This window comes from Cyprinodon tularosa, unplaced genomic scaffold (assembly GCF_016077235.1).
Source record: "Cyprinodon tularosa strain WSP-4 unplaced genomic scaffold, ASM1607723v1 ctg637, whole genome shotgun sequence".
Classification (NCBI taxonomy): Eukaryota; Metazoa; Chordata; class Actinopteri; order Cyprinodontiformes; family Cyprinodontidae; genus Cyprinodon; species Cyprinodon tularosa.
Window position 1 is genome coordinate 1 of NW_024039382.1, and position 288,358 is coordinate 288,358.

General features: G+C 41.0%; 10 protein-coding genes and 1 long non-coding RNA gene across 17 annotated transcripts; 5 read left to right on the forward strand and 6 right to left on the reverse strand.

Annotated features, from left to right (window-relative positions):
* Positions 1-7,498: 7,498 nt before the first annotated feature.
* Positions 7,499-12,452, reverse strand: LOC119798818 (testisin-like). The gene is made up of 5 exons (XM_038308444.1): positions 12,346-12,452; positions 11,115-11,292; positions 9,713-9,987; positions 9,432-9,589; positions 7,499-7,852 (listed from the first exon to the last, which is right to left on the reverse strand). The coding sequence occupies exons 1-5, from the start codon at positions 12,395-12,397 to the stop codon at positions 7,673-7,675; spliced, it is 843 nt and encodes a 280-aa protein (XP_038164372.1). The 5' UTR covers positions 12,398-12,452; the 3' UTR covers positions 7,499-7,672.
* Positions 12,453-16,134: 3,682 nt separating this feature from the next.
* cln3 (CLN3 lysosomal/endosomal transmembrane protein, battenin) lies at positions 16,135-46,648 on the forward strand. 3 transcript variants are annotated; one of them, XM_038308422.1, is made up of 16 exons: positions 16,135-16,358; positions 16,432-16,468; positions 17,257-17,353; positions 17,444-17,527; positions 19,583-19,662; positions 19,873-19,958; positions 23,618-23,690; positions 28,312-28,455; positions 29,888-30,027; positions 37,294-37,376; positions 37,454-37,522; positions 37,698-37,753; positions 39,347-39,440; positions 43,712-43,852; positions 46,277-46,433; positions 46,603-46,648. In XM_038308422.1, exons 1-15 carry the CDS (start codon positions 16,304-16,306, stop codon positions 46,391-46,393), a joined length of 1,356 nt encoding a protein of 451 aa, XP_038164350.1. In that variant the 5' UTR covers positions 16,135-16,303; the 3' UTR covers positions 46,394-46,433; positions 46,603-46,648. The 3 variants fall into 3 exon arrangements, with proteins under 3 accessions (XP_038164350.1, XP_038164349.1, XP_038164352.1); XM_038308421.1 differs by having other exon boundaries at positions 46,277-46,642; XM_038308424.1 differs by having other exon boundaries at positions 16,136-16,358; positions 37,321-37,376; positions 46,277-46,642.
* Positions 46,649-52,993: 6,345 nt separating this feature from the next.
* On the forward strand, positions 52,994-69,706 carry LOC119798810 (serine/threonine-protein phosphatase 4 catalytic subunit B). The gene is made up of 9 exons (XM_038308431.1): positions 52,994-53,151; positions 53,741-53,983; positions 64,358-64,409; positions 64,479-64,529; positions 67,906-68,007; positions 68,120-68,293; positions 68,373-68,499; positions 68,585-68,774; positions 68,866-69,706. The coding sequence occupies exons 2-9, from the start codon at positions 53,874-53,876 to the stop codon at positions 68,993-68,995; spliced, it is 936 nt and encodes a 311-aa protein (XP_038164359.1). The 5' UTR covers positions 52,994-53,151; positions 53,741-53,873; the 3' UTR covers positions 68,996-69,706.
* On the reverse strand, positions 54,934-57,779 carry LOC119798811. The gene is made up of 3 exons (XR_005282766.1): positions 57,721-57,779; positions 55,134-55,252; positions 54,934-55,009 (listed from the first exon to the last, which is right to left on the reverse strand). It is a non-coding gene; the product is annotated as an uncharacterized LOC119798811 (long non-coding RNA).
* A 302-nt stretch (positions 69,707-70,008) lies between the features above and the next one.
* Positions 70,009-88,349, forward strand: aldh3b1 (aldehyde dehydrogenase 3 family, member B1). Of its 3 annotated transcripts, none has more exons than XM_038308428.1 (10): positions 70,009-70,165; positions 72,070-72,250; positions 72,560-72,670; positions 75,542-75,662; positions 77,099-77,184; positions 77,272-77,353; positions 80,499-80,891; positions 81,109-81,275; positions 81,356-81,455; positions 87,506-88,349. In XM_038308428.1, the coding sequence occupies exons 2-10, from the start codon at positions 72,089-72,091 to the stop codon at positions 87,691-87,693; spliced, it is 1,410 nt and encodes a 469-aa protein (XP_038164356.1). In that variant the 5' UTR covers positions 70,009-70,165; positions 72,070-72,088; the 3' UTR covers positions 87,694-88,349. The 3 variants fall into 3 exon arrangements, with proteins under 3 accessions (XP_038164356.1, XP_038164357.1, XP_038164358.1); XM_038308429.1 differs by having other exon boundaries at positions 70,010-70,165; positions 72,073-72,250; XM_038308430.1 differs by having other exon boundaries at positions 70,012-70,165; positions 72,082-72,250.
* Positions 88,350-91,707: 3,358 nt separating this feature from the next.
* Positions 91,708-105,996, forward strand: LOC119798815 (nitric oxide synthase interacting protein). Its single transcript, XM_038308437.1, has 9 exons — positions 91,708-92,082; positions 93,587-93,692; positions 93,784-93,865; positions 98,763-98,898; positions 98,988-99,127; positions 101,141-101,257; positions 105,275-105,345; positions 105,434-105,542; positions 105,703-105,996. Exons 1-9 carry the CDS (start codon positions 92,013-92,015, stop codon positions 105,772-105,774), a joined length of 903 nt encoding a protein of 300 aa, XP_038164365.1. The 5' UTR covers positions 91,708-92,012; the 3' UTR covers positions 105,775-105,996.
* A 135-nt stretch (positions 105,997-106,131) lies between these two features.
* Positions 106,132-123,249, reverse strand: rcn3 (reticulocalbin 3, EF-hand calcium binding domain). Of its 2 annotated transcripts, none has more exons than XM_038308436.1 (8): positions 123,111-123,249; positions 119,961-120,194; positions 116,950-117,143; positions 116,659-116,831; positions 116,306-116,366; positions 116,138-116,229; positions 114,036-114,143; positions 106,132-106,275 (listed from the first exon to the last, which is right to left on the reverse strand). In XM_038308436.1, the coding sequence occupies exons 2-8, from the start codon at positions 120,176-120,178 to the stop codon at positions 106,168-106,170; spliced, it is 954 nt and encodes a 317-aa protein (XP_038164364.1). In that variant the 5' UTR covers positions 120,179-120,194; positions 123,111-123,249; the 3' UTR covers positions 106,132-106,167. The 2 variants fall into 2 exon arrangements, with proteins under 2 accessions (XP_038164364.1, XP_038164363.1); XM_038308435.1 differs by lacking the exon at positions 106,132-106,275 and adding an exon at positions 109,404-110,495.
* Positions 123,250-128,860: 5,611 nt separating this feature from the next.
* abat (4-aminobutyrate aminotransferase) lies at positions 128,861-180,756 on the reverse strand. 2 transcript variants are annotated; one of them, XM_038308434.1, is made up of 16 exons: positions 180,609-180,756; positions 173,037-173,172; positions 163,255-163,352; positions 163,136-163,165; positions 156,540-156,657; positions 150,000-150,049; positions 148,184-148,264; positions 148,000-148,092; positions 138,560-138,622; positions 138,412-138,475; positions 138,008-138,156; positions 136,284-136,421; positions 135,181-135,348; positions 133,142-133,288; positions 131,060-131,171; positions 128,861-129,494 (listed from the first exon to the last, which is right to left on the reverse strand). In XM_038308434.1, exons 2-16 carry the CDS (start codon positions 173,104-173,106, stop codon positions 129,373-129,375), a joined length of 1,503 nt encoding a protein of 500 aa, XP_038164362.1. In that variant the 5' UTR covers positions 173,107-173,172; positions 180,609-180,756; the 3' UTR covers positions 128,861-129,372. The 2 variants fall into 2 exon arrangements, with proteins under 2 accessions (XP_038164362.1, XP_038164361.1); XM_038308433.1 differs by having other exon boundaries at positions 173,037-173,235; positions 180,609-180,754.
* A 40,382-nt stretch (positions 180,757-221,138) lies between these two features.
* Positions 221,139-250,573, reverse strand: carm1 (coactivator-associated arginine methyltransferase 1). Its single transcript, XM_038308438.1, has 16 exons — positions 250,390-250,573; positions 238,580-238,705; positions 238,359-238,465; positions 234,661-234,765; positions 234,462-234,572; positions 230,239-230,416; positions 230,072-230,162; positions 228,573-228,654; positions 228,407-228,492; positions 228,250-228,339; positions 228,033-228,170; positions 225,342-225,431; positions 225,122-225,234; positions 224,336-224,413; positions 222,796-222,864; positions 221,139-222,714 (listed from the first exon to the last, which is right to left on the reverse strand). Exons 1-16 carry the CDS (start codon positions 250,529-250,531, stop codon positions 222,575-222,577), a joined length of 1,746 nt encoding a protein of 581 aa, XP_038164366.1. The 5' UTR covers positions 250,532-250,573; the 3' UTR covers positions 221,139-222,574.
* Positions 250,574-254,118: 3,545 nt separating this feature from the next.
* On the reverse strand, positions 254,119-262,086 carry LOC119798807 (guanine nucleotide-binding protein G(I)/G(S)/G(O) subunit gamma-5-like). Its single transcript, XM_038308426.1, has 3 exons — positions 261,897-262,086; positions 254,801-254,927; positions 254,119-254,539 (listed from the first exon to the last, which is right to left on the reverse strand). The coding sequence occupies exons 1-2, from the start codon at positions 261,987-261,989 to the stop codon at positions 254,802-254,804; spliced, it is 219 nt and encodes a 72-aa protein (XP_038164354.1). The 5' UTR covers positions 261,990-262,086; the 3' UTR covers positions 254,119-254,539; position 254,801.
* A 7,277-nt stretch (positions 262,087-269,363) lies between these two features.
* Positions 269,364-281,425, forward strand: LOC119798797 (caseinolytic mitochondrial matrix peptidase proteolytic subunit). The gene is made up of 7 exons (XM_038308410.1): positions 269,364-269,466; positions 271,903-272,004; positions 274,754-274,825; positions 274,915-275,011; positions 275,116-275,303; positions 275,380-275,485; positions 280,894-281,425. Exons 1-7 carry the CDS (start codon positions 269,455-269,457, stop codon positions 281,121-281,123), a joined length of 807 nt encoding a protein of 268 aa, XP_038164338.1. The 5' UTR covers positions 269,364-269,454; the 3' UTR covers positions 281,124-281,425.
* Positions 281,426-288,358: the final 6,933 nt, after the last annotated feature.

Here is a 288,358-nt window from a genome sequence, read left to right on the forward strand (position 1 = left end):
GAAAACTTAATTCAAAAGCAGCCTCTGGGCGGGTCTCCTCCGGGTTCACCGCGGCGGCTGGCAGGTGTTTTTTCATCTAAATAGCAAATATAGCTGCAAGATTTAGATTGTGATCAGTGGGAATAAAGTAGGTTTAATATGTTTTTAAGTGAGAAAGTCCACCTGAAAACTTAATCATTGCAGTCAGTTCATTCAGATTATCATCCTGCCTATACTATTAATGTGGGAGGCGCTCAGACCCCCACATACCAGCGGTGCCCTGATAGTACAAATCCCTTCAACAGCAGCCTCTGGGCCGGGTCGCCTCCGGCGGCTGGCAGGTGTTTTTCATCTAAATAATTTAAACTGCAGGCACCAGGATACCGGTAATAAAAGCAAACATATTCCGTCAGCAGGTTTCAGGATTTTAAGTTAATTTAGGAGTGATCACAGCACACTGTCATCTGCGATGTGTCTGTCTCACGGCCAGCTCCCAGGTTTGATTAATACTTTGTAATAAATACATGAATAAAGCACAGTCATTCTCCGTTTTGCTCCCGCTGTATTTTTAAATACGCAGTAGAGGTATTTAAACGTAGTAGAGCACATGTACCTGTATATATAAAACGCGCCCTATAATCCAGAAATACAGAAATGGGACACATAACTGAGACTGCGCCTTTTAGTACGGTGCGCCTTATGGTCGTAAAAATACGGTAACCTTTGACATTCTTGGAGCATCAAAATATAGGAAATTTAACTAAATATAATAACTCCAAAATATCTCTTCAGCTAGTGATAACCAACTTTACTACAAAGCAAAACTCAGATCATTCAAAGATGATCATCTTATCACTTTGGTCCAACTAAAACTAAAAGATTTAACTCCCAAGTTAGTCTTATCGTTCGACCAAAATTTATGCACATCTATAACTAGATGCTGCCATTTGTGGTTTCTATAACCACATCCCAAAAATGAAAACTCCCAAGTTATGCTATTTTAAAGTCACTTCCAGTCCAAAATAGGTTAGATGCCTCGAAATTTAACCTAAATCCCTTTGTCTATTAGACTGATAAGACTCCTAAACACTTATTTTATATTGTGTAGAACAAGATTTGTTGCCAGATTTAACGTAAGTTAATCTGTGGTCCTACCTGACCAAAAGGGGGTGGATTCAAATTAAATTGCCTAAAATCCCTTAAAGAAAGGTGAATCATAAGCTAAATTGCTAGTAAAACCTTAAAGGTTAGGCTTTGCGCCAAACTGCTTATAAATCCTCCAAGACAGGTAAAGCATGCGATAAAATAGCTGGTAAATCCTAAACAAGGTGTAGCATTTCTAACACTGAAAGAAAAGTGTTTCTTTGATATGACAGGTTTAAAGATAACCCGTGACCCGTTTCTACACACATAAAAATAAGTCCTTACAAAGTATAGTGGGTACTGACTGAATTGTGTTCTCTTGAAATTTCTTCATAACTTGTGTTTTTGTGCCATCAGCTGAAAATGGATCCAAGCATCCTCAATTCTGGGCACATAATTGACTCCATAGGCATAGAGAAACAGAAACAAATTGTTGCAAAGCTTATCCACTTATCTTCAGAAAAGCAGGATAACCTAAACAATTTTAACCTCAGCCTATGTGAAGAAAAGATTCAAGAATTAATTAACTTAATTCAAAACCCAAATGAAAACTTTCTGATAACAGATGTACTCTGTGAGCTCACGCTACTTTATCAGCTTAAATACCAAATAAAAGCTAAACAGTACTCTGAGTTAGAAGCCAAGTATCAGATGATCCTCCACAGAGTAAGTGCTGCAAACATTTTATTGTCAGGAGCTGACAAGATCAAAGACCCATGTGGCCAGACTGACCATGCCTCAAAACAAAAGGTGACCCCCCCTCTTGGAGGAGCTATGCAATAAACAAAGCAAGCAGACTTTGAATCAGCAGGAGGTCACCCCAGTCGAAAGGAGAACAGTTCCTGAAGCAGATACAAAGTCTCTAAACTCTGAGTTAACACTTAGGCCCCGTCCACACGAAGTCAAAACGAACACGAAACGCTAATATTTTCTAGAACGTTTGTCGTAAAGACGGAGACGTAAAATAAATGTGATCGTCCACACGAATGCATGAAAACGCTGCAAAATGTATGCCAGGCCTATAAGTGGCGCTGTGGTGCCAAAGCAAAAATAGACAACGAAATGTTGGGCATGCGCACTAATATTTTTACATGGTTGCCCTGCGGGTCCATTTTCGTGGTTCAGTCAAATTCAGGTGCTGAACTATGTTGTTGATATTGCTCTGTTCTTCCTGGAGATATTCCAGAAGAAGATGATTCTGTTGTAAGCCCGACAGCAGGGTGAGTAGCATTAGCAGCAACCATTCAACACAGTACGGCGCCATTGTTGTTGTGATACTGTGTCGCGCATGCGTGTTTAGAGGCGACGCTACGACGCATGCGTGTAAAAAAAAAAATGCGGTTAAAGCTTAAAGATGGAAACGCAAAAACGGTGTTTCAAAATCTTCCCACTCTGAAGGCTGAATAAAAAAAAGATCGTTTACAGACCCCCGAAACACCGGCTTCGTATGGATGAGAGGCTGGTTTGGTGAAAAATGTGTGCGTTTAGGCCAGGGTTTGGCTTCGTGTGGACGGGGCCTAAATAGATCTGAAGATGTTCAAAGTCAAAGTAGTGTCGCAGACAGAGAGAAACAAGTAGATCACTTGGTAAATTTAAGCGGTTTAAAATTTTGCAAAGGACAGCCATGCAAACCAATCTCTGTCTCACACTCCGTTGACCGAGCATCAAGTGCCAAAGTTCACAGCTTGAAAAACTCTGAGGAGAACCAGTCTCCCTTGTGTCATCAAAGGTTAGCTCAAAACCCCCCACCACTTAATGAGCAGAACCAGCTTCCTGACGGGCCAGGTCCACCGAGTGACCATAGAATTCAACAAATTGAATCCTTGGCCAAAGACATTGATATTTTTGACCCAGAAAATCAACACTCAAACATAGCTGATTATCTGCAAGAAGTTGAGCACTGTCTAAAAGACTTGCCATTTCCTTCTTCTCGTGAGAAATTAAAGCTGATTTGGAAAACAACAGCTAGAAGCGTCCATGTTTTCATAAAATCTCTTCCTCCAAAAATCAGAGAAAGTTATTCAGCTCTTTGTCAAACCTTAAGAGAAGAATATTCTGGTTACAGAGATCCGGCGTTAGCAACGCTTGAGGCATCTTTAGCTCTCCAAGGAGAACATGAAACACCCAGAGAATATTACTTTCGCTTGAGACAGGTTTATTTTGAGGGCTGCAGGTCTCCAGATATTGACGAAGAAGATGCCACATTTAAAGCATTGTTCATCCAAAATCTACATAAAAGTGTACGATATGATGTAGCAATGCATTGCAGGATAGAGAACCTTTCTATGCAGGAAACTCGCAGATATGCTCAGCTTGTTTGGGAAATACGTCTCAAATCAGATAGATTTCAAAGCAAGCTTAGAGTCTTTAACCTTCAAACAAAGAACAGGACCAGAAACAGACACAGATTCAGTTCCCCGGTGGTTCACCAAGATGAAGGAATTAATGACTTGAAAGAACGAAAACCTGAACCCCCAGATAAACGTCATAAACCTTCACATCACAATTCAAAACCAAAGGTTTACACTGGTAAAGGGGGACATCAACAAGCTACAGAAACAACAACAAAAGAAAACTTAGAACAGATCTGCAAAACAGTTCTTACAGAGCTACTGGCTTCTCTGACCAATCACAAAGTACTACAATTCCAAGCTAATGGTAAAACTTATCATATCCAAGAGTATGATAGTTGCTGATAATTTCTAACATACTTTAACCTGTTTAATCCTTTCTTTCTTTTGTTTCACAACTTGAGAAATGATGAAGGTTGAACAACAGCATCATGAAGGTGTTAGGAAATTTTGTTTGGATTGTATATATTTGTGTATCAGGGTTAGACTTTCCTGCCGGACCTGCCTCAACCAGACGCAAACCTCTGGAGAAAATGAACTGTTTTATGATAAGATAGGGTCAGCTTCTGCCAGACCTGCAACAAATCATCCAGGGATAAACACTGGAGAAGATATGAACCCTAAATGAACTTTCTTCCTGCCAACAGGAACCTGACTCATCACCGCTCCAGATATCATGGCTTTATGGACCTATTTGTGATCTGAAAACAAAGAACTGCATCTTTTATTTCCGGATCAAAAGGGGGACTGTTGTGCCATATGCCATGATCATACTTTTTGGACATTGGGAAGCAGTGTCCATATTTCATCCTGATAGGATGACCAGAGAAGAAAACGCAGCTTTGGTGAATAACAGCTGGGGGACTTCTGCAGCCCCCCTTTTTCAGCCAAAGCAGTCACATGGGAGCCACCAGAGGTGTGAAAACCTACCCCCCTCCCTTTGAGGACAGAGAAAACCACAGAGCACACAGGATTCTGCCTCTTTTGCCTCACTCTTTTGCTCTTCTGCTGCAGCACCTCTCTCCTGGTCCCTTCTGCTCCTGCGCTCAAAGCTGGGGCCCACTGTGGCCCACAGTGGAGATGCGGGCCCCAGGGGAACCAGATCCCCAGAACCATCAAGGATGAGTCAGAATTCTTCAGAACCTAACTGCTGCAAACAGAACTTTTGCAACACATTTCTCTTGAGTTTCAGAACTTACAGAGCCAAACTGGATGAGAACCATATCCTTGGGGGTGAGACTGAGAGGACCCCTGCTGTGAGACTGAGACAAAGGAACCCCTGACTGCAGAGCTGCAAAACTGGATGAAACTCAAGCTTTCCAAATGGACATGGAAAAAGGTTTGCAGTCTGGCATGATTAGGGACAGAACAAGCAATATGTCTTTTGATTATGCTAATCATATCGTGTGTTTACTGTTGAGTAAAGACAACGCTAATTGATGCTAAAGAATAGACTGCATGCTACGCTATGCTACAGGAATATGTGTTGAGTTGTTGCTAAAGCTTAGACAAGCTTTATTCACTAAGGATTTAAACACTGATATAACATTAGTGTTCATATGTTCGTCAAATGCTCATTACATTTCCATTACCAAGTATGACCAAGAGTCAATTAGTGGAAGCCTGATGCCTATTCGCTGCTAGCTATTTCAAAGAGGGTAAAGAATCATTTAACTAAAGGTTTTGGTTCTTGATTAAGCAAATCATTCAATAAAACATTATTTGGCCGAATAATGTTTTATTCACCTCATGGATTTGCATTGTGAATTGGTCTGAAAACATTCCAATTTCTTTAAAATTAGTGAAAAGCTAATTTGATCATATCCCAAATTATTCCAGATAAACTTTGGTTTCAAACACAGAATCCATCTTAAACTGCAATATGGTTTTCAACCGTTTTCCCCTTCCTCTTTGTACATAGTAGTTAGTTTAGTTGAGTTTTACTAGTCTTAGTTGAGAGTGTTAAACTGAAATACGTTTGACTTGGAGCTGAATGATTTTTGTTAATAAAATCTTATATTTTGAACAGAAGTTGTGGTGAATTTATTCCATGTATGTGCAGAAATACCTGTTTGACCATGATTAGTGCTCGAATCACTCTTTCATCTATTGTTCTAACACACAGTTAGTAGGACTGTGTGTCATAAACACTATATAACAGCTGAAATAATATCTGATTAAATAAGATATTTTACCACCCCTACAGGGGAGGGCAATAAACATCTTAAAGTATCAGAAACATAAATTCCCAGCGGGCTGGGAATAGAAAAGACTATAGAATCAGAACAGATTGAAATATATAGGGACATCATGATGCTGAAGTGAGCCTTACTTTAGAGAAATACAGTTATATGTAAAAAAAAAAATAATAATAATAATAATTTAATCTATAAATTAAATCTGCCCTACACGTCATGATTTTGGTTCTTTTCAAGTTTTATCTTTGAGTTTTCATTGGTCTTATTTCCATTGCTGTCACAGTGGGGTGGAGGTTTGACAGGAGGACCCAAATGCAGACTGAAGCTAAAGGAGGTTACTTGAAGATTTATTATCCAAAAAGTTCAACAGAAACAATAATCCAAAAACATAAATCCACAAAATCTGAGAACCAGAACTACTCACAACAAGGGGAAAAGAAACGACAACAAATCAGCAAAGAGTGACTGCATGGGAGGAGAATATATGGGAGAGAGAAACAAAGACCAGGCTAATTAGCAGACTGGGAGCAGGTGTGAACAGAGGAGGCAAGAAGGGAGCTAGGGAAAAGGAGACTGACACAAGAGGGCAAACAAGAAATATCTAAGAACACAAATACAAACAAGAATAACTAGAACACAAAAATGGAAATAAGACCGATGAAAACTCAGAGATAAAACTTGAATAGAACCAAAACAATGACACTACCTTAAAGGAATAGTACACCCAAAACATGATTAGCCTTCATTTTCTACTCACCCCCATGCTGAACAACACTCTGGAGTACTTTTTTGATATCTCAAATGCATCTGGAGATCTGGGAGGCTTCTTGCTGTCTGCTGACATTCAAATAATGGAGGTCTATGGTGACCGAGACAGAAAGGTCCATAAAAGTCCACAAAAAACTTGTCAATATTCCTCCATACTGCTCGTCCAATGTATTCCAAGTGTCCTGAGTGGGTAGCATCCAGAATTTACTCGAAACAAAGTCATTTAGAATGTTTTTAGAGCATAAACAGTAGTGTATAGGATTTCCTGAAAGCGCGCGCCGGCGCGTTCATGACGCTACGGAAGCCGGCAGACTAAGCCAGATGAAAGTGCGCATTCAGCGTCTGCTCTGCCAATAATGCAAGCGTAGAAGAAGAAATGTGCTGTTTACCTGTGCAAAGAAAGAAACAACGAAAGAAAAATGTCTGAGGACTTCAGTGTTGAGGAGGAGCATGAGTTCTTTGCCGAGCTGAATGCGCTGGTTTGGTCTGCCGGCTTCCGTAGCGTCGGGACCGCGCATGTGCGCGCTTTCAGGAAATCCTATACACTACTCTTTATGCTCTAAAAACATTCTAAATGACTTCGTTTCGAGTAAATTCTGGATGCTACCCACTCAGGACACTTGGAATACATTGGACGAGCAGTATGGAGGAATATTGACACGTTTTTTGTGGACTTTTATGGACCTTTCTGTCTCGGTCACCATAGACCTCCATTATTTGAATGTCAGCAGACAGCAATAAGCCTCCCAGATCTCCAGATGCATTTGAGATATCAAAAAAGTACTCCAGAGTGTTGTTCAGCATGGGGGTGAGTAGAAAATGAAGGCTAATCATGTTTTGGGTGTACTATTCCTTTAACATTCAGCACAATGTAAGCAGCAATAAAATAAAAAGAGAAGTTATTCAAACTCAAATATATGAGGCATGGTTTTAATGCACTTTGTTTATGGAACGTTGTTAAAAAAGAGAATATTCTGACACTTTCTTGGTTTGATTTTAAGGATTGTTTCTTTAATTTTAGAAATGGTTCTTGAAATAAAGCCAGACAGACACAAAAAGTGATGCTTCAAAGCTTTAATGCATTGTGATTGAAATATAACAGAGTGAAGGAGCAGTAGGGGCTAACAAGAGGGCGGAGATGAGCTTAGGGTAGAGTTTTTAGAGTGAGGCAGGAACTCTGCTCATTGGAAAAGGCTGCAGGTTATTTTTCTTTGGCTTCTTGGAGAAAGAGGCCTAAGCTAATTCTTTAGTGACAGGATTAAGGCGAGCGTTGATGTAGCCCATATAACCGGAGACCTTAGTGTAGATGGTTAAAGAGGCGCTATTACAACCATCTGGATTCCCAGAGCTCATGATTCCAACCTGCACAAAGCCTCTGCTTGTTTTACACATGAGCGGGTCACCATAGTCCCCCTGTAAAGGACAAATATTTGACATTAGATCATTATATTCATCGTTATTCTGGGTCTACTTAGACATTATAATTATAAAATGTTCTTAGAAACAGTTTATTTTGTTTAAAGTTTCCTGACACAAATTTGCACAGTCACCTCAAGTCAATATAAAGCCGTCTGAATAAACTTGATACATGTCTGTTTGAGTGTTAGGAACAAATCAGTACCTGGAATACAGGGCAAAGTTTTCCAGGGAAAATAAAAGCTGACTTGGTCTGACGAAAACAAATATGAAGAGAACAAGCCTCTAACTACGGAAGCTTTGATTCATGAGCAATCAGACCTATAACTCCTGCGCCGTAGCGTCGGTGTTCTGTCACTGGGGTTTTCTGAACAGCCTTATTTCTGTATGTTAGCTTCTGTCTCCCTGAACCCCAGTCGGCCTCAGCAGATGGCCACTCCCACTGAGCCTGGTTCTGCTGGAGAATTCATCCTGTTAAAAGAGAGGTTTTCCTCTCCACTGTCGCTACAAGCATTCTTGGTGTGAGGCATTGCCTTCGAGTCAATGATTCGATGCAATCAGCTGGTTTTCCTTAGATGGAAAACTTTGAATCAATTTGACTGGATGATCTGGTTGAATTGTAAAGTGCCTTGAGATGACATGTGTTGTAAATTGGCGCTATAGAAATAAACTGAATTGAATTAACCTCCAAAATTAGTCCAGATTAAAGATTTTCATTAAAAAACAGTCAAAATTTTTTCTGGTGTATTCCATGCGACCTGACAATGAGTGAAAAGAAAAAGGAAACTAAAAAGCTGATTTGCGTACAGGTGGTACAGCGACTTCACAAGTATTGGCCCCCAGGCATGGATGGACTGGGAGTCCAGGGCTGTTGGCCAGCCTCATTCATTACTCATAAAGGTTAATCATCTCGTTATCTCAAGAAATCAATGACTGTTTTCTTTTGAAAATAAAAAAAAATATCTTGTTATCTCAAGAAAACTAATTAATGGTTCAACCGCGATAACAAGATAGTTATGTCATTATCTCTGGAAGACAAAGAATAAAAAAGGTGGAGTACGGCCGCTCTGGGCTTCCGTATATAACAGCATTTTGATCCATACAATTCTAAAAGCTAACTGCACCATTTTTGTCATAATTTTTAGACTGTAATGAGACAAAAATCTACTAGAAAAAGACAAATCAGTATAACAGTTGCCTTTTTTTCCAATCCCCACTAAAGCATTTATATGTTTAATCTAAGGGTCATAAAGTTAGGCTAGTTTGTTAGCTCACCTGTTAGCATTGCGTGTAGCTAGAGGCTAACTGGGTTTTGCATTTTGGCTCCACTGGGATTCCCTAGATTTTTCGACTACTTTCCTACTGACTGAAACATGCATGTTAGCGCCTGTCGGTGTGAAAATGGGTTTGTTTTCTGTTTTTGTTTTTTTTGTGCCCGAAAAACTAAGGAGGAGTTGGCATAAATTGTTCGATTAAACTATTAACTAAAACTCTTTGATACATACATTTTTTAAATATGTTTTAAACAGAAAATCAATTTTCACATTTCTTAGCTTATATAAATGCTGTGACTTACATCGCAGGCGTTCTTGTTTTGTGCATTAGGGACACCTGCACAGACCATCTTATCGCTGTACTTTTCTGTCGTTATATCTGGAAATATGCGGCTGCATTTTTCCTGAGGCAAGATGGAAACCTTCAGCTGCTGAAGAGAATTTGGATTCTTGTCTGAACCTGGTTGAACAAACAAAGAAAGTAATGACAACTTTATGCTAACAGTTTAAAAAACTTATATTTTTTATCTATACTTGTAAAAAGTTGATATTATATCAACGTCAAAAATAAAGCCACCTGTACCTTTTTCCCCCCAGCCAGCGATCCAACACTCAGAGGATGAATCGAAGGTTTCATCCTCCTCTGGCAGCTTCACTGGGGAAGTATGTTTCATCGTAGAGAAGTCTAACGGTTTCTTCAACTTTATCAGTGCGATGTCATTGACGAAGCTTTTGCCCACTGCCGCGAAGTCATTCAAACGATCAACGGTTATTACCTTGCTGTAGCGTTCAGCTGGTTTATCCAGTTCATGCACGCCGACCCACACTCCTGTTCGATCCCATCTAGACCACAATTCACTGGAACAAAGAACTCATTTATTATTTCATTGTTATTCTTTTTAAATCAAAACCTCAAACATTATCAAGCTGTACTGAGTATGATCAGCTGAAGGACATCAGTTAAGGCCTATTTTCCAAAATATATCTACTTTGATAAAACAAGGTAACCAGACCCATCTCTTTATCTGACTAAGCTGCCAGGACACGACATGGTACTTAATTATTTATCTCAGGAAAACTATAATTAAAGGACGTTTTTAACCCTTTATAGTACAAGTTACCGTTATTGATCGCTTGCATACCCCTTACAGGAGTTCCCCCCCTGTCCCTCAGTGAGGTCTAGAAGCACAAGGTCTATAACCAGCCATTCAGCAAAGATCCTGCTACTTTGCTGTACATCTTATTTTGGCATTTGACCAATTAGATGAGCCCTTGAATGATATATTACCTATTGTAAATTGAGTTGACAAAAAAAGTAAACAAGTCAATAAAAAAGGTAAAAAGCTAATTGAAAAGTTAATAAGCCTACTTAACAGTTATATTTAGGTTTATAAATTAACAAATGTATGTGCCAGTATCAGCATTAATGCCTCTAAGGTTACGTTGGACCAAAAAAAAAAAGGGTTTCTTTTACTCTCAGAGTGTTTTCCATAAACTTCTTCTAGAAGCACTTTTGTTATTTTTCTTAATATATTTGGGCCAATTGGCGTTTCTTGTTATTACGTTGACGTTAATTTTTGCCATCAAAATGTCCATATATATTTTTTTCATGTTACAAAAGTAAAAACGTCTTGTCCAGGATTCCAATAACACTATTGGCTTGAAATTTTATTTGTCAAAGTATTTCACTGTGCCCTATAAAGGGTTAATATATACAAAAGAAGTTACCAGTGAATCTATTGCTGTTTTGATGCAACAAATTAACCATTTATAATATTCTCTGCTTGAAGTTTAACATGTCATATATTTCTATAAAGTATACCAGATCATATACTTGTATGAAAAGTATTTTAGACATTGTCAGTTCCCTAGTAATCTGGTTATTTCCATATAAATCATAATAAGGCTTTAAAAGCATAATCTAGCTGTTAAATAATCTAAAATTATTAGAACCTGTACAGTAGCCTATTTAGATCCAAACTTACTCATCCCAGCAGCGCCCAGCAGTCATCACCCAGTTTTCATTGAGGATTGTGCCACTGCAGTGCCACTTCCTCTTCCCGCTGTCAGTCTTGATGTCAAGGTACACCAAAGATGGCCACGAGCCCTTAGGGGCATCATCCCCACCAACGATGGAGCTCCTCACTGCAGCTCCCATTGAATCTAAAACACAAGAAGGATAAAACCACAATAGTTTAAATTGTGCTTTAACTTAAAGCATCTAATAAGCATTAATTCAGTTCCATTTAGTTTTTTTATATAGCACCAATTCATTAGGCATGTCATCTTAAGGTACTTTCCAGAGACAAATCAACCAGATCGTACAGACAGATTGGTTCAAAGTTTTCTATCTAAGGAAAACAGCTGATTTTAACTGAAAGAAACCTCCAGCAGAACCAGGATCAGTGTGAGCGTCCATCTGCTGAGGCCGACTGGGGTTTATGAGACAGAAGCAGACATAGAAAAAGAAGCATAGATACAAAAGGCAACTGTCAACCAGCTCCACAGGCGGCCCCGTCCAGGAAACACACAGCCAGGCAGACGAGCTCCGAGCCAGCTCCCATGTCAGAGGATGAAGAGAGCACATCCAGTTAGTCACAGTCAGAGAAACAGGACTACACTGGAAAACAGGCCAAGCTCCAAAATCTAGAAACAAAGGTGCTGATGGCAGCAGCACAGCTGATATTTCTCTCCAGGATGGAGTCACAGCCAAACAGGAACAGACCAGATGAAGCTACTATGAGAAAAAGCAGAGAGAGCAGAACGTTAGAGATTGAACTAACAGATTCTGCAGAGTGGGAGAATAGTGATAGAATGAAGCAGAATGATTAAAATAGGGGTCCCTATGTCCTCCAGCAGTCTAAGCCTATAGCAGCACAAATGCAAAAATAGCTCAGAATAAACTGAGTATTTTGGAAGAGGTAGAGCCACAGTGGGGGCAAGGTAGAGGATCAGACTTGGTTCAAACATTGTGGATGACAGAATAATTCAGCAGACATTGATGTGTACCTGATAATAATAATAAAGCTATCTACAGAAGAAAGAGACGTGAGGAAAATCAGAGGGCCGACAATAAAGAGAAACAAACTCTTGCTAATGAAAGAATAACTGGAATAACTTATCTGTTTCTGAGGTTATAATTTCTCAAGAAACATTTCCAGAATTAAATGACAGTTCAGTCCAGATTATTCAGCATCAAAGGAGATGGTTTCTCACCTGCAGAGCTCTGGAGCAGAACCAGCACAGCAATAAGCTTAGCTACAGCCATGGCTGAGATAGACTCTGGAAGAAGAGACTGTGCAGGCAGCCAGAAACTGATGGAGTTTTATACACACAGCCGATGACCAGAGAGTCTTATCAGCTCCATCACCCAGCCCCTTAGAGGCCGTGGAGAGCAGAAAAGAAAGAGACCTAAAAGCTTCTTTTATGTTGTGAGGATATTGATGGAAAGGAAGTTTTAAAAAATTCATTTTAAACATATTTATTAAAACTCAATGTTACAGGAAATGCATTTCTAAATGTTTACTACGTTAATACAAAACATTTTAAATCTCATGACCTTTTTTACATTCAATCAGGACTTCGAACTGAATTTTAAAACATTAAACAAGGTGGATGAATAAAGAAACACCAGCTTTAACCAAAGTTCATATTTGTTAAATATTTCAGAGATTCTCTATTATTTTCACAATTATCCTCAAAATTCTGTGGGGACTTTTTTAATATTTATAAAATCTAAAAAAAAAAACTACTAGGTTTGTGTTTTTTTAAGATAAAAATATGAAAAGGTCTAAATAACGTGAATAAATCTGTGAGACACTTAGTGAAAACCGTTTCTTACGGCAGAAGAATCAGTTGTACCTAAATTCCTGGTCTTGATTTGTCTGCTGTGAAGTCTGGCAATTTATAAAAAAGGTTTATAAACAATGCTGCATTTATTTACTTTAAGTTGAAATGTAAAATTTGTTTTGAGTGAAACAGACGTCAATATGAAACCTTGGTATTTACAGATATGTGGAAAACTACTGAAAGCAGAACAAGAAATGCTTCAAGTTAGAAACTGAGGCTAAAATCCACAGTCTGACAAAATGTTGCAGATCAGATGAGTCTCAGTTTCAGACGGTGAGTTCAGATAAACATGAAAACAAATCCATTCTGATTCAGGCTATCATTCTTTTACTTTTTTAAATTGTTTTGGCCTAATTAACCACAGCTAAACCGACAGACACCTTTAGTAACAGCATTTGGAGATGAACATGCTCACCATCCTTGATAACCTTCTGCAGAAGATTAATCTACTGTGATCTTAAATGGGGAACTTGACTTTAAACATGGAACATGCAACATGTTTAAATCAGAGTTTTTTTTGAAAAAGTTTAGATCAAACCACAGACCTCCTGTGGAACAGTGAGAGAGGCTTCAGAAAAAGGTTTGTCCCATTTTTGAAAGACTCTTTGTGCTGACTATTATTTGCTATAGGCTTAGACTGCTGGAGGACATAGGGACCCCTTTTCATCATTCTGCTTCATTCTATCTCTATTCTCCCACTCTGCAGAATCTGTTAGTTCAATCTCTAACGTTCTGCTCTCTCTGCTTTTTCTCATAGTAGCTTCATCTGGTCTGTTCCTGTTTGGCTGTGACTCCATCCTGGAGAGAAATATCAGCTGTGCTGCTGCCATCAACACCTTTGTTTATAGATGTTGGAGCTTGGCCTGTTTTCCAGTGTAGTCCTGTTTCTCTGACTGTGACTAACTGGATGTGCTCTCTTCATCCTCTGGATAGGGCCGCCTGTGGAGCTGGTTGACAGTTGCCTTTTGTATCTATGCTTCTTTTTCTATGTCTGCTTCTGTCTCCTGGAACTCCAGTCGGCCTCAGCAGATGGCCGCTCACACTGAGCCTGGTTCTGCTGGAGGTTCCTTCATGTTCAAAGGGAGTTTTTCCTCTCCACTGTCGCTACAAGCATTAGTGTGAGGGATTGCTGAAGAGTCAATGAGTCGATGCAATCAGCTGGTTTTCCTTAGATAGAAAACTTTGAATCAGTCTGACTGGATGATCTGGTTGAACTGGAAAGTGCCTTGAGATTAGGGGTGGGTATTGCAAAAGACGTCACGATGCGATTCTATCACGATGCATCACGATACTTGAATTATTGTGATGCATTGCAATATCTTCTCCTCCATGTTTTGTTTTTGAATGACTCGGCGCAGTAGAAATGCTTGTGACACAAGGCAGCGTGCGTCAATACATCCGCAGCGACATCTACTGGACTGGAAGTTGTATAACACTTGTTTTTGGCTGATGTTCGCCAACCATTGATGCAATTTTATTTATTAATTTTTTTAAATTAATAATCGATACTTGGCGTCAAGAATCGATGCAGTAGATCACGAAAATTAGAATCACGATGCATCATCACGACGATTATTTTGCACACCCCTACTTGAGATGACATGTGTTGTGAATTTGGCGCTATATAAATAAACTAAATTGAAATTGAAATTGAAGAGAAAAGTTAGAGAAATTCGGCTGTAACCACAAGGATAGATTGCCTCTTGTGGAAGCTTTCTGCTCTCTGGGATACCAAGACAAGAGGAAACATTCACTAAGCTGCTGTTGGGATAATACAGTTGGAGCCAAACCCTCTTCTTTAAAATAATGTTTTATCCAAATGTATATTTTCCCAATCAAAACTAAGAGACCAGAGAAATAAAAAAAAAAGATAAGTCAATATACAACGTGCAGCTAGAGATATGACTTATCACACAAGACAAGTGACTGCGTTTAAGACAACAAAGCCCCCAGAATGAGCTGGAGGACGCTACTAAGAAGGAGGATGTCTGGTTCACTCCTAGACCTGTTAACCTCTCAGCCACACTTCAAAAAATAGAGAAATAGATGAAAATACATAGAATCACCATCGTTATTCACCATAATACAACACAGTACAAAATAATCTTGAATGGTGTTAAAACATTACAAATAGCTAAGTTTGAAGTTAAGTTATTTTCCACTTCAACCCAGCCCCTGAACACGTCAACTTATACTGGTGATACAAATTACCTTTATAATCTGCATTACTACTCGCAACAATCAATTATACACGTTTTTATGGTGTTAAATTGCTGCCAAAAATCAGACGTGCATGTTAAGCAATCACAAATCCCAAACATGCATGTAATAATTGAAAGAGTGCATAGCAGTGATCGCGGGCATGTGGTTATTCAAGCGCACTTGAACGCTCTTTCGGCTACTAAATGCACGGTTGTGATTAATAATTGCACTATTGTGATTGCTTTATACACTAGTCTGAGTTTTGGCAGCAATTTAACTTCATACATTTGAGCTTTTTTTCATTTTTATTTAAAGACACAAGAGTCACAAATCAATAAGTGGATTTTATTCTGCTGTATTGCAGAAAATGTCCAGTTTTGAAGGTTAAACCAGATGTAATGTTGAAAGGAGCCAATATAGCCCTTTATTGAACACAGAGGCGGATTTAGGAAATTTGGGGCCCTAGGCAAAGACAGACACGGGGCCCTCTGAACTGAGAAGACAACACATCAAACAGACCCAATATACAGATAGAGAAATGTTAATAGAATAGACATCCATTATTAGTTCTAGGTATTGTACCTCTCTTCTTGTCCCTTTTTGAGACACACTTAATATTACAAGCTTTTTGATGGCATTTTAGAAAAGGGATTTTTTTTAAACAAAAAACATTATTAATGTTCACAAATAAGGAATAGTTGTATTAACCATATATCCAAATAGAGTTTTATGGGGCCCCCAGGAACTTGGGGCCCTGGGCAACTGCCTAGTATTGCCTAATGGTAAATCCCCCCCTGATGAACGTAGATAAGAATTAAACAAATGGATGCTTCATAAATAACAAAACTGAGTTTGAAGTAAAGTTAATTTTAAGCTAAAGGAGCTAAAGGTAAAGAGAAATGAGGTGGGATTGGCCTTTAACTGAGTTCCAACTAGGAACCTTTGTCACCTATCGTGTTTCTAGGGAACATTTCCCAGTGGGGCACAGTATCTGCTGCTTGTTTATCAAAAAACTAGTGGTTCCAATCAGATAGCTGTTGTTGTAACCCGCGAATAAATACCCGAAGCAGAAGAAGTTTAGCTGCAGTTAGCCGTTAGCCTGTCTGTGTTCCTGGTCGGAACCATGGAGCGTTCAGCGAGCATTAATGCAGATCCTCCCCGGCAGCCTGGCAGTCACGGTGGGTCGCTTATCTGTGGTTTAAACTGAGATTTATCCCAATCATTAACGCTCCGTTCCTCTGCGGTGTCCAGGTTCCTGCGGTGGATGGAGAAACTGGGTCGGCTTCTGGTGAGTGAGAGCCGCTGCTTCAGCTAACCGAGCAGCTAGCTTCATGTTAGCATCTTTTACAGTTTGACTTTAAGATAAAAACATTAGTGAAACACCTGATGACAGAAACAATCTTCCCCACAGCGGTCTGATGATTTCCTACAGTCACTTCCCCCTTTACTTCTTAAAGAACAGAAACTAAAACTGTTGAACTTTTATTTTTTTTGCATTATAATGAACATTTCAGCTCTTCTTTCACGTTAAACCCCTCACACCACAGAGTTATGGCACTTTAACACAAACTGGGGCCATAGATGGTGAGGGGGAATAATTCCTGTGCTTCCGGGATCGGGCAGTGAGAGCAGAGCCCAGGGGTTTGCTAGCGTATCTCTAACTGGAGCAGACACTGGTTTAAGCGTGAGGAGAAGGAAAAAAATGAGAAGAAATTCTGTGCAAGAAGGATTAGATCTGAGAGCAGAAACAAATATTTGATGGAGAAGGAATTATATTTGAAAGAAACATTATGAGTTTTAGTCCAACTAGAGGAAATCCTCCTCCTCCATACGATCCGCTTACTTAGTGTCACTAATTGCAGACAGCTTATATAATAAGTGTTGTTGCTCTCATAAGCAGACCATGCTATTGGCCAAGGATTAATTAAGAAACCATGGTGATATGTGAATGCGCATGTTTCCTTGGTAGAAAGTTATTATTGTTTTATAGATACATACAGATCTGTGGATCTGTAAGGGGAAAAAAAGCAAAACTGCTCGTTTGTTTTCTCTGTTCCTCTTCTAACTCCTCCACAGGCTCCTCGGATTATGCAACAACTTTGCCTATGTGGTCATGCTGAGCGCGGCCCATGACATCCTGGAGAAACAAGAATCAAAAAACTCCACAACATCTGTAAGGAAGCAAAGATGTTTTTTGATTGAATCCACAGATTCAATAACAGACGTGTTTCCCATCCACTTTTTTTTATTTTTCACATTCTAGGCCCCACCAGAGCTGGTTGGGAACGTCCCATCTGGGAACAAGAGCAACAGTAGTGGATATGACTGCAGTCCTGTCAGCACAGGGGTAAGGGGAGATCAACCACACCTGTCTGGGATTAGACCTCATTAGATGTGATGCAGAGGTTCCCCAAAATAACCAGGCTGTCCCGATGCACCAAAGTAACCAGAGTTACAGAAACTTAACAGAAGCAAAAGGAGATTATAGAATCCGGCCGATATAATCAGATATTCGTTTTTTTGGGGGTGCAGCAGTCTATAACTGAAGGAGCTGTCCAGTTCAGCACCAGCTTCATGCATGGGATGGGAGAAATTATCTAACAGAGATGTTATTTAGTTACGATCCTTTTGTTTCCCACCTCCATTAACAGCAAACATATTCTGCCCGGCAGGTTTCTACATTTTAAGTTAATTTAGGCGTTAATAAACTGTTTCGGAGGAGGGATCATAGCGCTCTGCATCAGCAGTGCTGTGTCTGACTCCCTGCCAGCTCCCAGATCAGCTTCTCTGATTGGTTGATTTGGCGCTTCTAGCAGCAGAAGTTCAATTTTTCCAACTCCAGCAGCTGCTGCTTGTGAAATGCGTCACATGCCTCAGATGCTTATGGTGCTCTGCTGCTGCTGCTAGAGACCTTTTGATGTGCCTTTATGCACGTCAACTATTGAGTTTGGATGTAAACCAGCTGCTTCTGCTGTTCCAATCACCTGCGTAATGAACGTAGCTTTAGCAGCATAGCTTCTTATTGCCTGGTCCTTTCATTGCTTAGAAAGTTTAAACACGCATGCCGCTACCTGTGCAGCAACATAACCTGGTGCGAGGCTTTCCCCTCTGCAGATGCTCCATCCTTGGTCAGATGATGGATTGAGGAGAGCTCTGGGAGATGCTCAAATCTTGGGAGGCCGTTTAAAGGGGAACACCGTTTTTTTTACACTGGCCCCTTGATTTTACGTTATTCCATCATGTTTTACTCACCCATATGAGTTTTGTGTCATTTGGAGCCGTTCTGAAGATATTCTGTTAGGTGCGTGTATGACATCATCCGCGCGCCGGACTGGAGTTGTGACAGGCAGCCCAGGCCACAGGCGGCTACGCTCTACCCCTTCTATTCATTCGTCTAGCAGCTAGACGATTCAGATTAGCTAGACTCTAGCTAATCTGAATCGTTCAATTCCATTTGGAGAGCGAGATGATCTGTGGTAGCAGCACTAGACATCTTTCAGGCATGTGAGGAAAACTAGCAGCAGTTCAGCGGACAGGATGAAGGAATGGTAGCCGGCGTGCGCTGATGACGTCATACATGCGCCGCTTTGTTTTTAAAAGATATAAATATAAAAATTATAACCACGGATGTCTGAGGGACAGTGATTGGCCTCCATGTTCTGAATGCTGGCGTACCATAAAGAATAAATGATGAACAGTTTAGTTTGTGCCTTCAAGTCGTTGCCCATAGGAAGACGTTACTGGGATATAACCTAACGGAATATCTTCAGAACGGCTCCAAGTGGCACAAAACTCATATGGGTGAGTAGAACATGATGGAATAACGTAAAATCAAGGAACCAATGGAAAAAAAAAAAAAAAACTGTGTTCCCCTTTAAGAACCAAATCTTGCTTTAAAGAACTTCAAAGCAAGAACTTTGATCCTTCTGCAGGGTCTTCATGATGCCTGATCTCTAAAAGACCTTCAGATCTTTCCATAACAGCTGGATTTAACACTGAGATGAAATTAACCACCAGATGAATCTTTTTATTTATGTTTTTCCTCATCAGGTGATTGGTTGAACTGGGTTCTATTCGGGGGGTGAACTACCAACAGAAGCTAAATTCTAATTCAGATTTGAACAGTTTTCTTGCTCAAAAAAGAAAATAAAAATGGCGCTTCCTCTTCCTTTTCCATCACAGTCTCGCATTGCTTTGTGTCATTTAGGATCTAAAAACAAAGAGTTTTGGGGCTTTAAAGTGACAAAGCAGGAGCAGTTTGAAGAGTATGAATACTGTTGGAGCTTCCCATGTTTGACATGAATAATTTTTTCTCCAGCTTGTTTTTTTGTTTTTATATATGTGATGTTTTGTTTGCTGAAGTTTGGAGGCGGATGATGTGAAGGAATGTCTCTGTTTGCAGGCTGTGCTGTTGGCCGACATTCTTCCAACTCTCATCATCAAGCTTTTCGCTCCCTTTATGATCCACGTCGTACCGTACGGGTGAGACCAACATCCTCACTTCATCACATCAAGGTTTCTGAGAAAGCTTGAGATGTTTTAGAGTTCAGTCTGATGGGATGTAAAGGTTTTACTTTACTTTAGTCATCATAGATCTGCATCTTTTTAATATTTTTAATATTAGTGTTCAGAGTTGGAGGAAAAAAATCATTTTATAATAAGTGTGGATTTTTATTTTTAAAATATTTCCAGTTTCAGAGTTCTGTTCTGCGTTGCCATGGCAGCAACGAGTTTCCTGCTGGTGTCCTTTTCCTCTGCTGTGTGGATGAGTATTGTCGGTAAGTATTAGCGCTCCGACGCTTCTTGGTATGTGTGGCTAAACCGATCCTACGTGCAGATCTTAGATAAGGCACTTTTTTAAATATCTTTCCAGTATAAATGTTTTTCTTCTCATCTGTGTTTTCAAAGAAATGTGATAAAATCATCTGTTTTTATGTGGAAACGCGGCAGACATAATATCAAGATAAGTCTAGCGCCATCAGTCATCATAACTCTCGGATTTCTTTTTTGATATGCAGTTCTGAAAAGAAAGTTCTGTGAAAATGTTTGATCGAAGTTTATGAGAAGAGAGCGATTTGATCTGCATGCTGGCGTTGAACCATCAGAGTCCAGTAGCGGCACAACGATAATGACTCGTGTTCCCTCAGTGGGCTGCTGATATCACTGTTAAAACAGAGACGGGGGCCCGTCATGGTGCCTGGAGGCCTGGACAACATGCCAGTGCTGATGTCCCATTATTTGCATTTTGAACGGTTGCACCAAAAGGAAGACTGCAGGAGAATTTGGTACCAATTAAACTCACAGAAAAGGAAGAGAAGCTTTGCAGACCTCTGCAGCCTTCAGGGCTTCTCTCTAAATACACTCCTTCCTGTAACCCCACGCTTGTCTAAGGTATCCTGAACCACAGGGGCCCTTGCAGGGATTTATGTGGCTCTCAACTGCATTTTAATTTGAGCAGCCATCACTGGCAGTGGAACAGATGCAGAAGGTATTTTTCAGGAAAGTGTTGTGAGTATTTTATAACGACAAGCCTCAAAATCTTATAAACCTGAAGCATTTCTCTGTCACCAACCAATGCAGGCGCTGCTTCATTTTTTATGCTTTTACAAGTTTAGTTCTGATGCGCGGCTGAGGCCTCTTTGCTGCTCTGGCTGCGTGGTCGAAAAGTAGGTCTGATGCCTGTAACAATGGCAGCTATATTTGCTGCGATCAGTGGGTGAAAAGTAGTTTTATTTAAGTCCACCATAAAACTTCATCTGTGAAGTCAGTTCATCAACATCCTGCCTTCAAATGTAATTTCTCTGGCGGAGCCGCTCACACTGATCTGTCACTGAATCCTGTTCAACTGCAGCCTCTGGCCCGGTCGCCTCTTTGGGGTTTTCTGCTACTGTTGGCAGCGGCTGGAAGGCGTTTTTCAAGTACGTAATCCAAACTGCAGGCACCAGAATAATAGGGCTGCAACAACGAATCGATAAAATAGATAAAAATCGACTTGTAAAAGCGTTGGCAACGAATTTCATCATCGATTAGTTGTGTCGCGCGATTAATGCGTCATCCGCCGCCGTCGTCATTGCCGTGGGGCGCCTCCCCCATCCCAACCCCGTTCTCCCGCAGGAGTCCCTCTCAGCGCTGCAGTCAGAGCCGCAGTAAGTTTACCCTCAGCGTCCAGACTGCAAATGAAGCGCGCATGCGCCGGGATTGACGGCGCAAATTGATCACAATAATTAAAATAGCCTGCGCTTTGTAAAGCGAAAAAAGTCGTAACATGCAACTTTTGTAAAAACAAATTAACATGGCATGGAACCACCATGTTTGTTTCGTTTTAAAGGGGAAACGTAACGTTAGTTTCTCAGGTAGCTCATCTGATGCTTTCCTTACCGTGTTAGTAGGTTACAGACAGTGATAAGGTTGGCTACTTATTTTACTTTTAATTTCATTTGAATTAGCTTAAGCAGCGTTTATATTTTCTTTATAAATAAATTAACTTGCAAATTATGAGGGCAAGGCTTTTAAAGTTTAAATCTTCTGGCAAAGATAAAGTAAAGAAGATCCTGCAATTTATGGAAGTAAAGCAGAATAAAATCCAGCAAGATCAGTAATATGTCAATTAATTATCTGCCACATTCCCATGTAAATATCCGTCTTTGGAGGATGTGTTTTTTAGCACCCCTAGTTCTCTCATTTTTATTCCAAATACAATTTATAATTTGAATCACAGGGCTATTTTTATCTCTATGGTTCAGTATTTTCTCAAGTAGCAACTTTAACTGCTGTACTTTCCTGTCTTAAAAGGCAGAACTCTTCTAGTCTAAAAAAAACTCATTTGTTGAAATGGGGGGCCTATTGTTTGAACCCCTTAGGGGCTTTTAAAAACAAAAATGTCTTTTTTTTGCGCTTTATGAAACAAAGTAGCCTATATTTTGTGGATGTACAGCTACATTTCTCATGTAAGTTTGCGTAGTTTTAACACAAACATTTATTTTTCATATTGCACCAGTACAGTTAATGAGCAACCTGTACTTGTGTGCCTGTTTGTTCTGTCTAAAATGTTTATTTTGGAATAAAGAGGTTAATATAAAAAATATTTTTTGTCCGATTCATCGATTAATCGAAAAAATAATCGGCCGATTCATCGATTTTTAAAATAAATGTTAGTTGCAGCCCTACAGAATAATAACACCAACCATATTCTGCCGGCAGGTTTCTACATTTTAAGTTAATTTAGGCATTAATAAACTGTTTCAGAGGAGTGATCATAGCGCTCTGCATCACCAGTGCTGCGTCTGACTCCCTGCCAGCTCCCGGATCAGCTTCTCTGATTGGTTGATGAGGCGCGTCCAGCAGCTAAAGTTACATTCCTCCAACTCCAGCAGCTGCTGCTTGTAGGGTTGTCAAAAGTATCGAAACTCAAAAAAGTATCGATACCGAAATGTTGTATCCGGATACAATACTCGTTTTTAAAAGTATCGATACAGTGCCACCACCAGTGGCACCTAAGCAGTCATTTATTTAAAGTGCAGAATAGAGGACAATGCACTTTCAGAGCACTGTGTGATTAAATAATTCTGTGCACTTTTCAGTTTCAGACTTTTTTTTTGTAAGAACTGCAGCTGCTGAGAATTATTTTTGTTAACTGGTTTGGCTAGTTTCATTGTTATGTGTGCGAAGCATAGCCAAGTAAAGAACACTTAATTTTAATTTTATAAGTTTTTTATCAAGCTTGCTTAATATTGTGCACAGCATACAACCTTTATTGTATTTATTTATTGTATTTTATTTATTAAAGAAAATATTTCTGTAGAATTTTTGAGTCTTTGTTTTTATCCTGGTGGTATCGAAAATGGTATCGAATATTTTCCTTAGTATCGGTATCGAGTTGAAAAGTTTAGTATCGTGACAACCCTAGCTGCTTGTGAAGTGCGTCACACGCCTCAGATGCTCAGAAGCTAAAGATGCGCTGCTCCTGCTGCTCAAAATGCACCGCAGGACCTTTTGATGCGCCACAACCGTAGACTTTGCTTGTAAACCAGCAGCTTCTGCTGGCTGTAACATGTGGGGTGTGAACATAGCTGACGTTTGTATTGTAGGCACAAAATTATTGGACTTCCGATATAAACAAGGCAGCTTTTTTTTTTATTATTTCATCAAAGATTTTTGATTTTATGTAATACTTTATTATCCAGCTTAACCTTAATTGTTAGCTTAAATTTAACAAGGAAACTATCAAACTAAGCCTCTATTTCACCTTAAAGCACTACAGGGAACGCCTGCACTGTCAGGTGCTGGTAACAAGAATAAAAATAGGTTTTGTTTAACCTTAAAACTGATGAAACTGAGAGGCTCAGAAAACAGACTGAAGCAGAAAGGTGGCAAAGTTTCTATATAAAGATGTTTGATTCTTTTCTTATGTTAATAAAAGCTCTCTGTGTTCTTATAGGAGTGATATTTGCCAGTATCAGTGCTGGACTGGGAGAACTATCCTTCCTGTCTCTCAGTGTCTTCTTCGACAGGTAAAGCTACTTTTTTCCAAAAGTTACTCAGTCAATAATCTACTCAAGTTAGTGTTGAAGTACTCACTTTTGAAAATACGTACGTATTTAAACGTACATGCTTTTAAAAGTACTTTAATTAGATTAGATTAGATGAGCTTTATTGATCTCACAGCGGAGAAATTCACTCATTGATTGGCATAGCAATTAAAGAAGGTGCAAACAAGGAGGAAAATGGTGCATTAAGAATAAACAATATATATATACAGTATATCAAGATAAATAAATGATATTGGTATTCAAAAATACAAATTTAATCTTCTAATATCAGTACTTTTCTGTATAATTTTCAGAGTACTTTTAAAGAGCCTGAAACTTTCAGAAACTTCCTGATGTATTGATGCATAGAGCCTCTTACTATAGATACTACACCACCTGGAAAGAACTTCAGCATAAAAAGGACACAAAATATAAAGACAGCTGTTTGATTATTATTTCTTATTCAAAAATAAACCAAAAAGAAAACATGAAGATCTTGATTCTCCTAATTTTTTCACTGTGGAATAGAGGTTTAAGGTTGAATCTACGACCACAAAGAAACTATAACTCTGCTTTAAGACTCAGCCTACTGAGCAACTAACGCCTTAATAAAATGATAAACTACTAATAATATCTGCCTTGAGTTTCTCACTTTGTGGAACGTTATTAAAACTCTAAAAAGTGGCGTCCAGATTCAGTCCTAAGAGCTGCTATCTGCCTTGATGGAATTACATTTAAAGAAAGAAAAACAGCAACGGCAGATTACAAAGCTAAGCTGAGCCAAAAGGAAGAAAGAACTAGAAGCTTCCTCGACACGGAGTGGAGTAGAAAGTCATACATAACCCCCCCCCCCCCCAAAAAAAAAGCAGTCAAGTAAAGCTATTCAAAAAGTACTGAAATACAGTAATCAAGTAAATTTACTTTATTTTCTTGTAGCTACAGGCTGCAGGAATACATGTGATTATGTTGCTAACGAATAACTGTTAACTAATGAAGCTAATGCTTCACATACTTTCAACATCCTAAAAGAATACAGCAAATTCAGCAATAATTAAGACAAACTACAAAAATATAATCATTATCCGTTTAAGATGGAAAACTCTTCTTTATATGTGTTTATAAGTGTGTACATAATCATGTTTTTAACATGTTTTTGCTGTTAATAATAAAAAATATCTAAATAGTTATTGGATTATGAAATAAATGGTTGGTGCAGCTTTAGTGAAAAGTTATTTATGATTTTAATCTTAACAACAATGTTCTTATGTTGCATCTTGCTTCATCTGCAGTTTAGTTTGAGTGAATTAATTACTAAAGCAGGATGTTTTCATGTCTTCCTACATTCCTGAAGATAAATACACCATTTCCATAGAGAGCCATTTAATTAACCAGTATTTAATGCTGTATCACCTGTTCTCTGCTGTGTGTAGGTTTGGTTACAATGTTAATTTTTAAGGATATTTTATATAAACTTTCATATATAAAGATTCCAACATGAAGAGGTTAAAAAAGAAAGATTCTTTATCTAAAGCAACTTCCTGATGCAGATCAACAGAGTTTTAAGCAACAGCGCCAACAGCATCTGCATTAAAATGTCCTCAATTAGTGAGATAATATATATCTTTAGTGGATTTATCATATAATTTCATACCCTAATACAAGATTGATTTCTTAACCTGGATATTAAAGCTGCCAGGTCTATAAAATAAAGTGTTTGTTTACAATATTTGGCTAAATGTTTTATGACATTTTTAGTGCTTATTTGTTTTTAGAGAGCAAAGTACCGCAGCTGATTTTAAAAATTAGAGAAGCAATTACTGCAGCATTTTACTGAATTAAGACACTCAAATAATCAAAAAGCAAACATTGTTTAATTAAAAACACTCTCTAACACTAACTAGCTCAATTTAAAATGCTAAGATGATAAAAAGATTCTCTGGGCAAAATACACAATTATTAAATAATTAACATTTAGAGAAAGTCGTTTTCTCAGATGGCTAATATCACTAATTAGCATAATTTCCAAACTTACTCTAATTAAAGGTGCAATGTTGACCTTGAATCTTTTGTACTACTGGGCATAAATTAAGGCATTAAGATGTTAAACTGCAGATAAGACACTTTATTTTAGAACATTTCTGAATAAATGGAGGGAGACTATCTTGGTCTTTAAATGACAAACTGTTCAATTGAGAGAGAAATCCAGAAGATCCTCTCATTTTGGCTTTGAAGATGATATTTGGCCTACAGGCAGAGCGCTTTGAATGAAAGATTAAAACCCAAAATACACCAAGCGGCCGCGGCTGCATCATGCTGTGGGATCATTTCCCTCTGCTTGAACTATTTTTTAAGTTCAATTCAGTTTATTTCTATAGCGCCAATTCACAACCCATGTCATCTCAAGGCCCTTTCCAGTTCACCAGATCATACAGTCAAATTGATTCAAAGTTTTCTATCTAAGGAAAACGATTTCATCGACTCATTGACTCTTCAGCAATCCCTCACACTAAGCATGCTTGTAGCGACAGTGGAGAGGAAAAACTCCCTTTTAACAGGAAAAAACTTCCAGCAGAACCAGGCTCAAGGTGTTGATGGCAGCAGCACAGCTGATATTTCTTTCCAGGATGGAGTCACAGCCAAACAGGAACAGACCAGATGAAGCTACTATGAGAAAAGGCAGAGAGAGCAGAACGTTAGAGATTGAACTAACAGATTCTGCAGAGTGGGAGAATAGAGATAGAATGAAGCAGAAAGATGAAAAAGGGGTCCCTATGTCCTCCAGCAGTCTAAGCCTATAGCAGCAGAACTATAGAGATAGCTCAGGATAACCTGAGCCACTCTAACTATAAGCTTTATCAAAAAGGAAAGTTTTAAGCCTAGCCTTAAAAGTAGACAGGGTGTCTGCCTCACGGACTAAAACTGGTAGTTGGTTCCACAGGAGAGGAGCCTGATAACTAAAAGATCTGCCTCCCATTCTACTTTTAGAAATTCTAGGAACCACTAGTAAACCTGAAGATTGAGAGCGAAGTGCTCTGTTAGGAACATAAGGAACAATCAGATCTCTGATATCAGATGGAGCTTGGCCATTTAAGGCTTTATATGTGAGAAGGAGGATTTTAAATTCTATTCTGGATTTAACAGGAAGCCAATGAAGAGAAGCCAGGATAGGCGAGATATGATCTTTCTTTTTCATTTTCATCAGAACTCTGGCTGCAGCATTTTTGGATCAGCTGAAGGCTTTTAACTACAGTTTGTGGACTTCCTGATAGTAATGAATTACAATAGTCCAGCCTTGAAGTAACAAATGCATGGACTAGTTTCTCAGCATCACCCCTGGACAGGAGATTTCTCAGTTTTAGCAATATTCCTCAGATGAAAGAAGGAAATTCTAGAAACCTCTTTGATATGGGATTTAAATGACAGGTCCTGATCAAAAACAACACCAAGATTTTTTACTTTATTCAGAAATCAGTTTAATCCCATCCAAATGAAGTGACTGGCTAATCAGCTTCTTTTTCAAAGACTCTGGTCCAAAGACTATAACTTCTGTTTTATCTGCATTCAGAAGCAGAAAGTTAAGAGTCATCCAGGTTTTTATGTCTTCAAGACATGCCTGTAATCTATGTAATGGGTTAGCTTCATCTGGATTATAGACAGATATAGCTGGGTATCATCAGCATAACAGTGGAAATTAATCCCATGCTGTCTAATAATAGAACAAGGAAGCAGGTCAGAGCTGATGAGGATGGGGAATGGAGCTAAATGGTCAAACCTACAGCGAAACATAACAATAAGAAGAAGATGTTGGTTTCTGGGGGAGATGGGTAATCCCACCAATTCATGAAGAAGAATTTTTAAGTTGCCATAGAAAATCAGAGGATGTTGGTATGTTGAAGCAAAATTAAAAGCCATTGACTTACCCCCAGATTCCACATCTGGTATTCATCGGGTAAAACTGTCGTCAAGCTTCATTTCATGGGCATTTAGCATTAGCAGCATCAGTTAAAGCTGCCCCCCTCAGGCACATCGCTTCTCCTGAGGGGGGCAGCAATGCGCCCGGAGGCGCCCGGCCTGCATAAAAAGATGTCTTTGATCGCGGTATTAACCTAGCTGCTGTTTACCACCCTCCCCCCCAAAAAAAGGATAATCATGAAGAAAAAAGAGAGAAAGTCAGAATGTTTCTGGTGGCAGCAGATTGAGCGTCATGTCTGCTAGGAAGTGTGTTGGTGGTGGGCGTGAACGCAGGGAGGATCCATCACTCACCTTCTGGCTCACCCTATGATGGGGATGAAGTCTGGAGGAGAACTGACGCTTTCCTCCTGTGAACCCCCTTTATACCAAAACGCTGCCAATACGCCATTATACAGTAGCTGGAAGTTAGAAACACGTTCAGCGCTCGTCTGGAACACGTCAGATACGATGATATGCATTGGAGATTTCCATTTTTAAGGGATATGCAAGTGATCAAAAACAGTTCCTGGCCCTATAAAGGTTTAAAAGGTTCAAGGGGTGTGAATACTTCTGGAACTCTGTATCATATCACCTTTACAGAGTTCTGTGTTTGATTTGGGTTCAGTTTGACCGCTCTGCTTCCTCTCTTTAGGAATGTTTTGGAAGGCTGGGGCTCTGGGACTGGTGCTGCTGGTGTTGCTGGTTCCCTCCTTTACTCCGGCCTCATCCAGGCAGGTGTCTCACCCCAGATCACTCTCCTCATCATGCTGGTTGTCCCGCTTGTCATGTTTGCTAGGTAAGTGATGAGTAAAAAATGTTTTACCTCCATAGCAGCTCTTCCTTCACTCTGTGACCTTTGAATCATTTCTATTTAGTGGAATCTGCTGCCATGAGCAGGTGATTGATGCATGTGACTAAATATTACATTAGCATTTAAAAATACAAGCTTTTAACCGTCATTTCTCTAAAGTTCTTTCCTGTATAAGTAGTGCACACACTGACATAGAAAAGATTATTTATTTGCTAAATGTAGTGCAGCCCTACATCTGAGTAATAATCCATAATTAGAGAGAACACATCCTTATAGATTAAAGACGTCGACATCAGTGGATGTTTTACTGCTCTTTCCGTCTGCTATTCGTTATGATTTGTTAGTTAAAGGAAAAGTCCGGTCAGCAAGAAATAATCAATGGATCATTATTTATACCTAAAACAAATACGCTTGCGGTGAGTTAATTAATTTAGCACTAATCAGTAAAAAAATAAAAAAATAAATTTTCATGGCGATCACTGAGTCTGGGAGCGGCCATTTTTGCCCAAATATAGTAGCCCCTCCCTCCTGCCATCTTCCAGCAGTGACGTCACGGTGCGCTAAGCCTAGCGCCATTCTCCCCGCTTTACAAGCTAAATCAATGGGAACTACTAGACACATCTGCAATCAACAACAATTATTGAAGATTTCCAGAGGACTTCACCATTGAAATTCACCAGAGCTACAGTGAAACTGACAATGCCCACGTGCATGGCAGCTGGATGCTGGAATACATCGGGAAAAGTGAAAAAAAGAGTTATTCCACCTTTCTGATTCCTGATCCTCCACGGACGGGTTGGTCGTTGGATCGCCAACTTGAAGAGGGAGGATTTGCCATCGAACTTCTGGCCAGAGAAAAAACCCGTAATATGTAGCCAACATTTGGAAGAAGAATGTTTTCAAGATGACTTGGATAATAGCGCGTTGTGACAAACACCAGATACAGCACTGGGACTTGATCAACAGCCGATACCGCACCGTGACGTCACTAACCAGTAGGTGGCAGTAGTGTTCTTTGACAAACATGGATGCCTCCAGTAAAGCACATTCACATGAAAATTACCCTGAATTAAAAACACTTATTTATTGAACAGGATGGAATAATTTCATTCTTAAAGTACTTTAAAAAGTTTTAATTCTGAATGTGAGCGGACTTTTCCACATATAGAGATACATTAAAAGGATTTAGATCAAAGCAAACAAACTTCAGTCTAACTGATAAACTGAAAAAGCTTCAGATGTTTTATGAAAAACACATGAAATAGTTCTGTTCCTAGCAGAACAGGTAGACCCATCCTTAAAACCTGCAGCAGTGAAAGGAGCTTCTATCAGGGGTGGATATGAAAGGACTCAACACCTCTTCAAACATTTTGAAAAGGTCCCACTATCAATGTTTCTTCTCTGGCTCCATCACCAGCTACTTCTACCTCCTGACTCCGGTACCTTCTCTGCCTCAGTGGAGGAGGTCAGAGACGGAGCACCCAGCTGAGGATTCCCCGGAGCAAGAGCGACTGATAAAGGAATCCGAGGATGAGGAACGGGAGACATCAGCCTCTGGTGAATGTCCCAAACTCACAGCGGCCTGCGTTGCACCAAAAGTCCGGATTTCTAGAAATGTTGGGCGATGTTGTAACTCTGTCGCTTCATCTCTTATCAGTTTTAGCTCATTATTTAGTGTCATGTTCTAAAGCACTGGCACATTTTCTGTTGGTGTTATTTCCCAATATGTCAGTGTTTCTATTTATGGAGGGATCACTGTAGATTTTCAGTTTGATTAGATGATAGGATTACCGGCAGTTAACCGCTAAAACTCACGCTTCATGTCGTGTGGCGTTTCGTATCTGTCTCTAATTTCTTAGAGAAATGATGATGAAAATCTGCAGGGTTTTTTTGAATCACTATTAAATATTAAGTTTATTTCTAGATACTAATTTGAGTCGTTTGCAGAATATTACTAGTAAGTGGGACAGATTGATGGTTCATCTATCCAGGGTTACTAAAACGTTTACCTGGTAAGATCTAAGCAGAGTTTTTAAATATGCTGGTGAAGATTCTCAGTCATCAGGGTCAGAGTCATTCCAAAAAAGTTAAAATAATCCCCTGGACTTTGTTTCCAAGTTTGAAGAAGTTTATCTTCCCATCCAGAAAATTTTTCATTTCAAAATGTCAGAAATAGCGTTGAGTTCCAGGCTTTATAGAGTGGACCAAAAACAAAGCCTTGTTTTTGTTTAGAAAACATGCAAATTGAAACGGACGAAGGGGTCCACCCCTATGGAGTGGGGGTCAGTCATCAAGAGCTACTATCCTGCAACTATCTGATGCAACCATTTTTAACACACCTGAATCAAATGAGTAGCTAGAAATCCCACATCAAAGAGGTTTCTAGAATTTCCTTCTTTCATCTGAGGAACATTGCAAAAATTAGAAATATCCTGTCCAGGGGTGTTGCTGAGAAACTAGTCCATGCATTTGTTACTTCAAGGCTGGACTATTGTAATTCTTTACTATCAGGAAGTCCACAAACTGTAGTTAAAAGCCTTCAGCTGATCCAAAATGCTGCAGCCAGAGTTCTGATGAAAATGAAAAAGAAAGATCATATCTCGCCTATCCTGGCTTCTCTTCATTGGCTTCCTGTTAAATCAAGAATAGAATTTAAAATCCTCCTTCTCACATATAAAGCCTTAAATGGCCAAGCTCCATCTTATATCAGAGATCTGATTGTTCCTTATGTTCCTAACAGAGCACTTCACTCTCAATCTGCAGGTTTACTAATCGTTCCTAGAATTTCTAAAAGTAGAATGGGAGGCCGGTCTTTTAGTTATCAGGCTCCTCTCCTGTGGAACCAACTACCAGTTTTAGTCCGTGAGGCAGACACCCTGTCTACTTTTAAGGCTAGGCTTAAAACTTTCCTTTTTGATAAAGCTTATAGTTAGAGTGGCTCAGGTTATCCTGAGCTATCTCTATAGTTATGCTGCTATAGGCTTAGACTTTTGGAGGACATAGGGACCCCTTTTTCATCATTCTGCTTCATTCTCTCTCTGTTCTCCTATTCTGCAGAATCTGTTAGTTCAATTCAATTCAATTCAGTTTATTTATATAGCGCCAAATTCACAACACATGTCATCTCAAGGCACTTTACAGTTCAACCAGATCATACAGTCAAATTGATACAAAGTTTTCTATCTAAGGAAAACCAGTTGATTGCATTGACTCATTGACTCAAATACAATCCCCCACACTAAGCATGCTTGTAGCGACAGTGGAGAGGAAAAACTCCCTTTTAACAGGAAGAAACCTCCAGCAGAACCAGGCTCAGTGTGAGCGGCCATCTGCCGAGGCCGACTGGGGTTCAAGGAGACAGAAGCAGAGATACAAAAAGCAGCTGTAACCTTCAATCTCTAACCTTCTGCTCTCTCTGCTTTTCCTCATAGTAGCTTCATCTGGTCTGTTCCTGTTTGGCTGTGACTCCATCCTGGAAAGAAACATCAGCTGTGCTGCTTCCATCAACACCCTTGTTTATAGATGTTGGAGATCGGCCTGTTTTCCAGTGTAGTCCTGTTTCTCTGACCGTGACTGGCTGGATGTGCTCTCTTCGTCCTCTGGCATGGGAGCTGCCTTGGAGCTCGTCTGCCTGGCTGTGTGTTTCCTGGACGGGGCCGCCTTTTACAGCTGCTTTTTGTATCTCTGCTTCTGTCTCCTTGAACCCCAGTCGGCCTCGGCAGATGGCCGCTCACACTGAGCCTGGTTCTGCTGGAGGTTTCTTCCTGTTAAAAGGGAGTTTTTCCTCTCCACTGTCGCTACAAGCATGCTTAGTGTGAGGGATTGTATTTGAGTCGATGCAATCAACTGGTTTTCCTTAGATAGAAAACTTTGTATCGATTTGACTGTATGATCTGGTTGAACTGTAAAGTGCCTTGAGATGACATGTGTTGTGAATTTGGCGCTATATAAATAAACTGAATTGAATTGAATAGCTTGTTACCACGCCTCTGCTGAGCTAAATGAGGGGATTGAGGATTTGGATGCAGGTGTGCTAGAGAGGAGATGCATCTAAAAGTTACAGGATGGTAGCTCCTAAGGACTGGACTTGAGCAGCCCTGATCTAGAGGATGCATGTAAAAGTTAATCATATTTTCTTAGAATTAAGAAAATTAGTATAAATCAACACGGTGGATAGAAACAAAAAGGATGCCAAGAATAACATGATTCCCTTTCTGGATTGTGTGGAGGCATCACTGGAACACAAACTGTTATCAGATCTCTGAGTTACCGGGCTGACGATATTCCCTCAGTTAGAGACTCTTTACTATATATATATATATATATATATATATATATATATATATATATATACATACAGTGGGGCAAAAAAGTATTTAGTCAGCCACCAATAGTGCAAGTTCTCCCACTCAAAAAGATGAGAGAGGCCGGTAATTTTCATCATAGATATACCTCAACTATGAGAGACAAAATGAGAAAAAAAAATCCAGAAAATCACATTGTCTGATTTTTAAAGAATTTATTTGGAAAATATGGTGGAAAATAAGTATTTGGTCAATAACAAAAGTTCATCTCAATACTTTGTTATATACCCTTTGTTGGCAATGACAGAGATCAAATGTTTTCTATAAGTCTTCACAAGGTTTTCACACACTGTTGCTGGTATTTTGGCCCATTCCTTCATGCAGATCTCCTCTAGAGCAGTGATGTTCTGGGGCTGTCGCTGGGCAACACGGACTTTCAACTCCCTCCAAAGATTTTCTATGGGGTTGAGATCTGGAGACTGGCTAGGCCACTCCAGGACCTTGGAATGCTTCTTACGAAGCCACTCCTTCGTTACCCGGGCGGTGTGTTTGGGATCATTGTCATGCTGAAAGACCCAGCCACGTTTCATCTCCAATGCTCTTGCTGATGGAAGTAGGTTTTCACTCAAAATTTGACGATACATGGCCCCATTCATTCTTTCCTTCACACGGATCAGTCGTCCTGGTCCCTTAGCAGAAAAACAGCCCCAAAGCATGATGTTTTCACCCCATATATATATATATATATATATGTGTGTGTGTGTGTGTATATATGTATATATTGCAGATTTCTGGCCGATCATCAATCTTTAAATAGGTGGACATAGAATTGTTATAAGGTCACAAATCACCTTCAGTATTTCAATCTTTACCTGTTAATCAATAAAAATATACTTAGATAACTGCTCTCAAATATGAATCAAATTGTAAAGAATTAACAGTGGGTGATTTTCAATCCAGTTCACTTCATTTCTATAGCGCCAATTCACAACAGATGTCATCTCAAGACCCTTCACAGACAGTAATGTTAGATTGGTTAAAAGTTGCATCGAGGAAAAAGAGAGGGTAAAAAATATTAGATTTGCGTCGCTTCAGGATGCTGTGTGAACGTAGCCTAAGTATTGGCTCATATAGGCATGATGTACCGCTTTCCCACTGGCTGAAAACCAGTTTAAACTGAGAAACAATAGGATTTTAGTGGCAGTGGGAACAGCTCACTGACGCGTGTCTACCCAGGTCAAACGACTCAGCTTTTGTTGGAACAAAAGAGCCGGGTTGACTCGCTAATTTATGTGATACCATTGAACTCAACATACGGATGTCAACACACCGGCCCTTTCCCTTCTGATCTAACAAGCAGAAACAACTCTGTTTGCATTCAATAAACATGGAGCAGCTCCGATGAGAAGGATTTGGACAGATGATAGAACGAAACAATACTGACTACACACTGACTACACCCTGGCTTCCTTCCATATTGCTCTCCATTGTTTACTCTCCTGATTTCTGTCCCACTGGTGACATCACCAACAAAAACCCAGCGTGATGGTGTCACCAGATATGCAGCTTTTTGTTTTTTTAAACAACGCTAATGTCTCGATTTTATGACAGCAGGCTGACAGGAAAGGGGGAATGAGAGAGGGGGAGACATGCGGCAAAGGACCACAGACTGGATTCGCACCCGGGTCAGCCGCGTCGAGGACTAAGGCCTCTGTACATGGGTCATGCACGCTAACCACTGGGTCACCTGCACGCCCAAGACCAGCTTTTTTAGCCAGTGGGAAGGGAGCCAAATGCCGATAGTTAGCGGGTCGACTCATGTTTGAAAAACATGTGTTTACGCGCTATGTTCAGTAGGAAAGAAGCTTTAATAGTTCAGATTCCTTTCATGTCAAATTGTGGACCTGTCAACATTTACAAAAGTTACTTAGAAAACATGTTTTTCAGTAAAAAGTTGTAGCTGTGTGCTCTAAAGTCTGTGATGAAATCCTTTTGAACAGATATGAAGTAAATGAACGGGCCAAAATATCTCTCCTGGTCACTCAGGCTAACAAAGACCTCAACAACTCCCCACTTAGTGGTGGACGTGTTCTTCCAATGTTCCATCAATACCCGTTTATCCCTTTAGTTTATCCCATTTATCCCTTTAGTTTATCCTGTTTAGCCTTTGGTTTTTTGTACAAAAAAAAACTTAAAACTACCTCAACAGGTGTGTATCCCTTTAGTCATGCACAGAAAAACTATTCAATTACTTCGTTTTCAGTGTTTTTTGAAGCATAGGGCGACCTGACCGTAATTTTTTTTTTTTTTATACATGAATAGAGGGATACACGCCCGTTGAGATAGTTTAAATTGTTTTTTTTTTTTGTACAAAACTAAAGGGCTAAATGGGATAAACTAAAGGGATAAACGTGACTAGCATACGCTTATGCAAATCTGACGTCTTACGCAGGCATATTGACTATTGGTATGTTACTCTGATGGGGTATGCCCATCTGATAGAACAACGGTATAATTTGTTTTCTAAGCAATAACAAGGCGTTGTTGGTCCACTATATAAAGCCTGGAACTCAATGCTAATTCTGACATTTTGAATTGAAAAAGCTTCCTGGATGGGAAGCGAAACGCTACATATAGAAACAAATACAGTAAAAACAATCCCTACAAAAAAAGAGAAAAAAAATCCCATTCAACCCACCCAGGTCACTACCAAGAGGACAACGCACTACTTTCCTATCCCTGACTGACACAGAACACATTTTATTGAATCTTTTTTCTGAATTTTTTTTTTATCTGGAGCATTATTGTAAGTTTTAGAATGAGTCAAGAAAGGGCCCCCATATCTCTTCAAATTTACCAGTTGAATGTTGGATAGAACATTCCAGTTTCAGACATGACATGAGGTCACATAACCACTGTTTGTGAGTTGGAGGAGCCGCACCCTTCGACCTGGTTAGAACTGTGCGCCTCGCTAACAGTGAACAGAATGCCAGTACCTGCCGTTTAGAGGTTGGTAAAGGCGACCCCTCACCACTAAAACCAAACGGAGCCAGAAGAGCGCCAGGTGTTATCAGCACTCCCGCCAACTCGGACATTGTATGAAAAACATCTGTCCAGAAATGACCAAGAGGGGGCAGGACCAGTACATATGGACCAGTGTGGCTACAGCAGTTTTGCATTTATCGCAGTAACTCCTGGATAGAAACGGGATAGTTTATATTTGGAGAGGTGGGCTCTATGTACTATTTTAAACTGAACGAGGCAATGGCGTGCGCACACAGAGATGACGTATTCACCAGTTTCCCAGAGTCCCATGTCTGATCCGGTATGGTCGTAATCAAGTCCTCTTCCCATGAGGCTTTAAGTTTAAGTAAGGAGGTCTCTTTCATTGTGAACATTTTGTTATAAAGCCATGCAACCAGCCCTTTAGAAGTTGGGTTCAATGATAGGATGGTTTCCAACAGTGTATGCTCTGGCAGAGAGATTGAGCCTGACAAGTGAGACTGAATAAAGTTTCTGGTTTGTAAATATCTAAAAAAAAAATGGGATTTAGGTAAACCATATTTTTTTGCTAAGTTCCTCAAAGGATTCCAATTTTTTCCCAATGAAAGAGTCCTTAAAGTAAGTAAGTCCCTTCTGCTGCCACTCTAGAAACACCCCATCCTGAACAGATGGTTTAAAAAAATGGTTAATTAAGAAGGAGAAATCATGGAGTTTAAAGTATTTCCTAAACTGGCCCCATATTTTCAGCGAGTGTTTCACTACTTGGTTTAAAGTAGGGTTAGATGCTGAGAGTGAGAGTGGGGAACACAGCACGGCCGGGAAGGACAAATTGTTACCACTGCGTAGCTCCATAGCCACCCAGTCAGGACAGCCCCCCCTGATTATGATAGAAATACCAAAACACTAGGCATCTAAGATTGGCAGCCCAGTGATAGAACGGAAAATTGGGGAGTCCTTGCTGTGTTGGTTTTTGGAGTTGTAATTTATTAAGCCTTGGGCATTTACCCTGCCAGATAAAAGATGAAAAAGTTGAGTCTAGCTCATTAAAAAAAGTATTAGGAATACAAATAGGTAATGCCTGAAAAAGGTATAGAAATTTGGGCAGTATATTCATTTTAATTGAGTTGATACGTCCCACAAGGGAAATGGAAAGGGGTGTCCACTTTGTGAGGGATTCCTTTACTTGGTTCAACAGCTTAATCACATTCTCATTAAACAAATTTTTATGCTTTTTTTTCACTGTGATACCAAGGTATATATTTTTTTGTCTTTCAATACTAAATGGCAGGTTCAGTGAATTGTTTTTGAACTTTTTTGGAATAACTATGAAATGGATCACAGTGAATCTTCACCAGCATATGATGTAACTGCTTTAAAAGCTAAAATCAAGATTTAAAAAATAAATGAAATGTTAGTCATAGTTTTTGGCTCTGCTGATAGATTTTTGTACACTTGGTGCGCAGCAAATATCTTAGTAGTTTACGTTTGCTTTGTTTGTTACTGAATAACTACACAGGCCGTATTCTCTTCCCATTGAATGTAGCAGAGGACAGGAGCACGGGGCCCCTTACCCTGAAGGAGAAGGGCCGCGTCATCAAGGTTAGCAGCTTTCTCTCATGATTGATCCATCCTCACCCTCAGCTTTCACTGACTCTGCTCATCATTCCTGTGAGCAGGGCTTATGGCCGTTCGTCCTTCCACTGGGTCTGGTCTACTTTGCTGAGTACTTCATCAACCAAGGCTTGGTAAGCTCTTCGGCGCCCTCTAGCCTCACACCTGATTAACTGCACTCTGTCATTATGTGTAAAATGTTTTCAGATTTAGCCATCATGGAGAACTGGGGATTTATTTAAAGACAAAGTTACTATAAACATTAATGATTAGAGAATGAAATAAAATATATTTTATGCTATTTTGCAGATGGAGCTCCTGTTTTTTCACAACTTTTTCCTTTCACATGCAGAGCAGTATCGCTGGTTAGTGAGTTTCTTCAATTTTTAAAAATGTTTTACTTTAGGTCTGCTTTTACACTGCAAAAAAAATATCTAAAAATAAGTAAAAATCTCTTTATAAAGTGTATTTGCCCTTGATTCAAGCAGGTAACTAAGAGTTTTTTTTTTTCTTTTCTTAAATCTATGGAGCTCTAGAACTGACATGGGAGAAAAAAAAGAGATACAGCATGCGCACGAAATTCTAAATTGTTCCCATAAAATTACTAATTTGTTCTCAAGACTCATTTGTGGCAACAAAATATATAGAAGTAGTGCACAAAACACTATAACATAATCTTCGTACACCTTCACAAAGGAACTAATCGTGATATAATATAATTTTAGGAGCCAGGTTGCTTCACAGGCAGACGTACAACTTGGATGCTAGGATATATTTTATTGTTGACCAACTGCAAGGTTCTGGAAAGGACCACAGTTATCAGTGGATGTATGCTTAGTGAGTACAGCATGGTAGACGTGGCGTCTAGCTTATCCAAAACCTATGCGTAACTTATTAAGAACGTATGCATAACTTCTCTCCGACGCATATCAGCGTTTAAAGTATGCCAGCGTCTGCCATCCGTGGTCCATCAGTTCCAGGTCAGCTATCTGATGGTCGACATCCGTTCAGTGTCAGTTCCTCATCAGTCGTGGCGTCTAGCTGATCCTAAACCTCTGAGTAACTTGAGCATAACTTCTGCGTAACTTATAATACACAGAGTTCCAGAAGTATTCACACCCCTTTGAACCTTTTTAACCTTTATAGGGCCAGGAACTGTTTTTGATCACTTGCATATCCCTTACAAATAGAAATCTCCAACGCATATCAAGGTATCTGATGTGTTCCAGAGGAGCGCTGAACGTGTTTCTAACTTCCAGCTACTGTATAATGGCGTATTGGCAGCGTTTTGGTATAAAGGGGGTTCACAGGAGGAACGCCTGTCAAAGAGGACGTTAGGATCCTCCTCTCTCTGCTGGACCTTAATTGTTTTTAAAATTCTATACAAATAATTCTCACTAATGAGATTTCCTTGTAACATCAAACTTCTTAGGATGTCTTTGTAAGACTACAAAGTTGATTGTTCCAACAAATTAGACAGGGGATCAGGCTGTCTCTGTCCATCATGTTTAGTTCCTTTGAGAAGGTGTTCTGTGTGTAGAAAGATTAAGTTTTAGTATTGTGTGCCCTATTTATATATATTTTCTGGTCTTTTATTTCTGTTTGAGTTTTTATGGCACTAGTAGCCCAGAGACATTCAAGAAAGGACGACAGGCCAGATTCGAACCCAGGTCACCCGCGTTGAAGACTAAGGCCTGCATACATCGGTCGTCTACACTAACCACTGCGCCACCAAATAATACGGAACAAATATTTTATGCGCACACTGTATCTCTTTTTCCTCCCATGTCAGTTCTGGGGCTCCGTATAAATCATTTTATCGTTGGTAAACTGTATTACTCACCTGCTCAAAACAAGGGATAAGAATATTCTTATATATAAGAATAAAATAATATTTCATCCTTGCAGTATCTTCAGCTTGAAGGTTCTCCTTGTTCATTATATCTCCGTGCTCCCAGGTACCAGACCCTGTATCAGGTCGGTGTGCTGGTGTCCCGATCCTCTCTGCGCTGCTTTAAGTTCAGGAGAGTGTGGATTTTCTCTTTACTGCAGGTAAGAAATGTAAGAAATGGACCATTACTGAAAAGGTTCATGTAGTAACTTCTACATAAAAAGATTAAAAATTATAATTCCTAATAAACAACAAGGTGCAGGATCATTGTCAACAATGCGTGAAGGTGCTGCAAAATGACAGCAGGCAGAACAGAGTCCTCCTGCTCAGATCTGTGGCTTTTCTTTATTAGTTAAAGAAATGTTATTGACTACACTGCGAAAAAAATTAAGAAGTAAGTAAAAAAAAAATCTTAAACTAAGTGTGTTTACCCTTAATTTGAGGAGGTAAATAAGATGATCTGCCAATGGAATAAGTATTTTTACTTTCAAAATAAGATAATTAGATAAAATGTACTTGAAAAGAGACGATGCAATTGTTTTTCTTCAATTCAAGAAGAAAAGCACCTATTTAGATTTCTATTCTTTTGCAGTGTAGAGTTTTCTTCTAGTCAAAATTAAACTGCAATGGAAACAAAAGATGCACAACAGAGAGCATAGCTGCAGTCAGAGGATTTGTGTTTCTGGTTTCATAGCAGTAAATTAGACGCACAAGCATCATTTCATGGGCATTATGAAGCATCAGTTAAAGCTTCTCTCCTGAACCACAGCGATGCGCCCGGTCTGCAGAAAAAGATGTTACTGATCCTGGTATTAACCTCGCTGCTGTTTACCGCCCACCAAAATAAAATAATAAATAAGAAGGAAAAACAAAAAAAAGTGTGTTGGTGGTGGGCGTGAACGCAGGGAGGATCCATCGTCCTCACCTTCTGACTCACCCTATGATGGGGATGAAGTCTGGAGCAGAACTGAAGGTTTCCTCCTGTGAACCCCCTTTATACCAAAACGCTGCCAATACGCCATTATACAGTAGCTGGAAGTTAGAAACACGTTCAGCGCTCGTCTGGAACACGACAGATACGATGATATGCGTTGGAGATTTCTATTTGTAAGGGATATGCAAGTGATCAAAAACAGTTCCTGGCCCTATAAAGGTTAAAAAGGTTCAAAGGGGTGTGAATACTTCTGGAACTCTGTGTATTATAAGTTACGCAGAAGTTATGCTCAAGTTACTCAGAGGTTTAGGATCAGCTAGACGCCACGACTGATGAGGAACTGACACTGAACGGATGTCGACCATCAGATAGCTGACCTGGAACTGATGGACCACGGATGGCAGACGCTGGCATACTTCCAGTCCAGTCCAGCAGATGTCGCTGTGGATGTGTTGACACCCGCTGCTTTGTGTCACAAGCATTTCCGGCAGCGGGATACTGAGACGAGTCATACGAAATAAAACATGGAGGACACTGAGAAAATTCGCCCCGCGGCTCCATCACATTTCAAGTCAGATGCTTGGATGCATTTTGGCTTTAAAAACAAAGAAGGTAAAAACTAAATTGATATGATGCACGTCATTTGCAAAAGGGGAAATATACATTTGAATGTTTTCGTTTCATTGGTTTAAAGGACCACTGAGGCCATGTAAACGGCACTGATTATCCTTATTTTGTTATTTTAAGTTTGATGAATCCTAAGATCTTTTTGTCAGTGTGTCCACGCCAGTAATAGTAATATTTGTGTCCAGTATTTGTTTCCATGGCAACACCTCCAAAAGTCGTTTCAATACAGGTGCTGGTCATAAAATTAGAATATCATGAAAAAGTAGATTGATTTCAGTAATTCCATTTAAAAAGTGAAACTTGTATATTATATTCATACATTACATACAAACTCATATATTTCAGATGTTTATTTTGTTTAATTTTGATGATTACAAATGACAACAAATGAAAATCTCAAATTCATCATATCAGAAAATTAGAATATTGTGAAAAGGTTCAAAATTGATGGCCCCTGGTGCCACACTCTAATCAGCTAATTAACTCAAACCACCTGCAAAAGCCTTTAAATGGTCTTTCAGTCTAGTTCTATAGGCTACACAATCATGGGGAAGACTGCTGACTTGACAGTTGTCCAAAAGACGACCATCGACACCTTGCACAAGGAGGGCAAGACACAAAAGGTCATCGCTAAAGAGGCTGGCTGTTCACAGAGCTCAGTGTCCAAGCACATTAATAGAGAGGCGAAGGGAAGGAAAAGATGTGGTCGAAAAAAGTGTACAAGCAAGAGAGATAACCGCACCCTGGAGAGGATTGTGAAACAAAACCCATTCAAAAATGTGGGGGAGATTCACAAAGAGTGGACTGCAGCTGGAGTGAGTGCTTCAAGAACCACCACACACAGACGTATGAAAGACATGGGTTTCTGCTGTCGCATTCCTTGTGTCAAGCCACTCTTGAACCACAGACAGCGTCAGAAGCGTCTTGCCTGGGCTAAAGAGAAACAGGACTGGACTGCTGGTGAGTGGTCCAAAGTCATGTTCTCTGATGAAAGTAAATTTTGCATTTCCTTTGGAAATCAAGGTCCCAGAGTCTGGAGGAAAAGAAGAGAGGCACTTCATCCACGTTGCTTGAAGTCCAGTGTAAAGTTTCCACAGTCAGTGATGGTTTGGGGTGCCATGTCATCTGCTGGTGTTGGTCCATTGTGTTTTCTGAGGTCCAGGGTCAACGCAGCCACATACCAGGAAGTTTTAGAGCACTTCATGCTTCCTGCAGCTGACCAACTTTTTGGAGATGCAGATTTCATTTTCCAACAGGACTTGGCACCTGCACACAGTGCCAAAGCTACCAGTACCTGGTTGAAGGACCATGGTATCCCTGTTCTTAATTGGCCAGCAAACTCTCCTGACCTTAACCCCATAGAAAATCTATGGGGTATTGTGAAGAAGAAGATGCAATACACCAGACCCAACAATTCAGAAGAGCTAAAAGCCACTATTAGAGCAACCTGGGCTATCATAACACCTGAGCAGTGCCACAGACTGATCGACTCCATGCCACGCCGCATTGCTGCAGTAATACAGGCCAAAGGAGGCCCAACTAAATACTGAGTGCTGTACATGCTCATACTTTTCATGTTCATACTTTTCAGTTGGCCAACATTTCTATAAATCCTTTGTTTTTATTGGTCTTCAGTAATATTCTAATTTTCTGATATGATGAATTTGAGATTTTCATTTGTTGTCATTTGTAATCATCAAAATTAAACAAAATAAACATCTGAAATATATGAGTTTGTATGTAATGTATGAATATAATATACAAGTTTCACTTTTTAAATGGAATTACTGAAATCAATCTACTTTTTCATGATATTCTAATTTTATGACCAGCACCTGTAAATACAGCTATGTTTGAATTCAGTTGCTTTCAGTTATGTATCAATTGAAGACACGATCCAGATCATACCCAGCCAGTCAGCCGCTGGTAAGGGCTGGATCTTTTTCTTACAGTGTTCAGTGAAAATATCGCAATGCATCGCAATATTTCAAGTATCATGATGCATCGTGATAGAATCGCATCGTGACTTCTTTGCCAATACCCACCCCTACCGTTGAGTGACAGCTGTCATCGCAGCTGCCTGAATGCCATTACGTGCACAGCAGTGGCGCTGTCGGACTCTGCTACCGTTTTTTGTTTTGTTTTATTCTTGGTTGGCTAATGGTAGGGCTAGTGAAATTCTTGATGGGCTATAGACTATCCCATCGCCACCCTGGCGCCGCCTATGCACCAGATGGACTTGTGAAAATCTTCCAATTCTTTAAGAGAGCCAGAGGTGGCTGAAGCCAAGAAGAAACTTCATGGTAGGAATTGTCACTCTCTGCCTGTGGACAGCTTTATTCACAAAGGGAGTGGCGGCCTTGTGGGCAGAATCCACAGGTTCTGAGTTCGAGCCCCACTCCCACAGACTGCCACTCTCTGAGCAAAGACCCTTAACCCCACACAGCTCCCTGGGCGCCGTACAATGGCAGCCCACTGCTCCCCAAGGGGAGGGGTTTAATGCACAGGGTTAATTTCGTTTGCTCTGTACTTTTGACTGTGTAATGCCAATGAAATAAAAAAAATAAAAAAGCAACTTGTGGTTTATGGGAGGAAGGGTAGTGGAGAGCTGACCAGACCAGAAAGGATCAGTCCATAGACTGAAAATAAAGACTAAAAGCAGCAATCTGCAAAGACAGCTGAAAAAGTTAGACCTTTTTGAAACAGGCTTCATCTGAGTGAAGAAAAATGGAGGACTATGTCTTCAATTCAGTTCAGTTTATTTCTATTGCACCAATTCACAACACATGTCATCCCAACACACTTTTTGTGTCAGTTTTTTACAACGATAATATTTAAAAGATTCGTTCCTCTGCTCTTCTCCTGTCACAGATGATGAACTTGGTCCTTCTCCTGTTTGCGGTGCGCTTCCAGTTCCTGCCCAGCGCCTGGATCGTCTTCGCTCTGATCCTCTATGAGGGTCTGCTTGGCGGAGCGGCTTATGTGAACACCTTCCACTTCATCAGCAAGGAGGTAACGTCTTCACTCTGTCAGATCCCTCCTTTCAGAGAATAGAAGATGGAAGTGGAGGTAAAACATCTGGCTAAATCTGGGTCTGATGCACAGATGTGGACAAATTACTTCATACTTTTGATAAAGATGGGAAAGAAAATTACAATGAATAATTATTTCAGAGCTATAATCTAATTAAAAAAAACATTTATGAGCTGAGGAATATTTCATGCTAAGAAATCATTTTCCGGGCCTGCAGGGGGCGCAGTGGTTAACGCGCACGGCCCACGTATGGAAGCCTTAGTCCTCAACCCGGCCGACTCGGGTTTGAATCTGGCCTGTGGTCCTTTGCTGCATGTCTCTGCCCCCCCTCTCATTCCCCCTTTCCTGTCAGCCTAATTTAGAAAAAACAAGCCACTAGTGCTGTAAAAAACTTACAAAAAATAAAAAAACACTCAAAAAAAAAAAAAAAGGAAGAAAACCACCACTGGAGCAAAAAGTGTGATCTGTGGCTCTCCATAGCAACTATTAGCAAGAATCTACAGACCAACCAATTATTAAGGAAGGGTGCCTAGATGAAATATATTTTGACCTATAATCAGAAATAGAAACATACAGTTACCTAAAGTCCTCTCTGTCTCTAAATGGAGCGGTTCAGGTCCCAGCCTGGTAGGCTGAGCTGGACAGAAGAAAGAATCAGATAGACCCAGGACTGGTTCATCTGGATCTAATCAATCAAATAGTAAAAATCCTCATTAAAATAGTGCGACCCACAGCAATATCCACCTGTTATCAGCTGTGCTCTTCCTTTTAGATTTCTGTTTGAATGAGGAATTAAGAGCTCCTGCCTTCTATTCTTGTTTTATCCAAATGTGTGTATTTTGATAAAACAAATACACACATTTGGATTAAAGGATTGCATTTTGATATGTAATCCTATTAAAACGTTCCTTTTTTTAAGAATATTTATTTGTAAAATATTTTTCTCTTTTAAATCAGGATTTCCACGGCTCATTAAAAATCATTAAAAGTCATTAAATAATTATTTTTCTAATTAAGGCATTAATTGGCATTAAAATTCATTAAATGTGATTATTGTGGCATTTAAAATGCTTTATAAAAAAAAAAAAACATTTTTAAAAACAGCTTTGTCGGATATATTCAGGGTTCCCGCGGGTCCTTAAAAAGTCTTAAAAGGCATTGAATTCTTCAAAATAAAACTAAGGCCTTAATTAAAATGTCTTAAATCAGTCTTTCATAGGTCTTAATTTTTAAAACATCATAAATAGGATTATTTTTATTACGCTTTGTTTTTGTAATCAAAATAAAACGTTAAAATTGACAATTAAAAAAAAAACATTTTATTAAAAAATAACGGCTCGCCATTATTGGTTCCGTCCCGATAGCGGAACCAATAAAGCGTTGTTGCGGCCGGGACATTTGGGAGATGCACCATTAACTTTTTGTCTGGAAAATATGAGCAAGTGTAAATGTAACCAAAATTGTCTCCAGCCAAGAGTTTTCTCCATGGCTAAAACCAGGGAACATACATGAGGGTCAGTGGATTTATGCAAGAAGTCATTGAAGCTCAGAACGATGGGAATGAAGGCAGTGGAGTCGCACATGCGAAGCACGAAACACAAAGCGTCAAAATGGAGTTACAGAGAAACAGCCGGTATTTCTCAGTTTAGTTCCACCCTTGTCTCTGCAACGCCTCCACTTATCACCAAATCAAACAGACTAAGAAAACCATACAAAGAAAAATAGCTGCTAAAAAGACTTAGCACTGGTTATGTTGTGGCTTTAAAGCTGATTTGTTTTGTTCCCTGCTAAAACAAAGTTTGTGAATTCAGTTAAATAATTGTTAAAATATATCTGTCATTTGTGTGTTTTTAGCTTTCTTCCTGTATGGGAAGCTTTTCAAAATGTGAAACATTAGTGCAGTGGTTTATGTTAAAATAAACCTTTGGGTTAAGTTGTCGCAAGCAGGTTTTTCTTGTGTTTCTTGTGAAATTGGTCTTAAATTTTATATTTCAAGTGGCATTAAAAAGTCTTAAAAAGTCTTGAATTTAACTTGCCTTATGCTGTAGGAACCCTAATATTATATTAGATATAACTGGTTCCGGAGCTGCTTCCGGTTGTTCGTAAAGCTGTATATTCAGAAAAGGCAAGGAATTCAGGACATGGCTGCAGCCTGTCGACGGTAAAAATGACGAAGGATTTTGCAGTGTTTTTATATATAAATATATACTTGTTGATGGCATTAAAATTATTTCTATTATTTCTGCATTAAATAGCATTGAATTAGAGTTACCCATTCCTTGATAAATGTGTGGTTAGTGTGAAGAGTATAGATTAGAGCATCCTGACTGGCTGGAGAATCCTGGTCTGCATCTTTATAAACACCTGTTGAGTCTTTCCTGATGGACGTCTTTTCTCCCTCAGACTGAAAGCAGATACAGAGAGTTCGCCATGGCAACCGCCAGTGTTGGAGACAGTCTGGGGATAGCCCTGGCTGGAGGCGCTGCGTTTCCTGTGCACGATTACTTCTGTTCCCTGTGACGAAGCCTGCGCCTCTACCAGCAGGACGGATAAGCAACGCTTCGGGGATTCGTTCAAATCAGCAAGGCTTGTTAAAAGGAAGATTCCTACGACTCGCACACATTCAGAGAGAAATCCTCCTGCATTCATTCATTCACAACAGATGCATCAGCTGCATCTTAATTCTATGTCCAGAGTGTTGTTGTTTCTCTGGGCTGTCTTTCTTATGTTATTTTACCAATATTTTTTCTATATTGCACTATGTTTTTATCTTCTAACTTAAGCGCTTTATTTGAAGTTTCTTTATAAAAACTGGTTTTATTACTCAGATTCATCAGGAGGCCAACAGCAGATATTAAGGAGAGCTCTGGTTCCTGTAAACTGGACCTTCAGTTAATCCCTTAACTGTCAGGAGAACATCTGTGTCCTGAAGGAAAATATTTATCACTTCTAAACATCAGTAACTAAAAACTGGTTCCCAGTAAAGCTAACTGGACTGTGTAGTGGAAAAAGTTAAAGTGTGACCTTTAGAAAGCCATCAGGGTCTTCAAATGGTTCAATAACAGCATTTCATTAGATTTGCCCTTTTTAGGTGTTTTGGGCATTTTTAGGGTGACAGCTGACAGATGAAAAAAATCTTTTTCTGCTATTTTCCTCTGAAACAATAATCAAAAGAATAATGACTGATGTTTTATATTTAATATATATTTACATTTTGAGGGTCGGCTTAGTGATTGTGATGAAAAGAGAGGCGATATTTACAAGCAATAACTGCAAGTGAACTCTTCCTGGCCACTAAGGGGCACCCTTACTTTCCTTTACCACTGATCTCTTTTTATTCACTGTTGATAGCCTGAAAAAAGTGAGGTCACTGGCTGCAATATTGGTACTCTCCGCTCCCACAGTAAAAATGCCTTTGTGTTACATTTGGTGGCTAAAACAAGCAGTTTTCTGGCTGTGGGAAGTCATTTTACAGGTAATTTCACAGTCAGCGGATGAACTAACCAATAAATCCATCTATGCGCTGAAGGATCCTATAGTATAGAATGTAGCGTAACAGTCTGGCTATCTTGCACTGACTGTAAGACATTGATTGAGTTAGCCATTGATACTGTGTCTAATGTTGGAAAATAGAAAGTAGAGTACATAGAAAGTAAAAGTCCTTCTCATAATATTAGCATATTGTGATAAAGTTCATTATTTTCCATAATGTAATGATAAAACTTGAACATTCATATATTTTAGATTCATTGCACATTAACTAAAAGGTTTCAGGCCTTTTATTGTCTTAATACAGATGATTTTGACATACAGCTCATTAAAACCCCAAATTCCTATCTCACAAAATGAGCATATTTCATCCGACCAATGAAAGAAAAGTGTTCTTAATACAAAAAAGTCAACCTTCAAATAATAATGTACAGTTATGGCTTCAATACTTGGTGGGGAATCCTTTAGCAGAAATGACTGATCAATATGGCGTGGCATGGAGGCTATCAGCCTTTTTTTTTTATTCTGAGTTAAAGTAATCTAGTGATGCTATGAAACAGCCAGTCTGTGTCAAAGTGATGAATTTATCTTTATTTTAAAAGTCTTAAGTCCCCCTGAAAAAGAGAACATGTGGCGCACAGATTGTTTACACTGCGACCGGTCTAACTAGGGAGTACCAATATGGCGGCCTGTTCCTTCACTCCACCCCATACTACCAACAGGCTATCAGCAATCCAGTGGTTCCCACTCTCTCTGTACTGTTTGTGACCGGTTGATAAAGCCAACCAAACCAAGCATTTAACTTACCAGTTCAGTAGAAAAGTGGCAAAAATCCACAAGCACCTTAGAAACTCTAGAAGTTCTTGAAATCTTAATTTTTTTTTTACCTGAACACATCCCAGATTTTATCTCCTGTAACATGATTGATCATTTACAGGTCTATAGATGCGTTTATGGTAAAACTATTAATATTATTTTTGGAGTGAACTGTCCAGCTGGAAGCTTCCTCTTTATAACTTTCTATAAAAGGTAAAATGAATCAAAGCTTTTTGATATAAAAATAGATCTTTATAACCACTAAGGGCTCAACAAAGTCTATTTCAGTGCTCATCATATTTTTGATTTTTAATTATTGCTTGTTTTTGCAATTGCATTATTTTTTTTTTTTTTTTTGCCATCTATTGATAAAGGCATCAGTAGCGTCAGATGAAGATACCAAACTGGGACATAAACTGTGTTTTGTTTTAGAAGAGGAACCAACAGAACAGGTAATTACTGGGCAGGTGAAGATGCAGCTCATGGTTATTTGTTCCAAACGGGAAGTAATATTTTATGTGAATTAGTTTAAATGAGTCTAAATCTAGTTTTTAAATGTGTTTGTAAAGAATGTACAGTAACTTTATGACAGTTTAAGGAGAAGTTTAATTTATGGACTTATAAACTTTTTAAAGATGTGCCTTATTTAAAAAAAAAAGTGCTTCCAAAACAAACTGATTTGAACATTCCTACTGACACGGAGGCATGCGATTAGTTTGTACCTCTGTTATGAATTTTTGCAATAATAAAGAAAGATGTTTGTTTTTCTTGGATTGTGCAGAAACCCTGCATGCCACCTCAGTGAGGGACCTCAGGTATTGATCTTAGAAGTAACTGGTTATTTCTTCCCTTTGTGTTGCTGTTGTGTTTGGATGGAAATGAGATTTATTTTAATCTTTTTTTAATGAAATGGGTAGCTATATATAACGCATTCTTTATTCTATCCCTCTTCATTTGTATTTATGGATAAATGAAATAAATCAAACCATTTCTTTTTGTTATTTAGTGAATGTTAAACCTTATTCCAAAGTGAAAGTCTTAGGAGAATCAATACTCTCCTGTTTTCATTTTGGTTTGTTTTTGAATAATAAAGATTAAAATAGCTTTCCTTGTTTTGTTTTTTGTGTCATTTCTCTGCTGAAGTTCTTTTACGGCACTAGTGCCTCGTTTTTTCAACAGCAGGCTGACAGGAAGGGTATGAGAGTATGGCAAGCCGTTTTAACAAATTCGGTTGTAACGCCTTTACGTTCAAGATATCTCAAATTGTTTTATGACTAGACGTTTTAATGATTTAAGATATCTCTGATTATATTTTGACTAGTCAAAATACCTATTCGAGATATCTCTAATTACATTCTGACAAGTCGAAATGACGTCAGATTTACCATTAAAGGTACACTATGCAACCGGTATTGATTTCCCAGCGAGGCTCCCCCCAGAGGACGAAAGTAAAAGTGCACTGTCGTAAATATGCACAGCTGTTCTCCTGGTTTCTCCGTCAAGCCAGGCGCGGTTGTTTTGAGCTTAGCAGACAGGCGAACGCAACGAATGACTAATGCTGCGTTCACACCGCAGCTGGCGCGACAGAAGCAGCGAGTTTACATGCAAAGTCAATGGTTGACGCGCGTCAAGGCGCAGCAAAAGGTCCCGCAGCGCGTCTGAGCAGCTGAAGCAGCGCGTCAGGCGCGTTTAATCATCTGACGCAGGGAGAGAGACACAGCGCTGATGATCAGAGGCTATGATCACTCCTCTTAAACAGTTTATTGACGCCTAAATTAACTTAAAATGCAGAAATCTGCCGGCAGAATATGCAGTTTGGATTATTTAGATGAAAAACACCTACCAGCTGCCGCGGTGAACCGCTGCTGATGAAGGGATCCCTACTGTCGGCGCACCGCTGGTATGTGGGGGTCTGAGCGGCTCCGACAGAAAAAATATTGAAGGCAGGATGATAATCTGAATGAACTGATGGCACTGATTACGTTTTCAGGTGTATTTTCTCATTTAAACACATATTAAAACTACTTTATTCCCACCGATCACAGCAAATATAGCTGCAAGGCAGAGAAAGGATAGTGAAGCTCCGCCCAACGTGCCTCAGACACACTTTTGCACCGCGCAGCCAGAGCAGCAAAGCTGCTTCAGCCGCGCGTCAGAACTAACTGGTACAAGCACCAAAAATGAAGCAGCAGACGCGATTTTGCTGCTTTTGCTGCGTGAACGTAAGATAACCACACAAAGATCGCCACTGTGCTAGCAACGAGAATGCTTTTAATTGGGGGCGTGTAGCAGTCCTCGCCGTAAATTAAGACTGACTCTCGCGAGACTTCTGAGCCTGTGGGTGCGGGTCGGTGCTCCTGCAATTGCAAGTGCGGTATTTCCCCCACAGACCACCAGGGCGGCCGAGAATACCTTTGTTCAACCTGAAATGACTCATTTAATCATCCAAAACGATATGGAACACTTAATTAACTGAAAAATGTTGCATAGTGTGCCTTTAACTTGCATGGACACGTCCATTTTAGATATCGAATGAATTACTGACTATCTGAAATACATATTTCAGATATCTACGATTAAATTAAGACATGACATAAAGTGATTTTATGATATCTCGATTTTAGTTTTGACTAGTCATATTTCTAATTAAAAATATCTCAAATGCCACCATAATTCAAGATATCTTAAATGTATTTTAGGATAGGAGATATGCAGTTTTGACTAGTGAAAACTCTATTATAGATATCTTAAAAGCAAATAATGACTAGACAAAAAGAATTTAAAGATATTTTGAATTGTAATTTCGAACATTCAAAATTCATTTTAAGATATCTCTAAATGAATTAAAGATATGTTGAATTATTCAGCTTTTCCATTTAAGATACCTTAAATTGACATTCTGACTAGTCAAAATGTGTAATGATCTTTTTAATGGGCTTCCAGGAGGATCATTCCTAAAAAAAATCCTTACTGTCAGTTTAATCCAAAGGAGGAAAAGTTAAATCCGCGTGTGACGCTTTAAATGACAAATCCGGTGACGTAATTTGAGATATCTTGAAAGGAATTTTTACTAGGCAAAATGTAATTTAAGATATCTTGAATTGTTATTCTTCCTAATCAGAATGTAAATACAGATATCTTAAATTACCATTCCGGATAGTCAAAATGTATCCTAAGATATCTGGAACGTAATTATGGCTGGTCAGACGAAACCGAATTTATGTTAAAAAGGTTTGCCATACTGAGAGAGGGAAAGAGACATGTGGCAAAGGACCACAAGACGGATTGGAACCCCTGTTCAGAGCCGCATCGAGGACTAAGGTCTCTGTACATGGGTCATGCACACTAACCACGGCTCCACCTGTACGCCCCTGCTGAAGTTCTTTCCAGGTGTAGAATCTATAGCAGGTGGATCTACAGATCAATACATCAGGTGGGTTCTCAAATTTACAGATTATTTAAAATGACTGAAAATTATCCAGAAAGCTACAGATATTAGAAAATGTAATTTTGAATACTTAAGTACTTTGAAAAGCATGTACTTTTGAAGACTTAAGTATTTTTCAAAGTGAGTACTTAAATACTTTAACTTGAGTAGATTATTGACTAAATTATTTTTAATTGTAGTTGATTAATATTTGACTACGAGTATCGATACTTTTACTCAAGTACTAATGTTGAGTGCTTTGTGCACCACTGGTTACTTCTCATCCCTGCAAGTTAGAATCTGATGGGATTTACTGACCAACATGGAGGGTTACCATCGTTAGAAAATGGACTCCTGGTGAGTTTCTCTGTATTTTCATAAAGAAGGTTGTTCCGTTTAATTCAGTTTATTTATATAGCGGCAATTCACAACACGTCATCTCAAGGCACTTTACAGTTCAAAAGATCATCCAGTCAAATTGATTAAAGTTTAAACCAGTTGATTGCATCGACTCATTGACTCTTCAGCAATCCCTCACACTAAGCATGCTTGTAGTGACAGTGGAGAGGAAAAACTCCCTTTGAACAGGAAGAAACCTCCAGCAGAGCCAGGCTCAGTGTGAGCGGCCATCGGCTGAGGCCGACTAGGGTTCAAGGAGACAGAAGCAGACATAGAAAAAGAAGCATAGATACAAAAGGCAACAGTAAAAGGCGGCCCCGTCCAGGAAACACACAGCCAGGCAGACGAGCGCTGAGCCAGCTCCCATGTCAGAGGATGAAGAGAGCACATCCAGTTAGTCACAGTCAGAGAAACAGGACTACACTGGAAAACAGGCTAATATCCAACAACTAGAAACAAAGGTGTTGATGGCAGCAGCACAGCTGATATTTCTCTCTAGGATTGAGTCACAGCCAAACAGGAACAGACCAGATGAAGCTACTATGAGGAAAAGCAGAGAGAGCAGAACGTTAGAGATTGAACTAACAGATTCTGCAGAGTGGGAGAATAGAGATAGAATGAAGCAGAATGATGAAAAAGGGGTCCCTATGTCCTCCAGCAGTCTAAGCCTATAGCAGCAGAACTATAGAGATAGCTCAGGATAACCTGAGCCACTCTAACTAGAAGCTTTATCAAAAGGGAAAGTTTTAAGCCTAGCCTTAAAAGTAGGCAGGGTGAACCAGATGAACCAGAACATAATTGAAGGGGTTAAATAACCAAATACTGTATAGTTTTTTTTTTTTTTTTTTTTTTTTTTTTAGTAAAAAGCGTATACAGTATTAAAAAAAATACATATTTTATGGATGCTTCCATACCCTCAAAATAGGCTGAAAACGGCTATGACTCCAGCATAAACGGTCGCTGATTAGGCGCTGGAAATCAGGCCGACCAATCAGCGGCCAGCCCCCCGCACCGGAAGTTACGGTGGAGCGGTTGGTGGAGAAGAAGGTACCGGGGGAGGGAGAGGAGCCGGTGAACGAACAGTGAGAGAATTAACCATCCCCTCAGAACAACGTTGATTATCGTTTTTCACACTTCTACAATCACGGTAATTACGCTTTAAAGTCCTATAGATTGAGCAGAGATTGGTTCGCCGGGGATGTGTGTCGCGTTAACGGAAGTGTCTTGCTGCGTAAATAAGCCTAGCGGAGCTAACCAGCGCTTTGGCCGAATGTTGAGTTAACCGGCTGCTAACTGACAGCCTTTTAGCTCCTCAAATGTCCATAATTCAATTTATTCCTCAGACCAAGGGCGCGTAAAGGTGTTTGATATACAATATAGGAGATTTTCTAACCCTGGAGACACATTCCGACACAAAATGGTTGGCTTGGTTCTCAAAGAATCACTTGTTCTCTGACGTATCGGTGGTGATGTAAGCTAACATGCTAGCAGCTAGCATAGGTGCGTAGCTAGCTGCGCCTCTAGGCCTCACATTCCACAAGAAGCAACGCCACTTTTCTTTGCTCTTTTGGTCTTTTTCACTCTTAATAATTTCTTTTTTTAGGATACGATAGTTTATATTTTAGAAATCAGACCGGATTTCGCTTCAACTTTACAGAACAAGTGACGTAATGCTTCGTGTGGTGGTTTTACATTATCATTACCTTTAAACAGTTTATTTTTTCTTATCTCCTTAGCTTTTTACAGTCCAGTTCGTGGCTGGAGGAGATCTCCGCTCCCTCTCCGTGCTGGATTTTGGCCCGGTTGCGTTTGGGGGTGGAGAAGCCGAGAATTGAACGATCCGTGGGAGAGAAAAGTGAGGAGCTCTCTATGTGTGTGACTATGGGGGACATCAGTGATCTGGACCGACAAATAGAGCAGCTGCGACGCTGTCAGCTCATCAAGGAAAATGAAGTCAAAGCTCTGTGCGCCAAAGCCAGGTGAGTGCTGCTAGAAATGCTGTATCTAGATGGATCTAAAATCCTTCATAGTCCTGGTGAACCCAAAACAACACGAACAAAACCTTCTCAAGAAACGATGGAAAGTCCTCCTTGGTTTAAAGATCTTGATCCCTAATTGGAAACTAGTTAATTGGCCATTACAGGTCTGAACTATATCTACCCCAAAAGGACTTAATTTTGTTTTAATGCGGAGCAGCAAAAAATTAAGCAAAGTTGTGAAAACAATTTGATTTGTGATAATGAAGAAGTGATTCTTCCTGCCTTGGCTTCATTGTAAATATAGATTCCTTATCATGAGCAGTCTACCCTCTAAAGCCAAGCATACAGTCTACGATATTTTCAAACGTTGCACGTATTACACCCCTGTAAAAGGGGAAAATAGAAATACAACATGGACACGATGTAGTTCAGTCAAATCCAATGTTGTAATGGGCAAACAAGAGAGCAAAACATGTGTTCACATTGTTACAAATGTAATTTCTCTTTTACAACATATTGTCTGAACAATATTCCTAAACAGCCATTTTATGGCGTTCTTCCCATAAAAACAAATGCAATGGGAGAAAAATGGCAACCACGTATAATTTGATCCACCCCTTAGCATTACGCCCGACGCAGTTAGCACACAGTTAGCATCATGTTCAGCCTACAAAGTGCACAGACAGTATTAATGATTCAATGTGTACTCTTAGTATTACCGAAACAATATAAGTGCCTTCATAAACTTTTTAAACATAAAACAACCCTCAGTCTTACTTGTAAAAGGGGAAAATAGAAATACAACACGGACACGATGTAGCTCAGTCAAATCCAATGTTGTAATGGACGAACAAGAGCCACATGTTCCAAACACAGGCCAGGCGAGGCATTAGCAATCGAAAACAGATAAATCGATCCGAACTTAAAACTTACAGCACGAGAGAGTTACACTCAATAGCCGGGTTTCAGTCACGTGACGATTATGACGCGGCCAGGGGGCGCGATTTCAGATGGAGGGCAGGAAGTCTATGAAGTTAGTGTAAACATGGAGGATACCGTTACCGAGAGCCCGTATTGTATGAAGTTAGAGCCTGTTTCAAGACACAGATACAAGGAGTTGATATACAGATATGTTGGACGTGACCTGTACCTCATGAAGATGAGTGAGTTTTCGGTGGACCTTAAAGATTTGCCGACAGTGGAGGCCGTCGACATAACGAACTATCTGGTCCTTCAGACGTCGTATTACACCAAACAGCAAATGAAGGCCTATAAATGTATGAAGGCATATAACTTCTTTGTCAGCGGGTGGGTCCACAACCTCGGCACCAAACGTCTCCACAACGATTATTGTCTAGTCTTCGCCAGGGTGAGTGTTTGTTCTTACCGTATTTTCACAACCATAAGGCGCACCGGACTAAAAGGGGCAGTCTCAGTTATGTGTGCCATTTCTGTATTTAACACACACATAAGGCGCACCGGACTATAGGGTGCGTTTTTTATATACAGGTACATGTCCTCTCAGGTGGATTTTCCCACTTAAAAACATATTAAAACTACTTTATTCCCACTGATCACAGCAAATAAAGCTGCAAGGTGTATTTATTACAAAGTATTATTCAAACCTGGGAACCGGCCGTGAGAGAAACATCACTAATGACACAGGGCTGTGATTACTCCTCTGTTACAGTTTATTGACGCATAAATTAACTTAAAACATAGGCAGGATAATAATCTGGATGAACTGACTGCAATGATTAAATTTTCAGGTGGACTTTCTCACTTAAAAAGATTTAGATTATTTAGATGAAAAAACACCTGCGGAGGTGAGCCCGGATGCGCCGCGGCCCAGAGGCTGCTGTTGAATTAAGTTTTCAGGTAGAAAAATAGAGCGGGAGCAAAACTGAGTATGATTGTGCTTTATTCAAGTATTTATTACAGAGTATTAATCAAACCCCTCAAAGTCATCATCCTCTGTTTCTGAATTAAACAGCTGCGCTAAATCCGACATGCCAGTTTCCCCTTCTTCTTCGCTGTCAGAGTCACTTTCCGTGCCGGGCGGCTCCTCGGAAATGATGCCGGCTTTTGCGAAAGCTCGAACAACAGTCCCAGCAGAAACGTTAGTCCAAGCATCTACAATCCATCCGCAAACGGTGGGGTAACTTGCCCGGCGCTGCCTTCCACTTTTAGTGAAACTGGTCTCCGTCTGTCATCCATCGCTCCCACGCCGCTCGCAGCCTTACTTTGAACGGCCGGTTCACACCGATGTCGAGCGGTTGAAGTTCCTTTGTCAGACCTCCCGGAATAACAGCAAGCACAGCGTTCATTTCTTTGACCTTTTTTTTTCACATCGGCTGTGAGATGGGCACGCATGGAGTCACAAATTAACAGAGATGGTGATGCGTGGAAAAAACCACCTGGTCTCCTTACATACACCTCCCTCAGCCACTCTTTCATCATCTCCTCGTCCATCCAGCCTTTTTCATTCGCCTTAATAACAACTCCAGCTGGAAAAGTCTCTTTAGGCAAAGTCTTTATTTTAAAAATCACCATAGGCGGCAGTTTCTGTCCATTTGCGTGGCAGCCAAGCACAACAGTAAACGACGCCTTTTCATACCCCGTTGTGTGTATCGCTACAGTGCTGGTCCCCTTCTTCTCCACGGTGTGATTCACCGGGATGTCGAAAGTGAGCGGCACCTCGTCCATGTTGGTGATGTGGCTTGGCTGGATGACTTTGTCAGCGATGTGTTTGCTGAAGAAGGAGTGGAAGCTCGCCAGCTTTTCATCATAATCCGCCGGACGTCGCTGGGCAGCTGTAGTCCTGGTCCGGATGGAAAAATTGCACCGTTTCATAAAACGGAAGCACCACGATGGTCTCCTTGAAAATTTTCAATTTTCATTTCTTCCGCCAGCTTTACTGCTTTTAGTCGAACAGTGACCGTTGAAACGCTGGCCCCACTCGTTCTTTGCTCCACGATCCACCGCTCGAGTCTTTCCTCCAACTCGGGCCACCTCGCCTTATGTCCGCGGAAACTCAGCTGCGTCTTCTTCACCAGTCGGAGTTCGTTTTCCAGCTTCCTCCACTTGCGAACCATCGATTCATTTATATTGAATTCTCTCGCAGCTGCTCGATTTCCATGTTCCTCTGCCTAGCTGATAGCCTTCAGTTTAAACTGGGCTTCATAGGCGTGTCTCTTTGCCATTTCCAGGGTTGTTAAGACAACAATGTTCTGCATAAAGCACATACCTGTTCTTTTATACACAAGCCACGCCCACACTTCTCCCTTTAAGGTTCTCACATACTCATGGTGGTCTCAACAACGTCCGCAGATAGGGCGCACCGCACCATAGGGCGCACCCCACATTTTGAGGGAAAAAAAAGACGTTTAGGTGCGCCTTATAGTCGTGAAAATACGGTATATTGTTTTATGTGTTAAAAGATGCTAGCGTTAGCAGTAGCGGTTAGCCTCACAGTTGTTTATGTTTCTCTCGTTGAAGAGATGCTTCTGATTTGGGCTTAGTTTTTTGATAACCGAGGTTGACCGTCGGAGCCCAGTCTACCGATTCAACGTCACCCAAAGCGCTAGGACAGCATAAACAGTCACAATGAAGTCCATATCAGACTACCGGTAACTTATTAATCATTACTAAGTACATGAGCATTTAACGATAACCCTATGCTATATAAACACAACCACTAAAAAAAGTTAGCTAGCTAACATAACGTTATAGCTTACCTCCGACGAAGTGGTCACTGCAGACACGGGCATTGGCAGACTCTGCTCCTTCAGATCGCAGACATAGGTTTAGAATCCATTTTTTTTCGGCGTTTTTCTGTGAGCTTTTTACAATTTTCACCTTTATGGACGACAATCCTAATTTCTCCTAATTTCCGCGTGCGAGGGCCTGCCCTCCTTAAATCATACCAGCCCCAACACTTAAGGCCAATTTATGCTTCTGGCGGATAGCCTCTGCAACCGTCAAATCTGTCTCCGTGCTCAAAAAAATCCTGACTATGCGTCGGGCGGTCGCAAACCCACGCAGACCTCAAACGGAAGAGCGCAGACAAAAAGCAGCTGTGATTGGTCCTTGGTACGCCTTTCCGGCTGTCTGTGTGGCCGTCCTTCTCGATTTGGTGCCGGGGCGCGCCATAAAAAAAAAAAAAAAGAGGAACAACTACAGTAAACAACCTACCCATCCTCCTTTTTTCAACTCTATTAAAAGAACCAGTTCCTCTTTGTTGTCTAGCAACTCTAGATCCATCTCTGTGATTGTGATATGTTGCAGACACGCCATTGTTGTTTTGGAAGATAAAGACTCCCGTCGGCGCCGCTGAAGTTCTCTAGAGTTCTTGAATAGGCTCCCCATTGTGCTTTGTAGGGGTGGGCGATATGACAATTTAAGACCGTGTTACGATCTGCACCTCTGACGATCTGTCATTATTAAGAGACCGTTTTATCAGGATCCACAGAACTGCAGTGCTGCTGTATTTCTGCCACTGACCACATTTACACGCAACCCAAAAAGAATTAAATCCGAGAATATAATCCGAGGGTTTGACGTTCGTCCGTTAATTTAAAAATCAGTTAAGGCATCCCCCCCCCCCCCCCCCCCCCCCCCCCCCCCACACACACACACACAAAGCTGACTGCTGCTTCAGCAGCAGCGACCGGTCCTTCTCCCGAAGCAGCAAACGTTAACAGATTCATTTACAAAACTTACTCCCAACGGTAAAGGCAGTAAACAGCGTGACAGAAGCGGTGACGTTACACTCGGTGAAAGATTTATGTCCTCTACGAACCGCAGAAGGAGTGGGATTTAATAAAATGTTAAACATTTTGGATCCACGCTACGAGTTAACCAGCCGCAAGTATTTTTCAAACACCGCTATTCCACGTATGTACGCCAAATGCAGAGAGAAAGTTTCACAAAGTTTTAAAAATGTGCAGTTCTTTGCCACCGCAAGCGACCTCTGGTCCAGCCGCACGTCAGAGCCGTATTGAGCTTAACCATACATTTCATCAGCAGCTGGGAGCTATGTAATGCAACACTGCAGGCGGCCTATTTTCCTGATCATATCATCATAGGTTGCACAGATTACATCCTGGCTTGCACTATATTTGCAGTTCCATTATAATTTTGGTTTCTAAAGACTTTAGAAATTATACAAATCTATTGTTTAATGTAATATTTTTTTTAAAACTCAAGTTAGTTTCTGTGTGCTTTCTTTTTTCTTTTACTTTATTAGACCAGTTAAGATTTTAAAGTAATAAAACTGCACTAAGATACAGTTAGAATTTTTTTTTATTTTGACTGTGGTTACTTGAAAAATGTAACTAAGTTGTAATTGTTTTCCTCAGGAGTTATTGCATTTTTATACTCTTTAGTGTGTGTTTACAATATATAAATTAAAAAAATAAGTTTGTTAGCACTGCTTTGATTCTCTAATTTTTAATAAACTTGTTCATTTATTTAATTTTTCTCTTCTTTGCATGTAATTGAAGTTATGTTGGACGTATCTAAAAAGATCGTGTTATTTTATTTTTGCCATATCGCCCAGCCCTAGCGCTTTGGCGGGAAACTGCTGTGCGTCCCTAGAAATTCCAGACCGATGGTGCAGAAGCATACCAGCAAAACTGGTTCGCAACCAGACCCAAGCGACATTTGATGTGTGCGGTTACGCTCCGGCCAAAGCTCCTACCTGTGACAGAAAATAACTCAAGGAGTAATCCAGGCCAGTGTAGATGGAATGCGTGTTCTCACACTGTGCGGCCCGACACTCTGATGCGAACTGCTTGCTCAGACTGCACGTCCAAAAACCACACGTCAGACTCAGCTGCGCCTAGAGATGGCGCTGGTCAGACTTTTCAATCTGGAAGAACAACAACTTCCTTGATTGCACATGCACAGTGTTCAGGTTTCTGGTACATCGGCTCGTAGCTCTGCTTCAACAGCAGGACCACCTTACGACGGCCGACTGAATTTCAAACATGTTTGATTTTCTCCCAACCGAACGATTTTTGATTGGAAGGTGGTCGTTAGAGGCTGATCAACCCTCATTACCACCTGTATACTACACGGCGCAGGACGCACCATGGGGTTGAAACTCTGCTCGATCGAGAAAAAATTCTTGCTCAATTGGAAAATCGTCCAAAAAAGGGGGGAAAATATTGTACAGCGTTTGCCCGGCTTAACAGGAAGAAGTTTAATAGTTTTGTTTTGGCAACAATTTTTATTTTATTTTAAGATGTGTCCGTTTGGCATCAGCAGTTTTGACAAGCATACTTGTAAAATGTTTTAAATAAATGCTGATAATGTTAACAATTAAGATGCCAACAAACTGATAATGCTTCACCTGCTCCATGTTCATCACTGCCTCAAAGGCTTCAGTAGCTGAAACACTTTGATCATTAAACACCTTATAAATATATTAGTAAAGCTTCCTTTTTCTGTTTGAACTATTTTAGCATCTGAATAACAAATGCACAGATCTCTATAGTTCAGAGAGACAGTATGTGCATTTGGCACATATTGTCCGTATAGTACTATACTATAATAGTAAATATGACTTGCCATATTTAGGAAAAGATATGCCTTTGCTTTTCATTTTAGAGTTAAGTCATTTAAACATAGGTAGCTTGTTATATATCCATCTACTTGCTGTTTAGAAGAGAAACTGAGCTAAGTCAGCAAAAGTCAGGCTTTATCAAAAATGGTTGTTTAAAATTTCCTGTTTGAAGAAAATAAGTAGCAGCAAAACTATAAACAATTAAATTCGATTAATTGGTTCCTTATTGAAAGTCCATTTATTTCAGCAGTTAAATTCAATAACTAAAACATTATGTAGGTTAATTAGACACAGACGATGTTTACAAGCTTTTATTTCTGCCGATTAAGATGATTTTTGTTCTGTTAAATAATGTAAACTCAACATTTCAAATTAGGATATTATGCAGGAGCGATAAAGATGTATTTTCATACTAATGAAGACTGAGGATCTTTGGGTTGTCTGATGGTGGTTGCTCTAAACCCAACAAGACAAACCAGGGAAAAAAAACCAACTTCTATTTAATTAATTTATATAGCGCAGGTTTACTACATGTCATCTCAAGGCACTTTACAGAAACAATTAACCAGATCATCCAGTCAGATTGGTTTGAAGTTCTCTATCTAAGAAAAACCAGCTGATTGCAACGACACATTGACTAGAATCCAATCCCTCACACTAAGCATGCCTGTAGCGACAGTGGAGAGGAAAAACTCCCTTTGAACAGGAAGAAACCTCCAGTAGAACCAGGCTCAGTGTGAGCGGCCATCTGCTGAGGCCCACTGGGGTTCAAGGAGACAGAAGCAGACATAGAAAAAGAAGCATAGATACAAAAGGCAACTGTCAACCAGCTCCACAGGCGGCCCCGTCCAGGAAACACACAGCCAGGCAGACGAGCTCCGAGCCAGCTCCCATGTCAGAGGATGAAGAGAGCACATCCAGTTAGTCACAGTCAGAGAAACAGGACCACCCTGGAAAACAGGCCAAGCTCCAACATCTAGAAACAAAAGTGTTGATGGCAGCAGCACAGCTGATATTTCTCTCCAGGATGGAGTCACAGCCAAACAGGAACAGACCAGATGAAGCTACTATGAGAAAAAGCAGAGAGAGGAGAACGTTAGAGATTGAACTAATAGATTCTGCAGAGTGGGAGAATAGAGATAGAATGAAGCAGAATGATGAAAAAGGGGTCCCTATGTCCTCCAGCAGTCTAAGCCTATAGCAGCATAACTATAGAGATAGCTCAGGATAACCTGAGCCACTCTAACTAGAAGCTTTATCAAAAAGGAAAGTTTTAAGCCTAGCCTTAAAAGTAGACAGGGTGTCTGCCTCACGGACTAAAACTGGTAGTTGGTTCCACAGGAGGGGATCCTGATAACTAAAAGATCTGCCTCCCATTCTACTTTTAGAAATTCTAGGAACCACTAGTAAACCTGCAGATTGAGAGCGAAGTGCTCTGTTAGGAACATAAGGAACAATCAGATCTCTGATATAAGATGGAGCTTGGCCATTTAAGGCTTTATATGTTAGAAGGAGGATTTTAAATTCTATTCTGGATTTAACAGGAAGCCAATGAAGAGAAGCCAGGATAGGCGAGATATGATCTCTCTTTTTCATTTTCATCAGAACTCTGGCTGCAGCATTTTGGATCAGCTGAAGGCTTTTAACTACAGTTTGTGGACTTCCTGATAGTAAAGAATTACAATAGTCCAGCCTTGAAGTAACAAATGCATGGACTAGTTTCTCAGCATCAACCCTGGACAGGAGATTTCTCATTTTTGCAATATTCCTCAGATGAAAGAAGGAAATTCTAGAAACCTCTTTGATGTGGGATTTAAATGACAGGTCCTGATCAAAAACAACACCAAGATTTTTTACTTTATTATCTGAAATCAGTTTAATCCCATCCAAATGAAGTGACTGGCTAATCAGCTTCTTTTTCAAAGACTCTGGTCCAAAGACTATAACTTCTGTTTTGTCTGCATTCAGGAGCAGAAAGTTAAGAGTCATCCAGGTTTTTATGTCTTCAAGACATGCCTGTAATCTATGTAATGGGTTAGCTTCATCTGGATTTATAGCCAGATATAGCTGGGTATCATCAGCATAACAGTGGAAATTAATCCCATGCCGTCTAATAACTCTACCAATTGGGAGCATGTATAAAGTAAAGAGAATTGGTCCTAGCACTGATCCCTGTGGTACTCCACAGGTAACCTTTGAGCATGAGGAAGATTTGTAATTAATGTGAGCAAACTGAAATCAGACAGATAAGATTTACCGAAATTTTCGGACTATTAGCCGCACCTGACTATAAGCCGCAGAGTTTTTATGTTTAATATCAGTCTTTCTCGCTTTTGTTCTGTCTTGTACCACTCATGGTAGAAGTCTGCTTCCGGAAAAGTCGAAAAATGGGGGGAAAGTTGCGGCTTATAGTCCGAAAATTACGGTAAACCAGTCTTGACTTGTTCCTTTAAATCTTACAAAATAGGAATAGGTTTGTTGTGATAAACATCCCCAGATCGGCCTGCGTTGATCTATCTTTAGAACTCCGATCTTACGATTTGGGCGCCACCAGATGATTCTGATCAATCTGCGTCCTCTGGTAAAACTCTACAGAGTGATTTAAATTTGGTAATACTTTGAAATATAAACACTAGGGAAATAATTACAGCTTAACTAGAATTGAAATTCTGTATAATAAAATTCCTCTAATAAGAACCTTAAAATGTGATGAGTTCTTCCCCACCCCCCCATCACACAGCTGAACTCTAAATCATTCCACAGACTGCCTCAAACTGATAACACTGCGAATTTGCACCATATATATTTAATTTTCTCCCAATGTTTAAATTTGATCACGGCTGCACTTAAAGGAATAGTACACCCAAAACATGATTAGCCTTCATTTTCTACTCACCCCCATGCTGAACAACACTCTGGAGTACTTTTTTGATATCTCAAATGCATCTGGAGATCTGGGAGGCTTCTTGCTGTCTGCTGACATTCAAATAATGGAGGTCTATGGCGCCCGAGGCAGAAAGGTCCATAAAAGTCCACAAAAAACGTGTCAATATTCCTCCATACTGCTCGTCCAATGTATTCCACGTGTCCTGAGTGGGTAGCGTCCATAATTTACTTGAAAACAAGTCATTTAGAATGTTTTTAGAGGCTAAACAGTAGTGTATAGGATTTCCTGAAAGCGCGCACATGCGCGATCACGACGCTACGGAAGCCGGCCAAAGAAATGGAAATGTCATGAGAGCTGTAAAAAGTTAAATTTCATTTTGTATACACTCTGTGTAAAAAAATGACAATAAAAGTGTTCTAAGTTAAAAGGAACATTCTTCTAAATAATTCTTTAAAAGCTGCTGTGGTTTGTTGCTAATTTTATCTATCAGAATCAGAAATACTTAAATAATCCCAGAGGGAAATTACTTTTGTTCCTCTAATAAACCCTTAGAACGATGTAGAACCGTATCTGTGCCGTCAGGTTGACTAAACTGTAAATACCTGTACAATTAGTGACTGCAGGCATTAAAGTCATAAATCGCCTCCTGGTCTCTCCCTGCATGCAGCAGGATCTCCACCTGAGAAATGGAAAGTTTGGATGTTAAAGTTGAAGCTGTGGTGATGCTTTCCACACAAAGAACAGAAATCACTGACATCCAGAGCTGAGTCCTTTCGAATAAAATAATTTATTTAGATTTAGAATGACTGACTTTTTTATAAACTGTTAAAACTGCAAAACTCCTAAAAAAAAAAAAAAGATGAGGATGAAACTAAAAGCATGAGTTTGTAATTAAATGTTGATCTGAATGTGTTTTCAGAGAGATCCTGGTTGAAGAAAGCAACGTTCAGAGGGTGGACTCTCCAGTCACAGTGAGTAGCATTAAACTACTGAACACTTGCTGGTCTGAGTTTTTTCTAAAACGGTTTTTCCTGTTTCAGGTGTGTGGAGATATTCACGGCCAGTTCTATGACCTGAAAGAGTTGTTCAGAGTAAGTTTCCATCTATCTCACCACGGGGAGCTTTGACATAACAGCTGAAGCAGCTCATGTTTATTTCATTAGTTACTGATCTCTGTAAAAGTTTTATTAAGTTTTATTATTTAAACCTCAAATTCTGACTTGTCACCTTCTAGTTCTGTGTTTCTACACAGTTCTTGATGTACTGTTGTCCTTTCACTGATAGTAAAATGTTTAACTACCAGGACATTGGAGGATGGTAGTTCCTTCAGTGATCAAACCAGAGTGAAAATCTGAATACCTTCATTAAAAGTGTTATGATTACAAATTTAAAAGGGAACGGCATTTTTTTTTTTTTTTTTTTTTTTACATTGGGTCCTTGATTTTACGTTATTCCATCATGTTCTACTCCCCCATATGAGTTTTGTGTCATTTGGAGCCATTCTGAAGATATTCCATTAGTTTATATCCAAGTAACTGTTGCTATGGGCAACGACTTGAAAGCACAAACTAAACTGTTCATCATTTATTCTTTATGTTACGCCAGCATTCAGAACATGTAGGCCAATCACTGTCATGACATTCACGGTTATATTTTTTTTTAACAAAGCGGAGTGTGTATGACATCATCCGCATGTGCCGGACTGTAGTCAAGGGCCAATGTAAAAAAGAAAAATAGAAACAATAAAAAAAAAACGGCGTTCCCCTTTAACTTGCGTTATAATATCTAAATTTGAAAAGGAAATGAAAAAAAATGTAACTTTCTGAACTGTTAGCTGTTCATCATAAACTCGATAGTCGTCTTTTTGGATGGGAACTGCTTTTAGATCACAGGTTTCCCTTAGTTACTCAGTTAATTGATTAATGGAGTCAGTTAGGGGAGTTTTTATTGTTTTACGTTCCAAAGTGAATTTTTGAGGTTTTATAAACCATTTCATGCACAAAGAAGCACCAGAAGCTGCAGCTCTAGAGGCATTCATTGTTTTCACCCTAAAAACAAACAAATCAGGATTCGGTTTATTTCTATACTCTGCGGAAAAAAAAACGTTCTGATAACGAGTAAGACTTTCATAAATTAAGACCATTTACCCTTAATTTGAGTTGGAAAAGATTATTTGCAAATGGAATTACCATTTTTACCTTTAAAATAAGATCATTTAAATTATATGTGCTTGTAATAAGAGACTGCAGTTGTTTTCTCTTATTTGAAATGTAAATTGTCTTGTTTAATTGGCAAAGTGTCTCACTTATCTCCCCAATTCAAGAAAAAATGCACTTGGTTTAAGAAAATGGACTGACTTTGACATGCTTTGCTGTGTAGCACTAATTCACAACATGTCTGTTTATTTGGATCATCCAGTCTGATTTAGTCAAAGGTTTCTATCTCAGGAAAACCAGCTGATTGCTTCCAGTCTGGATGAGTTTTACCAGTAAAGCATGTCTGGTTATTCTAGTCTCCACTCTGGTAGCACAGGTTTCAGCTTTTGCAGCAAATAATAAAATTAATTAATTAAATTTGATGCTGTTGATGGCAAAGAGTGGTCTCTGTGTTCATTTTCCATAAAGCTGCCTTCTGGACAGCACTGGTTATTTTTCTGGGGTCAGAAAATGGCTCCTGGGGGCCAATGAGGAAGTCTGGGTGCTGGATGGAGGCTGCCGGACCCGGATGGCCGCATCAAGGAGGCCTTCTGACGACAGAAGGGGAAAGAGAAGCATAAACATTAGGAAGTATTCAATTATTGTTGCCAACTAACTTTACCGATGTGGGATTGTTCCGGCATCATGCAGCTCTGCTTCATGCTTTGTTCTCAGTCCAGCTCAAGCTTTTTCTACTTTACCGGATTTATTTTGTGAGTGTTTCCTTTAAATGAGGAGAAATAGTCGCTGGTCGGCTTTAGAACTACATACAGTTCAAGCTGCTTCCTTTCTAAAAGGACGTTCTTTAACGCCGCTGTTTGTCCGACTCTCTGAGCTCATAAGATGTTAGAAACTATTTCTGACGCTCCGTTAATCCGGGCGTGCTCTGTACAACTTTTTGCCCTTTTCAGACCGATTCTCCAATCGTGCTGGAATTGTTCAATCGGGCTACTTTCAGTCTGATCCTGTGGTGTGCAGCGGGTAACGAAGGGGCGACCAGCCTCTCACGACCACCACAGGTTTGAAATTCAGTCAGCCGTCGTAAGGTGGTCGTGGGCAATCACTCAGTGCGCAAAGAAGGATTCTTCTTCTTCTTCTCAGATGAAAACACAGAAGCATGGCGGTGGTGTGAGTGAAATTGACAAAGCGTAGTAGCCACATTTGTCCAAATACGTGTTCCTTCCTTCCAATAAGTGTTGGGTTTGTTTACAAGTTAATCCATTGACCTATGCTAATTAAAGCTGAGAGGCTATCAGTCGATGAGATTAGATATCTATGTGCGCTGATGACGGGTTTTGGGTTCAGACTCAGGCGATCCAGGTTAATGTGGTTTCTCTGGAAGCGGACAGCCTGGTTCCAGCGTATCCCAGCATCACTGCTACAAACCAATAAGCTGGAGGGTTTTTATTTTTCTTTTTTTTTTTTTTTTCATGGAAGTAATCGTCCACTACGGAAGAGGATTAGGGCCACTGGAAAAAAAAAAAAAGTTAACTGATTTTTTTTATTTTATTTCAGTATAGTTTGGAAAAAAAGTCAGAATTCTGACTTTAATCTCAGAATTCTGATTTTAATCTCAGAATTCTGACTTTAATCTCAGAATTCTGATTTTAATCTCAGAATTCTGACTTTAATCTCAGAATTCTGACTTTAATCTCAGAATTCTGACTTTAATCTCAGAATTCTGATTTTAATCTCAGAATTCTGACTTTAATCTCAGAATTCTGACTTTAATCTCAGAATTCTGACTTTTTTTATTGTCAGAATTCAGTCAGAATTCTGAGATTAAAGTCAGAATTCTGAGAAAAAAGTCAGAATTCTGACTTTTTTCCCATGTTAAACTGAAGTAAAATTTAAAATCAGTTAACTTTTTTTTTTTCAGTGGCCCTAATCCTCTTCCCTAGTCCACAGTTCCTATATTTAGACAGAGGGAAGAAGTTGGGGTTCTTTCAACAAAAAGAATCAAGTTAAGTCGCTTCAAAGTAGGTAAATAGTGACTACCTTCTGGGAGGGAATCAAACCCCACCTCCCCCACAACGTGGGAGGACATGACGGGAAGAGAAATGCTTTGTTTCAGCAAACCCTGCAGCATTCTGGAGATGCCTCATGAATGCAGAACATTTCATACATGTTGAAGTAATGATCGGCCTCTGAGGGACCTTCCCTTTACCCTGGAAGCGTTTCTGTGTCTGAGGAAAAATATGAAACATCTTGTTTTTTGTTTTATAAATATGTTGAAATAAAAGCTCTCTCCTTTCGTTTCTTTATCATAAAGGTCGGCGGCGATGTTCCAGAGACAAATTATCTCTTCATGGGGGACTTTGTGGACCGCGGCTTCTACAGCGTGGAGACGTTTCTTCTGCTGCTAGCGCTAAAGGTGAGCGTTGAGCTTTGGCCAGAGGGGTGAAAGGTGGAAGACGTAGAGTTGAAAGCGCCTGAATAGAGACGGGACGGCTCATATTACAGCGTCTGTGCTTTGGTTTCATTAGGTGCGGTATCCTGATAGGATAACCTTAATCCGAGGAAACCACGAATCCCGGCAAATCACGCAGGTCTACGGCTTCTACGACGAGTGCCTACGCAAATACGGCTCAGTCACCGTGTGGAGATATTGCACCGAGATCTTTGATTACTTGTCGCTTTCTGCCATCATTGATGGAAAGGTGAGGTACCCTAAGAGCTCTGACTCTGACGCCATCTTGGGGAACCGAGCCGCCACTTAACGTTTTCTGTCTGGTTTAGATCTTCTGCGTGCACGGCGGTCTGTCGCCCTCCATCCAAACATTGGACCAGATCAGGACCATTGATAGGAAACAGGAAGTTCCTCACGATGGGCCCATGTGTGACCTCCTGTGGTCAGACCCCGAAGGTACCTGCTGCTTTTTACTAACCACCATCGTTAGCGATGCGGGAGTGGAGACGTTCCCCTGACGGCTTTGTGTTTCGCCGCTCAGATACCACAGGGTGGGGGGTGAGCCCCAGAGGCGCCGGATACTTGTTCGGGAGCGACGTGGTGGCCCAGTTCAACGCCGCCAACGACATCCACATGATATGCCGCGCCCACCAGCTGGTCATGGAAGGCTACAAGTGGCACTTCAACGAGACGGTGCTCACGGTGTGGTCGGCACCCAACTACTGCTACAGGTGAGGGAACGAGGGGCTAACCGTAGGAAGACGCTGCAGTTAGGAGAGGATAGCGACTAACCAAAGACGTTTTTCTCTGTGTGACAATCAGATGCGGGAATGTGGCAGCCATCTTGGAGCTGGACGAGCATTTACAACGAGAGTTCATCATATTCGAGGCGGCGCCGCAGGAGACCAGAGGCATCCCCTCCAAGAAGCCTGTCGCCGACTATTTTCTGTAAAGCCTTTCGACGCGTGGAGCTCCGGTTCTTTTTTTCCATCCCGCTGCCGGACCATCCTGAACTCACAGAAACCCGCCCCGTCCTGCAGCTCTGCTCAGCTTCAGCCGGAAGAGCGGGATTTTTTGCCTGACTGCCCGAGCCTGACGGAGCAGTCGCAGCGACAGGTGGAAAGGCGTGGCGGATACTGGGCCCATGACTGTTGTCACCTCTGCTGGGCTGTTTGAGGGTCGCTCTGAACGCCTTCATCCAGCCCGTTTCCCTCAATCTGTAGATAAACATCCCTCTGTCCAACTTCACTCTTTTTCTAGTGTTCCTTTTATTTTTATGACAAATATCGTCATTTAGTTTTAGAATTATTATTTTTTTTTTTTTTTGGGATGGAGCAACATTTTTTTTTTGTCCTTTTCAGAAATATGCAGCTTTAGGAGATTTTACAATTTTTATCAGTTAAGGAATTCCTTCTCTAGTTTGTCTTTAACTGTTGCTGTCAGAAGGAAACACTCAACATGTTCTCATGTTTTTCTCCTGTTTGTCATCAGTCACCGTTTAACATTCAGTGCTGCTGCAGCTTTGCAGCTAAAACGCCACATGTATGTAACTAACTAGAGAAAAGTCACATTTTTTCCCTCTTTAATTCATTTTAATCTCTGGATTGCTCTAGCTCTGTCGATTTTGATATTGTGGAAATAAAAGTTTTTGTATCAACACTGATTTGTTGGTTTGCAGCGATTTGTTTTTATCTAAAATAAAAGCATTCATGGGGAGTCATTTTAAAGCGCCAAATCATGAAAAAAGGAAAATTATCCTTCCTGAAGATTTTACACATGATTGTAAAATCATTTAAAGTTCAGAGAAGCGGAAGGACCGTGTTTGATCTGCAGGTTTTTATTGATTTGATTAGTAAAAGTTTGATGGTTATTTGGTGTTTAGAGGCCCCTGGGGGCCAGCAGGCTGTGGGGAAGAGCCACGCCGTGGATCTCTCGCCTGACGAGTTCCACGGCGAGTTTTTCCAGCTCAGGCAAAAACTAGGTCCCACCTCCCGAGTGGAATAGAACCGATACCGGTAGAGGAAGCAGCACCCGGAAACAGCAAGTCCTCACCTGAGACCGGATCGTCACGGCGGCTGCTGACGGCTCTGATACTCGGCAGAAACCAGCGGCGCAGCAGCAGGTAAATCAATCGCAGCTTCAACCGCGATTTACGTTAATTTCAAGTTTTAACGAGTAAACCGCGGAAGGATACATTAAAACAAAGGGCGGGTTGTTTGGTCCTAAAACAAAATAGAGGAAAGAAAAGCTTTTAGTCACGTGGTTTAAAGTTTCCTGCTAACTTGGAGCTAGTAAAGGTTATTGTTTGTATTTTATCTCCTGTTCTTGGTGCTCGTTGAGCTGCTTTTGGCTCTAATCGTCCCGGTGAAGCTGCTCATAATCAGCCGCTGTTTGCTCTCATGTTTCGGTCATTCATGCGCGCGAGACTCTCGTGGGTAATTTAAAAAAAAAAATCAGTTTCTCTGAATTAAATCGTTGTTTCGGAGCAGCCCCTGCTCACCCAGGGCTGGCTAACAGAAACTAAACATGTTTCTTGGAACTTAGCTTAGGTTCTGAAGTTGGCATCAGATTTGGTGTTGAAAGTCTGCTTCAACAATTTAAATTCTATTCAGTTTATTTCTATAGCGCCAATTCAAAACATGTCATCTTAAGGCACTTTACAGAAACAATTCAACCAGATCATACATTTTCTATCTAAGGAAAACCAGCTGATTGCATCAACTCTAAGCATGCTTATAGCGACAGTGGAGAGGAAAAACCTCCAGCAGAACCAGGCTCAGTGTGAGCGGCCATCTGCTGAAGCTGACTGGGGTTAAAAAAAGTTATTCTTATAAATACTGATCCAAATAAGATCTAAACTGGATTAAACTACAAATAAAAGATTCCTTATCCTCCTGTGAAAACATAAAATGATTTCAATGTTCTTTGGCATAAAACCTTTAACCTCAGTTGGATCCAGATTAAATTGGTTTCATTGATTCAGAGGATCTTCAGATTAAAGAAATTATGACTTTTTTTTTTTAAATGGATAAAATACATTTGAGTGATTGCATATATTATTATTAAATCTTTTCTGTAAAAGTCCCAGGAAGCTTTCCGCTGCCCTTCATTCTCTCCTTTGTTGATGGTTTCAGTTTTCCTCCATTCGCTCCTTTTTTCCATAATAATCCTGAAATCTAACTGGACTATCTTTGCTTTTCCTGCCTCAGCACTGAATCTCTGCTGCAACATGTTTGATTTATGAAGCCGTCAAATTAAAAGTGTTTAAAATCTGAGGTTTTAGTTTGTTGAATGTGATTAATAATACCATAAATATCAGGTGACTACATCACATTATATTTGGATATGACTGGCTGAGTGTATAAAGGCTGGATAATTGCTGAAGAAATTGGGTTAAAACTTTATAACTAGCATTTTTTTTCCTCTTATAAACTTTTCTGACCAATAGAGAAGTTGAGCACACAGATATGTGATAATTAAGATTCTAATTTGTTTTTTTGGAAATCATTATTTGACAGGTATTTAAAAAAAAAAAGCTAAACGATGCGTTGGAAGGTCATTATTAAATCTTGTACACATCACAGATTTTATTTTTGAAAAAAACTTCGGTGTAATATGATCCTGTTAGGTGTTTTAGATTTTTCTCTGTCATAATCCAGCTTTTCCAGACAAAGCTGAAGCCAACTTCTGTGTGACCTATTGCCAAATGAGGAGCATTCCTGCTGAGCTTTTCTTTCTGCCTTTGTTAGGAACCGGTCATGGTTTCCTCTCACAGCCAATCCTGCATCGTTGTCTTATATTTTTCCATTAGGTCAAAGTTGTTGTTTTTTTTGTACAAATGAACTTTCTATATGCATTTCTATAATCTGTGTGTTTTGCTGAATCACTCAGACAGGCTCATCTGGTTTTATTACCCCATGTGAAATACTGTCTTAAAAAGAAAAATGATCTCTCAGCTGTTCCCTGTTTATTTAACGAGAACAAAGCTTCAAGCCTGTTTCACTGTTCATGATTTCAACCTTCCAGAAGTGTGTCCAGGTGCAGGATGGACTCCCATAAAGACGTTCTGGAGCGGCTGCGGACGGCCTTCAGGTCGGGCCTCACCTTACCGGAGGAGTTCCGCCGAGCGCAGATCACCCAGCTCATGTCCATGATCAGAGAGAACGAGGACAGCATTATGAAAGCTTTGCACCAAGATTTATCAAAGGTACATGACACCTGTGTGGCAGAGCTGCACATGCACCGGCACATGACCCAGTCACTGTCGTAGTTGCGCAACCAAAGCCTTAGGGATTTACTCGTCTTGCTGTCCTGCTGATGATGCAAGAGGAAAATTTTAAACGCCTGCTGCAGCCACTCTGAACTCAGACCACATCTGCTTAGTGAACATCTTGTGCAACTATACTTAACATTTTTACTGACGTTTGTTTTTCAAGCTGCACGTGTGATACGAGGTGGGCGCTCATGCTTTCTGCAGAGGTTAACGTCTGTTTGCACTGCTGCTCCTGCATTTCAGCCCAAATTTGAGAGCGCCCTCTCGGAGGTGGATATAGTGATCAACGAGCTGCATCACGCCATCTCCAACATCTCTACCTGGATGCAGCCAGAGTACGTGACCAAAAACCTGGTGAGTTCAGCTAGGATCCAGTGATGCAGTGAATAGAGAGGGAATTGCTGCAGAATTCAATTCAGTTTATTTCTATAGAACCAATTCACATCATGTCATCTCAGGACACTTTACAGTTCATCAGATTGATTCAAAGTTTTCTATCTTAGGAAAACCAGTTGATTGTATTCACTAGAATGCAATCCCTCACACTAAGCATGCTTGTAGCGACAGTGGAGAGGAAAAACTCCCTTTTAACAGGAAGAAATCTCCAGCAGAACCAGACTTGGTGTCAGCGGCCATTATTAAATATGTCTTTTTTTTAATATATAACTTTTTTCATGTTTTGCTAACAGTACGAAGTAGGCAAAAAAACAACTCTGTCATCTAATTATTGTGTCTTAAGGGGAAAAATGTTTCTTCGCCTTATTTACCCGCTCAAATTAAGGGCGAATAAACTTATTTTGAGAAAAAAGTTCTTATTCTTAAATCAGTTTTTGCAGTGAGGAAACAGTTTGCCTCGAAGGTGTTAGAAGGTGTTAGCTTTCAACTCATGTATCACACATTTAATTTGGGCTTACAGTTCCTCAGTTATTTGCTGTTCTGTTTGGGTATGAAAAATAGGGGGGGATTACCTCAAATGAGGTTGGTGTTAAGAGTTAATATGTAGTTTGGCATTTAGAGTTTATTTTCTGTAAGATTGTCAAGAATGGCAGCAAAAAAAGATGCATTTTGATCCAAGGTGACGGTTTATGGAAAAATCTTTAAAATGAATCAAATTTGACAGGTGGACAAAGCACATGGATTAAGATATTGGCTTCAAACATCGCTGTAAACATGCTTTAGTTAGCAAAACAGCTAGTTTCCATCTGCTGCCCTGAGGCAGGTAAAGGCAAGAAACATTAAACAAGACGGTCTACGGAAATTACAGATCACACACACAGATCAGGCCTAGAAAAACAGACCGCATACCTGTGAGCACATGTCTGGTTAGCTTCCAAACAAAGCTTTTTTAAAGCTGAGGCGAGATCCTGGCATGAGCTGCTTCTGATGGAGGTCATCATGCAGCCATATTTACTCCTCCTGCACCAGTATTTGTTTCAGTCTCCTCTGGTCAAAGCTCTTAGTTTTTTATCTGTTTGTTTTTTGCTTATAAAATCCATGAAAGGAGAAGAAATAAGTCTGTTTATGGCCTTGAAAAGAAGGCAAGCATCATGAACATGTGATGACTATTAAAATAAAAGTCATTTTTCCTTGAGACGTTCTGGTATTGATACTTTAAAGGGTTTCAGAAAAGCTTTTTAAGTAAACACACCCTATTATATGGCTGAATGTCACGACTCTGCATATTTCCTGTTTGGTTTCTTACCGGCTAGTTTTGTTTGTCTGACCGCCGTTGTGGAAAACGACTGGTGAAGATGGAGCAGCTTGAAGAGCAAGGAGCGCAATGGACGCTTTTTCCACCGGGATCCCAGCTCTTTTTGGCCCTCATGTCCCTCCGTTCTCACACCAACTTGCCCCCATTTCTTCATCGTATCTAGACCCACACCAAGTTCCTGATTATCGCTGTTGTGTTGTGGAATAACAGCACAGACCACACTTTAATATTGGGCATAAATCTAAAATATCTGCGACATGCTCACTGCCACACACTGCTGGGATCCAGAGGTTCTGGGTTTGAGTCCCGCTCCCACAGACTGCCACTCTGGGTCCCTGAGCAAAGACCCTTAACCCCTGCTCCCCTGGTGCCACACAATGGCAGCCCACTGCTCCCCAAAGGGATGGGTTAAATGCAGAGAGTTCATTTCGTTGCTCTGTTCTTATGACAGTGGAATGACAATAAAAGCTAAAAAAAATAAAAAATAAAGCGGAGCAGAGAGAGTGTTCCAACTATAGGGGAATCCCACTCCTCAGCCTCCCCATGAAGGCCTAGGCCAGGGTCCTGGTGAGGAGAGTCCGGCTGATGGTTAGACCTTGGCTTCAGGAGTAGCGGTGTGGTTTTCCTTCTTGCCGTGGAATCGGGGACCAGCTCTACTTCACAGCGTGCTCCAGTGTTTATGGGGGGTGGGGGCTCATCAGGAGTATGAAGTCAGGGGCCCTTTATTGGGGTCCATCCAGTCTCTGTAAAAGTGGAGCAGGAGTTTAATCCTCATTGCCGGCATTCAGTCGGACCTCTCCCTGCATGTTGGACTCGAGCAGCGCCGCCCTCTGTCACCGGTCCTGTCTGTAACCCTGTATGGACAGAATTTCTAGGCACAGCTAAGGGACGGAATGGTTTTGCTTTGGGACCGGCGGATCGCATCCCAACTTTTGGCGGATGATGCGGTTCTGCTGGCTTCCCTCCTACCAGACCTACAGCGTACACTGGGGCAGTTTGCAGCCAGGTGTGAGGCGCCCGGGATGAGAATCCCCTCCTCCAAGTACAAAGCCTTGTTTCTTCACCGAAAAAATACGTGAATTGTCCACCTCAGGTGGCTCGGACATCTTTTTCTAATCTACACGCCCCCTTGGGAGGTGTTCCAGGCACTTAGCACCAGGAGGAAGCCCAAGGACTACCGGTATGTCTTTTGGCTGGCCTGAGGACACAAGACATAGAGGCGGGTTTCTTCCAGCGGAGCTGGAGGAGGTGAATGCGGAGAGAGAAGTCTGGTAGTCTGTACTGCTGCAGGAATTAATCTGGTCTGTTCTGATTTAATCTGAAATAATAGACCTTTAAATTTGGTTGTAAAGTTGAGACGTTGCTCTTAAAGTGTTAGGCGATGTATAAAAATACGGGAAGCTTTCCTTAAAAAAAAAAAACAACCAACAATAATTTTTCTCTCCAAAGCAGAATATTGTGACCCTGCTTGTTGTTAATCTGATGTCCTTCTTCTCTCTCTGCCGTCTCTGCAGGCCACAAAACTAGACGACTGTTTTGTCCGGAGGGAACCTTTAGGAGTCGTCCTCATTATCGGGCCGTGGAACTACCCACTGCAACTCCTGATTCTGCCACTAGTGGGAGCCATCGCTGCAGGTCTGCACACCTGTTTTTTTTTTAAAGAACTGGAATGAAAATTTCATAAAGTCGATAACCTTCGGTAAAGCTTTGAACCCTTTAATGAATAATTCAATACAGAGCAGAGGAGGAAAACATTTACTGTTTAATCAGCGAATCCATTCCTTAACGCTTTGATGCCTGTTGTTGCTAATAAGCAACAAACCGCTTGTATTACATTGCAAAAAATGTAAATCTAAGTAAGTCAATTTTTCTTAAAATATGAGCATTTTTTTCTTGATTTGAGCAGGTAAGTTAGACGCTTTGCCTTTGGAACAAGACTATGTACATTTTAAAATAAGAAAAAAAACACCTGCAGTCTCTTATTTTAAGTGCATACTCTCTAATGATCTTATTTTAATGGTAAGAATTCTCATTGTTTTGGCAAATCATCTTATTTTCCTACTCATTTAAAGGGTAAATACACTTAATTTAAGACATTTTCATTTATTTTGGAACATTTTTGCAGTCTAGACAAGCAGCCAACATGGCGTTTTTGCATCACCCCAGTGCTTAGCTACAGCGTGTGTTATTATGTAGTTATAACTGCTGTTACAAAATATATTTTACCTTCATTTTTATTTATTTAGTAACATTAACCATTTTAATTTGGCATCTAATTGCAGGGAAAAACATGCATAACATGTCTTTATGTAAATATATATCAATTCAGGCTTCAAGGGGTTAAATTATTGGCTTCAAAACCAAAGTAAAATGGTAAATGGCATGTACTTGTATAGCACCTTTTTTCAAGTCAGGAGACTTGACCAAGGCGCTTTACACTACATTCATTTACCCATTCACACACACACTCACACACTGATGGTGGCAAGCTACATTGTAGCCACAGCTGCCCTGGGGCTCACTGACAGAAGTGGTGAGCCTAATATCAGCAATAGAACTGTTTACGGCGCGTTGAGGCAGCCTGAGGGCGCAGGATGCCCAAACTACAGTAGTTTATACGCATGGAGCAGGATCTGCAGTGTCGCCATTAGAAACCACACATCCTGCTTCTCTACAGAATTAAAAAGATCCGCAATATTAGTCGAGGGGGTGCAATCCCCATTACTGTTTAATTCTGTCTATTTTTGGTTATCGTTACAATTAAGTTAGTGATATTCTGTTAAAAATACCAGAAAGGCAACATGGACAAAATCACTTGGACTTTCTGCTTATATCTTCAGTTATAATCTTAAATGGATGAAGCTGTGATTACTGATGTAATGAAAACACATCATTACATCATAAAAAAATGATCTGCAAAATTCTAGAAACTTCCAGAAGGGTCTAAATCCTCCAGACTGTGGAGAAACCATGAAAAAAAAAACACATTATTTCTGAGGAAGCGTTTTTCCATGTCTTTAAAATGTGAGCGCCTCGGCGTCCGCTAACCGTCCTCTGCTAACGTCTGGCAGGAAACTGTGCGGTGATCAAGCCTTCAGAGATCAGCGCCGCCACAGAGAGTCTGGTAGCCGAGCTCATTCCCAAGTACCTGCATCAGGTAAACCAGTTTCCAGCTGTTAACTCTGCAGGGAGCCACGTCTTCGTGTCACAGTAGAATCCACTGACTGCAGCTTTGATTCCACAGGACTGTTACGCCGTCGTTCGAGGAGGATCGGAGCAAACAAAGGCTCTGCTGCAGAACCGATTCGACCACATCTTTTACACCGGTAGGAGCCCCCATGAACTCTGCAGCTTGTTTAGTGATGTCTGATGGTCAGATCAATGCGACATGTCCTGCTCCATGCTGCAGAGAAGCCATAGACCTCTGTAGCCATGAAGCAGATTTCTGACTAAATATTGGACCGCTCTCTTTCTCAGAACTCATTGATTTCCTGCCGCAGATCTGGTTTAAAGGCTCTGACTGGTTGAGGTCAGACCTGTTGGGCTGGAATCTGTTTCCAGAGATACTTTACTGCTGTTAGTTTGGGTTCAGTTTTTTAGTTTAATTTTCTGATCATTATTCTTTCTATTTTAGATGGTTGAAATTTTAACTTTCTATTTTTTGTCACTCATTACAAAAAGTAAAACTTAATAAGAAATAATGTAGATAGAAAGAAATATGTAATTCCTGTGATTTTTAAGGCATTTATTGGAAGGTTTGTGAACTGAAAACACCTGCAAAGGTTCCTGTGTCTCAGTCTGGGTCAGTGGGACACGATGAGAGGAACTCTGGAATCAACGGTCTGCATCTTTTGATGATGTGATGTTGAGTCTCTCCTCATTTTCCAGCAACTCTGTGGTTTAAAAGCTTTGAGTTGTTGCTAAACGATACACTGCAAAAAATGTAAATCTAAGTAAGTCATTTTTTTTCCTGAAAATAAGTACATTTTTCTTTGATTGAGTAGGTAAGTGAGAATAAGACAATTTTCATTCAAAATAAGAAAACAGCTGCAGTCTCCTATTTCCAGTGAATAATATCTAATTATCTTATTAAAGAGTAAAAATGCTCATTCCATTGGCAGATCATCTTATTTTCCTACTCAAATTAAGGGTAAATATAAATATATTCAATTCAGTTTATTTCTATAGCTCCAATTCACATCATGTCATCTCAGGTCACTTTCCAGTTCACCAGATCATCCAGTCAGATTGATTCAAAGTTTTCTATCTAAGGAAAACCAGCTGATTGCATCGACTCATTGACTCTTCAGCAATCCCTCACACTAAGCATGCTTGTAGCGACAGTGGAGAGGAAAAACTCCCTTTGAACAGGAAGAAACCTCCAGCAGAACCAGGCTCAGTGTGAGCGGCCATCTGCTGAGGCCCACTGGGGTTCAAGGAGACAGAAGCAGACATAGAAAAAGAAGCATAGATACAAAAGGCAACTGTCAACCAGCTCCACAGGCGGCCCCGTCCAGGAAACACACAGCCAGGCAGACGAGCTCCGAGCCAGCTCCCATGTCAGAGGATGAAGAGAGCACATCCAGTTAGTCACAGTCAGAGAAACAGGACTACACTGGAAAACAGGCCAAGCTCCAACATCTAGAAACAAAGGTGTTGATGGCAGCAGCACAGCTGATATTTCTCTCCAGGATGGAGTCACAGCCAAACAGGAACAGACCAGATGAAGCTACTATGAGAAAAAGCAGAGAGAGCAGAACGTTAGAGATTGAACTAACAGATTCTGCAGAGTGGGAGAATAGAGATAGAATGATGAAAAGGGGTCCCAGCAGCACAGTTGATATATAAATAAATAAATATATAAATATTTTTACTAATTTTCAGAAAATGTTTGCAGTGTAGAGCAGAGCATGCGAGCGGAGCTTCGTGCAGTTCACACTCAGGAGGATGTTCAACTCATTCGCTCCGGCGCTCAAAGTTGCTCCGGGACGCGCTGCTCTATATCCGTGCTCACCTTCATTTTCCTGCCGCTCCGTTGAAATCGCTCCACGCTCTCTCAAATTTTCAGGATAAGGCACTTTCTGACATTTTTCCTTCATGTAATGATTCCAGGACCCTGGGACACACAGAATTTGATTTAATGACGGGAACGATACATGTGGATTGTCTTATTTAACTGGCTCTGTGGTGAACGCATCGTAGCAAACTGGAGTGGAGCAAAATTCTTGCTCTGGCCTTTGAATTCAAATCTGCTCTGCACTCCACCATATTTCTTCTGCTCTGGTGCACTGGAAAAATGATCTCGAAAATAAGTAAAAATTTCTTAAATGAAGTGTATTTACCCTTAATTTGAGTAGGTAAATGAGATAGTTTGCCAATGGAATGAGTATTTTGACTCTTAAAAAGATCATTAGTTAATATGCTCTTATAATAAGACAATGCAATTGTGTTTTCTTATTTTAAGTGTAAAATTTTCTTGTTCCATTGGCAAAGCGTCTCTTTAACCTCCTCAATCCAAGAAGAAATGCACAAATTTTAAGAAGCAAAAACGTATCTAGATTTTGAATTTTTTTCCAGTGTGTAGCGCAGCATTTCCCAACCTTTTATCACCTGTCTACCTCTTTGGGCATTTTGTCTGACCATCAGTTCCCACCTGAGTCTAAAATAGTGGAACGTACAATAACTGATTATAAAACAAAAAATATTTTACTTAATCTTTTAATTTGACAATTTAATTCTTAGGCATTTTATTCTTTCCATCTCAAATAAAAAAATAACATAAATATGTTGCTTGAAATTTTTCCAAAAAAGTAAAAAAAATCCACTGGACTTTGTTTCCAAGTTTGAAGACATTTTTCTTCCCATCCAGGAAGCTTTTTCAATTCAAAATGTCAGAAATAATGTTGAGTTCCAACCTTAAACAGAGGGGGTGAATTCCAGCTTTCAAAAACCTACAATGCAGCGATAGAGATGATTCCTTCCTGCTATCATCACAACCCCAGCTCCTTTACAGGGGAACAGAAGACCTCGCCTGTTCAGCCAAGCCAAGAATTCCCTTTAGTTGACTTGGAGGCTTGAACTCAATGCTAATTCTGACATTTTGAATCGAAAAATCTTCCTGGATGGGAAGAGAAACAAATTCAAACTTCAAAACAAGTCCAGTGGATTGATTTTTTTTTTAATCCAGGCTGTTCTCTGCTTGGTTTTTATGTGCAGTTGAAACCAAAGAAAAACTTTTGGCTGATAAAAGCTTGTTTGATTTTTCGATTGTTTTCTCAAAAAGGAAAACAGATTCCAGCCCAGTTTTGTTTTACTACCTAAGAAATAAGATATTTTCATGTACCCCTTGCAATGCACTCTTGGGCCACTAGGGGCGTGAGTTCCCCCTGCTGGGAGTCACGGATGTAGAATTCAATATTCAACCTAAACATGCTGCAGCCCTGCTTTGACCCTCAGAGCTTCTCTCCTCAGGTTCCCAGGCTGTGGCCCGAAGCGTTGTGCAGGCAGCCTCCGTTCATCTCACCCCGGTGACCCTGGAGTTGGGCGGCAAGTGTCCCTGCCTCATATACGGGCGGATAAACATCCAAGCCGCCGCTCATCGCCTAGCATGGGCCAAGTTCTTCAACATGGGCCAGAGCTGCGTGGCTCCAGACTACGTACTGTGCACGGAGGCCACCCGTGACGCCCTGGTGCCGGCGCTGTCCGCGGTGCTGGAGAAGTTCTACGGAAAGGAGCTCCAGAAGAGCCCGGACCTGTCCCGCATCGTGTCCGACCGCCACCAAAATCGTCTGAAGAAGCTGCTTGATAGAACCAAAGGGAAGGTTTTGATTGGAGGAGAGAGCGACCAGGAGGATAAATACATAGGTGGGCCTGCAGATGCTTCAGTTTGTCAAATGTTTTACCGTTCGTATTCATCAGTAGATGTTAAAGCTACTGATAATTTGAATGCACGATTTATAACATTTATTTACATAAAACCTTTAGATTTACTTTAATGGTACTTTTATGTGTTCTGGAAGCTTAGTTACTCAGTAAAATTGTAAGAGGGCTGATTAAAAGTGTCTTTGCTTTTTTCCTTCAGCGCCCACGGTGGTGGTGGACGTAGCAGAGGACGACGCCCTGATGGAGGAGGAGATCTTTGGCCCCATTCTGCCTATCATCACCCTGGAGAAGCTGGAGGAGAGCATTGAATTTGTCAATCGTAACGAGAAGCCTTTGGCCATCTACGTGTTCTCAGACGAGTCCTCTGTAAGGGCGGGAACTCGGCAGCTTTTCCCGGAAAAACTTTAAACTCACGTCAGAATGATGCGTTTGTTGTTCCCCTCCAGGTGGTGAAGACTGTGATGGAGAAGACCACCAGCGGAGGCTTCTGCTCCAACGACGGCATCGTTCACATGACCCTGCCTGGTCTGCCTTTTGGAGGAGTAGGTAGGTCTCCGTCTCCCTCAGACCGCTCTGGTTTCAGTCGGTCAAATTGGTCCTGAGGGGAAGTAGAGGCTCTACATCCAATCAGGCCCATGGATGCTTTCAAATAATGGAGGTCTATGGTCTAAGGTCCATAAAAGTCCACAAAAAACGTTTCAATATTCCTCCATACTGCTCGTCCAATGTATTCCAAGTGTCCTGAGTGGGTAGCGTCCAGAATTTACTCGAAACAAAGTCATTTAGAATGTTTTTAGAGCATAAACAGTAGTCTATAGGATTTCCTGAAAGCGCGCACCTGCACGATCACGACGCTACGGAAGCCGGCAGACCAAACCAGATGAAAGTGTGCATTCAGCTCGGCAAAGAACTCATGCTCTTCCTCAACACTGAAGTCCTCAGACATTTTTCTTTCGTTGTTTCTTTCTTTGCACAGGTAAACAGCACATTTCTTCTTCTACGCTTGCATTATCGGCAGAGCAGACGCTGAATGCGCACTTTCATCTGGTTTGGTCTGCCGCGGTTTCCATAGACTCGTGAACGCGCTTTCAGGAAATCCTATACACTACTGTTTATGCTCTAATAACATTCTAAATGACTTTGTTTCGAGTAAATTCTGGACGCTACCCACTCAGGACACTTGGAATACATTGGACGAGCAGTATGGAGGAATATTGACACGTTTTTTGTGGACTTTTATGGACCTTTCTGCCTCGGGCGCCATAGACCTCCATTATTTGAATGTCAGCAGACAGCAAGAAGCCTCCCAGATCTCCAGATGCATTTGAGATATCAAAAAAGTACTCCAGAGTGTTGTTCAGCATGGGGGTGAGTAGAAAATGAAGGCTAATCATGTTTTGGGTGTACTATTCCTTTAATGTGCAGGGTGACCAATCAGGTGTTAGATAACCGCCCCCTAACTTTGATGGGTGAAGTTGACAGATTCTTTTAATGGTTTCGTTGCAGGACCATGAAATAATTAAATGCACACTGAAAAATTTTATATACATTTTTTAATAAAATGAAGACGTATTTTATTAAATTAATGACACATTTATATATTTAATTCCTTATTTATTTAATGAATTACACATTTAATTAATTGTTTATCGCTGTATTTATTTATTTATTTAATTGTGGCTCTTCATATTAGTGACGTGGTTTTAATTAATGAATGACACATTTATTTATTTAATTCCACATTTAATTCATTATTGACACATTTAATTATTTATTTAATGCTGTATTTATTTATTTAATTGTGGCACTTTTTATCCTCCATATTAATGGCGGCAGTGGAGATCCTGCCCGGCTTCCCAAACATTCTGGTAGTTTATCTGTAAGTTTTAAAATTGGGATTAGGATAAGAGAAAAAACTTCCACACTGTATTTTCAATCAAAATATCTCAAACATCAAGTATGCGTTCATTAAGGTTTGGCCTTTAGGAATATCAGCCATGAATTCAGTGACAATTTTCATTAAACTATTTTAGTTAAAAATCAACACTGACTTTTAGCCTCTAGTAAGGGGGGACAATATATATCAAATATATTCTATGTATCTCTAGTTTCCCCACGCTCTATAGTTTAAATAACTCTATCGCAGCCATTGAGTACAAATTCATATGAAGACATTAAGCCCTCTGCATCTATTTCACTGAGTTTTATTTTTCCCATACACTTTGAATGCATCATAAACCCCTTCTCCAAACTGCATTATTTTCAAAATAGCAGGTGTTTCAGCTGAGCGATATACGGCAGTGGTTTGGATGTCGAACAAAAGGCGCTAATTTGTAAGACTAACAAACCATTGCTGCAAAAAGAAGAACTTTGTAAACCCTGCATGTCAGCGTCTTTCCACACAGCAATTAAAATGTTAAATAAATCAGCTGGGAAGCCGAAGACGTCGTTTGAAAAAGCGATCTCATATGAGAGGAAAAGGAAGAGATGGAGGGAAATCACAGAAGCTATTTAATACCTTATTTAAATGTTTTTTAGATGCTCTAATACCTGTGATGTGATGATCAGAGGTTTTTCTATACATGGTAATGTTCTTAAATTTATAACTTTGTCTGCTTCTTTAAAATTCCCAGCAGGTAAAGATCAGTGCAAATAGTTTGGAGATGTTCTGATAATGCTCTAAATTTTGGACAGTATTTAGGTCATTTTCTGTTTTCATTCTGGATTTCTTTTTCTATCATGCACAAAAGAGCCTTTTTTTATTTTGCATTTTATTCAGTATTGCATGTTTTTGCTTAGTTTCCTGTTTGGTTGCTGGGATTTTGTTAAAGGTCCAATGCTGACACCCAAAGACAACATGTGGCAGAATTACTAGTGAAAAGCTTTGAACTGGTTAAAATAAAATAAAATTAAATTTGAAATTAAAAGTTTAAATGAGAATATCAGTGCAACTTTATGCACACTATTGTTTTTGAAGGTAATTTAAACATAGTGTGATATATATCGTGTATCATAATTTAGCCCAAATATTAGAAATATAAGATTTTCTTCATATTGTCCAGGCCTAGCCTCTAGGGGTGCTAGACCTGTAACTTCCATGTTTCCTAGAGAAAATCTCTAAAGGCTGTGTCCGAATGTCCGCCCTAATAACTATATAGTGGATACGGCATTTTAGATTAGCGTCCGAACGTCTAGTGGATGAAAAAGTAGAGGACTCGGAATTTCCCACAATGCACCTTGAAAAGTAGTGATCAACCATGGTCATTAGATGAGCAGAAATATCCCAGATTGCTTTGTGAGAGGCCTCCTCGCAAAGAATCATGGGAATTGTTGTGGCAGAAATAAATAACAAAGATGGCGCAGGCACCGTGCGGGGAGGCGGTGTTATGTGACAAAACGGGGAGCAGAAAGTATTGATCATCTGTCCGAACGCTCAGTTAACTGAGTTCACTATAAAGTGCACTATATAGTTCACGCTCTATATAGTGATGGAGGGTTTTGGGGGTTTGGACGGACGGTCGGACACAGCCTGTCTCCTTAAATGTTCTGGTTCTGAAACCGGACCAGTTTGGACCAGATAAGTTAGAAGTCCAGGAGTTTCTGATAAAGAGAAGAAAAGATTCATCCTCAGGATGAAATCCTCCATCAGAGAAGCAGAAACATGTCTGATCAGCTGAGGGTCAATCAATCAATCAAAAAATGTCTTTACAGTCAACTACAATTTACATTGTAATCGAGATTTCAGTTTCAGTACAAAAAATATATATTTCACACTTTATCCTTGACAGGATACAGTTTTAGATAACCGGCACAAATGTAGTACAGTTGACTGACATCAGATTTATTTATTTTTGCAACTAAGAGCAGGGAATGGTTGACCTCTGACCCCTGGAGAAATTTCTTCTTTATATCTTTAGAATGATAGGAGCACAAATGAAAATTTTTATCATGAAGGTCCTAGAGAGACTTCTGTTGGTCACCTCAGCAAACAAACAAGCAGGTATCAGGACCCCCTGCAGTTTACTTATCACCGTGGAGTTAAAGATGCCATCATCCACCTGCTTCAACAAACCCACTGTCATTTAGACCAGGCAGACAGCACTGTGAGGATCATGTTCTTTGATTTCTGCAGAACATGGAACACCATTCAGCCTGACTGACTTTGAGAGAAACTCCAGCAGACTCAGGCGGAGGCATCAACAACCACCTGGATCAAAAACTACCTGATAAACAGACCATAGTCTGTTAGACTGACGGCTCAGCTGTCTTATCCAGTAGTCAGCAGCACAGGAGCACCACAGGGGACAGTACTCTATCCATTCCTTTTTACTCTGTACGCCTCTGATTTCCAGGACCAGACAGAGTCCTGTCATCTGCAGATATACTGGGATGACTCTGCAGTCATTGGGTTCATCAAAGATGGACAAGAAGCTGAGTAGAGAGAGCTGGTGAACAGCTTTATGGCATAATGTGGAAACAATCATCTGATCCTGAATGTCAACAAAACAAGGAGATGATTGTAGATTTCAGTAGAAACAGGAACAAGATGAATCCTGTCCATCATGGGAGGAGAAGTGGAGGTGGTGGAGGAGTAGAAATACATCGGTGTTCACCTGGAAAAAACTAGACTGGAGACACAACTGTGAAGTGGTCTACAAGAACGAACAGAGCAGACTGGACTTCTAGAGGAAGTTTAGGTTCTTCATCATTCACAGCAAGATGCTGCAGATCTTCTATCAGTCTGTGGTGGAGAGTCTGATCCATCCTCCTGAGGGAGTGTGGCCCAGTGGTTAGGGCATAAAGCTTAGAATCCACAGGTTCTGAGTCCAGCCCCACTCCCACAGCCTGCCACTCTGGTTCCCGGAGTAAAAACCCTTAACCCCACACTGCTCCCCGAGCTCCACACGATTGCAACCCACTGCTTCCCTCAGGGGTTTGGGTTAAATGCAGAGAGTTCATTTAGTTGCTCTGTACTCTTGACAGTGTAATGACAATAAAAGCTGGAAAAAAGGGAAAAATCATCTGCTGACAGTAACAACATCAGAGCAAACGACTGAAAGAAGCTCAGCAAGCTGATAAAGAAGGACGATTCTGATCTAGGAACTCCTCTGGAGATTATTTCAAAAAGAAGTATAGTTCATAAAGATCATGGACAACATAAAGCATCCTGTTCAGAAGAGTCTTCAGTCAGAAACTTTTCCAGATCCGGTGCAACACGGACTGATACAGATGATCCTTCCTGCCTACAGCTATAAAAAACCTCCCAGACCTGGTTAAACAAAACTCTGAGTTACTGCGGCATTTAAATCCCATTGGGATTAATGAAGCATTTTGGAGTTTAATTGAATTATAGAAGAATAGTTTCCCAGAGAAAGCAATAATATCCAGCAACAGCTGAATATTGTCCTGAAAAATCATTGAATATATCCCAAATTCAGCTAATTTCTGGATCCAAGGTTTTGCAGTGTTGCTTTGCAGGATTCTCTGAAAAAGCAGAAGACATCTGACACCTCCTGCATCTTCCAGAGTCGCACTTTAGCAACCGTGACAAGTTGAAACCTCCTAATAATTAGCTTTGTCCTACGGAAGCAAATCGTTACCATATTTTAAAATGAAAAAGCATTTCCAGAAATGCTTTTTCATTTTAAGAATGTGGCTGCATTGTTTGACTCGTAAAGGAAATTAGTAATCAATCATCCTATTTGCATTTTAATTTTCTTCTTTAACACTGCTCATCCTTTTACTTAATTAAAATAAAAAGATATTTGAGATTTATTTTTCAAAATGTACCCCAGCAAATTCATACCAAAATTCAATTTGAAATGTAAAATTTGAAAATGAAAAACGCATTTCCAGAAATGCTTTTTCATTTTAAGAATGTGGCTGCATTATTTGACTCATAAATGAAATTGGTCATCAATCACCCTGTTTGCATTTTATGCCATAATCAGAGAAAACACAGCGGACATTGCTTTTTTTTCGTTTTCGTGGTCTGCCTATGTCCATAACTCGAAAATGAAAAAGCATTCTGAACGGCGGGTGCAGCAAAGTTCCTCAGGTCCTTGCTGACCGGGCTAAAAGCATTTCTGGAAATGCTTTTTCATTTGAAATATGGTAACGATTTGGCTTCCATATTGTCTGAGCTGGCAGGCAGGCTGGTAATAAATATGTTGCCTCACTGGCTCAGTGGAAAGCTGGGGTGGTGCGCCCCCTGCACGGTGGAGAGACACATTGCAGGTAGAAATAACCTGAATAAATAACGGTGTGAAAGTTTTTTTTTGTTTATTTTATTTTATTGATAGGTTAAACTAAAAATAATAAAAATTTAGAGGTAGTAGTTTTGTGATTTTAAAGGTCGGGGGTCAAACATTCTGGTAAATCTGCTCTTTTAACATCTGGCACGTTTGCAGAGTCTCATCGTGGATTGGAACAGCGGTCTTCCTTTTACTTGTTTTCCACCAAGTTCAGATTTGTTGAGGTCACGGCTGACAGCAGAGTGCCCTCCCTCCCACCTGAGCACTAGTTCTCTGCAGCTCCCCCATAGCTACCATCGGCTTCCTCTTAGTCTGATAAATTTTTTTTTTCCTTCCATCCAGGAGCCAGCGGCTGGGGCTCATACCACGGCCGCTGGGGCTTCGAGCAGTTCAGTCACCGACGGTCCTGCATGCTGAGAGGCTGGGCTTTGGAGCGGCTCAACGGCCTGCGCTACCCACCGTACACCGAGGACAAGCTGAAATGGCTGCGCTGGACCACGTCTGCTCAGAACAGCTGTTCGCTGATGTGAAGCAGGGCTGGTTTTACCGTAGCTGAACACGGAGACGTCTTCTCCAGCTTCCCGGCGTCGCCTTCGGGAGAGCGTGGGGGCGAAGACTGGATCATATCTGTTATTCACTTTAAAGGCAGCATGGCGAAGCTGGAAGTGAAAGTTTGAGGCAAAATTAAAAACTTTTTACACGGAAATAATATTTAGGAGGAAAATAAAATGTTTTTTTGCAACATTTTGGGAGATTATTGGTGTATTTGTACATATTAGCATAACAGTTTCTTCAGAGTGTAAAACTAGACATGTTGGAGCCTTTATATTAATCTGTTACCATAACTTTCTTTGTGGAACCATCAGTGTCTGTTTCTTTAATCAAAATGTTGTAAATAAATATAATTTTTTTTAAACTTCTGTCGCAAATCAGAGATTTCCAAATGTCTTTTTTAGGAACCTAACTCAAATGTGCTGAAATAAGAATTTTCTGCATGTTCTTCCTGTTCATCAGTATCCAGATCTCCAAAGCTGTTAACGTGATGATAAAATGGTCTCAGTTAGCCGTTAGGTCTCTGTTTGTCTTCAAGTAATGTGGATTCATTAAGCACCTTCCAAAACCATCAAAAATGAGCTGTATAAAAAAAAAGATTGAATGGCAATAAAGTGACACAAAAAATACACTATTAATGAGAGAACTGTTTAATTATTTAATAACTGTAGGTGAAGACTGTTCTCCAGCCTTGGTGGCGTGGACTGAAGGGCTCGGTTCCCAAAGAAGGGGAACGAGTGGTGTTATATTTTAGAAGAGGATTACATAAGTAACCTTTGTAGTTTAGAGGCCTAGATGTGAGAGTCGCTGCTTCTCCACATCAAAAGGAGCCAGCTGAGGAGGCTCGGGCAACTATTCCTGATGCCTCCAGTCGCCTCCATCTGGAGGTGTCCAGTGATGTCCTATTGGGAGGAGGCCTTGCGGGAGGTCCAGGACATGCTGGAGGGCCTATGTCTCTGAGATGGACTGGTCTTGCCTCTTGCCCCCCAGAGCAGCTGGAGGAGGTGTTTGTGCATCGGGAAGCCTGGGCATCTCTGCTTCAACCAGGGGTGGGCAATTCCAGATCCCAGGGGCCAGTATCCTGCAACTTTTAGATCCACAATTGGTCCCACACACCTGAATCAATAGCTGGGTTACCTCCTCAGTGTGCAGTCAGTTCCTCCACAGGCCACGTAATGATCTGATTATTTCATTTAGGGGCGCTGACACAAACCACATCTAAACATTGCAGGATAGCGGCCCTCAGGAACTGGAATATATATATATATATATATATATATATAGATAGATAGATATATGAAAAAGTGGTGAGACAGATCTCACATGTGAATTAAGGCCCAGAGAGGAAACTTATGAGATTAGGCTACAGCCTCTGGACTTTTCTTTTGGACTGAAGTGAAGGAGGGGCTTCAGTCATTGCTAGTGAGCTGAGACAGACTTAATATTATCAGCGTTCTGATGGCATTTTAGCGAAAGGATTTTTATCAAAAACATAATGTGCACAAATAAGGAATAGTTGCATTAACCATAGATGTAAAGGGTTTTAAGGGGCCCTGGGCAGCTGGCTAGTATTGCCTAATGGTAAACCCAACCCCCCCCCCCCCCCTGCACAGGATAGCGGGGCAGTTCTGGAGGGGCCCTTATATGCTAAAACCAAAAAGTTTTACGTAGATTAGAAGAAAACTCTCCAAGTTCAGCTCAGTTAATGTTACTCTGTGTGAGAGTGTTGGATTATAGGGAATGTTTTCTGTCAGAGCTTTAGGAAGAAAAAATAAATACTCCATTTATTTTGTATAGTTTTCCTGATGAAATTGACATACAGTGGGTCGACCTGGAGGACGGGAACTTTGGTCTGTGTCCCTATTTTCATCCAGCATCCAGCATAGGAGACCAGAACAACAGGAATGATTCTAAACTAAACTTATCAACTTAAACTTAAACTTATTCAACAGGTGGAATATGAAAAGGACCAAAGCAGATGAATGAAATGTTACTGAATATTAGGTCTGGTTGATGGTGAAGATTCTCAGTCATCCAAGTCATAGTTATTCCAAAAAAGTAAAAAAAAAAAAAAAAAACACTGGACATTGTTTCCAAATTTGACAGCATTTATCTTCCCATCCAGGAAGCTTTTTCAATTCAATATGTTAGAAATAGTGTTAAATAAGTTCCAACCTTAAACAGAGGGGGTGAACTCAGATTTCAGCTTTTAAAAACCTACACTGCAAAAACAATCCAGAAATAAGTAAAAAATGGCTTAAATTAAGTATATTTAGCCTTAATTTGAGCAGGTAAATAAGATGATTTGCCAATGGAATGAGTATTTTCACTCTTAAAATAAGATAGTTAGATAATATTTACTTGAAATAAGACGATAAAATAGTTTTTTCTTATTTTAAAAGGAAATTGTCTTGTTCCATTGGCAAAGTGTCTTACTTATCTCCTCAAATCAAGGAAAAACACACTTATTTTAAGAAAAAATAACTTATTGAGATTTATATTTTTTGCAGTGTACAATGTAGCAATAGCGTTGATTCCTTCCCGCTATTATCACAACCCAACCCCTGTACAGGAGAGCAGCATTGGAAAAACGATCTAGAAATTAGTAAAAATGTCTTAAATTAAGTGTTTTTACCCTTAATTTGAGTAGGTAAATGAGATAGTTTGCCAATGGAATGAGTACTTTCACTCTTAGCATAAGATAAATAGATAATATGCCCTTGAAACAAGACAATGCAATTGTTTTTTCTTATTTTAAATGTTAATCGTCTTGTTCCATTGGCAAAGTGTCTTACTTATCTCCTCAAATCAAGGAAAAACACACTTATTTTAAGAAAAAATAACTTATTGAGATTTATATTTTTTGCAGTGTACAATGTAGCAATAGCGTTGATTCCTTCCCGCTATTATCACAACCCAACCCCTGTACAGGAGAGCAGCATTGGAAAAACGATCTAGAAATTAGTAAAAATGTCTTAAATTAAGTGTTTTTACCCTTAATTTGAGTAGGTAAATGAGATAGTTTGCCAATGGAATGAGTACTTTCACTCTTAGCATAAGATAAATAGATAATATGCCCTTGAAACAAGACAATGCAATTGTTTTTTCTTATTTTAAATGTTAATCGTCTTGTTCCATTGGCAAAATGTCTCACTTTCCTCCTCAATTCAAGAAAAAATGCACTTATTTTAGGAAAAAATGACTTCGTCCGTTTCAGTTTGCATGTTTTCTAAGCAAAAACAAGTCTTTGTTGGGCTACTGTATAAAGCCTGGAACTCAACGCTATTTCTGACATTTTGAACTGAAAAATCTTCCTGGATGGGAAGAGAAACGTCTTCAAACTTTGAAACAAAGTCCAGTGGAGTCTTTTTAACTTTTTTGGAATGATTAGGTCATGTTTTTTTTTCCAACAATATTTTTATTGTATTTTTTTTACAGATGTATCCGCCATATAACCAATACAATCAACAGCATCAGCAAACATGCTCTTAGGCACATATCTGCATAGATTCCTTTAAGGATACAGAAGATAATAGTCCATTGCTGAGGCTCCCTTGTTTAACCTTTCAGTCTGACAATCTTTTCTTCATCTTGAGACACGTCCACTCCTTCAACAAAGGCCCAGAAGGGTCTTGAAATGTTTTAAAATAATTCGCTTTTCCCTTTTTGGAGACATGTTATGCATTCCAGAGGTAAAGTCTTCAACATTTGCCTGATCCATTGTTTGATACCTGCTCCTGTTGTTTTTCTTCCAGAATAGTGCTATATTCATTTAGCTTGTAGTAGACAAATATCAAACAATAATTGTTCACATTTGGTAAAGAAAGTATTTTTTGGATACATCCCAAAATTAGGAAACCCCGATCTAGTGTAATATCTGTTCAACAGTATTCTTTTATTGTTCTCTAGAAGTTTTAAATTTCCCTGCATTCCCAGATGATTATGTCATGTTTCTAGTCCCCCAGTAGGTGGCGGTATGCACCTACTGAACGTTTGCAGTCCGCCAGCAAACAGACAAGAAGAAGAAGCAACAACAAAAACATTACAAGGAAAGAGAATCAAGCGAATCAAACGGATTTAATTAGTAATTTTTCCCGCAGATCAAATCTTTATCGGCTCCACTGTAGAGCCGTTATCCACTGGAGGAAACATTTTTAAGTTTATCTTCATAAACCTTCCAGAGGTTTGTTATTTATGTGTCTATTTTAGCCGCTAAAGCTAACCTGCGACTCGCTGTCATTTGAACAGCATTTCCTGAAAGTTTTCAGCTGAATAAAAAAAGGAAAACAGCCACAGCATGACCCGCCATGGGAAGAACTGCACAGCAGGAGCTGTTTACACCTACCACGAGAAGAGGAAGGACACAGGTGAGCGTTAGCTTCAGAGGAGCTAACAGCCGCGTTTGCTTCAGAGGAGCTAACAGCAGAGTTAGCTTCAGAGGAGCTAACAGCAGAGTTAGCTTCAGAGGAGCTAACAGCAGCGTTAGCTTCAGGTGAGCTAACAGCAGCGTTAGCTTCAGAGGAGCTAACAGCAGAGTTAGCTTCAGAGGAGCTAACAGCAGCGTTAGCTTCAGGTGAGCTAACAACAGCGTTAGCTTCAGAGCAGCTAACAGCTGCGTTAGCTTCAGAGGAGCTAACAGCAGCGTTAGCTTAGGAGGAGCTAACAGGGAGTCTGGCTCAGGCAGGCACCCATCTGCCCCCAACCCACCTAAACCCTTCTACTATGAGCAGCTTTTATTTATCAATGGGCTTTAAAAGGTATTTAATGGAAATGAGAATCAAACATTGTTACCATTTATTTTTTTTAAAAATTTTTCCCAGTTTTTCTTAGCTTGAGATGCAGCTAATCAGACAATGTTTTTAACCTTTTTCAAATAGTTATTTTGCCTTATCTGGAGCCTGGACTCTGTGGCCAGGGGCAGATTTAGGAAAATTGGGGCCCTAGGGAAAGATGGGCAGAGGGCCCCGGACAACACATTAAACAAACCGATTATACAGATACAGATATTTATAAATTTTATTAGTGTTGCATCGATGCCATTTTATGGCCCCAATACCGTTACCTGGCTGTGCAGTATCGGCTGATACTATCTGTTTGAAATTGATGTGTGTGTATATATGAAGAACTGCAAACTAATTGGATGTAAAATATTTGCCAACATAGCTTTGTAAAGGTGCTGCCTTCCTTTGTGAAGCAGGAAAAAGACTAATACAAAGTGAATCCAGTAGAACTTTTTATTGCCTACCTGGAATGGGTGACAATAAACACAACAATCGGTGCCCTATTTGTTGGTACTCGCCGATACCGATGCCACCATTTTAGTGCTGGATCGGGGCCTTGCCTGATACTGGTGTTGGTTTTTATAGTATTTTAAAGATAGGCTCTGTGTCTGCACCCTGACGCCCTATCTCTCCGGTTATTTTCCCTGAGCAGAGATCACTCTGGACAAACCCTTTAAAAAACACTTAATAACTTATGTGTGTTTAATAATAGCAGTCATGACAACAGTCTCTGATAGAAATTGTAATCTTACTCAGATCAGGGAAATTGCTTAGAATATACAGAAGGCAGCTGCTCACCTCTCAGGAAGTGATTAACAGTTAAAAAGGGATTTTCTACATCTCCAGTCTGCCACATCATCATATTTTATTTTATATCAGACACGTTAGCAGATGATTAGACATCCATGGCTCCAGCCTTATCAAAATATTACACTTCGTTCTTAGCTGAAGGACACCGCTCTCATCCCATGTCCAAATCTTTGCCACGTACAGAATAACGTGATATTAGGGAGTCACTGACCCATGATCTCAGTGCGACGGATGTTTCTACCCACAGACCCTTTGAGCTTTTTGTTGTCTCCCCATCCAGCTGCGTCTGGTTATGGAACACAGAGCGTCCGCCTGGGCAAAGACGCTATTAAAGACTTTGACTGCTGCTGCCTGTCTCTGCAACCCTGCCAGGATCCTGTGGTGACGTACGTATCTCTGTCATGTAAAAAAATCAAAACTGATTCCACCATAACTGAAACCGACAGTCTGTATTAATGCTCTTGTTGCTGTCCACAGCCCGGATGGTTACCTGTATGAAAAACAAGCCATTCTTGAATACATTCTTCACCAGAAGACAGAAATTGCCAAAAAGATGAAGGTGAGACCCTCATATCAACATCCACAACAAAAAGAAGATTGTCTGCACATCCTATAAACCAGTGCTTTTAACCCTGGTCCTCGAGGCACCCCGCCCTGTACGTCTTAAATCAGGGATGTCAAACAGGTTCCAGAAAGGGCCGTGAGGCTGCAGGTTTTCTTCTCAACCAAGCAATAATAGGACACCAGACTGCAGTCATCTCATCAAGAGAGTCCAGTCTTAACAGTAGTGATAGGTCCAGTAACACCAATGCATTGGTGCATGCATGGAGCCCATAGAGCAAAACACTGTATCGGTGCGCGTAGGCCTGTCGCGATAATCAATAAATCGCACAATAAATAAAAATTATCCACGTCATTTCATTTATCGGCTATATCGTCTCTGCCTGTGTTTTTCTCCTTCTATTGATGACGCTGGATGAAAAGGCATAACTCCGGTGCTATCCACTGACCCCTCCCCTTCCTCATTTTTGAGGAGGGATGAGGAATGGACTATCGCATCAAGTAGTCAGCGCGCATCATTTTGTACTTCTGCAGCTTTAGAGCCCCGTGAGGAGTTAGAGGAGTTAGCGAGGTAAAAAAAAAAACACATCGCATGTTGGAGGAAAAAGCTCGAAATGGAACTGGTTTGAAAGCCGAGCGCAACAGCCACAGTGTGGGAGTATTTCAGATTCAAACCAAATGACAGAGGCGAACCGCTGAACCTATGCGAGCCAGTATGTCGCATTTGTCATAAAACAGTAGCAACTAAGAGCAGCAATACAACCAACCTTCACATGCACCTCAAGCACAACCACCTAATAAAGTTTCTCCAGCTGGAAACAACGTACAAGCGTCTGTGTCTTCAAGTTTGCGACAGTCCACCATCACTGAAGACATTAATCGACAGGCAGCTTATAAAAAGGAAAGTGGCGCGCACTCACAGACAGCGTAGTTCATTTAATTGCTAAAGAGATGCTTCCATTTAATATTGTTAAAAATCCGGCATTTCAAAAAATGTTGCAGACATTTGATAGACAGTATGAACTCCCCGGGAAAACATACATATCACAAACGAGATATTTTGTATACGTTTTTTTGTTTTACCGGTGGTTTTATCTTGTGTTTAGTTTTTATTCAAGTGTATTTTAAGTTAACAGAGACTGAGAGTCCATTTAATTTTTATTTCTCATTTGATTTTTGGCAGCAAAATGCATGCATTATTATGTAATTTCCATTAAATCAATGTAAAAAGGTCTTCAAACAATATTATCATTTATCGCAATAATTTTTGAGACAATTAATCTTTCTGCAAAATTTGTTATCGTGACAGGCCTAGGTATGCATGGCGGTTCCAGAAAGTCATGTGACCGATACAGGACGTGTTTCTAACTGACTGACTCACTAAACTGTGTTGGAAAAAGTATCTCTCAAAAAAGTCAATCTTTTGCGTTCATCATTAAAATTATCAAGAATTTTGGAACAGCCTATAAGGAATAGGAACGTTTCAGCCATTGCATTTTTATTTTAATTTTCTCTTTGTGTCATTCTTTTCCTCTCAGTTATCACTCAACTTATCTGAATTTTGTTTATTTACTGTATTTACTGTTCCTATTGTTTTAAAATTATGATTTAAAATCCTAGTCCACAACCATCCTCATTCACATTTTCCCCTAGATTTTCACATTAAGATATATGTTAAAATTATTTATCTAAAAATATCAAAGATATTTTTATTTAACCATAGATATGAAAAAATACAATATAACCTACAATAACTTCAATGACGTCATTGTACTATGTCATCGAATCGATTCAGTTTATTCTGTTCAATCAGCTGCCTGTAGTGTCTTTAAAGGTCCAGCAGGTGTCAGTATTCTGTGAGACAAATAATTTTTAGGCAAATGAGTTTTTCAACCACATCTTCCTTATCATACATATTGTCCTACTCCAAGCTGTATAGGCTTGAAATCCAACTACCAATTAAGTAAATTAGGTGGTGTGCATCTGTTTAGTGAGTCAGTCAGTTAGAAACACCTCCTGTATCGGTCACATAACTTTCTGGAAACGCCATGCGCACCGATACAGTGTTTAGCTCTATGGGCTCCATGCAAGCACCGATACATCGGTGTTACTGGACCCATCACTACTTGCATCTCCTAATAACATTAACACCATATATAAGGTGTGCTTTATTATTCGGCAACTTCTTTTCCTTTGGCAAAATGGGTCAGAAAAAAGATTTGAGAGACTCTGAAAAGTCAACAATTGTCAGATGTCTTTCAGAGGGGAGCAGCAGTTTGGAAATTGCCAAGCTGTTGAAGTGGGATCATCGCACAATCCAGCGGTTCATGGCAAATAGCCGACAGGGGCGCAATGAATTGAGAAGGAATAAGACAAGACAATAATAATAACATAACAGGTCACCAATCTAACATGTTTAGCTTTATAACATTTAAATGCACCTCTCCAATGTCTTAACAGAAAAAAAATTTATGACCTGCATCACTGTACAGAAGACTGCCATATGATAGCCATGTTTACACTGTGCGCATGGCATACAATTATGCCAATTTTCCTAATCCTTGACCGATCATTTCTAATCTAGGGTTATCTGGGTGGAGGAAAAAAAAAATTGTGTCTGATTCACGCCAATTCCTGGACAATAATCACGCCATCTGGCGAAAAATCATGCATCTTATTTAAATCACGCGAGAATGTGTACAAAACAGCAAAAATGGCGCCAGCAACGCTTGTGGGTCGTTTTCATCGAATGTCTGTTATTTTAAAGTGATTTTGAGTGATAAATAATTTTTTATTGCAATTATATATATATATATATATATATATATATATATATATATATATATATATATATATTGGTTAACATCAAGCCCCTTTTAATGTATGTATGTGTAAGGTTGCACAGGTTCACAGGTTTGTTCTTTGTATTGTAACAAATCTAAAACGAATAAAAATAATAATAAAAATAATGTGAACATATATCTTAATGTGAAAATCTAGGGGAAAATGTGAATAAGAATGCTTGTGGACTAGGATTTTAAATCATAATTGTAAAACAATAAGAACATTAAAAACAGTAAATAAACAAAATTCTGATAAGTTGAGTGATAACTGAGAGGAAAAGGATGGCACGAGAAAATAAAAATAAAAACACAACGGCTGAAACGTTCCTGTTCCTTTTAGGCTCCAAAATTATTGATAATTTTAATGATTAACCGCAAAAGATTAGACATTTTTTTAGCAGATGCATCATGATGACAGATACGTTTTTAAACACAGTTTAGTGAGTCAGTCACCTCCTGTATCGGTCACATGACTTTCTGGAAACGGCATCGGACCGATACAGTGTTTAGCTATATGGGCTCCATGCATCGGTTTTACTGGACCCATTACTACTTTCAGCAGTTCCATAGTGTCAGTACGACCAGCATCATTTATGCTGATGTCCATCCCAGTAATCACGTCCATGAGGCTGAAGTCTGTCTGGATTCAGCACAGCGGTCTTTCCTACCCTGGATGGTGTTCCTGGTATGGACAGGAGGTAGGAGTTATTCGGACCCAGTCTTTGGTGGGTTTAGTTCTGGTTCGGGTCCCTTTCCAAGGCGGTACTTCCTGGCGCCATGCTGTACGCGGCTTCTTGATGATGCAGGCTGTAAATGGCTCTCTATACAAAGGTTGTGGCTTTTTGAGGCTCCAACAGAACTGAGGGATTCATTCCTGTTCATGAGGTGGAAAGACAAAAACATTTTTTGTTTTTTGCCTTAGAAATATTCCTACTTCTATGAAATCTTTAAAAATCTTTTCGCTGCTAGAAAAAAAGGAGCAGCACGACAGCAGAGAAGAGTAACAAGCTTTATGCTATGTTCAGACGGCACGCAGCAGAAGCAGCAAAAACACGCATGCTGCTTCATTTGTGATGCTTGTAGTTTAGCTCTGAGGTTTAGTTCTAGATGCGCGGTGAAAAAGTGGGTCTGATGCATGTTGGGCAGAGCTACCCTATCCTTCCACCTCTTCCTGCATACATCCTCTGAATAAACAGTTATTGAGCAGTGTAAAATTAGCATTAGAGTGACAGTGAATGTTTAATTCAATTCAGTTTATTTCTATAGCGCCAATTCCCAACACACGTCATCTCAAAGCACTTTACAGTTCACCACATCATGAAGTCACACTGATTAAAAGTTTAAGGAAAACCAGTTGATTGCATCGACTCATTGACTTAAAGGCAATCCCTCACACAAAGCATGCTTGTAGCGACAGTGGAGAGGAAAAACTCCCTTTTAACAGGAAATTTACCATCGTAAAGCCCTGGATAACTGACCAGTCTGATTTCCTCACTAATCCTCCTCCAGGCAAAGTCCTTTCTGCTCCTGTTTCTATACTGATAACAGGATTGGTCATAAATAACCGCATGAGAGCAAACAGCCATGATCAATTTCTCTTTCATGCTTGATGAATTCCCGGGTTTTCTACGTCTGTCCCTCCCATCTGAAAACACAGCAGCACCATGAGGCGAAGCTTCTCTGAATGGTTGATGTGGCAAATCGAGCAGCAGTAGTTAAAATTTTCCAACTCCAGCAGCTGCTGCTTCTGTAGCGTGTCATGCATGTCAGATGATCAGAAGCTCATGAGGCTGCTTCTGCTGCTCAAAATGCTGCAGGAGCTTTTCTGCGCCATGATGCACGTCAACCGTTGACTTTGCATGGAAACGAGCTGCTTCTGCTGCGTGCGGTCTGAACGTAGCTTTAGATAGAAAACCTACATGTTTCCCCACCTTTTTGTAAAACAGCTTTTATTATTAATTTTCAGTCTGTAATTTCAAAATGAGTTTCAGTTGAGCAGATGCAATAAATCATTTTTAATTTGCTGCTAAATGTTGCCTCTGTCTCCTGCAGGCTTATGAGAAGCAGAAACAAGCAATGAAGAGCAACAACCAGCTGGAGTCTAAATCCGAGGAGCGGCAGAGGGTGGAGAGGTTTAAAAGCAGCGAGAACAGCATCGTGTCCAAACCCATTAACCCTTTCACCTCCGGTGCGACACGCTGCTTCCCTACATGGAACACAGGCAGCGTTTCTAATGTCCTTGGCACAGGAAAGTCTGATTTGTTTTTGTATCTTCAGGGCAGAAGAAAGACGGCGAGGCGAGCGGCTCAGGAGAGCCGTCCTCTGCTGCTCCGGCCTCCACGTCCGGCCAGAGCCTCCCCAGTTTCTGGATCCCCTCCCTGACACCAGAGGCCAAACCAACTCTCCTCAAAAAACCAGTCAGTCATTTTTTTTTCTTTCTTTGTTTTCATTTTTTTCTTCTGTACCATGTGGCTAAACCAGCCTGATCACGTGTAGCACTCAGGTTTAGCTTTCTGGGCCTGCTCCCATCAAAACCAGTTAGAGCAGGGGTCTCAAACTGGTTCCAGAAAGGGCCGTGTGGCTGCAGGTTTTCTTTCCAACCAAGCAATAGCACAACAGACTCCATTCAACATGATGACTTGATGAGATGACTGGAGTCTGCTGTGCGATTGCTTGGTTGGAAAGAAGACCTGCAATAACACAGCCCTTTCTGGAACCAGTGTGAGACCCCTGCTTTAGAGAAAAGCAAGAGCCACTTAGAGCCCGCCTACCATAGCCTGCTTTTAGCCAATCAGGAATTAAAGGAAAAGTTCGGTCAGCAAGGAATAATCAATTGATCATTATCTATACCTAAAACTAATATGTTCGCTGTGATTAAATTAATTTAGCATTAATCAGTAAAAAAATAAAAACGATAATTTTCCTCGTGATCACTGAGACTGGGAGCGGCCATCTTTGCCCAAATATAGTAACCCCTCCCTCCTGCCATCTTCCAGCAGTGACGTCACGGTGCGGTAAGCCTAGCGCCATTCTCCCCGCTTTCCAAGCTAAATCAATGGGAACTACTAGACACATCTGCAATCAGCAACAATTATTGAAGATTTCCAGAGGACTTCACCATTGAAATTCACCAGAGCTATAGTGAAACTGACAATGCCCACGTGCATGGCAGCTGGATGCTGGAATACATCGGGTAAACGTGAAAAAAAAGAGTTATTCCACCTTTCTGATTCCTGATCCTCCACGGACGGGTTGGTCGTTGGATCGCCAACTTGAAGAGGGAGGATTTGCCATCGAACTTCTGGCCAGAGAAAAAACCCGTAATATGTAGCCAACATTTGGAAGAAGAATGTTTTCAAGATGACTTGGATAATAGCGCGTTGTGACAAACACCAGATACAGCACTGGGACTTGATCAACAGCCGATACCGCACCGTGACGTCACTAACCAGTAGGTGGCAGTAGTGTTCTTTGACAAACATGGATGCCTCCAGTAAAGCACATTCACATGAAAATTACTCTGAATTAAAAACACTGATCATTTATTGAAAAATATGAAATAATTTCATATTTAAAGAACTTTCAGAAGTTTGAATTCTGAATATGACTGAAATTTTCCTTTAAATAACACTTCATAATGAATATGTATTAAATAACCGTGAGACATGACAGCAGAATCAGATAGAATCTTACTCAGATCAGAGAAGTTGCTTAGAGTTACAGAAGCAGAGCTTACAGCTGGGCTCACGTCTAATTGAAGTGGCCCTGAATCACAGTTAGAGAAGCATTTTATACAACTCTACTCTGCCACATCGTTACATGATGCATGTTTAGAAATGGAAAGACATCCATGGCTCCAGTCATATAAAAATATTACTCTATGTTCTTAGCTAAAGGACACCACTCTCTTTCTATTCCCAAATCTTTGCAGAGTATAGATAGAAAACTGGAAAAACTGGAAAAGTGTCTTGACATGACTTGTGGTGTGAATTGGGGCTATAGAAATAAGCTGAACTGAATTGAGTAGATAATGAGGATGCTAACTGTAAAGCCGGACAGAGGAATTGTCTTGATTAGATAAACTAGTGGGGAAAACATTAGTTCTGACGCACAACAGGCAGCTAATATTAGAGTTTCACAGACTCACGTCACTAACTACAATATTCCTGACATCACACAATTCGTTGCTGCTTAAACAGACGACAGATTGTTCAGGCAGCCTGTCGTTGGTGTTTGTTTGCTTCCAGCAAGGACAGCATGTTGTTTGCTGAACTAATGTGTTCCTGTCTGTTGGCAAACCTTCACATAGAGGACAGGTTGACGCAACATCTGGAAATGAAAACCATCTCTTAGAAATATCAGAAATGTCGTCATGTTTAGACCTCTGGGTTTTTTTTTTGTAATAATCCCTATTTTGTTTGTTTTTTCAGAGCAAAGCGGTGCTGTGTCCCATGTCTGGACGACCCATAAAGATGAATGATTTAATCCCTGTACACTTTACCCCATTGGACCCGAGCCTGGACAGGGTGGCGCTGCTCAACCGCCAGGTCAGTCTAATCTCAGGGTTCCCGCAGGTCCTTAAAAAGTCTTAAAAGGCATTAAATTCTTCAAAATAAAACTAAGGCCTTAATTGGTTTTAAAATGTCACAAATCAGTCTTTCGTAGGTCTTAATTTTTAAAACATCATAAAAAGGATTATTTTTATTACGATTTATTTTTGTAATCTAAATAAAACGTTAAAATTAACAATTAAAAAAAAAAATTTATTAAAAAATAACTGCTCTCCATTATTGGTTCCGTCCCGATAGCGGAACCAATAAAGCGTTGTTGCGGCCGGGACATTTTGGAGATGCACCATTAACTTTTTGTCTGGAAAATATGAGCAAGTGTAAATGTAACCAAATTTGTCTCCAGCCAAGAGTTTCCTCCATGGCTAAAACCAGGGAACATACATGAGGCTCAGTGGATTTATGCAAGAAGTCATTGAAGCTCAGAACGATGGGAATGAAGGCAGTGGAGTCGCACATGCGAAGCACGAAACACAAAGCGTCAAAATGGAGTTACCGAGAAACAGCCGGTATTTCTCAGTTTAGTTCCACCCTTGTCTCTGCAACGCCTCCACTTATCACCAAATCAAACATACTAAGAAAACCATACAAAGAAAAATAGCTGCTAAAAAGACTTAGCACTGGTTATGTTGGGGCTTTAAAGCTGATTTGTTTTGTTCCCTGCTAAAACAAAGTTTGTGAATTCAGTTAAATAATTGTTAAAATATATCTGTCATTTGTGTGTTTTTAGCTTTCTTCCTGTATGGGAAGCTTTTCAATATTTGAAACATTAGTGCAGTGGTTTATGTTAAAATAAACCTTTGGGTTAAGTTGTCACAAGAGGGTTTTTCTGTTGTTTCTTGTGAATTTGGTCTTAAATTTTTATTTCAAGTGGCATTAAAAAGTCTTGAATTTAACTTTCCTTATGCTGTAGGAACCCTGCAATCTGCACTCTGCTTCCACTAACCCCCCAGATTCTCTGTCAGCACCTCAGCCCGCTCATGTTTGTGGTGCAGCGCGCCTGTCTGTCATGAGAGCTGTTCCACATCCACTGCTACTCCTCCGCACCTCACCGTCCACGCACGTCGAAGCAGAGCTATTTTTTGCTCCGCTCCAGTCCCGCCAAATCAAGATCCGCAATTGGAATCACACCAAACAGGAAAAAGAACATTGAGAAGATCCGGTTTTAAGACATTTGGAAACAAAGTCCAATGGATGGTTTTTAATTTCTTTTTTTGGAATGACTATGACTTTGATGACTGAGAATCTTCACCAGCATCCAGTTTGTCAAATTAAAATATATTAATGACAGATTGATAACTACATAATAATTCTTATATAATCCCTAAAACTAAGGCTGTTTAATTAAATGATTGGAAGCAAACTATTGATACTTCAACAGACCAGGAAGCAGATTTTTCCTCTCTATCAATATATTTATTTTAGGCTTCAAAGGCTTCACAGCTTCATCAAATCCAGTCAAAATAAACTTCTTATTGCAGGAATGGATGAAGTCTGGAGGTAGAGAACAAACATAGTTAATAAAAAAACTATTTTATATGATCCTAGTTATTCCTGTAAAAAAACATCCACAAAAAAAAAAGAAAATGTTTGGATAGAAACTGCACATCTGCTGGATGCTGATGGGGAGTTTTTTTATATGTCGTATTAAATTAGGCATTAATTTCCGCATGTTTTGCTCCTGTGCATTTAATAATAATATGGCGCCTGCGTTTCCCGACCTCCAAGGACGTCAGAGCGGAGCAAGGTGGGAGGAACAGCGGCGGCTGTAGGCTTCGCTTTGTGCAGGCGGTCTGGAGCGCAGCGGGGCGGGGCGGTGACAGGAAGGTAGGCCTTCAGAGTAAGAGGGACAAAGAACCTTGGTATGATCCACACCAAGATCGCTTCAACAATGGAAGGAAATGGGTGTGCACAACTCCAAAAAGGAATGAAGGAGTAGATGGTGCACGGTTTTAGAGGAACTCAAAAAAATCTGAATAAAAACACAGAAAGTTTGCCAAGACCTCCGACAGCATGAAGCTGAAACTGATTGTTGCTCTTATTAAATTCATGAAGATCTCCTCCAACTCAGAGGTTCCAAAACATTCTGGGTTCTGATCCACGGGGAATTTCCTAGAATGGAAAATTAACCAAAAATATTGGTTGAAATATAAATATTTCTAAGCATCTAATGCAGGGGTCGGCAACCTGCGGCTCTTTAGCGCCCCCTTGTGGCTCCCTGGATCTTTTTCAAAAATGTATAAATATTGATTTTTTTTTTATTTTTTTTTTATGTGGTGTGCAGGTTGCAAACAAAAAATAATGTTTTCCATTGCTTTAAACATTTGTATTATAGATAAATTTAAACAATAATTTGCGTCAAAGCCATAGAGATCAGTGATCATAACTTGAAACCAGAGTGGCGCGGTGCCAGGCTAACAAAGCTGCAGGTGTGTCTCGGAATATGAATCCCAAAGGGAAAAAAAGGAATATAGCTGATGAGAAAAGAGGATTCAAATAGGCTGAATCATTTGCTTTCATTATCAATGCTGAACGATTGCCTGAGTTTTAGCTTTGTAATGAGAGGGTGTCAAAAATAAAAATAAAATTTGGAAAGGCATTTCCAGGGAAGGCTAAATCTGCAGCCCACCACCAAGCTGGGAGGGAGAGAAGAAGTGCGACTGCAGGATAAATTAGAGGAGCGCAAAGAGAGATTTAAGAAGCGGATTGCATCTCCAAACTCCACTACTGCTGCTAGTTTGGTTGCAAGGATGGAAAAACGTTTATATATCAACGCTTTGATGCAGGTTTCTGAACTTTCTTCCATTTTTTCCCCCAAATCCTAAAAATATAAATCAGACCAAGAACCGATGGTGACGGAGGATGTGGGATTTCAGGGTTAGAGAGCACAGCTCTGATGTCACTTCCTGCTTGGTTCCTCATGACTCAATAAACTCCTCCCAACAGAAACACGTCCACCATAGAGAGATTCCTTTATTGTGTTTCTAGAATTTCATCATTGCAAGAAAACTTTATGTGACATTTGCTTCAGGATAAACATTTAATCCTAAATAATTATTATATATTAAGCCCATAAAGTCCTTTTCTATAGTGGGATAAAACACTTAGAGCCCGTGTTGCTATAGGAGGCTTATATAAGCCTTTTACATTTTTGCGGCTCCAGACAGATTTATTTTTTATTTTTTGGTCCAATATGGCTCTTCACCATTTGTCTCAGTTTATACATTTGTTATTTTGTTGTTTGCTTGATTTAACCATCTTTTTATTCTGTAGTTTGCATTCATATACTATCCCGGGTTTGTTTATGTTTGCATTTTTACAGATCATTTAGTAAAACATCTTGGTTTAAATTGGGTTATAACTCAATTTAAACCAAGATGGTTAAATCAAGCAAACAACAAAATAGCAAATGTATAAACTGAGACAAATGGTGTTCTCACCCACTTTGTCACACCGACCCCTGATCTAATGGGTATCATAGAAATGGATCAAACCAAATAAATTAATTGTTGATGCTGGTTTTACTAAGTGATGCTTTTAGATAAAAATATGCCTCATCATTATCAATTTTATTAGTTTCATTTGTTTTTACAGGATTTTAAGACGGCATACTTGTTAATCCCCAACTTTAGGGATCAGTTTTCTACATTAAATTAGTAGGAAATCACTAGCTCTAAAGCCAAAATGTAGATCTTAAAATAATTCACACAGAAGCATTTTTCATCAGTAATAATCTTCTTTAGTAAACTGGTAAATCCAGCAGAGTGTCTTCAGTCCTGGTGAAAGTCGGACTGTTACAGAAGATCCTTCCTGCCAATAAACTCAACAACTCATTAGAAAAGAAGTTCCTTCAACATTTCATTTCCTTTTGGCGTAAATACAGCATTTTTAAATGAATTTACATGAAATGTCTTTATTCTGCAGCAGCATCCATTCAGCTGAAGGTGACTGTATCTATTGGTCTTCCTATCTCTAGTTTTATGCCTTTTTTTCCAGGAGAGGTATGTGTGCGCGGTGACCAGAGACGCCCTGGGTAACAGTGTCCCCTGCGCTGTCCTGAGACCCTCGTGAGTACCCTCCTTTCCACCCTCCTCCTCTCCTTACTGTGACATGCCGCAGCGTGAGCGACGCGCCTGAGTGTCTCGTTTGTTTCAGAGGTACTGTGGTGACTCAGGAGTGCGTGGAGAGGCTGATCAGGAAGGACATGATTGATCCGGTGTCTGGAGACAAACTAACAGACAAAGACATCATCCTGCTGCAGAGGGTATGTGGCTGCCTGATATAAAAAAACCACAACAACAATCAAAGTTTATTTCTAAACTAATCAGTAACGTAGTTGATGAGGAAACTGCATTTAGCAACTTTAGGTAATATTTCCCTGACATGGATGCATGTGAGAGTCATGATGTTCTGTATCCTCATAGGGTGGAACTGGCTTTGCGGGTTCTGGAGTGGCCCTCAGCGCCAAAGAAGCTCGGCCCGTGATGCAGGCCTGAGAGGATGGAGATCTGTCCATTGTACCCACAGTGATTTAAAGTCCATCTAATTTGTAAAGCAAATGTCAAAGCCTGAGTGAGATATTTTTATAGCTTGTTGGAACCTGTCGGCTGCCATGTGATGTTTAATTTGTGTATTTTTCCCCCCTTTTGAATGGATGCTGTGTCCTGAATGGAGCAATGAATAAACCATCAAATAAAATTATTTTTTTCCTTCTAAGAGTTTTTTTTTTATATTTCTGGGCTTTAAAAATGGATGTAGAAGCCATAGTCAAAGTTTAGTGTCTCGACAGTTTAACTCTGCACTCTTCTTATTAGTTCATGTCATATTGCTGGCGGTCTGTTTATGATGCGCACATGCATTTAAGCTGAGACATATTTTCCAAAACGATTTCACAGCTCGTCATGCTCCTCCACCCTCATGCCCCCATAGTCAGTGATTGTGCTCATCTTGATGTAATCTGCTTTGTCGAGCACTTCCTCCAGCGTCAGACGGCCGTCCTGATGAGCAGAGCACAAACCAGGAAAAGACTGATCATTTGTTTACAGTATACGGTTTTAATAAGGTTAGTCTTTAAATATTTTACTTAACTGAAAAAATCACAAGGTCAAAGAAAATTAAAGTCCAAAGTTAAGAACTGAATTAACAACTACTACTTAAGTGCAGAATAGAGATAGAATGAAGCAGAATGATGAAAAAGGGATCCCTATGTCCTCCAGCAGTCTAAGCCTATAGCAGCATAACTATAGAGATAGCTCAGGATAACCTGAGCCACTCTAACTAGAAGCTTTATCAAAAAGAAAAGTTTTAAGCCTCTCAGGCTTAAATTAAGTTATAGTTGCAGGGAAAATCTGATATTTGGAGAAAATGATCATATGGGGTAGTAATATACAATTCAGACTTTTTTTTAGAGAGACCTTTACATGCAATGAATTCTGGGATGTTGCAGATTTGCAACAGTGGCCCGGAGTGGTAAATTAACACTGAAGACTGAATCTGATATGAACGTTGACTTTATATGAATGTCACAATCAAAAAATTAACAAAATTTGGGGGGAAAAAATTTCTCACAAAATTAAGAGACAACTTTTTCTCAAACTTTTTCTCCACCGACATCTCAAAACCTCTTGAGAAGGCCGTTTCTGTTAAACTGTTGCTCAAAATATAGGCAGACTAGTAGATAGTGCATGTAGCTTCCATTGGTGCCTGTTTGGGCACACGTTGCGAATCCACATCATTGAAATCGAGATGCCTCTGGTGAAAAACCCAGAGGAGATAAAATCTACTAATTGGCATGTGTCATATCTATACACATAGGATGGAGGATTTTAAATTCTATTCTGGATTTAACAGGAAGCCAATGAATAGACACCTAATTACAGTTTGTGGACTTCTGTTTTGTCAGCAGGAAGTTAAGAGTCATCCAGGTTTTTATGTCTTCAGACATGCCTGTAATCTATATAATGGTTTAGCTTCATCTGGATTACAGACAGATATAGCTGGGTATCAACAGCATCATTCTACAAATTGGGAGCATATTTAAAGTAAGGAGAATTAGTCCTAGCACTGATTTTAGTGATCAGTGCTAGGACTAGTGCATAACCAGGTGTCAGGTAGGAATTGTACTTTAGAGATGCTAGTTTAGCTAACAGTTATAGTTTTGAGTGTGGGAAACCAGAGTAACCAACAATTTCAATTGAGTTTATTTCTATTCGCAGATTCAAATTCGGTCACTGCTTTAACTCAGGCAACCACTGAGACTTTTAACCCCTGAATTTATAAACATGACAATAATGCAATTTTTTGTGGTTTTTACATCTCAGTTGTTGCACAATCAAGATGTGTGCTTTTACTGCAAACATAACATTTAAAAATGTGGGTGTATTACAAGTTTGTTATAATTATTACAGTCAACATTTACAGACACGGTCAGGGAGCAGTTGAACAGAAACAGATGGTTCCCAAAGGTTCCCAGGTCTGAACTTGTTACTTCAAGGCTGGACTATTGTAATTCTTTACTATCAGGAAGTCCACAAACTGTAGTTAAAAGCCTTCAGCTGATCAAAAATGCTGCAGCCAGAGTTCTGATGAAAATTAAAAAGAGAGATCATATCTCTATTTTCCCCTTAAAAACCATAACTGTTAATAAACTAGCATCTCCAAAGTACAAATCCTACCTGAAACTGCCGGCTAAGAATAAGGTTTAATGCAGAAAGATTGTTATTCACTGGTAATGACACCTGGTTATGCCGACTAGCACTAGTCCTAGCACTGATCACTAAAATCAGTGCTAGGACTAATTCTCTTTACGTTAAATATGCTCCCAATTTGTAGAATGATGCTGATGATACCCAGCTATATCTGTCTGTAATCCAGATGAAGATAACCCATTATATAGATTAAAGGCATGTCTGAAGAGATAAAAACCTGGATGACTCTTAACTTTCTGCAGACAAAACAGAAGTTCACAAACTGTAATTAGGTGTCTATTCATTGGCTTCCTGTTAAATCCAGAATAGAATTTAAAATCCTCCTTCTCACATATAAAGCCTTAAATGGCCAAGCTCCATCTGATATCAGAGATCTGATTGTTCCTTATGTTCCTAACAGAGCACTTCGCTCTCAATCTGCAGGTTTACTAGTGGTTCCTAGAATTTCTAAAAGGAGAATGGGAGGCAGATCTTTTAGTTATCAGGCTCCTCTCCTGTGGAACCAACTACCAGTTTTAGTCCGTGAGGCAGACACCCTGTCTACTTTTAAGGCTAGGCTTAAAACTTTCCTTTTTGATAAAGCTTCTAGTTAGAGTGGCTCAGGTTATCCTGAGCTATCTCTATAGTTATGCTGCTATAGGCTTAGACTGCTGGAGGACATAGGGACCCCTTTTTCATCTTTCTGCTTCATTCTATCTCTATTCTCCCACTCTGCAGAATCTGTTAGTTCAATCTCTAACGTTCTGCTCTCTCTGCTTTTTCTCATAGTAGCTTCATCTGGTCTGTTCATGTTTGGCTGTGACTCCATCCTGGAGAGAAATATCAGCTGTGCTGCTGCCATCAACATCTTTGTTTCTAGATGCTGGAGATCGGCCTGTTTTTCAGTGTAGTCCTGTTTCTAATGGAAGTTTCTTCCCGTTAAAAAGGGAGTTTTTCCTCTCCACTGTTGCTACAAGCATGCTTAGTGTGAGGGATTGCTGAAGAGTCAATGAGTCGACGCAATCAGTTGGTTTTCTTTGGATAGAAAACTTTTAATCAATCTGATTGGATGATCTGGTTGAATTGTAATGTGCCTTGAGATGACATGTGAATTGATGCTATAGAAATAAACTGAATTGAAAATTGAACTAAATGTGAAATAACTGGCATTGATGGAATGAACAACCCATCGAGTTTGTGTAGAGATTATCTGGATCCAAACTCAACTCCCTACATGAAGAACCAGAAGCCTTCTGTTTGGATGCTCCAAAAATCTGTTCCAGATTATTGTTTTGATGTTGCCTACTTTCTCTTTAATAATTTTTGTCTGTTTCTCCCTTTAACATCTTCCATGAAGGAGATGTTTGAGTTGCCTTACCTTTACCAAACCAAAAATTAAAATTCAACAATACTGCAGCACATAACACCACAAACAAAGATTTGTACAAAAAAGTGAGACTTTATTTATTAAACCATAATGAGTCAGTAACAAAGTCCATCCCAGACCATTTGACTATGTTCTTAGACCAAATACACAAGAATATTTCCTCTCTTTTGGACTGAAGCCCCCACATCAGAATCAACCTGGATCCAGTTTGGACCTTAAAAAGCCTCATTGTGTGATGATCTATGAACCCAAAAACAATACCGACACAGGAGTGCATGTTCATTAGTATTACCCGTCCTTACATACACAGTATGTGGTTGCGTCCAGAAACATGGTTTTGTGGAGCTACAATCAGAGATGCACCGACCAGAACCCTGATTTCTGCTTGTTGTCAACAAGCAAATTTAATTTTTAACAGCTAAATCATGATTTACTCAAATCCTTTTAGTGGATTTCACAAACACGTCTTCTCATTTGTGATACGCTACATGTCATTGATTTGGTTCATCAGGTTTTTATTTTAAAGTCTCAAAAAGACATGTATCAAATATGGCATTACGGGTTAAATTGATGCCATGCTTCTTTTTCTATGTCTGCTTCTGTCTCCTTGAACCCCAGTGGGCCTCAGCAGATGGCCGCTCACACTGAGCCTGGTTCTGCTGGAGGTTTCTTCCTGTTCAAAGGGAGTTTTTCCTCTCCACTGTCGCTACAAGCATGCTTAGTGTGAGGGATTGCTGAAGAGTCAATGATTCCATGCAATCAACTGGTTTTCCTTAGATAGAAAACTTTATAAATAAACTGAATTGAATGGAATTAAAATGGTGCTTTCAATGATCACAGAAAAAGGTAGGATTTAAATCAATCTGAATGTCTGCCGATTCCTCGGTGCATCTCTGGTTGTGTGTTTCCACATAAGAACGAGGAGACATGATTAAACCATGACTGCAGCGTAAATAAGAGCCAAAACTTTGCTTTAGATACTTGAGTGAATCCCAGCCTATCCCTAACCCCCCCCGAACCTCCCAGGGACGGCACATCAAAGTTCCTCGTGTTTCTTTGTTAAATCTTCACCATAATTGGTGGCTTGACTTCCAACAAACATGTTCCAATTGGCCAGAATCTCCTTCTTGGTGATTTTCTCATCCTGTTTGATTATAGCATTTCATCCGTCGTTGGTTGATCAACAGATGATTGGGAGAAACGGGAGAAAGGAGGGATGACAAACAGCGAGAGAAAGACAGAAAGGAGATAATTAGTGATGAAATTAAACCAATTTAACAACAATTAAGTACTGTTCCTTTCCGCAGGGAGGGGGGCGGGACAAGTCCAGTGTAAACACATGAAAGTCCCAGGTCCAGAAAAGTGCAAACTAGATTTAAAACATGTTGTTTGACTAAATATGTAATTTAATCTGTGATAACTTCTAGATCTTTAGCAGTTTTGGAAATTATTGTTTGGAATAAAAAGGAGTCAGACTTTTAAACCACCTGAAAAACAAAAACTTAAGCAGTTTTTTTTAGGTGTAAATATCAACAGAAACAATCCAGGCGAGAAATCCAAGGAGAAAATGATCCACAAAAAAACAAACAACTGGATTTCTTTACAGATTCTGTTAAATCTCACAATAACAAACCTGTCGTTACAATATTTTGCTGGTTTGTTGTGAAGATGAGGCTCTGATCCGTCTCTGAATGGGTCATGTGACCCAAAGCGCCGCTTTACGTCAGACTGAGCTCCGACCCTCAGCTGATCAGACTGATGGAGGATTTCCTCCAGAGCGTCAATGGTTCCTGATCTTTACCAGGAACTAAAGGACGCCCCATTCTGCTGGTCCAAACTGGTCTGATACCAGAACACTTAGGGATGGTGCAGGTCTAGGACCAGGGGCTAAATTTACGCAGTGTTGCTTTGATATCACATATTTTTAAGGCAAATCTGATTGAAGTAACGAGTCGTTGGTGAAAGAGTCCAGATCAATTCCTAAGTCTTAAGTTCTCTGATATCAGAACACATGTTCAATGACTTCAACCGTAGAGCTACATCATTAAGAGTAAACTCTGAGGCTACGTTCACTCTCCAGGCCTTAATGCTCGATTCAAACCTATTCTTCTGCGTGGTGCGTTCACATTTCCAAATATATTTGACTTGTATGCAATCTCCTGTCTGAACTGCATTCATGCAACTTAAGAGTCCCGCCTGCGCAGCAGAGGACGCAATGACATCACAAACAAGCGTGCTCCGTAGGAACAAGGAAGCATGATTGGGTCAGGGACATGACCTTTCACCCCTGCGGAACCGGGTTTGATTCCCGGTCAGGGAAGTTTTATAGGAGAGTGGCGCCCCAGGCATAGAGCTTGAAATCCTGAGGCTCTGAGTTCCAACCCCACTCCCACAGACTGCCACTCTGGGTCCCTGAGCAAGAACATAAACACCCCACACTGCTCCACAGGCAGCGCACAATGGCAGCCCACTGCTCCCCAAGGGGAGGGGTTAAATGCAGAGAGTTAATTTCTCCAATGTGAGGTGAGTAAAGTTCTATACTGTGTTTATAGAGGTGAACATAGATGGGAGTGCTGGAGCGCATCTAGCAATCTTTCATTTCTTTCTTTGTTTTTCTTCCCGCTTCTGCGTAGCGAGACCCAGAATAGTGACCTTTGTTGAGCATCAATGGCATTCCGTTTGGATGAATGTGACCGGGTCGTCCAGAAACAGGTCACATTTGAAAAGATCAGATTCGTTTGGATTCAGGACCAGAGAGCCAAGTGACCTGGGTCGCATTGGAACAAATCAGATCTGTGTTGTTCAGAAAAGATCAGATCCAGGTCACTTATGGGCAAAAAAATAAAATAATATTAATCAGATTTGAGTAACTTCAGGTGAACAAAGTCAAAGTTTGACCTTGATTCTAGATCTACAGGTGCTGGTCATAAAATTAGAATATCATGAAAAAGTAGATTGATTTCAGTAATTCCATTTAAAAAGTGAAACTTGTATATTATATTCATACATTACATACAAACTCATATATTTCAGATGTTTATTTTGTTTAATTTTGATGATTACAAATGACAACAAATGAAAATCTCAAATTCATCATATCAGAAAATTAGAATATTACTGAAGACCAATAAAAACAAAGGATTTATAGAAATGTTGGCCAACTGAAAAGTATGAACATGAAAAGTATGAGCATGTACAGCACTCAGTATTTAGTTGGGCCTCCTTTGGCCTGTATTACTGCAGCAATGCGGCGTGGCATGGAGTCGATCAGTCTGTGGCACTGCTCAGGTGTTATGATAGCCCAGGTTGCTCTAATAGTGGCTTTTAGCTCTTCTGAATTGTTGGGTCTGGTGTATTGCATCTTCTTCTTCACAATACCCCATAGATTTTCTATGGGGTTAAGGTCAGGAGAGTTTGCTGGCCAATTAAGAACAGGGATACCATGGTCCTTCAACCAGGTACTGGTAGCTTTGGCACTGTGTGCAGGTGCCAAGTCCTGTTGGAAAATGAAATCTGCATCTCCAAAAAGTTGGTCAGCTGCAGGAAGCATGAAGTGCTCTAAAACTTCCTGGTATGTGGCTGCGTTGACCCTGGACCTCAGAAAACACAATGGACCAACACCAGCAGATGACATGGCACCCCAAACCATCACTGACTGTGGAAACTTTACACTGGACTTCAAGCAACGTGGATGAAGTGCCTCTCTTCTTTTCCTCCAGACTCTGGGACCTTGATTTCCAAAGGAAATGCAAAATTTACTTTCATCAGAGAACATGACTTTGGACCACTCACCAGCAGTCCAGTCCTGTTTCTCTTTAGCCCAGGCAAGACGCTTCTGACGCTGTCTGTGGTTCAAGAGTGGCTTGACACAAGGAATGCGACAGCAGAAACCCATGTCTTTCATACGTCTGTGTGTGGTGGTTCTTGAAGCACTCACTCCAGCTGCAGTCCACTCTTTGTGAATCTCCCCCACATTTTTGAATGGGTTTTGTTTCACAATCCTCTCCAGGGTGCGGTTATCTCTCTTGCTTGTACACTTTTTTCGACCACATCTTTTCCTTCCCTTCGCCTCTCTATTAATGTGCTTGGACACTGAGCTCTGTGAACAGCCAGCCTCTTTAGCGATGACCTTTTGTGTCTTGCCCTCCTTGTGCAAGGTGTCGATGGTCGTCTTTTGGACAACTGTCAAGTCAGCAGTCTTCCCCATGATTGTGTAGCCTATAGAACTAGACTGAAAGACCATTTAAAGGCTTTTGCAGGTGGTTTGAGTTAATTAGCTGATTAGAGTGTGGCACCAGGGGCCATCAATTTTGAACCTTTTCACGATATTCTAATTTTCTGATATGATGAATTTGAGATTTTCATTTGTTGTCATTTGTAATCATCAAAATTAAACAAAATAAACATCTGAAATATATGAGTTTGTATGTAATGTATGAATATAATATACAAGTTTCACTTTTTAAATGGAATTACTGAAATCAATCTACTTTTTCATGATATTCTAATTTTATGACCAGCACCTGTAGTTTCTAGATACAACTTCCTGTCAAATACTGATACTAACCCAACACCATGTAAACACAGCGAAAGAGACGAATAAACCCTTAGAAGGTAAAGGAACTACGTCTGGTTGATCCCGACATGGCCACCATCAGGGTTTGAGAACTGTTAGCACGTCTACCTTGTCTGTGTCGGTCTCATGGATCAGGTGCTTGGCCTCGTTGTCCGCGTGGTCGACCTCTCCTGGTAGAACCCACTGGGCCACTTCATCAGCATCCAGGTAGCCGTCCTGCATGAAACGTAAGAGTACAGGGTGTGAAGGAAACGTTACGTAAGCTTTAAATGAACCATCTAGCCTTTACTTCCACAAATATCACAGCACAGAAGGTGGTGGCAGCGTCATGCTGTGGGGAGGCTGTTCGGCTGAGAGATGGAGGCTGGTTAAAGGTGATGGAAGACGGATGGAGCAAATAACCCAAAAAAACCATCATAGATGGAAGAGGACCTGAGACCAGGCTGGAGGTTCTCCTTCCAGCAGGAGAACCTTCCAGAAGATCCAGTCAAAGATACAACAGATGGACTGGAACGTCCTAGTCAAAGTCCATCACATGTTCATAAACTGATCTGACTGATTGTGAGCTGCTTTGATAAGAATTGCTAGAAATATGATTCTACAGACATTTTTTCCTAAACGGATGAGAAACGAGATTCTGCAAACATTTCTGTAAAGAACGATAAAAACATGTCTCCAAACATCGACCAGCAGTTTGTTTCTTAAACGCACATTCAGCTGCTTCATTGGTGCGTTAAGAAGCCCCACCTCGCTGCTCCCTCACTCTGCCTTCCTGTTAGAGCTTTGATTGGAGGAGCTCCCGCCTAAAGTGGAGGAGTGAAGGAACCTTAGGTCCTGTTCAAGACTGAGGGGAGAAATGAGCAGAAGGTCTACGGACGGATCGGGGCGGCTGCTGCTTTGATGCTGCATCAGTCTGTTCGTCTGATCTCTATTCACTGGATGCTGATTGGTCCCAAAAAGTGAAGCCACAGGCCGCCATATTGGTACTCCCCACTCCCATGGAGACGCGCCATAGAAAGGCCTCCCTGTGCAGCATTTGGCTGCAGAAACCAGAAGTTTCCTGGCTGCAGGAAGACGTTCCACAGGTCATTTCCCAGACAGTGGATGAACTAACCAATAAATCCATCTATAGCCAATGGATCCTATAGTATAGCATGTAGCGTAATATTAGTCTGGCTATCTGGGACAGACTCAAAGTTATTGACTAAATTAGCCATTGATATTGGGTCTAACGTTAGAAAATAGAAAGTAAAGGAAATAGAAAGTACTTCACTGTGAAATGTCAGTGTAGTAATTCTTTATTAAGTGGATGATGCTGTCGTTTTTGTGGTTTTTGTTGTATTTCTCAAAAGAAAAAAAAGTTATGTGCTGAAATGAACGTTTCGCCACCCCTCCAGGAAGCTTTCTCAATTGAATTGAGAAAGCTTCCTGGAGTCCAGTGGATTTTTTTGAACTTTTATGGAATGACTATGACCTGGATGACTGAGAATCTTCATCAGCATATGTGCTGCAATATATTGCATTTTTTATTGATGGAAAAAAACAACTCAAACTTTTTTAAAGGCTGATACACAGACACTGTATAAAAGTATTTGGCATCATTTAAGTTTTCAAATAGGAAAATACTACAGCATTAACAGACATGTACTTTAGCTTTAGCTTTAGCTTCAGCTTCTTCTTCTTCTACTGTCATGAATAACAACCAACTGTTGCGTCACTTTCGTTGTAGTTTCAGATTTCCGTTGCGGCTATTTCTGTTGTGGCTTTTGTATTTGTGTTGCGGCGCTTTTGTATTTGTGTTGCGGCTCTTTTATTTGTGTTGCGGCTCTTGTATTTGTGTCGCGGCTCTTGTATTTGTGTTGCGGCTCTTGTATTTGTGTTGCGGCTTTTGTATTGGTGGTGACACCTCTGGGCCACCGTAGTAATCTACTGATGCTGTGAATTTATCTTTATTTTAAAAGTCTTAAGCCCCCCCAGAAAATGAGAACATCATCGTTGTTTGATGCTGTAGCGCACATACTCTTTACAATGCGACCAATCTAACTAGGGAGTACCAATATGGCGGCCGGTGGTTTCACTTCAACCCCATACTACCAACGGGCAATCAGCAATCAAGTGAATAATTAGGGATCAGTGGTTGTGGTGTAAAGGTTTTATAACTTCTGATGGAACACGTACGTCATGACGGACGCAGTCAGAGCCGCTCTCACCTTGTTGATGTCTCTGAAATCTGCAAAGTGTTTCTTCTCAGTCTGAACCCAGTCAGGCTCCGCCTCTCCGTCCTCTGGTGTGTACATGTCACCTGGCGAGGGAGAAAGTCATGAATGTTGACTGGTTCCAGCGCAGACATCAGACTGGTCAGACTGGGGCCCACTTACCGATGTATTCGGCCAGGTTGATCTTCCTGTCGCCGTTCTTATCGATGTCCTCCACAGTCTCCTGTTGGGGAAATGCCAGCTGTCAGTTCCCTGATTATTAATACATCTTAGCAGAAACTCCTCACATCCTGCTGCCTGCCATGTTTCTGCTTCCATCGCTTCAGATCTAAGCCCAGAGAAAGCTGAGAAAAAGGTTTCAGCGCTACGTATTCTGCCAAAGTCCTCCACATCATTGTTACCGTGCCCACCAGCCTGTTATGGTCTGCAGATGTTCTGCTTCTAGTCTTAGTTTGATTTGTAAACAATCAGCAGATGCATTTGAGCTCCTAGATCTGCGTCCAGCATGGCTCTACCTGCACCACCACGTCTTTCATGTAGCTGAACTCCTCGGGGTGAAGGAAGGCGGTGAACTCCTCGCGCGTGGCGATGCCGTCGCCGTCCTTGTCGGCCGCCTTGAAGCGCCTTTCGTCGCGGGCCAGCATGGATTTATACGTTTCCTTGTCTTCAATGTCATTGAAGTCGTCGCCTGAAAAGAAAAGGGATTCTGAGCAACCTGTGCGGCTCCACCCGTCCTTCCGGTTTGCCATCACCAAGTAGTGACGGCAAATAAACATTTCAAATGGTGCAAAAACCAAGAGCTTTACCCAGATAGTAGCCATAGGTGGTGTTCTTATACTCCTCCCAGGCGATCTTATCATCCCCGTTAGCGTCGTAGTCCTTCCAGTGCTTGTTGACGTTCTCCTCGATGTATCTATTCTGCCGGTGTTTGATCCACTTGCGCAGCTCAGAGTGGTCAACGAAGCCGTCCTTGTTGGTGTCGATGCGGTCAACGATCTTTCTGCAGAGCAAAAAGCACAAAGTTCACATTAACAGGCTAAACAGAGACTATTTCACTAAGATTTCTCCAACATAATGACAGGAAATTAAATCTTTTAACTTCTACATCCTGTCCAAAATTCTAACAGAAATCCTTCTGACTCTCAACTGACCTGAAATAATATAGCCAACAGATGAAGCTGCAATCAAAAACACGTCATTTATAGACGGATTTATGGAAGTTCCAGCGTCAGTTCAAACAAAACGATTCAACCAGTCCAAGGAAAAGCAGCTGTTTGCATCGACTCGTTGATTTTACTGGATGAGCTGGTAAATAAGCAGACGTTTGCTTGCATTCTGTCGCTGACTCTACAGCAATCCCTCACAATGATAATGCATGAAGCGACAGTGGAGAGGAAAACTACCATTGAACAGGAAGTAACCTTTATCAGAACCAGCTTAGAGCGAGCGGCTATCTGCTGAGGCCGACTGGAGTAAGAGAGACAGAAGCAGATATAGAAAAAGAACCTAGAAGCACTGCTCTAAAACTCTTCCTATGTTAGAAAACGGTAAACTAGCTCTAGGTTAGGCAGTCTGGCAAAGAAAAATTTAATCAGTGCCAGTTTTCAGAAAGACCGGACATTTCGCCCAAAATGCTTTAAATGGTTTTCAATATGGATATAATAACAAATAAAGGGTTTATAACTTATTTCTTCCCCATGAAATATTTGCATATAATTAATAAATAGCACATAAAGCAAAGGTTAAATTATTCCTTTCATTAGGTTTAAAAAGGAAGCAGTCTGATAAATCTGAGACCGGTCCGATGTTCCAGTAAAACCTTTAGCCGCAGTCAGAACCCTTCAAAGAAAAAGCATCCTAGAAAATTTAGGTAGATCTAAAATAACTAGAGAAAAACCTATGATTTTGGCTTTTATTTAAGACCCGATGTAACATTCCTTAAGATTTTTTCTTAAACACTAATAAAATAAAGAGGTTTCAGGTTTCTTAACAGATATAATCGTTTTTAAGCAAATAATTTTAATTTATCAAATGGGAGCCAAAAAAAAAGGCATCGACCTGCTGCTCAGAGAAACCTAGATTCCTTTAAGCAGCAAAACGATTCAGCTGTGAAATTAACTCTTCATCTTCTGTTTCCCTTTTCTTTTTTTTCTTCCAACAGATGATCATCCACTGCAGGAAATTTTAATCTTTCATATCTGTTTCATAGTTAAAAGTAATTAAAGATAAAAGTCTGTCTTTAATATTTGATTCCTCAACAGTAATAAAATTAGCATAACATTATTATAAGATATTATAATAATATATTAATCATAGAATGGTGTATTTGGTCTAATGTGCAAACCTTATATACGATCCTTTCCAACATTAAAGAAATTGTCCTTTTTCGTGAGGTTAATTATTTTCTGTTGATAAATTTGTTAAGAGGACAAAACTGGCAGATAGAAAATATATCTGCTCAGTGGCGCGTTCACCTAGAAATATGACAGAAGGTAAAATACCAACAGAGTTTCAAGGTATCGGCCATCTTTAAGAGTTTAAAGTATAAAGGTTTGCCTCCATTTTCTCTCCTTCTTTATGTTCAGAGTAAATCCATTTGTGGATTTATGTCTTAATGTTTCCTGTTGAAAAATATACAGTCCAGTCAAAGTGTTTTATTTAACATCAAAACAAATTATTTACTAATGATTGATTGTTGATTAGATTAAAATGTATTTGATCAAGTCTTTTTTCTTTTAGTGTTGTAATATGATGTTTCGTCCACTAGAGGGTGCAGCTGTTCATTAAGCAGAGCCTCACTGGTATTTCTATAGAAGTAAAGCCAGATTGAAGGCAGAGAAGAACCATGAATGATCCAGAGTTCAGTTCTGTTTCATTTGGTTCTGTCTGTAAACATAAACACTGATAAACTCCTAAATAATCCCATAAATGGGCCCATTTATCTGTGCTGCACGGTGGAGCAGCGGAACATCTCCTTTGTGCTCAGAAGTAGAGGATGTGATGTCAGAAAAGCAGAGGACATCTGTAGCGTTATGAAAAAGACGTGCTAATGTTGCACCCTGAAAAAGATCTAAAAAGATTTTTGCTTTTGTGCAACTTTATTAAACAAAATCCAGCTTATATGGTTTTCTCTCTTTCTGTAAATATATACAGGTTATGAACTTTTAACTCCCATCATGCATTCTGTTCTTCTTAAGGGATTATTATCATGACAGAAACTATGGATCAACAAAAAAATAAAATAGTTTGAGCACATATTTAGTCATAAACCAAATGAATTGTTCTAACTAAATACTAAATCAATAACATAATTATATCTAATAATTAAATTTATCACGTTAACGTATTTCCAGGGCTCTACACTAAATATTAGCACAGTAGACACAGTGAATGCTGCAGAGTTAGTGCATTTTATACAGGAAATATTAGCAGTTTAGAGAGAAACATTTCTGTTTATTCAGTCAGTATTTAATAAAGCTGGAACAATCAATAATTAAAATATAATGATGTGCTTTTTTTAACCTCTGCATTATAAAAACAAATATTGTTCATGTTGTGGAAAGATCCTCTTGATACAGAAAACTCTGATTGTTATCAGTCAATCGATAAGATTGATCCACTTTAATTAAATTGATAACTTGCATCTAGAGTCCTATAAGAGGATGTGAGGTCGTTTTTACAGTTTTAACCATCAGTTATTTTCTTCATTAGCTTTGTTTTGTCACTGATTGCGTCTAAAATGAAACCAAAGAGAGACTTTAATGGACGGACTGTAACTCCATCCTATTAAAGGTGGTTTGTCCATCTAGGAACCTACCCCAGCCTCTCTTTGCTCTCCTCAGGGGTCAGCTGGTCAAAGGTCTTGGCATCCTCTTTGCCCAGGAAGGCCTCGTGGTCGTACTGGTAATTCTGGCTGTCGTCGTGGACGTGGTCACTCAGATCGGCCTGGTGGTGGACGCGCTTCTCCTGAGCGGGGACGGCAAAGGCAGCCGCAGCCAGGAAGTAGACGGACGCCAGCGAAGTCAGCAGCAACATGGCTGGTTTTCTGGGACTGAGGTGGAGGCAGGAAATCAGAGCGGCGTTAAAAGGACAGGAGAGAGACAGCTGGGAAAACATCACCACATCATCAGCATAAAGGACACTTAAACTGCTGGACATTATGAAAGATGCCAGCCACCCTCTGCACCGCTCAGAGGAGTCTGATCAGTGGGAGATTGCTGCTTGCAGGAACAACACACTGCTGAGCTCCTTTGCTCCTAAAGCCATCAAGCTGAACAACTCCTCACTTGGGGGAAGAAAGAGGTGATAGGAAGAGGGAGAAGGGTCATGGGTCAAGGGTCAATGCAGAAAGACACCAGGCCGGGAATCGAACCCAGAACCTTCTTGCGGCAAGGAGATCAGCCTGTTTTTCAGTGTAGTCCTGTTTCTCTGATTCTGACTGACTGGATGTGCTCTCTTCATCCTCTGACATGGGAGCTGGAGGTTGCTTCCTGTTCAAAGGGAGTTTTTCCTCTCCACTGTCGCGACAAGCATGCTTAGTGTGAGGGATTGCTGAAGAGTCAATGAGTCGATTCAATCAGCTGGTTTTCCTTAGATAGAAAACTTTGAATCAATCTGACTTTTTACAGCAGGTAACAGATGTATTATACGGAAACAAAAGAAAATGAACTCCCTACATAATGAAGCTGAGGCACAGAGAAATGCACCTCCGCCCCTCCTCCACCTGTAGCTGTGCACTGCTGGTCAGCTAGCAGAAAAAAAAACGTTGACATATTTTCCTGAGGTATAGAACCGATAAGTTTGAGCAATTTGTAGCTTCTGTAGTACCTTCTGTAGTATCTTCTGTAGTACCTGTTGTAGTACCTTCTGTAGTACCTGCTGTAGTACCTTCTGTAGTACCTGCTGTAGTACCTTCTGTAGTATTTGCTGTAGTATCTGCTGTAGTAGTTTCTGTAGTACCTGCTGTAGTAGTTTCTCTGGTATCTGCTGCAGTACCTGCTGTAGTATATTCTGTAGTACCTGCTGTAGTAGTTTCTCTAGTATCTGCTGTAGTATCTGCAGTAGTAGTTTCTGTAGTATCTGCTGTAGTAGTTTCTGTAGTACCTTCTGTAGTAGTTTCTGTAGTATCTGCAGTAGTAGTTTCTGTAGTATCTGCTGTAGTAGTTTCTGTAGTATCTGCTGTAGTAGTTTCTGTAGTATCTGCTGTAGTATCTGCAGTAGTAGTTTCTGTAGTATCTGCTGTAGTATCTGCTGTAGTAGTTTCTGTAGTACCTTCTGTAGTAGTTTCTGTAGTACCTTCTGTAGTATCTGCTGTATTAGTGTCTGTAGTAGTTTCTGTAGTACCTTCTGTAGTAGTTTCTGTAGTAGCTTCTGTAGTATCTGCTGTAGTAGTTTCTGTAGTACCTTCTGAAGTAGTTTCTGTAGTACCTTCTGTAGTATGTGCTGTATTAGTTTCTGTAGTAGTTTCTGTAGTACCTTCTGTAGTAGTTTCTGTAGTACCTTCTGAAGTAGTTTCTGTAGTACCTTCTGTAGTATCTGCTGTATTAGTTTCTGTAGTAGTTTCTGTAGTACCTTCTGTAGTAGTTTCTGTAGTAGCTTCTGTAGTATCTGCTGTAGTAGTTTCTGTAGTACCTTCTGTAGTATGTGCTGTAGTAGTTTCTGTAGTACCTTCTGTAGTAGTTTCTGTAGTACCTTCTGTAGTAGTTTCTGTAGTACCTTCTGTAGTAGTTTCTGTAGTACCTTCTGTAGTATCTGCTGTAGTAGTTTCTGTAATACCTTCTGTAGTATCTGCTGTAGTAGTTTCTGTAGTACCTTCTGTAGTAGTTTCTGTAGTACCTTCTGTAGTACCTGCTGTAGTATCTGCTGTAGTAGTTTCTGTAGTACCTTCTGTAGTACCTGCTGTAGTACCTTCTGTAGTGTCTGCTGTAGTACCTTCTGTAGTAGTTTATGTAGTACCTTCTGTAGTATCTGCTGTAGTACCTTCTGTAGTAGTTTCTATAGTACCTTCTGTAGTAGTTTCTGTAGTACCTTCTGTAGTATCTGCTGTAGTAGTTTCTGTAGTAGTTTCTGTAGTACCTTCTGTAGTAGTTTCTGTAGTAGCTTCTGTAGTATCTGCTGTAGTAGTTTCTGTAGTAGCTTCTGTAGTATCTGCTGTAGTAGTTTCTGTAGTAGTTTCTGTAGTACCTTCTGTAGTAGTTTCTGTAGTAGCTTCTGTAGTATCTGCTGTAGTAGTTTCTGTAGTACCTTCTGAAGTAGTTTCTGTAGTACCTTCTGTAGTATGTGCTGTAGTAGTTTCTGTAGTACCTTCTGTAGTAGTTTCTGTAGTACCTTCTGTAGTATCTGCTGTAGTAGTTTCTGTAGTACCTTCTGTAGTATCTGCTGTAGTAGTTTCTGTAGTACCTTCTGTAGTAGTTTCTGTAGTACCTTCTGTAGTACCTGCTGTAGTATCTGCTGTAGTAGTTTCTGTAGTACCTTCTGTAGTACCTGCTGTAGTACCTTCTGTAGTGTCTGCTGTAGTATCTTCTGTAGTACCTTCTGTAGTAGTTTCTATAGTACCTTCTGTAGTAGTTTCTATAGTACATTCTGTAGTAGTTTCTATAGTACCTTCTGTAGTAGTTTCTATAGTACCTTCTGTAGTAGTTTCTATAGTACCTTCTGTAGTAGTTTCTATAGTATCTGCTGTAGTAGTTTCTGTAGTACCTTCTGTAGTAGTTTCTATAGTACCTTCTGTAGTAGTTTCTGTAGTACCTTCTGTAGTAGTTTCTATAGTATCTGCTGTAGTAGTTTCTATAGTACCTTCTGTAGTAGTTTCTATAGTACCTTCTGTAGTAGTTTCTGTAGTACCTTCTGTAGTAGTTTCTATAGTATCTGCTGTAGTAGTTTCTGTAGTACCTTCTGTAGTAGTTTCTATAGTACCTTCTGTAGTAGTTTCTGTAGTATCTACCAGACAGAAAGTGTGAAAACTCACCAGCTTTGCAGCTTCAGCTTCTCCTCCCACAGCAGATCTCAGACCAGAGGTCCGCGTTGGCATTTCGGGGTCTTTAAATAAGGATACAGAGGGGGCGGGAGTTGTCCAATAGATAACCAATCACCGGCGCTTTGGGGGAAACTCCTAGCCAATAGAAAGGAGCACATAGCGGGAGAGAGTTTTAGGAACGATTCTGATTGGTCAGATATCGCCACGTTGTCACGTCAGAGTCCTCTCCTCCAGTGCATCCTTCCTGCCCCTCCCACAGACCCCAACCCCCCCACCCCCCGATCACTGATTAAGCTTTATTATTATTTCAAGCTATTTATACAAACACAACATGTAATCATCTGAATGTATCTGTGAGATAAAAATTATGCAGTTTAATTTATTGATCCCACAGCGGAGAAATTTACTCCTTAAAGCAGCTGAAATAGTCAAAGGAGAAGAAGGAGCCAAAGGAAGAAAAGATGCATGGGAAATATACAGTAAACACAGTGCGTCCACTTATGGCAGCTTTTTATTAATAGTAGGATCATTAGACAGGGTTATTGCACAGGGTGTTCTGCAAACTGTGTGTCAGATATAATAATAATAACAACAACAATAATAATAATTGAACTTTAATGATCTCAGATTGGAGAAATTCACCCTCTGCATATAAGCCATCCCTTTGGGCAGCAGTGGGCTGCCACTGTGTGACGCCCGGGGAGCAGGGTGGGGTTAAGGGTCTTGCTCAGGGACCCAGAGTGGCAGTCTGTGGGAGTGGGGCTTGAACTCAGAACCTCAGGATTCCAAGCTCTGTGCCCTCACCACTAGGCCGCAACTCTCCACACTATCAATTTATATAGAGAAACAGGCTATCAAATAGTAATTGCACCTTATACATTGAACACAACTTATAGCACTCCTTTATACAGACAGGGTGTAAAAGTCTTCCACTAAAGGTGGAGGTCTGGTCCAGAGGGTGGAAGGTGATGGATGGAAGCTTGGACAGCATCCTCCTCTCAGTTCCTCCACTGAGTCCAGAGCGCCGCCTGGAGGTGAAGGGTGAGGATGAACGGAGGCAGAATGTGGCCCTGAGGGGCCCCGTTACTGCAGATTACCACCTTTGACTGGCAGCCGTGCGAGCTGAGGGCATTCAGTAAGTTAGCTGATGGTCCGGACAGTAAGATGTCTGTTCTCCAGCCTCCCCCTCAGCAGCTCTGGTCTGATGGTGTAGAAAGTGCTGGAGAAGTCAAAGAACATGATTCTCACTGCGCTTCAGGCGGTCTGCAGGTGGGTGAGCGCCCGCTGCAGCAGGTAGATAATGCGATCGTCCAGTTTTATATGACGTGGTAAAATTGTTCACACTAACAAAAAATTATATCAGCTCATTTCAACTGTACTGAAATCCGATTCAGTTTAGAGTGATTTATTGATGTTAAAGGAGTCTGATTCCTGGTTATCTGGAACCACATCTGTTATGGTCTTGGTTTTGTTAGCTTTTCTTTGAGTTTTCAGTTTCATGTTTATTCATGTTTCTGTTTTCTAGTTTATTGGTTTAATTCCTACTTTGTTGTGTTTTTGGATGTATTTGAGTTCCAAGGCTTTTCTCTGTTGCCCTCTTGTGTTGGTTTCCTTTTCCTTAGCTTTCTTCCTACAGGCCTCTGCTCTCACCTGCTCCCTATCAGCTCGTTAGTCCTCCCTTTGTTCAGTCAGCCTTAAATACTCTCCTTGTGCAGTTCCTCAGTGCTGGTTCCTTGTCTCTCCTCATCCTTCCCCTGATGTCTCCATGGTTCTGGTTTGTGTTACATTAAGTTGGATTTTGTATTCCTGCCTTTGTTAACTGAGATCATTAATTGTAACTGAAAGAAGTCGCCTCTGCGTCCTCTAACCGCGACCAAAGCTGACATCAGCATCAATATTTTCTCCGTATCTTTCAGCTCCAAAGATTCTTCTCTCTCAGACAATATTTTACGTTGTAAAAGTTCACTTAGAGCAGGGGTGGACACGGTTCCAGCTCCTGAGGGCCGATATTCTGCAACTTTGGTTCAACACACCTGGATCAAGTTATTATATGTTTAAAGAAAAAGTGAAGTCTGCAAGGAATAACCAAAGCATCATTATTTATACCTAAAGCTAATACGTCCGTGGTGATTTAATGAATTTACTGATCACTGAGTCTAGGGAGCGGCCATTTTTTCCCAAACATAGAAACACCTCACCCCTGCCATCTTCCAGCAGTGACGTCACGGTGCGGTAAGCCTAGCGCCATTCTCCCCGCTTTACAAGCTAAATCAATGGGAACTACTAGACACATCTGCAATCAACAACAATTATTGAAGATTTCCAGAGGACTTCACCATTGAAATTCACCAGAGCTATAGTGAAACTGAAAATGCCCACGTGCATGGCAGCTGGATGCTGGAATACATCGGGTAAAAGAGAAAAAAATAGTTATTCCACCTTTCTGATTCCTGATCCTCCACGGACGGGTTGGTCGTTGGATCGCCAACTTGAAGAGGGAGGATTTGCCATCGAACTTCTGGCCAGAGAAAAAACCCGTAATATGTAGCCAACATTTGGAAGAAGAATGTTTTCAAGATGACTTGGATAATAGCGCGTTGTGACAAACACCAGATACAGCACTGGGACTTGATCAGCAGCCGATACCGCACCGTGACGTCACTAACCAGTAGGTGGCAGTAGTGTTCTTTGACAAACATGGGCTCTATTCGAAAACCTAGGACGTGTCCTCCAAGGACGCGGTCTACCTAGACTGGATCCTTCAAAGTCATTGAAAATAAGGAGACCGGAAGAGTTTTGGCTGTAAATTCGAACAGGTCTACCCTTCGGTGGGTTTTACCGCCATATGCTCTGTTGCTTAGCAACCGTGAACATTGACACACAAAGCAGGAAAAGAATGAATACAGAAGTTTTTTTTTACAGAAACTGTTTATTTATTTCTTTTTTATTGTGAAGTGAACAAAGACTACACTCACAAGAATCCAGAGTGGAATAAAGGTTCCAACCAGTGGGAGCAGGAACAAATAAAGTCAAATGTAATGATAGAAACCTTAGTCAGTTAAATAACCTGCTGCTGTCATTCTGCACATCTCTGATGTTGCTGCTATTTTCCAATATCCATTACTGTAAAAATGTCCATAGCTGCATATTGGTTATTTATTCCCCAGTTTTATATTGTTACAAAACACTTTACAGAATTGTATTGTTTATATTTTAACTCTTCCCTGTTATGTTATTCTTATACATTTTTCTAAGGTCCACATTTGTGTGACCATTTTCAATAATCTTTCTGCTGCTGTAAATTTGCCCATTGTGGGACAATAAAGAGATTTTCTATTCTATAAAAGGGGTAGAAAGATATAAGTAAATCTAAACAATGTATTTATAAAAAATATATCTGCAAAATCTCCAATATTAAACAACAAAAAAATCTTAGTTAAGCCTATTGAGCAAAACAGCAATAAAAAGATAAAAATCCTATCAGATTTATAGTCCCCACCCTGCAGATATATTAGAATCTGTCCTTTAATTCCAGCCAAACCCATTTACACAGTAACAGATTAAAACCTTTAGATAAACAAAACATTACCGCCACATATCTGACTCAATAACCATTAAAACAACTATTTTTCATTAATCTCAGACGGAACTATTAAATGACTTGTATTATATTAAACTGAACTTCCAATTTTCACCACTGTTCGGCGCCAAGTAACCTTTACTCTGATCACGGCTTGCTTGGTCTCGCAATGAATCCTGGGATATCCAAGAATACCGAGGATACATCAGACCCGTCCTTCAAATCGGGCAAAAAAGAAGGACGCATTTTAAGGCCGCATAACGAGGACTCTTGGAATCCGACCAGACCTCGGCGCCGCGCAATGACGTAATCGGCCTTCGAATCCGGTCTTCTAAGGACGCGTCCTAGGTTTTTGAACAGAGCAATGGATGCCTCCAGTAAAGCACATTCACATGAAAATTACTCTGAATTAAAAACATTTATCAAACAGTATTTAATAATTTCATATTTAAATTACTTTCAGAAGTTTGAATTCTGAATATGAGCGGACTTTCCCTTTAAAAGCTTATGTTTTAATAAATTGGGATGATGGTGACATTGTAATGTTTTTTTTTTTTTTTATCTAGAGGTTTGATTTTGATCTATGCTGCTCAGTCTGCCAGCTGCACTTGGTGCAAAAATGATGATCAGGCTCAAAAAGGACCGAGCAAACCATGAAGAACTCTTGCTTTACTCTAACATTAACATGTTTGTTTTTTTATTTTATAGTTCTAGAACTTGACATAGCTCCTTTAAATATTTATTTTTCTGAGGTCCAAAAACAATCATCCACAAGAACACAAGTGTTTATTAAAACTGTCTTTATTTGTCACAGTACATGGACAGAAGGGTTTATAGACCACAGTTATTAGAAACATCAAAAATAATATATCAATACTTCAGATCACATGTAGTCAGTTTTCTGGTTTAAGAGGAGGTTATTACAGAGACAGTTTAAAGCTGCTGTGGTCACCACCACCATGCTGCACATCAGCCAGTAAACATGTGACCCAAACCGACCCTGTGGATATAAGATGCTACATTAAGACTCAATGTTATCAAACATACTAATGTTTATAACTATATATCCTTTTCATTTACAGCGGGAGATAAGATTCATTGTAGTTACGCCTTAAATGAAGCTGCTCACATTCCTCACAGAGCTCCTTTAAACATTCAGGGACGGATCGTCTGATCTTCTACAGGAAACCTGTCCGACTGACCCAAACATTTGTTTTCATTCATACTGAGGCCATGTTGGACGGAGCCGGCTGTGAAGGCGTCTCTTCAGAGCAGACATTTCCATGGGGATTCGCTCCAGGATGCCTCTAGTGGTCATCGGAGAAAAAACCCCTGAAGCAGACTTTCAAAGTGGAGCGATCCTCCATCATCTCAGCTACAGATGTCGCTCCTTCTCCTGCCTTTATCATGGTTCAGATTTACCCAGCATGCATTTCTGTGGACACATACATTTCACCCCAGATCCTCCTCCAAGTGAACTTAAACAATTAAACCATCGTGATCGAAACAAAAAAACATACAAAATCTTTACACAAGGCAGGTTAGCACTCATAAATGTTTCCGTTTTAATGCATTTAGAGTTTTAATCTGGATTATGGGATTAGTGTTATGGAAACATTATATAGGAGACCTAAATTCAAACAGGCGTTAAAGAATAATCCTTTCGGATGCTTTCGCTGAAGGTTCCCTGCAGCTGATTGGCTCTCAGCCCAGAGGGCACAAACTGTTTGAGGACATTTGATCTTTGACTCTGTCACAGTGTGGTTAGGATTCAGGTTTCCTGGGATGAACAAGGTCCTTCCCAGTAAGACCAACGGACCGTTGGCATCAGTAAACGAAACGCGGGCGTGGAGTTTGGTTTTTACCGTTTGCATTCAGGATCGGATTTCGCCGTCTTCCGTGAGGCGGGGATCATTGGATGGATCAGTTTTCATCTGTTAGGATTCCTTCATGCTTGGGATGGGGTGGGGGGGGGGGGGGGGGGGGGGGGGGGGGGGGGGATTATCATGCATCTACAGCTGGGAAAACGTTACTGGATCCAACATTTTACCTTCATCTATCGGACCCATGCAGACCAAGAAGAACAGACTCTGCTCTGTTTCCTGGTTTAAGACCAGAGTCAGAACCGTCACAGAACCAAAAACAGGACGATCAAGATTGGCGGGCAAAATCCGGCCCCTCAGGGCGAGATATGGGGCCCTCAGGGGCCAGAAAACATCGCTTTTAATTAACGGGACTGAAGTCATAACAGTAGAGCAGAGTTAAGAATGTGAAACTATCATTAAAAGCCTGATGAGGCCAAAGTGGGCGAATAGAAACAGGGCGGATCTAGTTCATGTAGATCTGCTTCTTTAGCGAGAACGTGTCCATGTGCTGCTGGTGTTGACTGACAGTCTGGTCCGACTCTGGGGAACAACATCCATCCAGCTGAACAAGATCAGTCGATGTAGTTCTACGAAGCATCTTCTGCTTGAAAATGGCTCCTCTGGCACAAAGTCTGGACGACGTAGTGAGAAAAAAGACGTTAAAGAAGCTCTAGAGTCCAAAGAAAGTTCCAGTTTTAAATGTGTTTGAAGGAGATGTGTCCATTGTGCTTCTGGTGACGGCCTGATTCCCTCCCTCCATTTTATTGGGTCCTATGTAGATCCAGTCAGGTTCCGCTGGGACGGAGATCTATTTGTTCAGAGCCAGGATGTCGTTGAAGATGTTGAGGAAGATGTGGACGTGGTACTCCTTAAAGACGAGCGCAGGACGGAAACGGATGGACACGTCGCCGCATCCTCCCAGAAGGACGCCTGCCAAAGACAGAGAGGTTACTGTGGATCATCCTCTCACTGTGAAACCAACAGGGACGTACATTCCTAATCTACGGCTGCAAAGGTTTATCTCACCAAACGATTTTAAGAGTTTAAACCAAGTCAAGCGGAAACTTTGCCACTTGAGTTCTGGATGGGCTAAGTCTGAGTTGGATACTGTTTCAGCGCATCAGCAATAATAAAGTGAGAGTTTTTCCTCTCCACTGTCACTACCAGCATGCTTAGTGTGAGGGATTGCTGAAGAGTCAATGAGTCGATGCAATCAGCTGGTTTTCCTTAGATAGAAAACTTTGAATCAATCTGACTGGATGATCTAGTGAACTGGAAAGTGACCTGAGATGACATGATGTGAATTGGAGCTATAGAAATAAACTGAATTGAATTACTAAATAACTGATTTCAGTAAGCGATTAATCAGGATTCATCAGAGATTTTTCTTCTATCTTAGACTTAAACATTTCTTAAAGAGCAGCAGTGATGAAAGGTAAACATGGTGATCAAATGTAAACAAAGCAGCATTTGAGTTAATCCCTTCCTAACCTCTACAGGCTAGTCAACGGCGCCCTGACTGCCATTAGGTATCAGGATGAAATCCTTGCACCCATTGTCAGACCCTATGCTGGTGCAGTGGGTCCTGGGTTCCTCCTGGCGAGAGTATGCAGGCAGTTTCTGGAGGATGAAGGAATTGATACCATTGATTGGCCCCCACGCTCGCCTGACCTAAATCCAATAGAACACCTCTGGGACATTATGTTTCCATCCATCCGACGCCGCCAGGCTGCACCTCAGCCTGTCCAGGAGCTCAGTGATGCCCTGGTCCAGATCTGAGAGGAGATACCCCAGGACGCCATCCGCCGTCTCATTAGGAGCGTGCCCTGACCTTGTCAGGGATGCAGACACGCACGTGGGGGCCATACAAATTACTGAATACCATTTTGAGTTGCTGCAATGAAACTTCAGCTAAATGGACTATAGCCTGCTGCATCATTTTTCACTGTAATTTTTTTGGGGTGTCTTTGAATTCATCCCTCTGTAGGTTGATCATTTTCATTTCCATCAAATGATGTGGCATCCTGTTGTTCCTAACACATCACCCAGTCCATATCAGGAGAAATAAACAGCTTGTATGCTAGTATGTTCTTGTGCTAAATAAAAATTAGATCCTTATTCTTTCCTTTCCAACTTTGAATTGTTAGGAAAAATCCACAGAAAAGCTGCACCTTCTTATAAGCCTCATGGTTCAAAGCGTGGGAAAAATGTAGGGGCTTATAGTCCGGTAAATACGGTAGCTGATACTTTGTCAAACATTTTCCGACTCTGCAGGGACCCTGAGGAGCAGCCGGTGTGAAGCTGTTTGTTCTGGAGTTTCTGTTTGTTTTTCTGCTTCTCTTCATGCTTTGAATTCACTAAGAATTCACATTTTCTAACCAAGGATAGCAGGAACCATACAGGGCCGCTCTTTAATCTCTCATAGGTGGAGTCAAACCTGCAGGATGTGTTATTAGAAACCCAACACTGTCCCAACACCTCTGTGGACCTGTTACCTTTGTCTCTGGCCTGTAGCAGCAGTCTGTCTCGGGTGGCCGAGTCCTTCACGTCGATGGCGCAGAACGTCCCCTGTCCTCGAGCTCGGCTCAGCAGGCCGGGGTACTGAGCCTGAGGGACGCAGGAAGGCAGCGCATCATCACACACATTCAGATGACAACAGCAGCAGCAGGAAGATTCCTCTGTGTCACCATGAAAATGATTTGAAAAAAGTTTTCACTTGTTTTTTTATTTGTTTTACTTCACAGTGACATACAGCAGCGATGTGCTGACACTAGAGTAATAATCCATATTTTGAAGCGCGTGGCCTGAAACTTAATTAAAAAAGAAGCAGCTTTCAGTACGACGGCAGCTCCAAGTGTTGGAGGAAGAGTCTCTAACAGCTCAGCATCAATCCTGCAGCGCAGCCTCAGAGTTAGTGATGAACAAATTGCTTCAGGATCCCATCAGTTCAGGAAGCTTCATGGGAAAATGTCACCACCTACTGGTGGACAGCAGAACTACAGTTAATAATATGATCTCATATTTTGCAAATGTTTTTCTCTGTTTTTTTTTTCAGTGAAAGTGTTTGTATAAATTGGAATGATGAGCACAATAAAAAGTGATACTAATTTTTATTTAAATATATAAATTTTTATACACATTTTATTGGTTTTAATCGGGTTGGAAGATATGTGTTAAAGGAATAGTACACCCAAAACATGATTAGCCTTCATTTTCTACTCACCCCCATGCTGAACAACACTCTGGAGTACTTTTTTGATATCTCAAATGCATCTGGAGATCTGGGAGGCTTCTTGCTGTCTGCTGACATTCAAATAATGGAGGTCTATGGCGCCCGAGGCAGAAAGGTCCATAAAAGTCCACAAAAAACGTGTCAATATTCCTCCATACTGCTCGTCCAATGTATTCCAAGTTTCCTGAATGGGTAGCGTCCATAATTTACTTGAAACGAAGTCATTTAGAATGTTTTTAGAGCATAGACAGTAGTGTATAGGATTTCCTGAAAGCGCGCGCCTGCGTGTTGACGACGCTACGGAAACCGCGGCAGACCAAACCAGATGAAAGTGCGCAGAGTGTTGTTCAGCATGGGGGTGAGTAGAAAATGAAGGCTAATCATGTTTTGGGTGTACTATTCCTTTAAACCAATCTTTTGGCTAATCTAACCAATCAAATTTGCCAGTGTTTCTACCTATCTATATTTGTACATGAGCAAACCAATATAATTAGTTGCATTAGCCAAAATACTTGTTAAGTATGTGGGTAGGTGGGTCTCGAACCAACAACCTCATAGCTGACGCCACTAGCAATGATAACTGCTTATTAGAAAGAAATACCAGTTAATACTAATGTTACAACTCTATCCAGTGGCTCGCTCAGATTTCGATTATTACATTGTTTAATCTAACAAAATAGTTTTAACCAACTAGATTGGTTGTTTTTCCAACCAATCTACTCTTAGAATCTATCCAAACTCTATCCAACTGACAGCAGCTCTCCTATAAACTGTTGCATCTTCACTGAATAATGATGCTGTTAAAATGCCCATCGACGTTGCAGGCAAGCAGGACCCCTTCCCGAGGCGGTCACGTGGTTTCACAGTACTGAGGCTTCAGACTTCATCTATTTTGGCTCCTCCCCCAAATGAAGCAAGCCTCGATACACGCCTCAAAGCCTCGGCTCATCTCATAACATCACTACTGAGAGTCTCTGAGGATCATTTCAGGAAAGCAAAGGATCAACCTGATGCTTCCATCACTGAGTTTTCCCTTGGAAATGTATTTTGAGTCTAAACGTACTACAGCTTCTTCACTGTTCCATTTAGAATCAGTCTGAGACACAAATAAATTCCAAACTTTTCAGATTTGCATTTGTGCGAATATTGAAAAACTATGAATTACTTCACTTCTCCGACGTTCTTTTTTTAAATCTTGTTTTCTCTTTTTTTGTTTGAAATGTGTGGTTTTACCCAGAGAAACTGTGGGTGGACATTAGTTAAAATAAAGCATCAATGACATAATTGAATGATTTATGTGATAATTTTCCTCCCAGCAGCTGAAACGAGGCGTTTTTCTGCGTACCTGCAGCTCGTAGAGGCCGTTCAGCAAAGCTTTGCCAGAACGCGCCACTTCCTCCAGAAGATTCTCTCTGCGGATCACGTTGAGAACTTCCACCAGCAGCAGGTTCTTTGAGGGGTCCCCCATCCAGGTGTTGAAAATGCGGTACGGCTGAAAAAACAAAAACCACCTGATCAACAGAAACGCCTTCATCTGAGCATCTGAAACAAACCGGAGCTTTTCTCTTAGATCTGGGATGTTTAAACCAAACTACTGCTGAGCAGCTTTGCTCTGGAACAGCAGCTCAGCTGGAGGGGAACGTTATTAGAACCAGTCCTCGGTTTGAACACTGTGGGGGAGATAAGCAGGAACCAGCTGATCCGAGGTCTGCTAATCCTAAAGCCTTTTCTTCCTTATTTTCTGCAACAACACCAACAATGCTTGAACTCCTTGAACCCCAGTGGGCCTCAGCAGATGGCCGCTCACACTGAGCCTGGTTCTGCTGGAGGTTTCTTCCTGTTCAAAGGGAGTTTTTCCTCTCCACTGTCGCTACAAGCATGCTTAGTGTGAGGGATTGCTGAAGAGTCAATGAGTCGATGCAATCAGCTGGTTTTCCTTAGATCAGGGGTCGGCAACCCAAACTGCTCAAAGAGTCATATTGGACCAAAAAAAAAAAACAAACAAAAAAAATGTCTGGAGCCGCAAAAATGTAAAAGTCTTATATATGCCTCTTATGGTAACATGGGCTCTAAGCGCATTATCCCGCTATAGAAAAGGACTATGTGGGCTTAATATATAATATAAGCATTCATGATTAAATGTTTATCCTGAAGCAGATGTCACATAGCAGCATGAGGTGAGGGAGGAGCAGTGAACGCTCCCATCGCGCGCTGCTTCACCGCCCTTCACTGCGCGGGTTTAGAAATGATGAAAAGATAGAAACACGATAAAGGAATCTTTCTATGGTCGACATGTTTCTGCTGGGAGGAGATGAGTCATGAGGAACCAAGCAGGAACTGAAATCCCACATCCTCCGTCACCATCCTTCCTTGGTGTAATTGAAATTTTTAGGATTTTGGGGAAAAAATGGAAGAAAGTTCCCATCCCTGCATCAGAGCGCCACCTGTTGGATCTGTGGACGGTTTTCCATCCTTGCAACAAAACTAGCAGCAGTATTGGAGATACAATCCATCCATCCATCCATCCATCCATCCATCCATCCATCCATCCATCCATCCATCCATCCATCCATCCATCCATCCATCCATCCATCCATCCATCCACTAATTAATCCAGAAGTTCTGCAATCACACTTCTTCTCTCCCTCCCAGCTTGGTGGTCGGCTAGCCTTCCCTGGAAATGCCTTTCCAAATTTTTCATTTTTATATTTGGACAACCTCTCATTGCAAAGCATAAATGCAGGCAATCCTTCCACATTGATAATGAAAGCAAATGATTCGCTCCATTCTTTGAATCCTCTTTTCTCATCAGCTATCTTCCTTTTTTCCCTTTGGGATCCCTGATCCGAGACACATCTGCAGCTTTGATAGCCTGGCCGCGCTGGTTTCCAGTTATGACCACTGATCTCTATAGCTATGACGCAAATTATTGTTTAAATTTATTTATTATATGAATCTTAACAGCATTGGAAAACGTAATTAATTTTTTGCACACCATATTGAAACAAACAACAACAACAAAAAAAGAAAGATTTTCATACATTTTTGTAAAAGCTCCAGAGAGCAGCAAGCGGAACGTTAAAGAGCCGCATGCGGGTTGCTGACCCCCGCCTTAGATAGAAAACTTTGAATCAATCTGACTGGATGATCTGGTGAACTATAAAGTGCTTGAGACGACATGATGTGAATAAAAATAAACTGAATTGAATTGAATCCAGTCTTTCAGCTCCATCTTGGAGCTTCGATGATCTGATGACGCCTGAGCTTCGTCTTACATGACTTTAACCTTCCATTCCCATTATTGCAGAATCCTTTCATGCTGATGTTTGCATCATAACCAGAAGTAAAACATCGTTCTGCTCTGTTACAGAGAACGGGACCAACCTTATCGGCCTGGAGCTCCTCCTTCTGGTAGTACCCGCCGGTCAGCAGCTTCTTACTGAAGGACACGATGTCAGCGGGGTCGTCCATCCCCCAGTACTCATGGGCCCAGAACTTTCCTGTGCAGCCGCCGCCGGTCTGGATCTCATCCACGTGAAAAGCACAGCCATGCTGGGAAGAAAACAGACCAACACACCTATGAACACGAAGGTAGGAATCCCCACAACATAATGCTTCCACCAACATGTAGATGCAGCTGCTTTACATTTTTCTTTTTTTGCCAGCTTTTATTGTCATTCCACTGTCACAAGTACTGAGCAACTAAATTCCCTCTCTGTATTTAACCCAACCCCTTGGGGAGCAGTGGGCTGCCATTCTTCAATTTTTATTTTTTTATGTTTTCCTACTTGCTTTGATTCTGTTTTTTTTCCTTATATTTTAATCATGTAAAGCACTTTGCATTTGTCTTTGTACTGAATTGTGCTACAAATAAATTTGCCTTGACTTGCCTTACCGCCGGTATGTGGGGGTCTGAGCGGCTCCCACAGAGAAATAATCTTTGAAGGCAGGATGGTAATCTGGATGAACTGACTGCACAGACCATGTTTTCAGGAGGACTTTCTCACTTCAACATAGATTCTACCTACTTTCTACCCGCTGATCACAGCTAATATAGCAAAGCTGCTCTCTGGCATCGAACACAGGAGCAGCAGAAGCATCTGGACCATCTTTACTAAACGTCTGACCTTAATGTGAACAAGCATCAAAAATGAAGCAGCAGAAGCTTTTTTGATGCTCAAAGTGCGAGCAGTTTGAACGCAGCACAATTCACCACCTTCAGAACAAGCAGTTCCTCTCTAAACCAGAGGGAGGCAGCAGTGGGATGTCCTAATTAATATTAAATCTTCAATAAAACTAACGAAAAAAACACAAAATTTCTGCTTTTTTTCAGAAAAGAAAGAAAGAAATGTTATTTTTTTAATGCAGCTTATCTACGATTCTCCTACTTAATGAAGATGATCTTTTTCCAAACAGAAAACAGCCCCCCCGCTCCTGTTGATGCATCCTCCTGTAAGGCCCGCTCATTCATTAGCAGGAGATCTTACCTTGCGCGCGATGCTGCGCAGGCTTCTGAAGAAGTCTGGGGAGGCGTGGTTATCTCCCCCTTCAGCCTGAATGGGTTCAATGATGATTCCTGCCACCGGCTTCCCCTTCTGCCTCCACTTCACGATCAGGTCCTCCACCTGGAGAAGCACCCGCAGTCCCAACAGCTTCCGTTAGAGGAACCAACCCTGCAGCTCCAGATTAAATCCCTCAAAAACTCAATCTAAAATAAGCTATTTGAGTTTTTAAGATAAACCCTTCATTTTAGAAGGTAAAGAGACAAGTCTGCTGTCTCTAAAAATAATATAATTGAATAGTATTCACTCGTTATAAGACACCAGGTGTTTTTATAACGTAAATAATCTTATTCTTTTGGCATATTCTTTTATTTACCTGTTCAAATCACGGAAGATAATTGTACTAATATTTTAATGTTTGAAGTTAACCGATTTAAACTTTGTTTCCCTTTATTTCCTTTCATTTTTTATGCACTCATCTTGTTTAAATTTTTACTCTTTATAATAATTTATGTTACCTTCATGTCACTGAATGCACCTTACCTTCCCTTTTGTTGCTGTTCAGCAATTTTAACATTATTTTAAATTGCTTTGCCTTGAAATTTCTCCATTAATGGGAGTAAACTGATATTATTAGAGCTTTCTGCTCTTTGTAAATAAAAAGATTAAATCAAAAGTTTCATAGTTTTCTATAGCTGCAGCCTTTAAAGACTTGATCATGTTGAAGTGATCTGATTTAAAGGAAAAGTCGCTCATATTCAGAATTCAAACTTCTGAAAGTTCTTTAAATCTGAAATGATTCCATCCTGTTCAATAAATGATCAGTGTTTTTAATTCAGAGTAATTTTCCATGTGAATGTGCTTTACTGGAGGCATCCATGTTTGTCAAAGAACACTACTGCCACCTACTGGTTAGTGACGTCACGGTGCGGTATCGGCTGTTGATCAAGTCCCAGTGCTGTATCTGGTGTTTGTCACAACGCGCTATTATCCAAGTCATCTTGAAAACATTCTTCTTCCAAATGTTGGCTACATATTACGGGTTTTTTCTCTGGCCAGAAGTTCGATGGCAAATCCTCCCTCTTCAAGTTGGCGATCCAACGACCAACCCGTCCGTGGAGGATCAGGAATCAGAAAGGTGAAATAAGTCTTTTTTTTTCACTTTTACCCGATGTATTCCAGCATCCAGCTGCCATGCACGTGGGCATTGTCAGTTTCACTATAGCTCTGGTGAATTTCAATGGTGAAGTCCTCTGGAAATCTTCAATAATTGTTGTTGATTGCAGATGTGTCTAGTAGTTCCCATTGATTTAGCTTGTAAAGCGGGGAGAATGGCGCTAGGCTTACCGCACCGTGACGTCACTGCTGGAAGATGGCAGGAGGGAGGTGGTCCTGGACTTAGTGATCATGATGAAAATTACTTTTATTTCTTCACTGACAAACGCAAAATTTAGTAAATCACCGCAAATGTATTAGATTTAGGTATATATAATGATCCATTGATTATTCCTTGCTGACCACTCTTTTCCTTTAACATGCGTTTAACTCCTGCTGCACTAACAGGAACTTTATCCATTCATTTTCTATCCATTCTTATAGTCTAACCTTGATCTAAACAGAAACTCTGTTTTGGTCTAAGCCCCTAAAGGGGCAGTCGGTCCTCACAATGCAGTATATTACAGGAAAGACGTCCTGACAAACACGCCCACCTCCTCCAGACAGCGAGCCTCCTCCTGAGCGTTTTCTCTGCTGAACTCCTCCAGAGGATACTTGAGTCTGGGAAACGGAGCTATCGGCCAATCAAACGACGGCACATCCAACTTATGGATCACTTTGGAGTGAGTTGTTGCCAAGCAACCTGGAACGAGACAGAAACAGTTAAAGCCTTGATTATCAGCCATCATGCGGGTCAAATGTCAGAAATCCTCTGGGATCCGTTTCCAGACACTTGTGTTACATTCAGTCTGGAATCATGACACTTTAATATTTAGTGAAAAAAACACAGTTTTCATAATTATCCTGAAGCCAAAACAGGTTACCATCTTAATCAACCCTCAAATTAATGTCCGATCCAGATATCCAGAGGTTTATGTTGGAAAAAGGTTCAACATACCCAGCGTTCTTCCATGAAACGCTCCGGTGAAGGACAGGATGCTGAGGTCTGGGCAGCCGGGGGCCTGAGGCAGAGAAACAAAAACAGGATAGAGACGTTCCTTCTGCACATAAAGCGGCTAACGGTGTGAGGCTAATGGCAGGCAGACCTGGTTGATCATGCAGGAGCTCATGTCTTCTTCAGATGGTGTGTTGTGGCCCCGCTCCTTGTTCTAAGATAAACCAAACAGACCATTAGGACTCTAATAGAACAGGAGGCTCCTCAGTTGACCTCACAACACTTTAGCTTTGTGTTGTTTCAGCCTAGTCAAAGCAGGAAATGCAAACGCAAACCAAAACACTTTCTGTGTGGATTAAATCTTTGACTGTGTCTGAACGTCCGCCATGACCCCTAAATCCCCAGATTAATATATAGAGCAGGAACTATAAAGTGGACTGGATCATAGACATTATATACGCAGACGCCGTATTGGACGCTGGCTGACGAGCCTAGAGGGCAGCCATCTTGGATCGGACCACAGTTCAGACAGCAGCTGTGAAAATGATCAGGAGCCTTAGATTTCATTTTAATCACATGGAAGATGAGTCAGAGATAATTTTACAATAATCTCTTACATGTCACAACCCCTCAAAAGACCAAAAGAAATTCTAATATATATAGAAAATACAAAAAAAATATAAAAATCAAAAAAAATTAACTCTCTTTTGTAAATCAAATGACAACAACTTTTCCTCTATAGATCATAATACTCATTTAAAAAGAGCAAGAGCAAAAGTAATGAATAATAATAATAATATACTATAATATTTGTTAAACATAATATAATATGAAACTTTGTGTTTATCATATTAATATTTAATTGCAAAATAGCTTTGCATATATTTCATCCAGTTTGAGTTTAGTTTAAATAGTTTTTAATCTGAATAAATATGTGTAATCTAACTGAGAGGTCATTTTAGAATTTGATTTGGTCTTTAAAGGGGTTGTGACATGTAAGAGATTATTGTAATATTATCTCTGATTCGTCTTTCATGTGATTAAAATAAGATTTAAGGCGCGTCCTATTCATTCTGACAGCAGCTGTCTGAACCTATCAGTGAACCTATTAGTGAACCTATCAGTGAACCTATAAGTGAACCTATTAATGAACCTATTAGTGAACCTATTAATGAACCTTTTAGTGAACCTATTAATGAACCTATTAGTGAACCTATTAATGAACCTTTTAATGAACCTATTAGTGAACCTATTAATGAACATATCAGTGAACCTATTAGTGAACCTATCAGTGAACCTATTAGTGAACTATCAGTTAACCTATTAGTGAACCTTTTAGTGAACCTATTAGTGAACCTATTAATGAACCCATCAGTGAACCTATTAATGAACCTATTAGTGAACCTATTAATGAACCTATTAGTGAACTATCAGTTAACCTATTAGTGAACCTTTTAGTGAACCTATTGGTGAACCTATAGTGAACCTATTAATGAACCTATCAGTGAACCTATTAGTGAACCTATAGTGAACCTTTTAGTGAACCTATTAATGAACCTATTAGTGAACCTATTAATGAACCTATCAGTGAACCTATAGTGAACCTATCAGTGAACCTATCAGTGAACCTATTAGTGAACCTATCAGTGAACCTATTAGTGAACTATCAGTTAACCTATTAGTGAACCTTTTAGTGAACCTATTAATGAACCCATCAATGAACCTATTAATTAACCTATTAATGAACCTATTAGTTAACCTATTAGTGAACCTATAGTGAACCTATTAATGAACCCATCAATGAACCTATTAATGAACCTATTAGTTAACCTATTAGTGAACCTATAGTGAACCTATTAATGAACCCATCAGTGAACCTATTAATGAACCTATAGTGAACCTATTAGTGAACCTATCAGTGAACCTATCAGTTAACCTTTTAGTGAACCTATTAGTGAACCCTATAGTGAACCTAATAATGAACCCATCAGTGAACCTATTAATGAACCTATTAGTGAACCTATAAGTGAACCTATCAGTGAACCCATTAGTGAACCTATCAGTGAACCTATTAGTGATTCTATTAATGAACCTATAAGTGAACCTATTAATGAACCTATCAGTTAACCTATTAATGATCCTATCAGTGAACCTATTAGTGAACCTTTTAGTGAACCTATTAGTGAACCTATAGTGAACCTATTAATGAACCCATCAGTGAACCTATTAATGAACCTATTAGTGAACCTATTAGTGAACCTATCAGTGAACCTATTAGTGAACCTATTAATGAACCTATAAGTGAACCTATTAATGAACCTATCAGTTAACCTATTAATGAACCTATCAGTGAACCTATTAGTGAACCTTTTAGTGAACCTATTATTGAACCTATAGTGAACCTATTAATGAACCCATCAGTGAACCTATTAATGAACCTATTAGTGAACCTATTAATGAACCTATTAGTGAACCTATCAGTGAACCTATTAATAAACCTATTAATGAACCTATAAGTGAACCTATTAATGAACCTATCAGTTAACCTATTAATGATCCTATCAGTGAACCTATTAGTGAACTTATAGTGAACCTATTAATGAACCCATCAGTGAACCTATTAATGAACCTATTAGTGAACCTATTAGTGAACCTATCAGTGAACCTATTAGTGAACCTATTAATGAACCTATAAGTGAACCTATTAATGAACCTATCAGTTAACCTATTAATGAACCTATCAGTGAACCTATTAGTGAACCTTTTAGTGAACCTATTATTGAACCTATAGTTAACCTATTAATGAACCCATCAGTGAACCTATTAATGAACCTATTAGTGAACCTATTAATGAACCTATTAGTGAACCTATCAGTGAACCTATCAGTTAACCTATTAATAAACCTATTAAGGAACCTATAAGTGAACCTATTAATGAACCCATAAGAGAACCTATTAATGAACCTATCAGTTAACCTATTAGTGAACCTTTTAGTGAACCTATTAGTGAACCTATAGTGAACCTATTAATGAACCTATCAGTGAACCTATTAGTGAACCTATAGTGAACCTTTTAGTGAACCTATTAATGAACCTATTAGTGAACCTATTAGTGAACCTATCAGTGAACCTATTAGTGAACTATCAGTTAACCTATTAGTGAACCTTTTAGTGAACCTATTAGTGAACCTATTAATGAACCCATCAATGAACCTATTAATGAACCTATTAGTTAACCTATTAGTGAACCTATAGTGAACCTATTAATGAACCCATCAATGAACCTATTAATGAACCTATTAATGAACCTATTAGTTAACCTATTAGTGAACCTATAGTGAACCTATTAATGAACCCATCAGTGAACCTATTAATGAACCTATCAGTGAACCTATTAGTGAACCTATCAGTGAACCTATTAGTGAACCTATCAGTGAACCTATCAGTGAACCTTTTAGTGAACCTATTAGTGAACCCTATAGTGAACCTAATAATGAACCCATCAGTGAACCTATTAATGAACCTATTAGTGAACCTATAAGTGAACCTATCAGTGAACCCATTAGTGAACCTATCAGTGAACCTATTAGTGATTCTATTAATGAACCTATAAGTGAACCTATTAATGAACCTATCAGTGAACCTATTAGTGAACCTATTAGTGAACCTATTAATGAACCCATCAGTGAACCTATTAATGAACCTATTAGTGAACCTATTAGTGAACCTATCAGTGAACCTATTAGTGAACCTATTAATGAACCTATAAGTGAACCTATTAATGAACCTATCAGTTAACCTATTAATGAACCTATCAGTGAACCTTTTAGTGAACCTATTATTGAACCTATAGTGAACCTATTAATGAACCCATCAGTGAACCTATTAATGAACCTATTAGTGAACCTATTAATGAACCTATCAGTGAACCTATAAGTGAACCTATTAATGAACCTATTAGTGAACCTATTAATGAACCTTTTAGTGAACCTATTAATGAACCTATTAGTGAACCTATTAATGAACCTTTTAATGAACCTATTAGTGAACCTATTAATGAACATATCAGTGAACCTATTAGTGAACCTATCAGTGAACCTATTAGTGAACTATCAGTTAACCTATTAGTGAACCTTTTAGTGAACCTATTAGTGAACCTATTAATGAACCCATCAGTGAACCTATTAATGAACCTATTAGTGAACCTATTAATGAACCTATTAGTGAACTATCAGTTAACCTATTAGTGAACCTTTTAGTGAACCTATTGGTGAACCTATAGTGAACCTATTAATGAACCTATCAGTGAACCTATTAGTGAACCTATAGTGAACCTTTTAGTGAACCTATTAATGAACCTATTAGTGAACCTATTAATGAACCTATCAGTGAACCTATAGTGAACCTATCAGTGAACCTATCAGTGAACCTATTAGTGAACCTATCAGTGAACCTATTAGTGAACTATCAGTTAACCTATTAGTGAACCTTTTAGTGAACCTATTAGTGAACCTATTAATGAACCCATCAATGAACCTATTAATTAACCTATTAATGAACCTATTAGTTAACCTATTAGTGAACCTATAGTGAACCTATTAATGAACCCATCAATGAACCTATTAATGAACCTATTAGTTAACCTATTAGTGAACCTATAGTGAACCTATTAATGAACCCATCAGTGAACCTATTAATGAACCTATCAGTGAACCTATTAGTGAACCTATCAGTGAACCTATCAGTGAACCTTTTAGTGAACCTATTAGTGAACCCTATAGTGAACCTAATAATGAACCCATCAGTGAACCTATTAATGAACCTATTAGTGAACCTATAAGTGAACCTATCAGTGAACCCATTAGTGAACCTATCAGTGAACCTATTAGTGATTCTATTAATGAACCTATAAGTGAACCTATTAATGAACCTATCAGTTAACCTATTAATGATCCTATCAGTGAACCTATTAGTGAACCTTTTAGTGAACCTATTAGTGAACCTATAGTGAACCTATTAATGAACCCATCAGTGAACCTATTAATGAACCTATTAGTGAACCTATTAGTGAACCTATCAGTGAACCTATTAGTGAACCTATTAATGAACCTATAAGTGAACCTATTAATGAACCTATCAGTTAACCTATTAATGAACCTATCAGTGAACCTATTAGTGAACCTTTTAGTGAACCTATTATTGAACCTATAGTGAACCTATTAATGAACCCATCAGTGAACCTATTAATGAACCTATTAGTGAACCTATTAATGAACCTATTAGTGAACCTATCAGTGAACCTATTAATAAACCTATTAATGAACCTATAAGTGAACCTATTAATGAACCTATCAGTTAACCTATTAATGATCCTATCAGTGAACCTATTAGTGAACTTATAGTGAACCTATTAATGAACCCATCAGTGAACCTATTAATGAACCTATTAGTGAACCTATTAGTGAACCTATCAGTGAACCTATTAGTGAACCTATTAATGAACCTATAAGTGAACCTATTAATGAACCTATCAGTTAACCTATTAATGAACCTATCAGTGAACCTATTAGTGAACCTTTTAGTGAACCTATTATTGAACCTATAGTTAACCTATTAATGAACCCATCAGTGAACCTATTAATGAACCTATTAGTGAACCTATTAATGAACCTATTAGTGAACCTATCAGTGAACCTATCAGTTAACCTATTAATAAACCTATTAAGGAACCTATAAGTGAACCTATTAATGAACCTATAAGTGAACCTATTAATGAACCTATCAGTTAACCTATTAGTGAACCTTTTAGTGAACCTATTAGTGAACCTATAGTGAACCTATTAATGAACCTATCAGTGAACCTATTAGTGAACCTATAGTGAACCTTTTAGTGAACCTATTAATGAACCTATTAGTGAACCTATTAGTGAACCTATCAGTGAACCTATTAGTGAACTATCAGTTAACCTATTAGTGAACCTTTTAGTGAACCTATTAGTGAACCTATTAATGAACCCATCAATGAACCTATTAATGAACCTATTAGTTAACCTATTAGTGAACCTATAGTGAACCTATTAATGAACCCATCAATGAACCTATTAATGAACCTATTAATGAACCTATTAGTTAACCTATTAGTGAACCTATAGTGAACCTATTAATGAACCCATCAGTGAACCTATTAATGAACCTATCAGTGAACCTATTAGTGAACCTATCAGTGAACCTATTAGTGAACCTATCAGTGAACCTATCAGTGAACCTTTTAGTGAACCTATTAGTGAACCCTATAGTGAACCTAATAATGAACCCATCAGTGAACCTATTAATGAACCTATTAGTGAACCTATAGGTGAACCTATCAGTGAACCCATTAGTGAACCTATCAGTGAACCTATTAGTGATTCTATTAATGAACCTATAAGTGAACCTATTAATGAACCTATCAGTGAACCTATTAGTGAACCTATTAGTGAACCTATTAATGAACCCATCAGTGAACCTATTAATGAACCTATTAGTGAACCTATTAGTGAACCTATCAGTGAACCTATTAGTGAACCTATTAATGAACCTATAAGTGAACCTATTAATGAACCTATCAGTTAACCTATTAATGAACCTATCAGTGAACCTTTTAGTGAACCTATTATTGAACCTATAGTGAACCTATTAATGAACCCATCAGTGAACCTATTAATGAACCTATTAGTGAACCTATTAATGAACCTATTAGTGAACCTATCAGTGAACCTATTAATAAACCTATTAATGAACCTATAAGTGAACCTATCAGTTAACCTATTAATGATCCTATCAGTGAACCTATTAGTGAACTTATAGTGAACCTATTAATGAACCCATCAGTGAACCTATTAATGAACCTATTAGTGAACCTATTAGTGAACCTATCAGTGAACCTATTAGTGAACCTATTAATGAACCTATAAGTGAACCGATTAATGAACCTATCAGTTAACCTATTAATGAACCTATCAGTGAACCTATTAGTGAACCTTTTAGTGAACCTATTATTGAACCTATAGTTAACCTATTAATGACACCATCAGTGAACCTATTAATGAACCTATTAGTGAACCTATTAATGAACCTATTAGTGAACCTATCAGTGAACCTATCAGTTAACCTATTAATAAACCTATTAAGGAACCTATAAGTGAACCTATTAATGAACCTATAAGTGAACCTATTAATGAACCTATCAGTTAACCTATTAATGAACCTATCAGTGAACCTATTAGTGAACCTCTAGTGAACCTATTAATGAACCCATCAGTGAACCTATTAATGAACCTATTAATAAACCTATTAGTGAACCTATTAGTGAACCTATCAGTGAACCTATAGTGAACCTATCAGTTAACCTATGAATAAACCTATTAATGAACCTATTAGTGAACCTATTAGTGAACCCATCAGTGAACCTATTAATGAACCTATTAGTTAACCTATTAGTGAACCTATAGTGAACCTATTAATGAACCCATCAATGAACCTATTAATGAACCTATTAGTTAACCTATTAGTGAACCTATAGTGAACCTATTAATGAACCCATCAGTGAACCTATTAATGAACCTATCAGTGAACCTATTAGTGAACCTATCAGTGAACCTATTAGTGAACCTATCAGTGAACCTATCAGTGAACCTTTTAGTGAACCTATTAGTGAACCCTATAGTGAACCTAATAATGAACCCATCAGTGAACCTATTAATGAACCTATTAGTGAACCTATAGGTGAACCTATCAGTGAACCCATTAGTGAACCTATCAGTGAACCTATTAGTGATTCTATTAATGAACCTATAAGTGAACCTATTAATGAACCTATCAGTGAACCTATTAGTGAACCTATTAGTGAACCTATTAATGAACCCATCAGTGAACCTATTAATGAACCTATTAGTGAACCTATTAGTGAACCTATCAGTGAACCTATTAGTGAACCTATTAATGAACCTATAAGTGAACCTATTAATGAACCTATCAGTTAACCTATTAATGAACCTATCAGTGAACCTTTTAGTGAACCTATTATTGAACCTATAGTGAACCTATTAATGAACCCATCAGTGAACCTATTAATGAACCTATTAGTGAACCTATTAATGAACCTATTAGTGAACCTATCAGTGAACCTATTAATAAACCTATTAATGAACCTATAAGTGAACCTATCAGTTAACCTATTAATGATCCTATCAGTGAACCTATTAGTGAACTTATAGTGAACCTATTAATGAACCCATCAGTGAACCTATTAATGAACCTATTAGTGAACCTATTAGTGAACCTATCAGTGAACCTATTAGTGAACCTATTAATGAACCTATAAGTGAACCGATTAATGAACCTATCAGTTAACCTATTAATGAACCTATCAGTGAACCTATTAGTGAACCTTTTAGTGAACCTATTATTGAACCTATAGTTAACCTATTAATGACACCATCAGTGAACCTATTAATGAACCTATTAGTGAACCTATTAATGAACCTATTAGTGAACCTATCAGTGAACCTATCAGTTAACCTATTAATAAACCTATTAAGGAACCTATAAGTGAACCTATTAATGAACCTATAAGTGAACCTATTAATGAACCTATCAGTTAACCTATTAATGAACCTATCAGTGAACCTATTAGTGAACCTCTAGTGAACCTATTAATGAACCCATCAGTGAACCTATTAATGAACCTATTAATAAACCTATTAGTGAACCTATTAGTGAACCTATCAGTGAACCTATAGTGAACCTATCAGTTAACCTATGAATAAACCTATTAATGAACCTATTAGTGAACCTATTAGTGAACCCATCAGTGAACCTATTAATGAACCTATTAGTAAACCTATTGATATACCTATTAATGAAACTATAAGTGAACCTATCAGTGAACCTATTAATGAACCTATCAGTGAACCTATCAGTGAACCTATTAATGAACCTATTAGTGAAGCTATCAGTGAACCTATTAGTGAACCTATCAGTGAACCTATTAGTGAACCTATTAATGAACCTCTTAGTGAACCTATAAGTGAACCTTTTAATGAACCTATTAGTGAACCTATTAATGAACCTATCAGTGAACGTATCAGTGAACCTATTAGTGAACCTATCAGTGAACCTTTTAATGAACCTATTAGTGAACCTATTAGTGAACCTTTTAATGAACCTATTAGTGAACCTATCAGTGAACCTATCAGTGAACCTATTAATGAACCTATTAGTGAACCTATTAATGAACCTTTTAATGAACCTATTAGTGAACCTATTAGTGAACCTATTAATGAACCTGTTAGTGAACCTATTAGTGAACCTTTTAATGAACCTATCAGTGAACCTATCAGTGAACATATTAATGAACCTATTAGTGAACCTTTTAATGAACATATTAGTGAACCTATTAGTGAGTAAACCTGATGCGAAGCCTGAAGACTTAAAGGTTCAAGCTTGGTTCTAGTTGCAGAGCTTCTATGTGATCAGTAAGTTCTGAAGGTTCATGCGTTCGAGCTACTTTCCATCCATCAACCATGATGTTGGACCTGCAGGAAGACTCACTCTGTACCAGATGAATATGGATTTGAAGGCGTTCTCGTTGGAGCAGGAGCCACAGGCCATCGTCTGAACGCGAGTCATTCCAGTGGGAGCCACCTGTCAGAGAGAGGAGCGTTCAGAGCTGTCTTCATCTCTTCTGCCCCCTGCTGGACTCTGTTACAGCTGCTGATCTGTGTGTGTTACTAACCGAGAGAAGACTTTCAGTTACTTTCTCTGGAAAGTTCTCCGGCGGCAGGATTCCAAGCGCAGGTCGGTTTACGATGGTGCTCTGAAATAGAAGCAGAAACCAGATCAGAGAAAACTTGAACATTAAACCTGAATTCATCACATCAGGATCTCTTCTCCACAATCATCATCATCATCATCATCATCATCATCGCCGCCTTCAGAGACAGAGGTTTCCAGTGAGGCTTTCAAGCTGTACGGCAGGACTGGGAGGGTTTCTTCAGGGGGGGGGGGGGTTTACCATCAGGCAATACTAGGCAGTTGCTTAGGGCCCCAAGTTCCTGGGGGCCTCAGAAAACTCTGTTTCCATGTATGGTTAATACAACTATTCCTTATTTGCAAATATTAATTATGTTTTTAATAAAAATCCTTTCGCTATAATGCCATCAGAACGCTTATTATTGTTGTTATTCTTAAGTGTGTCTCAGATCCCCCCCCCCCCTTCAGTGTCCACCATGTTGTATCAGTCCATTTGCTGCACATGTTCAGAAAGGTCCAAACAGACAGCAGCAAACCATTTGAAAACAAACCATGCAAAGAGCAGTGTTGCTAACTTAGCGCTTTAGTCGCTATATTTAGCCACTTTTCAGACCCCTCCAGAACTTTGATTTCTAAAAAGCTCCTAGCACCAAATCTAGAGACTTTTTTCTGCTACTGGAGACTTTGGAGACAACATCTAAAAGCAGCGAACTCTGCTCTCCAGAGCGAGTAGATTGGTAACCCCGCCTCCTGCTCTCCTCTATCTTGTCTGCTGTCATGATTCATGCAGCTATTATTTCATCCAAATGAAAAATGGAGAACAGATAAGCAGATCATGGCTTGTCTACAGTGAAAAGAAGGACTGGGTTATTTACTTTGGCCTTTTTGGAAACACAAGAAGGAGCAATCAGCTAAGTGAGCTTAGTGCTGGGAAAAAATCTTTCATTCCTTTAGAGACAGCATGAAAAGTCAGCTGAGTACAAAACATAGAGAGGAAAACAAGAAGAAAAGGGACAAGAAGAGAGGGACACAACCTAGAGCAGATAATGAATGTCTATTCTATTAACATTTCTCTTTCTGTAGAATGGGTCTGTTCTATGTGTTGTCTTCTCCAGTTCAGAGGGGCCCCCTGCCTGTCTGGTTTCAGTTTATAACCCATGAAATTTACTGGTTTTGAAACCCAGGAGGGAGAGAAGGAAAAGTCCACATTTCACCTCTAGATAAAATGATTCACTCAAGTTTGTGTTTAGACCCGAGAAGTTAAAGTGGAACCCTTTTTTTTTTTTTTTTTTTTTTTACATTGGCCCCTTGATTTTACGTTATTACACCATGTTCTACTCACCCATATGAGTTTTGTGTCATTTTGAGCCGTTCTGAAGATATTATATCCAAGTAACGTCTTCCTATGGGCAATGACTTGAAGGGACAAGCTAAACTATAAAATCAAGGGCCCAATGTAAAAACCGGTGTTCCCCTTTGAGCAGAATTAATACCTGCATCAGTCAATGAAGCTAAAATAAAGCTTTAAATGAATTTAAATCCCTATGACAGACTGTGGTTCTTAAATCCAGCAGCAAAGGACTCGCTGAACTGAGGGGAAAGATAATTAACACCTTTGCTTGGTTAGAATCTGAGTTTCCACAAATAAAATGAACACATAATTTATTCACTGTGGTAATTTTCTAGAACTTCGATGGATTTCTCTGATGGTTTTGAGCTTTCTTCTGGTTTCAGCCTCTCAATCCCCAGAGGATGCCCTGCTTTCTGGGCAATATGTCAAGTTATTCATGTGGACGTACCAGATTGTTGGGGTTGGCCATCAGCTTGAGCAGAGCAGGATGGTTGTAGCCTGAGGGAGGAGAAAATTGGATGAATTTTAAAAACAAAACACACACAGTCCTTTCATCTCTCAGCAACAAACATGATCCCTCTCCCTCAGATCAACTCTTAGAAGTATTTATAAACCAGCTTGTGTTGGGAAAGATGCTCCGTTAGAGACGTGAATGTGATAGAGAGAAGCTGCTGAAAGATTGCAGCATATCTGAAAGAAGCAGGGTCTGATCTCTGCAGACGGACAGGATCTGCCTGCAGCTGATTACAAACGCCTCATCTTTGTGAAACTGCAGAAATCCTCAGAGCAAAGGGATCTCATCTCACTGCTGCTCAGTTTAGCTGTGGCTCTAAATAAAGGTTTGAAACAAAGACCACGACTTCCTGATCATTTCTGTCAGTCTGGAGAGAAACGAGCAGCAGAAACCAAAGCTGCTCCATCACTGAGTATAAGTGGTGTCTGCATCTACAGGAGGAGCCATCAGTCTGCACTACAGAAAATAAACTGCAGTTGTCATAGCAACCATTGACATGTAAATAACTCCACACTCAGGTAGTGAACCCTACACTGCAAAAAAAAGGAAATCTAAATAACTATTTTCTTTCTTAAAATAGGTGCTTTTGTTCTTGAATTGAGGAGGAAAGTGAGACACGTTGATAATGGAACAAGACGATTCACATTTAAAATAAGAAAAAACTATTGCATAAACGTATTGTAAGTGCAGGTGATCTAATTCAGGGTGTATACAGGAATGATTAACTCAGATTTAATGCTTTTTAATGCTGTTTTTATGGAAGTAAATCTGTGTTGCTGGGATTTGAATTAAAAATGCCACTGAAATTTAAATGTTGTTTTTTTGTACTTACTGTTTCAGTGTTAAAATATATTCAGAACACATTTTTGACCTAAAAAAATTCATTGTCATTATTTCTACAGTTTAAATTTAATTTATTTTCTCTTCAAGCTAAAAATTCACATTACTAGGGATGCACGATATTCGGATTTTGGCCGATATCCGATATGCTGATATTTTAAAACTTACCGATGTTAAAGCTGGACAAAAATAAATAGTCATTGAAAATAGCAGTTTTGTTATCCATTTCTGACACTTTGAAAAATAATATACTCAGATATATTTTCATATGCTGATATGAAAATATATCTATTTTACTTTCAAAATCTGGTGAAATTTCATCGTTCTGTTACAAACTCTCATGATATTTTGCAAATTCTTGTGAGATTTTGTTAGTAAAATAGATCGATACCGCGTCAATATATCAACATATAAAAATATGGCAACATTTCGTGAATTCTCGGGGGATTTCGTAGCATAACGATGACATATAGCAATATTTCATTAGTAAAAGAGATTGATATGGTGTTTTTAAATGGCAATATATCAGCATATGAAGATATTGGGATATTTTAATGTATCAATATTTTTTCCCTCGTCTTTAGATGTTTTTAAGTCTGGAAAAAAGTTTTTGAGGAAGAAAAAGAAGTAGTATTTTATTTTTTATTTTTTTTTTAGACTTTAGAAACTCAGAAGCTGATCAAATATCGGGTTAAATATCGGTGGGGTGGCCGATGTCCGATATTCAGTTTTAAGGCCGATACCGATAGGGAGCCGATTATATAGTGCATCCCTAGAAAAAAACTATTGGATAAACTTATTGTAAGTGCATGTTATCTAATTTAATGCTTTTTAATGCTGTTGTAATGCCCTTAGAAATAATTTTAATGCTATCGACAGGCTGCAGCCATGCACCGAATTCCTCTTCTTCCGGCCACTTTTGTTGAAATTTGCATTTTCCCATTCTTTAGCTTTTTCTCCGCCTCCAGCTTCTTTTCCGAACGTACGGCTTTACGATCAACCGGAAGCAGTTCCGCGCAAATACATCGTGATGTTCCTGATTAAATTGTTTTTATCACCTTTTTTTTTTTAATAAAGCATTTTAAATGCCCAATAATCACATTTAATGAAGTTTAATGCCAATTAAGGTCTTAATATTAAAAATAAAAAATAATGATTTTTAATGACCCGTAATTATCTTACCCTGTAATTATCTTATTTTAAGGTTGAAAGATCTCATTCCATTGGCAAACCATCTTATTTACAAATTCAAATGAAGGCTAAAGAAGAATGAAGAATTTTTTACTTCTTTCTAGATTGCTTTTGCAGTGTAGAAAATGTTCACTATCTCAAATAACATTTACATGTTAAGGATTACTTTACAAATGATAAGTTAAATCCATTTCATTTTATCAGTTATTTTTTCAGTGTTGACAGATCCACTCTGAGATAATTTCTTTACAAGAGGAAACCAGGAGAGGCAGCTTCTGTTCTCCCGCCTGCAGGATGGTTTCTACAATCATTTAAAGTGATCAGTGAAATACATGGAGCACAGAAATATACATCACTCAAAAAAAATTAAAGGAAGACTTTGCAATCAGAGTATAGCATCAAGTTAACTAAACTTCTGGGAAATTGATTTGGTCAGGTAAGTAGCAGAGGGGGTTGTTAATCAGTTTCATTTTATGAAATTAACAACAGGTGCACTAGAGGGGCAACAACGAGACGATGATTCAAAGTTTAAAGACGTTTCTCTTCCATCCAGGAAGCTTTTTTTAATTCAAAATGTCAGAAATAGCGATGAGTTCCAGGTTTTTTTCCAGCAGCTCAACAAAGCCTGGTTTTAGTTTTAGAAAACATGCAAATAGAAACGGATGAACGGGTCCACCTCTTTGGAATGGGGGTCGTTTGGCTTCTTTGTTAGCCTGCAATGCCCCATACCTGTCTATGTCTCTGAAAGGGGGGTCATTAAAGGGAATTGTTGGCCTGGCTGAATAGGCGAGTCTTCTGTTCCTCTGTAAAGGGGTTGGGGTTGTGATGATAGTGGAAACAACTTTGGTTTAATCTTTATTTAATCCAATAAAGGCAAAATATTGGATTAAACATTGAGGCTAGAAATTAAAAGTTTCCTGACACAACCTTTTAATTTCCAATATGATACCGATATTTGAGCTTAGAGTTTTAACCATTACGATATCAGCACCAATCATACATATTTTCATTGCTTATTTTGTAGTGTGGGATGATAGAAAAGGCTGGATCAGAGACATTATTCATCAACATGGACAAGTATGGGAGCTATGAGCCACTGTGTTTAACATATCATCAGGCCAATATAACATCAGATGTCTGATTGTTGCCTGATATCCAACAGCCTTATGGGATGGGGTCTAACCCTCTGTTCGGTATATGCTTCTCTGTTTATCTACAGGTGTGTGAAAAGGCTTTGAATCTGACTCTTACATAAAATTGATGCAGATGGATTATATAAATGTCAGTGCTGTTCCACCTGTGGCCAGTAGGGGCCAGCGCAGCGTAGTTAACCCTCAGTGGGGACATTCAGGTGTACCAGCAACAAAATGACAGGGAAAAGCATGCAGCTTCACAAGAGAATAAATATAGAAGCAAAAACAAAAAAGGGGCAGTAGGAAAGTAATTTAAAAAATGAACTGAATGTTCTTATATGTGCATAAAAACAACAACCAACCCTTAACTCAACAGTGTCGTTTCCTGTTTCCTTGCTTAACTCCCTATTAGTTGGTGGAGGAAAAGCACTTTTAACTAGTTTTTCAACCGCCATAAAACCTCACAAGAAGAAGGAGAAGAAGAGGCGTCTTTGCATTCGCTGCGATACACGCAGATGACCTGGTTTCGAATATAAATCAGCCTTTAGATGGGAGTAGTGATTTTTATAAAGTTAAAGCAGCAAAGATCTGTGATGATAATCTTTTTCCAGCGTTGATGGTATGTTTGCGTGGGGTGGTGGTGGTGGGGGTGTTGATTGGGGGGGGTATCCTAGGACAGAGCTTTCCCTCTGATGAGCTTATCTAACCTCTTCATCTCGGCAGCAGATAAGCTACTGTTCTAGTAAACTGATACCATCGTGGAATTTCAACGCTTGTTTTTGCTTTCTTTATTAAACTATTTCTATAATATTTCTTTCTTTTTTTTCCATTTGAATTCAAATTAAGGGCTGCTAAGTGGCGCAGTGGGAAGCACTGATGCCTTGCAGCAAGAAGGTTCCGGGTTCAGCTTCTGGCCTGGGGTGTTTCTGCATAGAGTTTGAATGTTCTCCCTGACATGGGAGCTGGCTTGGAGCTTGTTTTATATATATATATACACTCACCGGCCACTTTATTAGGTACCCCATGCTAGTAACGGGTTGGACCCCCTTTTGCCTTCAGAACTGCCTCAATTCTTGGTGGCATAGATTCAACAAGGTGCTGGAAGCATTCCTCAGGGAGTTTGGTCCATATTGACATGATGGCATCACACAGTTGCCGCAGATTTGTCGGCTGCACATCCATGATGCGAATCTCCCGTTCCACCACATCCCAAAGATGCTCTATTGGATTGAGATCTGGTGACTGTGGAGGCCATTTGAGTACAGTGAACTCATTGTCATGTTCAAGAAACCAGTCTGAGATGATTCCAGCTTTATGACATGGCGCATTATCCTGCTGAAAGTAGCCATCAGAAGTTGGGTACATTGTGGTCATAAAGGGATGGACATGGTCAGCATCAGTACTCAGGTAGGCTACGGCGTTGCAACGATGCTCAATTGGTACCAAGGGGCCCAAAGAGTGCCAAGAAAATATTCCCCACACCATGACACCACCACCACCAGCCTGAACCGTTGATACAAGGCAGGATGGATCCATGCTTTCATGTTGTAGACGCCAAATTCTGTCCCTACCATCCGAATGTCGCAGCAGAAATCGAGACTCATCAGACCAGGCAACGTTTTTCCAATCTTATATTGTCCAATTTCGATAAGTTTGTGCAAATTGTAGCCTCAGTTTCCTGTTCTTAGCTGAAAGGAGTGGCACCCGGTGTGGTCTTCTGCTGCTGTAGCCCATCTGCCTCAAAGTTCCACGTACTGTGCGTTCAGAGATGCTCTTCTGCCCACCTTGGTTGTAACGGGTGGTTATTTGAGTCACTGTTGCCCTTCTATCAGCTCGAACCAGTCTGGCCATTCTCCTCTGACCTCTGGCATCAACAAGGCATTTCCGCCCACAGAACCGCCGCTCACTGGATGTTTTTTCTTTTTCGGACCATTCTCTGTAAACCCTAGAGATGGTTGTGCGTGAAAATCCCAGTAGATCAGCAGTTTCTGAAATACTCAGACCGGCCCTTCTGGCACCAACAATCATGCCACGTTCAAAGTCACTCAGATCACCTTTCTTCCCCATACTGATGCTCGGTTTGAACTGCAGGAGATTGTCTTGACCATGTCTACATGCCTAAATGCACTGAGTTGCCGCCATGTGATTGGCTGCTTAGAAAATAATTGTTAACGAGCAGTTGGACAGGTGTACCTAATAAAGTGGCCAGTGAGTGTAAATGCATAAATACCTCATTTTATTTCAGTGTTAAATTCTGTTTAAAGTAACAGATCATTAAAAATGTCTCCAGACCTTTACTGGTTGATGATTTTCTTTATTCAGACTCTGCTGATCTTTAATTGGTTACCCCTGGTTTAATGTTTCTAAATCTTTATTTCCCGTCATGTGCTCCATCCAATGCAGATCATTGGCTCCACCCACATCTAGTGAAAACTAGTGTGATTGGATGAGTCATAGAACGCAAACACTCATTGGTTAGCTAAAGGAAATCATCAGAAGCAAGCAGGTGTTCTTCAAACTGCTAACGTGAAATGTCTATGCCATGCTACAATGTGGGATTCAGAAAAAGATGTTGAAATGTCTGAAAGGTCGGACACAGGCGAGAGCGTATCGGGAGACGGAGACCATCAAGACCTCCCTCATCCTTGGCCCTATCTCAGAGAATTTATAGAAATAGTCGGAAAATTGAGCTTTAATTCATATAGTGACATCTGGCTGTTTTTTTAAAGGTTACTTTATACTTTTATTCTTTAAGTAGTTTTTGGAGCACATACTCTTTCACTTTTACTTGAGTAAAGAGGTCAAGTTGATACTTTTACCAGAGTGTTTTTAAACTGCAGTATCTATACTTCTACTGAAGTCACAAATGTGGGTACTTTTGACAGAAACATATTTATAAATATAACAAAACCGGAACTTATTAAACAGCAAAAACGATCTAGAAATCAGCAAAAATGACTTAAATTAATCATATGTATCCTTAAGTTAAGTAAATAAGATGATTTGCCAATGGAATGAGTATTTCCAGTCTTAAAATAAGATAATTAGACAAGATGCACTTAAAATAAGACATTGATATTAATTTTTTCAAATTTTAAATATAAATTGTCTGGTTCCATTGGTTAGTGTCTCACTTACCTCCTAAATTCTAGAAAAAAATGCACTTTTTGCACAAAATAAATAAGACAAATAAGACAATACAATTGTTTTTTTGTGTTAAATTTAAATCCTCTTGTTCCATTAGAAAAATGCTTTACTTACCTCCTTTATTCAAGAATAAATGCACTTATTTTAAAAATAAATGACTCACCGATGGGAATGGAGGAGATCTGCGTGTAGATGTCCAACATGCGGTTTCCGTCCACGTCCACCAAGTAGTTTCCTCTGCTCTCCTCATAGTTACAGAAGAAGTTGACAGCACCGACATTCTGGAAGGAAACAGGATCTATTAACAATCATATGACCCAAGAAATCAATAACCCTGAACAAACACTTCAACAATGTGTTTAATGCATCAGGATTCGATTCAGTTTTGATTTAATTAGAACTTCTGTAATGAAATAATATCCGTTCTTTCAAACCCCCAATCAAGATCAACGTCTAACTGGGTAACGGCAGGAAAGAAAGTACGGAAACCAGTTCCTGATCCAAAGCGTACCACAGAAGACTGGGTACAATATCCATATTTAGAAAACATAAAAATCTATCCCACATGGGACATGAAATAAACGTTTTCCAGGCCAAGGACCCACAAACTGATGGCGAGATGGAGCGGGGACGCCCTAATTTTATATATATGGTATTAAATAGTGTTCTATCAAACTGGTTCCGTAGTCACTCTATTACAGATGTGATTTAACTAAAGTAATTTCTCCCTGGGATTATTAAAGTATTTCTGATTCTGATTCCTGGTTGATGGGACAGGTGTTGTGAATGAAACGGTGCCCAGCTTGAAAGAGCTCCTGTGTGTCGCTGAATGTGTGCATTGATGACTGAAAGACATCCTCTGCCTCCATTTATCTGCTTATTACACTCTGTTGAATTCATGTTCAAGTGGATTTAAAGACATTTCAATTAGTGGAAAAAATTGCAGGGGGGAATATAAAAAAAAAAAGAAAAGTCTAATCAACCAAAACTTTCACAACCCCCGTGCAGTACCGTGGCAGCCCTCCGAAGTAGTGAAGCAATTCTGTGGTCAGATTATTGGTAGCAGGGATTAGGTTTATTAGAATAAAATCTGCAATCTTCTGTTTTGATTTTACATCAAACCTGCAGCATAAGCTTTTTTTTATAAGTTGGACTAATTCACTTTTTCTGTTAAATCATACAAGAAGGCATCTCTAAGGTTCATATGTTTAATCCTGCTCCTTCTGTATCAAAAGCTAATGTCACAGTCTTGGTTTTGTTTTGTTTATTTAGAGTATTCAGTCTTACTTTGCTCCTTGTTTTAGTGTCTAATTATTATTTTGTTGTTTTCTTGTTAGTTCCTGTCCTCCAGGTTTTCCATTTGTTGTCCTCTGCTGCCCTCTTGTGTCCTCTATCCCTTGCTCTGTTTTCTGCTCTGTCCTCCCTTGCTGTTTTCTCTATCCTGCCAGCACCTGTTGCCAATTTCCTTGTCAGCTCTCTCTTTGTCTCTGTCCCCTTTAAAAGCCCTCCCTCTTCAGTTCTTGTTTGCTGGATCCTTGTCTTACATCTCATCAAACCTCTGGTCAGTTCTCTGTCGTCCTTCCTTGTCTCTTCCTGGTTCTTAGTTTTTGGTTTTTCCCTGATGTCTCCTAGATTCTGGTTCTTAAGATATTTTTGTTGGATTTTTTACCTCCAGCCTCAGAACCTGAAAACCTATTAAATCTCTTAAATTCATCTCGTCTCTGCATTTGGGTCCTCCATAGTGATGGTGAGATGAAGCCTCATGAGGCATTGAACCGTTTGGCCAAATTGCTTCAACGATCCCCACAGTTCATGAGGCTTCATGTGAACATGTCACCACCTACTGGTGGAGTGCAGAACTACAGTTTGTAATATAATCAGTGATTTTTTTTTTTTTTTTTTTGCAACTGTTTTTCTTTTTTTCCCCTTTTAAATTCCCTTGAAATTATTAATGGTTGGTGTGTATAATAAAATCTTTTGTAAGTTTTTTTAAGTGTAAAATTTCTTAGAACAATAATTTAAGGTGCACCGTTTTTCTGCCATTTTAGTGAAATAAACTCAAGCAGACAGTGACAGTTAGGGGTGTGCAAAATAATCGTCATGATGATGCATCGTGATTCTAATTTTTGTGATCTACTGCATCGATTCTTGACGCCAAGTATCGATTATTAATTTGAAAAAATGAATAAATAAAATTGCATTAATGGCTGGTGAACATCAGCCAAAAACAAGTGTAATACAACTTCCAGTCCAGTAGATGTCGCTGCGGATGTGTTGACGCACGCTGCCTTGTGTCACAAGCATTTCCGGCCAAGGGATACTGCGCCGAGTCATTCAAAAACAAAACATGGAGGAGAAAATATTACAATGCATCCCAATAATGCAAGTATCGTGATGCATCGTGATAGAATCGCATCGTGGCCTGTGAATCGTGATTCAAATCGAATCGTGACTTCTTTGGCAATACCCACCCCTAGTGACAGTGTTTGTGCAAATTGGGTAATGATGAGCAAAATGAAAGGTGTTAGTCATTTTTATTCAAACATGATAGTTTTTCCACGTTTTTTGGTTTTAATCAGGTTGGAAGTTGTGTTCAACCAATCTTTTGGCTAAACCGACCTAATTTACCCAATCTATATTTTTACTCGGGCAAAAAAATGCAAATTAGTCTCATCAGCCAAAATAATTAAGTGTAATCGAAATTTTCAAAAGTCAAAGACAGGACTTGAACCATCAACCTCTAGAGTGGGAGCCTGACTCTTACAGCTGACGCCACCTATGTAGCTGATCTCACGCAGGAGAAAATACTTCTTAACACTGACGTGTTAACGCGGGCTTTGTCCGGTGGTTTGCTCAAATTTTGAGTATTACATTGTTTATTCCAACCAAATTAGCAACTAGATTGGTTGTTTTTCCAACCAATCTATTATTAGAATCTATCCAAACTTTATCCAGCTGAGAGCATCTCTCCTCCAAACTCCCACATCTTAACTGAACACTGAGGCTGTTTAGATGCCTTTCAAAATTCTTGCGCATTCTGAACCACTTCCCGAAGCGGTCACGTGGTATCACGGTAACGAGGCCTCGGACGTCATCAATTTTGGCCCCTCCTCTAAATGAATCACGCCTCGACAAGCGCTTCGGGGAAACGCCCCCTCCATTACTCGACACATGCCTCGAAGCCTCGGCTCATCTCATAACATCACTACTTAAATTCATCTCGTCTCTGCATTTGGGTCCTCCAACCAATCGTGACAGCTAAACTTTAATCCCAGGATTAGACACCATATTTTAAATATTCCACTGAATGTCATGTGTTGAGACAAAGACAAAATCTACCAAGGTATATTTTCAAGCGCATTAAGACCTCGAGATCTGTAAAACAAGGCAGAGGTGGCGTCATGACACGGGCCCGCACGGCTCAGAGGAACGTCCGTTCTAATTGAGGAAACAATTATGGCTTAAATTCAGCCAAACGGTTAGAGTAAACCTCACTGCAAAAACAATCGAGAAATAATAAAAAATGTCTTAAATTAAGTGCATTAACCCTTAATTTGAGCAGGTAAATAAAATGATTTGCCAATGGAATGAGATTTATTATAAATTATTAGATATTATGCGCTTGAAATAAAACATTGCAATCGTTTTTTTTATGTAAATTGTCTTCTGTTATTGGCAAAGTGTTTCACTTTCCTTCTCAATTCAAGAACAAATACACTTATTTTGAGAAAAAAATAGTTATTTAGATTTCCTTTTTTGCAGTGTAGGGTTCACTACCTGAGTGTTGAGTGATTTACATGTAGATGGTTGCTATAACAACTGCAGGTTATTTTTCTGTAGTGCAGACTGATGATGGTTTCTGCCGCTCCAGACTGACAGAAATGATCAGGAAGTCGTGGTCTTTGTTTCAAACCTTTATTTAGAGCCACAGCTAAACTGAGCTGCAGTGAGATGAGATCCCTTTGCTCTGAGGATTTCTGCAGTTTCACAAAGATGAGGCGTTTGTAATCAGCTGCAGGCAGATCCTGTCCGTCTGCAGAGATCAGACCCTGCTTCTTTCAGATATCCTGCAATCTTTCAGCAGCTTCTCTCTATCACATTCACGTCTCTAACGGAGCATCTTTCCCAACAGAAGCTGGTTTATAAATACTTCTAAGAGTTGATTTGAGGTAGAGGGATCATGTTTGTTGCTGAGAGATGAAAGGACTGTGCGTGTTTTGTTTTTAAAATTCATCCAATTCTCTCCTCCCTCAGGCTACTGTACAACCATCCTGCTCTGCTCAAGCTGATGGCCAACCCCAACAATCTGGTACGTCCACATGAACAGATTTCATTTTTTTGCAGAACCCAAAACTAAAACTAGGATTTCATTAAAGCAAATTGGGGAAACGACCTTCGATCGACTCGCTGCAGTTACTGCCTGGGATCTTTTCCATGATCCTGACCTGAGAAGAGCGTAGACAGCGATGGCGTCAATGAACCAGGATTATACACAGATTACATTCAGGTGTTATTTCATGGGGTAACCTGGAAGATCTAATTAAGCTGCAGGCTGAAACCATCCTGAAAGGTAAAGTAATTAAGAAGAGGCGACTCTCTAAGTGGCTCTATCTGTACTTACAGTCTTCGACAGATCAGAGGTGGCTCCCCTTAAGGCTCCATCTTTATATGAAACCTTTTCCATTAACAGTCGTCTGAGTCTATGCACAGAGCAGAGGCTTCCAGCACCGTTTCTACACGGCTAGGGCTTAAATGAAGAAGCTCAGAGCTGAAACTTAACATAATTAAACAGTAGATGGATGTATTTGTTCTAAAATTGTGCTATTTGATACTGTGATGTGTGCACTGCAAAAATGGAAATCGAAATAAGTCTTTTTCACTTAAAATAAATGCATTTTTTCTTAAATTGAGGAGGTAAATAAGACACTTTGTCAACAGAAGAAGACAATTTACATTTAAAATAAGAAAAACAATTGCATTGTTTTATTTCGAGTGCATATTATCCAAATATCTTATTTTAAGAGTAAAGAATATAATTCCATTGGCAAATCATCTTATTTACCTGATCAAATTAAGGGTAAATGCACTTAATTTAAGATACTTTTTACTTATTTCTCAATGGTTTTTCAGTGAGGTTCGCTCTAACTGAACATGTCTGGCAGCGTCTTTTCTTGATTAACACGGACGTTCCTCACAGCCGTGCGGGCCCATGTCATGACACTGCCTCTGCCATGTTTTACAGATCTGGAGGTCTTAATGATGGCCTGAAAATATATCTTGGTAGATTTTTTGTTTGTTTTAACAAATGATATTGAGTAAAATATTTAAAATAAAGTGTTCAATCCCAGGATTTATGTTTAGCATTTGATAAAATAGGAGCGGGATTAAACAGGGTACATAATACATAATAATACACTTACCGTAATTTTCGGACTATTAGCCGCACCTGAATTAGGCTTGTCCCGATCCGATACGTGGATCGGATCGGGACGCCGATATTGGCAAAAGAATGCGTATCGGCAAAGAATGTAAAAATGCCGATCCAGTTTTTAAAAAACTCCTGCACGATGTGTAGATGGAGACTAGGTGTGGAGGATATTGGGGAGTATAAGGCATTTTTGTGTAATAGTTCACTATAATTTGCACTGATTTTTTTTTTAAGCAGTGTCTTTTTTCAAGAGTAGAGTCCTGATTCTAAGTTAATAGACTATTTTCCACTCTTGTCTGTTTTGCATTTTTATTAAAACTTACAGTAATACTTGCACCTTTAACTGTTTATGGTTTTACTGTTCACTGTGCAATTTCAGATTGCTATTCATAATTTTGCCCAGTTTGTGTTTATCTCTTAATAAACAGGTAAGTTTGTTGTTACCAATCTTTGTGTTTTATTCAATCTCCCCTAATTCAGCTGGCTAGATGTTATCAAGAGTACTAAAACCCTTTTCAACATGAGTCTTACAACTAAGGCTAAATACTTTAACTTAAACTTAAATGCATGCTTGAATAGGCTGGTATCGGCCAGTATTGGTATCGGATCGGAAGTCCAAAAACAATATCGGTATCGGATCGGAAGTGCAAAAACCTGGATCGGGACATCTCTAACCTGAATATAAGCCGCAGAAGCTAAATTGCATGATTTGTACAAATACAAGCCGCATTGGACTATATAATTTTCTTATGTTTAACACAAACTGTCCAGCGCTCGCAATGTCTGTCTTTCTCTCTGTCGTTCTGTCTCGTACCACTCGCGGTAGAAGTCTGCTTCTGGAGGACCTCCGCATTCCGGCGCGCGCGGCTACCGTACTTGTGTGTTGAAGCAAATGTGACGTCAACATAGTGGATGGTAAAATCGATATATTTAGGTATTACCCTAGTGGCCGTTAGCTGTAAAATTCCATAGATAAGCCGCATTGTTATGTAAGCTGCAAGGTCGAAAAATGGGGAAAAGGTTGCGGCTTATAGTCCGAAAATAACGGTAATTTAAGAATTTTTTTTTATTATTTCTAGAATGTTTTTGCAGTCTGTTGCATTAAGAGAGACCTCCAGGAAGGATGTAAAAGGGAAACATGGAACAACGGCTGAGCTGCAGGGTGTTTTTAATGACTTCCCATAATTGGAGATTTAATCTGAGCGATGCCGGGCCGACCGGCCTGTATGAAACAGATCCAGGAGATGAAGGGAAGGAAACGAAAACAAGATCCAGAACACGGTGATCAAATCAAACGATTTCTAGAGCCGTATTCTAATCTTCCCACTTACCTGAATGTCTCCCAGTTGTTTTGTGAGCTCCTAGAAAGTAAGGAGAAAAGAGAAGTTGGTTTAAGGAAATATTGTCTCTGATTTAATGGAGAAACCTGAGAGCTTTCAGGTGGCCTTACTTGTGATCGAGGCCCTGGGACTGTAGTTTTCATTAAGGGTCCATCATAGTCAAACTCCACCTGCGTCTTTGCCGCTGCCTTACTGACGTACCTGCAGCCTAATGAAAACATCGATTAATTAAAAACATGGCTAGCATCTCGCAGGCATGGATCTGAAGGCTGTTTCTCTGCAGTAATGCGACACCGCTGAGCCGACAGGATCCAACTTTCCCTGCTGATTTACCTAACAAACTAGGCTTAGCTCTGTGAGGCAGAGGCAGGATGCTCCATGGGGGTTTCCTGGTGGAGAGGTTACACGGATCGTAAAGGATTTACAGAAACGGTTTCCATTAAACCAGATTTTAATTCTGAGACTGAAGAAGAATCTAAAACTCTTCAGTAAAGGTTCTGCTGTCTGAACGACGCACAGCGCAGTAAATAACACTGATACTGAAGAATGAACCTTCAGCTGATTTTAATTAGCCTCTGTTAAATATTGGTTTTAGCATTCTGTAAAAGTTTAACCAGGACAATCATAGGTTCAGTTTGTTCATCTCCTGTCCTCCCCTGCATGGTGCATCTAACCTACAGCACATCCTCAGAAAGGCTCCTGATTCACATCTACTGTCTGCTTTTAAGGCTAGGCTTAAAACTTTCCTTTTTGATAAAGCTTCTAGTTAGAGTGGCTCAGGTTATCCTGAGCTATCTCTATAGTTATGCTGCTATAGGCTTAGACTGCTGGACGACATAGGGACCCCTATTTCATCATTCTGCTTCATTCTATCTCTATTCTCCCACTCTGCAGAATCTGTTAGTTCAATCTCTAACGTTCTGCTCTCTCTGCTTTTTCTCATAGTAGCTTCATCTGGTCTGTTCCTGTTTGGCTGTGACTCCATCCTGGAGAGAAATATCAGCTGTGCTGCTGCCATCAACACCTTTGTTTCTAGATGTTGGAGATCGGCCTGTTTTTCAATGTAGTCCTGTTTCTCTGTTTGTGAATAACTGGATGTGCTCTCTTCATGGGAGCTGGCTAGGAGCTCCTCTGCCTGGCTGTGAGTTTCCTGGACGGGGCCGCCTTTTACAGCTTCTTTTTTTATCTATGCTTCTTTTTCTATGTCTGCTTCTGTCTCCTTGAACCCAAGTTGGCCTCAGCAGACGGCTGCTCACACTGAGCCTGGTTGTGGTTCTGCTGATGAGGTATTGCTGAAATCAGCTGGTTTTCCTTAGATAGCGATCTTTAAACCAACCACGTGTTGTGATTTGGCACTATAGAAATAAAATGAATTGAATTAGGGCTGCAACAACGAATCGATAAAATCGACTTTTAAAAGCGTTGGCAACGAATTTCATCATCGATTAGTTGTGTCGCACGATTAATGCATCATCCACTGCCGTCTTCATCACTGCCACTTGATTGAAACGCGGGAAGAAAAAAAAATACGGCAGAGCGAGCCAGCGCCGCAGGTGAGCAAAGGCTGTTTTCAAAAGGCAGTAACGTCAACTGTTCTAATGACCGATACCGCAAAAGCAAGCTGCGTCTCAATTCGCAGACAGCCTGCGCTTTGTAAAGCGAAAAAAGTCATAACATGCAACTTTTGTAAAAACAAATTAACATGGCACAGAAGCACCACTGTTATGATGCAGCACCTGAAAAGAAAACACGTTGGAGCCTTCGATGGCAGTGAAGAGAGCTGATCAGCAGGGTGAGCGGCCATGTTTGTTTGGTTTCAAAGTGGGGAAACGTAACGTTAGTTTCTCAGGTAGCTCATCTGATGCTGTCCTTACCGTGTTAGTAGGTTACAGAGAGTGATAAGGTTGGCTACTTATTTTACTTTTAATTTCATTTGAATTAGCTTAATCAGCGTTTATATTTTCTTTATAAATAAATTAACTTGCAAATTATGAGGGCAAGGCTTTTAAAGTTTAAATCTTCTGGCAAAGATAAAGTAAAGATCCTGCAATTTATGGAAGTAAAGCAGAATAAAATCCAGCAACATCAGTAATATGTCAATTAATTATCTGCCACATTCCCATGTAAATATCTGTCTTTGGAGGATGTGTTTTTTAGCACCCCTAGTTCTCTCATTTTTATTCCAAATACAATTTATAATTTGAATCACAGGCTATTTTTATCTCTATGGTTCAGTATTTTCTCAAGTAGCAACTTTAACTGTTATACTTTCCTGTCTTAAAAGGCAGAACTCTTCTAGTCTAAAAAAACTCATTTGTTGAAATGGGGGGGCCTGTAGTTTGAACCCCTTAGGGGCTTTAAAAACAAAAATGTCTTTTTTTTGCGCTTTATGAAACAAAGTAGCCTATATTTTGTGGATGTACAGCTACATTTCTCATGTAAGTTTGCGTAGTTTTAACACAAACATTTATTTTTCATATTGCACCAGTACAGTTAATGAGCAACCTGTACTTGTGTGCTTGTTTGTTCTGTCTAAAATGTTTATTTTGGAATACAGAGGTTAATATAAAAAAATATTTTTTGTCCGATTCATCGATTAATCGAAAAAATAATCGGCCGATTCATCGATTTTTAAAATAATCGTTAGTTGCAGCCTTAAATTGAATTCAACAAAACATCTAGTTAATTTATGCTGATATCAGAGAGGGGCCAGACTTCAGCCTCTGATGGTGAATGAGTTATAGCTCCGTAAACGGAAATCATGTCCAAAGCCAAATGGTAGTGAAGCAGGATAAACTTTGCCTCTCATAATCTGTTAATCTGTCAGCTAAATTGGCAGTCTCTCACAAACAGAAGCGGTTTAAACCGGCTCAGGCCTCTACCACATTGCTTATTATTCTGCTGGGTATTATTCTGGTTCATCATGATGGACGTTAGCACAGCTGGCCAATGAGGAGGAGCAGGAAGAGAAGGAGGAGACGCTCTGCCACAATCTGTGTCAAACTTTGACACAGATATGCAATGCCTCTTTTTGTGTCTCAGACAACAAACTGAATTTCCAAACCTGAAGTGCAGCGATTTATCTAAAACGGGGGAAATCAATACATCTCTACCCATCTGAGTGCGCAACCTGTAAATAGTAAAAGAGTTTATCCAGAGCTTTTCTGGTCAGAGCGATCTATCAAACAGCCACATTCAAACATCACTGCACAGATCCATTGCCTTGCTGAGGGGCACATAAACCTTTACCGAAGGAAGATGGTTTTGAACCCAAAGTTTTAGATGCTACAGAAACATTCTTCCCACTAAACCACTAAGATGGAACAGAAAGCACAAGCAGAGTCACTGGGAAGATATTAAGACCACTAACACAAATTTATTCTATTATGGAAACTCATCAACTTTAAAACATACATGAAATATTGCTCCAAGCTCAGGTAAGAATATATGATTTCATTTTATAGATAAAATATCAGAAAAGAGCATAAGGACATTTTAAAAACCACAAAATGAGATCTACCTTAATAAACGAGGGGATAAATGATACAGACAGTCTAAACCCAATATAAGAATAAAACATTTTAAGGGGAAAAAAATGTGATGTTCTACACTAAAAATAATGTTTGATCGGTGGCTCAAGCTGTAGTTTGTGGCTTTAATAATTCAGAATAAGCTTGACCCGATCGGGCTCTAAAGTCAGAATTTATAAATGGAATAATGTAATCTCTTCTTTTGTTCCGCTTATCAGTCGATGTCCAAAGTTTAGAGCAGCTGAAGGGAATTCCCTTTATTACATTACTTTGGTTTTATTGTCCTTGCAGCAGCATACGGAAGAGGATTAGGGCCACTGGGAAAAAAAAAAAGTTTACTGATTTTAAAAATTTATTTCAGTTTAGTATGGGAAAAAATCAGAATTCTGACTTTAATCTCAGAATTCTGACTTTAATCTCAGAATTCTGACAGATAACAAACATGTTAGAATCAAGCCATAGCCATGTCTGTTTTAGAGACTTTTTTCTCAGAATTCTGACTTTTTTCTCAGAATTCTGACTATTTTCTCAGAATTCTGACCTTTTTCTCAAAATTTTGACTTTTTTCTCAGAATTCTGACAGCTAACAAACATGTTAGCATCAAGCCATAGCCATGTCTGTTTTTAATGACCTTCTGCTCCTCCATTAATGAGGCGACCCCTTGGGCACGTAAAAAGTTGCCTAATTCCGTAATTTTTCCACCAATGTGTTACTGGCCACCTCAAACAACTCACATCTCTGTGAGTGAAGCTAAGTGCTCCACATCTCTTCCTTCATGGTGCCCATCTACATTAAGATCCAAAATTCTGAGATTAAAATCAGAATTCTGAGAAAAAAGTCAGAATTCTGAATTTTTTCCATGTTAAACTGAAATAAAATAAAAAAATCAGTTAACTTTTTTGTTTTTTTCAGTGGCCCTAATCCTCTTCCGTGCCAGCATGAATAACCATCACATGTTTGTTTCAAGATGGCCGGTGACTGAATACAACACCAGATTCCTGAAGTTTGGCTTAACGGTGGAGTTCCAGAGTTCAATATGTTGCCTGCGCAGAGGAACCAAAATGCTGTTTTCTCAGAGTTCAACTGAAGGTAGTAACTTTTTAGCTAGTTGGTGATTACTTTATGGCACAAATAATGCAAAAAACAATGATATTTTTAAAGATCTGAATGTCATCTGCATAGAAGGGCATAAAAGTGATGTGAGCAAAAGTATTACCAATCTGCATATGAGGGGGGTGTTTGTATAGCATGCAACAAGAAAACAGACCAAAACAGAGCCTTAGGCTAACCCACATTAACTCAGCAAACTAATCATATGGTTTAAACAGACACTGATGCTCCTGTTTGAATGGCATCCAAACCACTTTAAAGGTTTAAAGGCTGTTAAAGGTCATAATCTGCAGCCATCTTATGCACATCTAATGTATATATGCCAATTGTGTGAAAATGATCAGTTATCAGATTAACTCAGGGAATGTTGTACAATTAAGAGTTGTCTTTTTTTTTTTACTCTTTCTGAGATTAATTTTGTTCTAAAAAAAGGTAAAAAACAATCCACTGGACTTTGTTTCCAAGTTTGAAGACGTTTCGGTTCCCATCCAGGAAGCTTTTTCAATTTAAAATGTCAGAAATGGAGTTGAGTTTGATGCTTTAGAGAGTGAACCACTAACAAAGCCTTGTTTTGGCTTAGACAACATGCAGAGTGAAACGGACTAACTTGGCCAACCCCTTTGGAACCATCCGTTTGCTGGGCTACCCTATAAAGCATCGAACTCAACTCTATTCCTGACATTTTAAATTCAAAGAGCTTCCTGTATGGGAAGCGAAAAATCATTAAAACTGGAACCAAAGTCCAGTGGATTGTTTAACTTTTTTGGAAGGACTATGACCTGGATGACTGGGAATCTTCGCCAGAAAGCTAAATTGTGCCACAATTACCTGATAATGCAGTAATTATAAAAACTGCACTTTATATTTTACCCTCTGAGGTTTTTTTTCCCCCTCTTTACTAGGGAATAGAACCTATGAATGCTGTTCTATTTTTTATCATTTAATCCTGTGTGTATCTGTAAGCTTTCTGCTGTAAAGCAGAAAATTAATATAAATTAATATAAATATATTAATATAAATACATAGTTAGCATGGCCATCTCTGCCCCTACATAGTTAGCATGGCCATCACTGCCCCTACATAGTTAGCATGGCTAGCACTGCCCCTACAGAGTTAGCATGGCTAGCGCTGCCCCTACAGTTTTGCATGGCTAGCACTGCCCCTAAATAGTTAGCATGGCTATCACTGCTCCTACATAGTTAGCATGGCTATCACTGCTCCTACATAGTTAGCATGGCTAGCACTGCTCCTAAATAGTTAGCATGGCTAGCACTGCCCCTACATAGTAAGCATGGCTATCACTGCCCCTACAGAGTTAGCATGGCTATCACTGCCCCCACTTATTTAGCATGGCTATCACTGCCCCTACATAGTTTGCATGGCTATCACTGCCCCTACAGAGTTTGCATGGCTATCACTGCTCCTACATAGTTAGCATGGCTATCACTGCTCCTACATAGTTAGCATGGCTAGCACTGCCCCTAAATAGTTAGCATGGCTATCACTGCCCCTACATAGTTAGCATGGCTATCACTGCCCCTACATAGTTTGCATGGCTATCCCTGCCCCTACATAGTTTGCATGGCTATCACTGCTCCTACATAGTTAGCATGGCTATCACTGCTCCTACATAGTTAGCATGGCTAGCACTGCCCCTAAATAGTTAGCATGGCTATCACTGCCCCTACATAGTTAGCATGGCTATCACTGCCCCTACATAGTTTGCATGGCTATCACTGCCCCTACAGAGTTAGCATGGCTATCACTGCCCCTACATAGTTTGCATGGCTATCACTGCCCCTACATAGTTTGCATGGCTATCACTGCTCCTACATAGTTAGCATGGCTATCACTGCTCCTACATAGTTAGCATGGCTAGCACTGCCCCTAAATAGTTAGCATGGCTATCACTGCCCCTACATAGTTAGCATGGCTATCACTGCCCCTACATAGTTTGCATGGCTATCACTGCCCCTACAGAGTTAGCATGGCATTCACTGAACCCACATACTTAGCATGGCTATCACTGCCCCTACATAGTAAGCATGGCTATCACTGCCCCTACAGAGTTAGCATGGCATTCACTGAACCCACATACTTAGCATGGCTATCACTGCCCCTACATAGTTTGCATGGCTATCACTGCCCCTACAGAGTTAGCATGGCATTCACTGAACCCACATACTTAGCATGGCTATCACTGCCCCTACATAGTTAGCATGGCTATCACTGCCCCTACAGAGTTAGCATGGCTATCACTGCCCCTACAGAGTTAGCATGGCATTCACTGAACCCACATACTTAGCATGGCTATCACTGCCCCTACATAGTTAGCATGGCTATCACTGCCCCTACATACTTAGCATGGCTATCGCTGCCCCTACATAGTTAGCATGGCAATCGCTGCCCCTACAGAGTTAGCATGGCATTCACTGAACCTACATACTTAGCATGGCTATCACTTCCCCTACAGAGTTAGCATGGCTAGCACTGCCCCTACATAGTTAGCATGGCTATCACTGCCCCTACAGAGTTAGCATGGCTATCATTGCCCCTACATAGTTAGCATGGCTATCGCTGCCCATACAGGTTTAGCATGGCTATCGCTGCCCCTACATAGTTAGCATGGCTATCGCTGCCCCTACATAGTTAGCATGGCTATCGCTGCCCCTACATAGTTAGCATGGCTATCGCTGCCCCTACATACTTAGCATGGCTAGCGCTGCCCCTACAGAGTTAGCATGGCTATCCCTGCCCCTACATAGTTACCATGGCTATCGCCGCCCCTACATAGTTAGCATGGCTATCGCTGCCCCTACAGAGTTAGCATGGCTAGCGCTGCCCCTACATAGTTAGCATGGCTATCGCTGCCCCTACATAGTTAGCATGGCTATCGCTGCCCCTACATAGTTAGCATGGCTAGCGCTGCCCCTACATAGTTAGCATGGCTATCCCTGCCCCTACATAGTTAGCATGGCTATCGCTGCCCCTACATACTTAGCATGGCTAGCGCTGCCCCTACAGAGTTAGCATGGCTATCCCTGCCCCTACATAGTTACCATGGCTATCGCTGCCCCTACATAGTTAGCATGGCTATCGCTGCCCCTACACAGTTAGCATGGCTATCGCTGCCCCTACACAGTTAGCATGGCTATCGCTGCCACCATATAGATAGCATGGCTATCGCTGCCCCTACGTAGTTAGCATGGCTATCGCTGCCCCTACGAAGTTAGCATGGCTATCGCTGCCCCTACGTAGTTAGCATGGCTATCGCTGCCCCTACGTAGTTAGCATGGCTATCGCTGCCCCTACATAGTTAGCATGGCAATCGCTGCCCCTACAGAGTTAGCATGGCATTCACTGAACCTACATACTTAGCATGGCTATCACTTCCCCTACAGAGTTAGCATGGCTAGCACTGCCCCTACATAGTTAGCATGGCTATCACTGCCCCTACAGAGTTAGCATGGCTATCATTGCCCCTACATAGTTAGCATGGCTATCGCTGCCCATACAGGTTTAGCATGGCTATCGCTGCCCCTACATAGTTAGCATGGCTATCGCTGCCCCTACATAGTTAGCATGGCTATCGCTGCCCCTACATAGTTAGCATGGCTATCGCTGCCCCTACATACTTAGCATGGCTAGCGCTGCCCCTACAGAGTTAGCATGGCTATCCCTGCCCCTACATAGTTACCATGGCTATCGCCGCCCCTACATAGTTAGCATGGCTATCGCTGCCCCTACAGAGTTAGCATGGCTAGCGCTGCCCCTACATAGTTAGCATGGCTATCGCTGCCCCTACATAGTTAGCATGGCTATCGCTGCCCCTACATAGTTAGCATGGCTAGCGCTGCCCCTACATAGTTAGCATGGCTATCCCTGCCCCTACATAGTTAGCATGGCTATCGCTGCCCCTACATACTTAGCATGGCTAGCGCTGCCCCTACAGAGTTAGCATGGCTATCCCTGCCCCTACATAGTTACCATGGCTATCGCTGCCCCTACATAGTTAGCATGGCTATCGCTGCCCCTACACAGTTAGCATGGCTATCGCTGCCCCTACACAGTTAGCATGGCTATCGCTGCCACCATATAGATAGCATGGCTATCGCTGCCCCTACGTAGTTAGCATGGCTATCGCTGCCCCTACGAAGTTAGCATGGCTATCGCTGCCCCTACGTAGTTAGCATGGCTATCGCTGCCCCTACGTAGTTAGCATGGCTATCGCTGCCCCTACAGAGTTTTTTTTCTCCTCCAGATTTCCTCTGTTGTGCCCAGGATGACCTGCCCTGTCGCGGGAGCATGCATCGCCCTAAACTCACACCCATTGATGAGAAAACAGATTGAAATTTGAACGAAAAGGGCAATTTTAACCATATTCTTAATGTTTTCATATTTCTTATAAATGGATGCCTTAAAATAGATCGTTTTGGGGGAAAGATAAATTGGAATTGATAAGATTTTACTTGTATAGAGACACGTTCCAGTCGATGTGCTTCAGTCAGTGTGTGATGAATAAATTCTCTGATCAGTGGATGTAGATTCCCCATTTTGCTATCAGCACCATTCTAGAAAATTTCTGACACTTTCTTTGTTAAACTTAGAACCTGGAACCTGCTGGAGATTCCCTCCCCTCCTTATTTTCACATTTATTGTCCCAGACTTATGTAATTCATACCACAACCACAGAGAGCAGGTATGATTATGTGGAGAAACTTGCATAATTACTATAATAACTTGCAACATTATTTCTCAAACTAAGCAGGGGAGGGAGATCTGGGAAAATTAGAACCTGGAACCTACTGAAGATTCCCTCCCCTCCTTATTTTCACATTCCCTAAATCGTGTTGTCTTTGCTGCTCGGCTGCAGGCTGTGCGCTACTCGTAAGCGTAACCTGCCAAATGTTGAAAGGGCAATATTATCACCATTACTGTTAATATATAGTAGACATTCACACATTCAGTGATAAAATGTCACAGGGGAAGGTATGGCTAGATGTTCATATAAGAAGGAGGATGCCATCCCCTATCATCCCCCAACTCCAGTACTGAATATAACAACAAAAACAGAATTAAAATTGAACACACAAAATAACTTAGAAAACTTACACTTAAATATACAAATTAACACGACATATATCTACATTTATTGTTTATTATATGTTGATGATTCCGTACTACAGATTGTCAAATCAAATAAAAAAACTGAAACAAAATGCACATAATACAATAAAAAATGTTGATTTACCTGTAGAGCCGAGCCATAAGTTCTTCTGCAGGCAGAGAGCAAGCTGACGGCTGATCAAGGCGCTCGCCATGACCGAGGATGAGCGGCGATGGAGAGAGGCGGACTCTGCTCTCAGGGACTGACCTCAAACAGCCACCTGCAGACACGGGGATGGCGATGGAGAGCTGAGTCAGAGAGGAGAGGGAGCGAGAGGGCCGAGCTGATGGAGAGGAAGGAGAAGTGATGAGCTCTCCGGTTTGCTTCTGCTGGCTGTGATAAATCACCAGCAGCCAGTCCCCCCCCACCCCCGATATCACGCCCATCCCGGCTAATCAGGAGTTAATGTGTCAGATTTTTACTATATGAGTCATTCATCAACTTCCAGTTACTTTCTGCTGCTTAAAGACATTTCAGGGGGAAAATAACCAAACGTCACTCTGTGGGAAAATCAAAGATGTTCTAGTAGAAGCCAGATAAGCTAAGCTGTGTGGGGCTCTACACTGCACAAAACTGAAATCCAATCAAGTCTTTTTTTTCTGAAAATAAGTGCATTTTTTCTTTAATTGAGCAGGTAAGCGACTTTGCAAATAGAATAAAACACTTCACATTACAGAAAATTCAACTGTAGTCCCTTATTTCTAGTGTATAACATCTAATTATCTTATTTTAAGGCTAAACATACTCTTGTTATTGGCAAATAATCTTATTTACCTGCTCAAATTAAGGGTGAATACATTTATTATAAGAATTTTCAACTCATTTTAAGATTGTTTTTGCATTGAAATGCCTGAGGACAGACATGTGACGCTCAATATATGAGGTTGACTTGGATGTCTGCTCCTTCCTCAGCTCTTATGCAACGCAGGCTGCAGGAACAGGAATATTCCGGTTGTCTGCTTTCCACAGAAAACCCCAAACCTTCAGACACTCATGTTCGCCCACACGGAGCAAAAAGAACCCCCCCCCACCCACCGACACACATATATGCACACCCAGTCTCTTGGCAACAACTCATGAACTGGATCAAACTGGTTTGGGTTGGAGAGTTACACAAGACTGCATCCATGGGTCTGGGTGGGGTGTGCAACAGAACGGGGTGCAAAACAAAGTGATGGGGGGGGGCAGAATGTGAACAAGGAGTAAACAGAGCAAGGCTCGTTTCTGGAGCCATTTTTACATCTTTTCATCTCCAGAGCATCAATCAGGCTGCAAAACTGTTCCCTGGAGCTAAATCTAAATAACTCTTATTCTTTGATGCTGTGTTGATTCCATCCGCAGACGGTTTTGTAATAAAAGCATCTTGTTGTCTGAATTAACCAGCAGTTCTGATTTTGGGGGCTTAAGGCGACGTTTTCCCTTCCATCCTTGTTTTGTTGTGATTCCTAAGCAGCAACAGGAGGCGGGACTCTGAAGATGAACATGTTGAAGTTTGAAGTCTGATAGCGAAGCACGGAGCTGACCTGGGTACCGTGGAGGGTCATGCAAACAATTCCTCAAATGCGCCATAATCATATGAGGGAAACTAGAACAGATATAAGGATGGTAAGGAGGTGAGGCATTCAATTTACTATTTTGATTGGGTAAAAAGTCAAGTCAGATAGGAAGCACAACTCAGAGATCCACCAGCAGGCTTAGCACATGGCGTAGGGTAACCGCCCGTTAGCATGTTGCCTAGCATGTCAGCGGTCGTTAAAGTGGCAGGAAGGTTTTATTGTCCAGGAAAGAACAGATTTATATCTGACAGTAAATCTTATCTTTATTTTTTTCCTCGTCTTTGCAACGTTTATCTTTTGACACAGACGCTGGATGCTGACTGTTCAAGAAACACAAAGGAGGTCAGAGAGTTATGGAGGCGTTCTAACAAACTTCTGATAGCCTGTTATGAACCTGCTCAGCCTCTGTGGAGCAAAATTAAATGATCGTTTTATCTAAATATTTCAGATCAAACTGATTTTACTGAGTAAATATAAACTTATGCTTTTAAAATAACTGACTTTTTTTAGTGCAATGCAATCCTGGCGGTCCCTAAAAGGACTGGTGAATTCTGTCTGGTCTGAGGAGACCAAAGTGGAGCGATTGGAAGAGAAGAATCTGGGATTTCCTGACAGTCGGACCTGATGGAGGTGGCGTGATGGTGCTGCCTGCCATTTCAGGAACCTAATTATTTCACGGGTTCTGCCGCAGAACAAGAGAGAACCAGAAAGTTTCCCTCTGAAACCTCGGAAAAAAGGAACATGTTTTTCCTTAGAAGAACTGTTAAGGATTCGGGAACTTCTGACACACCTGGTAGTTGAATAGTCATGCTGCTATAGGCTTAGACTGCTGGAGGACATAGGGACCCCTTTTTCATCATTCTGCTTCATTCTATCTCTATTCTCCCACTCTGCAGAATCTGTTAGTTCAATCTCTAACGTTCTGCTCTCTCTGCTTTTTCTCATAGTAGCTTCATCTGGTCTGTTCCTGTTTGGCTGTGACTCCATCCTGGAGAGAAATATCAGCTGTGCTGCTGCCATCAACACCTTTGTTTCTAGATGTTGGAGCTTGGCCTGTTTTCCAGTGTAGTCCTGTTTCTCTGACTGTGACTAACTGGATGTGCTCTCTTCATCCTCTGACATGTGAGCTGGCTCGGAGCTCGTCTGCCTGGCTGTGTGTTTCCTGGACGGGGCCGCCTTTTACAGCGGCTTTTGTATCTATGCTTCTTTTTCTATGTCTGCTTCTGTCTCCTTGAACCCCTTTTAACCCCCTTTTATAACTCTTTTTTTTTTCACGTTTACCCGATGTATTCCAGCATCCAGCTGCCATGCACGTGGGCATTGTCAGTTTCACTATAGCTCTGGTGTATTGCAATGGTGAAGTCCTCTGGAAATCTTCAATAATTGTTGTTGATTGCAGATGTGTCTAGTAGTTCCCATTTATTTAGCTTGGAAAGCGGGGAGAATGGCGCTAGGCTTACCGCACCGTGACGTCACTGCTGGAAGATGGCAGGAGGGAGGGGTTACTATATTTGCGCAAAAATGGCCGCCCCTAGACTCAGTGATCACAACGAAAATTATTAGTTGTTTTTTTTACTGATTAACACTAAATTAATTAAATCACAGCATTAGTTTTAGGTATAAATAATGATCCATTGATTGTTAATTCGTTGCAGACTTTTCCTTTAAGATCTGCTCTGAGCAGGTAAAAGTTTGCACCTGAATGAAGATGCGCCAAACCTTCATCATCATCTTTCTGAATCGTCCGAATAACTTCACCCCTTTGCTTGTTCTGATCTAAAGAGCCTTTATTCGGTCCTTTTCTTTATGTTCAGTTCTTGAGACTCAGGCCTGCAGGGACATTACTCTTGGAGATCTGTGTTACATAATGTTCCTAATGAGGTCAGAGGAGCTTTGGAAAAGGATTTCCATTCAGAACCACAGAACGGCTGCTTAATGGAGCAGCAGCGCCATCATTTCAAAATGTTCTACTGGAAGCTTTATCTTTTCAATGTAAGAGACTCTGCAGAGTGGTGATGATACCAATGGGGGTTCTGAGCGTTTAGCTTGAGGGGTTGTGATTTTTTTCATGCATTAAAGATGATTTATCATTTCCAATCAGGATTCACTGAGATGTGACCAACGTTTCAATCCTCATCGCCCTGACGCTCTGCAATGTCAGCGACCACCACTGAAGGCCGCTTCAAACCATTCATTGCTATTCCACTCTCATGACCAAGTCAGGAAGTGCCAACCTGTCACCATGGCAACAAACCAGGCCAAAAAAAAAAGTGGGGGGTTTGCGTGAGCCTGGTTGTATAAAACGAAGAATCGGTTCAACTGGTGCCTCCTCAACACGGTTTATATAACCAGGAAATGAAGGATCTGGATCAGCGGTCCGGGTTTCCAATGAACCAGAAGCTTTAGGAGAGGAACTGGATGGGTTCGGAGAAAAACACAACAACTGTCGATCAAATCTACTTTCTTTCAGCTCCAAGTTACTTGTTTCATAGAAAACATCGAATCTGATTACTTTAAATGTTTCTTTTGATCTACACAATCAAATAGACCAAACCATCAAACAAGAAGAGGAGATGTTTCCTGGTTTTAAGCAGCTAATAAATAAATAAAACAGGATCTGAATTGAACCGGCTCAGATTCCCTCAATAACAATCCAAAACGGAGGGATTTCACAGCTGAACTCGAGTAACTAGATGAACTTTTGCCAGTAGCCATAATGTTATTTTCGATGAACGGATGTCCATTCGTTTATCTCTAGCTGATAGGGGTTTCGCAATGTCTATAAAGCTGTTTGTTTCTTTGCGATGAAGCTTGATCTAAACTGGTCTGCGCCGGTCTAGAACGACCTGCCCTTGATGATCTGAAAACTGCATTGACAAGAAAAGTGTTACGTAATCCCGGCTGCAGCATGTTGTTATTGAACGCTACAGCTGGTATACCGCTGCAGGATCTGAGTAGGCGTTCAGTCAAAGCTACTAGACGGAGACCTCTGGGAAGGTAAAGAACACGGAGGCATCTGGAAAACTCCGGAACCAAAATAAAAGCCTTGGATGCAAGAAAAGTACAGATTAATCCCCCCAACAAAAGAAAAAATCCAGCTGGATAATCCCAGCAGTTCGCTTGGAAAACAAAACTTTCCCCAGTACTCCTGCACTTATCAGTGTAAAGGGCAAAGGTCAGTCTTAAAACTAAGAACACATTTTAAAACCTACTGAGGCCTTAAGGCTTAGATTGAATGATGCATTAATCAGAATAGAGCCGCCTGGACTGAGCAGTTTGCAAACGGCTGCTCTCACTACATTATTCCAAGCTTTAAAGGAAAAGTCCGCTCATATTTAGAATTCAAACCTCTGAAAGTGCTTTAAATATGAAATTATTACCGCAGCGTGTCGTCACTACCGGAAGATGGCAGGAGTGAAGCGTTAAAAATGGCCATACTCAGACTTTTGGATAGTGACAAAAATTGTTTTTATTTTTTTACTGATTAACGCTAAATTCCTTAAATCACCGCAGACGTATTAGTTTTAGGTATAAATAATGATCCACTGATTATTCCTCGCTGACCGGAGTTTCTATCCAGAAATGTGGCGTAGTTTTAGTCGTCCGAATAATCATTAGAGGCGTGAATATGTTTATAATTACCAGTTGGCTCCAACTACCAGTTTTAGTCCGTGAGGCAGACACCCTGTCTACTTTTAAGGCTAGGCTTAAAACTTTCCTTTTTGATAAAGCTTCTAGTTAGAGTGGCTCAGGTTATCCTGAGCTATCTCTATAGTTCTGCTGCTATAGGCTTAGACTGCTGGAGGACATAGGGACCCCTTTTTCATCATTCTATCTCTATTCTCCCACTCTGCAGAATCTGTTACTTCAATCTCTAACGTTCTGCTCTCTCTGCTTTTTCTCATAGTAGCTTCATCTGGTCTGTTCCTGTTTGGCTGTGACTCCATCCTGGAGAGAAATATCAGCTGTGCTGCTGCCATCAACACCTTTGTTTGTAGATGTTGGAGCTTGGCCTGTTTTCCAGTGTAGTCCTGTTTCTCTGACTGTGACTAACTGGATGTGCTCTCTTCATCCTCTGACATGGGAGCTGGCTCTGAGCTCGTCTGCCTGGCTGTGTGTTTCCTGGACGGGGCCGCCTGTGGAGCTGGTTGACAGTTGCCTTTTGTATCTATGCTTCTTTTTCTATCTCTGCTTCTGTCTCCTTGAACCCCAGTGGGCCTCAGCAGATGGCCGCTCACACTGAGCCTGGTTCTGCTGGAGGTTTCTTCCTGTTCAAAGGGAGTTTTTCCTCTCCACTGTCACTACAAGCATGCTTAGTGTGAGGGATTCCTGGAGTCAATGAGTCGATGCAATCAGCTGGTTTTCCTTAGATAGAAAACTTTGAATCAATCTGACTGGATGATCTGGTGAACTGTAAAGTGCCTCGAGATGACATGATGTCAATTGGAGCTATAGAAATAAACTGAATTGAATTAAAATGGCAACATTTACTAAAAGTATCTGTTAGATTAAATGAAAAACCTGTTTATTTAAAAATGTTTTCCAGGTCCACAGGAGCAAACGCCCCAGCTATACAAACAGAAGGATTTACGGATTTCAGTCGTTTAATTCTGCTGATTTGGAGGATTTTATCTCACAACTAAAACCAAAACATTTCTCGGGAATTTTTAACCAGGCATCCGACCAGTATTGTAAACCCGGGAAACTATCTCAACGTTCTTCACTCAGTTGTGGCACCTTTTGCATGAACTTCTGTATCCATCCCCAGTGGTTCTGCTGGAAGGATTTAATCGTGGCCTTTTAGCTTCTCTCCATTGTCGGTTCTGGTTTCTCTCATCTACTTTTTTCTGAGGGTCTAGCTCACACCCATCTGCTGGCGTTTCCATGGTGACTAAAGCAGACATTTGTATGTTTAGTGGACAAATACCATGTCATGCTGGAGAATAAAACCAGCCTCTCCATAAATTAAATTAAATTTAGTTTATTTCTATAGAGCCAATTGTCATCTCACTTTACAGTTCACCGGATCATCCAGTCGAATTGATTCCAAATTTTCTGCTGATTGCATCAACTCATTGACTCTTCAGCAATCCCTCACACTAAGCATGCTGGTAGCGACAGTGGAGAGGAAAAACTCCCTTTTAACAGGAAGAAACCTCCAGCAGAACCAGGCTCAGTGTGAGCGGCCATCTGCTGAGGCCGACTGGGGTTCAAGGAGACAGAAGCAGAGATACAAACAGAAGCTCCACAGGCAGGAAAACACCAGGAAACACTCTGAGCCAGCCTCCATGTCAGAGGATGAAGAGAGCACATCCAGCTAGTCAGAAAATAAAGGTTCTGTTCTATGTGTTGTCTTCTCGATTCAGAGGGCCCCCTGCCTGTCTTTTCCTAGGGCCCCAAATTTCCTAAATCCACCCCTGACAGCAAGCATGTGAAAGCCAGCCTCTATCCTGCAGGTTTGCATCTTCAGCCCAGCTGATCTCCATGGATGGCTGATCTGTGCTGCAGGCCTGATGGAGGCAGAAAGAGGTTGTTATATAAACTAAAACTGTCTAACATTGCTGGGGAGCCGCAGTGCCTCCTGTGCTCTATGGAAGCCGATGAGCTGTCTTTGCGTTTCCAATCTGAGGAGATTCAGGATTAGATTAGAAAAATCCAGATTAGAACTGATGATCGAAGGCGCGTTCAAAATGGACATATTAAAGGTATTTTAGTTAAAGTGAAGATGTTTGACTCGTCAAACGTGCGGAGTTTCTCTCCTCCTGTCTGCGGGAGCGCCGCGCATCCAACCCGCTCATTGGGCCATTCTTCCATCCAGAGATGCTCGGAGGAGAAACTGCAGCTGGTTTTAACCGGATCTTACCGGATCCTGAGGGCTTCAACCCGACCCGGTACTACCGGCCGGCAGGATGAGCTCCGCTCAAACAGATGTTTGTTTGTGTGTGTGTGTGTGTGTGTGGGGGGGGGGGGGGGGGGGTGGGGGGGGGGTGGAGGTCCCAGCCACACCACGTGACCAGATGCTCGGACTGTTCCTGAGCGCGCGCGGAAACATTAAAAGCTGCGCGTGGTGCCGCTAACGGCAGAGAATCGGAGGACTTACCGGTGGAGGAGCGGCTGACGCTGCGGACTCGAGGCACCGAGGCTGCGGCTGCTGCTGCTGCTGCTGCTCCCTGACCGCTAGAGCTGCTCTCTGGGAGGGGGAGGGGCTTGCTCTGCCTGCACCCCCCCACCATCTGCTCCGGTCTGTCTCTCTTTTCCAGAACCAAACCAGTCTGGATCCGCATTTAGAGCCACATTCCCCACTTCAGATAATCTCCTGTTACAATCAATAAATGCCTGACATTAGATCCAGATGCTGGCTCTGCTGTTCTACATTAGGAAGATCTATGGGGAGTTAGCAATCAGGAGCAATATTTATGGTTTTTAGAGTGTTTTAAGAGGAAAATATGGGGGGAATCTTTTTTTTCTCTCTCTCTGTCATTAATTCATTTATAAAAAAAAATTACTTTGTTAAATAAATATTTAGTTTGGAGCTGAATATTTAGTTTGCAAATCAAATATTTTGTTTGTTAAATATTTACTTCCAGATTAAATATTTATTTAACAACGTAAATTTTTTATTAATGAATGAATGACAGAGAAAAAAATGACTTGGAATTATATATCCCCCTTACTTTTCTCTTAAAACGCTCTAAATAAACATAAGTATTGCCCCTAATGTTTGACTGCTTATCTTTCTAAACGTCGCGCCTTAGATCACAATGATCTCATTACTTCACAAAGTCACAAGTTAGTCTCAAGTCTTTATAGTTTAGTCTCAACTAGAGTTACAAGTCAAGACTAACTTGGTTCTAAATAATTCCAAGTCCTGTTTAATTTCAAATCATTGTGACAGTAAACTATGCCTGAAATTAGGAAACAATAAGGATCAATATAAGGTTTAGTTACTACATCTTGCTAAGTAGGTGTTTATGTTAAATAAGAGCATCAAGTCTTAAAAAAAACAAGTCCAAATCAGAAGTTATCAGTATTCAGGTTAAGGTCCAGTATTTCTGATATAATTAAAGCATCTTTCCCACTGAAAATAGCAGGTTAATGTGTGTTTTTCAAATACCCCTGGCACTGGCGGAAAACCCTGTTTAAACCTGGGATCAATGGGCTTTTAGTGGCAGTGGGAACAGCTCACTGATGCATGTCTACCCGCTGTTCTGTCAGATCAGCATACCCCATCAGACCCACATACCCATAGTTAATACCCATGCGTAAGACGTCAGGTACGCGTTTATCCCTTTAGTTTTGTACGGAAAATAGACTTTAAACTACCTCGACGGGCGTGTATCCCTTTAGTCATTTACAAAAAAAACAATGTAAGGTCAGATCGCCATACGGTTAAAAAAAACACCAAAAAGTAAGTAATTCCATTGTTTGTTTGTTTTTTGGTTTTTTGTACATTACTAAAGGGATACAAGTCGTTGAGGTAGTTTAAAGTGTATTTTTTGTACAAAACTAAAGGGATAAACAGGTATTGACTTTGGGTATGCTGGTCTGACTGGGTATGCTCATCTGACAGAACACTGGGTCAAACGACCCCGCAAGCGACCTGTGTTAAAATCTTCTCTGCTCTGATAAGGAACATGCTGTGGAAACACCCGCTAAATGACGCGACACTATTGAACGTTACCTACGGATGTCAACAAACCTCTGATCTAACAAATTCAATAAACATAAAGTAGCTCTGGTGAGAGGGATTCACACAGATAAGAGCAAAGTGATAAAGAATACAGACTAAACTCTGGCTCACGTCCATGTCGCTCTCCATTATTTACTTCCCTCATTTCCATCACACTGGTGACATCATCATCGCTGGAGGTCCCTATGTCCTCCAGCAGTCTAAGCCTATAGCAGCAGAACTATAGAGATAGCTCAGGATAACCTGAGCCACTCTAACTAGAAGCTTTATCAAAAAGGAAAGTTTTAAGTCTAGCCTTAAAAGTAGACAGGGTGTCTGCCTCACGGACTAAAACTGGTAGTTGGTTCCACAGGAGAGGAGCCTGATAACTAAAAGATCTGCCTCCCATTCTACTTTTAGAAATTCTAGGAACCACTAGTAAACCTGCAGATTGAGAGCGAAGTGCTCTGTTAGGAACATAAGGAACAATCAGATCTCTGATATCAGATGGAGCTTGGCCATTTAAGGCTTTATATGTGAGAAAGTAAACAATGGAGAGCAACATGGAAGGAAGCCAGGGCATAGTCAGGGTGCTTTATTGTTTCGCTCTATTATCTGTCTGAATCCCTCTGACCAAAACTCTCCATGTTTATCCAATGTAAACAGTAGTTTCTGCTTGTTAAATCAGAAGCGACTGGCGCCGTGTGTTGACGTCCGTAAGTTGCGCTCAGTGGCAGTGTTGTAGTACTCGAGATCGGTCTTGGTCTCGAGACCATTTTTTGATGGTCTCGGTCTCGTCTCAGACTTGACCGCATTTGGTCTCGGTCTTGTCTCGGTCTCGGGCGCAGAGGACACGGCATTTCATTGCAAGACCGGTCAAGACCACAACTATGGAAATAACGCTAATCATCAGAATATTAGCAGTTTCTTTAAGATCCTTCTTTTTATTGGATGCTTGGATTCAAATCCAAGCAATAACCTGTCTCATTAGTAAATGCATGTTTTTTTTGTTTGTTTGTTTTTTTTACCGCTGTCACGCCCACCCCTTTCAACTGCGCGTGGGCTGCAGCACTTCGATTGAAAGTCACAAGTGGTTGTCTGAGAACGGGATAAGATGTCGGTCAAATCATCGGTTATAAAATTCGGCTATTTAAATCACAAAGAATATATTTGTAAAGCAACATTGAGGAAAAAAGCATACAGAATTTCAAAGCATGAAATTCTGTGATTACTACACAGGACTACTAAATAAAGATGTTAAAGTTTAGTCCAGTTCTGTGTGTTAAATATCTAGGTGTTTTTATGTGAATGTGGGTCTTTTAGATCAATTTTAGTGATTTTGATCATGTTTCACATTTTATTGTCACATACTGGCGCTGGTCTTGGTCTTGACTCGGTCTCGACTTCCCTTGGTCTTGGTCTTGACTTGGTCTCAGATCCTAAAAGTCTTGGTCTTGACTCGGTCTCGATACACTCTGGTCTTGGTCTTGGTCTCGGGTTAGGTGGTCTTGACCACAACACTGCTCAATGGTATCACGTAAATTAGCGGATCAACCCGGTGTTCTGTCAGATGAGCATACCCATACCAGTTTATCTCTTTAGTATATTCTGTTAGTTTTTTTTAACTAATAAATACATTTTAAACTACCAAAAACGGCTTGTATCCCTTTAGTCATGTACAAAAAAAAACAATTTAATTACTTACTTTTCTGTGTTTTTTGAAGCGTATGGCGATCTCACCTTAAATTGTTTTTTTGTACTTGACTAAAGGGATACACGCCCGTTGAATAAGTTTAAAGTGTATTTATTCATACAAAACTAACAGGATTGACTTTGGGTATGCTCATCTGACATGGTATGCTTATCTGACAGAACACCAGCTCTGGTGTTCCCACAGTATTCCCATCAGAGCTGAGGCGATTTTAATGCGGGTCACTTGCCGAGTCGTTTGACCCGAGTAGACACGCGTCGGTGAGCTGTCCTCAAGTTTAAACCGATTTTTCCAGCCAGTGGAAAACGGCATCAATTCAGTGTCTGTTACCTGCCAGAATAATCACAGTGATTTCTAATCTGCTTATCAGGTTCTAACCTTACAAACACCTGGATCAGGTCTCCCCTCCCTGTAGATATTTTCCTCCGATGATGATGTTATTACTTCCAATAGTTAAAGTCACAAAACCAAACACATCGATTCCTTGTGTGTCTTCATGAGGAATAAAGTCAACATATCAGAGAGAAGTGTGGATCCCCAAGAGGCTGGTTACTATTTGGAAGCTATTTTCAGATCCCTAAAGGAGCCATGTTCAGGGGAGGGTCTGTCATACAGCCCACCAGCGTGGCACATGCAGTACAGCGATTTCTCAATGTTGAGCAGATATTGGCGGCTGTTCAGAACCGCCAACTTTCCACGGCAGGCTCAGAACTGAAGGCACGGCTTCCCAGCTCACGTTATTCATACAGTCTGCAGGTTTTTGGAGGCTTTTAGACCATCAGTCATTTAAATCAGTTTAACTACTTTGTCCAGACGAATAGATGTTGGAGATCGGCCTGTTTTCCAGTGTGGTCCTGTTTCTCTGACCGTGACTGAGTGGATGTGCTCTCTTCGTCCTCTGGCATGGGAGCTGCCTTGGAGCTCGTCTGCCTGGCTGTGTGTTTCCTGGACGTGGCCGCCTTTTACAGCTGCTTTTTGTATCTCTGCTTCTGTCTCCTTGAACCCCAGTCGGCCTCGGCAGATGGCCGCTCACACTGAGCCTGGTTCTGCTGGAGGTTTCTTCCTGTTAAAAGGGAGTTTTTCCTCTCCACTGTCGCTACAAGCATGCTTAGTGTGGGGGATTGTATTTGAGTCAATGAGTCAATGCAATCAACTGGTTTTCCTTAGATAGAAAACTTTGTATCAATTTGACTGTATGATCTGGTTGAACTGTAAAGTGCCTTGAGATGACATGTGTTGTGAATTTGGCGCTATATAAATAAACTGAATTGAATTGAATTGAATATTAAACCCCGCAGGAAAAAAAGTCATGGAGGGAACACAGTTAAAGGTTGCCTTATTATATAGTTTACAGTATTGCAGTAAGAAAACTGTAGCAGCTCTACAGTATCTGTCATGCTCAGAGCCAACTGGACATTAAGGCAGACTTGGAGGAGGGCCCCTACACTGAAGATGCCTCGGGCCCCAAAATGGCTAAGTCCACCACTGGCCATGTACACCTGTTTGATCAGTTTAATGGCAGGATAAACAGTGGGATGTCCAGCTATGCATTGAAACAAACACGGTACTGATGGGGTGTGAGAGATCACTTAAAGAAAGACAATGATTCTACCACCTAAAAATAAATGTACATACCTTTAAATGCTGGTGAAGGTTCCCAGTCATCCAGGTTCCCAGTCATTCCAAAATAAAAATGTATTAAAAACAATCCATTGAAGTTTCTTTCCAAGTTTAAACATGTTTCTCTTCCCATCCAGGAAGCTTTTTCAGTTCAAAATGTCGTTTAGTTCCAGGCTTTATACAGTAGCCCATCAAAGCCTTGTTTTTGTTTTGAATACATGCAAACTAAAATGGACGAACGGGTCCATCCATTAGGAATGGGGGTCGTTTTGCCCCTATCAGACTGCAATGCCCGATTGAAGTAACTCTATTGCTGCATTGTAGGTTTTTAAAGCTGGAATCTAAGTCCTCCCCCCCCCCCCCCCCCCCCCCCCCCCCCCCCCTCTGTTTAAGGATGTTTTTTCTTTCTTAACATAGATGGCTTCCTTCAGGCCTCTCTCAAACCACCTGTTTTCTTTATCCCAAATGTACCTTTAAATCTAAATAAAGTTTTAAAATAATCAGAAAAATCTTCTTCTTTGAGTATCAACATGTATAAATCATTTTCTGATGGCCACTTTGATTCAATGTCAGAGTTAAAAAAAAACAAAGGGTGTGTCTTTATAATAATCTGCTTTAAACTATAAATTTATGGATAAAATGTCCAGTTTTTACTGGGTCTACAGTTTAGTACATTTTCTAATCAGAAAATCTGCAAACCCCAAAGCTGAGCCAGAGCAGAATCAGCTGATGGCGTTACAGAGAAGGTGTTAAACAATGTGGGCCGTGATATCAGATATCAGAGAAAATGTTAGCATTCAACAGTGAAAACGTTACGGACAACTCCGCCTGCTAATTTAGAAACGGTCTCCCAAAGGTTTTCCTGCTCCTTTAACCTTTCTACATAACAGGAGCATCTTCAACATATTTTATTTTATTGGGAATTTGTGTTTCAAACTAACAGACTTAAGGACAGACACTTTTTTTAAAAATAAACCTGAAAAAGTAGTGTGCATTTAAATCAATTCAATTCAGTTTAATTCTAAAGCTCCATTTCTATAGCACTTTCCAGTTCAACCAGATCATCCAGTCAGATTGATTCAACGTTTTCTATCTAAGGAAAACCAGCTGATTGCATCGACTCATTGACTCTTCAGCAATCCCTCACACTAAGCATGCTTGTAGCGACAGTGGAGAGGAAAAACTCCCTTTGAACAGGAAGAAACCTCCAGCAGAACCAGGCTCAGTGTGAGCGGCCATCTGCTGAGGCCGACTGGGGTTCAAGGAGACAGAAGCAGACATAGAAAAAGAAGCATAGATACAAAAGGCAACTGTCAACCAGCTCCACAGGCGGCCCCGTCCAGGAAACACACAGCCAGGCAGACGAGCTCCGAGCCAGCTCCCATGTCAGAGGATGAAGAGAGCACATCCAGTTAGTCACAGTCAGAGAAACAGGACTACACTGGAAAACAGGCCAAGCTCCAACATCTAGAAACAAAGGTGTTGATGGCAGCAGCACAGCTGATATTTCTCTCCAGGATGGATTCACAGCCAAACAGGAACAGACCAGATGAAGCTACTATGAGAAAAAGCAGAGAGAGCAGAACGTTAGAGATTGAACTAACAGATTCTGCAGAGTGGGAGAATAGAGATAGAACCCCAGGCCTGACTCCAGGGTGGGAGTTTTTCTAGTTGCCATACGGGGCCACTTCCCATACCTCATTTTTGTGTACATGGGATTTCTGAACTCCTCTCTGTCTTATCCATCACCCAGATCCTGTCTGCCTTGGGAGATCCTACCAGGGTTAGGTAGTAACGGCGGTTTTTAAGGGGTTAATTGATATTTATTTTTTGTTAAGAAGTTAGACATAGAAATAGAAGGGCTGCGCAATGGGGTCTTCACCTTCAGATCTAAAACTGATTAGGTGTGCAGCTTTTGCATCTAAGTTTAGCATGTTAGAAAGTCAGGAAAAAACTCATGCAAAAAAATGTCTTTGGTTGTTCTGATTTGTGGAGAGAGAGCCTGTGAACATATTTTGACTTCTAGAAATAAAAACGATAGAAGCAGAGATAGAAAAAGAAGCAGAGATACAGAAGGCAGCCGTAAAAGGCTGGTAGTGCAGGGAAAGCCCGCCTTATTCAGTATCTGGAACCACTTTCAGCTGCTATCAGTGCTGCAGGTCTCCTTGGGAAACTTTCTAATAGGTTGCAGTCAAACAGAACAACATTTCTCACCGTTTTTCTATGCAAAATAACTTCAGCTTAGTCAGAGTAGATGGAGACGTCCTTTGACAGTTTTTTACCATATTCTCAAATAGGTTTTAGACTGGACTTTGTCTAGGCCATTTGGAGATATTTATACTTGGATGTATAGCTCTGGATGTCTGTTGTCTGCAGCCTCTCACAGTTTTTCTCTCAAGACTGCCTTCTATTAAGTCCTTCTATCTTCTAATTCATTGCGGCGCTGCCATCCTCAGGACTAAACCATACATCAGAGGTAGGCAACGTCCATCCTGGAGCGCCACTGTCCTGCAGCTTTTGCATGCACTGCAAAAAAGGAAAATCTATACAAGTGTAATAAACATGAATTCAGCATTTTTTCTTATTACACTTGTTTTTCAATGTATTTTCTTAGTAAGACTGAATATTGTTAAGATTATTTGACTTATTTTAAGAAAATTCACTTTTTTCATCCTAACTAGATAATAAAACTAATTCTGAGCAGCTTTTTTCTTAAATAGCTCACATTGCGGACTGAGTCGCGTTAACATTTAGACTGTGAGTACATTAACCTGTTTTAAGAACTGACCCCATCTCATTAAGATATTCCAGCTAATCAAATTTGATTACAATCAAATTGATAGGGTCATTGAGATTGTCATTTACGATTTAGCTTTGAGATTCTGAACCTTAGCAGTGGACCATTCACTGTTTACAATACATCATAACAACTGTACATCACACATATGCTTATTATAATAGAAGCTCTGCCTTAAAGGGGAACGCTGTTTTTTTTTTTTTTTACATTTGGCCCTTAATTTTACGTTATTACAACATGCTCTATAAGTTTTGTGTCATTTGGAGCCGTTCTGAAGATATTCCGTTAGGCTATATCCAAGTAACGTGTGTATTTTTCCCATACATTCACTACACCTAAATAATGAAATTAATTCTAGCTAAGAAAAACAGACTAGTTTTAAGCCTTTAAATGAACTGGTATCAAGTACATTTGCCTTGTTTTTAAGCCTGTTGTTTGCTTGTTTTGAGCAATAATAGCTTAGAGGTTATTTAATTCTAAGCAATAATGACTAATAAATGAGAATAAATTGCTTAAAATAAGACAAAAAATCTTAAAGAGTAAAAGAAAAACTAGATTTTTATACTTGATTTAAGTTTTTTTGGATGCTTACTACTTGGATATTATGTTCTTGTTTTAAGAAATCTTACCAAGTCTCATTTGCTTGCTGCACTGGCAGATTATTTTGCTCAAAATAAGCAATTATTCACTTAAAACACTATATTTTTTTTCTTATTTTTTAGAAGGCATTTTTTGTTGTGTGCATCCCTTCTTCAACACACCAGAAACAAATGAATAGTTAACTTACAAACATGCCAAGGAGGTCATGTGGCCTTTTGTTTCAGGTGTGTTGGAGCAGAGATGCATGGAAAGCTGCAGGACAGTGGCACTGTATAGCAGTGCCTACTGCCTACCTCTGCCATACAGCAACACAACACATGACGAAATGTAAAAGGTTATGGATACAACACCAGAAGCTGTGGCCTCATCTGTCTAGCTGAATTTTTTTCCAGTAGGAAAGCAGTGATTGTTGCGATTTTTGTTTTGTTTTAATTTGTTGATTTTGTTGACATTATGGAGCATTCTACGCTGTTTTTGATTTTTATTCATTCAGGCATCTAGAAATAAGTGAAAACGTCTTAAATTAAGTGTATTTACCATTAATTTGAGTAGGTAAAAGAGATTGCCGATAGGATGAGTACGTTCACTCTTAAAATAAGAATTAGATAATATGCACTTGAAATAAGACAATGTAATAGTTTTTTTCTTATTTTAAATGTAAATTGTCATGTTCCATTAGCAAAATGTCTCACTTTCCTGCTCAATTCAAGAAAAAAATGAACTTGTTTTAAGCAAGTATGACTTATGCAGAATGTTTTTGCAGTGTAACTGAGCTTTTAACAGGTTAACATGCAATTGACTGACTTTCGCAAGGTTTCAGGGAAATGACGGCCTCTGGGATGACTGCGCCTCTTTCTTTCTGCAATGCCATTGGCTGTGAGGCAAATCCTTTAACCAATGTTTTTACAGTGCATTGTAGTACTGTCTCCTTTGAAGAAAGAGAGTATGTACAGTATAAGAGTAGAGATTATCCCCACCTCTCTCACACCTTTATTCAGGTGTCCATCTTTTAGGAAAGGAATGTTTGTTCGTATATTTTGGTACCGCCCTTTGTATCAGCGCGCTGTGAAGCAGCCATGGTTGAAGGAACACAGATTCTGATGATTGACGCATGTTATTGCCATTGTTCCTGTCAGTTTCCCGTCTCATCATGCATTGACAGAATAACAGGTATAACCAGGGGCGGATTAAGAAATTTTGGCCCCCTGGGCCTGACATGGTCTTGGCCCCTCAACCCCCCGCGTGCAAGAAATACTGTATACTGTGAACAGACATGCACACTGTCCTGTACAGAAGAGTGCACATACTGCACACACACTATTAGGTATACCACACAGACACTGACAAGCACAGGTTTCACACAGACACAGGGGGAGGGGATAAATGGCCTAAAAATAAACATTTTGGAAAATGATTATGCCCACTTCAGTGATGGTGCATTGGGTCATTTGAGAGATATTATGTATTGGAAGTTGGTAGCTATCATGAAATAAACCCCCCACCCCACCCAAAAAACTAAATCGGACATGATTTTTGCCCCCTTTTCCTCCCTTCTATCATTAAAAATAAAATAATATCTTAGGAAAACACTTTGGCATAACGGCAGCTGTGCAGCAAATTGAGGCTCAAAGTCTGTATCTATTTGTGGTTAAGCTTGAGGAGAAGGAGAAAGGTAAAATGATAACATGCATCGGAGAGCACCACAAAGAAAGGTGTAGGCCAGTTCATGGTACAAGGGCTGCATGCAGGTCAAGATAGCCCATTTCCAAGAATGCTATAGTGGCTGGACAGGCACTGGACATGTCCTGAACTCAGTGTCAGATGTGGCTGCCGAATACTTGGATGAAGTGAAGCAGCTGACAGATCTCATGCTGCCCCATCTGAAGACTGTCCTGGCCAGGCAGAGGATGGATGAGGAGACCTTCCCAATGGACCCTGTCAGTGAACAGGCTAGTAACATTGATGGCACCCCTGTGCACAACATTGGGATGGAGAGACAATGTGGCAAGGTGGACTACAAACTGAAGAAGTTGGGCACACTGAACGCAGTCAATAGGTCAATAATTTTACAGAAGTGCCAGGAGCTTCAGAGGTTTCAAGGCAGCAGCACAAGCAAAAAGGGAGGTTGAACTCAACTGGAGTAAATTCATGAAGGCAAAATTCGAGAGTAGGGCAGATGAGAAACAAGAGATGGCTCAAAGAAAGGAGAGTAAGAGACTAGACATGCTGGACACACTGAAATCTTTTGATGGCCCCTTCACGATAGTGGGGAAGTTGAAAAGTTCCTTGTGGATGAAAGTCTGCACAAGAATGCAAAGCTGCAGAGAATGAATATTGAGGTTCAGTTTGCCAGAGAAAGCACCAAGCTTCTGCCTAAAGTCAATCCTATCTTCACAATCCAGGTGACACTTCCCAGAAATGGCGAAAGTGCAATTCTCCAAGTCATAATGGATACTTAGAATTTTATGGTGGTGGTAAGTATTCATGAAAACAGGTAGCCTAACATTAGTGAATGGGTGAATTCTGGAAATAACCTAAAAATCTTACACAGTGCACCTTTAAGCAAGGGGTTTCTTTCGTGCTTTCAATTTTGCAAAATCATCCACCACATCATTGAAGTCCAACTCTCTTGTCAGCTCACTCTCAATTGCCATTAAAGATAACGCATTTAATCTTTTCTGAGTCATTCTTGTGTGCTGCTCATTTTTTACTCTTGACAAAAGAGAGAATGAGCGTTCTCCCTCACAGTTACTGACCGGTAGAGTGAGAAAAATCTGTAGCGCAATGTATGTATTAGGAAACGTAGGCTGTAGTCCAAAATGTATTATTGTTTTGAGCAGTCCTGAAAGGGTCCTCTCATCAGTGTTGTTGAGCTGTATAAAAGATTTTAACTGTATAAGCTCCTGTCCAAGACTTTTATTGAGGTCAGATGGGTATGATTCAGTGAGAATCTTGGCCTTGTGAAGGACTGAAGCATTGGACTCTGTATCCAAAGACAAAAAGGACACTGAACAAATTTTTCAGATGTTTGTAGGCCTCCAGACGGTGATTAAGGCTTGAACTCAGTTGATCAATAGAGGCAATAAATGTCTCTATTTGAAACAGTTGCCTTCCCTCAAGCACGATTCATCAGCAAACTTTTTACGTTTCCTCGTCCGTTCAGCCCTGTAAGATGGGGTGCCACCCAACATGTTTAAGGCTTTCTGCTCAAAATGATCAAATAGATCTCTTTGGGAGAGAACAAAGGTGCGCAGAGATTCCAGCAATCTAACTGCTGTACCAAGGTCCATGTCTGCTTTTTGAAGTTGCAGACTTGTGGCCTGAAATCTGGACAGAACAGTGTCCCAAAAGCCTGCCATGAAGGCCATCTCAAGTGAATCCAGCTTCCGCACTAGACTGTCAGCTTCAGTTCGTGTGTCTCGTTTCTCTGTGTCATCAGTGGAAATAACCTGTAGTGCTGCTTTTATTTTACTGTAGTTCTGCCACAGTGCTTTGGTAGATTCTGCACGGCAACTCCAACAAGTGTTGGATAAAGCTTTAAGTGTGAGATCTATGTTGGAATTGCCAAATACCCTGTCCCATCGGTGTGTGGATGCAGTTGTGAAGTTGTAAATAGACTGAATCAAGTCAAAATACTTAGAGACTTCATTTCCACATCTGTCAATGCTGTTGACTCCCACCAAATTCAAAGAGTGAGCTGCACATGGAATATAGTGTATTAATGGGTTGCTTTTCTTTAAGTGAGCCTGTAACCCATTATACCTCCCTGACATGTTGCTGGCATTATCATAAGCCTGCCCCCTGCAATTTGACAGCTCTAACCCTAGATTTTCCAACACAGACATGACACAGTTAGCCAAACTTTCACCTGTATGGCTAGTAATGGGCTCAAAACCCACAAAGCGTTCAACAACACTGCCCTCTTTGCTAACAAAACGGAATATGAATGTCAATTGGTCCACATGAGATAAATCTGGGGTTGAATCCACAATGATAGAGTAGTATTTGCTTGCTTGCAGTTCATCTGCTATAGCCTGTTTGGTTTTTGCACCCATCAATTCAATGAATTCCTCACAAATGGTGGAGGACAGATATGAGGTATTACCTCGACCCATCTGCCCAAACTTTCTGATGTGATCCTTTAGAAAGGGATCAAATTCAGCCAGGACCTCCAGAATACCAAGGTAGTTCCCATTGAGAGGAGACCCTAACGATTCATTTTTACCCCTAAATGCAAGGCCCCTTTCTGCAAGGAATTTAATGACTGCAACAACTCTTTGTAACACCTGCCTCCAATAGCTGCTCTCTGCCTGAAACTGTTTGAACAGGTCTGCATCAACTGTGGCACCTTTGGCGTGGTTCAAGACTGCTTGCATGCAGGTTATGTGCTCAGCACTTCGCTCATGTTCACCAAATCTTTCTGAGTGTTTCCAATCACAATAGCCTGTCACAAAAGAATGCGTTTTTGGGGAAAACAGTTTGCATGCAAAGCAGTAAACATTACCAGTAGAGGGAGAGTACATCAGCCACTCTCTTTGTACTCGTTGTCCATTGGGCAAGTGTGAAGTAAAATGTTCATTGTTTAGGCATCGGGTTTTGCCTCCTAGCCCACTGTTCCTCACAGAAGCTGGATAATGGCTGTGACGGTTGTGAAATGATTTTGCACCTCTTTGAATAAGAACTTCCTTCATTGACTCAGTGAGGGTCTCAGCCCATTTAGCGGGATCACTAGGTAGAGTTGTCACTGTAGATGGTGTTGAAGAAAGATTCAGCTCATTTTCTATGCTGTCCAGAGGTGCAGTGACCTCACATTCATCCGAGCAACTGGCTACCGCTGAATTGGTTGAATCATAAGCATCAGAAGCATTTGGTTCAGTGTCTACACTTGTAGTGGTCTCAGGATCTTGGGAGCTACATGCTAGCTCAGGTGCATTGCTAACCTTAGCTGAATTTGCAGTAGCATTTATAGAATTGCTTTCAGCAGATGTCTTTGTACTGAAGAAGCTGGAGATATTTGGAACACTCTCAAGTAAAACTGATTCCTTTTTTTTCTTTTCTTGCTGAATTTTTTTTCTAGCTCCTCCACTTAAACGTTTATGATCCATATTTCCCTTCTTTCTTTGCACATTGGCTCTTTGCCTATCACAACAGATAAACCAACTATGTGTGTGTGTGTGTGTGTGTGTGTGTGTGTGTGTGTGTGAGTTTGTTTGTGTGTTTATGATCGGTGCTGCTTCCTTCAAGTGTGTGAGGTGATTTAGAAAACTAGCAACCCAGCATCAACACTCCAAAGCAGAGAATAACAGCTTACTAGCATAGACAATTGAGAGCAGAGAATCAACTGATTCGTCTGATAGACAGCAGGAGAGCAGAGTGGTCAGTGATGATCGAATCAAGAAAATGTCTAAATGGCAAGGGAACAGACTGATTTGTACTGAGGAGAAAGAGAGAGAGAGCCAATTACAGTGAAATATATTCCAAAAGAGCCAAGTGACTAGCTGAAGGCAGGGACAAATGCCTTGGAGTGAACAACAAGAGTGCAAAGTACCAAATGGCAAAATGTGGGAAGACCAACAGGCAGATCTGCTTTTACCACTTATCTTCACAACCAAAAAGTCGCTAAATGATGTTTTTAGTCGCTAGCCAGGTATGGCCAAAAGACACGAAATCTAGCGGCAAACTCGGTCAATCACACTGACAGTGAAACAAATATTTTGAAAAGATAATAATTGTACAACTTTGTGCACTTTTGTCTTCTATCTAAATATTTTCACAAAGGACACCAAAATGTTGCTATCTGCAGGCAGCTTGCTAGCTATGATGGCAGCAACGATGTCTGCCAGACAGGAGAGAGTGGTCAGTGACGATCGAATCGAGAAAATGACAAAATGGGTCAAAGACCAAAAAGTTATTAACTGACAGCAGTGACAAATGTCAGACTGTGAACTTTTTCGAAAGAAAAGGACAAAATGGGAAGATGCTGATAGTAACAGCAAAATTGTCATGCTCCAGGCCTGGGTTCAGGGATGGGTTGTCTCTCTCTCTCTCTTCTCTGCAGGGTGGACTGGCAGGTGCTCCTCATCACTGCTGATTTCAGCCCTTCTTAAGGAGCAGAGACCAGGAGGAGGGCGTCAGTTCTTTCTCGCTTCCAGCGTGAACCTGAAATCCAAGCCAGAGAAATCAATTCAATTCAATTCAATTCAGTTTATTTATATAGCGCCAAATTCACAACACATGTCATCTCAAGGCACTTTACAGTTCAACCAGATCATACAGTCAAATTGATACAAAGTTTTCTATCTAAGGAAAACCAGTTGATTGCATTGACTCATTGACTCAAATACAATCCCCCACACTAAGCATGCTTGTAGCGACAGTGGAGAGGAAAAACTCCCTTTTAACAGGAAGAAACCTCCAGCAGAACCAGGCTCAGTGTGAGCGGCCATCTGCCGAGGCCGACTGGGGTTCAAGGAGACAGAAGCAGAGATACAAAAAGCAGCTGTAAAAGGCGGCCCCGTCCAGGAAACACACAGCCAGGCAGACGAGCTCCAAGGCAGCTCCCATGCCAGAGGACGAAGAGAGCACATCCACTCAGTCACGGTCAGAGAAACAGGACCACACTGGAAAACAGGCCGATCTCCAACATCTATTAACAAGGGTGTTGATAGAAGCAGCACAGCTGATGTTTTTTTCCAGGATGACGTCACAGCCAAACAGGAACAGACGAGGCAAAGCTACTCTGAGGAAAAGCAGAGAGAGCAGAAGGTTAGAGATTGAACTAACAGATTCTGCAGAATAGGAGAACAGAGAGAGAATGAAGCAGAATGATGAAATGGGGGTCCCTATGTCCTCCAAAAGTCTAAGCCTATAGCAGCATAACTATAGAGATAGCTCAGGATAACCTGAGCCACCCTAACTATAAGCTTTATCAAAAATGAAAGTTTTAAGCCTAGCCTTAAAAGTAGACAGGGTGTCTGCCTCACGGACTAAAACTAGTAGTTGGTTCCACAGGAGAGGAGCCTGATAACTAAAAGATCTGCCTCCCATTCTACTTTTAGAAATTCTAGGAACCACTAGTAAACCTGCAGATTGAGAGCGAAGTGCTCTGTTAGGAACATAAGGAACAATCAGATCTCTGATATCAGATGGAGCTTGGCCATTTAAGGCTTTATATGTGAGAAGGAGGATTTTAAATTCTATTCTTGATTTAACAGGAAGCCAATGAAGAGAAGCCAGGATAGGAGAGATATGATCTCTCTTTTTCATTTTCATCAGAACTCTGGCTGCAGCATTTTGGATCAGCTGAAGGCTTTTAACTACAGTTTGTGGACTTCCTGATAGTAAAGAATTACAATAGTCCAGCCTTGAAGTAACAAATGCATGGACTAGTTTCTCAGCATCACCCCTGGACAGGATATTTCTAATTTTTGCAATGTTCCTCAGATGAAAGAAGGAAATTCTAGAAACCTCTTTGATATGGGATTTAAATGACAGGTCCTGATCAAAAATAACACCAAGATTTTTTACTTTATTATCTGAAATCAGTTTAATCCCATCCAAATGAAGTGACTAGCTAATCAGTTTCTTTTTCAGAGACTCTGGTCCAAAGACTATAACTTCTGTTTTGTCTGCATTCAGAAGCAGAAAGCTAAGAGTCATCCAGGTTTTTATGTCTTCAAGACATGCCTGTAATCTATGTAATGGGTTAGCTTCATCTGGATTTATAGACAGATATAGCTGGGTATCATCAGCATAACAGTGGAAATTAATCCCATGCTGTCTAATAATTCTACCAATTGGGAGCATGTATAAAGTAAAGAGAATTGGTCCTAGCACTGATCCCTGTGGTACTCCACAGGTAACCTTTGAGCGTGTTGAAGATCTATCATTAACATGAACAAACTGAATTCGATCAGATAGATAAGATTTAAACCAGTCTAGTGCTGTTCCTTTAATTCCAACAAAATATTCAAGTCTTTCTAAAAGAATATTATGGTCAACTGTATCAAATGCAGCACTAAGATCCAACAGGACAAGCACAGATACAAGTCCATTATCTGAGGCCATGAGAATATCATTAGTGACTTTCACCAGAGCTGTTTCAGTGCTATGATGAGCTCTAAAGCCAGACTGAAACTCTTCAAAAAGTTCATTATGGTGGAAGTGATCGCAGACTTGTTTGGCAACTACTTTCTCAAGAATTTTGGATAAGAAAGGAAGATTGGATATAGGTCTATAATTGACCAAGTCATCTGGGTCAAGAGACGGTTTCTTAAGCAGAGGTTTAATTACAGCAATCTTAAAAGCTTTAGGTACATATCCCTGTAACAGAGATAGATTAATCACATCTAAAATGGAGGAGGAGATCAAAGGGAATACCTCCTTAAAAAACCTGGTTGGAACTGGATCTAACATACAAGTTGAAGGCTTAGATGAAGACAATAATTTTGCTAATTCAGAGAGTTCAACTGGATCAAAGCAGTCTAAACCCGGTTCAGATTCCATGACTACCTCAGGTACAATCGCGGATAGAGGAGTGCTTATGATCTTATTTTTAATAAGATCAATCTTATTTATAAAGAATCCCATAAAATCATTGCTGCTAAGAGCAGGTGGAATGGACGGTTCAACAGAGCTATGGCTCTGGGTGAGTTTGGCAACTGTATTAAAAAGAAATCTAGGATTATTCTTATTCTCCTCTATTAATGAGGAGAAGTATGCTGCTAGGGAAATCACAAGCCAGGGAGCTGGACTCCTCTGATCGCCTGCCTGTCCACCCTCAAAAACCATCTGCACAAGAGAGACTGAGGGAACCGCTGGATTGCACCGGACCACAGACTTCACCCCCCCTGGATCCGGGCAAGCCTCCCACTCTGTGAGTTTTGAGCTCTCCACATTCTTACTGCCACCGGCTGTTTCTGACCACCTCCTTCGCCCTCCAAGCAGGCCAGAAGATACCAAACCAGTCATCACCTGTCTACCAGCACTTTACAATAAACCAGTTAAAACTAACTGTCTGTCTCCGTGGTTGCTCTGATCCTGAGTCGTTCTTTTCTATCATGACAGAAAGAACTGACCAGCCTGACTCAGGGGCGCAACTCCGGAGCGCAGTTTCCCACCAGGGGTTATTGCTAGGACAGCATGAGGCTCTATTACAATCTATGAGCCAACAGCAGGCACAACTTTGTCAAGCCATGAGTTTACTGACTCACGAGATTCAGGACCTAAGAGGACAATTAAGCATGAATCAACCTACCTCTCCTTCTACCCCAGCTGTCCAACCTCCCGTTGATATCGGGCCGCCTTCGACCTCTGGTGTCGGGGTGTCCGCGCCTTCTCCAGAACCTTTCTTTGGTGAGCTGAGTAAGTCCAGGGGTTTCTTATTGCAGTGCTCCTTAGTCTTCTGTCGTTCCCCCCAGTCTTTTCCAGATGACGCTGGGAGGATTTCCTATGTTGTCGGTCTCCTCAGAGATAGAGCCTTGAGTTGGGCGGAGTCATTTATTGATGAAACGAGCATCCTCAGTCTTAGTTATGCTGACTTCCTCGCTCGGTTCAAAAGAACGTTCTCCTCCTCGTTAAGCGAGGAGGAGGCTGCTAAGAGACTGTGGTCTCTGAAACAGGGAGGCTCAGACAGGTTGGAACGCCCTAGCTCTTAAAGCGGCGTTTCTTAATGGACTCACCGAAAAATTAAAAGATGAATTAGCCACCCGAGACAAACCATCAGACCTAGAGGAACTGATCGGTCTAGCCATTCGGGTGGACGATCGGCTCCGTGAAAGAGCCCGTGAGAGACGGGACAGGACCCTCTTCCAGCGCGACGCCTCGCCCCTCCCTCCTCGGTCACGCCTCCTAGTTACCGTTCGGCTCTCCCAGAGAGCCAACCGTTGGACGAACCCATGCAACTAGGCAGGGCTCACCTGTCCCCGGAAGAAAGAGACAGGTGTATGAGGGCTAAACAGTGCCTCTACTGTGGCACCTCTGGGCATTTTCGTTTTGACTGTCCCGTCCGCCCAAAAGATCCAGCCCGCCAGTAGTCCAGGGGATACTGGCGGGCGCGTGTTCTGAGACCCCCGCTCCCTGGTTTCTTTTACAATCTGTTATTTGTTTCCAAGAGTCACAACATCCGGTCTCAGCCCTCATAGATTCAGGCTCAGAGCAGAATCTTATTGATCCAGCCTTGGTTAACAGACTTCACATACCTGTTCGTTTGTTACCATCTCCAGTCTCAGTAGTTGCTTTGGACGGCAGCCCCCTAGTCACCATTACCCATCAGACACTTCCCCTTAAATTAATTTCTTCTGGTAATCATCATGAAGACCTCTCTTTTTTTGTATTTCCCACCAAACACTCTCCTGTTGTTTTGGGCTATTCGTGGTTGGCAGCCCATAACCCTCTAATTAATTGGAGGGAGTCACGAATTGAAACATGGAGCACCAGTTGTCTGGCTTCGTGTCTGCAATCAGCCCTTCCCCGTTCTTCAATAGACCCTGTTTCCCCAGAGGTTCCTCCTGATCTGTCCCAAGTTCCATCTGATTATCTTTACCTCCGGCGTGTGTTTAGCAAGGATCTAGCTCTAAGCCTCCCCCCTCATCGTCCCTACGATTGTTCCATCGATCTCCTCCCAGGGGCTCCCCTGCCGTCAGCCCGTCTTTATAAACTGTCTCATTCTGAACAGGGAGCTATGGAGAGATATATAGCAGAGTCACTGAAAGCGGGCATTATTCGTCCATCATCCTCCCCTGTTGGGGCAGGTTTTTTCTTTGTCCAAAAGAAAGATAAAACACTACGTCCCTGCATAGATTACAGAGGCCTCAATCAGATAACTATCAAAAACAAATATTCCTTACCCCTTCTGGCTTCAGCCTTTGATACAGTACGTGGAGCCACAATCTTCACCAAACTGGACCTCCGCAACGCTTATCATCTGGTCCGTATCAGGGAGGGAGATGAGTGGAAGACGGCTTTCAAGACACCGATAGGCCACTTCGAGTATCTGGTCATGCCTTTCGGCCTAACTAATGCCCCAGCTGTCTTCCAAGCCCTCATAAATGATGTACTCAGAGACTTCATTAATCATTTTGTGTTTGTCTACATAGACGACATCTTCATTTTCTCTAGAGACCCCAAACAACATCGGCAGCACGTCCGCCAGGTCCTCCAGCGGCTCCTAGAGAACCATTTATTTGTCAAGGCAGAAAAATGTGAGTTCCACCGTGAGTCCATAAGTTTCCTCGGCTTCATCTTTGAGGGTGGATAGGTGAAGACGGATCCAGCCAAAGTCAAAGCTGTGGTCGACTGGCCTGCACCCAAGACCCGAAAGGACCTCCAACGCTTCCTTGGGTTTGCCAATTTCTACAGAGTGTTTATCAAGGACTATAGTGTCATTGCATCGCCCCTCTCAGCCCTCACTTCCACCAAGACAATCTTTACTTGGTCTCCTGGAGCCGATCAGGCTTTTCGTTTCCTCAAGGAGAGGTTCACAAAAGCCCCCATCCTGGTTTACCCTGATCCTTTGGCCCAGTTCACCATGGAGGTCGATGCCTCGGATACCGGGGTCGGGGCCATCCTGTCCCAGATGTCTGTCTCTGATGGCAAGCTCCATCCCTGTGCTTTCTTTTCTAGGCGTTTCACTCCAGCCGAGAAAAACTACGATGTGGGAGATTGTGAGCTGCTGGCCATTAAACTGGCTCTGGAGGAGTGGCGCCACTGGTTGGAGGGGACAGAGTTGCCAATTATTATCTGGACAGATCATAAGAACCTTTCCTACATCCAGTCTGCTAAACGCCTGAACTCTCGTCAGAGCCGTTGGGCACTTTTTTTTTCACGTTTCCATTTTACCATCACCTACCGCCCTGGCTCCAAAAACGTTAAACCAGACGCACTGTCCCGACTGTTTCCTGCCGCCCCTGATTCCACTGATCCAGAGACCATCATCCCCAAATCCTGCGTCATTGGGGCGATCGCCTGGGGATTGGAGAAACAGATTCAACGGGCGCTGGAGAATGAACCTGATCCTGGAGGCAGCCCTCCCCGCCGACTCTATGTCCCTTCTGCTGTCCGTTCCCAGGTAATCCGCTGGGGGCATTCATCTAGGTTCTCTGGTCACCCTGGCTCCAGTCGCACCATTGCCTTCATCAGACGATATTTCTGGTGGCCGTCCCTAAACAGGGATGTTTTTGAGTTTGTTTTTGCCTGTCCTGTCTGTGCCCGCAACAAATGTTCCAGCAGACCACCTTCTGGCCTCCTCCAACCTCTACCCACGCCTAGTCGTCCGTGGTCACACATATCCCTGGATTTCGTCACTGGTCTACCCCCATCCAATCACAAGACGGTCATCCTCACCGTCATCGACAGGTTCTCCAAGGCATGCCATCTGATACCACTGAACAAACTTCCATCTGCTCACCAGACTGCCAGACTTTTGTTCGACCATGTGTTTAGACTCCATGGCTTGCCGACTGAAATTGTGTCTGACCGTGGCCCACAGTTTGTTTCCCAAGTTTGGCGTCGTTTCTGTCAGTGCCTGGGGGCTAAGGTCTCACTTACATCTGGATTCCATCCCCATTCTAATGGTCAGTGCGAAAGGCTGAATCAAGAGTTGGAGAACACCCTCCGTTGTGTCTGCTCCCACAACCCCTCCTCCTGGAGTCAGCTCCTTGCATGGGTGGAGTACTCACATAACTCGCACATTTCAGCAGCCACTGGATTGTCCCCCTTTGAGGCATCCCTAGGTTATCAGCCCACACTCCTTCCCTCTTCCTTCCCTGATCCAACCTTTCCATCCGTCAGGTCATACCTTCAGCAGTGCCGCAAAGTCTGGGATCAGACCAAAGCCGCCCTTGAATGTACCTCCATTCGAAACAAGAAGTTTGCTGACCGCAAACGCATCCCGGCGCCTATCTATTTCCCTGGACAAGAGGTGTGGTTGTCTTCTAGGAATTTTCCCCTAAAGGCTGTGTCAAAGAAACTGGCCCCTAAGTTTCTCGGTCCCTTTAAGATCGCCCGCATCATCAGTCCTACAGCAGTCCGGCTCAGGCTTCCGCCTCACCTTCGTGTACACCCTACTTTTCATGTGTCTCAAATTAGACCTGTCACCTCTAGCCCGTTATGCCCTCCTTCCAGACCCCCTCCACCCGCCCGGATTGTGGATGGTCACCCTGCCTTCACGGTTCGACGCATAGTGGCTTCTAGGCGTCGTGGCCGCGGCTTCCAGTTTCTGGTGGATTGGGCGGGGTACGGCCCTGAGGAGCGGTCCTGGGTTCCTTGTTCGTTCATTTTGGATCCCGGCCTCATCTCAGCCTTCGAGGCCTCCTCCACTGGACGGCCGCCAGGGGGCGTCCGTTAGAGGGGGGGTGCTGTCATGCTCCAGGCCTGGGTTCAGGGATGGGTTGTCTCTCTCTCTCTCTTCTCTGCAGGGTGGACTGGCAGGTGCTCCTCATCACTGCTGATTTCAGCCCTTCTTAAGGAGCAGAGACCAGGAGGAGGGCGTCAGTTCTTTCTCGCTTCCAGCGTGAACCTGAAATCCAAGCCAGAGAAATCACAAGCCAGGGAGCTGGACTCCTCTGATCGCCTGCCTGTCCACCCTCAAAAACCATCTGCACAAGAGAGACTGAGGGAACCGCTGGATTGCACCGGACCACAGACTTCACCCCCCCTGGCTTCGGGCAAGCCTCCCACTCTGTGAGTTTTGAGCTCTCCACATTCTTACTGCCACAGGCTGTTTCTGACCACCTCCTTCGCCCTCCAAGCAGGCCAGAAGATACCAAACCAGTCATCACCTGTCTACCAGCACTTTACAATAAACCAGTTAAAACTAACTGTCTGTCTCCGTGGTTGCTCTGATCCTGAGTCGTTCTTTTCTATCATGACAAAAATGGAAAATATAAGAATTTCCAAGTAATGCTCAACTCAAGTGTGTGTGTGTGTGTGTGTGTGTGTGCGCGCGTTAAACTTCTTGTTGAATGATTTCAAATTATCTCTGAGTCTGAACTGAGGGAAAGGAAACCAAATTTTGAGCAGTCTCTCACGAGTTCAAAATACCAAATGAGGAGATTCTAAAAGAACAGACCGGTTTATGAAAGACTCGATGGGGGAGGGGCACAGCTAAGAATACTTGAGTGAGATTCTTTGATCCAAATTCGAGATAGAGCTTTTTGATAATGATAATTTGTCAGAGTAAGGTTGTGTAATCAAAATTTGAGAATGAGCTTTGTCAATCAATCAAGAATATTTGCATTATGTTCTGTGATCAAAATTCAGAAACAACCTTTAATAATTGATATAGAATATGTGAGTGAGGTTGTGTGATCCATCCAATTTGAGAATTAGCTTTGATAATAATGATTAAGAGCCTCTGGCCCTCTGTGGATCATGGCCGCGGGGCCAATTTTGCCTGGCCCCTTGGGGCCTCTGTGGGTCGTGGCCGCGGGGCCAAGTTGGCCTGGCCCCTTGGGGCCTCTGACCCTCTATGGATCGGGGCCAAGTTGGCCTGACCCCTCGGGGCCTCTGGCCCTCTATGGATCATGGCCGCGGGGCCAAGTTGGCCTGACCCCTTAGGACCTCAGGCCCTCTGTGGGTCACGGCCGCGGGGCCAAGTTGACCTTGCCCCTTGGGGCCTCTGACCGTCTGTGGCTTGCGGCCGCGGGGCCAAGTTGGCCTGGCCCTTTGGGGCTTCTGGCCTTCTGTGGGTCGTGGCTGCGGGGCCAAGTTGGCCTGGCCCCTTGGGGCCTCTGGCCTTCTGTGGCTTGCGGCCGCGGGGCCAAGTTGGCCTGGCCCTTTGGGGCCTCTGGCCTTCTGTGGGTTGTGGCCGCGGGGCCAAGTTGGCCTGGCCCCTTGGGGCCTCTGACCGTCTATGGATTGTGGCCGCGGGGTCAAGTTGACCTGGCCCCCTGGGGCCTCTGACCCTCTATGGATCGTGGCCGCGGGGCCAAGTTGGCCTGGCAACTTGGGGCCTCTGACCGTCTATGGATCGTGGCCGCGGGGCCAAGTTGGCCTGGCCCCTTGGGGCCTCTGACCGTCTATGGATCATGGCCGCGGGGCCATGTTGGCCTGACCCCTTGGGGCCTCTTACCCTCTATGGATCATGGCCGCGGGGCCAAGTTGGCCTGACCCCTTAGGACCTCAGGCCCTCTGTGGGTCGTGACCGCAGGGCCAAGTTGACCTGGCCCCTAGGGGCCTCTTACCCTCTATGGATCATGGCCCCTTGGGGCCTCTTACCCTCTATGGATCGTGGCCGAGGGGCCAAGTTGGCCTGGCCCCTTGGGGCCTAAGATTATTATTTTTGCAAAAGTAGTTTTGCTTGGGTCGCGGCCGCGGGGCCAAGTTGGCCTGGCCCCTTGGGGCCTCTGGCCCCCTGGGCCTGGGCCCGGTAGGCCCGGTCATTAATCCACCTATGGGTATAACTGGACCGAGTAGCTTTCTAATACGTTGACACATGCATATTTACATCAGTACATCTGTAACATTGCAAAATTAGCCAAAGGCCAGTTTTCATAGATAGTCCTGTGGGAAAGGTATACAGTGGCACCGTAGAAAGGCAAAAGTATCATAAATAATAATTTTTTAATAATAGAGAGACAGTGTTAAAGGAAAAGTCCGTTCATATTCAGAATTCAAACTTCTGAAAGTACTTTCACTGTGAAATGATTCCATATTGTTCAATAAATGATCAGTGTTTTTAATTAAGAGTAATTTTCATGTGAATGTGCTTTACTGGAGGCATCCATATTTCTCAAAGAACACTACTGCCACCTACTGGTTAGTGACGTCACGGTGCGGTATCGGCTGTTGATCAAGTCCCAGTGCTGTATCTGGTGTTTGTCACAACGCGCTATTATCCAAGTCATCTTGAAAACATTCTTCTTCCAAATGTTGGCTACATATTACGGGTTTTTTCTCTGGCCAGAAGTTCGATGGCAAATCCTCCCTCTTCAAGTTGGCGATCCAACGACCAACCCGTCCGTGGAGGATCAGGAATCAGAAAGGTGGAATAACTCTTTTTTTCTCTTTTACCCGATGTATTCCAGCATCCAGCTGCCATGCACGTGGGCATTGTCAGTTTCACTATAGCTCTGGTGAATTTCAATGGTGAAGTCCTCTGGAAATCTTCAATAATTGTTGTTGATTGCAGATGTGTCTAGTAGTTCCCATTGATTTAGCTTGGAAAGCGGGGAGAATGGCGCTAGGCTTACCGCACCGTGATGTCACTGCTGGAAGATGGCAGGAGGGAGGGGTTACTATGTGGACAAAAATGGCCGCTCCTAGATTCAGTGATCGTGACAAAAATTCTTCTGTTTCACAAAGCAGGATTAACAAACTTAGATTTAAGTCCTAAACTCTGAATTGATCTTGTCTTCCATCACACAGTAAATAAGTGGCTGCCTGACTCTGCAGTCGTTTTTTTAATAAAAGGTACCAAAGGTTCAAAGTTTTCTATCTAAGAAAAAACTACTTTTGTCAAACATATTTGTTTTGTCTACATTTACAGCTGGAATTTTTTTGCGAGTATGGAGTCCTGTCCTACTAAATTGAAAGATGTTTATATGCTAGTAAGTATTCATCCTATCAAGCTGAACAGACAGGGCCGCCTTTTACAGCTTCTTTTTCTATGTCTGCTTCTGTCTCCTTGAACCCCAGTTGGCCTCAGCAGATGGCCGCTCACACTGAACCTGGTTCTGCTGGAGGTTTCTTCCTGTTCAAAGGGAGTTTTTCCTCTCCACTGTCGCTACAAGCATGCTTAGTGTGAGGGATTGCTGAAGAGTCAATGAGTCGATGCAATCAGCTGGTTTTCCTTAGATAGAAAACTTTGAATCAATGTGACTGGATGATCTGGTGAACTGGAAAGTGCCTTAAGATGACATGATGTGAATTGGAGCTATAGAAATAAACTGAATTATGCTTGGTCAAACAGAAGCATAAATAATTCATCCTATCATTGTTATCAGGGTTTTGTTTACAACTAAAAGAAGCAGAATTACTGTGCTGCACAGTCCCAGGGGGAGGTTATCTCGCTGCAACAAAAAAACAGAAATGTTCCTATTTCATATATGGCCAAATACACACAATTCTGTGGATTTTTTCAGTTAGAAAAAAAGTGTATTTAATTTCACTTATTCATAAATAATCCGTTAAGTTAACCTAGAATGTTTATAATTCTACTATAAGTGGAAACATTTCCCAAAAATTTTAAGAAACAATGACTTATCTAGATTTCACTTTTTTTCAAGTGCAGTCGCCTTTCTCCAGCAGTCTTTGAGCAAAAGGCAGAGTACTCAGTGAACAGGTCACCTGTCCCTCCCAGGAAAACTAATACAAACACACCTAAGAACAAATCAGAGAACCTAAACATGCACAGGAAGAACATTCATATTCCATGCAACCGGACCCTAGACTGCAACCGGACCCTAGACCGGGAGTGAAATCCAGGACATTCTTGCACCAAGGCTGCAGCTGCAGCATTCTGCATCACTGTGCAGCCAAAGTCTACAGCCCAACATTACGAATAACATTAGATTTTAATCAGAGGTTTTGTGTTTTCATCAATAAAACAATCCACATTTTATTGCTTAACTTACCTCAGATTACATACATTTAATATTATTGCAAAAATAGCAAGAGGTTTGTCCATTATGAGAAGATATGCAAATTTCTAAATTCAAACTTTAGGAATTATGCAATGAAAGCACTAATATTGATATACCTCGACTATTGCCCAGCAGTTTGGTCAAATGCCAAACTACATGAATAAATTACAACTCATACAGAATAGAGTTGCTCGTGTAGCACTCAGGTGCAGCTACAGGAGAAATATAACATTAATGCACAAAGATCTTAATTGGTTGTTGGTTGAAGATAGATTGTTGTATTCATTGTTAGTTTTCATAAGAAATATTTGTAATTCAGAATTTCCCTCAGTTTTGTTCAGGCATCTTTCTTTCAGTACTGGACATGCAACTAAAGGTAAATTCACTTTACCCACACTGAGAACAAATGCCATAAAAACTGTTGTGTTTAGAGGTATGAAAGAATGGAACAAAAACATGTCCTGCTTGCTAATAATGTCAACAAATTTAAATTATATCTAAAATAGCATCAATCATAATGATATAATTAAATGTTATATTCATTTATATTTGTGTGCATATAGGTATGTATATGTGTAGGTATATTTACAGGTGTAAGTGTAGAATGTTTTTTTATATTTGTGTATACTTTATGCCCGCATGAGGCTGTTGAAATGTGTATATATTGTATTTGTATTTTCTTTTCTTTCCCTTTCATTTACTTGTTGTATTCTTTTTTTTTATGTATATATTTTTCAGGACCTCAGGAAGGATAGCTGCAGTATAGCTGTAGCTAATGGGGATCCTTCTAATCAAACAAACAGTTTATCAGTCAAAGACTTAGAGCAGGGTTTCCTAACCCTGGTCCTCATGGCCCACTGTCCATGTTTTAGATGTGTCTCTACGTACATCCTGTTGGGATCCTCAGGCTTGCCCACCAGAGGGCGCCGAGGATCCTCTTCTGCTCTGTGTTATTGTCTTTTAGGGCTGGAGTTACTGTTGGGATCTGGAGATTACCCTCTGTCTCCAGCAGAGTGCGCCATGGGTCTCCTATGGCTGGAACCTTCCAGCACACCTGTCATGCATCTTCTCATCAGGAGACTGTCGTCCTATAATTCTCTTCTTGACGACTTAAAATTGAAGCTAAGTTTTATAAAAATTCAAAGTTCTTAAAAAGCAGAAAAAGTCTCAGACAAAGATCAAAAAATTCAGACAGATGGCAGCTGAGTCCGGGTCCAGTGTTTATTGCTAAACACTACATATTTACACAGAGCTGGTGAGCCGAAGCTGACAAATGGTGAAACCAGCTCCCTTTTATACATTTCTTTATCGGTGAAAAAACCCCCTTCAGAACATATTTCAGTCATTGGTAAAGGTCACATTGATATTTATCTGCAAAACACTGAGACATTCATATACACATCTCATTCTTGTGAGAGCACTCTCTCAGGCCATGAAAACATCTGGTGCATTCAAATCAGAAACTTATGACGGTTTAGTCAAAAACATTACAGCTCTTGCTTCAGGTCACGTCAGACGACCATACTGCTCCCCCTTCGTCTTCTCACCCTTTGTGGGATCATTACTGCTCCATGTGCTCTGAAAATAACACCTCCTTTGTATGGTCAGATTTTTGCTGATCTGGACTACCTTGGGATGTCAAATATTTCATTTTTATTGCGGGCGCTTTTCTTATCACTAAGAGGCCTCTACCCTGCGTTGTCCTGCAAACCTCACTCCTCTGAGCCAGGCGCAGTAACTACACACACTCACTGCTCTCTGTTTTTCTCCTCTTAGCCTTGAACTGCTCTGTTTTTCTCATTTGTGAAAACAACTTTAAACTTATAAAACATTAACTTTATTTTATCTTATGATTAGTGCAGATTAATACACAACAAGACTTCCCCTTTATAAGCTCCTGCCAGACCTTGCTCCCACGCCGCAGTGTTGATCTTAGTTTGGAAACCTGTCACAAGTCTGAAGCTCTGGATGAGCTGCCTCACTGGAACCCTGTCTCTGGCCTGAAGCTCTAGGTGAGCTTAACCTGCTAATCTGCCCTGGTGAGCCAACCTGAAGATTCCTATGTGGATTTAACCTGAAAACTTCTATGTGGAGTTTACCTGAAGGTTCCTATGTGGAATCAGCCTGAAGAATCCTATGTGGATATTCCCTGTTGTTCTCTGCAGTGAGCTGGAAGCTCAGATCAAGGTCTGCCATGCTAAGCCTGAAGCTAGACGCTTAGCTTCTCATGAACTCTGCTAACCAACAGTCTCCGGTCCCAGTCAAGACTTCAGTGAACCAGTCTCAGAACTTGTTTACGATCTCATGTTCAGAACTTTTAATAAAGTTCCCTGCCTCCTCCGTGTGTGTTCTGCATATGGGCTTGCTCCTTTGATCCATCATGACAGAACACTGCGGCCAAACACAAAGCCCAGCAGATCACCTCTGTCGGTGGATTGAGGAACGGGACGCTCAGATCCATGGAAATGCACAAACCCTCCGTGAGTTACATGGAATCAAACATTCGCTAGCTACTTGGTTAATGCTAACGCCACGTCAGCGGCACGTCCTGCTCCGAATCCACTTCCGCTTCCTAGGTCACCGGCAGTGACCTAATTTCCTAGTAAAGATATAATCTTCCTTTCTGGTCAGAACCCAGCCCGCCAGCCTGATCAGACACCTGAACCTGTCACTTTCGTTCCTGAACCTGTTCCCATGCCCGATTCCCTAGCCACTGAATCAGTAATCCGTTCTGGAACTCTTATTTTTCAACCGGTTAATTTGTTGCCAGATTCTGTCAGAAAACCTGTTAGCTTAGCTCCAAAGACCCCTCGGCGTAAGAAACGGCATCGCCTTAAGTCAGCTCTGTGCCGTCTAGAGACCCCTGGGTCAGCTCTGTGCCGTCTAGAAACCCCTGAGTCTGCTCTGTGCCGTCCAGAGACCCCTGAGTCTGCCCTGTGCCGTCCAGAGACCCCTGAGTCTGCCCTGTGCCGTCCAGAGACCCCTGAGTCTGCTCTGTGCCGTCCAGAGACCCCTGAGTCTGCCCTGTGCCGTCCAGAGACCCCTGAGTCTGCCCTGTGCCGTCCAGAGACCCCTGAGTCTGCTCTGTGCCGTCTAGAAACCCCTGAGTCTGCTCTGTGCCGTCCAGAGACCCCTGAGTCTGCCCTGTGCCGTCCAGAGACCCCTGAGTCAGCTCTGTGCCGCCTAGAGACCCCTGGGTCAGCTCTGTGCCGTCTAGAGACCCCTGAGTCAGCTCTGTGCCGTCTAGAAACCCCTGAGTCTGCTCTGTGCCGTCCAGAGACCCCTGAGTCTGCCCTGTGCCGTCCAGAGACCCCCGAGTCAGCTCTGTGCCGTCTAGAGACCCCTGGGTCAGCTCTGTGCCGTCTAGAGACCCCTGAGTCAGCTCTGTGCCGTCTAGAAACCCCTGAGTCTGCTCTGTGCCGTCTAGAGACCCCTGGGTCAGCCCTGTGCCGTCTAGAAACCCCTGAGTCTGCTCTGTGCCGTCCAGAGACCCCTGAGTCTGCCCTATGCCGTCCAGAGACCCCGAGCTTAAACTTAAGAGGGCTTCAGAGTTTGGAGTTGGTGAAAATATGCCTCCAAGAGCCTCTCAGCAGGTGCCACAAACCGCCAAGAGCCCTCTACAGACGCTTCAAGCCACCTCAGAGACTGAACATGTGCCTCCATGGGTGGTTTCCCCTGTTCCTGAGACGGAGCCACAGTCCGTGGCTTCCCCTGTTCCTGAGGTGGAGCCACAGTTGGTGGTCTCTCCAGTTCCTGAGGTGGAGCCACAGTCGGTGGTCTCTCCAGTTCCTGAGGTGGAACCACAGTCGGTGGTTTCTCCAGTTCCTGAGGTGGAGCCACAGTCGGTGGTCTCTCCAGTTCCTGAGGTGGAGCCACAGTCGGTGGTCTCTCCAGTTCCTGAGGTGGAGCCACAGTCGGTGGCCTCTCCAGTTCCTGAGGTGGAGCCACAGTCGGTGGCCTCTCCAGTTCCTGAGGTGGAGCCACAGTCGGTGGTTTCTCCTGTTCCTGAGGTGGAGCCACAGCCAGTGGTCTTCCCTGTTCCTGATGAAGAGCCACAGTCGGTGGTCTTCCCTGTTCCAGATGGGGAGCCGCAATCGGCGAGCTCCTCAGTTCCTGTCCAGGAGCCGCAGGTGGCGGTCTCCTACGAGCCTGTTCCGGAACCACAGTCGGTGGTCTTCTCTGTTCCAGATGTGGAGCCGCAATCGGCGGGCTCCTCAGTTCCTGTCCAGGAGCCGCAGGTGGCGGTCTCCTACGAGCCTGTTCCTGAACCACAGTCGGTGGTCCCCTCTGTTCCTGACCCGGAGCCGCAGTCGGCGGGCTCCCCTGTTCCTGACTGGGAGCCGCAATCGGCGGGCTCCCCTGTTCCTGACCGGGAGCCGCAATCGGGGGGCTCCCCTTTTCCAGTCCCGGAGCCGCAATCGGCGGGCTCCCCTGTTCCAGTCCAGGAACTGCAGTCGGTGGGCTCCTCAGACCCTGTTCTAGAGCCGCAGTCGGCGGTCTCCTCAGAGCCTCCTCCAGAGCCACAGTCGGCGGTCGCTACTGAGCCTGTTCCTGAGCTGCCGAAGAGGGGACGGTACCCCGTGGGGGTACCTACGGAAGTTTGGGCGTCATCCTCCTGAGAAGCTGCTTCGCCTCCGGCCCCGCGGCCGGCCCCCAGAGCGTCAGCTTCGCCTCCGGCCCCGCGGCAGACCCCCGGAGCGTCAGCTTCGCCTCCGGCCCCGCGGCAGACCCCCAGAGCGTCAGCTTCGCAACCGACCCCGCAGCCGGCCACCTAAGACTCTGCTCCATTGCCGGATCCTCGGCCGGTCTCCAGAACCTCTGCCATGCCTCCGGCCCGGCGGTGGTCCCCCTAAGACGCTGCTTCGTCTTCAGCTCCGCGGTAGGCCTCCGGAGCGTCAGCCTCCTGAGCATCTGTCTCGCCTCCGGCCCAGCGGTAGGCCCCCTGAGAATCGGCCTTGCCTCCATCCCAACGGTCGGCCTCCTGAGCATCTGCTACGCCTCCGCTGCCGGTCCCTCGGCCGGCCACCTGAGACTCTGTCCTGCTGCCGGTCCGTCGGCCGGCCACCTGAGACTCTGTCTCGCTGCCGGTCCCTCGGCCGGCCACCTGAGACTCTTGTCCCGCTGCTGGTCCCATGACCGGCCACCTGAGACGTTGCCCAAGAAATCGTCTGGGTTTTCTTTTGTTTTCATCCACCGTAAGTGGATCGTTTTATGTTCTGGACTCTGTTTTTGCTTTTGCCCTCCTGGCCTGTTTCCCCCTTCGCCCACTCTGGGTGGGTTGTTTTTTGTTTTCTGGACTCTGTTTTTTGTTGTTCCTGGCCCTCCTCGCCCTAGTGCCCCCTCCGCCCGCCCTGGGTGGGTTGTTTTTTGTTTATTTTTTGGACCTTTTCAGAGGGCGTCTGGTATCCGCCCTTGAGGGGGGGGCACTGTTTGGATCCTCAGGCTTGCCCACCAGAGGGCGCCGAGGATCCTCTTCTACTCTGTGTTATTGTCTTTTAGGGCTGGAGTTACTGTTGGGATCTGGAGATTACCCCCTGTCTCCAGCAGAGTGCGCCATGGGTCTCCTAGGGCTGGAACCTTCCAGCACACCTGTCATGCATCTTCTCATCAGGAGACTTCCCCTTTATAAGCTCCTGCCAGTCCTTGCTCCCACGCCGCAGTGTTGATCTTAGTTTGGAAACCTGTCGCTAGTCTGATGCTCTTGATGAGCTGCCTCACTGGAACCCAGTCTCTAGCCTGAAGCTCTAGGTGAGCTTAACCTGCTAATCTGCCGTGGTGAGCCAACCTGAAGATTCCTATGTGGATTTAACCTGAAGATTTCTATGTGGAGTTTACCTGAAGGTTCCTATGTGGAATCAGCCTGAATAATCCTATGTGGATATTCCCTGTTGTTCTCTGCAGTGAGCCTGAAGCTCAGATCAAGGTCTGCCATGCTAAGCCTGAAGCTAGATGCTTAGCTTCTCATGAACTCTGCTAACCAACAGTCTCCGGTACCAGTCAAGACTTCAGTGAAACAGTCTCAGAACTTGTTTATTCTCTCGTGTTCAGAATTTTAATAAACATTTGAACTTTTTCCCTGCCTCCTCCGTGTGTGTTCTGCATATGGGCTTGCTCCTTTGATCCATCATGACACATCCAGGGGAGTGGCGGCCTAGTTAGGGCATAGGGCTTTGAATCCTGAGGTTGTGAGGTCGACACAGACTGCCACTCTGGGTCTCTGAGCAGGACCCTTAACCTCTGATTGCTCCCCGGGTGCTGCCCACTGTTCCCCCAAGGGGCTGATTTAAATGCAGAGTTCATTTCTCCATTGTGAGATCAAAAAAGTTCAATTTATTTATGAATTTACATCTGATTCACATGATTGCATCAAATGCTGCAATTGGCTGTTGATTACCTGTTCACTCAGGTCAGGTGTTTGGAGGCAGACACTCACCTCAAAGATGTAGTGGCAGGGGGGCCCTGAGAACCAGGGTTAAAATACCTTGCTCTGGAGGATGCACTTCACTTGTAGTACACATACTGAACACTAGATGGTGGCAAAGCACTACTAGGATCCCTGGTTAGTGACATGTAGGTATTAACCAGCATGTGTGGGTTGAATTGAGACTCAAACAGGACTGTACTATCACCCAGAACAGGTCTTTGAATCGACCAATCAGCTGCTGCTGTGGTTTGGATCAGTGGTTGTATGGCAGCCATTAAAATGCTCCTTCCCAGTCAAAGGCCAGACGAATGGCAGCCAACTTCCAGCCGCTGCTGTGACCTCCTCCTTCTCCTGGACAGGCATATTTTTTACTGTCTCCTCCAACACTGAATTACACGGTCTGACCAGGAGATGATGCTTCTCTTTAGACCTTAATGTCCACAAATCATGACAGGAAGAATATTTTAGAACTTCCATAACAGTAAAAAAAACAACAATCCACTGGACTTGGTTTCCAAGGTTTGAAGACGTTTCGCTTCGCCTCCAGGAAGCTTTCTCAATTCAAATGTCTGGATCCGCAGTGAGTTTGAGGCTTTATATAGACAAAGCCGTTTATTGCTTGGAAACATGCAAATGGAACCGATGAGTGGGTCGTTTGGTTCCATTGCTAGCCTGTAATATCTGAAACCTGTCTGATTGTTAAGGGTCGGTCATTAGGATGTATTGTTCAGTGGCTAAAGAGGGGAGGTACTTTGTTCCCATGTGTTGGGTTCGGGTGTGTGGTGATATCTGGAAGGGATCAGCTCTATAACTGAATTGTAAGTTTTTGGAAGCTGGAATCTGAGTTTGGTTTTTCTCTCTCAACATAGATGGCTTCCTTCACGCCTCTCAAACCACCTATTTTCTTTATCCAGAATGTGAACATTCTGGTCCTCAAAACTCACTGCGGATCCAGACATTTGAATTGAGAAAGCTTCCTGGAAAGGTGGAGAAATGTCTTCAAATCGTGGAAACCAAGTCCAGTGGATATTTTTTGAACTTTTACGGAATGACTATGACCTGGATGACTGGGAAAATTCATCAGAATATTTTAGAACAAAGATTGATGTTTAAAAAGGAATTTTAGGGGACCAATCAAGGACCCATTATGGAAAGTAGGGACATTCTGAATAGCTATTACTGTTAGGCCAAATCTGATGTCCATGTCATGGTTTTAAATAGCAAAGTAAGCCTAAAGCTACCATGGCGTCCCAGACCATTAACCTGCCACCACACCAAGCACTGGAATGAAGTTCATTCTCTGAAATGCAGCTATACTCAGATGTCTCTTGTCTTATCAGTCCACTAAATACTTATCCATAGTAGAGGTGAGTATTGGCATGAGTGTTGCGATTCGATACATGTTGCGATACTTGGGTCACGATATGATATTATCACGATATTGCAGTATCACTATATATTGCCATATTTTCCCCAGCTATCAAAATCAAATGAGATAAAACAGCAAGTGCTGTATATTTTCATCAGAAAATATTGATAAGGTATTATTATCCATGTGGTTTGGGGTTTTCTTCCACTGTGACTGCCTCAAATACAGATTTGGTGCTGCACGCACATTTAAAGGGCTCCACAGCGCTTTCTGCCAGAGTGGTGGTGCAGAGGTAGCCCATTTTCCCATCAATGTTTTATGTAACAATTTTTTTTTTTGAAAATCGATACTAAGAAGTGAAAAATCGATATTATATTGGGCAGCCGAATATCACGATATATCGCCAAAACGATTATTTCCCACACCCCTAATCCATAGCTCTCGTTTTTTTTTTATTTTTTAAATGTGAGCCTCTTCATCTACGCTGGCGATCTCTCCAGGATGTACTCTACATCTCGCCTGTGGGCTGCCGAAGATAGGCGCCGTTATGGGATAAATGGATGGATGAATGAGCCTCTTCATCTTTCCTGTAGTCCCAGTTTGACCAGCATCACATATTTGTTGCGTAATAATAATGAACTATGGCTGAAGGCCATCAGGGATTTTCTAGGGAAGCTGCAAAGGACAGGAATTGAGCAGAATTTTTTTGTGTGTTGGTGGTTTAATAACAGTTTAAGTAGCTGAAGAACGCCTGGTATGTGCAGCTTAGTAAATAACATTTCAGGTTTGACAATAGTTAGATTAAAACAACTAATAAGCAAGTTCAGTTCTGTAATAATGAATATAAGGATATTAAAAGTTTGAATGACAAATGTGAAAGGAAGGTAATGGTATTTTTGCATAGATATCTTCTTTATTCAGGTTAATGAAGATATACTTTCTGTCACGGATGTATGTTATTACTTGGTTAAACTACAATTTGACGTGTACTTTACAGAACCATAAGTGTAATATGGACTAAAGGGAGAACTTATGCTACGTTCAGACCGAAGCAGCTGGTTTACATGCAAAGTCAATGGTTGACGAGCATCAATGGTCCTGCAGCACGTTTTAACCCTTTAAAGCCCGATCCAAGAATAAAACAAAACAGTAAATTACCTTTTTTTTGGTTTGAAGTCCTTATTTTGCCTTTTAACAAAACATGTAAAAAGAAAAAACAAATACATTTTGGATATTAATAATTTATTACTATGCGATAAGTCAAGGTTATTTTTTGTGTAGTCTTCTGCCGGCTGTTATCAGGTATATCTTATTGTGTACAATAGGATTTTGAGCAAAGTTTTTACCATTAAATTATGCAAAAGGTGTCAGACGCAAAACATTTCAGAAACCGTATGTATCAAATACGATACATTTGGCATTATAGGGTTAAAGCAACAGGAGCAGCGCATCTTGATGCATGTGAAGCTGCGCCTCATCAGTATCTGACGCGTATGACACGCTGCAGAAGCAGCAGCTGCTGAAGTTGGAAAAATTTAACTTTTGCTGCTGGACGCGTCACATCAATCAGAGAAGCTGACCTGGTAGCTGGCAGGGAGACAGACACAGCACTGCTGATGCAGAAACAGTTTAACGCCTAAATTAACTTAAAATGTTGAAACCTGCAGGCAAAATATGTTGCTATGCTTTTATTACCCTGGTGTCTGCTGGTTGTACTACATACCTGAAAAAATGCTAGCATCTACTTCCAGCAGCAGCAGAAAACCCAGGATGTGAAGGGGCTGATACAACTGTTGAAGGGGATTCCCAGTGACAGCGCGCCGCCGGTGTACGAGGGTTTCATGTTGGTCCAACAGTGAAATATTTGAAGGTAGAATCGTAACCTTGATAAACTGACTACACGTATGATGTTTTAAGGCTGATTTTCTCATTTAAAAACATTAAAACTTTTTTTACCCACTCCTATCTGCAGATATAGCAAAGCTGCAGCAAAGCATCTGGACACACTTTAAGCCGGGCATACATTGTAAGATATTTTTCAATCATTGAACGCAGCTACAGCTCACACTGTTAGACCAAACCGCAGGGTTTAAAAGTTCTCAACTCACCATGTTTGTTCTCACGCTGTGCGACACGACGCTCTGATGCGATCTACCTGCTCACACTGTACGTCTAAAAACCAGGTGGGACTCAGCTCCGCAGTGAGATGGCGCTACTCGGACTCGTCTATCTGGAAGCCAAACGAGTAGAAGAGGAAGAAGAGTCCTTGTTTGCCTACGACCAACTTACGAAGCCGACTGAATTTCTCCTGATCTCACGATTCCTGATCAGGAGGCTGATCGGCCTTTGTACACTACACTACTCACCATCAGGCTGAAAGTCGGCCCGATCGAAAAAGTCTCACATGACTGGAAAATCGGCCTGAAAAGGGAAAAAAAACTGGACGCGCTTCAGAAGCATCAAAGATGAAGCAACAGGAACCTTTTTCCTGCTTCTGTCGCATGCGGTCTGAACGTAGCATTAATGAAGCCTCATTTTAGAGGATTTGTTTCAGGGGATTTGGGTTAAAAACAAAATGAATTTGCAAAAAGTGTGTATTTTGCTTGGACAAACCCATATGGCTCAGGGTTGGACGGTAACTGGCTGATTAGGAAGGACTAGAGTGCCTAACATCAGGGGGGGATTTACCATCAGGCAATACTAGGCAATTCCCTAGGGCCCCAAGTTCCTGAGGGCCCCATAAAACTGTTGCCATGTATGGTTAATACAACTATTCCTTATTTGTGCACATTAATTATGTTTTTGATAAAAATCCTTTGGCTAAAATAGCATCAGAACATTTATAATATTAAGTGTGTCTCAGCCCCCCCCTCAGTGTCCACCATATTGGATCAGTCCATTTGCTGCACATGTTCAGAAAGGTCCAAACAGACAGCAGCAAACCATTTGAAAACAAACCATGCAAAGAGCAGTGTTGCCAACTTAGCGCTTTAGTCGCTATATTTAGCCACTTTTCAGACCCCTCTAGCACTTTGATTTCTAAAAAGCTCCTAGCGCCAAATCTAGAGACTTTTTTCTGCTACTGGAGACTTTGGAGACAACATCTAAAAGCAGCGAACTCTGCTCTCCAGAGCGAGTAGATTGGTAACCCCGCGTCCTGCTCTCCTCTATCTTGTCTGCTGTCATGATTCATGCAGCTATTATTTCATCCAAATGAAAAATGGAGAACAGATAAGCAGATCATGGCTTGTCTACAGTGAAAAGAAGGACTGGGTTATTTACTTTGGACTTTTTGGAAACACAGGAAGGAGCAATCAGCTAAGTGAGCTTAGTGCTGGGAAAAAATGAATGGGTCTGTTCTATGAGTTGTCTTCTCCATTCAGGGGGCCCCCCGTCTGTCTGTGCATAGGGCCCCAAATTTCCTAAATCCGCCCCTGCCTAACAGAAATGCTCCTCCTAAACTTCCTGTTGAGCAGATGGCTGAGACTGACTGATGTTTGACAAGCGTTTCCATGGATACAACCCTTGGTTTTTGCTTCATAGATAAATCCTCTAATCTGTTCTCATTCAGAATTACTCCAGAACTCGTATATTCTGATCCAAAGGGAACTGGATCCTTCCCAGGCCTCCTTACCATGTCGCTATGTTGGAACCAGTTTGCTGCTTCAGTAACAAATGAAATAGATGGTGACCCTGAATCAAGTAGGTGAGACACAGTGGAGGTTCTGGGTAAAACCAACAGACCTTCAGCTTCTGTGCTTTGTTAGCAGCACATGTATGAAGCAGCTCACCACATCCCAGAGGTTCTCTACTGGACTGAAATCTGATGATGGTGGATGTCAGGAGACATCATTACTCCACCAGTCTGAAGCATGGCTCCATCATGTTGACCAGTCAGTGGAGCTCCTGTGGTTGTAGCCAGACATTGTGGCTGAGGCTTACAGGATGCGACCCTGTGCTTTTCTGCAGCTGTAGCAGCTCAGATGCTTTCTCCACCTGTTCTCAGACACCAACAATCAACACAACCTCTGCCCAGCAGTCCATCGTCTGTGAGGTCAAAGGATGCATGGAGAAAAAAACAGTCTGGTACCACAGATCCTGTTTCTCTGCCTCTGATTCGCTTATCTTTATGGGTTTGTTCATATTAACATATTTAGTGGCTTACAGCTGGAATTGATTTAAGATAGAGCTCTTTTTCTTAAGCTTCTTGCTCAAAATCTTTCTCGAACAGAATTAGGGCCAAACGATTTGGCAAAAAAAAAAATCTAAATTGAAATTTTTAATTATACATATACACACTCACCAGCCACTTTATTAGGTACCCCATGCTAGTAACGGGTGGGACCCCCTTACCCTTCAGAACTGCCTCAATTCTTCGTGGCATAGATTCAACAAGGTGCTGGAAGCATTCCTCAGGGAGTTTGGTCCATATTGACATGATGGCATCACACAGTTGCCGCAGATTTGTCGGCTGCACATCCATGATGCGAATCTCCCGTTCCACCACATCCCAAAGATGCTCTATTGGATTGAGATCTGGTGACTGTGGAGGCCATTTGAGTACAGTGAACTCATTGTCATGTTCAAGAAACCAGTCTGAGATGATTCCAGCTTTATGACATGGCGCATTATCCTGCTGAAAGTAGCCATCAGAAGTTGGGTACATTGTGGTCATAAAGGGAGGGACATGGTCAGCAACAATACTCAGGTAGGCTGTGGCGTTGCAACGATGCTCAATAGGTACCAAGGGGCCCAAAGAGTGCCAAGAAAATATTCCCCACACCATGACACCACCACCATCAGCCTGAACCGTTGATACAAGGCAGGATGGATCCATGCTTTCATGTTGTAGACGCCAAATTCTGACCCTACCATCCGAATGTCGCAGCAGAAATCGAGACTCATCAGACCAGGCAACGTTTTTCCAATCTTCTGTTGTCCAATTTCGATGAGTTTGTGCAAATTGTAGCCTGCTTCCTGTTATTAGCTGAAAGGAGTGGCACCCGGTGTGGTCTTCTGCTGCTGTAGCCCATCTGCCTCAAAGTTCCACGTACTGTGCGTTCAGAGATGCTCTTCTGCCCACCTTGGTTGTAACGGGTGGTTATTTGAGTCACTGTTGCCCTTCTATCAGCTCGAACCAGTCTGGCCATTCTCCTCTGACCTCTGGCATCAACAAGGCATTTCCGCCCACAGAACTGCCGCTCACTGGATGTTTTTTCTTTTTCGGACCATTCTCTGTAAACCCTAGAGATGGTTGTGCGTGAAAATCCCAGTAGATCAGCAGTTTCTGAAATACTCAGACCAGCCCTTCTGGCACCAACAATCATGCCACGTTCAAAGTCACTCAGATCACCTTTCTTCCCCATACTGATGCTCGGTGTGAACTGCAGGAGATTGTCTTGACCATGTCTACATGCCTAAATGCACTGAGTTGATGCCATGTGATTGGCTGCTTAGAAATTAAGTGTTAACGAGCAGTTGCACAGGTGTACCTAATAAAGTTGCCGGTGAGTGTATATTATTGTGATTTCCCTTTGCACCAAGCGTAAGCCTGTAATGTTTTCTTAAAGGGTTTTAGTTCATCCATGACCTTGAAAGCTTGCCTTTTCAGAACCCATTGATGCAACAATTTACTGCGAACTTCCAGTGGAAAAAAAGTTGCTTATACTGTCCTGCACGGATCTGCATGCCTGCTGCAGCGCACTTACCTTCTGTGGGACCAGTCTTACCTTAATTACTGCCACTTAAAGACATTTCTTGATCAATGTAATGTGACTAAAATAGTCTGTGATATGAAAATTGCATTTTTCTAAATTGTGATTATTTTGCAAATGTTTTAAAATGCACAGCCGCAATCTGTATGTGCCTTTTCTGATCAACGCTTGCAGTGTTTTTAGCTTATAGAGAGACTCAGGTTATCCTGAGCTATCTCTCTAGTTATGCTGCTATAGGCTTAGACTGCTGGAGGACATAGGGCCCCTTTTTTTCTTCATTCTATCTCTATTCTCCCACTCTGCAGAATCTGTTAGTTCAATCTCTAATGTTCTGCTCTCTCTGCTTTTTCTCATAGTAGCTTCATCTGGTCTGTTCCTGTTTGGCTGTGACTCCATCCTGGAGAGAAATATCAGCTGTGCTGCTGCCATCAACACCTTTGTTTCTAGATGCTGGAGATCGGCCTGTTATCCAGTGTAGTCCTGTTTCTCTGACTGTGACTAACTGGATGTGCTCTCTTCATCCTCTGACATGGGAGCTGGCTCGGAGCTCGTCTGCCTGGCTGTGTGTTTCCTGGACGGGGCCGCCTGTGGAGCTGGTTGACAGTTGCCTTTTGTATCTATGCTTCTTTTTCTATGTCTGCTTCTGTCTCCTTGAACACCAGTCGGCCTCAGCAGATGGCCGCTCACACTGAGCCTGGTTCTGCTGGAGGTTTCTTCCTGTTCAAAGGGAGTTTTTCCTCTCCACTGTCGCTACAAGCATGCTTAGTGTGAGAGATTCCTGAAGAGTCAGTGAGTTGATGCAATCAGCTGGATTTTCCTTAGAAAACTTTCAATAAATCTGACTGGATGATCTGGTGAACTGGAAAGTGCCTTGAGATGACGTGTTTCTTGGCGCTATAGAAATAAACTAATTGAATTTGGAAACTGCGTTTTTCTAAACTGCGATTATATTTCAAATGTAATTAATTGCCCCGCCCCGTCCTGAATGTGCCTTTTCTGATCAATGCCTGCAGTGTTTTTCCCCTAAGAGGAGACTACAGCTAAACTTTTAAATATTTATTCTCATACTGATCCCCTGTTTTCTCTACTGTGGGAGAATAAACGTAAAGGGGGGCTTCTGATGTCTGGAGCAGAAGAGTCAGTGTCAGACAGGGTCAAAGATGTTATTTCTCGTTGGTCAAAACACACATGACAGTAATCCTTTACACTGTTCCATGATCAACAGCGGACGCCACCGTTGGAGTACAGAGGAGCATGATTTCACCATGAGAGGGACAGTATGACTATAGGGCTAACTACCACATGGAAAACATCAGCTGCGTCTATCTTACAAAGAGGACACTAAAACACTACAACATTCCAGGATTCCAGGGTGGGTTGGAACATCTCCACATTTAATTTCTTTTTTTTCTCCTTTTTTTCTGTTTTCTTGTGAAAGAGAAAAAAAATAACAAAAACAAAAAAAAATTATTCAACAAAAATAGTTCCTACTAAGAGACATTTTTCCTAAGCTCTCCTAAAACTTGCAAAATCAAGTTCTGATAGTTGTGACACTGGAAGTTATGCATAAAAGTGTCGCTCCGTCTCCTTCCTCTGCTGATAATCGTGGATGTGGGTGGAGGCTGTGCAGACGGCGATATGTCCAAGGGCATATGTCTCCAAGGCCTGGCGACACCAGTCTGTTTTTGAGTCTTGGGGGGGTGGGGGGTGGGGCAGAGGAGCCGCCACTTCAGCCATGGTTCCAGTCGGCTGCTTCGCTCTCTGCCTTTTTCCCACTAACTGGATGAAGCTGCGGCGTCCTCTAAGGTAAGAGCAGATGTGGAGGACCTGATGTTCCAGCAGCGATCACCTTCCATGCAGAGTTTCTCTAACTTCACTCAAACCCTGAAGCTTCTCTAACCTTAACGGCAGTCGGATCGTTTAAGAATTTTTGCTGCTGTGGATTAAAAAGTGCAGGTTGTTGTTTCATGTTGGCTGATAAAATGAAAACTACACTGAATGTAAACTTTGTGAATTTGATGCGAACATAAAGTCTCTACCTAAACGCTGAATCTAGAGGAAGATGAAGCAGCTTCCAGTTCATCTGCGTTTCTGAAGAGACGGTAAAACTTCCAACGGAGCCAAATTCTTTACCCAGCATGGAAGGGACCCTGATCTTCCATGAAGCGTCCTTCATCACGGTGCTTCTTAGAAGGGATGATGGGCGGAGCCACGATGTAAACAGGAAGATGAGGTTGTGGATCAGACGGGGTCCAGCTGTACAGAGGCGAGTGGCGCCGAGCGAACGGAATGATGCCGTTTGGAGCCAAAACTCAAACGCTTAAAGGGTCGAACAAAAACGGAGGAAGAGTGGATGGATGAGACTAAGAGCTCCACTGGGAGGAGACGAGAGTGGACGGATAGAGGGACGTTCAGCAGTTTTCCCAGTGGTGGACTGAACTGGGAACAGGTCGGGGAAATGCCAGCACAGCACTGGTTTTGGTTTCCTGGTTTTGGTTGAGTGTCCATGAGGAGAGGAGGGGGGAAAGGGGGGGTCCTGTCATGCGGGGAGGGTCAACAGGTCTTTACCGGGTCTTCATCTTAACTTCCATAATGCATGGTGTTGCTGGGGATGACCATGGGGGAGGCCATGGAGATGGCGGCGCCCCCCATGGTGAACTGGTTGGTGATGGGGTAGTAAGTACCGCTGCTGCTGGGGCCCGACTGACCCGTCGTGGCTCCTGAAACAGAGAACAAAGCGCTGGGGTCAGAAGTGCCGGGCGTGACGCCCTCCCAGGTGCTCTGTGGTGGGGGTGGGGTACCTTGAACTATTCCTGTGCTCATGATGGAGCCCATCCTGGAGTGGGTGTGGTTTACGATCCCCGTGTTGACTGCAGGCCAGAGGACACAATCAGTACACACTTTTCAAAGCTATGGTTGCCACGGCAACCCACACACCAACACTTCCAGGGTAACCTGTGTAGCATGAGCTAGCGTAGCATTAAAGGTAGCGATGGGTCCAGTAACACCGATGTGTCGGTTCATGTGTGGAGCCCATAGAGAAAAACACACGGCGTGGCGTTTCTAGGAAGTCATGTGACCGATACACGAGTCGTTTCTAACCGACTGACTAACTAAACTACGTTTAAAAACGTTTCTGTTAACATGATGCATGTCTGATCTTTTGCGGTTTATCATTAGAATGATCAAAGATTTTGGAGCCTAAAACGGAACAGGAACGTTTCAGTCGTTTTTATTTTCTCGTTGTTTCATCATTTTCCTTTCAGTGATCACTGAACTTATCTGAATTAAAGTTCATTTCAAATTGACTCTTAGTTTATTTACCGTTTTTACTGAACTCATTGTTTTAAAATATTTAAAATCCTAGTCCACAAGCATTTTCATTCACATTTTCCCCTAAATTTTCACATTTGCTGCATCTAAAAATATCAGATATTTTCAATTTAAACATAGATATGAAATATAATATAACCTACAAAAACTTAGATGAAGAAATCAATTCAGTTCAGTCTGTGAAATAAGCTGCCTGTAGTTTCCTAAATGTCCAGCAGGTGTCAGTATTCAGAATCAATACAGTTTGGCAATGAGACAAAAAAACGCTTCAAGACATCTCATTAACCATCACTAATTTAAGTATAGTGAAGGATGTTTTTTTTGGGTGGATCATCTAAATAAGTGGTCCTTCTAGTTGTCAATCATTCTGATATATTAATGCGCTCGTCCCCATTTGCTCTTACCACTGGGCTAACTGATATATTGGAAAAATTGCACATCTATTTGAATGTAAGCTTGTATGAGTAATGCAAACAGCAACTTTTAAGCAGCGTGCATGAGGAGAAATGGGCTTGTGCACGCTCTCGCACACGTTTAATAAATGTTCCCTCTCTGGCACGGATACAGGGTTGGGAATGTATATTTTTTCCTTTTCTTCTTTTTTTTTAAAGTGGAGAGGGCGGGTTTTTTCCAGTCCTGCAAAAAGGTAGAGCTCCTGGTCCCTCCCTCATCGTTATAGTCTGCATCAGGTCGGTCAGATCAGACGCAGCGGCACATTCAGACCGCATCGCTGCATCAGAGTCTAACCGTCCACTGTGGGTGGACTTTAACCCCCTCATCCCCGTCACCTCTAACAGAACAGAACAAAGGAAGCCAAACGACCTCCATTCCCAAGGGATGGACCCGTTCGTCTGTTTGCATGTTTTCTAAACAAAAACAAGCCTTTGTTTTGGTCCATTCTATAAAGCCTTAAACTCAATGCTATTTCTGACATTTTGAATTGAAAAAGCTTCTTGGACCCAAAGAGCGGCTTCCCCGTCTCCCGCCATCAGAGACCCAGCTTCGTACCTAGAGGGATGAGGTTGTTGTGGGACGCCGCTGGGCCGCTGCCGATGACTGTGCTGAGGTCATAAGCTGTTGGCATCCCTGATAAGACAGAGAAAACAGACATGTTAGCGTTTACCGTAGAATTAACTTCACCAGGGACTAAAACAGCCTTTTTATTAGATTTAAGGTGGAATCAAAGGTTTCAGGGTCCAACTTCAGACAGGCTGACTTCTATAGTTATTACTGCCAGAGGTTCTCTGTTTTTTTTTCCTTTAGCACCAACCCAGGAGGGAGAACAATCACATGATCATCAGAGAGGTCCAGATCCACCCTCTGGGTCCCAATAACAGCCTTCAGAAACTCAAACACCTCCGTCCTCCTTTGGACTCCAGTCTGATGCGTTAGAGACCAGAGCTGAAACAATGAATCGACTTCATCGATTATTGATATAACTGTCAACTAATTCAGTAATCGGTTTATCGTTTACTGGAGTATAAACTTGACTCTAAAACAAGCCTTTAGCTGACAGAGCCACCCACTTAGAGCAGGAATTATATCAAATTTGTAAAACTAAAATGTTTTGCATTTAAAATAATAAAAAATAAATCTCCTCTGTCAATCTGTTCTATCCAGAACTCCTCCTCAAAGTGTCTGATTTACGTGCAAATTCTATTGCGGGGAAAAAGTTAAGAGATCCATTGGCGTGTTCGAGCTGCAGGAACCTACGGTGGAGTTAAAACCAATAAAAAGCTGATCCAGGAGTTTTTTTGTTAACAGTTGGAAACCCCTGAACAGCTGGATGTTCACCTGATACCGCCATCCCCTGACCCATACTGTAGGCGGCGCCCGTGTTCCACATGTTCTCAGAAGGGGAGCTGTAGTGTGAGCCGGGAGGGGGGTTGGGGGTGGTGCCTGTGTACCTGCAGACAGAAACAAACGCGGTTGGAAAGAAGAAGAGAACAGACGCATGTTCTGTCCTTTGTGAGGCGTGTTGAATCGATGCGGCGGGGGGGTGGGGGGGGCTCACCTGAAAAAGGGGTTCTTCAAGTCCAGGAGGTTGCTGGACTTTGATCCTGTCTGGTCCACCTGGGCAACAATACTGATGTCGTAGCTTTGCCTGTAGAAAGGTTGGTGAAGAGAAACTTTCATTTTCAGCTAAACTTTTCATCTTTTTGCTGCTGAAGCGATTTGAAAACATGAACTTCCACATTTTAATGCTTCTCTTTGTTATAGACTGAAACTCTGCTTCTTTTCTGTCAATTGAAAGAAAAACATCTAATGCTACGTTCACACCTAAAGCAGCAGAAGCAGCTGGTTTACATGCAAAGTCAATGGTTGATGCGCATCAAGGCGCAGCAAAAGGTTCTGCAGCACGTTTTGAGTAGCTGAAGCAGCGCCTCATGAGCTTCTGAGCATCTGACGCTCGGGACGAGCTGCAAAACTAGCAGCTGCTGGAGTTGAAAAAAATGAACTTTAGCTGCTGGACGCTAACCTGACTCCGCCAGATGGATTTGCTCCGCATATCCATCTGGAAACCTTCTGTTGAAGTAATTTTGGGAAGGGGCGAAAATACTGGTTAGCTGATTGGCCTATGTTGGTGATAGACGGGCCAAATAAACCAATCAGATCAACGAAGCATATGACGTACTAACAGAGCGACGACGAAGAGGAGCCAATTGATAGATCAAACTCTTGCCAAAACCAGTCGGGAGAAGAGCAAAAACATCTTTTCCTCTGAGAAAAGCCTCCAGAGCAGTGTTTTGCTCTTCTTTCAGTGAAGAAATACTCTGTGATTCCGATAAAACTTGCTCGATAGCCACGCTAACGCTAGTTTTATCGGCTTAAGCCGCCATGTTCTCTAGACTGAACTGTCGCACTTCTCGTTGCGTCACACCTCAACCCGCCTCAAAGCCAACGCTGATTGGACGTTCGTTTGGTGAACGGCTCCAAATTTTCTTTAACGGAGAGTCTCCAGACTGATTAACGAGTGAAACCTTGAAAGCTCGCGACATCGGGATGGTCTCAAGAGGCTAGCTGGACGCACCGCAGCACTGCTGATGCAGAGCGCTATATTCACTCCTCTGAAACAGTTTATTAAAGGACAAGTCCACTCATATTCAGAATTCAAACTTCTGAAACCATTTTAAATATGAAATTATTACATTCTTCTTCCAAATGTTGGCTACATATTACGGGTTTTTTCTCTGGCCAGAAGTTCGATGGCAAATCCTTCCTCTTCAAGTTGGCGTTCCAAGGACCAACCCGTCCGTGGAGGATCAGGAATCAGAAGGTGGAATAACTCTTTATTTTCACTTTTACCCGATGTATTCCAGCATCCAGCTGCCATGCACGTGGGCATTGTCAGTTTCACTATAGCTCTGGTGAATTTCAATGGTGAAGTCCTCTGGAAATCTTCAATAATTGTTGTTGATTGCAGATGTGTCTAGTAGTTCCCATTGATTTAGCTTGTAAAGCGGGGAGAATGGCGCTAGGCTTACCGCACCGTGACGTCACTGCTGGAAGATGGCAGGAGGGAGGGGTTACTATAATTGGGCAAAAATGGCCGCTCCCAGACTCAGTGATCGAGGCGAGAAATATTGTTTTTATTTTTTACCGTTTAACGCTAAACTAATCAAATCACCGCAAACGTGTTAGGTATAAATAATGATCCATTGAATATTCCTTGATGTACCGACTTCTTTAAAGGAATAGTACACCCAAAACATGATTAGCCTTCATTTTCTACTCACCCCCATGCTGAACAACTCCCTGGAGTACTTTTTTGATATCTCAAATGCATCTGGAGATCTGGGAGGCTTCTTGCTGTCTGCTGACATTCAAATAATGGAGGTCTATGGTGCCCGAGACAGAAAGGTCCATAAAAGTCCACAAAAAACGTGTTAATATCCCTCCATACTGCTCGTCCAATGTATTCCAAGTGTCCTGAGTGGGTAGCATCCAGAATTTACTCGAAACGAAGTCATGTAGAATGTTTTTAGAGCATAAACAGTAGTGTATAGGAAAACAAAGGTTTTCTCGGCCGCCCTGGTGGTCTGTAGGGGAAATACTGTACTTGACAGGAGCCCTCGGCCCGCACCCACAGGCTCAGAAGTCTCGTGCATCGCGAGAGTCGGTCTTGCTTTACGGCGAGAACTGCTACACGCCCCCAGTGAATGGCATGCTCGTTGCTAGCACAGTGGCGATATTTGTGCAGTTATCATGGCGGAACCAGCGAGAAAACAGCGATGTCGGAGCAGGCAAGAAAGAGGAAAAGGGCTCTCTACTGCAGTAGACATGGTGATTCGTCGCCTGTCTGCTAAGCTCAAAACAACCGCGCCTGGCTTGACGGAGAAACCAGGAGAACAGCTGAGCATATTTACGACAGTGCACTTTTACTTTCGCCCTCTGGGGGGAGCCTCGCTGGAAAATCAACACCGGTTGCATAGTGTACCTTTAATGTGGACAAGCATCAAAACTGAAGCTGCAGAAGCTTTTTTGCTGCTCAAAGCCCGTTTGTTGTGAACGTAGCATTGATCTAAAAATCTGAAAAGTGTGGCAGTCATTTCTTTTGCCCATTTTAGTTTGTAGAGCAGCTAAAACCTGAACAGTTAGGATGCATTTCGAGTCTAGCCACAGATCAGGTTGACAGAGACATGAAAAGGCGTTTGGTGTCTGAGAAAAAAGCAGAAAGGAGCAGATGTTTCATTCATGGACGTACCTTTTGTTGGCCACCAGCAGCGCTGTCCCAGACAGAGTGTCCCCAGCTTTAGCAAACAGGGGAGACTGCAGCAGGCAGCGTACCTGGTACCAGTGGGTGAGCGGCTCTGTGGGTGCTGTGGACAGCCAGACGGTCATCCTAAAGGGAGGACGTACACAGGGAAACATTTGGACCTGGTTCCACCCAACGGCGGCGTCTCTGTGGTCAGCAGACTTACACTGATCCCATGAAGGCCACGTCGAACCAGAAGGCCACGCCGTGCACCAGGCCTGAGTGCATCATGTGGAACTTGAAGGGAATCTCTATCCTAAGGAGCAGGAAGAGTCAGAAACAAGATGTTGGACATCTGCAGAGGGAGAAGACGAGGGACGTACCTGTAGAGATCTTCCTCTTTGGCCTCTAAGAAGTTCACTGTGTATTTGACAGACTTGGCCATCAGGATGCGGATATCGAAGGTATCCTGCAGGGAAAACATCACAGCTTACATCACTGAGGACGCCAAACCATCAGTGACATCATCAGCTAGTGAATGTTACGCACCACAATTGGCTGGCGGAAGTACTCGTCCACTGCGGCTCCTCGCAGGGCGGAGAGGTCCACGCCGTGGAAGGAGGGCTGATACCTGGGAGGGGCCCAACAGAGACGGGGTCACACTTCGATGAATACACAATAATCCCAGATTATTACTATTCAGCATGGAAGGAGGATGGTTTTAGCGTGACGGACTGAACCCTGCTCCCCCTATGACACCATGCAGCTTTGTGCTTTATTCTCTACTTAATGCAGGCAGGAAAATGCTGCATCTAGACATCAGGAGAAGGTGAGCAGAATTTGATCACTGGAATTAGTGACCACCAGAACATTAAGGCTGGTTCACATGAAGAGATGATCAGGTTATAGTTGTTCCATTTAGCAGGAGTGAGTTTAATGTTTAGTTTTACTGCCATTTTTCTTTTTAAAGCTCATATTTATCACAACATTTTTAGTGACATAAAAGTCTAGAAAATGAGATCCAGTCTGCAGAGAAACACCATTGGATTCACTTCTCACACTGCAAAATTGACTTCTAAATAAGTGCATTTGTTTCTTGACGTGAGGAGGAAAGTGAGACATTTAAGACAATTTACATTTAAAATAAGAAAAAAAAGTGCATAATATAGAATTGTCTAAGTAGAATGGGAGGCAGATCTTTTAGTTCTCAGGCTCCTCTCCTGTGGAACCAACTACCAGTTTTAGTCCGTGAGGCAGACACCCTGTCTACTTTTAAGGCTAGACTTAAAACTTTCCTTTTTGATAAAGCTTATAGTTAGAGTGGCTCAGGTTATCCTGAGCTATCTCTATAGTTATGCTGCTATAGGCTTAGACTGCTGGAGGACATAGGGACCCCTTTTTCATCATTCTATCTCTATTCTCCCACTCTGCAGAATCTGTTAGTTCAATCTCTAACGTTCTGCTCTCTCAGCTTCATCTGGTCTGTTCCTGTTTGGCTGTGACTCCATCCTGGAGAGAAATCTGTTCGTGTCCACTTTAAGAAGAACGCCGTTTTTTTCCCATTGGCCCCTTGATTTTACGTTATTCCATCATGTTCTACTCACTAATATGAGTTTTGTGTCATTTGGAGCCGTTCTGAAGATATTCAGTTAGGTTATATCCAGTAACGTCTTCCTATGGGCAACGAGTTGAAGGCACAAACTAAACTGTTCATAATTTATTCTTTATGGTACGCCAGCATTCAGAACATGTAGGCCAATCACTGTCCCCCAGACATTCGCAGTTATATTTTTTTCCTTTATATTTTTAAAAACAAAGCAGCGTGTGTATGATGTCATCCACGCGCCGGACTGGAGTAGTGACAGGCAGCCCGGGCCACAGGCGGCTACGCTCTACCCCTTCTATTCATTCTAGCTAATCTGAATCGTTCAATTCCATTTGGAGAGCGAGATCATCTGTGGTAGCAGCACTAGACATCTTCCAGGCATGTGAGGAAAACTAGCGGATTACAGCAGAGAGAAGCTGTGTGTGGTCCAAGCTCCTCCTACCAGAAGTTGGCCTTGGTGAACTGCTCCATGTAGAGCTGCTCGTCTGTGAAGGGAGCCAGGTGCACGTCTCCAATAGTGGGGAACATTTTACCTGAAACACACGCAGCAGACGAAGGCGTTAAAACGGACCACTTTCCCGGTCATCCAGAGACCCCGCCCCTTCTCACCGTTGGGTTTGAGGAACTTCTTGGCATGTAGGTAGCTCTCCAGCATGCGCTCGTTGAACAGCATGTAGCCCATGGGCTCCGAGATGATGATGTCCACCTGCTCTGGCAGGGACACCTCCTCCACCTTCCCAGGGATCACCACCACACGTTCACTCAGACGGTTGCTGTTCACCAGGACCTGCAGAGGAATGATTGACAGGTGAGAAAAAAAGATCCCAATGAAACAATTTCCATCGACAGATTGGCTCAGAATCAGTTTCTGTGAAGGTGTTCTGTCAGATGAGCATACCCGGTCAGACCAGCATACCCATAGACAATACCCGTTTAACCCTTTAGGTTTGTATGAAAAAGAAACTTTAAACTACCTTAGTGGGCATGTATTCATGTACAAAAAAAAGAAAATTGTATTTCTTACTTTTCAGTTTGTTTTTTGGAGCGTATGGCGATTTGACGGTAAAAAGTTTTTTTTGTACATGACTAAAGGGATACACAACCCATCGAAGTACTAAAGGCATAAACAGAAATCTGACATATCTTGCGTACCGACTATGGGTATGCTGGTCTGACTGGGTATGCTCATCTGACAGAAGAAAGGCAGCCGTTCCTCTGCAGGAAGACGCCAAACATGTGAGCTACACCAGCGGTCCCCAACCTTTTTTGCACCACGGACCGCTAGACCGCTATATGTCAGACAATATTATCACAGACTGGCCGGGGGGGATTTTACGATCAAGTAAAATGATACGACTGGCATAAAATCAAATACAAACAGCTTAAAAATAAAACATCAAGCCAGTCCCATCTAGGCGTAATCGGAGACAATGACACACGAAGTGTGCTCCTGATGTCCAGTCTTCCCAGTCTAGCTTTGTTTCGGTCGCTGTAACCGCAGAAAATCCCGCTTCAAAAAGATAGGATGTTAGAGATAGGATGAGTCTTGAACTGAAACCGACTGATGTAATTGGGAGAGAATACCGCAATGTTTTATATTTTTCAAAATAAAACATCACTCAGACTCTGATTGTCGATTACGCTTTTTTTCTGTGCGGCCCGGTACCGGTCCGCGGCCCGGTGAGCTACACGATACGTTCCGTGTTCTCACGTGCTTCAGCCTCCTGTAAGGAAACTTGTTCTGCATCTTTTCCTGTAAGAGTTTTAAACTCAGGTCTGCACTGCAAAAAAAAAGTTGATCCAAGCCCTTTTTTTCTTAGAATAAGTACATTTGTTGAATTAAGCAGGAGAGTGAGACAACTTGCTAATGCAATAAGACAATTTGCATTTAAAATAAAAACAAACAAACAGCAGTCTCTTATTTAAGTGCGAAATATGCAACTCTTATTTTAGTGGTAAAATTGCTGATTCCATCGGCAAAACATCTTATTTTCCTACTCAAATTTAAGGGTAAATACCATTATTTTAAGTTAATTTTCAGTACGTTTTTGCAGTGTGTGTAAATATGTGCATTTTGAGCCGATGTCTCAGAAAAAACAATGGTTATGATGATAAACAAAGACTTGATTGATGAAGCCTTTATAGGATCTATGTGAGCTTTTCTATCCAGGTTTTAGTGAAGCTGCTCCTTTAACCCTGGAAGCCCATCTGCTTTGGATGGATCAGGAAACTGAATGTTAAAATAAATCAAATGATATTTACAGCTAATCTGCTGATTTGATTTTTTTTTATTTTTTTATTTATACAATAGAAAATCCCTTTACTGTCCAAGAATGGGGCAATTCTGGTGTTTTTAGCAGCAAAAAGGTTATAGAAAATGTGGCCCTTAGAATAATGTGTAAAAATAACAATTTCCAGGAAGGCAGAGAGCAACTGCTCCCTCCGGTGGCTGTTTTGCAGAACTCATATTCTTATTGCTAAACTGACAAATAAACAATGCATTAGTTGTTAAGTCAGTTAAGTTGTTAAGCTAAAGTTAGATCATTTTAAATGTTAAAGCCTTCTAATCCATGTTCATGTTGCTTGTGAATGATTGGCTCGATGCTTGTCTGCTCAAGTACAAACAAGGAGCAGTGAGCAACAAGCAGAGTCTGTTATTCCGGTCCGACAGTCACCGGGTGCAGCTACAGCGTCGGCTCTTTCTGTCAGAATTATAACAACAGCTTCTCCAAACAGCCTGAAAGCAGATCCAGTGGTTCTGATCCAGACGTAACGGGAAGGACCTTCTTTTGAGCTAGGAAAATATACAGGAGGGGCAGCAGAACAGAGCAGTCAGAGCATTAAGATCTGCTGTTCTGATGGGCGTGTATCCCTTTAGTCATGTACAAAAAAAAACAAAATATTAAGTTCATACACTTAAAAAAAACACACCAAAAAGTAAAATAATTTATATTTTTTTCCTACAAAACTAGCGGGATAAATGGGTATTGACTATGGGGATGCTCATCTGACGGCTATACCTGCCGTGTTTCCAAAGGGACATAAAAAAAACCTGCTGACCAAAAACCTACTGGCTATGGCTCGGATATGACGGCAGCTTCAACCCGCCTAAGAATGATGCAGGATCTAAGCAACCAGTAAAATAAAGGTGAGTTTCCACAACATGAGACCTTTGTAATCTTGAATAAAGAGGATTACCTACAATTAAAATCATATTTCTAGGGATTTACATGAATATTCCAGGGAATATTCTAAATCCTAACTATGACGTAATATCAAACTTGCTAATAAACAGAACCTGAACTGAATCCAAAGAAAACATTTTAAAATCACAGCTGACTGTTGAAATACGTGGAAACTATTTTATTTCTGCCGACCAAAAGTCAGGAGGGAACGTCAGGTTTTTATATCCTAAAAGATGAAGATAAAGCAGTAAAATAAGTTTTTCCTGTTGGTGATACTATGGAAGGTGTGAGGTAATAAAAACTGTTTTAGATGATGGTAAATTATTCCCCATAGAAAATTATTTGCTATTAGATGAGAAGAGTTGTTTATCTGAAGAATATAAGGACACATATTTGACTAAAAATATTACTGGCAGGCTGTAGAGAGGCTGTTATTGGGGGAAAATGACATCATGACACCTGCACTTGTATGATAACAGACACGGCGTTCCTCCATCATCGCCTACATATAGTGAACTCCATTCTCTGAAAGGTCGGGTAATGAAGAAGAGCATCAGAACCGGGGGAAGCAGAACTCTGGACTGCCCCGACTATTACCAGTATACATGCTACTGGTGATCTTATTAAAACAACTTTTCTCTTAGTGAACTTGATCAAGTTAAGATGGTTTAACACCTTTACCAGTGGCTGAAACACCAGTTTAAACCCGCTATTTTCAGTGGGAAAGAGGCGTTATTGTGTGGAACCAACTACCAGTTTTAGTCCGTGAGGCAGACACCCTGTCTACTTTTAAGGCTAGGCTTAAAACTTTCCTTTTGATAAAGCTTCTAGTTAGAGTGGCTCAGGTTATCCTGAGCTATCTCTATAGTTCTGCTGCTATAGGCCTAGACTGCTGGAGGACATAGAGACCCCCTTTTCATCATTCTGCTTCATTCTATCTCTATTCTCCCACTCTGCAGAATCTGTTAGTTCAATCTCTAACGTTCTGCTCTCTCTGCTTTTTCTCATAGTAGCTTCATCTGGTCTGTTCCTGTTTGGCTGTGACTCCATCCTGGAGAGAAATATCAGCTGTGCTGCTGCCATCAACACCTTTGTTTCTAGATGTTGGAGCTTGGCCTGTTTTCCAGTGTAGTCCTGTTTCTCTGACTGTGACTAACTGGATGTGCTCTCTTCATCGTCTGACATGGGAGCTGGCTCGGAGCTCGTCTGCCTGGCTGTGTGTTTCCTGGACGGGGCCGCCTTTTACAGTTGCCTTTTGTATCTATGCTTCTTTTTCTATCTCTGCTTCTGTCTCCTTGAACCCCAGTGGGCCCCAGCAGATGGCCGCTCACACTGAGCCTGGTTCTGCTGGAGATTTCTTACTGTTCAAAGGGAGTTTTTCCTCTCCACTGTCGCTAAAAGCACGCTTAGTGTGAGGGATTGCCTTTCAGTCAATGAGTCGATGCAATCAGCTGGTTTTCCTTAGAAAGAAAACTTTGAATCAATCTGACTGGATGATCTGATGAACTGGAAAGTGCTTTGAGATGACATGTGCTGGGAATTGGCGCTATAGAAATAAATTGAATTGGGTTCTTTTTTTTTATATCATCTTTTCTCCAAAGGTGTCAGTAAAAGTGTCGGCTTCTGCTGGTGTGCGTGTGTTCCAACCTCAGCGTGCTGCGCCATGGTGCTGGCCTCCACTGCGTACACCTTCCTGGCTCCAGCCTGGGCAGCAAAGAAGGAGAGGATTCCTGACCCACAACCTACATCCAGCACCACCTGGAGAACAGAGAGGGGGGGGGCATGGTTAGCATCACAGCACGTTTCCATGAGTTCCTTCCATGCACAGAGAGGCAGAGGAGGTTACCTTGTCCTTAAAGTCAGTGTGGTTCTGGAGAATGGCCCGTTGGTACGTCCCTGTCCGAACATAGTCCTGCATCATGTTCTGTTGCTGGGAGAGGTAGCCGTAAAACTGGGGGGAAACCACAGAAGCTTTCATCAAACAGAGCGAACATTGGTTGGAGGTGAACTGCTGAGCTCAGCAGGTCAAACTTAGCCGCCGCTTCCTCGAAGGCTTTACTCTGAACGACAAACTTCACAGGCAACATTTTACTGACTGATTTTATACATAACATTTACCTGAGCAATGGATCAAAGCAGCTCCTCCAGAGTTAGCTCCTCCAGCTTGTCTGATTCGTGTTAAAAACCCATTTAGGATCAAACCGGGTGCTTTGGAGTCATGATCAGATTTATCAGATACGTGAAGAGACTGAAAACTGTCGCCTAATGACCAAATAGATTCCAACGGCGTGAAAACTTTGGACACAGGAGACCAAACAGAACGCTGCTGAAGATGTTCAGCCTTTCCCTGGGTTGTGATACGACCTGCTTACTGGATCCCAGCAGATAATGTGAACACAGGCATCTATTGTCACTAGGGCTGTTAATCAATTAATCGCATTATCAATATAATCGCGATTGAAAAAAATGCAATTTCCAAATCGCGGACGTCTGCAATTTTTGGCTATGTAACAATTAGTGAATCAGACGCATTCTTTAGGTGTCAGTAAAATGTTTAAAGTGGATTTGCCTCCACATGGAAGGGAAGACAGTTGCAGCAGTGAGATAATCTAATTTTATTACTTGTTTTAGAGTCTATATATTCATACATACCACCAAGTACCAGTTAATCATTTTAATACATAGACTGGTTTGTTGGTTGAACTTTAGACTTCATGTTCAACAAGGACTGATGTCCAAATCAGTTAAAATCTCTTGAATAATATTCTAAATAATAAAAACATTAAAAGTTCTTGATTTAAATAGTCCTTGTTTACAATTGTCTTTATTTAGAGGCCATTTTTGTTGCTTGTGGTTATGCTGAGAAATTCAAAATTAAATTGCGATTTTGGTTGAAATATATCGTAGGCGGAACGCGATCATTAATTAGGACACAGTGTGTCTTTTAGCATCTAATCTGCACAGCGATGAAACAGATTGATTTGTTGTTTGTATATGTAAAAAAAAAGACATGATCAATTAAACTGGGGGAAAAAATTGCAATAAATCGCAATATAAAGAAAAAGAATTGCAATTAGATTATTTTCCAAAATCGTTCAGCCCTAATTGTCACAGCAGATTTAAAGGTAAAGGCCTCTGTCACACCATGACGATTTATCCAGTGTATGCTTGACGTCCCAGACTCTCCTAAAACGCCGGCATACGCCAACCTTTCTATGTATTTTTTCAAAACGAGTCCAGAACGTACGTCTAACGACAGCCTAACTTATGCATAACAAGGGCAGCATAACGCCCATGAACTGATGCACAAGCATCATTATGAAGTGATGCATGTGCATCAGTTAAAGCGGTTCCCCGCGGCGCATATGTCCGGCCTGCATAAAAATGTTTTTTTCATCGCTGTATTAACTTAGCTGCTGTTTATCACCCGCCCTGCAAGAACAAAAAAAAGGAAAAAGACAGAAGGTTTTTGGTGGCAGCAGATTGAGCGTCATGTCTGCTAGGAGGCTTGTTGGTGGTGGGCGTGAACGCAGGGAGGATCCATCACTCTCACCTTCTGACTCACCCTATGATGGGGATGAAGTCTGGAGGAGAACTGACGGTTTCCTCCTGTGAACCCCCTTTATACCAAAACGCTGCCAATACGCCATTATACAGTAGCTGGAAGTTAGAAACACGTTCAGTCTGGAAAACGTCAGATACCTTGATATGCATTGGAGAGAAGTTCTGGATAAGTTACGCAGAAGTTATGCACAAGTGACTCAAAGGTCCACGTACGGCATACATCGGGAAATGCTCAAAATTTCTCGACGTACTTTATTTGTCGACATGTTTCAGCGTACTTCTGCGTACTCATAACTTATACAAAACTTATTTTTGCCAGATTTTTCATACGTCAGGCATACAGTGGTCTAAATCGTCAAGGTGTGACAGGGGCTTAACTATTATGGAATATTTTCCAACATTTAGGATTTGATTTCCATGGGTCTCCGGGTGTGATGCTCTGGGCGCTCTCATTCACCTGCTGTTGAGTAGCAGTGAGAGAACAGAGCGACGGTTGGTGATGATGGATCCATGAACCACGTGAAGTAGATTCTGCTACCTTCTCACCATTAAACTGTGTGAACGAATCCAGATCAGACTCTGGGTTGATGCAGGTTTTCATAATTCTATTACTTTTCTTGCAAATATCACTGAGGCTTTGCTTAAAAACGAGTAGCTGTGCCCTCTAGTGGACAATGATGGCATTAAAATGCTGGAGGTCATCAATTAATCAACTGACTACATTGAAAACTTAATGGTAAGCCGACAATTGGTCTAAATCTCTAGTTATTGATGATATAATACATGTTTGTAGTCTTGATATCCTGCAGAGAAATCTGGAGAGGAAACCAGAGACCTTGTCCTGACTGTTCTAGACACAAATAAACTATAAATAGTCCTGCAGGTAAGAAGAAAGCAAGCGAGTAATTATAGCTGCTCCGTTTTCTTAAGCCAGAGGGAATCAAGGCCTGAATTAAACGTTGATCCAAACTCCAGTCCTCCAGGGTCGGTGTCCTTAAACGTTTAGAAGGATCCATTTTAACCCACCGGAGAGGAAGTTTAAACAGAATCAGTCGTAAAAAGGTGAGCAGGACGACGACCCTGGAGGATTTCAGTTCGACCAAAACGGTTTTCCAAACATCTCTTGTTTTTAAAGGAGAAATCCGCTCATATTCCGATTTCAAACTTCTGAAAGTCCTTTAAATATGAAATGATTCCATCCTGTTCAATAAATGATCAGTGTTTTTAATTCAGAGTAATTTTCATGTGAATGTGCTTTACTGGAGGCATCCATGTTTGTCAAAGAACACTACTGCCACCTACTGGTTAGTGACGTCACGGTGCGGTATCGGCTGTTGATCAAGTCCCAGTGCTGTATCTGGTGTTTGTCACAACGCGCTATTATCCAAGTCATCTTGAAAACATTCTTCTTCCAAATGTTGGCTACATATTACGGGTTTTTTCTCTGGCCAGAAGTTCGATGGCAAATCCTCCCTCTTCAAGTTGGCGATCCAACGACCAACCCGTCCGTGGAGGATCAGGAATCAGAAAGGTGGAATAACTCTTTTTTTTTCACTTTTACCCGATGTATTCCAGCATCCAGCTGCCATGCACGTGGGCATTGTCAGTTTCACTATAGCTCTGGTGAATTTCAATGGTGAAGTCCTCTGGAAATCTTCAATAATTGTTGTTGATTGCAGATGTGTCTAGTAGTTCCCATTGATTTAGCTTGGAAAGCGGGGAGAATGGCGCTAGGCTTACCGCACCGTGACGTCACTGCTGGAAGATGGCAGGAGGGAGGGGTACTATATTTGGGCAAAGATGGCTGCTCACAGAATCAGTGATCGCAATGAAATTTTTTTTAAATTTTGTATTGATTAAAACTTAATTCATTAAATCACGACGAAGGTATTAGTTTTAGGTATAAATAGTGATCCATTGATTATTCCTCGCTGACCGGACTTTTCCTTTAAAATGAAGCATTTTGTTGTGTCTCCTTACCTGGAAATACTGTACAGCAGAGGACTCCTCTGTTCGTTCACTGAAGACTGAGCACTCCCCAGCATGTCCCCGGCAGTTCTTCAGAAGGTTATAAAAGGACTGAAAGTCTGAAGCAGAGCATAAAAACAGTCACACTCGTTGGAAACCATGCTCTAAGCAAATAAAACGCCTCCAGAATATCAGTTTTCCATGACTGATGCCAGGAGGATGCAGAGGAGTACCTGCCGGCGAGGAGAACTGCAGCAGGACGCTGTTGCAGCCTAAAGTGATGATGAACGACTGCTTGCCTACGCGGCTGCACTCTGTTTCACGGGAAACTGAACACTTGAACACGCTGGTCTCCTCTCCTGCGGAGTACAGAGAGAAACGATACATGAAAGATCTCAGCAAACATCTTCCATTCACTATCAGGGTGTTTTCCTGCAGCTTTTTCTTATGGCGTCACGTTTGAACTTCAATGTGTTTTACTGGGATTTTTCTAAGGTCAGAGAGTAAGACTTTGACCGTTGTTAGAGATGGAGGCCGTCCCTCTGGATGAGGAAACTTTGCCTCCAGCAGAAAGTCTCCTTTGAACCAGTTTGCTTGCAGGATTCCTCCAAACAGTCTCTCCTTCCTGCTAAATAACTCTTTTAAAGGCGGCGACCGTCTGAAGTTAATGAGGTCGTGGAAACAGGTTTTTCCATCCTGCCAACTAAACAATGAGCCAGAAGTCAGTCAAGCTCATGTTAACAATCAAAAAGATGCTAGCCACATTTCTAACCGGTTTAACAGGTTGGTAGATCAAAGAAGCCGTTTCAGACCAAACGGTGATGTGACCATCAGAGGCTCGTTGTTAAAGTTCATGCTTTAACATGAAGCTTTAGCATGAAGTAGGGATGCAACTAATGATTATTTAGCAAATCAAATCGTTTGTTGACTTTTTTTGTTATTAATTGATTAATAATCAGGAAACCAAACATTGCTTTAGGAAGATTAAAACGCCAAAAGGTAAAAACCTTTTCCACTTTTAGAGTTCTGGATAGAGCAGAGTGACAGACATAAAGGTTTTTATATCTTAAATTAAAAATGTTTGTATATATTTTTTGTAATCTTTGTGTACTTGCTGCTCTAAGTGAATCGCTCTGTCAGTTTAAGGCCCGTTTTAGAGTCTCTAGACTCCAGTTAACGATTAACCTATTAATAAATTTGTTGATTAATTGTTTTAGCCCTTGCATGAAGCCATGTGAAAAAAGACAAACCACTTCCTCTTCAATGTCCGTTTCGTTCTGACAGGACATGGAATAGTTCAGTTCCCCTGGATTGGCAGGCTGCGGTGGTCTAATGATTGTTTTCAAAATAATCATTAGTTGTAGCCTTAATGTCAATCAATGTGCACTGTAGTCTGTGGTTACAGCGTTTTTGGCGCAGAAAGAGCGGCAACACATTGGCTGCGTTAGCGATGGCGTCCACCGCAGACAGGAAGCATGGCTCAGCAGATGAAAACTTTGAGGGACGGGGAGAAATCTGAAAAGATTTTTTCTGTTTGGTTGTGGATAGGGCTGGGTATTTTCTCCAAAGTCCTGAATCGATTCGATTACGATTCATTCAGTTCTAAATCAATTAATTTTGATTCGATCTGTTTTTACAATAACAACTGTGTTTCCAAAAACTCATGTATTTTGTTTTTTCTTGTCACATTAAACACAAAGCACAAACTTGTAAATTAGACAGTTTAAACACGAGATATGAAAAGATGTGTTTGTGAGAAGTGAAAAAGTGAAGCCTCACTGGAGCGAGCAGACGTGACACAGCAGACATGCAGGAGCTGAATTATCTTCACTGCACAACCCATATTAGCAGCGCTGTCTGTAACTACAGGGTGTTTTCTGTTCAGCCTCCATTTGTTAATGTCTTCAGTCAACCTATTGGCTATATTTGCAGCTATCTGGCTTGAAGTCATCTTGAGTGCATCTTTCCTGCTCATTTAAATGTGAACGCCATGCGCGTCACTATAAAATGAATCGATCTCATTCCCTAGACATCGATTTTGCAAAAATGTAAAGGAATCGATTCAAAATCGATTAAATTTATTTTTTTACCCAGCCCTAGTTGTGGATCTTTAGTCTTAATTTTCAGAGTTAGTCATCAGTTATCAGTAGTTTTGCTAATTATATTGATTTATGAACATAGAAAATAAACGCAGGAAAGATAATCTCTCAGTTTAATGTACATTTATTGGTGCCGTTCACATGATAAAATGCAATAAATAACTTATTTTTCTTCAAAATAGGATATTTTTCTTGAATTCAGGAGGTAAGTGAGACACTTTGCCAGTAGAATTTACAATAAAAAAACATTAATAAATTGCATTGTCTCATTTCAAGCGCATTTTATCTAATTATCTAAAAAGTATAAACAAATCCTCTTATTTACCTACTTAAAGGTAAAAACACTTAATTTAAGAAGTCTTTACTCATATCTAGATTGCTTTTTTTTTTTACAGTGCATAAAGCCTTTTGTAGAAACACTCTTGGCCGATGGAAGAAGCTATTAACTTTGATGCAGGACCCACATTTCAAACACAGGTTGTTTTGGGGGCCTTTTTTTCTTTTAAAGCTCCAACACTCCCACCGTCTTTAGGTAAAAACATCAGAAGATGAGATGGATTCTTCCAGGAGTTTGGTATAAAAATAGATCAGATGTGTTTTACTGTAAACTGACAGCTGGAATATTGTGGAGAGTCTTGGATCATTTTCTTTTCCATCCTTCTACAATTTCTCCCACATTAACTGGAACCCGGGCTAAATGGCTCAGTGGTTCTTAAAAAAAAAACAACAAAAAAAAACAACGCTGGCTATTTTTACTTTGTAATTTCCAAAGGCTTCCTGTTCTTGTGACCTCGGCCACGCTGAGTTTATTACCAGCAAAGCTGTTAAAGACATTAGGGTGGAGAACCGCCTCTGAGGCTCTGCTTCACATCAACAAACTGGACCGGAACCAGCTGAGAATGAAGCAGCTCAAAACTAGGCATAAAGCATCATAAACTTTATAAAGCTGAAACAAAGACCATGAAAACAGAACATTGATTAGTTTCAGGTTAAACCATGAAGAACAGAGAAGGAGCCAATCAGAGTTTAGGTGGTTATAATCTAACATCCAGCTTATCCTGCTGAATCCTTGGTCTGAGGGACAGAAGTTGACCCACCCTACATGTTGCTGATTGACTGGAGAGAATAATCAAGTTACCTTTTATAGTTTGGGTCACAAGATACATTGATTTTATTGGATTTGCTGTTTTTGGAGGAATCTGGATTTCATTTCCCACCTGTGCTCTCAGTAGGATCCTACAGATCAGAGCGATTCCTTCATAGATTTATAGAGATATAAACTGTTTGCAGAATTATTAGGAAAATTTGTATTCCACATCATCCTTTACACACATGTTGTCCTACAAGCTATATAGGCTGGAAACCAACTACCAATTAAGTAAATCAGGTGGTGTGCATCTCTGTAATTAAAAGGGGTGTGGCCTAATGACATCAACACCCTATATAAAGTGTGCTTAATTATTAGGCAACTTCCTTTCCTTTGGCAAAATGGGTCAGAAAAGAGATTTGACAGATTCTGAAAAGTCAAAAAGTGTCAGATGTCTTTCAGAGGGGTGCAGCAGTTTGGAAATATCCAAGCTTTTGAAGCGGGATCATCGCACAATCCAGCGGTTCATGGCAAATAGCCAACAGGGGCGCAAGAAGCGTGTTGAAGAAAGAAGACGCAAAATAACTCCCAATGAATTGAGAAGGATGAAGCGTGAAGCTGCCAGGAAGCCATTAGCCGCCAGTTGTTCCATATTTCAGAGCTGCAACATGTCTGGAGTGCCGGGAAGCACAAGGTGCTCAATACTCAGGGACCTGGCCAAGGTAAGGAAAGCCAACAAAAGGACACCTTTGAACAAGACACACAAGACAAAACGCTAAGATTGGGCCAAGAAATATCTGCAGACTGATTCCTCCAAGGTGTTTTGGTCTGATGGAATGAGAGAGAGTCTTGATGGGCCAGGTGGATGGATGGGCACCAGGCTGGATCAGTAAAGGGCAGCAAGTTCCTTATCCACTCAGACGCCAGCAAGGTGGAGGTGGGGTAATGCTATGGGCTGCTATCATCAAAGATGAGCTTGTGGGACCTTTTCAGGTTGATGATGTATTAGGGCTGGGCGATATAGAAAAATAGCAAAAAAAAAAAAAATGGATATTGATCGATATCGATAATTATTGAAAAGATTTGAAACCATATTTTATGTGCAACTCTGCCTGGACTTTTTATAATATTGCTAAATGATTTAATTTTAATAAAACACACAAACACAGACTTTGAATTAAATCTTTATTTAACCAACTTTTTTAACCATAACAGAATTGTTTTAAAGAAAAATAACTTAAGAGACCTGAGTTATGTTATTAAATACTGACAAAGCATAAACTAAAGGGACCAGAAAAGTGACCAAAATAAATATAACAAATAAATAAATGCCCCCCCGCCGCCGCCCCCGTTTCCTGCTTTAACCTGAGTTATTACTTTGAAGTTTCTGGCCCCTCAGCATTTTTATCTCAATTGTTAGAACTACGTGGGAAACTGCCCAGAACTGAAAATATATATATATTTTCCCGAAATTCCTGAAGATTCCTTCAGGAGTTTCGCGCCGGGGCCTACACAGCTCGTACTCCTGCGGCTGTGAGCGGCTCAGATGATAAAAAAAAAAAGTTGGTTGTGTTATCAGACTTGGTTTTCACTGGTTCCCGACACATTTTACAGATGACTGTGGTTTTTTTTTAGTCCGACTTGCCATGACCGAAATACTGCCAGACTGCCGAACTACAAAAACCTTTCTTTGAAACAATTTCCTCCGCCTCTCCTTGCTGCGACATCTTCATGTGCTCTGTGTTGTGGTTTGAGAGGGCGGCGCTTGGTGACGGCGTGCCTGGGTCCGTGATTGTGATTGGTTGGGAGGAAGCAGTGACTAGCATAAACCTACATGCTAGGCTACAATGAGAAGGAAGGAAAACTGCGTTTCTTTTTTATCAAACCTCTTTTTTTCTATTGCGCCACACGTCTATCGATCGATATATATCGTTATTGAATTATCGCCCAGCCCTATGATGGAGTCAAGATCAACTCCCAGACCTTCTGCCAGTTTCTGGAAGACACCTTCTTCAAACAGTGGAACAAAAAGAAGTCGCCATCATTCAAGAAAAACCTGATATTCATGCAGGACAATGCTCCGTCACACGCATCAAAATACACCACAGCATGGCTGGCCAGAAAAAGTAAAAGGAGAAAAAGATAATGACATGGCCCCCTTGATCACCCGATCTGGACCCCATGAAGAACCGTTGGTCCTTCATGAAATATGAGATCTAGCAGAGAGAGCAGAACGTTAGAGATTAAACTAACAGATTCTGCAGAGTGGGAAAATAGAGATAGAATGAAGCAAAATGATGAAAAAGGGGTCCCTATGTCCTCCAGAAGTCTAAGTCTACAGCAGCATAACTATAGAGATAGAGATCAGGGAGGGAAAACAGTGTCTGGGAGGCTGTGGAGGCTGCTGCACGCAATGAGGATCGCAAACAGATCAAGACACTGACAGAATCTATGGATGGAAGGATTTCGAGCGCAATGGTGGAGAAAGGTGGCTATACTGGTCACTGATTTGTTTTTGTTTTGTTTTTATGTTGCAGATGTTTATTTCTGAATTTTGAATTGTTATATTGGTTTACCTGGTGAAAATAAACAAGTGAGATGGGCATATATTTGTTTTTTATTACATTACCTAATTATTCTGTGCAGTAATATTTACCTGCACACACAAACATCCTCATAAAATGGCCAAATCTAAAAAAAAAAAAACAAAAAAAAAACACATCAACTTCATAAAATATGAAACTTTGATATTAAGGAGTCTTTTGGTTCGATTGAGAACACAATTGTGGCTCAATAATAAACATAATCCTCAATAATTCTGCACACAGTGTATTTTCATATTGGATTAACTAGCTGGTCGCGTCGCTTGACTCGCCGTCATATTTTCAATGCCTTCCAACTGGTTTTACAGCATGTTTAGCAGCTTGGATGTAGCTGAACTTTAAATTCAGGTCGACTCCCAGAAGGGAGGATTTTAATAAAAACAAGTTCTTAAACTAACTTCTGTCATTTTTTAAATATTTGGCATCAAAACAAAAACTTAGATTTTATTTTTTAAGCCGTATAACCAAGTTTCAGTATTATTGTTTTCAGGTCTGAGGAGCCGATTCTGAATGTGATCAGATGATGTAAGCTGAGATTAAAGGAGTCGTCACCAGGAAATCAGACTTTATCATATTAATGTGCGTTTTGTTTTTGGGTTTCATAAAACCTGGAGTTTAAAAGTGTTATGGATTTTTTTCATAAGGCTTTGTTCAAACAAAAGAGTCCACCAGACTGTACGTGAGTTTGGTTCTTGATTTACATAATGATGGAAAGATAGCATTGCCCGCCCCGAGGCCTGAACCATGAAGCACAACTACTGGCTTAGCCAGATAACTTCAGGTTTAACCCGAAGCTGAAATAATCGTTAACCAATTTAGTAATCGATTTACCATTAACTGGAGTGTACAAAATGTAAAACATGCCTTTAGCTTACAGAGCGACGTACTTAGAGCAGGAATTATACCCACATTATAAAAGATTATGTAAAGATTTTGCATTTAAGATATATTAAGGAAAAGCTTTATTTTCACTAAAAATTTATCAACAGCTTAATCCATTTGCCAATCAGTCAAGTTTCCAGTGCCCTGATGAATGAGTTCATCTCAAGGAGGCTGTAATGTTTCTGTGAAATGGATTGTTGATCATGTAGAGCAGAGAATCTGGGTGAGACTGAAGCAGCAGACTGAGGTATTTCTGCTGCATTTGAGGAATGTCAGCATTTTCAAAGCAGAGCAGATTTTTACCGTTTGTGCTGCTGAGTTCTGGTACAACTCAGAAGTCAGGATGATTTCACTCCGACTGATCACTTCTTTAATTAATATTAGGGCTTAAACAATTATTCGATTGAAATAATTGTAATTCAGTAATCAATAATCGTTAACCGGAGTATAAAGACTTTAAAACGGCCTTTAGCTTATAGACCAACCCACTTAGAGCAGGAATTATGCCAAAATAGTTTTTAAAAAAGTAAACATTTTGCATTTAAAATAAAAAAAAGTATCATCTGTCAATATGCTCTATCCAGAGGTTTTAGTTTCACCTGGTTTAATTTCAAAAGATGTCTTCTTTAAGGAACCTTTGGCTATATGATTATTAATCCAGGAAACGAAAAAATATAATGTACACATTAATGGATTTGCAAAATAACCGTTATTTGCATCCCTAAATAATACGATGCAATAATGGCTTCAGCTTTCAGCTTTATTGGAACAAGATGATCATTGAATTAAAAAGTTTGGCTAATCAGGTGAAATGATTTTATAGTGTCTTATTTTTATTTGTTCCCAATTCCTCTTCACTCAGTAGTCCGTTCATTCTGCTTATTGAACCCGACCCAGAACAGGTCCCAGAGCAGCCACCGTCAACAGAAATAACCAGGTGAAAAAAGGAGGAAAAGATTCACTGGTGATAGAATGGTGATTAAATAAGACTGGTTGTTGCCCACCTCAGAAAGCAGCTTACTGTCGGCCCATTAACTGTCAAATCATTTTAGATTAAACAAACTCTCAGACCTTTAGTGATAAACCTGCACATCGTCTCCAGAGAGCAAGTTGTAAAATCCCACTAAAGAAGAAACTGCATGTTTTCCAAATCAAATTAAAAAGTTCCTGAAAAAAGTTTTTTTCCACAAACAAATTTCATTAGAAATCAAAGAGCAACTGATGGAAAACCAAAAAAGAGACATAAGAAAAGGTTCAGTGCCTCAGGAAACATTAGTACAAAGGGGAATAAAAAAAGATAATAAAAAAATATATATATAAGTAAATAATTCAGAGCATAAAGCTGTAAATAAAGTGTAATATTCTGCTGTAAAATTAAGTGTTTAAAAAGTGAAACTATCACACATTAAAATGTGAGGCTCATGGGGATGGAAAGTTATGCAACAAAGTTCAGCTGATTTACACATGTAACCTGACACTATTTGTTTTAGTAGGTTTATTGTGAATATTATATCCAGTTTAGACCAAATAAACAGACACAGAAAGTTTATAGTATCAAAAAATAAAATCCAATATCAGAAAGATTTTAAACTTTTTACACCGAAACTGGGTGTACTGACTTTTCTCTATTTAATATTTAATTTTCATATATTTTTATCAACCAACTCCAATATATTTAAACTCATCCTTACAGGTATGATTACAATGGCTTTTATGTGTTCTTGTATGGGGCTGTGGGAAACGATTTGGCAATATATTGAGACTTTTGGCATCTCAATATAATTTCGATCCTTAAGTTTCTAATATCAGTTTTATTCTTTAAATATTTTTTCTCTAAAACAATGGGGGATTTTGAACTATTTCTGCACCCCTGCTCCAGTAGATGGGCCCTTGGAGCCCTTTTGCTGTGCATGTAGTAGAGGCAATCACAGTAGAAGATGCAAAGTGAATCCAACCCCAAACAACATGGCTACAAAAATAACAGAATGATGAATATCTTCTACTAAATACACAGCATTTGCTTTTTGTTTAATTTTAATATTAGCTGAGTAGTTAAACTACAGGTGCTGGTCATAAAATTAGAATATCATGAAAAAGTAGATTGATTTCAGTAATTCCATTTAAAAAGTGAAACTTGTATATTATATTCATACATTACATACAAACTCATATATTTCAGATGTTTATTTTGTTTAATTTTGATGATTACAAATGACAACAAATGAAAATCTCAAATTCATCATATCAGAAAATTAGAATATTACTGAAGACCAATAAAAACAAAGGATTTATAGAAATGTTGGCCAACTGAAAAGTATGAACATGAAAAGTATGAGCATGTACAGCACTCAGTATTTAGTTGGGCCTCCTTTGGCCTGTATTACTGCAGCAATGCGGCGTGGCATGGAGTCGATCAGTCTGTGGCACTGCTCAGGTGTTATGATAGCCCAGGTTGCTCTAATAGTGGCTTTTAGCTCTTCTGAATTGTTGGGTCTGGTGTATTGCATCTTCTTCTTCACAATACCCCATAGATTTTCTATGGGGTTAAGGTCAGGAGAGTTTGCTGGCCAATTAAGAACAGGGATACCATGGTCCTTCAACCAGGTACTGGTAGCTTTGGCACTGTGTGCAGGTGCCAAGTCCTGTTGGAAAATGAAATCTGCATCTCCAAAAAGTTGGTCAGCTGCAGGAAGCATGAAGTGCTCTAAAACTTCCTGGTATGTGGCTGCGTTGACCCTGGACCTCAGAAAACACAATGGACCAACACCAGCAGATGACATGGCACCCCAAACCATCACTGACTGTGGAAACTTTACACTGGACTTCAAGCAACGTGGATGAAGTGCCTCTCTTCTTTTCCTCCAGACTCTGGGACCTTGATTTCCAAAGGAAATGCAAAATTTACTTTCATCAGAGAACATGACTTTGGACCACTCACCAGCAGTCCAGTCCTGTTTCTCTTTAGCCCAGGCAAGACGCTTCTGACGCTGTCTGTGGTTCAAGAGTGGCTTGACACAAGGAATGCGACAGCAGAAACCCATGTCTTTCATACGTCTGTGTGTGGTGGTTCTTGAAGCACTCACTCCAGCTGCAGTCCACTCTTTGTGAATCTCCCCCACATTTTTGAAGGGGTTTTGTTTCACAATCCTCTCCAGGGTGCGGTTATCTCTCTTGCTTGTACACTTTTTTCGACCACATCTTTTCCTTCCCTTCGCCTCTCTATTAATGTGCTTGGACACTGAGCTCTGTGAACAGCCAGCCTCTTTAGCGATGACCTTTTGTGTCTTGCCCTCCTTGTGCAAGGTGTCGATGGTCGTCTTTTGGACAACTGTCAAGTCAGCAGTCTTCCCCATGATTGTGTAGCCTATAGAACTAGACTGAAAGACCATTTAAAGGCTTTTGCAGGTGGTTTGAGTTAATTAGCTGATTAGAGTGTGGCACCAGGGGCCATCAATTTTGAACCTTTTCACAATATTCTAATTTTCTGATATGATGAATTTGAGATTTTCATTTGTTGTCATTTGTAATCATCAAAATTAAACAAAATAAACATCTGAAATATATGAGTTTGTATGTAATGTATGAATATAATATACAAGTTTCACTTTTTAAATGGAATTACTGAAATCAATCAACTTTTTCATGATATTCTAATTTTATGACCAGCACCTGTAAATATATCTTGATATTGCAAATTGTTACAAAGTTGTATTGTGACCAAATTATTGCGATGCACAACGCAGAGGCAGATCTTTTAGTTATCAGGCTCCTCTACTGTGGAACCAACTACCAGTTTTAGTCCATGAGGCAGACACCCTGCCTACTTTTAAGGCTAGACTTAAAACTTTCCTTTTTGATAAAGCTTCTAGTTAGAGTGGCTCAGGTTATCCTGATCTATCTCTATAGTTCTGCTGCTATACGCTTAGACTGCTGGAGGACATAGGGACCCCTTTTTCATCATTCTGCTTCATTCTATCTCTATTCTTCCACTCTGCAGAATCTGTTAGTTCAATCTCTAACGTTCTGCTCTCTCTGCTTTTTCTCATAGTAGCTTCATCTGGTCTGTTCCTGTTTGGCTGTGACTCCATCCTGGAAAGAAATATCAGCTGTGCTGCTGCCATCAACACCTTTGTTTCTAGATGTTGGAGATCGGCCTGTTTTTCAGTGTAGTCCTGTTTCTCTGACTGTGACTAACTGGATGTGCTCTCTTCGTCCTCTGACATGGGAGCTGGCTCGGAGCTCGTCTGCCTGGCTGTGTGTTTCCTGGACGGGGCCGCCTGTGGAGCTGGTTGATAGCTGCCTTTTGTATCTATGCTTCTTTTTCTATGTCTGCTTCTGTCTCTTGAACCCCAGTGGGCCTCAGCAGATGGCCGCTCACACTGAGCCTGGTTCTGCTGGAGGTTTCTTCCTGTTCAAAGGCAGTTTTTCCTCTCCACTGTCGCTACAAGCATGCTTAGGTGAGGGATTGCTGAAGAGTCGATGCAATCAACTTGTTTTCCTTAGATGGAAAACTTTGAATAAATTTAATTGAATGATCTGTAATGGACCTTGAGATGACGTGTTGTGAATTGGCGCTATAGAAATAAAGTGAATAGAATTATTCTAGTAGAGATGCTGTCGTTCCTCTATCAGTGGGAAAATGAGCAGAGCGGCTGTGATGCAGGAGGAGGCGGTGGAGATGGGGGGGGGGGGGGGTCTAAGCCATTGTCCCAATGAGAACAAAGATGAATGCATAAGTAATGAGGGCCCCGGTGGAGACGCAGCCAAATCCGCCCAAACAGCCGTTATTAAACTCAAAGTTTCAGCGGGTCTCCTCTGCGGCGCAGGGCCGCCCGGACCGCTCAGCCCCGCGGCTGGTCCCGGATGAAGCCTCTCGGTCTGCGAAACAATTCAAAGCGGCTAATTGAAGCTCAGCCTTCAGCCAACTACCAACCGGCTCCCATGGGGACCTGACCATGCCTCCCATCTAAACCAGCACTACTGTGGAACACAGATAGAAACTAACAAAGCCGAAGGTTTCAAACATTACTGATGTTTAAATTCAGCGTCTAGCGGCTTGTTTAGTTGAACTTCCAGTTAAGATGATTTAGCGGCGGTGTTTAAACCGCTCTGCGCTGCTTGTTGTTAGCCGCGGTGCCCCGGCAGCAAACTTCACAATAGAACAATAAAGTTTATTGTTCTTCAGAATCCTCAGCAAGTTACAAAACATTAACAGTATTTTCTAGACGTTTCGTTAGCAGTAAAGGAGCAATAAAGCGGTGTAACCTGGAGCAGCTCGCTGTCGGCTAAAGCTACCGCTGAGCCGTTAGCATTAGCGGCTCAGTCAGGCCGAGCGGCCAGAGAGCTCCTCCGGGAAACAACGTCCAGCTCACCATTGGAGAGATTGATGAGGGCCGCATCTTGGGACGTTTTCACTTCCAGTCGCAGCGGCTGCTGCTCTGAATGTCGCTGTATGTCTCCGTTGGCGTCCCCGATGGAGAGCAGCCGCACGCCGCGGAACACTGAGACCGCCATCTTCGATGGAAGTAGAGGCTGGTCGATGGCGCTAACAGCCAATCAAGCTGCTGGAGGCAGAGCGGCCGCAAGCAGCGCCCCCTAGCGGCCCGACCGCGGCTGTACAAACACGCTGCTGGAGGCAGAGCGGCCATCTGCAGCGCCCCAACAGTGACTCCTAGCGGCTGGACTGCGGCTGTACAAACACGGCGAAGATTTCTGTCTTTTCAGTCAGAAACTTCCAAAATCTAAAATATCCAACAAATTCTGCAGGAATACACCTGTTTGTATTATTGATGATAGACCTAGGAGTCGTTCACAATTTTCACATGTGAACAAAACATACACTGGTGGGGGCAATACTAGGCAGTCGCCTAGGGCCCAAAGTTCCTGGGGGGCCTCAGCAATTGTATCTAGGTGTTACTTATTGTTTTATCTCCTCTTTCTTTCATAGTTTCTCTTTTTTTCTGTTTTTCCTTTCCTGTTCTACTTACATTGCAGTGTCCATATAATCTGTAAGACTCCCTGCATGAAATATAATAAAGCAATTTATATGCATAAATCAAGCAGAAAACTATGGCGATAGCCGTACTGCTCCACTTGTGAACGCAAAATCTACACCTGTTTGTATTATTGATGATGCATCTAGGAGTCGTTCACAATTTTCATCATTTTCACCTGTGCATAAAACATGCAATGGTTGGGGCAATAATAGGCTGTTGCCTACGGCCCCAAGTTCCTGGGGGGCCCCTAAAAACTTAGTTTACATGTATGGTTAATACAACTATTCCTAAAATGCCATCAGAACACTTAATCTTTAGAGTGTCTCAGCCCCCCCTTCAGTGTCCACCATATTGGATCGGTCCATTTGCTGCACATGTTCAGAAAGGTCCAAACAGACAGCAGCAAACCATTAAAAAAAATGGTGGAAAGAGCAGTGTTGCCAACTTAGCGCTTTAGTCGCTATATTTAGCCACTTTTCAGACCCCTCTAGCACTTTGATTTCTAAAAAGCTCCTAGCGCCAAATCTAGAGACTTTTTTCTGCTACTGGAGACTTTGGAGACAACATCTAAAAGCAGCGAACTCTGCTCTCCAGAGCAAGTAGATTGGTAACCCCGCCTCCTGCTCTCCTCTATCTTGTCTGCTGTCATGATTCATGCAGCTATTATTTCATCCAAATAAAAAATGGAGAACAGATAAGCAGATCATGGCTTGTCTACAGTGAAAAGAAGGACTGGGTTATTTACTTTGGCCTTTTTGGAAACACAGGAAGGAGCAATCAGCTAAGTGAGCTTAGTGCTTGGAAAAAATCTTTCATTCCTCTAGAGACAGCATGAAAAGTCATCTGAGTACAAAACATAGAGAGGAAAACAAGAAGAAAAGGGACAGGAAAACATTTTACTGCTCTTGCGCGCAAACACTTGAAGCTCAACTGCTGTTTTATCTTATAAACCATAAAGCAAATTCCTTTTACGTTACAGTAGGTTCATATATGTTCTTAGTCGGTGCTAAAATAAAGTAGGGATAGGGAGAAATCGTTTAGAGTATTTATACATTAATAGTTCTTTGCACATATTTGTACCATCTAATGTTTTCATGTTTTGCATTTGATCAGAATATTCTCAAATTTCATAAACCAGTGAATAATAAAGTGGGAAAAAAATGAAACAGGTTCTTAACATGTTTGACAAGTCTGAAATATGTGATTTATACTCTGTATCCCTGAGTCAAAATACTTTATAAAAATATTTTCTGTTTATGCAACATTTATTTTGAGTATAGGAACTGAAATCTGTGTAAATGAGTTTGAGCTCAGTCAGCTTAGATGGAGAGTGTCTCTAAAGATCATTAATAAGCCTGTGATTCTAGGGGATTTAGGTCTGGACTCTAACCGGATTCTTCTAGACATTATTATGCTTTCATCTAAACCATTTATTGTAGTTCTTGCTCTAATTTTAGGAATGTTTCCTTGGTTGAACCGACGCCCCATTTTGAAGCTTTTTGAGCCTTTAACAGGCTTCCTTGTGTTTACTTTCATCTATTTCCCTTTCCCTCCTGAAAATAAATCTATATAAACTGATGCCACTGCCTCTGTTTCGCATTAAAGCTGCTGTGTCCAAGAAGTTGTGAATTGTTTTCTTCCACAGTGTTTCTCCTGTAAACCACCAAATGGATTTTTGGATTAATTTGTCTGTAGCAGTTCTTCAAAATGTTTGCTGCATCCTTAAATGCATCTGTGGACAGGATTTCCTCCAGCTTTCTTTTGATGCACTTCAATAAAGACCAGATTTGGTTTTTTTTTCTTAGCGGTGGATCCCTGCAGCACCTCCAGAGGGCCCTTAATGTTTTTTTTTTTCCGTAAAACTCTTTCCTCACGCGGCCCATCTGCTCAGGTGGTCATCTTTCCACCACTTTAACACTGTTTGAGTCGTACTTTTAATAGTGCAACGTGGGCAATGCTAATATGATATATATTTGATAACAATTATTTTCTGACAGGTATATATAGTTATTTTCTAAAAGTAAAAAAAAACAAACATTTTTTAATTAAAATTACAAGAAAAAAAAACAAAAAAAACAACTGGTCCTGGCCTCTGCATTAAACTAAATAAATGTCTAATAATGACATGCACAGAGACAATAACTGGTCCTTTGGTCCAGCTTATGATTTAACTGTTTCATTTTCATAATTATTTAAAAATTGTTCTACTTTTGGAGAGATCAGAGAGGATCATAATTTTATTGGCTATTTTTTTAGTTGTCCAGAGCCGCAGATGCCTCTTTTGCTTATTTCAAATTGAAAACAGTAATTATTTTTCTTTCACTCCAAAGGGGCGGACTGCCGTTTCCCAGGATGCACAGCTTTGAGTGGTAACTAGGTGACTGCCAGAGAGTAACCAGAGAAACGTATGATCCAATCAGCATCCGTGAACAACTATCGATATCAGGGAGACTCCCGGAACTTCCGGGAGACTTTGGATGTCTGTTGAAATTAACTCCAGAAGAATAATGTTCAGTCTAAGCTCACCTTAAAGTATTTTGAATTTTAATAAAAAACGAAGTTAAAACTGTCCATCAACATTTAGAGAAGATTTTTTGTTTTATTGTGTCACTATTTGTTTGTTTTTTTTTCCAGCGTTTTTATTATCAATACAGCATTGCAAGTACAGAGCAACGAAATTAACTCCCTGCATTTAACCCATCCCCTCTGGATTCAGTGGTGTCCCATCCAGGAAGCTTTTTCATTTCAAAATGTCCACCTTTTTGGAAAAGAGTGGGTCCATTCGTCTGTTTCAATTTGCATGTTTTCTAAGCAAAAACAAGGCTTTGCTGGGCGACTGCATAAAACCTGGAACTCAGCGCTATTTCTGACATTTTGAATTGAAAAAGCTTCCTGGATGGGAAGAGAAACGTCTTCAAACTTGGAAACAAAGTCCGGTGGATTGTTTTTGAACTTTTTTGGAATGACTATGACCTGGATGATAGAATCTTCACCAGCATGTTTCAGTCTTTGGTTTCTTCGGTTTCCCCTGGAAAAAGAAAACGTCTCCCTCCCGGAACGTTTGGTCTAAAAGCACCACTGATTCAATCAATTAGGAGACCAATCTACAAAGCTTAGAATAAACACATTTATTTTCTGAAAACATCCCAAATATGTTTTTAGAAAGTTGGAAAAGAAATCAGTTGGAACTTTGTTTTAGAAAAGAAGCCTTTGCTGTGTTTTAAAAGCTAATTAAACTACAACCTTTAAAAAGAGAAAAATAGAAATATGCTTAGCATGTTGAAATATATCTCAATCTTATAGGATATAAAATTGTTTATTATTCAATATCTAAATGGGATTGATTCTGGAGAAGCGTTTGAACAGACGTTTTTTCTTTTACTGAATTGTTTTTTTCGTTGACTAAAAGTCTGTCTGACAATCAGCTGCAGGCGGTGAGGTCTTCTTCTTCTTTATCTTCAGCAGCAGTGACATCTTGTTAAAGTCCACAGGAGTCTGTTTGGTCGCTGCGTTCTGCTTCCCAACCCTAAAAATATAAAGCAAATTATAATTTACATGATGTAGTTTGTCAGAAATACAACCTGAAACCTTTCATCTGCAAAAAGGCTTCAAATGACTGTTAAATAAAAAAGGAGTCCTGGTCGATTAGAAGCTAATGCTGCTCAGTTTAATCAGGTTTGGGGAAATCTAATGTTAAATCAGACCTCTAGGGAATACGGAAGTACACAGAAGCATGTGAGAAGAATAAAGACATTTAGGAAGATGAATAATCTTCAGCAGCACACACCTCAAAGCAGAACACATGATTTGGGAGGCCTGAATGGGTTATCACTGGAGGGGACCCCGGTCAGCAGCGGGTCTTTGTGAGCATTTTGCAGACAGAACGTCTTCAGCTCTGCAGCCGCCTGAGAGACCTAAACATTGTAGAAAAAAACAACGGTCTGTTTGTTTGTTATCAGTGTTAACTCAGGTGATTATGATATACACTATATTGCCAAAAGTATTTGCTCACCCATCCAAATTATTGGAATCAGGTGTTCCAATCACTTCCATGGCCACAGGTGTATAAATTCAAGCACCTAGGCATGCAGACTGTTTTTACAAACATTTGTGAAAGAATGGGTCGCTCTCAGGAGCTCAGTGAATTCCAGCGTGGAACTGTGATAGGATGCCACCTGTGCAACAAATCCAGTCGTGAAATTTCCTCGCTCCTAAATATTCCACAGTCAACTGTCAGCTGTATTATAAGAAAATGGAAGTGTTTGGGAACGACAGCAACTCAGCCACGAAGTGGTAGGCCACGTAAACTGACGGAGCGGGGTCAGCGGATGCTGACGCGCATAGTGCGAAGAGGTCGCCAACTTTCTGCAGAGTCAATCACTACAGACCTCGAAACTTCATGTGGCCTTCAGATTAGCTCAAGAACAGTGCGCAGAGAGCTTCATGGAATGGGTTTCCATGGTCGAGCAGCTGCATCCAAGCCATACATCACCAAGTGCAATGCAAAGCGTCGGATGCGGTGGTGTAAAGCACGCCGCCACTGGACTCTAGAGCAGTGGAGACGCGTTCTCTGGAGTGACGAATCGCGCTTCTCCATCTGGCAATCTGATGGACGGGTCTGGGTTTGGCGGTTGCCAGGAGAACGGTACTTGTCTGACTGCATTGTGCCAAGTGTAAAGTTTGGTGGAGGGGGGATTATGGTGTGAGGTTGTTTTTCAGGAGCTGGGCTTGGCCCCTTAGTTCCAGTGAAAGGAACTCTGAATGCTTCAGCATACCAAGACATTTTGGACAATTCCATGCTCCCAACTTTGTGGGAACAGTTTGGAGCTGGCCCCTTCCTCTTCCAACATGACTGTGCACCAGTGCACAAAGCAAGGTCCATAAAGACATGGATGACAGAGTCTGGTGTGGATGAACTTGACTGGCCTGCACAGAGTCCTGACCTCAACCCGATAGAACACCTTTGGGATGAATTAGAGCGGAGACTGAGAGCCAGGCCTTCTCGTCCAACATCAGTGTGCGACCTCACAAATGCGCTTCTGGAAGAATGGTCAAAAATTCCCATAAACACACTCCTAAACCTTGTGGACAGCCTTCCCAGAAGAGTTGAAGCTGTTCTAGCTGCAAAGGGTGGACCGACGTCATATTGAACCCTATGGATTAGGAACGGGATGTCACTTAAGCTCATATGTGAGTCAAGGCAGGTGAGCAAATACTTTTGGCAATATAGTGTATATACGGACCTGTCGATGCTGAATGCTGCAAAGATCATGTTAAAAGTTTAAATCCTCTTCAAGCTTTTATTTCAGGTAATAAGGAGAGTTTTCTTTTTTTATAGTTTTATAGTTTTTATAGTTAGATTATAACATTAATCCGACCAACAAACTGAAATTAATACAGAAATATGAGCTTAATGGACTCATTTTCCATCATTCTGCTTCATTCTATCTCTATTCTCCCACTCTGCAGAATCTGTTAGTTCAATCTCTAACGTTCTGCTCTCTCTGCTTTTTCTCATAGTAGCTTCATCTGGTCTGTTCCTGTTTGGCTGTGACTCCATCCTGGAGAGAAATATCAGCTGTGCTGCTGCCATCAACACCTTTGTTTCTAGATGTTGGAGCTTGGCCTGTTTTCCAGTGTAGTCCTGTTTCTCTGACTGTGACTAACTGGATGTGCTCTCTTCATCCTCTGACATGGGAGCTGGTTGACAGTTGCCTTTTGTATCTATGCTTCTTTTTCTATGTCTGCTTCTGTCTCCTTGAACCCCAGTCGGCCTCAGCAGATGGCCGCTCACACTGAGCCTGGTTCTGCTGGAGGTTTCTTCCTGTTAAAAGGGAGTTTTTCCTCTCCACTGTCGCTACAAGCATGCTTAGTGTGAGAGATGCTTTCAAGTCAATGAGTCGATTCAATCAGCTGGTTTTCCTTAGATAGAAAACTTTGAATAAATCTGACTGGATGATCTGGTGAATTGTTAGCTGCCTTGAGATGACATGTGTTGTGAATTGGCGCCATAGAAATACACTGAATTAAACTGAATCGAATAAAAAAATACTGTGTTAAGATTATATTTAGACATGATTCTCATTCTGACAAATAAGTTTTAATGGAACCAGATTCTAATTGAATATCATGGAAATCTGGTAAAATTCCCCCACGCAAGAATAATGATGCAATAACAATGTAAAAATTATTTGCACCCCTAATTAAGACTAATACTTTGTTGAAGTGCTTCCAAATTCGGTAAAAGATCTCAGTCTTTGTGGATGCATGCAACACTTTAGGTTTATGGAAATTTTTAGTCAACATTTGAAATCTGCCAAAATCTGCCAAAAGGCAAGATGGTCTCCAGGTCTTCCAACAGACAAAGGTTACATCAGACTTCAGCAGATTGTTGGGACGCTAAAAGCCCCTTCAGCTGGACTAAAGCCCCACCTTTAACAGAGGAGAATCCACCCTCCCCCAGTATGCCGCTGCCATGACTGTGTTTCACAAAATGATGAACAGGTTTTACCAGATTTTAGCCAAGTCTCTTCTCCTGAAGAAAATGTTGCAGCTCTTTAGAAGAACCCAAGCCAGGTGATAAAACACAAACAGTATTTGGCAAACCTTCCTCAAGCTCCTTTGGTTTTCTGCTTTTCGTTTCCTCCATTTAAACATCTGCTGTAACTTAATCCTCTTTACGGAAGCGGAGAGCGGTCGTGTCTCTCCGATAATTTTTCACAGTGGTTTTCTTGAGAAAATAAGTTAATTTTGTCATTATCTAAAGATATTGAAAGCCATTTTCTCGTGATGACGAGATGATTGGTGTGTGTTAAAACTGATTACATCCTTCAATACAACAACAGTGGGAGAGGATGTATAAGTCTAAATCATGGCAGCCTGTGTGTAATTCTGTTAATAGTCCTGTGTCTAACTTTTAGGTAACCAGACGACTTCTGATTGATAAGCGGTTAGACCGATACCTCCAGGTGTTTCTGAACAGACCGGGTGTTATGCCTGTAACAGCTATAAGATGCATTAACCCCCCAAAAGATTAAAGATTTTCATAAAAAAAAAAAGTTCAGATTCGTTTCTGCTGTATTCCATGAAATCCAATCATCCAACACAACCTGACAATGAGTGAAAAGAAAAAGGAAACTAAAAAATGGATTATTTGCGCATAGGCAGTACCACGACTGCACAACTATGGAACCAGCAGGCATGGATGGACTGGGAATCCAGGGCTGTTGGTCAGCCTCATTCATTACTCAGACAGGTTAATCATCTCGTTATCTCAAGAAATAAATAACTGTTTCCTCGTGATAACGAGATAATTATCTTGTTATCTCTAGAAAAGAATTAATGGTTTAACCGTGATAATGAGATAGTTATGTCATTATCTCGAGAAGAAAAAGGAGGAAAAAAAAGTAGTTGTGTATTTCTGCTGAGTGATACCTATCTGCACTTACACTAGGGATGCACTATATAATCGGCTCCCTATCGGTATCGGCCTTAAAACTGAATATCGGACATCAGCCACCCCACCGATATTTAACCCGATATTTGATCAGCTTCTGAGTTTCTAAGGTCTAAAAAAAGAAATAAAATACTACTTTGTCTTCTTCCTCAAAAACGTCTTTTTTACAGACTTAAAAACCTCTAAAGACGAGGGAAAAAATATTGATACATTAAAATATCACAATATCTTCATAATGCTGATATATTGCCATTTAAAAACACCATATCAATCTCTTTTACTAATGAAATATTGCTATATGTCATCGTTATGCTACGAATTCCCCAGAAAATTCACGAAATGTTGCCATATTTTTATATGTTGATATATTGACGTGGTATCGATCTATTTTACTAACAAAATCTCACAAGAATTTGCAAAATATCACGAGAGTTTGTAACAGAACGATGACATTTCACAAGATTTTGTAAGTAAAATAGATCGATACCGCGTTTTTAAAAATCAATATGATATCAGCATATGAAAATATATTTGAGTATATTATTTTTCAAAGTGTCAGAAATGGATAACAAAACTGCTATTTTCAATGACTACTTATTTTTGTCCAGCTTTAACATCGGTATCGATATCGGTTATCGGCTACATGAGTTTTAAAATATTGGCATATCGGATATCGGCCAAAATCCCAATATCGTGCATCCCTAACTTACACCTTTAAAATCCTCTTGCTGTGAAATCATTCTTACTAAAGAACAAAATTATTTACATATAAATAAAGTATTAAAGGGACTAGAGCTGAAACAACTAATCGGATGAATTGATTATTGAAATAATCTTAAACTAATTCAGTAATCGATTAATCTTTGACTGGAGTATAGAAACTCTAAAACATGCCTCTAGCTGACAGAGCGACTCAATTAGAAGCAATTAGACCAAAATTGTAAAAAAATATATAAATATTTTGCATTGAAGAAAAAAGATGTTTTTGTCTGTCAGTCTAATCTATCCAGAACTCCTCAAATAGAAAAGTTTTAGTTTCACTGGGTTTAATTTCATAAAAAATCTTGGGTATCTGATTATTAATCGATTAATAAAAAAAAAAAAATCAACAGATTAATCGATTTGCAGAGCAGTTGTTAGTTGCAGCCCTAAAAGGGACGGTGGAGCTTGATTTTGGCTTAATCGTATTACCATTGATGGTATGTGGTCGGCGTCAGGCCAGCTGAATGCTGTAGTGTTAAACCTATTATTAGATTCTTCACACTGATGAGTCTCTGAGCCACTATGTTATGAAAAGTGCTGAGATGAAATGAGTGAATACATTTAATAATAAAATCAATAAAACAGTCTAATTTTTTTATATTTTGCATTTGATCCCTCTGCACTATGTAAGTCAGTCACTCTGGTCGCTGGAAACGAAACGCGTTCGATGTGATATATGAGTCCGCTGCCTTGCAGATGCAAGGATTAAGATTTCACTGTTTTCACTGTTTGTTTTATTTAATCCAAACCACAACAGGTTTATGGCTCCAAACAGCAAATTAAAAACCTTAATGTTGATAATAATGACTATATATATATATATATATATATATATATATATATATATATATATATATATATATATATACTTCATCATTAAAGATCTGTAGAAATCTTATTCAGTCGCCACTTTTGTTGAAAGTATCAAATTCATGTTGTCTGATGTGATTAACATTAAACTATATAAGACTTTTTTATATTTAAATTCATTTGAAATCAAATCTGACATTAATTCTCCATTATCAGCTTTAATTTTGTTTTTAATAATATTATCAGGAATATTAACTATTTACAGCCAGGAGCGGATTTAGGAAATGTGGGGCCCTAGGCAAAGACAGGCAGGGGCCCCTCTGAATTGAGAAGACAACACATAGAACAGACCCATTCTACAGAAAGAGAAATGTTAATAGAATAGACATTCATTATCTGTTCTAGGTTGTGTCCCTCTCTTCTTGTCCCTTTTCTTCTTGTTTTCCTCTCTATGTTTTGTACTCAGCTGACTTTTCATGCTGTCTCTAAAGGAATGAAAGATTTTTTCCCAGCACTAAGCTCACTTAGCTGATTGCTCCTTCTTGTGTTTCCAAAAAGGCCAAAGTAAATAACCCAGTCCTTCTTTTCACTGTAGACAAGCCATGATCTGCTTATCTGTTCTCCATTTTTCATTTGGATGAAATAATAGCTGCATGAATCATGACAGCAGACAAGATAGAGGAGAGCAGGAGGCGGGGTTACCAATCTACTCGCTCTGGAGAGCAGAGTTCGCTGCTTTTAGATGTTGTCTCCAAAGTCTCCAGTAGCAGAAAAAAGTCTCTAGATTTGGCGCTAGGAGCTTTTTAGAAATCAAAGTGCTAGAGGGGTCTGAAAAGTGGCTAGCGACTAAAGCGCCAAGTTGTGCAGCAAATGGACTGATCCAATATGGTGAACTTGGTAAATGGTAAATCCCCCACCCCCCCTGGTACAGAATCATTGAAGTAATGATGGGCTTTCCACAAACTGCTACACAGCAGATATTCCTGTAATCCTCCTTTTATTTAATATTTTCATGTCAATATTTTTTGTTTAAATCATTTATATTTATTTCGTGCACTGAAAAAATAATGCGACCATTTTTGCCATTTACTTTATCATATTTACTTACTTTAACACAATTGTATCGTGTTAGCAGGGTAAGACATAAAATAATTGTGTTAAAATGACTAAAACTGATTAAGTAAATGCCAAATAAATGTTTTTCATTGTGTAAATTTTACCATGTTTGTTAACTTTTCTCTCTGTTTTTCTTCATTAATGAAATAAAATCAAACTTTATTTTATTTATATTTCTGCTCCATTTAAGTTTTTCTAGAGGGAACTTTCTGTTCGGACAAACTTTGGATTTCTTTTTTTCTGCATTGGATGCCCCTCCATTGGGACGCATAGTTGAACCCTGTTCTAAAATAAGTATCCGGCCAACAATCCCAGCAGTCAGTCACACAGCAGCACAGGCAACAAAGCCAACACTGTGCTCAGCACGCAGCGGAAAACTGTCTGTAAATAATACACAGATACCGCTTTCACATGACTTTACCATGTAAATAAGAAGGCGGCCTTCAGAGCAGATGTTTGGGAAGTTTAACTCAGTTATGGAAAATAATTTGAGTTAATTTGCAACTACTTTGAATTTGACCAAAACATTTATTTACAGCTGTTGGTTTGATGCGGCTGTTTGAAATCTTTTATCAAACTTTTGAAACAGTCTTTACTGTCAGAACAAATGAGTTTGTAAAGGCTGGGAAGGCTGATTTAAAATGTTCCCATTAATAAAAAAGCCTGACGCGCAGCGCGCGGCGCTGAAGATGCGCTCCGGCGGACAGTCACGCGCCTGAGCGGAGCTTTGTTTTCTTACCTTAATCCTCCGGACGCTGGCCTCCAGCCGCAGCTGCTTCACCGCCTTCTGGGCGATGGCTAAACTGCTGCTGGCCGCGCTGTTGTTCGACATCACTGACTTTAACCTCGCCAGAAAGTTACAGCTACTCTGCAATTATACCGTTAGGGGCAAACTGTGAGCTGAGGGAGAGTAGGACTTCCGGTAGAAACTTTCAAAATAAAATCTAGACGTAATCATGGCTGCTTTTTTTAATGCAAATTTTACAAAGTACAAAACCTACGGAAGAGGATTAGGGCCACTGAAAAAAAAAAAAAAGTAAACTGATTTTTAAATTTTATTTCAGTTTAACATGGGAAAAAAGTCAGAATTCTGAGATTAAAGTCAGAATTCTGACTTTTTTCTCAGAATTCTGAATTTAATCACAGAATTCTGACTTTTTTTTATTGTCAGAATTCTGAGAAAAAAAGTCAGAATTCTGACTTTTTTTAAGTCAGAATTCTGAGAATAAAGTCAGAATTCTGAGATTAAAGTCAGAGGGCCGGATTTATCAAGATCCAATTTTGCGTGCAGTAATTTGCGCTCGCAAACTGGAATTTTGCGCGAGGGGCTGAACCATGGTTTGCGGGTGATTTAACAAGAGTGATTGCGTAACTGGTGGCAGGTGCAAAACTGTTGGAGACACCCTAATTAAATGATGGTTTTGCGCGTTTTGTGGTTTGCGGCATGGCGAGTTTGGACAGCAGAAAGCGCAAAAGGAAATTCGACCCCATGGAAATGGAGGTATTGGTGGATGAAGCCAACAAACATTTAAGTGATCTACAGCAAAGAAGTGTGACTGTCACACAGAGGAACGCTATATGTGAACAAATCTGTAATAAAGTAAACGCTGTTGGTGAAACCTTGCGAACAGTGGATGAAGTAAAAAGAAGATACCAGGATATTAGAAGGCGAACCAAAGAGAAACTGGCATATAACAAAACATCTGCGAACAAAACAGGAGGGGGCACAGTAGATGAGATGCCTCTGACCAGCATTGAGGAACAAGTACAGCTGACGCTCTGTGAGGAGCAAAATTGCAGCTCCAAAATGGCAATGCTGGATAAACGATATGTTTTGATGATCGTTTCCTCGTTCATTGCAAAAATATTCACACGGAGTGAAAAAATGCGTTCTCTGCGTCTCCTTGCTTCATTTCTATGTCTCCTTCTTGTGACAATAACCGCTGCCATGTGTGCGCAATTACGCATACAGACCATTTGCACCTTCTTTTGAAACGTGTTAAATATAGAGTCAGATACCGTTAGCAAAATTGCTTTCAGGTTTGATAAATCACTTTGCGAGTCCTAAATTAATATATTTACATGTTCTCCTCCCACAAGACGCACTTTTGCGTGTAAACGCCCCATATTGCATATTCATTGCAGAAAAAGTACTAAATGGATAAGAGGCGTTATTTAGCACGTTTTAAAGACCAAATCCTTTTAGCACGCTGTTGATAGATCAGTTTGTACATTTTTTAGCGTGCGCAGTGAAATATCCGAAATATAATCCGGCCCAAAATTTTGAGAAAAAAGTCTGAATTCTGACTGAATTCTGACAATAAAAAAAGTCAGAATTCTGAGAAAAAAGTCAGAATTCTGAGATTAAAGTCAGAATTCTGAGAAAAAAGTCAGAATTCTGACTTTTTTCTCATACTATACTGAAATAAAATAAAAAAAAATCAGTTAACTTTTTTTTTTTTTTCCAGTGGCCCTAATCCTCTTCCGTACAAAACAATGACAGGGCAAAATGTACATTGATTTCAATTCAAAACAACTTCTTAACAGATCGAGTCAATTCGTAAAATGGAGCATCATCAAGCAAGTATATAAATAATAAAGACCATGAAATAATACAGAAACAAGACACCATAAACATTACACCATTTACACACCTGAATGGTGTCTGAAATAAAATTATAACAAAACTGTACAAAAGTAAAGTAATAAAATTATAACAAAGGGCAATTTTATATCAACTTCAAGTTTTCCAATAAGGATGATACTTAGTCAGTGATTAGTCAGTCTCAGAGACTTATAATATAAATATAAAATATAAATATAAAGTGGGCTTTGTCTTAAAATACCTACATCTGTGAATGAAAAATTTTCCCATCAGTATAAGGTAATTTCCTAAATATTCTCTTATTCTCACTTTCTAAACCAAATAAAATACTTGTGTCTGGTGACAAAACAACGTTCTTACATATTAGCCAATTTTGGAAATCTTTCCAGAATTTAAACATTGGTTCACAAAAAAAAATTTTTTTTTCAAACTCTCAATGTTTCTCATGCAAAAAACACAATATTCTGTATCAAACTTAAACTTAGAAGTCAAAAAATTCTTTAGTTGGATATATTTCATGGAAAATTTTTAATTGCATCTCTTTCGCTTTTGGTGGCAAAGGGTAAGTTATGTAATTAGTTCTAATTTTAATAATCTGATCTGCTGTAAAGTCCTTTAAAATGTAATGTCTTCTAATTGGATTAATCATGGCAGCTGTAGTAATAGACTTTCTACGTCATAAATATGCAGGGGGGCCACCAGGAATTTTCAGGCCCCAATGAAAGACATTGGAAAAACAAAAAGATTATATAAAAAATTATCACACAAATGTGTACCTTAGAAAAATATATAAAAATAACATAATATTGAAGAAATTAATGCATCTGTACTGTAAAGTGTTTTAACAATATAAAAAACCGCGCACTGGAGAATAAATAACCATTATACAGGTGTGGACATTTTTACAGTAATGGATATTTGAAAATAGCAGCAACATCAGAGATGTGCAAAATGACAGCAGCAGGTTATTTAACTGACTAAGGTAGAAACTGTGCAAAATTAGCATGAATGGAACAACTTATTGAGGTTGTTGGGATCAGTGGTGGTTATAGAGTCGTATATAATCAGTATAAATTGTTGGTTTTTGGGAAAGAGTGAATCTGATCAATTTAAAGCAAATTATGAACTTAGTGACACTAGAGACCTTTAAGGAAAAAGCCCAAATTTAACAGAATGTATTTAAAGACCCAAATGCAGAGATGAGTTTTGCTGATATAATTAAGGACTAACAGGCAACAGAGGCAAAATTCCAGAAAAATGCAAAAATACTGAAAACCAAAGAAAATCTAATAAACATCAGCAAGAGACATGGAAGCAACAAAACAAAAAACAGGAACTGCAGAGGCTGTGTATATATGGGGACCAGAACTAAGGATGGGCTAATGAGCTGATACTGAGCAGGAGTGAATAGGACTAACTAGAAGGGAGCCAAGGGGAAAGTGAATAAAGAAAAACCAAACTGAAAGACAACAACTCCAAAGACACAGAAAAGAAACTAAAATTAAAGTTAAACAGAGGATAGAACCCTGACAATTTGTGGTTATTTAGCGTCTTTTAAAAGAAAAATAGGGGGTGGTTTTTTCCTAGTCATTTTTTCACTATGTCATTCATTCATTTGTAAAAATCTAAGCTCAAAACTAAATATTTTGATTTTTAATTTTAAAAAAATGTGTCAGCAAGCTAAATATTTATTATCCAAACAAAATATTTATTATTTTAACTAAATATTTATTTTACAAACTAAAATACTTAGGTTGTCAAAATATTTAGATTGCAAACTAAATATTTGGCTTCAAACTAAAAAATTTATTTAACAAACTAAGTATTTAGTTGGACACAGAAGCACAGATACAAAAAGATACAAAAATAAGCTGTAAAAGGCAACCAAGTCCAGGAAACACACAGCCAGGCAGACGAGCTCCGAGCCAGCTCCCATGTCAGAGGATGAAGAGAGCACATCCAGTTAGTCACAGTCAGAGAAACAGGACTACACTGGAAAACAGGCCAAGCTCCAACATCTAGAAACAAAGGTGTTGATGGCAGCAGCACAGCTGATATTTCTCTCCAGGATGGAGTCATAGCCAAACAGGAACAGACCAGATGAAGCTACTATGAGAAAAAGCAGAGAGAGCAGAACGTTAGAGATTGAACTAACAGATTCTGCAGTGGCAGAATAGAGAGAGAATGAAGCAGAATGATGAAAAAGGGGTCCCTATGTCCTCCAGCAGTCTAAGCCTATAGCAGCATAACTATAGAGATAGCTCAGGATAACCTGAGCCACTCTAACTAGAAGCTTTATCAAAAAGTAAAGTTTTAAGCCTAGCCTTAAAAGTAGACAGCAAACATCAGGGAATGTCCCACTTATTGCACATTTAAAAAGCACCTTAAACAGTTTCTTAAAAGTTCCCAGTCATGCACTCACTAATTTTATTGTTGTAATGTCATTGTCTGAACGTGTGTCTATGTGTTTTGACTAATATTGTATTATGTGATCTTGTGTTGTTTTGTCTTCCTGCCTCAGGACGACAGATGTAAATTAGCAACTATGCTACAATCTGGCTAATTTACAATCTGTACAGAAGTATAAGATTGTTCATTAATGTTCTCTGTTCTGATTAAATAAATAAAATACAATAAAGTAGAGAGAGTGTCTGCCTCACGGACTAAAACTGGTAGTTGGTTCCACAGGAGAGGAGCCTGATAACTAAAAGATCTGCCTCCCATTCTACTTTTAGAAATTCTAGGAACCACTAGTAAACCTGCAGATTGAGAGCGAAGTGCTCTGTTAGGAACATAAGGAACAATCAGATCTCTGATATCATATGGAGCTTGGCCATTTAAGGCTTTATATGTGTAAGTTGCATGTTCTTTCTTGCATGATCATGATTTCCCAAAAATATTTAACAACAGCCCGATTTGCTTTGTAAGAAACTCCAGAAGATTGAGGTGGAGGCATCAACAGTTGCCTAGATCAGAAACTACTTGACAAACAGACCAGAGTATGTAAGTAAATACTCAGATGACTCTGCTGTTGTTGGGTGCATCACCATTAGACAAGCTGAACACATGGAGCTTTGCAATCTTCAGCTGGAGTAACATCACAGCAAATGACTTGGACAAAGTTATTAAAGATGGCCGGCTCTGTTCTAGGAACTTCTCTAGAGCCTCTGCAGATCATTGCCTGGAAAAGAATAATTCGTAAAATGAAGAACATTTTAAAAAACTCAAGCATTGTCTTCAACAGACTTACCGATATGTGACGGAAGAGAGGCTGCTACAGCAGATCTACCCTGCCTACCACTATCAATATATTAAAACTCAATCAAAAAAGTATGATGATTATGATGTTACTATAACATTTAAGTTCCCTTTGGGATGAATAAAGTGTAGTTGAATTGAGTTAAACTAAACTGAATACACTTGATTGAATCAGCTTGAATCAAACTGGATAAAATCAAATAGATATGAAAGTGTGTGCATGGTTTCGTGTCTCTGTGTTGCTCTGCGACAGATTGTTGACCCGTCCAGGGTGTAGCCCACATTTAACCCATAGATGGCTGGATGATGGATGGATGGATGGATGGATGATGGTGAATGGATGGATGGATGCTGGATGGATGGATGGATGATGGTGGATTAATGCTGGATGGATGGATGGATGCTGGATGGATGGATGATGGTGGATGGATGGATGGATGGATGGATGGATGGATGGATGATGGTGGATGGATGCTGGAAAGGATGGATTAATGATGGATGGATGGATGGATGGAGGGATGGATGCTGGATTGATGGATGGATGATGGATGCTGGATGGATGGATGGATGGATGGATAGATGGATGCTGGAAAGGATGGATTAATGATGGATGGATGGATGGATGGATGGATGGATGGATGGATGCTGGATTGATGGATGGATGATGGATGCTGGATGGATGGATGGATGGATGGATAGATGGATGCTGGATTGATGGATGGATGATGGATGGATGATGGTGGATGGATGCTGGATGGATGGATGGATGCTGGATTGGTGGATGGATGATGGATGGATGATGGTGGATGGATGCTGGATGGATGGATGGATGCTGGATTGATGGATGGATGATGGATGGATGATGGTGGATGGATGCTGGATGGATGGATGGATGGATGCTGGATTGATGGATGGATGATGGATGGATGATGGTGGATGGATGCTGGAAGGATGATGGATGGATGATGGTGGATGGATGCTGGATGGATGGATGTTGGATGGATGGATGGATGGATGGTGGATGGATGAAGGATGGATGCTGGATGGATGGATGGGTGGATGGATGCTGGATTGATGGATGGATGATGGTGGATGGATGCTGGATGGATGGATGTTGGATGGATGGATGGATGGTGGATGGATGAAGGATGGATGATGGTGGATGGATGGATGGATGGATGGTGGATGGATGAAGGATGGATGATGGTGGATGGATGGATGGTGTATGGATGAAGGATGGATGATGGTGGATGGATGGATGGATGGATGAAGGATGGATGATGGTGGATGGATGGATGGTGGATGGATGAAGGATGGATGATGGTGGATGGATGGATGGATGGATGGATGGATGGATGAAGGATGGATGATGGTGGATGGATGGATGGATGGATGGATTATGATGGATGGATGGATGGATTATGATGGATGGATGGATTATGATGGATGGATGGATGGATTATGATGGATGGATGGATGGATGGTGGATGGATGGATTATGATGGATGGATGGATAAAAAATATTCTGGTAAAAGTGGAAGTACTGATTAAACTTCTTTACTCAAGTAAAAGTAACAAAGTACAGGCTTGTAAATTTACTTAAAGTATAAAAGTAAAAGTAGAAACCACTTTTTTCATGCCGTTGCCTACATTTTAAATGGATGTCTGCCAATAGGACTAGATCTCCGTTGTGTTCATTTTCAATCATCTCGTCGTCCATGCTACTATGCTAACGCCACCGCCACCAAGCTGCAATGATTTGCCGCGAATGAATACCGCCGAATCTGTCGATTTATCTTGTAGTGGTGCGTCAAATGCAACGTAGATTCCCATCCAATTAGATTGAATTTGGTATTGATGACGTGAAAAATAATAACGGTAACTCCATTGAAATTATTCAAAACTAAAGTAACGAGCCAATTTTTTAAAATGTAAGGAGTAGAAAGTAGATATTTGTGTAAAAATGTAAGGAGTAGATGTAAAAAGTCGCCATAAAAATAAGTAGTAAAGTAAAGTAAAAATATCTGAAAAATCTACTTGAGTACAGTAACCAAGTATTTGTACTTCGTTACTTCCCATCTCTGTGGATGGACGATGATGGATGGATGGATGATGGATGGATGGATGATGGATGGATGATGGATGATGGATGATGGATGGATGATGGATGGATTGATGGATGGATGGGAGGATAAAGATTTGAGTAATATGATTATTTGTTTTTTAAAGTATTTTGCAAACTGATGTTTTAATCTGAACCTTTTTGCTGAAGAAGAATCAACAGAAGCGATTTAAACTGGATCCATGTGAACCACTAGGGGGCGACAAAACAATCTACTAAATGGGGGAAACGAGGAAGGAGGGGTTAAGTTAGAATAGGTTCCGGTTCAGCAGGGTCAGGCTGAAGCGATACAGCTGGAAAAGAACCTCCAAAATGTTGTTACGGGTGAGTACCGAACCCCGGTGGTACCGGAGCGGTGTGCCGGGGCAGCTCTGCCTCTGAAACCCAGGAACATGGAGGTCCTGCGGGCTGTTTTCATCCAGGCTGCTGCTGCCTGTTTGTGTAACGCTGCCGGAGGACGTCAGCTCTGAAGCTGTTACAGAAGCAGCCTCCAGCTGAGGTTCCGACCCATGTTTGCATTTAATGCAAAAGGCGACATAAAGTTTTATTTTAAATGTTCTGGTTAAAAAACAACCACCTGAAAATAACTGAGATCAACCAGTTTGAGGAGAGAAAACTGAATTATTTGGTTTTGGAAAAAGGACATGGATTCACATTTAAACTGTCGAAGTGTTTGAATAACACTTTAGATCTTTACCTGTTTTCCCCCACATTGAGGATTTAATTGTCTTATTTCCAGTGAATGTTAGAAGATCGTACAAATATTTGATGTTTATATAAGTGTAGGAAGCTGGTCTGCATGGTTCATAATGTCCAAACAGTCCATGTGCTGCAGAGCTGAGGGTCAGAAGGAGGAGATCCTGCTGGTTGATCCAGGAGCCAAACGTGGGGCCCTGGGGGCCTCTGAATGGAGAAAACAACACATAGAACAGACCCATTCTACAGATAGAGAAATGTTAATAGAATAGACATCCATTATCTGTTCTAGGTTGTGTCCCTTTTCTTCTTGTTTTCCTCTCTATGTTTTGTACTCAGCTGACTTTTCATGCTGTCTCTAAAGGAATGAAAGATTTTTTCCAAGCACTAAGCTCACTTAGCTGATTGCTCCTTCCTGTGTTTCCAAAAAGGCCAAAGTAAATAACCCAGTCCTTCTTTTCACTGTAGACAAGCCATGATCTGCTTCTCTGTTCTCCATTTTTCATTTGGATGAAATAATAGCTGCATGAATCATGACAGCAGACAAGATAGAGGAGAGCAGGAGGCGGGGTTACCAATCTACTCGCTCTGGAGAGCAGAGTTCGCTGCTTTTAGATGTTGTCTCCAAAGTCTCCAGTAGCAGAAAAAAGTCTCTAGATTTGGCGCTAGGAGCTTTTTAGAAATCAAAGTGCTAGAGGGGTCTGAAAAGTGGCTAAATATAGCGACTAAAGCGCTAAGTTGGCAACACTGCTCTTTGCATGGTTTGTTTTCAAATGGTTTGCTGCTGTCTGTTTGGACCTTTCTGAACATGTGCAGCAAATGGACTGATCCAATATGGTGGACACTGGAGGGGGGGGGGATTTTTTTTAAATCAAAAACATACTTACCCGGTAATGTGCAGACATAAGGACTAGTTGTATTAACCAAACATGTAAACAGTTTAATGTGGCCCCCAGGAACCTGGGGCCCCTGGCAACTGCCCAATATCGCCTTATGGTAAATCCCCGCCGATTAAAACATAGATATTTTCCTTGATGATATCAAAAATAAATATTTCTGTAATGTGTGGATTTATAAAGTAATCTAGGTTTCTGCAGGAATCTTTTGTGGGTGTTCTTAGCATCCTTTGTGAGGCTTTTCATTTTTTATTATCAGTATTGAGATTATATTGTAAATGTTTGGGTTTGTGCATATCATCCAGGTCTCCCCCAACATGTTTTCTCTCCTCCATGTGATGAAAAACACTTGTACCTATAATTACAGCGAAGCCTATTGAAGTTTTTAAAGAATGTTTTATGGATCAAAAGATGGATGAATGAGACTTTTTGTAGACAAATAATATTAGCGCAGAATATTCTACCAGGAGTTTTGACATCTCTATTGTTCCTCAGTGTTCGTAACACTGAATGTTCTTACTGAAATAATAAAAGAATCCAGGATATAGACTGTACCGCTGGCTCTTACCTGAAACAGATTGAAATATAACGACAGCAAAAAGCCGAAGGCCGTGACCTCAGCGGTTTGACCTAATGGATGACTCCTGTTGCTGAATCCGGAGACACTGGTTCAGACTCCAGTTTGAAGCAGAAATGCACTGATCCAGTTTTTACTGATCCAGTCTTATGTCGATACCTGGACTGGGCGTATCGGCCGGTACTTCTGTTGATCAAATGAAGCGTATACTTTAGCATTTCAGTGAAGGCAGAGATTAGATGGAAAAGGAAAGAAATTGCTCTGTGTGATGATGTCAGACTGATGATGTCAGCGGTGTTGCAGACTTCAAATTGATGTAACTAAGTTGCTGTAACTGTACTGCCTTGTATGATATTATTGAAATGAGTATCGAATCGGTGTATCTTTAGTTTAGAGCACCTTATTTTTATTTTCTTATTACTGGTTTGTTCTGATGTGAATATTAAAGTTAGTCAAAGTCCCGTCTTTAATCTCCAGGATTAATATGACCACCTTTATGAGGTTTATTTTAGAGACAGGCGTTAGATGCTGATATTCTCCTGAATCTTTCTGGGCTAACTAACATGAAAACCTCTTTTTCCTTTCTGTCAGAGTTTACTGAACGTCGGGGCTTTAACTCTGAGGCACGGCAGAGCCATCCACCACAGTCCTGCATGCAGGAGTCCCCTCATACCTATAGTGGTGGAGCAGACGGTAAGTGGCCACTCAGCCCCCACCATCCTTCAGAGGATTACCCATAACGCACTGCATGTTAGCCTTAGCGATGGGCTGCGCCACAGAGCAGCGCCATCAAAGCTGGAACGTGTGAAGGGGTTGATTTCAGTGTTCGGGTCGCAGTTGTTTGGGTTCTGGGCTTTGCTGAAGTTTTATGTTTAACTGTAATATATTTATTCACTGAATTTACAGGATGTTGTTTATTGTATGATGTTCTTCAGATCGACTGAAACAGGTTTTTAAAGGCCGTGTTGAATATTTGGACATTAGTCTAACTGATTCCCGACGTGTGTAACCAATAGTTTTTTTTTTTTTCTCCGTTTACACCATAAAAATAACAAGGTGATAATGTTTAACATAGGCTTGTCCCGATCCGATCCATGTATCGGATCGGGACGCCGATATTGGCAAAAAAATGCGTATCGGCAAAGCATGTAAAATGCCGATCCAGACTGCCGATCCAGTTTTTTTTTTAAATCCGGTCCGTATTTTCCAGTTTCGCCGATTGAAACGATCCATTCCACTATTTTGCGCCAGTGTTCCCCTGTTTTGCATTTTTATTAAAACTTACAGTAATACTTGCACCTTTAACTGTTTACGGTTTTACTGCTCACTGTGCAATTTCAGATTTCTATTCATAATTTTGTCCAGTTTGTGTTTATCTCTTAATAAACAGGTAAGTTTGTTGTTACCAAGCATTGTGTTTTATTCAATCTCTCCTAATTCAGCTGGCTAGATGTTATCAAGAGTACTAAAACCCTTTTCAACATGAGTCTTACAACTAAGGCTAAATACTTTAACTTAAACTTAAATACACGCTCGGATAGGCTGGTATCGGCCAGTATCGGTATCGGATCGGAAGTTCAAAAACAATATCGGTATCGGATCGGAAGTGCAAAAACCTGGATCGGGACATCTCTAGTTTAACACGTCACTATAAACAAAAGAGAAACATTAATGAACAAAACAGTCAATTAAAGCTCACTGATCTACTACTATGGCCTCCAACATGGAAACCTTCTTAAATTACTTGTAATATATCCCGTATCTCGACCCTTTGATCCCAGTCAGATTGGTTTTCTATCTAAGGACACTCAGCTGACTGATTTCAGCAATCCCTCACAACAAGCATGTTTGTAGCGACAGTGGGGAGGAAAAACTCCCTTTTAACAGGAAGAAACCTCCAGCAGAACCAGGCTCAGTGTGAGCGGCCATCTGCTGAGGAAGCAGATAGAAAAAGAAGCAGAATGCAACTATCAATTAGCTCCCATGTCAGAGGAGGAAAGAGAGTTAGTCACAGTCAGAGAAACAGGACTACACTGAAAAACAGGCCAAGATCCAACATCAATAAACAAAGGTGTTGATGGCAGCAGCACAGCTGATATTTCTCTCCAGGATGGAGTCACAACCATAAAGGGATAATAATAATAATAATTATACCTCTTATTTAAAAGGTGCCTCTCTAGACACTATAGGTCAGCGTACAAAAGATAAAAACAATGGTAGATATAAAGTCAAAACACAGGGGGAGCAGATGAAGCTACTATGAGAAAAAGCAGAGGGAGCAGAACGTTAGAGATTGAACTAACAGATTCTGCAGAATAGGAGAATAGAGAGGAATCGGAATGAGGAAAAGTGGTCCCCATGTCCTCCAGCAGTCTAAGCCTATAGCAGTTAGTTTAGTTTGTTAGCTTGTTAGAGCTACCAAAACTGTTTGATTGATTTGTTTGATCTGTTGTTCCAGCTGTATTACATGCTGACTGAATAAACAAAAGTTTTTCTTGTAGGTTAATAAACTAGACATTTTTATGAGATAAGGCGTATTCTCTGTTCTGTTATGAAACATATTTTTATAATCTGGATCCATTTATGGTTCTGCTGTTCATACTCTCACCAGTACCCTTGATACTCCACCTAAGAATGAACAGCGGCACCATCTCCTGGACAACAGGAACATTCAACTCAATTCAGTTTATTTATATAGCGCCAAATTCACAGCACATGTCATCTCAAGGCCCTTTACAGTTCACCAGATCATCCAGTCAGATTGATTCAAAGTTTTCTATCTAAGGAAAACCAGCTGATTGCATCGACTCATTGACTCTTCAGCAATCCCTCACACCAAGCATGCTTGTAGCGACAGTGGAGAGGAAAAACTCCCTTTTAACAGTAAGAAACCTCCAGCAGAACCAGGCTCAGTGTGAGCGGCCATCTGCTGAGGCCCACTGGGGTTCAAGGAGACAGAAGCAGAGATAGAAAAAGAAGCATAGATACAAAAAGCAGCTGTAAAAGGCGGCCCCGTCCAGGAAACACACAGCCAGGCAGATGAGCTCCGAGCCAGCTCCCATGTCAGAGGATGAAGAGAGCACATCCAGTTAGTCACGGTCAGAGAAACAGGACTACACTGGAAAACAGGCTGATCTCTAACATCTATAAACAAGGGTGTTGATGGCAGCAGCACAGCTGATATTTCTCTCTTTTAATCTATTAAACCATTAATCAGGAGTTTATTCTGGATGGATTATTAGTTTACATCTCTAATCTGGACTCATGCTTTCTCCTTAATGGAAGTAGATGCAGGGAGCAGAAGGTTGAATCCAATAATTGAAGCTATTAGTCGATGCTGATATGAAGAAATAACCCTGGAATACTGGCCCAAAGCATGGGCTGGTCTGCCTCTACCGTGCTGCAGTGATAAGAGCCGCTCTAACCCAGCTGTGTTTTCCAGGGGAGAGGAGAACGGGCGTACGACATCTACTCTCGCCTCCTGAGGGAGAGAATCATTTGTGTGATGGGTCCGGTGAGTGTTAACGACGATCTCCACGATACTGAGATGTTTTCAGGAGAAGAAGTCCTCATCCAGTTACTCTGTGTTTCCAATGAGCTCAGATTGACGACAACGTAGCCAGTCTGGTTATCGCCCAGCTGCTCTTCCTGCAGTCAGAAAGCAACAACAAGCCCATACACATGTACATCAACAGTCCTGGTAAGAAACCTGAGGCTAGCAGAAGCCCAGGTGGCGTCACTGGTTTTGTTTCTGGCTGGGGGAATCCTGGCTGTAACCCTTTGTTGTGCTTCTCTTCTCTCCAGGCGGCGTTGTGACCTCAGGGCTGGCCATTTATGACACTATGCAGTACATCCTGAACCCCATCTCCACCTGGTGTGTGGGCCAGGCAGCCAGCATGGGCAGCCTGCTCCTGGCAGCGGGTACGAGTGGCATGAGGCATTCGCTGCCCAACGCCCGCATCATGGTGCACCAGCCTTCAGGCGGGGCCAGGGTAAGCGGACCTCCTCGCAGTTTACGGCATTAACGCATCAAATGAACCACCTGACCGCTAAGGGGCGTGTCTCCAGGGCCAGGCCACAGACATCGCCATCCAGGCCGAGGAGATCCTCAAGCTGAAGAGACAGATCAACAACATCTACGCTAAGCACACGGGGCAGCCGCTGGAAACCATCGGTAGGTTCAGGAGGATCTAAAGAACAGCTGGGTGACAGTAGAGGCCAGTGGAGATGGATGACTAGTGCGTTCATTTCCATCAATTTATTACACCCCTTTAAAAAAGTAAAGCCTGTTTTCATTCATCCTAAAATCCAGAGCAGGAACTTTTATATTGTATGGTTCTCCTGTAAATCTGCAGGCAGCTTCACCTCCTGTTAAAACGGGTTCTAACCGGATTAGAGCTGCAACTAACAATTATTTTACAATTCCATTAATCTGTCGGTTATTTTTTTTTTTTTGATGAATCGATTAATAATCAGATCGTCAAAGGTTCTTTAAAGGAGACTTTTTTACAAAATTAAGCCAGGTGAAACTAAAACTCCTGAGGAGTTCTGATAGAGCAGATTAACAGATGAAAACATGTGTCTTTTTATCGTAACTGAAAATGTTTATAGATTTTATTTTTGTACGTTTTGCTAGATGAGTCTCTCTGTCAGCTAAAGGAACATTTCAGAGTCTCTCCTCCAGTCAATCATTAATCAGATCAGAATCAGAAATACTTAAATAATCCCAGAGGGAAATTACTTTCATTACACGCTCCAGTTACAGTTTTATCTAACATATACACACATCCAACTATACAATATAATAAAGATAAAAAATAAGAATAAAAAGAGATCAAATATATACACATATAGCTCTTCTGTATATATATATCTGTACGTATATCTATGCATATGTAAAAACTAAGTCCAAATAAAGTGATACGTGGCGTGCAAAAATAGTGCATAAATGTCAATTACGGGGATTAATCAATAACCTAATTAGATTATTTTAATAATCGATTAAACGGATTAATTATTTTAGTTTATTGTGACTGTATATCTGGGGGCGAAAACGAATTCGTCTTCTTACCTGCGTTGGCGTTCTGTGAAATTACCGCATGGAACGTGACTTGCTGACCTGGATGCAGCTATAAGCACAGCTCCATCAGCCAAGCTAACCAATCGCCTCGCTTAGTGGATCGCCACATGTTCTCCAGGCGGCGACAGGTGACCCATCTTACAAACTACCTGCGAGGCGAACTATCATGAAGAGAATACATGACCAGCACGCCGCGGAGAAAGAGGCGAAAGATTAGAAGTTCTTCGAAGCGACGTGTGTCAGATTTTTGGAGACACCATGTTGTTAAAGTTGGACAATCTATAATTGGAAGTGGAACACGCTATTTTTTCAGGAATAAGACAGTAACAAATTAGCAAAAAAAAAGTATTTGTAACTTTGTCAATATCTTAAGAAGACAAAATTAAATGTAATTTTGCAAACATAAAAAAGTAAACATTTTCTTTTAAATTGTGGAGGAAGCACACATAAAATGAATACCTTTGGCAGAATTCAAAGGAGCAATTTTAATCTAGATAAATTTAGATTAATTCCAAGATTACAGTGACATTAATCTGGATTAAAAAACTGTATCTATGCCCGACACTAATTTAAATGAATTGAAAGATCTGCTGCTGAATCAGGAATCGTAAATCTTCTTTCCATGGCCGTGGCGTTTTAAGCCTGAGTGCATCGTTATGCTTTAGAAAAATTAACGTTTTCTCAACCATTGCAACAAGCTATAAAATACTTAAATCTACCGCATAAAATGGGGAAATGAGGCTAATAATTGAATCTAAAGGAGAATCAAACGTGATGAGTTTAAACCTTTATTATTCAATCTTAAACAATAAACCTGATTCACATTTATCTTCATTCATTAACGTAAAATGATGGAAGCAGCAGTTTCAGGTGTAAATATTCCTGTTTAGGTCGAGGAAAAGTGCATCAATCTGAGCCGAGGAGCTTGAAGGAATAGTACACCCAAAACATGATTAGCCTTCATTTTCTACTCACCCCCATGCTGAACAACACTCTGGAGTACTTTTTTGATATCTCAAATGCATCTGGAGATCTGGGAGGCTTCTTGCTGTCTGCTGACATTCAAATAATGGAGGTCTATGGCGCCCGAGGCAGAAAGGTCCATAAAAGTCCACAAAAAACGTTTCAATATTCCTCCATACTGCTCGTCCAATGTATTCCAAGTGTCCTGAGTGGGTAGCGTCCATAATTTACTCGAAACGAAGTCATTTAGAATGTTTTTAGAGCATAAACAGTAGTGTATAGGATTTCCTAAAAGCGCGTTCACGAGTCTACGGAAACCGCGGCAGACCAAACCAGCGCATTCAGCTCGGCAAAGAACTCATGCTCTTCCTCAACACTGAAGTCCTCAGACATTTTTCTTTCGTTGTTTCTTTCTTTGCACAGGTAAACAGCACATTTCTTCTTCTACGCTTGCATTATTGGCAGAGCAGACGCTGAATGCGCACTTTCATCTGGTTTGGTCTGCCGGCTTCCGTAGCGTCGTGAACGCGCTTTCAGGAAATCCTATACACTACTGTTTATGCTCTAAAAACATTCTAAATTACTTCGTTTCGAGTAAATTATGGACGCTACCCACTCAGGACACTTGGAATACATTGGACGAGCAGTATGGAGGAATATTGAAACGTTTTTTGTGGACTTTTATGGACCTTTCTGCCTCGGGCGCCATGGACCTCCATTATTTGAATGTCAGCAGACAGCAAGAAGCCTCCCAGATCTCCAGATGCATTTGAGATATCAAAAAAGTACTCCAGAGTGTTGTTCAGCATGGGGGTGAGTAGAAAATGAAGGCTAATCATGTTTGGGGTGTACTATTCCTTTAAGGTCCATGTTTGTCCTTAAAGGGACGTGTTCCTTCTAACAGAATCAAAGCTGATGAATCAGCAGATCATTCCCACATGTGTTGGTGAAGATTCTCATTCATCCAGGTCATTGTCATTCCAAAAAAGTTTAAAATAACATTCACTGGACTAGGGCTGGGCGATATGGAAAAAAAACTATATCACGATATGGATTATTTTATATCACGATAACGATATATATCACGATACACCACAACTGATGTTGCATTTTATGTTTTCATAGTCCGTCAGATGGACAGGGTTGAAAAAAATCTTTCATCGCCTATTTTTTACCCATCATCTTGTTTCCTAATATGAGAATCCCAACCCCAAACCAAGAACACCAGTTATGCAATTTGTGGCCATGACAGTGAACAGTATAGAATCTTGGCTATTGCGCTGCAGTAATTAATCATTTAATATTCGTTTGTTATTGACATTTTATAAAATTCCAAGGCAAGGTTTTTCTCTTGTCTTTCATTTACCTTGTTTTCCACTAGGAGGCGCCTCGCCTATTTAAGAAGAAATGTGTCTGCACTGGTAATTATATGGTCCCGAAAGCTGTCTTTCTCGACTATGTAAACGGGGGCCATGCCTTTACAGATATAGCGTGAAATAGCACCTGTGATCTGCTTGAGTCGCTGAGACGTCTTCTCATATTGTGATCCTTGGGCGAATGCTTCCTTAAGCTTCGGCTGTGAGAATTTCTTTCCAGTGCTTCCTGTATATTCATCCCTTGTTTGTTTTGATCGGAGTGGTTGTAGTTTCCCGTGTTCTTGTTCATGATTTTTCTTCAGGTGGTGAAAGAGGCCGGAAGTATTTGCATCAGCCGCTGGAACGGCTTTGCTGCACAGTTTACATATCGGCTGCGTTTGTTCTTTATCAGATGGCTGAAATCCGAAATATAACCAAACAACCGAGCTGCCTCCCCTTTTGGGCAAAAGTGGTGTTTGTTGTGTCTGTGACCTGGCAACCGTTTCGGACTCTGTAACCGCTGTTGTGGTAACATCTTCTTGGGTGTCCATCATTCATTTTTTTCAAGCCAGAAAGAAATTTCGCGGGCTCTCTCCGTCAGTAATGTCGCAAACATATGGTGCAAAGCCGCGTGACGTAAAGCGGTGTAGTGTCGCAAAACCACGTTCTCTACACATTATCTTTTTATTCTATTTTTTTTCGTTATATACACTTAGAGTTTGCATAGCAAAAACGCAAAATGTTATATTAACAAATTATATTAAAATGTATATTAGCAGTTATAATTATAATAAAGTTTATCACGATAGAAAAAATAGAGGAGAAAGGTCACGATAGACATGTTTCTCTCGTCCTCACGATATATATCGCCATATCGCCCAGCTCTACACTGGACGATCCAGGAAGCTTTTTCTATTCAGAATGTTCGAGTGGAACAAAAACAAAGCAATTGATTTACATTTAATTGATTCATCCGTTTAAATTTGCATGTTTTCTAAACAAGAACAAGGCTTTGTTGGGCTGCTGTATAAAGGAGGGGTGTGAATCACATCCATCATGGCGATTCGATTCAGTATCGATTTCCTGACCCAACGATTCGATTATTTTCGATACTCAAGAATACACCACGATTCGATTCAATTAATTCGTTCTTTTTTTTTTTTTTTTACCTTACAGGCTAGAAAATGTTTCAAATTTGAAATAAATCAATGAAAGCTGTAATATCGTTATGCATTTTTTTTTTTTTTAGAAACAATAGCAAATAACAGAAGTAGAGAAATTACACTCCATCTACTCCTATTGAAACCTCATTCACTGAAAAATAATAATTCCCCTGCGTTATAGATTTTGAAAGGCCTTGCATCAAAAAATACTGCAGAAAATCAGTGCAATGAGTGCAATGCAATACCAGACATCCCCGCCCCCTCCACAGACGCTCCGCTGCTCCTCTCCCAAATTGTAACTGACCGCAGGCAGGAGGCCAGCTGGTTTAGTTTTTATGACCGAAATTGCGGAAAACAACTCGTGAAGTTTGACCTGCTAGAAGAGCGAGGTGCGCGTGAACGCTGGGACCCTTTTTCCACCTGGATCTCCGCTCTTTTTGGCCCTCATGTCCCTCCGTCGTCGGACTAAACTCGCCCCCACTTCCTCGCCGCCTCGGCCGTATCTAGACCTACAGCGTGTAGCTCAGACCACGCTTAAATACTGAGCATAATTTAAAAATGTCTGCGTCAAGCTTGCTGCAACACACTGCTGTAAGAGTATAACCAGGAAGCGCGGTAGGAGGGCAAAATAGGTTTAGCGGCACCGCAGCACGGGAGGGAGAATTACGCCCAGGAGCAAATGGATAAAAATAGACCGGAGGAAAAAAAAAACATGAATCGATTCTCTTGCGGACGTATCGATGCATCGATACAAAACGATTATTATTTACACCCCTAGTATAAAGCCTGGAACTCAACGCTATTTCTGACATTTTTACATTCCTGGATGGGAAGCGAAACGTCTTCAAATTTGGAAACAAAGTCCAGTGGATTGTTTTTTTTAACTTTTTGTTATTCCCACATGTCGTGATTAATCAGCTGGGTCGGGTGGAGACAGACACGTGTCCATCAGAAGTGGACACAGTTGTTGATGTTTCCTCTCTGTGGCTGATGGATTTCCTTTTTTCTCTCCACCCTTCAGAGAGCGTGATGGAGAGAGATCGCTACATGAGCCCAATGGAGGCTCAGGACTTTGGCCTCATCGACCGGGTCCTGGTCCATCCGCCCCAGGCAGGCCAGGATGAGCCAGAGCTGGTGCAGAAAGAACCCCCAGCAGCAGCAGGCAGTCCGTCTCCACAGCCAGAGTCTGCAGCCCCAGATCAGACCTCCATCACCACCAATCCCCCCTCCTCATGTAAACCAGAACCTTGAACTCTGCAGCAGTCTGATCTTTGATCCGACGGGCTCTGAGAGCAGAACCAGGCTGCTGTTTGGTTCTTTAGCAGTTATCTCCTCCATCGCCTCTCTGGTGATCGGTTCACTTTTAAACAAGCAGACTTTCCTCCCTGTAGTGAATGAAATGATCCTGCAGGCCTCAGCAGGCAGCGTTCAGAGAGAAGCTCACTGATCAGAAGGTTTCTGGCCGTGAAAGACCAGGAGCTCACCGAAAAATATACAGGAGCCTCTTTCTTTGTTCTTCAGGTTTCTAATAAAGACGATTAGTTTGACCTCAAGAGTGTCTGTTACTGTTTTAACTTTTAGCCATAGAAAGCCATAAAATCATGTTGAATTAGATTGTGGGATAAATTGAACTGACTTTTATTTGTCCTCAGAGAAGCTCAGCAGTTAAATCAACCATTGCAAAATAAAATCCATGAAAAACTGGAGAGAATAACTGGAGTCCAGGCAGCAGAGGCGACATCATTACTTACATCTTTTTATTTAAACTGTTCTAAAGGAGTATTTCTGAACGAACACTTTGAAAAGGGAATCAGTTCAGTTTAAATTCAGGGGAAAATTATTTCATTTAGTGAAAACTTTAAATGATGAAGATGAGGAGGGTTTAAATCTCCTGTTGATCCTAAATTGACTTCTTCCCTCAGTCCATCCAAACTCTCCATGTCAGGAAAGTTCGTCTCTTTAAAGAAAAAATCCGTTTACCAGGGAATAATCAATAGATCATTATTTTTAGCTAAAACTAATATGTTTGCAGTGATTTAATGAATTTAGCATTAATCAGTAAAAAAATCAAATTTTTTTTCCCCCCCAAATATAGTAACCCCTCCCTCCTGCCATCTTCCAGCAGTGACGTCACGGTGCGGTAAGCCTAGCGCCATTCTCCCCGCTTTCCAAGCTAAATCAATGGGAACTACTAGACACATCTGCAATCAACAACAATTATTGAAGATTTCCAGAGGACTTCACCATTGAAATTCACCAGAGCTATAGTGAAACTGACAATGCCCACGTGCATGGCAGCTGGATGCTGGAATACATCGGGTAAAAGTGAAAAAAAAGAGTTATTTCACCTTTCTGATTCCTGATCCTCCACGGACGGGTTGGTCGTTGGATCGCCAACTTGAAGAGGGAGGATTTGCCATCGAACTTCTGGCCAGAGAAAAAACCCGTAATATGTAGCCAACATTTGGAAGAAGAATGTTTTCAAGATGACTTGGATAATAGCGCGTTGTGACAAACACCAGATACAGCACTGGGACTTGATCAACAGCCGATACCGCACCGTGACGTCACCAACCAGTAGGTGGCAGTAGTGTTCTTTGATAAATATGGATGCCTCCAGTAAAGCACATTCACATGAAAATTACTCTGAATTAAAAACACTGATCATTTATTGAACAGGATGGAATAATTTTATATTTAAACTAATTTCAGAATTTTGAATTCTAAATATGAGCAGACTTCTCTTTAAAACCCTGTTAGCCCTGTGAGATAAAGATTAAAGCAGTAGAAATAAGATGCTTTCTTAAAAAGTGAATTTCTCCACTGTGAGATCAATAAAGTCTATCTTATCTTAACAACCAATGTAAACCCAGATCGGATAATAATCCAATAATGAAGGACCTGATTAACTAATCGGAGCTAACATGGTGCGTAAATAACTTTCCAACATAATCTGTGTGTAAAAACAGCAGATTAAAACTCCAGAACTCAGAAACATCTTTGAAAATTAAGATTTTTTTCATCATAATGTTCTTTAGTTCATTGATGAAAACCTGCACACTCTAGTGAGAGGCCTGACCCCCTGTGGACCAGTCATCATCTCATCACAGAGAAAAAACTCACACACCTGATATTAGGACTTTATACTGACTGTTTTTTATTCAGTTTCTCCATTTATGCCAAACCTGAACCTAAAGTTAAACTCACTTCAAACCTCTGAACCAGTGCTGTCCAAAGTGCAGCCCAGCGGCCCCACTGGCCATTTCAGAATAATGATCTCACTTAAAGCCAGCAATGCAGACCAAACACGGTATGGCCCGTGAACTCCCATGAACCCTTATGCACCCTGCAGAGGGAGGCGAGCCAGTCCAGTGTTTCATGCCCAGGACAAAAACATCACTGCTCCTCCTGAATCCAATGATCTGAAAAAATGGAAAACTTAAACCTTCCCACACAGCTTCTATAATAAATGGAAGAGTCCAATTAATTCTCATTAAGGAGATTCTTTGCAGCAATGACGCTTCACTGGCCCAGCAGAGCCCACATGGAGCCTCCCAGGAACTGACAACTCAAGAGAAATGTATTAGTTTAAAGTAAACTATACAAGCAAAATGTGGCAAAATGAGTCAACCAAATGTGTGCACCCAAATAATTAACAATACCAGATCACATAAGTGGAAAAAAAGAGATTCAAATAAAATATGGTAAATAAATATAAAGTGATACATCTAAATAAGATTTACCAGACCATTTAATGCTGAGCTGCCCATGCTGCCATCACAGTGATAAACAAGTCCAACTCTGAGGACTTAGTCTCTTATCCTCCAAGGGAGGCAGGTCAGCAACGCTGAGGGGATCTTCAAAGTTCATCCTTCCTTCATCATTGCAACATCAAGGTCACAGCTCCTCTATAAACAGTCTAGTTTACTTCGCTAGTACCTCTAAAGCTCCTCCAGAGTTCCCATGGTCCTTCTGGCTGCTTCTATCTGTTTCATGTTTCTATTGATGTGTGTATACAAGAATAACGATAGCTTTTACATGACACATTTGAGGCAACATAAAACATGTTAGTATACAACCTTGGATGTGGAACAGCGTTTTCAGGAACAAACAAAGAAAATGACAAATGACATACATAAATGCTGAGGCCCCAGTGGGCCTCAGCAGATGGCCGCTCACACTGAGCCTGGTTCTGCTGGAGGTTTCTTCCTGTTCAAAGGGAGTTTTTCCTCTCCACTGTCACTACAAGCATGCTTAGTGTGAGGGATTGCTGAAGAGTCAATGAGTCAATGCTATCAACTGGTTTTCCTTAGATAAAAAAGCTTTTAATCAATCGGTCTGGATGATCTGGTGAACTGTAAAGTGCCTTGAGACGACGTGTTGGGAATTGGCCATATAGAAATAAACTGAATTGAACTGAATAAATAATTATATAAAAAAATGGAGGAGACAGAGGGGGGGTGTGTGTGTGTTACATGACTGCAAAAAGTGTCCATGAACAGTTGCCATTTAGTATTTGCCCAAGTTCCCCCATATTGAATATCTAATCTAATATCTAGTCTTCTCGACTTTTAAAAAATGCGAAACCTCTTTAATCCACCGTTGATTGCAGGCAGCAGTCGTAGATTTCCAATTCAGCAGAAAGTGGCGTTTAGCAATCAGTGAGGTGAAAGCTATAACTTCCTATTCATTAGTGGAATATAAGGTATAGTCATCCGGGAGGCGAGAGATGAGAACAGTTCTTGAAAATACCTTAGATATTGTTAGGAAGTAAACTTGCCAAAAGTTTGACAGAGCTGGACAGGAGGAAAACATGCCTAAGACGGCAGGACGTCTACCGTATCTGGAAAGATCTGTGCTCTGGCTCTCTGATAATTACTCAAGTTGTCCTGATTCAGATAAATAAAAGTCATTTAGAGGCACAAATATTACCTCATGTAATATTGCCTTTTGATAAAAAAGGCAAGTTATTATTTTTATTAAATAACTATGTTCCCACTTTTAAGAAATGCATTTTTCAGTTGTATTTTCAGGTTTTAGCTAAAGTTTAAAATTGCAAGAAAATATAGCTTTTCTTTTTCTTTGGCTGTTCAGAGGATCTCCATCTGAAGTTAAGTTATTTTCTCTGTGATATCTCTGTATCTAAGTAACTCTAACTGACTACTTTAAAACATAGCACCTTCTGCTGCACTTTTCTACTGAGCACTTGTCAGTTTCACACGGTTTTATTTCTGATAGCAAGAAGTAGCTAGCCTAGGCTAGCGCTAGCTTAGCATTGCTATGGCTTCTCTCTCTCCCTCCCTTGACTCTTTTCCAGCTCTTCCTTCTTCCTCTCCTCTCTCCTGCTCTCTGTGTCAGATGTTCAGTTATTCCTCTGCCTCCTTTAGTGATAATGGGATGTGTAATAAGTGTAGTATTTTTGTAGCTTTGGAGGCGAGGGTGTCAGAGTTAGAATCCAGGCTTCAGGCTGTTGAAGTAGGCCCCCCACGTAGCTGTCCTCCAAAAGTGCCTGAGCAGCCAGGCGATTGGGTAACTGTACGCAGAAAGCGTAGTCGTGGATCTCTGCCCACTGGTCACCACCAACCCGTTCACGTTTCTAACCGGTTTTCCCCACTCAGTGACACACCCACTGAGAAGCCCACTCTGGTGATTGGCAGCTCCATAGTCAGAAACGTGGCATTAGAGACACCAGGGACCATAGTCAAATGTTTGCCGGGGGCCAGAACGGGCGACATCAAATCCTACCTGAAACTACTGGCTAAGGATAAGGTTAAATACAGTAAGATTGTTATTCACGCTGGTGGTAATGACACCCGGTTACGCCGATCGGAGGTCACTAAAATTAGTGTTGCTTCGGTGTGTAAGTTTGCCAAAAAAATGTCGGACTCCGTAATTTTCTCTGGTCCCCTCCCTGATCTGACCAGTGATGACATGTTTAGCCGCATGTCGTCATTCAATCGCTGGTTGTCTAGGTGGTGCCCTGAAAACAACGTGGGCTACATTAATAATTGGCAATCCTTTTGGGGAAAGCCTGGTCTGATTCGGAGAGACGGCATCCATCCCACTTTGGATGGTGCGGCTCCTCTTTCTAGGAATCTGGCCACATTTATTAGTCCTCCAAAACCCTGACCACCCAGGGTGCAGACCAGGAAGCAGAGTTGTAGTTTAACACACATTTCTGCAGCTTCTCTACTGTTACCCACTCTTTACTCCATCCAGACAGTGTCTTGCCCACGACCAAAATCTAATAAATTAGCAAAGATTCCCAAAGGAGTAAATCATGATAATCTAATTAAAATCAAAATAACTCCAATTGGGGAAAAAGTTAAAACAATTAAATGCGGTCTGTTTAACATAAGATCGCTTTCCTCTAAAAGTCTACTAGTTAATGACTTGATTTGTGATAATCACATTGACTTGTTTTGCCTTACAGAAACCTGGCTGCAGCAAGAGGATTATGTGAGCATAAATGAGGCAACTCCTTCAAGCTATTTAAATTTTCACATCCCCAGAAGTTCTGGGCGAGGAGGAGGAGTAGCAACAATCTTCGAGTCTGACTTACTGATTACTCCCAAAACAATTAATTCCTACAACTCTTTTGAACATTTAACCCTTAATTTCCCTGATCCAAATTTCAAGGCAAGAAAACCTCTTCTTTTTGTAACTTTGTATCGTCCACCAGGTCCTTACTCTGAATTTTTAGATGAGTTTTCAGAGTTCCTTTCTGATTTGGTATTAAATACTGACAGGGTCATCATAGTGGGAGATTTTAACATCCATGCTGACATTGAAGGCGATAGCTTAAGAGCAGTCTTTAATGCTATCTTAGACACTATTGGCTTTGTTCAAAATGTGAATAGTCCCACGCATTCTCATCTTCATACTTTGGATCTTGTGCTGACATACGGCATAGAATGTGAAGAAATAACAGTATTTCCTCACAACCCTGTCCTCTCTGACCACTTTCTAATAACCTTCAGGATTACTTTAACAGAGTTCTCCTCCCCCAAAAGAAGGTTCAATTTTAGTAGATCTTTATCAGATAGTGCAGTTATAAATTTTAAAGAATCTGCTTCACTTTCTCTCTGCTCTGTGTCACTGAGCAGTGCTGCAGAGTGCAAAAGCTTAGCTTATTCCCCTTCACAGGTTGATGATTTTGTTGAGGGGGTTGCTAGTTCTCTGCGTATTGCCTTAGACAACGCAGCTCCTTTGAAAATGAAAACCGTTAAAAATAGAAAGCTTGCTCCTTGGTTTAATGCAGAGCTGCGTACTTTGAAGCAAAATGCTAGGAAACTGGAGAGAAAATATCGCTCCACAGGCCTGCGAGAGTCCTTCCTAGTCTGGAAAAATGGTTTACTGCTGTATAAGAGGACCCTTTGTAAAGCAAGAGCAGCATACTTCTCCTCATTAATAGAGGAGAATAAGAATAATCCTAGATTTCTTTTTAATACAGTTGCCAAACTCACCCAGAGCCATAGCTCTGTTGAACCGTCCATTCCACCTGCTCTTAGCAGCAATGATTTTATGGGATTCTTTATAAATAAGATTGATCTTATTAAAAATAAGATCATAAGCACTCCTCTATCCGCGATTGTACCTGAGGTAGTCATGGAATCTGAACCGGGTTTAGACTGCTTTGATCCAGTTGAACTCTCTGAATTAGCAAAATTATTGTCTTCATCTAAGCCTTCAACTTGTATGTTAGATCCAGTTCCAACCAGGTTATTTAAGGAGGTATTCCCTTTGATCTCCTCCTCCATTTTAGATGTGATTAATCTATCTCTGTTACAGGGATATGTACCTAAAGCTTTTAAGATTGCTGTAATTAAACCTCTGCTTAAGAAACTTGCTTTAAGAAATTGACTTGGTCAATTATAGACCTATATCCAATCTTCCTTTCTTATCCAAAATTCTTGAGAAAGTAGTTGCCAAACAAGTTTGCGATCACTTCCACCATAATGAACTTTTTGAAGAGTTTCAGTCTGGCTTTAGAGCTCATCATAGCACTGAAACAGCTCTGGTGAAAGTCACTAATGATATTCTCATGGCCTCAGATAATGGACTTGTATCTGTGCTCGTCCTGTTGGATCTTAGTGCTGCATTTGATACAGTTGACCATAATATTCTTTTAGAAAGACTTGAATATTTTGTTGGAATTAAAGGAACAGCACTAGACTGGTTTAAATCTTATCTATCTGATCGAATTCAGTTTGTTCATGTTAATGATAGATCTTCAACACGCTCAAAGGTTACCAGTGGAGTACCACAGGGATCAGTGCTAGGACCAATTCTCTTTACTTTATACATGCTCCCAATTGGTAGAATTATTAGACAGCATGGGATTAATTTCCACTGTTACGCTGATGATACCCAGCTATATCTGTCTATAAATCCAGATGAAGCTAACCCATTACATAGATTACAGGCATGTCTTGAAGACATAAAAACCTGGATGACTCTTAATTTTCTGCTTCTGAATGCAGACA

Bases quoted from the DNA above. Each gene is read 5' to 3' on its own strand.
- LOC119798818 (XM_038308444.1), bottom strand. From the start codon at position 12,397: ATGGCTGTAGCTAAGCTTATTGCTGTGCTGGTTCTGCTCCAGAGCTCT. The intron at 9,988-11,114 runs GTAAGTTTGGAT...TCTTTGTTCCAG, and splicing joins GCTGGGCGCTGCTGGGATGA to TGAATTGTGGTCTAGATGGG. The intron at 9,590-9,712 runs GTACAGGTGGCT...TTGTTCAACCAG, and splicing joins CGCTGGCTGGGGGGAAAAAG to GTTCAGACAAGAATCCAAAT.
- cln3 (XM_038308422.1), top strand. From the start codon at position 16,304: ATGGAGCGTTCAGCGAGCATTAATGCAGATCCTCCCCGGCAGCCTGGC. The intron at 19,663-19,872 runs GTGAGACCAACA...AAATATTTCCAG, and splicing joins ATCCACGTCGTACCGTACGG to TTTCAGAGTTCTGTTCTGCG. The intron at 37,754-39,346 runs GTTAGTGAGTTT...CCGTGCTCCCAG, and splicing joins CATGCAGAGCAGTATCGCTG to GTACCAGACCCTGTATCAGG.
- LOC119798810 (XM_038308431.1), top strand. From the start codon at position 53,874: ATGTGTGTGACTATGGGGGACATCAGTGATCTGGACCGACAAATAGAG. The intron at 53,984-64,357 runs GTGAGTGCTGCT...ATGTGTTTTCAG, and splicing joins GCTCTGTGCGCCAAAGCCAG to AGAGATCCTGGTTGAAGAAA. The intron at 68,775-68,865 runs GTGAGGGAACGA...TGTGACAATCAG, and splicing joins GCACCCAACTACTGCTACAG to ATGCGGGAATGTGGCAGCCA.
- aldh3b1 (XM_038308428.1), top strand. From the start codon at position 72,089: ATGGACTCCCATAAAGACGTTCTGGAGCGGCTGCGGACGGCCTTCAGG. The intron at 72,251-72,559 runs GTACATGACACC...CCTGCATTTCAG, and splicing joins TGCACCAAGATTTATCAAAG to CCCAAATTTGAGAGCGCCCT. The intron at 81,456-87,505 runs GTAGGTCTCCGT...CCTTCCATCCAG, and splicing joins TCTGCCTTTTGGAGGAGTAG to GAGCCAGCGGCTGGGGCTCA.
- LOC119798815 (XM_038308437.1), top strand. From the start codon at position 92,013: ATGACCCGCCATGGGAAGAACTGCACAGCAGGAGCTGTTTACACCTAC. The intron at 93,866-98,762 runs GTGAGACCCTCA...TGTCTCCTGCAG, and splicing joins AAATTGCCAAAAAGATGAAG to GCTTATGAGAAGCAGAAACA. The intron at 99,128-101,140 runs GTCAGTCATTTT...TTGTTTTTTCAG, and splicing joins CAACTCTCCTCAAAAAACCA to AGCAAAGCGGTGCTGTGTCC.
- rcn3 (XM_038308436.1), bottom strand. From the start codon at position 120,178: ATGTTGCTGCTGACTTCGCTGGCGTCCGTCTACTTCCTGGCTGCGGCT. The intron at 117,144-119,960 runs GTAGGTTCCTAG...TTTGCTCTGCAG, and splicing joins GAGAGCAAAGAGAGGCTGGG to AAAGATCGTTGACCGCATCG. The intron at 106,276-114,035 runs GTAGACGTGCTA...TCTGCTCATCAG, and splicing joins ATGAGACCGACACAGACAAG to GACGGCCGTCTGACGCTGGA.
- abat (XM_038308434.1), bottom strand. From the start codon at position 173,106: ATGGCGAGCGCCTTGATCAGCCGTCAGCTTGCTCTCTGCCTGCAGAAG. The intron at 163,353-173,036 runs GTAAATCAACAT...TGTTTTCATTAG, and splicing joins CTTATGGCTCGGCTCTACAG to GCTGCAGGTACGTCAGTAAG. The intron at 163,166-163,254 runs GTAAGGCCACCT...CTTACTTTCTAG, and splicing joins TCCCAGGGCCTCGATCACAA to GAGCTCACAAAACAACTGGG.
- carm1 (XM_038308438.1), bottom strand. From the start codon at position 250,531: ATGGCGGTCTCAGTGTTCCGCGGCGTGCGGCTGCTCTCCATCGGGGAC. The intron at 234,766-238,358 runs GTAAGGAGACAC...GTTTCCCCCCAG, and splicing joins CTGCTGTACAGTATTTCCAG to TTTTACGGCTACCTCTCCCA. The intron at 224,414-225,121 runs GTGAACATCCAG...CTGTCTTATCAG, and splicing joins TCAGGGGATGGCGGTATCAG to GGATGCCAACAGCTTATGAC.
- LOC119798807 (XM_038308426.1), bottom strand. From the start codon at position 261,989: ATGTCGAACAACAGCGCGGCCAGCAGCAGTTTAGCCATCGCCCAGAAG. The intron at 254,928-261,896 runs GTAAGAAAACAA...TACAATGTTTAG, and splicing joins CCAGCGTCCGGAGGATTAAG to GTCTCTCAGGCGGCTGCAGA.
- LOC119798797 (XM_038308410.1), top strand. The intron at 272,005-274,753 runs GTAAGTGGCCAC...TGTGTTTTCCAG, and splicing joins CTATAGTGGTGGAGCAGACG to GGGAGAGGAGAACGGGCGTA. The intron at 275,304-275,379 runs GTAAGCGGACCT...GCGTGTCTCCAG, and splicing joins AGCCTTCAGGCGGGGCCAGG to GGCCAGGCCACAGACATCGC.